Below are 237,818 nucleotides of genomic sequence, written 5' to 3'. Positions count from 1 at the left end.
CGTCTGATTGTTCCCTCAATGCCTCAAGGGCTTTGGTGAGATGGCTTTGACTTTGAGTAAGAAGCCAAACAGAGACGAATTGACCAACCATCTCAACACCAAGAACTTCATCAGCATATCAGTGAGCTATTTCCAGAGACGTGTTCAGCAGAAATCAAAAGTGACAGTAGATAGGTGACAAATTGAGGAAGGGCTAAAATTCGACTGCTGGTTATGTCATGCAATGAAATCCACTATACCTGGTTAGCTGACGAATAGGTCGCCCTAGAACTACATGGCCCAGAACAGTAGAAGAAGAGCGCCGGTCTCTGCGAAAGTCCTTGGGGTCAGAAACTGTCAATGTGATGCGTAGGTTTCGTACACACACGGCGTCCCAAATAAGGGTCTATTGCAACCAAATATGCAGTAAAAGGGACGAATAGGAAGAATACTTGATAGTGACACTCCCCTTAGTGGCCTGTTGATCATGGTAGTTATGGTGAGTTTTAACAAGCATGGGTTATGCACCCTAAAAAGACCCTAAAGACACTCTTACTTACTCACATCATCAATAATTGATTAACAGAGGTGGACGTATACCAAAATCTCGTTCTAAGCCTAATTTAGGACGTACCTACACAGTAGACTCCACAAAAAGGAAAGTCAGCATAATCGATCGGTGGCGCGCCTAACTTTTTGCCAGAGGTCGGATTTGACACGAAATTGGACCACTGTTGGACCATCATTTGACTACTCCTTCTTTCTTTATTAATTCTTAAGGATATCAATAGTGTCTGCTGTTGAAGATGCTTTAAGGGCTGCTCGTAGAAACGGAAGGTGTTTTGCTACAAATGACATGCACCCACGTCCCAGGAACTTGGAGGGAAGAAATTCTTTATCCGGTCGAGGGAAAACTTCTCCCCCCTCCCTCCACCGTTTCAATCTTAACCTCGCCTGATCGAATGCTGAGGCCGTCTGATCCTACCACCACATGACACTTCGCTTGTACCAGTTGCCCTTTGGGTTCACAAACATCAACCCGAAATGATCGTTGATCATCCCCAGCATTATTCTTCATTATATCTCACTTCACTCTAAGGAGAGGGCCTCCAATGCGGATTTTAGGATCCATTGTAATTTAGATAAATTAAGTGATTAAGGATATGGACCAATTTACTTTAACTTAAACTCATTTATAATCCACTTGTATATTTTCATCTGCTACGTCCTTCAAGGGACCACGCATCTCTGCACATTTTTCGCTCCCTCTTGTCTTTCCCGAAATTATGTGTGTTATTAAGTAGAAAGTTAAGCGATATCAATTCAGGAAGCATTTGCTCCTATCTGCAACCTAGTGGAGTGGAATCATTCAGCAATTGTTCCGCTTATCGTCAGGATAATGTTGTATAATATGGTCGTTCCCCTTCTTGCGTTCAACGAACGTTAAAAATAATGGCCACCCACATCTCCGGCATATAACCAGCTAGTAGTTAGCCGCATTTGTTTTTTTAAGAGAAAACGAGGAAGGCAAATATGAAAATCATTGAATTTGGCAGAAGATTAATGACTTGACATTGTGTTAGACATTTCTTCAAAAAAAAGAGAAAGAAAACGGATAGCTGACGGGATTTCGGATTGATAGGATACGGATAAATTGTTTATGACGACAGCATTTGTAGTAAAAAGATACTTTGAGGGTAGATATTTCCGCTTTTAAATAGCGAAATCAGATTTTCCTTTTATAGATTCGACTGATAGTTACAGGAAGAGGATATTTGAGAATTATTGTGGGCGCTAAAATGCCTTACGCTCCACTTGGAGGTCCACAGAAACTTTCCGTTAACATTCATTATGAATCTGAGCTTCATTTGCATTTCAACTAAGGCTGTGGGCGACACAAATCCAGCATTTATTTTATTTTGAGAATCAGTTCCAGCAAAGTTTAACCTTCAATTCACAACGCCATCATTAAGATTTCTTTCCCCCGATTTCGTCCCTCACAGAAGACATTTATTTTCTGTTTTACCCCCCGAAGGATTTTCCACCAGGTCACTGCACCTGATGCTATATCATTTAACTTTTATAATAAAGATACAATGAAAAGTCATAAAATTTAAATAATTGCAAATTGAAAGTCCAATTAATGGATTTTTCTGAAATAGTCTCTTCATTTGAGCACCTGTTCCAAGGTAATAATTTGTCCCCAATGAAGAATTGCAATTGAATCGTTCCAGTAAAATTAAGATGGCTTAAATTTCTCGGGGTATATTTAATGAAGTCGTGTCTTAAAGGGAGGTTGTAGCACGAACAAAAGTAGGTCAAGTCAAGTGCCTATGGGTTCAGGAAGGGGTTAATGAGGGAAAGAATGCGGCATACGCTTTCCCTTTGCGTTTTGAATTAACAAAAATTCCTTTTCGCCCTTAATACGTATATGAACATATGTTCCTCATATATCTTTCATGGCTAGGGGTAGTGCAGTGATATGGCGAACGTGTATCGACATCGAAGCCAACTAAGTTACCTTTGAGTCTGGCTGCAGTTAGTCTCGTGTCATATCGAGTTTCAAGTATCCGTTACTGGCCATGTCTGGAAAAGAATTCGTAGTTTTATTACCACGAAGCCCTTGTGTCACTCATCCGTTTATAAAGTCAATCCACATCGATCCACCTGTGAGACTCAACAACGCAACCCTTCAAACAACAAGCAACACTTTCTGCCAAGTTGTAACTCCCAACTACCCTTCATATTTTTCAGAGCCACGTCCTCAACACAATACCATGCACGATTTCTCACCCCCACCTTAACGAATTCTAATTACACGTGTGATGTGTGGGCTGGCAGTTGCAATTCAAATGAAATTATTTTGTAAACTTTTCGGAATTTTTAATCATGCCGTATGCAAACAAGGCCGTAAACATTGGTGACACTCAATTTTTTTTCCCAACTACACTAACTGATGAACAGGAAGGAAGTTTGGGGGTGGTTTCCTGTAGGCACATAGTACACTTATATTGCGCGAAATACACAAATAATTCGAAACTTAATGAAGGCCCATAAACATTTTCAATTTATTGTTCAACGAAACGAGGCACTCCACGCTGCTCTGATGTAATTATTGAGGACTTATGTCAAGTACAAAATAGGACTGGAAATAGTTGCTGTTTACATAAATAAGAGCCAGCACACTAGCAGTGGGTTTTTGTAAAGTTACCGAAGAGGTTTGTAAGCTGCTTATTAACGCGTCGAGAGCATTTGTCGGTGGTATTTTCCTTATGACGGAACATAGTGTTAATAAGGAAATGATTATACTTTTGTGAAGGACGTTGAAGCATAGTAGAGCGGAGACTGAGTATGTCTGAAATATACTTAAGATGCAGGTGAATAGTTGGAAACGGTTCTGGAGTGACTAAGTATGCCTTGAACTAGGGAACAATTGGATTTTCATGCTGTTTGTTTCACTGCAATTTAAGGGAAGCGTTTATGGTATCTATGACAGGAAGGATGATTGTATTGGATCTCAGAAGGATACGACGAGCAGCAAAATTAATAGATCTGAAATTTATTCGTTTTCTTTAGAAATTGAATAAGGTCCTAGTTTCCCAGGAATCCTGGCAATCATCCCATCCCTGTTGGTTCGTTGATCGGGGTCTAGACTATACTGTATTTACCACGAACTAAACTCCCAGATCGCCCAATAGCTGGTCCTTTATTGTTCATTAGAGAGAAGGCATTAGGAACTGACCCCACTACGTCAGTTATGTTTGAACGCAGTGTATCCCATCGTTGCCAAGGGGTAAAGTTGGTCCTCAGGGGTTGTTTGCGATTTTTAATGGGTTGCTCACAATATGAGGAGTGACATCTCTGGGATGCCCAAGTAAGTAGTTCTCAACCCCTAGTTAGTAGCTGCCTGCGTCCTAAGTAGGAGCTTAGGGAATGGCTCTCGATGAAAAGTGAACCAAGAATGAGCGGTATACGTCGGCACCCTCTGGAAGTCATCAGAGCCGTCAGCAGCTCTCTGTTGACACCGATGGGGTGTTATGAGCCTAGCTTTGTTAAGGTGGTAGTTTTGACGTGTATCAGGAGCCAACCCTTTCGTGGTCCTACCTGGGTAGTGTGTATTAAACCGCGTTGCCCCGAGTGAGTTCCAGGATCAGCTAAACGTAAGCTAGCCCTCAGCGAACTGGGGTAGGGGCTTTGGCCCCGAGCATACATCCTTTCCTGACTATTGAGGGCCACTCTCTTACACACGGTGTCCTGGCAAAACTTCTATAGAGAACTTAAATAAAAAGAACTCAGAAAATCGACAGAAGGAGGAAGAGTTGACTGCGTTTGGGTGCAGCATGAAAATGCATCGCTCACCGCAGCGCCCAGCGAAGGAAACAGCAAAGACTGAAAAACGAGACGAACCATCGGGACACCTAAATAAAGGGGAAGCCGGTCCGGAGACGGTAGCTCCAGTACTGTGCAGTGTTCCTGTTGAAGAAAAAACACTAGACAAAATCGCTAGACCGCAGCTGGTGGATTCGGACACAAGTCGAGTGGGAAAAGAGTTGACTATTTTTGTTAGAATCGAAGTGGAAAGGCCCATCATTTCCGGAGTCCTCGTTCAATTAGGCCCGAAAACTATTAGCGAGAATATATTCGGCGGTCAACAGGCTACTGAGAGAGAAAAGGCTCTCGGTTCTAGTCTAGAGCCTATGTGCTCTCTAGGAATCGGAGATCTTGTCTGCTTCACAGAAAAGGTCCATTGGAGAAGGCCATCAAGCGTTAATGTCTCGAGGTTAAAAACTCGCTGTGGAGGAAGTCGTCGAGAGATACAATGCTAGGAAACTTATTAATAGCGGGGAAATTAAAAGTAGAATTTTTTAACAGTTTGACGGAACTCCTTACTGTCAGGCTCCCTTTCTTCCTCTGCGGAGATTGTAATCTCCCCTGCCCCCAACTGGTCTAATCATCCTTACTTCCAACCCCTTCCAACAACCTTAAACATTCTCCCCTTCTATTCTTCTTTTTGATGAATACTTGTTCTGCCCTGCAATTCACCATCAAAAACTCCTTACAGCGCACTTTCGATCTCTTCCTTTCCAACCTGCCCGTACATCATCTCACCATACTTCCTTCCATATCCTTGTATGTCAAAATCGACGCTCACCACACCTCACTTGAATTTGAAGCGGAGCTCTTTCGTTTAAATTCCTCCAGTTTCCGCCAAACCAACTTTGGCGGTCTCAAAATAGCCTTAGCCCGTCCCCGCCTGTCCGCGATGGGTTTTCTAATCTCTTTCCTTGTTAACTGTAAACAATACATCTCCCTCCCTCGGTGTATAATCTTCAATGAAAATCTCAAGGACTGCTACTTTCATAATCTTTGGAAAAAGGCTCTTATTATCTCTATCTTCAAAACCGCAGTCTGCTATGAACTATTGTCCCATCTCCCTTCTCTTCTCTTGCTTTAAAGTCAAGGGGAGAAACGTTAACGACTGGCTGACGCGCACTTCGGTCAATTTGTAGTGAAGAAGCAGCATTGTCTCGTAAAATATTGATCTACTGCTTCAAACCTTCTGGTCTTTACTAACTTTCTTGCTAAATTCCTTAATTTACGACAGGAGGTACACACTATTTACACTGATTTTTCCAAAGCCATTGACACCATCGACCACAATATTCTTCTCTCCAAACGCTCTTTACTGTACTTCTTTTCCTCAACCATCTCATGCTCCCTTCTGTTCCTGTCGTGTTTCTTTTAATGTTTACTCATCCCGTTCCTTCCCTCCTTCCTTTGGTGTTCACCAAGGCTCTATACCTAGACCTTAACTGCCCGTGTTTGCTTTACGCAGGCGACCTTAAATTATTTGCCTCTGTTTCGCCTCCGCTGGAATGTGCTCTCTTGCAATCTAAGTCCCCTTCCGCAACCGTGACTGTCGCGTTCGAGCGCTACTGTACTACGGAATTTAACCCGGACCAAATTTTTTAAAAAAACCTTTTCCATGTGGACTATCCTTTCCAGCTTCGCACCCTCAATCTCCCACATCTCCCCAAATGCCGTATCTGTCTTGATATGTGTATCCCTTTTTTGAACTCTGTAATTGCCTGATGGATTGCTCTGTCAATTCCGATTTTATATTCTGCCTCTCGCAATACACGTCTTGCTGACATTTTCGAAGTCGTCTTCGCGGAGCTCGAAATCTATTCCGGTCCTACAAGGCCCTAAAGCTTAGGACCTTTGACTCTGTCACACTCACTTGCTCCTCTTTGTTAGGACAATATGTAATTAAAAATTTACCTTTTCGTATATTGCTCATTAAATAAATAAAATTGTTTGGGCTTAACCTCTGCCCTAATTATTTTCTCAAGGTCTCGAATTTCTTCTTTCGTAATTCCGGATCTGATGTAGCCTCGCCCTTCAGTGAGAACCTTAAATGCTCTTTTTGTCAGTTGCGTCCTATTTCTTTCACATGCTAGTATTCTATCGTCATCATCGACTGCTTCTTCTCATCATTAATCTGTAACTTTACCAACGTTATCAACACTGACAGATTAAAGATGGTCTGTGCAATCGGTGCGATAATTCACTCGGATACACACAGTGCAGCCAAGTTGTACCGCTTCCCAGGGTTCGCCAATGAATTCCAAGGGAAAATACTGGCAATCCCGGAAGCTTATCGATGGCTGAAGCATAATGCATAATCCCCAGGCGTAACATAGCCATTCAGCCGAGCGTCCATTGAAGCCTTGTCCTCGATGGTGACATCCTCTAGACTAGTGGGGCTGTACAGAAAGGCGCTGAACAGTTTGAGAGGCGCGCTCGAAGCCACCCTCCTCTGGGTTTCTGGTCAAAGGAGAATAGAGGTGAATGAGCGGGCTGACGGACTGGCCAGGTAGGCCTCTGCTCTTGGCAGTCCCCTGGAAAGCACAGCCTGTGTCCCTATGACGAGTGTTAAGGGTGGAATGTACTCACACTACTTAGCAGTTGCGGACCCCCAAAGGCAAAGGTTTACCATCTACGCCAAGTCAAGAAGGATTTGCCCGTCTGTAACAAGATCGGATCAGCAGAGTTCTTGTGCCAAACGCGTGCAAATGCATACAAGATGACAGCGGTCTGTACGAGTCAATGACTAATAGGGGATCCTGCCGCAGACTCGACCTGCCCTTCAATTCACATTGCCAAAACTACGGCGAAGAGAGGGAAACCCTCAGGAACTTCGTTTGTGATTGCCCAGCTCCAGCTAGAGCCAGGCTATGGACACTAGTTAAACCATTCTTCGAGGACCTCATAGAGATCTCTAGATACAACGTGGAAGAGCTGCTTTACTTCGTGAATGCTACGAGCTGGCTCTAAAGATCTGATCTGAGCCGACTGGACTCTCCCTCTTGTCTTGCAGTCATGGTCTTAGGAATTTGTGTCATCAAAACATCGCACCACAGCGGTAATACCTACTCGATACCTATAGGCTACTTCTTCTGATTTTCTCTATCTCTTGATTTTTCAGAGGCATTGGGGCTTCACTTCCACTTAGTGGTCGTTTATGCTTCTGAGATAGTAGTTGTTGGCTGTCTCTTATAAGAGATTTCAAGGTCTTTTTTGCTTCTACGATATCAACTTTTCATACTTCTTTGGTATTCTCTGAAGGTCGATGGTCCTCCGAAAGGGAGGGGAATCATATTGTACATCGGTTTTTTTGTGTTATTTTCTCTTGTCCTTGCATCGTACATCCTCCATTTGGAACTTCGCCTAGAAATAGCACTGACAATTTTTTGCATTTCCAAAGTTCCAAAGTTGATCAAGTTGCCCATCATGAACCCATTCTAAAAAAATCCATCTGAATTTCAAATTTTTGACACTTTTATCAGTATCAGTTCATTTAAAAACTGCCTTCCGTCCGCCGTTTATTAGATTTCTTTCTTCTTAAAAAATTATATTTCAAATTAAAACTTTGAAGTTTTTTCTCTTTCTTAATCCTTTTTTGCTATCTAAAATAATTTCATACATGTGAGGGTAAATTAGTAATGGCGGACGATTTAATGAAATTCTGGAAACATTCCCAAATAAGATGTAACATATTCGAGCCGGAAGGAAGCGCTATACAAAATTTTCTCTTTTCTGCCGTAGCAGGACTTATGATGCTGTCAGTCTATCAGTATCTGAAAGTAATTTAAGATTTTCAGTATTTGGATGAGTTAGTTTTTGACGTTGAATTTTTGCTTTTAACTATTGAAAGGGTCGCACGAAGCCTAACAAAGCCGCTGAATGTGAAAATGAAGATTGCAGGCGCGAAGGGGTTGGAGTTTTCCTTACATTGGAGGACCTAAAAGATCGATTGGCGAATAATGGTAATCCTAATTCGCTCGAAATTAATATAAATGGGATGTAACTGTATTTAGTGTTGTGTTGGATTTATTAAAAATTGTATTGTTTAATGTTAAGCTAAGCATGTCTTTCTTTTCTGCCGGAAGGGTTAAGGACATACCCAGGAAGGAGATGTCGTTGTCGTCAATTGTTCAACAGTTTTCCGTTGACCTAGACTTCCTACATGAAGGGGATTAAATATAGGCTTCTCTTCTTCCTCAATAACGCTGAAGTTTGATGTCAGTCTTTAGCCTCTTGAGGTCTGCACCGTCGCTCTTCCCCACAAGTGACACGTCCTCCAATTTCGTAGATTGAGCAACGTTTAACGTGAGATGCTAATTGAACCCTATCACCTGTTTCAAATCTTGCCAGGCGGTAATCTGGTTTGTGCATGTGCCGCCGGGGTGGCTTCTGACTCGGTATGAAAAGGCTACAACTCTCTCTTTTATCTGGCCAGCCATCGGTCATCTCCGGTCATTTAGCCTCTTTGACCTGAATCATGGTTCCGATCTAGCTCTCTGTGGGGTGGTCACGTGCATTGATGTATGATTGGTATGCACGTGTATATACAGAAGCAGCCGAAAAAAACAAAAAGGGACAATGTAGGCCGATATCTTGGCCGGCCAGAATGCTAAAAATTGAAAAGTAAAAAACTGAAGCAAAGGAAAGTGGAGGCCGACACTGTGTTTGATTCCACCTTCTCTTGTAAAGCTGGTCAGGTTTATCCTTAAAGACCAGTGAACCGCCGCGAGGAGTCTTATAAAAATTTGTTAGTTTTAGTCCAGTTTAGAGGAGCCCTGTGCTTTCAAAACTTATCACACTGAAAGATGATGTGATCCTTTAATCACAGTTCGACGAAGGATCCGCCTAAATTTTGGAGGAGCTTCCTAGGAATGTTATGAAAAATTCCACCAAAAATTTTGCCTTCGGCCAAGGAAGTTAATTTGTGTTCTTCGTTCTATTTAGGGCAGGTGGTGTCGCACACCGTATGCCATGTATCTGACAACGTGGAGGGAGGGGGCGGGAGAGATGCAAATGAGGCCCCTTCGCTCGTTTAGGAATCTGATTTACCTTTTCATTATAATAATTGCTGCTATGAACAGAACGCTAGAGGATGAGGACATTTTTAAGCCGAGTTTCCCTCATTTCATGATGCGCCCATGCGACTAGGTAGGGTCCGGATTTTGCTAGTGATCGCTTTGGTGATTTGGAGGGAATCCGTGGTGGTAATTTTCGACTTTTGCATTACCTGGTAAGTTTATTGGCTGGTCAGAGAGTGAGAAGCTCAGCCCTCGCTGAGGAGGCATCGTACAGGGTGGGCCTTGCCACCCCTCTACGTAGTTTGAAGACCTCTTTCGGGTGGCTGGCCCCCATCGCGAAGTTGAGGACCTTTGTAGCTTTTTTAACTAGACATGTAATGGATATTTTGTGTGCATGTCCAAATACATTTGTGTGCGCCCTTTAGATGGGGATGGTGCAGGATTTTTCGAGATTAACTAGCACTTTGAGTCTACTATAGGAGCACTTGGAGCACTTCTCATGAAGGGCGGATGTACAGATGTTGAAGAGCACTGGACTGAGAATACACCTTGGGGCAGGCCATTGTGTACCGAAGTTTGAACAATATCAAGTAATATCTCGTCGATTTTATCGTTGTCGTTTGTAATTGTCACAGCTAAACTTACTTGCTCCAAATTCAAGTTGCTCAATGGGATGTTTTATCTAATCGGCGTTTGTATCATGATCCTAGTCTTATCCTTATCTGTCACTGTATCATCAAGTTTTACCAGAAATTCTTGGGGGTTCACTGAAAGCCTTGTCAGAATATTTATATGATTTAAATGGGCCACTACCTGTGATGATTTGCTAAGCAGTTTACCTAGCGATAAGTCGACTGGCGATGTTTGGTGAATACGAAAGTTGCATTCCCGGGATTTTTCAAATATTTGGCGTCCCCTTTTTGCAGCGCTGCCCAGATGTTTGTAGTTGATGCAGGCTTTCTCCTTTGCTACCTCGAATGGACAGCACAAAGTCCTTCCTTCTCCACGTTAGGGTCAGATTGAATTTAGCAAATAGAACCCCATTTATTAGGCCAATCTGAGACGCCTGTTCCGATGAAGGGGGGAGGGGGCTCTCTGAGATAGAGAGCGGAAAGATTCTTCGTTAAGGAAGGTCTTTCCAGGATTTATTCGTCGAAAAAATGATGTGCAAGGCCATATCCAGCTCCGCGAAAAGAACCTGAAAAATGTTGACGCTATCTGTGTTATGAGATGCATTATTCACATAGTCCATATTTCGTCTACGAGTGGTTGCCGTTGAATTACTTGCGACTTCTATCCAAGGTCCTGATACGCTTCGTTGAATAGTGAAGTTTTCCCAAGAGTGTAGTTTTGACGCAATGTCTAACCTGAGACTGAAGGATGGCGGCTTCCTCCAAGCACCGAATTCCACATAACTATGTCAGGTACTCTGTCGTTTGTATGAAATTCACCGATCCTTGAGGACAATGCCTCAATAAATGCAGAGCAATTAGCTGCTCATAGTCGTATTCCTATATGACACTGAACTGAATCATAATATGTCCCTCCGAGCCTTCACTTGCGTATGTAACTGCCAGGTGGTCAGGGACGTTTGTTCTATGACGGTATTGTATTTTTTTTCCAATAATCGCTTAGAAGGAGTAGTAAGCTTGAACGATACGGATTGAAACCAGCCACTTATTTTGCCTCCTTAACTAGATTTGCCATGGATTTTTGTGGGAAAGAAACTTAGTAGTTTTCGTCTTTGAATTCCGGTTTGACACGATTTTTAATGAGCTGAAATTTACTCAGTTTGATGTGACTTTACATTAGATGCTTAAGCCTTACCTTGAATTTTTCTGATAAAGATAGAATTTAATTGAATCTTTTTACAAGTAACAAATGATGATTATTCTCTTTATTTCCACGAGAGGTTGAAATGATAGCAACAGAAACAATTCGTCATACTTACTCTGGCTATTATATTTAAAAGTCCTTGTTCCTGGCACTTCGGTGGTATAGATCGATAGACGTGGACATTAACTTAATGATGTGGAAACGTTGAGATAAGGATAATGGTGATAGAGTGGATTAAATGTTGCCGGAAAAATTTTCCCTTGAACGAAAGTGTAAAGTCAGCAGTTGGGGTAGATACTGGTGATAAACATCTTTCTGTCTGAGTGAAATTTAGGATAATGAGCAGGACAATGCTCTATACTTTGGTAGTTTGTATGATGTCGTTTTTAAAGAGTTTCTCATTAAGTGGAAATGAGCTTTCTTGAAAGAACCCAGATTTTTGAATTTAAGAATATTTTTGTATTTCTTAATTCCCTGTGTTCGTAGGTTGAACTCACGCTCTCTCTCTTTGGGTTACTCCAGGAAATTTCGATTTGATTCTACAATAGATTCTAGTCCGTTGTTAAAATAGAAGGAAGCACGTCAAACAAGTATGATTACGAAAAAGCTGGATCCAAGCCATACTTCTCCTTAAAAAAAAAAAACGAAAAAAAAACGTGGACAAGTTTATTAGGAATTCATTTCCGACCACGAAATTATCCCCAAGCCCTATTAATCTAGATGATTGGTAGCGGCTTGCACACCAGTCCGCCTGGAGCTCCCTGGCTAGCCAGCAACCATAATAACAGATAATCATAATAGAGGAGAAAACATCCACTTTATGAACGATCAACCTTTGCTTAGACCCGATTCCGGGGAAAACTGGCCTTCGTGGAATAGAAATGACCGTCCTCGCCCTAGCTTTTCGGTATATGTTATCCGAGCCTGTATGGATTGCCTCATGTTGGGTATACGTCAAGTCAGCGATTTACTCCAGCTTAGGGGTCATTAGAAGAACAGGAGCTCTCCTTCAATGCATTCTAAGATTTTCTTCTGAGTAAGGATTCAGAAGACCATTATCGGATAAAGGAGGCAAGATACGTGGTGCCCATCCCTTGGAAACAGGGAAGTCTGAGGCTGGGTAACCCTTACCACGAAGTTGTCTGGTCCTATTAGACCAAGAGAAGTGGTGGAGCAAAAATAAAGAGCCAAAAATGAAGTCGGACAAATTCAGCCTAAAGGAAGCGCAAAGTTCCATCCAAGTAGAGTTTTCCTTTTGCTAACTTCCCTTGTCAAAATGGGCTTCAAATCGGAAGGGGACATTGTTACACGTAGAACAATCACAAAAAATTTACTCACTCATCAAAGTGTAAAGAGCAGAAACTGATATTGACATATTGGGAATACATTTCAACCCCAAGAAGACTGTTTCCTATACCAAGTTAAACGTGCCTCCCTTTACCCAGTACATCAAAAGGAAAGTGCTTAGCATTACTGCATCGTTATACGACCCTATAGGGGGATTGCTACGGGTCATAATGAAGCTTAGGATTAAAATTGCCTATGCCAGGAAGGGTATAATGGGGGAAAAGGTTTTGTTGTCACGCCAACGAATATGCTGCGGTAGTGTACAGCCGGGTAAAAAGCAAGGCGACCTGTATCATCATTCAACGACCAAATCCTAACTCAAAACTGTAGGTCAATTTCCTCGTTTGCATTAGTTCCGTGCACCACCGACGTTACAGCCCCTGCTTTGCCTACTGTCAAATGGTCCGTGGGTTCCATGGTATAGCCAATTCCTCTGTGAATTTCTCGATACGTGCGTCGCTAAGATCAGCGACGTCTGGGAGGGCGGAGAGCTTTAGCTGATCCTATACGACGAGATTCTCGGCAGACCGGTTGGTCATATTTGCTGGCGAAGATCCGCATAGATAAGGGCAAACTCATCTAATCCTTACGTCTTCAAAATCACAGGTTTCCTATTGACAACTGGGTGGTTATCAAGACGAAAGAACCCCAGATGAGTAGATATTCTTTTTTGCTCGACATAAATAAAGGGTGTCTGGAAACGCTAGAAAAGATGGAGTTTCCATTTGAGTAGCTCTTGTGCTATTTCAACTCCCCTTTGCAGCTTGGTCCTTTGGCTGGAAATCAAATAAGTAAACAAATAAGGAACTCGTCTTTCTGATAGGGTCATTTAACGCTGCAAAATGACCATATTCCAGTATCAACACGTTTTTACTGGCGAATTAATTTACTGTGTATTTTCTACTCGTAAAATCAAGAACACACAATTTCGTGCGACCCTTCTGTAAATTACCCTCAATTTGTTACCTACGATATCAAAGCGTCGTAATATTGCTGGAAATTGTAATTTTTTCTGTAAAAATGGTGATCAATTGAACTGAATTAATACGAATAGGAGACCATATGTTGGAGGGGTGACTTTTCATCAATGATGAAATGTTTGGTTGAAGCCAATACCTGCTGATTTGAGAATTTTTACACATTAATGGGTTCTCCTCTTGCACTCTGCTTGTGGTGTCGGCATAGTGGAGGACCTTTTGATTTGTCAAAGGATGTATTGTGTGCATATTTGCTGAATGCATCATTTCCTTCAATATTTGTTTTACGAAAAGAGATCTGAATATCATGGAATTCAACTAAATTTCGACCCCATGAGATTGTAAGACTTGTCCTTCTTTTAGTTGGCGAAAAAATCGGTGCCGGGGTGAAAATGCTTTCCTATCTCCCCCAGATTACACAATCTAACTTTTTTGGAGTCTCTCCATTCCGGCCCTGGGAAAACTCCGAGTCCGGGAAAAGTTATCCTTCTTTTCTTTCACCCTCTCGGTGGGCCTGATTAAGGGAAATGAATTGTATATATCCTGTTAAATAATCAAAAAAGAAGCCATGTCAACATCCTATTATCTACGAAAAGAGAAAAGGAGTGAAAGAAGTCATATATGAAATCGTTCAATTCCTAGTTAAGGATCGGCATTAAATCCTTTATTGAAAAGATTAACAAAAATACACCAACCTGAGAAAATCTAGCTCCTTTCCCCTAAAAAAATATCAAAAACATTTAGCTTTCACGCCAACAACCATTTCGTAAATCTGTCAGAAAAACTTGGGAGCTCCAGAAGCTGGTGGACGCCAGCTCACGATTGACTCATTAAGTTCGCCACCATATGTGCTGACATGAATATGTCAGACAGCGTTCGGTGGACCTCCAAAATGCATACATACATCGTCGTGGTGGGACTGAGGTTTTAAATTTAGAGGCCTATATGACGTTAAGCACCACGGATGATACTGTGCACTGTCCACTGTCCCATAACAGGTGTAAGTGATTAATGTTCTGGGTTATATGTCTGAACGGCAAATTCACCGGTATCCTTACATGAGATAATGTGTCCCTATTGCTTGCGATGATACTGCACTGCTGTGGAGTGCTTGTTTGAGTTGTTTTTAATTTAAGGACAAGCTCTACCGTTTTATGACTTGATTAATGGCTGTAACTGAATCTGAATTTGAAAAATCTTATAGGAGACGACGTGAATAATTATAAGAATACATGGAAATTCGAAGAAATGTAGTTAATTTTGAAAGGAGACAGTAATTGAGATTCGAGGAAAACCACCACCAGCGTCAACCACCGGCAGTCCAATACTCTTGAGGGTGGAAACTATATCCACTGAGATGAGAGCTGGAGTGAAGAGAGAGAAGATACCTACGCAGACACCATACTGAGGACTGCACGAGAAACGATTTGTCAGAATTGCTCTGACTGGGGAATTGAAGTGCTAATTTATCAGCATAAAAAAGAAAAGGGAATGGACGAGAATGCCAATGCTAAAGTAACCTTTATAGTGTCATACATGGGGTGCATATGAAATTCAACCCATTGCCATTTCTTTGAAAAGGTAAGCGCAATACGCCCAACAGGGATTCCATCACCGCTAGAATGTGGAGGTATATAGTGGGGTTGGTTGTTGCGCTGTTCTGAAACAATTAAAGCGAAATTGACGCTTGTCTGTCAGTTAGTATTAGATTCAGTTGATGCGTGGCTAGAAAAGAAGGACTACATTACTATTTCAACCTGCGTTTTTCTCATATTTGTGCTAGAATCCAAAGAAAATCACTTATAGACAGAAGAAAAAGGAGATAAATTGGGGATATGCAATTTGGGGATAATTAGGGGTGGCATATAGGGTGTGGGGTGAAAAAGACCGAAAAAAAAAATGCTAAAAAATCGGATAACATAGGAAAAACTCTGGGGCAGACAGGCTGGGGAAAGGTCGAAATTCATAATCCCTGATTTTCGCTGGACTTTTCTCTGAAAATTGGCGGAGTTCGGATAAAAAATGCAGACTTCACCATGAGGAACCGTCGGAGTACTAGTCAAACCAAGCATTAAATAACTTTCGCCGAAGATGTAAATAAAATGATTTGAAATATTTCGGAGCTGAAGAAGTCTTTTTGCATCTAGTGTCACAGCCAAAAAACCTCAATGGAGGCTATCATATTTCGAATATCGTCCCACCTTCGCGGAACCTGGACCGGACAAAATAATACTGCACCCTTTCTCTCTTAATCAAGTCCAAGAAAACGCATTTCCTCGTATGAGTGTAAACACCTAATCGGGTCTAGCAGTTTTATGGCAATTACTAAGCTCCTTTTCGTGAAATTCTCAATATTAACGGAGATATGAGCATTTAAAATTTTTCAAAAAGTCCGCACCAGTTTACATCGAGTGCATGGCTTAGCATTCATACTGGTGGATCCAAGACCTACCTAAATCTCTATCGAACTAGGGAGTACGCCTCTTTGACAACCGCCGAAAGTTCCGTAGGCTTTCAGAAGTAGTTCCCCTTGTTCATCTCCTTAGCTAGTTGGACTAGCACGAAGGGACGCATCTGATGGGAGAGCTGGCAACCCCTCACAGGTGCTATATGAGGGTAGCATATGGAAAGTGACCCCCACTGTCAGTCGGAGGCTTCAAGCCTTCGTCAACACCCACCATACTGGTCTGATACTATTGCGAACGAAGAATTTCTTTGGCTCACAGGCCTGGCACCCGTATGTGATGTGATCGGAAAGCGTTGCTGGCTACGCTATACAGTTGAATCCACTCTCCCACTTGACACAGAACAGTAGAGGAGGAGTTCAGGCATCTTGGAAAGTCCTGGGAATTTCAGGTGGCCGCGAACAATGGCGTATAGATGAAATTGGCGCGCTATTGCCCACTAAGGGGTAAATGGCAACCACAAGGACTCTGTTCTGTTATCTTTTAGAGTTTCGAAGTATTTGAAAATATTTGCGCCCACTCTAGATGGCATTAACTAGCTACTTCGTATGAGTTTCAGATTGATAGCAAAAATCAGTTAGTTCATACCATCACGACATACGTTTTCAATATGAAGGAGTGTTGTACTCCAAGTTGGTCTTCAAAGTGTTCTCCGATTGGCCTAATCAAGTGGGAATCCTGAACGAAAATTACATTTTCACAAGGAACGAAACATTTAATTTTGAATATGATCCGGGTAAAAAGGGCGGCAGTAACGAATGACATCCTCCAGTAGCTAAGGGAGATACTGAGGTAATGAGAAACGAGAATATTGAAAGTTGTATGCCAGCCTCTTGCTGTCCCCACTTGCTTCCGGGATACCTACTTTTGTGGTCGAGCATGATGATCTCAAAGAATAACCCGCCATGTAGACCCCTCTGAGCAAGGTTCACTTTGGGCCCTTCTAAGACGCACATCATATCTGCAAATCGCTGGAAAAAATATGTAGATTCACGACCACACATTTGATGATAAAAACCCCATAGGAGTTGGCCAGTTCTTTGGACGTTTAACTCCTATTCAACTCCTCAACGTAACACTTACTAAAGGACCATCAATTGATATAAAATATCAATGATATTTTCTATATGCTTTGTTAAGGAGAGTCTAGATTCTAGCAGAATTGAAAAAACAATTGAGTTTCTCCCTTTCAAATCAGGTAGACCATAAAGTTTATGTCTCTATAACCGATTCCATATCCTCTTCCTTTCTATCCGATGTACATTGTCTAAGGATAATGTCTACATATAGGTTTCCTATTACTACAGTTACATACTTGGTAGCTAAACCCTTTTCCTCCGTTGTCTTCTCTATTATCCAATAAATACATCTCATTGCTACAATATTCGGCTGACAATAATAAAGTATCAAGCTTATTACGGACGAGGTAAACCACAGGAGCTTGTCACAGGATAAATATGTGCAATTACCGCAATACGAAAGGAAGAGTTAACCCATTTTAAGACCATTTCCACATAGACAACAGACAATCTGTTGCTGTTCCCTTGTCAGTATTACAGAAAGGTAGCATTATCAGTTGCAATTGACTCCATTTTTACATGTGATTCCTCCCCAGGAATAACATGAAGCTATAGCATATAAATTGGGGGTTGCATTATTGCAAGGTGTGAAATTGAGAACTTCTCAAGGAAATTTAGAAAATTTTAAAGTTCTATTTATTTCCGTTCCATGCCGACAACTCCTTCGAAGGGATTTCGCTAGGAGCTTCGATTAATAACAACTTTATCCTCATAATGAAGTAGAAAGTTTAAGGCGAAAGGACTCTCACTCTTTTTTATTTCGGTTCAATTATTGTAGAAAAAAATGACACTGAACCCGCGGGGCTAAAGGAAGCACTAATTTTTTCCCATTACTGAAACTTTCTATCTTCGTAGCTTTTTCGAATACGAACGTTGTCCTAGTCTCCGATAAATTTCTGTTTAATTTGCAAGGACCAAAAGGATCCACAGTTCAATATCTCTCTCTCTCTCTGTGTTAAAATACTCGTATAACTTTATTATGCTGCATAAAATTTATGATGGGCCTCATTGTCACAAGCATTCAGCAAAAAGGAGGCCTTTTTACCCGAAAAGGATACTTTTCTCTAGAATAATTACAAAGTCTGCCAAATTATTTCAGACAATTTCAATGCTTTCTTTATAACTCCCTTGGTATCTACTAATTTATCTCAGAAGAGCAAGTACAAGTTTGCCACAAAAGATTGTAGCAAAACCAAGTTTTATATATGCTCTCCCTCTTCCCAAAACCTAAAGGATGTGCATTTCCTTCCCTGATTTCTAAACGCTAAATTTTCCTGTTGTTCATTTATACTTCTGAAAGAAACTGTAAAATGAGAACAATAATAATAGGCGAACGAATAAGCTCCATTTCCAGATGGCCTATTTTCAGCGGATGCCAATTTTTAAGGACATGCATAGGTATGGGGATGTTTATGTTTAAGCATGGGAGCCTACAAAATTCTAAGAATTATTTTCTTGTATTGTTGGAAAGTTCAAGGAAATCATTACGGTGAAATCGGAAGTTATGTCAGATCATATAGAATGGAAGAGGAATTCCTAGGATAAGAGAGGATTCATAGGAATATGGTCTTTCTTCGTGGAATCATTTTGTGTTCGGGTAAGGTATGAAGCAAGTCAAGAATTATGATGGCATTTTCTTGATGCTGGTATGCACATGTTTTGTGAAATATGAGATTCTAGGGTTATCTGTCTACACCGATGGGTGCGTCGATTATGTGGTCCGGGTAGCAAGCCCTCTTACTTGATGGGATAACTTAGTCCTGAAATAGACAATCTTCCCTGTTGTTACCCCGAAAAGTGGGAAATGTTTAAACTTGCTAGAAGGTAAATTTTTGGTCATTGCATTAGCTATGCTCAAGACCTCATTTTATACATATGTAAGCCATATGAGAAAGAGGTTATTTCGTCCCTGCATTGCGAAAATTACAAACCATTTATGAAGCCTACAAGTGAAAATAGATTCCTAAATCGATAATTTTTCTAGAATAAGAAAAAGAAAAAAGAATAACCAAAAAAAGAACAACATGGCGATTCTTTGAAGGAGAGAAGCCACCGATGTAACCCCGTATACCCCCTACTTCACTGAAATGCAATAGCAAAGCGGCTCATATTCTTACTCTGATTACCAAGAATGAGACGGCTTGTAACATCAATACGTCTGTGATTAAAACGGCAATATTCTCATGATGGCGTTTGCTTAGTACGAACTTCATAAATCGAAATGGCCTCACTCATTGATTCGGTGGATTCACTAGAATCCTTGGAGAAACTGACATTGAGATAATGCCTAGCCTCTTGCGGATGTAAGTCTGAGGAAGAGGAAGTGCGCGTGCAGATAGCTGAGAACTGATCACCGCGATTCTCCCCAAATGACATTTTGGAGAGAAGTATCCACGGAGAAGTTCTACTAGTGCTTTCATCAATCAAATTCAGTCTGGTTTTCTGATATTTGTCCTTCAGAGCAGATTTAACAGTGTTTGATTTGACCCCAAAGTTATTCGAGTACCCTGCAATCCACTCCCGAGCGTTTTATTCAGGTAATTGAATTAATCACTCAACACTCATAGCATAGCTCCATACGAACGGGCGTGATATGGATTGCCAGATTTCCAACAGTGTGATCCTGTGTTGCTCCTGACATTAATCTGCTAGTATATATCTCCACGTGGAATATGGTTATTAGTGTGTATGTATCCCACCGTTTGGTGAGTTTCTTAGCTAGCGGCTTCTTCTTTAAGCCCCCTTGTACCGCTTCCAGTCATCAAGTAACTAGCTTCTTAGAGACTGGTTGCGGAATAGAAAAACAAGAGCGCTCAAGCAGGACTAGTGCTTTGAAGTAGTAAGGTAAAGAGAGTGCTGGATTCCCGCAAGGGTACACCACGGACTACCAACTAAACACTTCCTCATCTTCAGAGATCTAGCTTGAAACCGTATGTCACATTGTTTCGGGCTAGCCTTCCTGCTCTGCCACCTTGAGAATCCTTCAAGTTAGGGAATTTCTTTTACCGACGGGAAAGGAGATGAAGAAGGGAACTGTTAATTCAAGGTTCCCCCTGTCATTTTTTGCAACAAGGAAAAAACCCAAACGTAATACCCAACTCAGTGCCACCTGTCAGCACTCCTTAGCATTTCCCCAACAATGTTGTCTAGGGAGAGCTTTTCTGGGTTTAAATGAAGTTGCTGCCCACCACTCCACACCACTTTCCACAAGAGAAAAAGGTTGCCAATAACCTCATTTCAAAATACCCAATCAGGTGATCGTGGGTTCCCAATCTTGTTCGGGTAACATTAAAACCTTAGGAGCTGCGTAAGATAATAGTCAGTCCCATCACTTTTTTCACGAGAAACCACCTTCTCCTTTGCCTTTGAATATGGTTTTTCGCTCCTTAGCAAGAAGGGCAATGGGGTCTATTCCTGCGATCACCATCACAGCTGGTTTGGGAACAGTGCGATATGTAGGCGTCACAAAAGCATCAGCGCATACCTTGACGCTGTAAACCTGAAAAGACCGCGCTACACAGCTGCTGGATGATGTAGGGCTCCCAATGTTTGTCATTAGTCAACTTAAGGTGAAAACTTCAGCTCCAGCCTCCAGATAACCCCGAAACAGAGAAGGAGAGAAAAAGATGGCTCTTAATTTGGTAAAGTTTAGTATTTCGGTGCCAGGAGTTCTTTAAAATTCTGTTGAATAGTTTGCGATAGGATTCAAGTACAATGGACCACTAGGGTCTGAGTGCTTGTAGACCTTGCCTCTCCTTTACTTAAAACACAGTCTGCGACAGAGTATACACCTTAAAAATTCCGATATGGCGCTAGATTGGGTGCTAAATCCCGGGGAGTCCTTTCATAACTAAAGGGGTCATAAAGAGAAAAACGGACCCAAAGTGAAAACTATGCTGGTTTTCCAATATTTTGGGTTCCTCAACTCCAAACCGTATAAACCCCTTTCAGTCCTTTTTCGCCAAAAAGCCAGCGCTCAAGGTCTTAATTCCTCTTCTTTGAACTAAAGTAGTATATCCAGCAGAAGTGGGCGTATATATTCCAGAAAAAGGATTAGGAATAATCTAGTATAAGAAAGAATGCTTTAAGGGATGGCAAATCCATCCGTCCGTATGTTATGATGTAGTCGTAGATAAGTGCGGTGGGGGACAAACTATAATGAGAGACCAGAGTTGTTATTTGTTAAGAACCCACTCCCTGAACGTCCCCCACAGCTTTCAAACAGGACTAAAGATTGGTTTGATCATAGACCTCTTAAAATCCTGCCGACGCCGAAAATCCCTTCAGTGCTTCACTTATTACTTGTACTCGATTCATACAAGTTCATATCCAAGTAGATATGAGGAGGTAGATATAAGTATCAACATATTAGCAATCATGAGAAAAAATCCTTAAAACCCGGAAATTCTTTTTCATGCAATCCGCACAACCCAGACAAAACAAAAAGATACAGATTCGTCTTCAGGAAAATCTTTCCGTTCACTCACACACGATTCCCTCTTCCCACATAAAACGTGCCATATCGTGAAAGTAACGACGAATTTGAGTCCTTTTTTGCTTTTGTTGTCTTCTCAGAACATTCAAGCGAATTTAGTGCTCCACACAGGATAAGCAAAAACACAAACACATGCAAAAATTGGAAAAACTGAGGAATCACTTTTGTCTCAAGGCGCTTGGGAAATCTTTTCCCATTGAGCAAAAATGTTGCTCCCATGATGTGGGGGATGTAGCGGACTTACTGAGAGGGAAGAAAAAAACCCAGAATCAATTTCATTCCGGGAGTTTTGTAAATAAAATGTTTATCAGAGCTCCTTTCGTCCTTATAGTATTGGCGGAGTGGAATTTTCAAGGTGTTGAACGTTTGCTTGCGCTGCCTGTTGAACGGCGGAAAGTTCATTAGGAGTTTATCGGGATATATGCATGCAAGCATTTCCTTACACGTCTTTATAGTGCACTAAATCTGCAATGATTGTTGTGATGATAGTAGGGAAGTCGTGGCTGAAGCTGAGGAAGTCTGAGAAAGGAAGATCCGGAAAAAAATGCTGAAATATTCCAGGAGATGATTTCGTAATTTCCTTAGTGGTTATGCGAGGTAAAATTTCAGAAGGAGAGGAGGATCTGGGGTGCTTGTTTCTAAATGGTTTAAGGTGAAAAGTTCGGAAGTTTTTTTCAGAAGGATTTAAAGAAGAAAGATTGAGTTTAGATCGACTACAAAGCACCCAGAAAAGAGTAGTAAAGACCATTTCTAAATTGTACATTCTTTCGAGTAACTTGGGTCCATGATAATACTCGGAGAACGCTATATGGCCGCATTATTTTTCGTACAATTTCACTATATACTTAACCCCCAAAATCATATAATTTCGCTACACATATTTAAGATCAACGAGAGACCCCAATTTGGAACAAAATCCTTCCCGCGTACATACCACTCGGTGCCAGCTCCACATTATTAACTTCTGAATTTACCAGGCCGCATAATAGTTCCCTTTTCAAGCTACCACATTTCATGGTAAACTTTAAATAGTCTCTCTCCTTTCAGAAACTTGATCCCCTTTTTCCTTTTCCATTGTTTGGAGTGCTGGTGACATTTTGCGTTCAAATTACAATAGACTCCATTTCACCTCCTTTCGCAAATCGTTCGGAATTAATCAATTGCTACGTAATGCCTGAATATCGGATGGGTCTTGCACCCAACGGGCATGAAAGATGGTAAACCCGAATGGCATTCAGTGAGTCCTTGATTCGACAAAACCCCAATCTGATTAATTCAATTACTACATTGTCGCAGAAAGGTAATTCGGGGGATTTGCAGCTATTGACATGCTGAAAAATGACTCGATGTGCCCTCTTGCAATGAACCCCAAGGTGACTTGAATGGTTTGTATGCTCGGGGGATGGGTGACGGGTTTTTTTCTTGGCAGGACATTAGGAAACTTGCCTGACAATGATAGTGTGTGCTTTTCAGGTTGTTTTTTTGTCCTGTGAGAGATGGAAAGATTTAAGTAGGTACATGAAAGTGGCTGGTTTGATTTAACGAGCCTTTGTCTGGAGGAGGCTACGGTAGTCATTAGTTTCTGAAGTCCTGTTGATGGGGGAGTGATGAAGCATCACTGGTGAGAAGGCATTTTGATGGGACATTCGATTAGGCGATAGCGGGAGTTAATTGCTTCGGCAGAGCCATTTTAGGAGGATGTGTTATATAAGGGTAAGCGTGTGCTACTTTGTTCAATGAATATACGAATGATTTGAGGTGGGATCCTTTTACTTGCCCCTAGGTCTCTACATTCATTTAGCTTTTGCGATTAAACTCAGTTATCGTTCTCAAAGCTAGTAGCGCAGTTGTCGAATATGGACATTCTAGGATCATAATGGCTTGATTTGCATTGATATATTTGAATCAGAGCAAGATCTTACTTAGCACTCTTGGGCATCTTTTCTACTAACATCACAAGAGTATAGTTAATCTCTTAAAAGTTCTCTCAGATTGTTGGCGTTATCTACTGGAATACATTAATTCGTAGAGCATAATGCCGACCAGAATTACTAAAGGAAAGTCTGGCGTAAATTATCTGTATAGCTTCCATGATATTAAGTCCATTCATAAATTGACTTTGTTCATATGTGGAGGTCGAAAATCCTTGAGCAATACGTTGGCTCTAGCTCCGCCTCCCGAAGGATAGAGATAGAGTTTTCATTGGAATTTGGAACCACTAAAACCATCCCCGGTGCCTACGGCCCTAGCTTCGCGCATTTAGGTATTCCTTCGCGAAGCGGATTTATATTTAGGCATTCATGATCCTTGTCCTCTGAGATTCACTCTTCCTTCCTTTTGGAGGAAACCGTAAGCCACTTCTCCTTCGACATCAGCCTCTTCATAACTATACTCTCCGGGCTCACTTCCTTTCCCAGCGTTTGGCTCAGGCTCCTCTCTATCGCGAACCTTGAGCAGAGAAACATCATATGCCCTGCATCATCCTGTAAGCCATTGCATACAGGACAAGTTGGCGAATCATGCAGCATGAGGATCTTTATTAAGACCGTTTTCATTCTAATCACCTCTGTTGCGTAAACTTTGACACCCTATAGACACTTTGCCCTATTAACTATACCCAGGTCATCGGCAAAGCCTGCAATCGTAGTTTCCTCTAGGGCAGGAAGCACAAGCATTCAATTATACATTCCACAGCAAAGAACCCAGTGTCGAATCCTGTACTACCCGCACTCTGATGATGTATTTTTTGGGGCCCTCATCCATCCCGTACCATAAAGTAATTCTCGACAAAACTCACCAAATATCCAGAAACAGCCATGCCAATGCGCTTTTAATTCCGCTCCAGATAGCGGAACTGAATGCGTGTGTCTTCCGCTGTTTTATTGGTGTGGAAACAGAGTGGTAACAATTTCTTTCAAGACGCGTGGACAGGTCACCTGAGGTGTTCTTCGTAGTCTGTTCATTACCATTGTTTACGTTTTGCCCTAAGAGTTTTTGATCAACATCTTCACAATACTGTTTCGAGCAGTTCCTCTTACTACTCTCGTCGTCGCTATCGGGTCTTCTACCGAGCCTTTGGTAAAACCTCCGGCCCGCAAACTTTCTATTTCATTATTTCGTCATTAGTTGGGTTGCCTGCTGGGTAACAGTCGCTTTCTGAGCATAGTGGTATCGCATGCTTTCGTCATCTGGCTGGGTGGCTTTCTCTATGGTCATACCATTCAGGGATATATGAGGCTTAACTGGCGCAAAGAAAGTGTCCCACTGAGAGTTTTCGCCGTCCAATCGGGCAACTCATCTGACACTCCGTAGAAGCTCCTTTTCAAGCTAGAATCGCCCTTGATCTCCATAAAGATCGCTGATAGTGCTGCTTGATGCGTTTGATCCTTGACAGAAATGTCACATCCATCTAGCACCACAGTGATATTTTTCTCGCGGATGATTGGTTGATCTCGGGTGAGAGAAGATCCTGTGCCATTGGCAGTAGTTGAGGTTAACTTATATCAACCTTATCTCCGACTTGCGTTGGGGGCTCTCCTGTATTCCAGGCACCTGCTGCTCCCTGCACTGTGCCGATGGTCCACACCTTCCTTCCCTTTGAATAGTGGGCAATTTAGGTCTGTTCCATACTCTTGGAAGATGTGATGGCCCTTCACTACGCATCTCCAGCATTGCTTCGATCTGTCATGGGCGCTGGAACATGCCTTTGCGATGTGACTAAAGCCAAGCTATATAAAGCAACGTTTCAGCGACACCTTCTCTCTAAGACGACACATAAGCTAGCCTATTCTTACTGGCTCCACTGGTAGACGAATGATGGCGAGGTGTGTCCACACTGTAAGCCGTAGTATTCGGTTTGTATTTGACGGCAAGATTGCGGGCCTTATTCGCTATATGGTCCAGACCCAGAACTCAGGGTTCGCTGGGAGGTATCAATACCTCCCTTCTGCTGGGGAAATAGACCCTGGATGATTTTTAAAAAGAGGCTAGGACATGTGATGTTTGAACATTAATGGCCACTGAATCCCGTCACGATTTTATAGGCGCTACCCCACGGGTTTATGTCCGCCTGCGAACTGAACTGCTTAAAACATTTCCTCTTGTTCCGCTGGATGGCGAGCCTGAGCTCCTTGCGGACTTCCTAATAGGCATACTGCTTTTGCCCATGCTAGTTTGCCCCAAGGCATTTCAAAAATACACAAGCGGGACCTTTGATGGAGCTAGAGAAGTGGGGACCCATGCGGAGCTTTTCTTTCAGGTTAGTGGTTATCTCTCATATGAGTGGACCACCTTTGTTGAAAGGAAGCTTGAAAAACTCTATCCTCCGCCTGAATAGAATTTTCCCATATTTCCATATTTCTGCCAATGAATTAAGAGTCATTTGCAACTCGACAACAATTAATATCCTCCAAACGGACATTTGAATAGCATCATCGCATTCTCAACTATTCCCATCTCCTGTGCACATCGCCAATAAATCATGCCAACGGTATTGTTCAGGATGTGTACCTTGGATGCAGGAATGGAATTTCTAATTTCCACACAATTTATGCCACTGTACGAATTCCCAATTTATTATCCTAATTGTTAACCATTTCATCCACTTAGGCGCTCATCTGCAGCCACTATCCCGTCGCTTCGATCTCCAACGTACCAAAGACGAAATTCCTGTGTAACCTTTGAAGAAAGGAAGCTCGGCGTATAGCATTTGCTACAGATTTCCTCAGAACAAATAAGTGGCGAAGCGAGCTAGGCGGGGAGAGAGATGGGAGTGAGAATCCTTTAGGTGTCGGATGGCTGCATGTAGTGAGGAGGATAGTGCGAAAAAAGGTAATAAGCCGCCGTATCGTATTTCGGTGGAAACTACATATAATGGTTGTAAATGTGCTTGGAATATGGGCTTTATCCTTTTTATCATGGAATGTTAAAGCCAGACGACATATTCGACGACAACAATGATGACAATGGAGAGAAAAAATTTCCGAAGTTGACAAAGGAAAAAGTTCACAGGGAAATTTGATTTTAGCCGAGGTAAGAGGTATCAGGATACGCTTGGGGTTACCTACTTCGCAGCTATGCGAGGCACATAAGAAGTTGAAAGAGGTATATATGTAATCGTTTTAGTTGGTAATTGCTGGAGCGAATCCTTGTGGTATCTATCTAAAAAAGCCTCCTCATCACCTTCTTCATTTCATCAATTTCGACTCCTCTATATCACCCAGGCTAAAGGATTAAAAAGTCCTATTGCCAATGGTCCCAAGGTGCGAAAACACTCACGAAACTGAATAAATTCTTCCAAGTAATCTTTAAGCTTCACCCCCTAGAGACAAACCAATAAAACCCATCACAGTATCCCGGAGCTGAAAACCTGCGAATCGTTCACAACTTCCTGTTTTTCAATGGAATTTTCGACAACCCTGTCTCACCTCAACGAGGATATGTTATCTTTCTGTCGCGGCAAGTAATCCGGTTCGTAAAAATTCCTAGGTCATACGATAGAACCCTTTTTTACCTCCACCATTCGTTTCCTGAAACCATCGAGAGTCCTGAGAGTAACCCCCCTTCGTCGGCCCTGAATATGTGTTGAGATATGTGAAATGCAAAGACTTTGCCTATTTACTAGAGGATTTCATTCGTTTCAATTTGTAGTAAAAGAGGTATCGGACAAGCGTATGGAAAGGATTCAATACAAAGTTTACGTTGTATGGGAAAAGGACATAGCAATGTGAATAAGCTAATTTATAGGTAGAACTAGCAGAGGTGGAATAGTTTGGGATGTTTTTTGGGAGGAAAATTGCTGAAAGTTATTCGGAATTCTGCAATGAAACGAGATGTTGATGAAAGCTTTGTTTGTTGGGATGGGGAAAATTGATAAGCTGGGTTATGTCACGGGCATAGAGAAATAATTTCGAGCCCTTTGTAGGATGTATCAGAGGCGACCCTGAGTCGACTTTGAGAGTCTACTGTTGAATGTTTTGTTTTGTGGAGGTTGGGATCTTGCGGAAGGTATTCAGCCCGCTAGGCTTCTTAGTAACGAGAAGAGCCTTTTTCGGGTGAAGTGTAAAATATTATTCAATGAAATCCCTCAAATTGGAGAGAAGCTTTTTAAGTTTGAGGAAGAATTGCGGTTTCTTCCAACCGGTTGCCGGTACCCAAATACAAAAGATATTTCAGTAAAATCTTGCAGCAGCTAGTAGGATCTTCAAGGGCCCCAGACGGTATGGCGGTCGAAGTGGTTGGGGTGCTGGTTTCATCATCTCGAACTCTGTTCTAGATTTGAATCCTTGCGACGGTCGTGGATATCTGTGGTGACTAAAAGGGCATGGTACACTGGGTCTACTAAAAGTTTGAGGTGGGGGGACACGCAAGTTCTGGCCCTTTTTCTTTCTTGAAGGGTTTTATATCAATGCATACAATTATATCCTCTACAGAAAATGGCAATTCTCACATCATGGCTCAAGATTTTACCACATTATCTTTATTTCCGGAGGTAGAAATCGCCAAAACAAAACTAGGATTTCATCTGGTTCCTTCAAGCAATGGCGCAACCCTGCAACTTCATCTCCTCTCCCTCATTTATCAGTTTATTTAGGATGGTTCTGATCATAAAATTGATCACATGCCGGTCCTTTTGGTAAGTAAGCAAATTCTAGATCTTGCGTTCATAAACTTCGAACCGTGAAGAAGTACATTCTCTGATACCTTCGGGGCACTATAAACATTGGGAAAATCAGTTGAGTTGCACAACCTAAACCTCTGTCCGCTACCGCGGTATCCTTAAAGTACCAAGTGAGTGAGATGTACATAATCTCCTCATATTTGCACTTCACTTTTTGATGGTGAGACTTTCGAGCTCCAAGTATTCAGACCAATGCCGTATGCTTCTTTGAGCCAGAGAGCGTATAGATTTTTCACTGAAGGCAACCTTTCAAAATGTACCTTCAAATATGAAATATAGAACTGTCTTCCCTTCTACCTCATTCTAGCTACAAAGGGCTAAATCCGGTTGTTCGGCTGCTGTTGTCACCAACTGAAAGATTTTCCCAGTTCAATACATCCATTTGCGATTCTAAGAAGCTATGCCTTTCATCATATTCACACATAATTTCGTCTGTGAAAATGTCTATTGGTACGAATCAAATGCCATACTATCTTGGAGGCATCATAAAGGGCAGATTGATATATGATAAACCTCAAGAAGAAGGGGAGGGTGAAGGGGCGCGAAACTAGAAAGCAGTCTGCGTGAACGATTGAACGAATCAGCAGATAGCAGCCTCGAGAACGTCAAAAAGCTGGAACAGGTAAGAAGACTGGTTGATATTGGGACTTGAAGTGCACATAGCGGCAGTGGTTGAGAAAAGGAGATAACCCCACATGAAACCGGAAGAAAAGTGGATGCTAAGAAAAGGAGAGATAGAGATGCGGACAATCTCAGAAGGGTCAAGACAGATCGTTGGTAATTTGGGGCGAAAAGCTGGCGATGTTAGGAAATCCTGGAAAACTCAAAAAATCTTTAGATGTAACCGTGGACAAACTATTCAACCACCTTGAAAAGTCCTTCGGACAGGAGTCACATATAACAGCTACCAGGCAAGGCATCACTATAGTGCAAATTACGATGATGATAGATGAGATTACCACGAAAAAGGAACTACTCGAAGTCTTCGAGAAGATTTCGACCTTATTGGTCTTCAGGAATCATGAGAAAAAAAAGATACGAAAAGCCTACACACACAGACTGCTTGATCAGCCTATCAGTGGAGACACCATTTAAAATAAATAGGACCATTTTCTAAAAATACTAATTGAGCCTTCTCATTTGATATCCCACATGACACTCAGGGTTCTCGAGCCAACACTATTTCAATGTTATTCTTGGAACTTGCCATTGCAGAGAGAAAGAGGTCGACCTGCGCTTTTTTACTCTGGCCCCGTTAGTGCTTGGAGAATTATCCTTTTCATTAGACATGGCACTTTCTTACCTTTCGCTGTTCGACTTGAGCCCTAGAAGGTCTAGGACAAGGGAAGGGATCCACTTTCCTGCTCGATCTCGGTCTATAAGTGACAAGGCAGTTACGTTTAATTGCCTGAAAGGATCGATCCGATCGGTCTTTTATCCCGATCGTGAGGAGTTTGCCTTTGCCCTTCTTCTTGCTTCTAAAAACTCCTCACAACCGTGAGTGGAAATCCATGTTTTGAGTGATGAGGATGCCTAAAAGGTTCCCCATTTCAGTCGCTGTGGCTTTGGGAATTTAGACCGTCGCCATGTGTGCCCTTGGTTTTTCATCTCCAGCGCATGTCAACAACTCCGTTCTCTTCCATCCTAACCGTTTAGGAACTTAAGTCTTAAGCCAGTCCGCCACGTTGTCCGTAGCGCATTTTACCAGCATAAGCTCTGGTCGAAAGTGAGGTCCTTATCCCATCCCTTACACATCTCCATTACCATGAGGTCTTCGATTATTTCCCTCTCCTCTCTAGTGAGTGTTTGCTCCGGAAATAATTTGGCAGCATGGCTTCTAATGCTCTTTACCGCATTAGCATAACTAATAGCGGGTCTCCTGGTTTCTCACTCTCCATCCCTGACCTGTTTGCTGTTTATGGCTCGTCGAATCTCCCCTTCGTTAGCATCCGCAAAATTAATGCCCGGCGTAGTTTTATGACGGGTACCCTTGCGATGATCCGCTGTGCATGCTGGGCGGGTAAACCCTAAATTCTACCCCAACACTTTTTTGCTTCTATTACCGAAAACTGCACGCTCTGGACGCTCAGTTAGGATTCATTGAGTGATGTGAAAAAACTCCGCTGTTTCATCGCGTACGTTGCATTCTAAACACGTCTGGGCTGACTTTCGCCATACCGTCGCAACCGATCGCATATGACAGAAAGTTTTTGCTTTCATGTGTCCAGAACTGTTTGTTGGATAGTCATTTCGCTTTTCCAATAGGTCGAAAATTGACCCAGTGTTGTCCGCTTGCTAGGATTCTGAGTATTGGCCTACTATAAAATGCAATTGCGGTAATCGGGACGAAGATGTTGGTGTTGGACCTGTGGTTCCTCACTTTCAAGCTTGTCTGAGGGCCTTTGTTGGGTTTGGCGGTCGTCTTAGCAGGGCAGTGTTGACTTTGGGTCTACTGCTTGACTCCTTCTCCCTTCTTGGATGTAGTCACCTGGCTCCCAATGTTACGAAGATATGACTCCGCTTGCAGGGCCAGTTTCTGTGCAGTACGGGATGCCACTTTGTTTTTTTGCTTACTCACTGAAGTGATCAGTGAGGCTCCGTTCGTACTGCAAAGTATCCAATGGGCTTCAACTCCTCAGAGTAGATCCGCAGCGTTTTGTTAACATGTCACGCCACCTCGCACGGCTATAGCTATCCTCTAATGGTCTTGATAGAGGGCTCCTCCTCCTCCTGGAAAGCCATACATCAACCCCAGAGAGAGATAGGCTGACTTCTATATTCCGGACTCCTAGAAACAAACAAATCATCGAATATAAGTAGTTTTCTGTACATTGAAGAGGAATTCTGACTGGTACACCTAGAGATATATATGTATTTTCGTAGCCAGAGAATTCAGAGACTACCCTGGATTGGCGTTTCAAGGGGTAACGAGTTAGATAAGGAAACCAGGAGGAACCATTTCCTAATACATCTATTTAGAGAGCTGCACGGAATAGGTCGAAATGCTGGTCCTTTCTTCTATTGGCAAAGAGTTAAAATATCGGTTTAGTAGTCTCTGCTTCCTTTGCATTAATCTTCGTTTATGAGCAGGAGCTCAAAACACCCTATCCTGTTGAACCTTGTCCTTGATAAGAGTCCTCAGAGCGAAAGATATAACGCCAAAGGTTAGTGTTCTAATGGTTCTGTCGGACCTTTAACTAGCTAATCTATTTAGATACTTTGTAATTCCAATTATCAGTTCAGTAACAACATTTGATAACCAGAACGACGTCGGCATTCAGACATTAAGCCTCACATGCCCTTACTAACTCGGAAGTTTATCTTATTTCTATGTCCATTTTTGAATTCTGCAGCACTCAGACCTGCAATAGGTCCATTGTACTGTCCTATTTCGTTTAGACAATCATAAGCATCTATGACCCGGCGTGGATTTGAACTCAGGCACTAGCCTGAGATCTTGAAACTGACGCCTCAGCTACGGCATCGTCTTTTTTCTGTATTGAATTTATTTCCTTTCTATTATTATGAATTTATTTTTAATGTAAATTAGACTCAATTTTCATGCCTCAAAGAGGTTTTCTTTTTTAAATTTTCAACGATTTTGATTTTGATTCAAAGCGGTTATAATTCTTTCCAGTAAATATCCGAGTACGGCACCCCTAGTTCCAATTTGACAGCAACCACAAACGAACGGAAACGAAATGCGTGTGCGCAAATACTCCAATTAGCCGCGAAACATGGAACGTGCAACGAACAAAAAATGAAATACAAGAGCGTCGTGTGCGCGTCGCATGGAAACGCTTCACGAACGGTCCGTAAACAAAATCTGTCGGCAACATTCGTGGGGCATGCGCCGCTCCACCCACCAGGAGCGCACTGGAATCGCCAAAGCGCCCCAACCCGTGCATTCCGTTATGCGTGGGCACCCCGATGCGGCCCTGTCCGTTACACTCGACCCGAAAGGGCAATCAGTCGCTGGCCTCCATCGTACATCGTCGGTCGACGACAAGCTGCCGACCGCAACCGACGTCTAGTTTACGAGTGACGTTTTGCTTTGTTTTGTTGTCGTTCCAAGTTTCCATTCCGTTTCGGCCGCTTGCGCCAGTTCCGTTCCGCGTCGCCAGCCAGAAGAAAACGTTCGTCGACAGTGACGACGGCGACCACGAAATTCCGATATTTCAGATTTGAGTTTCTTAAAGGTGCGAGCACGTCAGTCCGGTCGCAACCGTTGTGTGAAGGTGTTGCAAGTTTGGAGTCGAATTGATTTTTGTGTGATTTCATGATAAAATCGGGAATTAAATTGTTGTTGAGTGCACGCCTGGTGGCTTTGGAACTTTTCGCTCGCAACGAGTCGCCTTCCTGTCAGCCAGGAAAACTCGTGGATTTGGATTAATCGAGAGTCGCGTGCTACGCACTGGAGTGTGGAAAAGCGAAAGTGAAGGAGGACGCGAGCGACTGATGCTAAGCAGAGTTTTCCCCGTCTCTGCCGTGACTCGGACTGGCTTTGTGCAGCCTCCAAGAAGGTTTTCCGGAACGCATTAGGGCTGCCCTGCCGCCAGACACAATTGTGTCTGCCAAGCGTTGTTTCTGAGTGAATTGTCGGCCGTGGCTGCCGCAGCAGTTGGTATTGGTACTTACTACGGTATTTGAACCGTTCGATCCAACGATTTTCCACTTGGTCAGCGTTCAAACGGGAAGCAGCCAAGTGTGTCCGCAGCCTCGAACAAAAGCTCCGTGCGAAGGGAGGAAGAACGCGCCGCGACCCGGTGAATGTTTACGTTAAACTTGGTGGCCGAATCCGATCCGCAGTGCACATTCCAGCGAATCAGAGCCTGAGTGGGCCCGCGAACAGGCCGAAATCGGTCGGAAGTTGCCCGCGTCCGGTCCCAGCAGGACCGCCAGCCTCGCTGCCAAATGCCCTGTCGTGTTCCGGTGTCAGTTCTTTAACCCTGCCAAAGTGCCGAAACGAGGAAGAATTGCATTGCCTGGAAAGTGTGCCGAGAGTGATTGCAACGTCGCTGCCCAAAGCGATTGTGTGTCGGGAAGTGCAAGTGGCCGCAGGCCTAGCGTTCCGCGGAGAGTCTCTCGGTCGCGTTTCCCGCGGACCCTGTTCGTCTGCTGACTGTGAAGCCCTCAGTGGCGAATTCCTCCGCAACCAGACTGCAGCAAAATTGTCGCCACCGTCATGTTGTTCGAGAATCCAGCTGTCGCGGGCAAGTTGCCGTTCCCGTACAGCGTCCCGCCACCGATACAAGCAGCTGCCGCCGCAGTCCCCAATATAAGGTGAGTGTCGCTTCCCTACCGCCACGAACCCTTTTGTGAGCATTTTCATTGTGTCTTGCATGCTCCCCCGGCGCTGGTGGGCCCTTTCCGCTTCGAAACTCCAGACTCGTTTTCTTTCCTCGCCGAGGCTCATGCGACTTGCATCGACTGGCGAACTTGTAAGTCTTCGATTTATCGTCTTTGTTGCCCTCCGTGCCAGTCTTCCTGCCCCTTGTCACCGTGCACGTCCAACCGTTCAGTGTCTTTGGAAGCAGAGCTCCCCTCGTCGTTGTTCTTGTTCTTGCCTTGGCCCCGTCGTTCACAATAGTTTTCCGTGACTCGTTCCGTCGCAGAAATTCGATTATCCTTTTTGTGCTGTGCATGCCTTCGCGGCACTAAGAAAGAGGGACGAGCTACGCGCCCAGGGGGACCGTACATGCGAGAGTCGAAGCTGAAACATGTTTTGTTCCTTGCCTGGTACTGGTTACTCGCCGCGCTGTGTCGATTTGCAAGCGGTGGATGAATGGAGTCTTTGTGAGCGGCTGAGACCCGAACTGGCGATGGCAATCAGGTGATTGCAGAGACCGGAGTCCGAGCAAAACATCTGCACAACATCTGCCTATTCCGGTGCCTTTGTTAGCGGTCCATCGCTCCGGCCCTCAGAGAAGGTAGCCGTTGGACGCGGTCACATTGTCCACACGTCTCGGAAGTTGTAACGAACATGGAAATCGACTTCCAGAGTTTGGCTACATGTTTGCAAAAGTTTAGGGACCAAACAAGTTTTCCGGGGAGGCTGGCGAGTTTTGAGCGGAACCGAAATGGAGTTGGAAATGACTCGGATGGCGGTTTATCGTGGAAGCGTGTAAGGAAGCGAAGGAAAGTGTGTAATAGTACGACATCGGTTGGGGCTCTTATGTAGATCCACAATCTACAATGACTTTCTGCACGTAGGCGACCGAAAAAAGTACACCCAAAATTCGCTATGAAAAACTGTAAGCGTTGCGATGACGCTCGAGATCTTGGGGAGAATCGACGGGGGGAGGTTACGCTTTCCAGTCATTTTCAGGTGGAGTTGGCGGTTACCTTAGTGCGAGAAGATGGGAAGGTTGCAATTGGGAAAGGTAAATGAAATAATGAGTCTAGTGCGGCGTCAAAGGCGGCAAGTGAACTCATTGGAAAATTCAATAAATTTGAATCATAGCATTATGTTGAGATGGGGCCCACCTCGTTGGGAGTAGGAAGCAGAAGATATTTGCATTGTGAAGAGTTTTTGGAGCTAGGTTGAGATGGGTTTGATTACACACAAATCAGGCATGACTGAAGGAGAGCAATTCGTCTTCAAATAGCCTGAATGATGGAGGGCCGCAAGGTGGAGTAAGTTCGTCCGATTTATCATAATTCACACCCCAAGGTAGACTTCCAATAATCTAATTTTCGCGTTGGTTGCGGCTGAAAATCCAAACTATCAAATACTTCCTCAGGACTTACCAGATTCCCTATATGTGCTGCTTTCTGGCTGAATATTCTACACTCGTATTTTGCCGTTTGTTTTCCTAGAGAAATTTGGGGATCTCTTAGGCTAACTGACTAGAATGGCTCGAATTCTTCGATCTGGCTTCCTGCGACAAACCTCCAGCTTATTTCAGGGACATCATTTGTCTGTCGGGTGAAGCCTTTCTCAGATGCTCTGGTTGGATAAGTCTCACGTTAACAGCAGATTGAGTGGTTGAGTATTATGTGACATTATTGGGTTGGAATTTGTTTTTGGGAATCTAATTCCTGCATTCAGTCATCCTGCAACTCCGCGCGAAATTAAGCACGTTTGCAGAAGGATGTATTTCTGCATGGTCTTAACCACACTATGTTGGAGTCTCAGGATATCTAGGGGAGTTTCGGGAGACCTACGTACAATACACGTAGCTGACAATATTATGGGAACTATAACACTGTCTCTAGAACCACATCTTCTACACTGGTCGTTCTCCATCCCCTCTTTTATTATGAGCTATTTATAAGTTTGGGTGGCGTCCACGCTGTCCTGAATGGCATAGATAAATCCCACCATCTCAGCAAAGAGCACCTAGAAATGTGTTTGATGGAGGTCGACAAACGGCTAGCTACTGCAACTCATTTCGGCTTCATCGATCCCCTCTTGGTCTGACTTCACCTCCGTCAGAGGAGTGAAATATCGATTCTTCGAGCTAGTCAGTCCGCAGTCTGCAAACTGCTTTATAAGGATCTCGCCTGGTCCTTGCTGTAAAAATAAGCGCGTAACGATTCGATTTGGCGATGTTGTGCCGCAATATCAACCACGTCATTGCCTACGATGTCACGAGACTGGTTCATTCGCTACACGGCAGAGGTAGGACGATGCATTCGGAATTTGGATATAGTAGTCCAGTATCCGCCGTTGAACGTTTTTCAGATCGGTCTTCGCCCATGGAATGCAGCATGCAGTGAAGGAATAGCGAACAAATTCATTGCGCTTATTTTATTCTTCTCCGAGAGATGCGATTTCAGCACCAGCATCACACGTCGCAGCAATTCAGACAGCAGAGCATCCTTCAGAACACCAACTAGAGCATGGGTTCCTTGCAGAATTCCTAGCTCCTTGTAAAACTCTGTCTCGGTCATAGCTTCGATGTGGAGGTCACCAATGTTATGTGCGGTATGCGGCTCGTGATGATTTTTGCGGATAACTTAAATTCGACACTTGTCTAATCCAAATCTGGATATCACCACTAAACCTATCGATTATTGGCAACAGGTTCCTTGATGTCATCTAAGTACATCAAGTGTGTCATCTCGCACTTGGCACATAGTTGGCTGCAAAACCATGCCCTCTAGCATCATTCTACAACGAATTCTCCTGGAAGATGTCTCTCCGTATAAGGATAGGCTCTGAAGTATTGGCACCCTTAGATGAAGGTAGTACGCCACCTTCCATGACTGTCTCCAAAACTATTAGTTTGGGGTCAATGCGACACAGACATAGGACATTAATTAACCAGGTATGCGAGAGAGATCTCTTTGGCCTAAGGTAGGCAATCTTCACAGTAAGGAAGTGCGGAAATTCCGACTAATGACCTAGCTAATGCTATGTGCCAACCGACTATGTATACTGGTAAATTTCTTATACCAGAAATACTTCACTCGATCCAGACCAGGGACCCTCCAGTTTTGCGAGCTGATTATGGCTCGTCGAACCTCCTTTTCAGTAATATCCGCAAAATTCATGCCAGTTGTAGTGGCATCACGGGTGCCTTCGGCGCTGATCCACTCATCATCGGTAACCCCCAAAGTCCACCCCAATATTCTTTACTTTCCGTCACCGAAAACTGTACTGTCTGAACGTTGTTGGGATTCGTTGAGTGATCTGAAAAAGCCCCGCTGGTTTCTCGCGTACGTTGCATTCTGAACAAGTCTGGGCTGACTTTCTGCTTTAGTGTGTCCAGAATTTCAAATATGGGTGTCACACAAAGATGGCTATGGTAAACACTCTGAACTATTTTCTCTCTTCTGCTGGCGCTCCCAATGATTTGAGTCAGCCTAGCAATGTCCTGTCATAATGGGTTACGTCGTTGATCTAGACGAATTTCCAATGGTCGATCTGTCCGGTCAAGTGATCATAGTTGCAAGAGCGACACATCAGCATACAGTAGATTGCATCTCGATTCGTCATTGATTTGAGATAAAATTGCCGGAATTGCTGAAGACATGCCTGCGAATATTTGGTCTATGCAAAGGATCCATTCCCGAGAATTGTGTGCACGCTCTTTGGAATTCGTCCTGAATCTCAGCGGAGAGCACAGCTTCGCCAAGGGCTGAAACTGTCATCTGCAGTACGGGGTGCTGCTGATTCCCCCGCCTCTGCCCCATCGACTCTTAGTCATCAGTTTCCTTGATGTCCTCAAGCCCAATACGCTCCCTAATGACGGCCGGAATTGTAGCACTGCGAGTACTAAAGCGATACTGGTCTGCAACTCGTGCGAGTATTATGGTAAACGCTCGACAAATTTCTTGTCTAACAACGAATGGTGAAGTATTGTACCTGCCCCTGATATTGCTATTTCGTAGAACCGATGGTAGAGTTTTATTTTCTCAGTCTACTCCATCCGATGCCTATGCGAACCTGCTGAAATGCACGCTACAGATTGTGGCGAAACAGCTCCAGCAGACAGAGCCATGGTTCTGGTCATCATGGCGCCTAGACGTCGAATCATCTTACGATATTTCGATGCTGTACTCTCCATTACGGGAACCCGACCCAGTTACCAAATCAGACGACTCCTACCGGTTATCCGTACCAGACGTTAAGTTCCTCCCCCTCCTCATCTATTGGGTTTGTATTTTATACTTAACTGCCAGATGTGGTCATAGCTTTTCCAATGAGTAATCTGGAAGATTACAAAGCTCCTGCATTTGCCTGAAGATATCCACTCTTCCTCCTTTCACAATCGGGCTTGGGACCGGCTATAGTAAAGTTATTATTATTATCATTTTCGTCACCACTTGAAAGTATCCAGCCAGTTTCTTATATCTTTGAACCTTGCCAACCGGATGCCAACAGTCGCAGTTGCACTCTTGCTTCTTCCATTTTTTCTGAGTCAAATTAATCTAGTTCGTCTTTTAATCTTGCACATAACATGACTCTGCTGCTGCATAATTTCAGGCCTGATTCTTGAAGTTTCTTTATAACCCTTCTCTGGATAAAAACTCAACGTCTTTTTTCTGGGTCCGTCCTGTTTTTACCCATTAACCATTCACCCATTTAATCGAGGAAATTCTTTTAGCATTGGAAAAATTACCCCAATTCCTCTCCTTCTATAACTTTGTAGGTATCCGTTCGAAGAACTTCTACCTTGTAACCATCCGTTTCAAGGAACTTCTGCCCTGCAAGCATCCTGTTGACGGAACTTCCGCAGACTTGGCAAGTATCCTGTTAAAAGTGCTTCCGTCCTGGCATCCTGTCAAACGTCCGTCCGTAACTCTGTTTGCATTCTATCGAAGGAATTGTCCATCTTCTTTTGCCTCTGCATTATGTTCGACAAGAGCCTTATAGAAAACCATTTTCCTATCCTGTGGAAAGGGGCTCTCATCATCCCCGTTCACAAAAGTGGCGGTCGCACTTTTGTTGAGAATTACCGTCCCATTTCGCTCCTCTCTTTCTGTTCCAAAATCTTGGAAAGTTATGTCAGTGACTGGTTGTCCTTCCATTTTTGCCACCTCATAGTGAAAAAGCAATACGGGTTTGTTGCGTGAAAGTCCACTGCCTCCAACCTGCTCTACTTCACTAGCTTTGTGGCTAAATGTCTAAATTCACGCCAGGAAGTGTGTCTCTTTTGATGGCTTCACATTCCATTCCTTTTCCACTTATGGTCCTTTGGCGGCACACAGGGCTCAATTCTAGGCCGTCTATTATTTTCATTTTTCATCAACGACCTTTTTTCCTCCTTTCTCTTGTCCCTGTTTGCTCTATGTCGACGGCCTTAAGCTGTTTTCAGCTATAACGTCCCTTATGGACTGTATCGCCCTTCAATGGAGCCTAGACACTCTGGTTCGCTGGTGTTCAGTTTATAGTTTAGCGTGTGCTATTCGCTCAAATCCTCACTCCTTTTCCCCCTCTCCTGATGGATATCCCGTGTCATTCCTATCGAATCCTTAATAAATATATGGGACCTGATGGTTTGTTTAATGAATTCGCTAGTAGGACCATAAATTGGTGGAGACCTTATATTAGGAGTGTGTTTCGAGGACATGTTAGCCAGTTCAGCATCCTCTTTGATCTCATACTATCTATTTGCTGCGGTCCCACCATCGTTAATGTTTGTCGACGGTCAGCTGAGTTCAAACCAAAAATCCACCTCAATAATTGTGAGTGATACCTCAACTTATACGCAATTAATAAAACACTCATTTCTGCAATCAAACAATTTCTGATCCAGTAACTAATTAAATTCCTCCATCGATACTACCACGATATTCTATCGTAAAATGTTTACCTTACTAATTTGTTGATATTTGATGGGGCCGCTTCCTATTTGCCACTCATTTGTACTTCAAATTGCATCTACACACAGATATCACGCGTCACACCACCCGCACCCCCTTCCAATGGCTCTCCAAAACAAACAAACATTCCAAAATTTCAAATCCAACCCCGCAGCCATGAAAACTAGTTTCAATTTTTTTGAGGGAAATATGTTCCTAAGCTATCCAGTCGCGCTAAATGAATCGATTTATGATCGTTAAATCTATTTGCACATAAACTTATGCATGCAAATATCAATTCACTACCGCCTGCAGCCAGAAAAAATTACTAAAATGTTAAAATAGAAATTCCATATTCGGTGAAATACCAAATACTCGTTTGTAGTGAGTCTGGAAAGAAATGCAGGCGCCACCGAACTCGGAACTGTTCTCACACCCACACTTTCATTGGTTTTCTATATAAAAATCTTTTGGTCATGAAAAGATACATTTTCATCTTTCTTTTGTAATACTCGTAAACAGATAAATTTGATGATGCTAATCAATCAGATGATCGGCTTGGTGACATATAAATATCGACATAATATTTAGCAACGTTTCTTTTTACTTTTTATCTGATCATTTGAATGGTATAAAACTGTAATAATGAAAGGTTTATTTATTGTTTTTCTGTGAGCATTTTCTTTGTTTCCCCGAAATGATATTCGATTAATGTTGATGATATTTGTCTTAACAGCATCGGATTATCAGTGAGCGTTGGTTTTGCAAACTGGTCTTAGCATTTCAGGTTTGCTAATAATATTTTTAGGACGGATTGCATGTTTTGTTTGCTGAAAATATGCTGAATAAATTATTATCAAAGTGAAATATCAACCAAAGTAATGCAAAGCGATGCGTGAGACTAGTGTTGACAAAGGAGGAGACTAGTTACGCGTAGAGTTCGATAATTTTTGTTGCAATCCTCTAAAAGATGAAGATTATGAAAAATAGTAGGACACCAGAGAAAGATTGCAGGTGCAGCTCTGTGAGGAAACGTTCTTCAGTATAAAGCTAGGTTGATTAAGCAAAGAAGTAGAGGAGTCAACTTGAAGCATTGTTAGAATAGTCAATCAAATAGATTCTTCCCTACGCAAACACATTACGAACATCTACGCTGACCAATGAAGACCTAGCGCTTTGGGATACCCCGATAACTCCCAGTGCTAGTCCTATCAATGTTGACTTAGGCTAATTCTTCGATGGTCGTTAGCTGGCGTTCTTAATATTTCCTATAGAATATAAAGACCATGAAAATAATCTTATAGGCTTTTCCACTTGCGCGCACAGTCAATAGTAAGCTGGAGTGCCTGAATGATGTCAAAAGGTTAGCTCCGTTAGCTAAATTGAGCGCGCATCCCTAATCTCTCCCACTTGCGAAAAGCCTGAAGAAAAGAGAGTCATTCGATTAATCTGACACATCGGTCTTAATTCCTGTACAACTCCTTCGATCGATGTCTAAAAAGGGTCTGTCAATTGGTTTTCAGCAGCAAAGCCGCTTGTGGAGTTGAATTCATGAGACTTCACACGCAGGAGAGTAACTGACATCAACTAGGAACCATCTAGGCGGGGATACGATTCAACTCCGAACTAATTGATGCTCAGAGATGTCGGAGTATGCTAAAATCGCCGCAGAAGATGAAGGAAGACAGGGGAAGAAAACGGTTAGGACTTGTGATAATTTGTCGAAAAATTCTTTGCAAGGAAAAAAGTGGCCGAAGCAGAGAAAATATACACAAGATATGATAAAAGGACGCCCGTTTGGTGGAATGACTCATGCGATGATAGGATCGTAGGTGGAAGAGGAGGAGAAAAAAAATGGTTTCGGCACGAAAAGGGGACCTAATAACTGTCGGAGCAGCTGGGAGCTCGTGTTGTCACTTTAATGTTCGATAAAAATCGTATTTTCTCTTGACTCCAACTGAGTTTTCAATTCACTACGAAAATCCTACTTCAGAGTTTGACCCTTTCCAATAATTTTTTTTATATCAAGGCATGCATGTCTGCCGCATTGATGCAAAACCACTTCCGTCAACAGACGAATTCAACACATTTCGACAATTCCTTCAGAAATTAAATGTCCCTGCACTTCATACTTTTCCATCTCTGACAAACCTTACATAAACCAACAACTGGCACACATTTTTAGGCATCTCTCCAAGAAATCTTAAATGTTAATTTTCATAACACAGAGAGACAATTTCTCTCAAGCCAGCCTCATCATATTTCAGCTGAAATGAAGAACACATTCCTCTTTTTCCTTCGTTTATAATATTTTTTTAACATTGAATTTATGAAAAGCGCCAAGTCGAAAAGAACCCATTTCAGATCCTATTTTTTTGCAGTCGAATATGCATCAAGACGAGTACCTACTACTCACTTACGGATAAACCTTTAGTGTGCCTTGTAGCAGCAAGGATTCACTTTCAAGGATCGTGGATAATAGGTCGCGTGAGTTGCCACTGATTCTACGTCGGAAATATGGGGTAACTAATCCATTCGAATCCTGACGAGCAACATGCTTTAAATAAGATAAAATATTAAAGAGGGCTTTTTTTCGGTGATAGGGTATAGTGGTAATTATGATTATTATTAATTCAATGGTTGCTTCCTGGAGACTTTTGGGGGTCGTAAGGTTCCAGAGAGAAATGTTTAAATCTTCGCAAACTTTCGTTTAAGAATTTTTTGGATGTTCTTAGAGAGTGGAGCGTTGTGGTTGCACGAAGCGTATTCGTCGAACTAAGGCGAAGGCAGGAAGTTTGGATTGAAGGAAGATAATTAACAGATTTTGCTTTCCAGCCGCTTATTGGCATGGAAATTAATTAATTATTTTCATTTCTAATATTGGGTATAATTTTACGACGCTTTTGTGTGCGCTTAGTCCTCCAATAACATGAAGATTAACGCAGAAGCTGATTGCAATTGGTGGTTTGTATCTCGCATTCTTTTTCAGATATTGGTCTGTTATTAACCTTCTATTTTTGTCAAATCACTAGTTTTTATTACAGAGAGCGCTTAGTGAGGGCGGAATAAAATTTCCCTGAAATGTTGGGCTAGAGTCATACAACCTTCAGTTTTTAATACTTGTTCAGATACGATCTAAACATTGCATGCCAAGTTGACAGCGTTTTTACATATTAAATTTGACAGGTGACTTTAAAAACCAAGTGCTCTACTTGACAGCTACCTTTTTTAGCACCACATATCTGCGTGTCCCACGTGTAATTTTCATGGTCACATGTATCATTTTCCGGAAAATACCCTCAAAACTCAATTCTACACTCAATATTTTCCCTGTAATTCTCTCCATTGGTGAAACGTTCATGCAATCAAGCATCGAAAGTATCGAACGTTGCAACTAATTGTTTGGTTCTGTAAACAAATTAGTTTGCTTTCGTGTAGTACATTGCCATTGTTATTGCTTTCAATTTAACTTCATTTGCCTTCTAAGCAACATAATACGACACCATAATTTGAGTGGCTCATCTATCTCCGAAGTCTATATCCTTCACAAGTATGTAGCCTGTGTGTAGCGTAATTCAATTATATTCAGGTAGGATTGCAACAAAACCACTCACAGAGAGATAGAAACAGAATAAAAAAAAAAAAAACCGTTCACAGAAATCTATATCCACATATGTAAGTATGGATACATGTTTGAAATTAGGTCATATCACGAATACAGAATTTTACCCTTGGCAATTTTAGAGGATAAAAGCTGAGATGAGAACATGTAATGAGATAAATCCGAATGCCTGGGTGTATCGTTATCCTTGCAAAGGATGTAAAAGGAAAAAAATTGAAAGTTCAGTTGAATTGAAGTGGATACAAAATTTTTTTCTGATAAATTTAAGTAATTGGAAATGTGTTACACGTGGTTGATTCTTATTTTAATTTATTGAATAATAACTCAATGAAGGTAAGAGGTTCCTCTGGTATTTTGCACTTTGGAATGTTTGCGAAATTTAATCTGTCGATTTTATATTAGCTATCCTCGGTAGTTGGCGGGATGGCTTGTTGCTTGTGGTTGTAGCTGTGTATCTTTCGTCGGTCTTGGTTGTTACCCATGGAGATGACTTTTGGTGCCCTTAACACATTCAGTCAACCCGTTGGGAGTGCCGTCCCACGTACTCAAGAAGGGCGATCAGACTCGAGTGCGGAAGCTGGCTCAATCGCTCCAGAAGCAAGATAACCCTCTTGTCGAGAGCACAATAAGTAGAGATAGTCGGGACACGAGCGACAGCTGCCGATGCCACGTTGACTGGAGGCCTTTCCTCCAGTTCAGCCTGATACAAGTCCGCTGAAGAAGGCGGTGCCATAGTTATATTCGGAACTTGCCACGCGAAGACATATCGGGCCTTGCTACGAAAAAATATGATCGAGAAGCTTTGCAGCTGAGAGGCCTCCGCTTGCACAATTAGAAGAGTTTTCGGCCGAAGTGAGGGCCTAGATTTTTCTTACTCGATTTTTCACATATGATTTAAGTTCGATTGGGCTTTTCGAAACCAACATGACTTGAGAGTTCGTCCAATATGTGCAGGGAAAGTCCGCTAATAATAACGCTGGTCGTATACCTACCATGACTGCCAGATGAAGAGCTGCCTTGAGCTCTAACCTAGGAATCGTAGCATCGCCTTGAGGAGAAATTATTTGCTTTACGCGCCGCAATGAAGGTGACATCAGCACGATCTTCCTTATCTTGAATATGCGCGTAGACGACCGCTGCCCAGACCTGAATGCTGGCATCTGAGAGACCGTGAAGTGTCAATATGTATGGGGAAGCCACGCTTGACCTGGACGTGAAGCGGTTGAGGTTAACCAAGCCATTGTGAAAGATTAATCAAGTCTGCACCGTAGTATCGGGGAGAAGCATATCCCAATCCAAAATAGATGCCCAAATAGATTGAATGATATTCTTGCCCACACAATTACGGGGCCACAAAGCCAACAGGATCAAAAAGCATAGCCATCTCGCTCGGCATTTGGCGCTAAGTGGGAGGTGATATCGAAATAGAGATCACCACTCGGAACAGGGGCTCATCAGAAGCTCGATGTCAAAGATTGGTCAATCTCGGTAAACGAAGCGGGCACGTCTGTAAGTGCCTCCACCACGGCGAGCTTGTTCGATTTCCACTGACGCATTGGAAAATGACCTGCTGAGAAGATGCAATCGATGGACTTTGGTGCCGAGGCATTGAAAATAGTTGACAGGAGCCTGATCTGAAAGTGAATCAACGCGCAGCATATGCCCTAAGTTCTCATATTCCCTCATGAAGGCTACACACTTCTCTCATAGTTCGGGGCCACAAGCCAAACGCCAGGCAGTGCAGGATATGCACGACGTAGCTTCCATTCTTAGTACCAAAATGGGTGTCCGTAAAGATGCGGGGGCAGTGATGTTCCTCCTCCTGATGGCCAACATCAAGAAGCTCCTTAAACAATCTCATCTAAGCGTAGCTCCTCCTCACCAAAATGCACAGTAACTGACGGAACAGGCGCGTGTTGGTGACATTGCCTGAGCTGGGCCCAATACCACGCAGCCAAATCGAGTTGCCTGTGCGTAGGGTTCGCTAGGTTGACCACTGCGAAGACCAGATTCCACGACAAGACTCCAAGCATCTGCTTCAAGAAAGACGTCAACTCCTACCGATGTTCCAAATGTTGGATCCGCCAATGAAGGTCTTTGAAGATGAGGCCATCGCCAGAACACATCCCCCAAGAATTTTCCTGGAAGATATGCTCTCAGAGAGAAATAATAAAACCAGAACTCCTCTGAAATCCCTTAGATAATTAAGGTCGCTGACACATAATGGTTATATAAAAGGAGATCTTCAGACTGAATTATAATCAGAAATCGAGATGGATGCACAACTGTGTACATACTCGTGTAGATTGAGCATTCTTAAGATTTATGAGAATAAAAGAGTGTTTTATTGGTTAATCTCGTCATCAGAAAAAAAAAACCTCAAAGCTTGTTTTTTCGAGCTTCCATCTTTATCCATAATTTCCAAATTTATTATGCCCGAACCAAACGATCTTTTTCTATATGGCAGAATCGAGTCTCTTTCCTAATAACCAACTTAACAAAGTCAAACTTTTAATCAGATAATAACGTAGATATGTCAAATTACCGAGAAGTGGAAAGCACTTGAAACCAAAGAAGGTCTCCACAGAAGAGCAGAATTGTCTCTGCTTTTGTTACAATAAAGAAACTTTAGCTCTATTATAAACACTCCTACAAAAACAAGCAAACAAATTATAATTAGTTAATCTCCAGTCAGCCTTTTTAAAATGACCCTGCTGCCAAGAACTTAAACGATAACTTGCAACTTCCAAACACTTTCCTGCCTCCTGCCCCAGTAAATCCCTCAAAGTAAGAAGTATCGCCTTCTGGGCCTCAGAATCTCTCCAGCAACAGCTCTTCTAATAAATTAAAAGAATGACATGGAATTTCTGTTTAGTTCATAATGGAGAAATAATGTGTTGTGGACGGGGTATACGCGAGAAGATACAAATGATAAGATTTAGTGAAATGAGCTCCATGAAATACCACGTACACAGGCACTTTCTTGATATCTTTCGAAGGGACAAAAAACCCATAGAGAATGTGAGACCGGCTGCGTTTTAGTAGACACAACAAGATAGAGATACTATATGAAACATCTTGGAGAGAGAAACATAAGAAGCGGAAAAAAAGATACGCAAAATCATGGAAAATTTCAACTTTACAGTTTGTGGTGTTTATCTGAGTCGAGTGTGGAACAATTTGTGTAAAAAAGTATCAATTTCTCATCGAACTTTGTGATATTGAGGGTAAGAATCGCTTCGCATTCAATCGTTTCCACTGCCTGCGGACGCACTTGAACAAACAATGGGTGCTGACCGAGATTCGCGAGTATAGTTTCATCAGTAAGATCTCTGGCGGCTAGAACACGCTGTGAACCGTCTCGTAATCATCTGAAATCTTACCAAACTTCTCAAGACATTCCTATTGTTGCACGCCATGTAGAATGTTTGAAGTCATTGTTTGAGTTCCTCCATAAGAACACACACACTCCCGAGCGACCACATCCTATTAAATTGAAACTTGGTGGGTGCCCTTTTGGCTTATAATTTAATTCAATTCAAGCAGCAAGCCACTGTCTCACATTCCGATCCAGCCTGGGAGCGAAGCAGACAGGCTGCGTCGGCTCGAGGAGCATCTCGCATTTCTTTTATCATCCCAGAGTTCACGTACAATAAATATTTACAGTGTGTACTCTGCGCGATATAGAATTACTTTGAATTATGCTTAACAACGTGAAATTAACATATATAATCGTGCTCTCGTCGTCGTTACCAAGTATGTGTATGATAGTCATGAGTACGAGATAGGTACCCACTAGAGGCACTTGCACCGGGCCCTCCCTTCCGCAGCACATGTTCCTGTGATGAACATGCTACTATGAGAATTTCACCCCCGAGGTGGAGAGCACTCTGTAGAGTGGGGGCTGGCAGGGCTCAGAACGATGCAGGTATAATTTATGCCGTGTTACCCGGTGTACCTGGAATGGAATTTGTCAGATTCCGTGTTTTTTCTCGCGAACAGGGCGAAATATAATATAACTTTTATTTTGTAAACATTGAAAGGTGGCCTGTGTTCATGGAATGGTCTGTGAGTCGTCACCAGATTTTAACTGTGGAGTGATAAACACAAATAATTGGCACAGGATTACGTTTTGAGGTTGATAAGTGGTTAAGAGAGATTTAAAATGAATGACAACTGCTCTTTATGTACTTTGTAGAAATGACGATCATTCGAAAGGCATAAATATCTTGATGGAATGAGGGCTTTGCTCCAATAATTCTCCAAGTAGGAGAATAGGTAAAAAAGATCAAAGGACAGTTTAGTACAGAAGTAAGCAAATGGCCATCAATAAGTGAGGGAAATTTGGCGTTACATCAATACTACTCGAGATTCTTGCAACGTTTTACTTGTTATGAGTATGGGTGGCACCATATCTACCGCTTTATAAAAATAAGGTTCACTATCCAATCCCGTAATCCTCTGGAATGTGTTCTCGATTTCCAGTCTTGCATTCAGAACTTTACCCACGAATTCCTTGAAATTGATTGGGTATTGCTATGTTGCTGAAACTGAAAGGTAAAAAAACCTTTCGTCCTAGAGACACCGTTTCTACCTTTCCACGAAACAATCCATGACGCTCGGTATCAGAGCTGGAGCGTGTCATGCCCGCCAACACTAGCAGTGGTCGATTGAGCTCACTCAGTGTCTTAGCGTGCGATCGACAAGATAGCTCTCCCACTATCGCTATAAGTCGCTGATGTTGAACTTGGGGGTCCCAGCTCTCCAACCGTGCTAGAAATGGCGGACGCAACACACAAGCCAAAGTAAGCTATCATCAGGTGGTTCCTTTTTGAGGCCGATGTCAGCGCTTCTTTTGTTACCCACATCCCGAAGACAATTCCTAATTCTACTATTGATCGCAAAGTCGTCAAACTGATTGCTCGTATGTTAAAACCCAACTGACCTGACCGGTAGGAGTTGTAGATATCCGCAAACTTCCCACCATTATCGTTACAGTCGCCAAGACCGTATTTTTCCATCACATGTCCAAGGAAAGGGCTGTCAGAGGTCACCTTGGTATTCATATTACCCATCACAATCACAGAAGTTGCCCCATTTTTTTTAGTACAAAAATTGTATCAAGTGGTTCATTTACGCACAAAATGTCGGACTCCTGTTTCAGACAGATTAGCGCCTAAAACACTCTCCGTTTAGAGCTCTAACCGGGAACCGCCACATTACCTCAGGTCAGGCCTACTTCGTATAAGAGTAAAATTCCTCAGCTTTGGGAGTCTTAGCTACCCTGACATCTCTCCTATCCATTTCCCCCTTTTTTCGCCTTTGCGTGTCCTCGCTCTGCAGTATGGCCTCAATCATGATTTCCGGGGAAAGGTGATAGTGATGACGCTCCCACTTTCTGTAGGAGAAAAAAGTGTGGCTTGCATCATCCACTACATCCTTGCAATAATTATCGTCGGGCGATCGTGATTTCTCGATTGTGTGCAGGTAAGACTAACAATACCCAGATCCACTGAGCAACTGGGTTAGGCAATAGTCAACCTCACGGTACTTTCGATTGAAACACGGGCTCTCTCTTCACAAGCGACAACTTCTTTATTTCTCTCGCCGTCTCTGAGGTATATAAGCCTGCTCAGCTGCATGGAGAGCGATCAGATTAGTTGTTCCTATTACCATTACTACTGACTCTGAGACGGGGTACGATAGGCGGACACAACTCGCAGAGATCCTCCTAGAATCACCTAGCGCAATTACAAAGACGATATGCCCGTCCCCCTTATCGGAGGAGTCAGCCCATATTTCGGAAGCATAAATAAGGACGGACTGAATTGTAATCAGCATATTTCCGGGGATCCATGATCGCCTGTTAATATTGTGGATTAGCTCCTGCCAGCCGCGTTGTTTCTGCCTGTTGATTTTGTAGTGGGGTACTTTTTTCCCTCTCTTATATTCCGCGTCCTAAGGGTCATCTCGTCTTAGCCTATTGCGCGCTATGCCATTCGCCGAAGTCTGAAACAGTTTCTTCATAGGCTAGCAATTTAAGCCATGCATAAGTACACAGGTAATTTCCTGGGATGTAGTTTTCTTTTGGGAGTCGGGGCATCACTAGCTGCGATGATTACTGTTGAATGGACTAGTGATTCAGTTGCAGTTCTCTTATCTGCATCTGGGCCTTGTCGCTGATTTACCCCTCTTGAGAGAATTTCGACAAATTTTCCAGCGTCGATTTACCCGATTTCCTACACGGTAGGTATTTGTTGAACGCCAGAACATTGGGAGGAGCCGTTTGTCCCTTCGAAGGCAATGTACTGATGATCACTGGCCGTGAAATCTACCAGCACTTTCCACCGTTGGATTTCTGATGCTAAGAACTCCATAACAAAAGTTGCGACAGGGATAGTGTCCTTATAACCAGGGGGCGCCGGAGTGCCGAGAGTGCTACCGATATTTAGAATAATATGTTCTGTCGTGGCAGCCAACTCTAAAACCTGTGTACCTCGAGAATCTGGTTGAGGCATGCTCCAATCGAGGCCTCTGACGTTAACGTTTCCTCCGACTAGAACTCTCATTTCAGTGTTTCTAATCTCGTTCTCAAAGGTGGCAAGCCTATTCCGCATAATGAACCCAAACGAAGCCATATCCTCGACCGTGGGGCCCGCACTCGCAAGTTAAACGTATCTCTCACGTAGCAGCAGCAGCAATTCTGGATATATGAGCACACCACTTTGGGGAGGTGACGGTCGTTACTTCTTGCGAAACGATTTATAGTGGAAATTCCTATTTTAGCTGTCAGAAGCGATGAGCGTGATGTGCTGTTGCTCCGTCTAAAAATTTTGGTTATTACCGGTTGTGTGGTCGTGTTTGTTGTCGGTGTTGTAATTTAGGTTCCAGCTGCAAGCGGCTATCTGCGCTAGAAAGTGCAGTCGACTTAAATGATTCCCGTAATTGTCCATGCGAGTAGCGAAACCACGTGTGGGTTGATGCAAATTCTTATGGGAGTTTGTGTTCAGAGCCGGGATGAGCCGCTAGTCAGGAGTCCATTTCAACTGAGCCTGCACTGCCAGCTTAATGGTAGCATAGCTTTTAACGGACTTCCAGCCCTGCCAAAATTATTATTGGGATGGAGGCAGCTGTAACATTAACCTGAAAGTTATTCATTAAAGGTAACAGAATGCCACAGCTGTCAGCTTATGTGCAACCTATTCCGAACAATTTGCCAAAACACGGGTCATCATTGTTATCGCCCCCCACGTTATTTCATCACCAGGGTTACTGGGTGGTGTAATTTGAGTGGGTTCGGATATAAAAAAAATCGTTGTCTTCCAGTAACTTTGCCCTGTCTGTCCGAGCCCGTTTGGCCCAGTTTGCAGGAAACTTCCCTAACACTGCATGTAATTGATCATAGAAAACATCCCTCTCCAAACTATTGGAATTCCACGATTGAAGCATTGCACTGTATATTTGTAATGCTCCTTATCCTGCACTGGAGAGTACGCCTTGCGCTAGCCATTAGATTCGCGTCTGCTACCACTTGGCTTTCCAGACCAGAATATTGAGCTTATATTTTTAAAATTCTCGCCCGCGTTGGAGAAAGCGAGCATTCTGGGTACCCTGGATACCGCTGTCAAGGAGCGTACGTTTTCATTAGCGAAAGGTCTTCGGCGTGAAGTCAGTGAGGTGAGGTTTTCGCACACCATTTTTTCTGGTAGACTTGCAAAATATTCCCCTGAGGCAATTTTCAATCTGCGAGCCCGTCCTTCAGTTTGCTAGACAAAGTGTCTCTCTCTCTCTAATTTGCAAGGAATTATTTACTGTCTCTTCAGTTGATGCCTTCCGAACAAATTAGTGGAGCGCTAAAGCCAAGTATTTACAAGATTAATTCTAAGTTTGTCTGTATTTTTTTAGAAGTTGTCGCCCCCCGGAACATGCTTCATTTCCAACGACTTCACATTCTGTTTGTCCGAAACAAGAAAGTTTAATCGCTTGGAAATACCCCAAATCGGACCAAACTCTTGCCTAAATTGTTTCCTCCCTGACACACATTCACTCATCATCCTTTATGCGCATTTCTATCCATAATTCGATATCTTTTCCTTCTATACATAGTCATCTCCCTAGTCAGCTACAAACCTACCTCCATTATTTCGATCATAATTCTGAAATTTATTTTTAGTTTTTCATCAAAATCAATATTTGATGTCTTGACCCAACAATTTGTTGGTGCGTCTGTCGGCTTGTCTATCTGTGATGTTTGCGCTAAGTGAATGGATATTAGATGAATTTCTTTACATGAATTTCATTCTAATTTTATGCTGATGTACGGATGGCTAATGCACATTTAGAAGAATTGATATGAATCTCGCTTGGAGGCTAATATGTCTGTATTCGAGTGTTGAAGATTATAGTGCTGCTGCCGATTCGGAGTGGATTTGAATTGTAAATTATGTAAATTGGATTTAGGGTGAGACTAGGTTCGCGTTAGATAGTATTGTCCGGATAAATATTTGGGTCTATGCAAAGATATTGCGATGATTTGTTATTGCGGATTTAGATGTCTAGAAGTGTGGGATTTTTAAGTGGAGTGCGGGGGATTTGGGGAGTACATACATCATAAAACAGCCACAAATCATGGAAGTAATTTAGTTCAATTTTGAATGAAAAGACGCTAAATTATTGGAGGAATAAAAACAGCCCGCCTGTTACGAGATTCACCATTTCGGGGATTTTTATCAGCATTTTCTTTGAAAAGGTTGTTTAAAATAAATTTCAAAAATTGCAAGATAGAAAAAGATTAGGTTGGAAAGCACTCTTTACATCTTTATTGACCAATACCATAATTTTGGCGGTCGTGGAGCATCCGGACGATGAAGATTTCCCTGAAGCATTTTCCCTTCCATTTTTTGTTTTGGGTGCTCTTTTATTGTCAACCCTCTTTGGTATGCATTTTGCGCATTCAGTGAAAAATCTCAGCGCCAATACTGACAATCAACAAGATAAAATCGGCAGAATATTTTTGCTACCGATTTTACTCTGCTCTTCTGAATAGGCACTTACTTGAGCGGTTGTCTGAAGAGTATTGTATGACTGAAGGGAAACGACTCCGGAGCAGACCCTCGAATGAGAGAGGGGAAATAATTAATCGGCTGCACCATTCAAATCTACACTTCCACCAGAAGGCACGGGGCTTATTTCTTCTCAATTCCCATCAACACTGCTCTCTTCACATCGTTTAGATTCCAGATAAGAGCGAAAATAATTGTTGATATCTTTAAAATTGGTGCCCCTTAGGAATGCTTGCTCCAGTGAACAACAGGCAGCGAACCAGAATGAAATGAAGAAGAATCCAAATTGTCAGCACATCTTGAGTTATTTTCCGTGGCTACGTCCTTTTAATGGTAAGAAAGGTACTAGGGTGTGTCACAACGCATTTGGTTAGGTTTTTGGCACACAGCATTCTCATTTACAAGTAACTTCAAGGCTTATTTAAAGGATCGAGTTCGTCATATTCCATTTTGTTATCCTCTACAATTCAGTCTTTTTAGCCCTTGTTCGCAGGCACTTTTGGAACTTATTGTTAGGACCGAAGTTAACCACAGCGCGCTGGTTAATTTTCTTTTCTTTTTGATCTTGCGAATTTGATGGATTTCAGCTCTCTACTTGTAAAAAGATTTAATACTGAGAGCTGAGGATATTCTTGGAAGAATCAGGATTTTCGCCTGTTAATTATTGCTGTACGAACTTTGGTATTTTATTGGGGGTACGATGTCGAAGTTGGTTGAGCGTCAACTTCTCAATTTTGCATCCTGAATTCAAATACCGTTTGTACCGTAGATATTTTCGTGTCGCTTTGTTCCCGATCCTGCTTTATGTTTATTATTTATATATGGTTGTCATTTGACCCTTGGCGAGTATATCTCATCAACCATTAATACGCGTCATAGTTCGCGGTTCATTGAAATGCACTTCAGTTCCCACCAGTAGTTCCGGAGATTCCTTCCTCTCTTTTTCTGTGCCAAGTTGTCTCGGGGCGATCCACTCGAGTTGGAGAGTGGGTTCCACTGCAAGGTATGCCAGCAATGGAATTGTCGCGCCTCTTGTTTGACCTATCTACTGCCACTTGTGCCTTTAGATCACATCATGTTCGGATTACAAGGCTTGTGCGCCAAAGTTATTGGTTTGAAGTAGTATTAGGCCAGCGTGCTCCGATGATGCGTCGCAGACAAGGGCTCACGAAGGCTTGGAGCTCATATACTACTCCCATATTAGTAACACATTTGTGTGTTGCTATCATTAGCCTAGAACAGTCTCATTTTGATCTTGCTATTGAGATAACTTCATTTCCAGATTTTAGACACGGCAGCGAAAAAGGATATAGAAGCCACCGGAATATACGGACACGAATTGCTTCTCCAAACAGAAACGAAATTAAGCGGAGTAGAGCTTTTGACCTTAGCGGTCTTTATGTAGAACTCTCCGTGCAGCTTCTACAGTCTCTGCAGAGTACGTGTCGAAGAATTTGTGTCTTTGCTGTTGGTCATTGATTTCGAGAGATCTTTCGACAGCAGCTGGAGAGTGTATCTGGAATGTTTTTCCCAGGACAGGCATTCTGGAGAAATTTATTGGGTTGTGATATGTCAGGGCAGCATCAAACTTTTTGGTTGATGCATTAAAAGCGTTATATCCGCCTTCATTACTTTGTTTAAAATCTAGAAATGCACCTATCTCAGCACCATCAACAAGTAGAGGTAGTTTCGAACCCGTGCTGTTATATTGGAGTAATAGATGGAAAATGACCAGCACTGTTATTGGGAGCCTCTAGACTGTCATCAATTGATATTTGCTATGTATGTGAACGGGTGACATTGGTCTGAAAAAGTTACAAATGAGGAACTTCGCCTTCAAACGGACATGCTGATTAGGAGACGGAAGTGACAGTCAGGCCACCCATTGAAATGGAACGGACCTAATGTCTCAGAACCCTAGAATCACTTGGTGCAGAGCAGTGGAGAAGAAGTAGAAGCTTTTCGGAAAAATTTTTAAGGACATTCTCTTTCAGGACAAAATTTGCTTAGGTTTTCCGAACTTCCCTTGAGAAATATGTGGCAGGGCTCAATGCACAAAGATGTTCGTTCGGGCAGCAATTAGATGATGTCAGAAATTTCAAAACAATTCTCCTGGAATGCATGCCCTTAATCTGGTTCAGGGATCTGATTTCTGTAGTGAAAACATTCGGACATGTTGGTGTCGAAATCATTCTGCAAGGGGTCGAAGGGCTTTTGCCGTAATCACTTGTGAGGAGTGTCGTTATCTGAGTTGCGGCTCAGTTGTGTTCGGGAACAGGATTTTTAGCACACCAAGCTTTTTGAACTTCCTGCACACGTTGTCTGTTAAGAATTAACGCTCCACGGAGAACTGGAGACAAAAAAAGTATTTTAGGAAAATTTACAATTTTTGAATAAACTTCAGAGACAAAAAGGCTTCGCAGTTCTATGGAAATTGGTGCCAATTAAGAAGCAAATTAGCTTTTATAATTTTCCCAGAATCTCAGTCATAACCTTCAAACGCAATACAAACCCAGTCAATCAAACTAGTCTCCAGGAAACTGGGTAAAGGTCACTCTCTTATCAAAGAATCATTCCATCTCTAAATTAAGAATTTGTCCATGGCTCTCAGCATTTTACATAGTTCGTAACCGACTCTAGGTCATTGCATCCATTACGAAATACTTTCTAGCATGTCGGCCCGGTTTTCCACGAGTATTTTTTGATATTTTCCAGTCATACTTGACGACTTTGTCTCTATTTATCTGCAATCACAACAATTTTTTAACATTTACAGAGCGACTGTGCCAATTTGACGATTTTCTGCTTACGACGCACCGATTGTATAGCATGTGGTGGAGGTGGCCCGAGGCTGGTTTGGTTCGGTCTCTAGCGGCAACCTGTTGCCTGAAGTACTACAAGTTACAATTAGCAAGCCGGAAAATCCAATTAGCCACCTTAAGGGCTTCTCGAGCAGAGGCGTCGAGCATTTTCTTTTCCTACTACGTCGGTCACATTTTGTTTCGTACATTTTCGCTTGGTCAGCGGGGAGCTCGTCGAACTTTTAATTAAATTAAGAGTGTGCCTACTCGCCTGCTATTCAAGCAATTCCTCAATTTTCCCGTAATTAAGGACAAGAATAAAATTTTTCCACGGCAGCTCTGAAGCAGTGGGAACAGCTGAATTTCAATTTGAGGCCGTTTTGAGTGTATTCGGTTCTCGAAATAATGAAAGAGAAAAAAATGTAATTTGAACCGTTTGAGGGTATAATTTAATAAGTGTCGTGACATCGAATTCACCCCCAGTAATTATACAACGTAGCAAAAGATTAGTTTTGTTAGTCATTGTCCGGATGTGTGGCCTTGGAAGCTGACTTGGTTCATGGTTTTTGTGGGTGTCATTTCGCTCCTTTCACTGCTCTTCATTTCGTCATTATAAGGGAACATTACGACAACATAATTCTTAAGAGGGATACACCGTGTCAGCTTTTTCTCTGAAATTTTAATGTTAATGATTTTGGTTTTTCTGTGTAGGTGAAAGATGTCCTGGAAGTCGTTAAAGTGATGGTGGCGAATTGCTAGGAGAGTGGAAGGTGAATAAATTTTTTAATGAATGGTCGAGAAAGTTTAAGGAAATGCAAACAATGTAAAGGTTCAGTGTTGAGGTTTGGTTTAATCGAGGGCTAGTTGAAGTTTTTAAACGGGTCAATTGTATTATGGACGAATAATTTCAATTCGCGAGTCGAAGATGATCCTGAAAATTTAAGCTGTTTATGAGTTGGTAGCAAGGGCTCCGTATCGAACTCTCCCCGGGAAATTGTTTTATTTCAAACTGCTTTTATCATACGATCTCCACAGGTGTAATCTCAACATTCCCTCCGTTACCCTGGTGAACTTTCTTCTTGCTTTCTCTCTTTCGGGGTTCGTAGTGCGGTACACTGATGACCTCTACCTCTTTCTCAATTTCTGTACATGTGGATACCATATCATCAAAGAAAAGCCCTAATAATCAAGCCCAAATGAAGGTTCCCACCATCTCTATTAGATTAGAAGTCTTATCAAATATAATATTTCGTCCTTTCAGGTGGGTGAACACCAAGAAAACGTCTGGCATAAAGACGAAATCACCCACGTCATTTTCTTGCCTTATTGGAGAAAACCTTCAAAAATCGATGGACATTTCTCAAAAAACAAGACAGGACGGGAGGGTCAGGTCCGGATGGCTCAAGTGGTTAGAGCGCTGGGCTGTCGTAGCGGAAGGTCGCGGTTCAAATCTCGCTGGAGGCAGAGGAATTTGTTATCGTGATTGGATGTCGGACACCAGTCGACTCAGCTGTGAATGAGTACCTGAGTCAAATCAGGGTAATAATCTCGGGCGAGCGCAATGCTGACCACATTGCCTCCCACAGTGTACTGTGGTGTACCGTTACGGTCTTGAATGAAGTGCTCTAACACACTTCAAGGCCTTGATCCAATATGGATTGTTGCGCCAACGATTATTATTATTATTATTATTATTAAACCCCTCTTTTGGTGGGATCCTGTCATTTTAGAAAATGATGCTCAATGATGCAATAGATGTTAGATATGTGAGTGTTTAATCGTGTTCTACGTAGTCAAAACGCGCCAACGATTCGCTGATATGTGGTTCGGCCCCCTCCTGAGTTTCCCAAGAAGTTTACATTCCTCCTCAACTGTTCTGCGACACGTATTTCTCGAGCCAGTCTAGGATAGTAGATTTCATTACATATTCTTTCCTCCTCTCTCAACCAGGTTTGAGGCTATCTATGGCAGAATTAGGCAGGCAGTCCGACCTAATTTTTCGCCGCGATGAGTGGAGGTAGATCTTTAGACACTAGTGTCTCAATCGGTAGGCGCAGGCTTGTAATATCCTCAACCATTTTTGGTGCTATTTTAATTTTTTACTCGTCAGAGTATTGATGGTTACTAGTTTCCGCTTGTTGGAGTATCGGTGGGGTTGTCCAAATATCAATCTATGCCTTATAGAGGTATATACGGTGAGCTCGTGGAGAACTTGCAAAAAAGTCGTATTTTCAAGGTCAGCAGGGCTTGATCAACTTATTGTAATGCTCCGTGGTCAAAGTAGGAATGACACGCAGTGTTGTTCCTACCGCAGTTTTGTTTGATCTTTGATTAGGTAGTCCAACCAGAGATTTTCAGTTCTGCGGGGCCGTCCTCGTTCGCTGTTCCTTCAAGAAGAATCACGGAAATGTGGGCCATTTCACTCGAAGGACGTGTCGAGGATTGCCCGATGACAATGAAAGGACTGCGCCACAGTACTCCCCTGTCAGTGATAAAGTCACTATAAAAATTTAGGGTGAAAAGAATATAAATCACTCAATAGCAATCGACAAAATGCACACATCTCGCAGATATTCTCGCATGTGTCGTCGGCTGTTGGATGTCCTTCAAGGCTGGTTTCTACCGTTATTGAGGTCGTGCGTCACCGGAGGGAATGGCTCATCGTTGATCATTTGTCTTCTCCCTAAGTATGTAGGCAGGCTCCAAACGGTCTATAGAGATATTTGTCTGCCTGCCGTGAATGTTGACGAGGAAAGTTTTCTCTGAGCAGCTGATGATTGGAAAAAGACCATCGTATCTTTGAGGGCTTTTTGTCTTACGGAAGACATGTTTCGTAGAGGCAAAATCCTTAAAGATGGACGACATCGCTCGCTCGTCGACTTAAAGTTTTGGAAATGTTGAGGCAGCTCGGTGATAAACGAATTCGGAACCTAGTTGTTGAGATTTGACGGACGCCTTTCTCGCAAGCTTGCACGCATCACACATTTCGTCGTCTTGGTGCCACAAACGTGATGATACTAACACGTATCTGTTGGTGGCCCATTGCAAGATTGCGAACTAGATCGAGGTCTGGAATGGCTTCGTCGCGCAGAGAGTTAATTCCTTGACGGACCGAAACTCGACCTGCAAGCTAAGAGGGAAATATGCCTCAAGCAAAAGGCACATCTTTCGGTGGTCACAGAAAGGCAAAACTAACAGTTCTTGCTTTTTTTCTTTGTTTTATGAGAAGCGAAATTCGACTCCTGTATGACGTGCATCACACCTTTCTTCTTATGGGTTATTGTCATCATCCTGTTAACATTTATATCGACTTCAACATACGTTAGGGATCCCTCGTGCTTGTTTTGAAGCACTAATCTCCGGTATCCACTCGACAATTAAATCAGATCTTAGCCTACTTCATGTGTAGCTGGAATATCTGTATGTCCAGCGGTTTTATTCTGGGTCTTCCATCCATACTACTATTTGGCGATAGCTTTATTCCTGTGTAACCAGCCACGGGGGAGCAGAAGATTGCCCAATAGATTAAAATAGGCACAGGAGGTTTAGCATCAGCCCTTCGATCTCGTTACCTCCCGCTCCCTTTAATGGTTTATGTTCGTCTCTTGGCTGCCTCGATTTTGTAGGCTTATCACTTTGTGTGTGATGATAATGAACTAAAACTGGACCGAAAAAGAGACTGCATAGATGGCCTAGAAGTGAAGAGCATACATACTATGACACTAACAAACAATTTTTGGAACATGTGTAACACAGCAAGATTTTCTCATTAAATGAAACCACCAGGAAAACGAGAAAATTGATTTTTGATTTCCACGCACTAAAAAAAACATTCCAAATGAGGTACTTTTTCATTTTCATAATTGATAAGATTCATGGGATCATAATTTTCCATTTATTCCTGCACATAAAAACGAAATATCGCAATAAAAAAACCTCCATTCTGCCTTAAAATATATTTAAATTGGATAAATTTCAAATGATTGTCATGCGTTATGAATACAAATTGCATTAACATGCACGCAAACCCGATTTTTTCGCCCTTTAACCAGAGCTTCCATTCGCATTTACTAGTTTTTTCCGCTCGGGATAGCACATTGATCCACTCTCAATGTAGCCATTTGACACAATAAAAACTGAAAAAGGACTCAGTGGAAAATAGTGGAGGATTTTCGTTTCCAAAAATACGTACACAGGATTTCGTAAGGACAGAGGACACAAGGTGGTCATGTATCATCAACGTCGCTTCGAAGAAGGAGAGAAAATGAGAGATTCAACAAAGTCCTTTTACTCTTACTTGTTATATATTATTATTTTCGTAAAGCCTCCCTACACAATCGATTTTCCATTAAAGTCTTCTACCTCAATAACACTAAACTCGGGAACAAAACCCTTGGCCCTACTCTGGGTACTATCAATTCCGCCTCCATCCTTCTCTGCGTCGCTTAAATATAAAGTTATGATGTTTGGGTGACTGGAGGGTGGTAAGTGGAAAGTTCTTAGTGTGGACCAAAGAAAACTTTTGTGTCCTTATAAGAACCTTTTTGTTATTCAGAGTTATCAGCCTGGCGGGTTGGCACTCCAGGACGGGTTAGAGGAAAATTCAGGATATTTAGAAATGATGAATTGTGCCCGGACTTGACTTAAAGTTGGGTGTGAATGGGGTTCTAAAAAAATATAGAAGTTTATAAAAGTTTTTGACCAAATTTCGAAGAGAGTAATTCATGGAATTTTTGTTCTGCTTGAATTTCTACTGAATTTAATTTCACGTTGGAGGTGGGGTGACCGTGAGAACAGCTACAGTCAATTTGAGATTTGACATTGTTGAAAAGTCCAATGTGAATTGCTTGATTTGCGGAGCACGTTATTGCAACCCTTGTGTGAAATTGATTGAAGGACTTTTGATGTCAACTGCCAATGCCATGTTAAGTGGGAAGACATTTGGAGAATGTGAATTTTTACAGGGAGAACGGTTCGGACTGTGGGTTTGGTATTCGTAGTACCAGCGGAGGGAATTTCTATTCTCTTGCCATTTTTTGCAGCCTTGAGGGAGCATACCACTTTGTTGCAATACATAATTGTCCTCTTCGTTTTCCGGATAATATGCGTAACTTGCAAACTGTATTGTGTGCGGAGTGGAGAATAACTTGCTGGATTTTGTTGAACAATTTGCAAAGTACATCTGAACAACCTGCTGAGTGCTACCACTGAAAACTCTGCTGCCTACTAGCCTCATTTCGGTAGAGGTATATTCTAGCTTATCCCCTTAAAGAAATACCACTATCGGAAAATTGAAAATAGACTCTTATCTGTCAGAAGGGGTATCATTCCTCGATAGTTATGGAGAGATTACAGTGGTAAATAAAGCCACAGACACTAATTTGAAAAAGGAATTACTCAAACGGAGCCTGCTTCCAAGAATATAGAACGATACAGTAAGTGAAAAGTGTTAACAAATGCAACCAAACCTTACCCAACCAGGTCCTCTAAGAAATGTCAGACATACCATTCGGGGGACACTATTCCATTTTCTCCGATGACAAATGCAGCCCAAGGTCGTTATCTTTAATCGAACCAAAGATGGCTTTTGATATTTTTTTATCCACTGTGACAATTCCTTAGGACTAAGTATGTTGGTTCCTACAAAACCCAGAAAATACTTCCCTCCTTGACGGCTCTGATTCATTCCATAAGGCGTTAATAGCAGAATCATGTCTCAACACATCGGTTCGTTCGCGCTCTGTGGTGCTAGACCCTCCTATAGATAGGACAGATGAGCAATTTTGGGTCAAGTTTATGCGCGAATATTTTGTCACCAACTGAGCCTGTAGTGACGGTGAACGCCTATTCCTTAGAATTGATGCGAAAGAAATTTAAGTTTGACCATGTGAGGGTTACAAATCCACTGGCAACATAACACATGAGACTAACCAATAAAAGCGCATTTTTTTTGTGACTTTTCTTTTTGGACTTTATTCATCGAGATAATTACCTTCCATAGTGATACAATCATTCCAGCGTTTTTCTAAGCTTTCCATGCCTCTCTTATAAAACATTCCGGCCTTTAGCTTGAAAATGGGCCTCAGTTGCGGCTTTACCTTCACTATCGGAGCCTCGTTTGAGATCTTGAGCTTCCTTTTGAGATCTGCAAACAAGTAGAAGTAAAAAAAAAAGAAGAAAAGTTGACTGACGATTTCGTCCAGGGCAGAGCCAACTCATCAGACGCTGCCCCACCTCCACCCAAAGAGGAGTCCGTGGTGCCCGTCACCAAGTGGGTGCGGACTCAGGACTCCCAGCATCCTCAACAAAAAAGTAGAAGTCAGATAGGGACAGATCTGGCGAATATTGAGGGTTTGAACAAACGCTACACCTACTTGGAACAATTTTTTTTCATATGCAAATTGTCGTGGACACAGTGCCCTTTGTTATCTTCAGGGTCTTGCTTATGTCCTAGAACCTTTCTAGAACTGTTTGGGTGTCTTCGGATGCAGTTACTTCGAACGCAGCTTCAGTGGATGTTCGCCCACTTTGCTTGGTATCACTTTTTCAACCATTTTTCGACATGAACGATATTTTTTCCTATTAGAAGACAGTGTTTGATTAACATGCGAAATTCGGCTTTTTTCGTCGTCTAAATAAACCCAAATCTATCGTCACTTGCCTTCAATATCTCAAGAACTAATGAACCGAATGCCATGCAATTTTTACATGTATTCTCTAAAAGTTTACCATCGCGGCGCGATGTGTTTGTTAGTCTCGGGACTTAATGACCCATGCGTTATAAGGCACCAGAATTGCAGCATGATTTACCCGTTTCCAACGATGCTTTGTGTTTTTTTCCATTCCTGCTCTTTTGTTCATATAGCCGCGGGAACATCGTGGAATATTACTTGACGATGGGGACCCTTTCTTCTCTCTACATCAGTACGTTCGAACCAATGGACTTTGGCATTTCTTTCACGTGGTTAACGGGGTTAGAAAGCAATGCGGCAGCACATGGGCTGACCAGAAAAGGACCAAGAACGCCGCTTTGCTGACCAGAACCCTTTTGTTGAATCGAATAAGAATTTAAGGTTACGACGCTAAAGAATTGAGAGGAACAGCTAAGGAAACTATACTACTATTGTTTCGTGGCTGTAGCACTTCATGATTGCCGCCTTTCACGAAGCGCTATTTCGCTGTTATGCAGTTCCTCTGCGCCCTTTGGCATCTCCCTTATTCTAGTCACACTTCCCCGTATAACTTCCCTTTTAAAGCGGTCTTCCTGCAAGTATCTTGTTCGTTCTAACTTTATAGACAGTGTCCCACATCCCTAGAGCAGCCAGGAATGTTTCCTCCTCAAAAGTCGCGATGGACTAGCCAACCATGCTAGCTTTTTTATTTCCAGATTGCCTTCAAGCGTCAGTTCCTTTATTTCGGATGTTGAGAAAGATGACCTGGTGGTCGCTGCGGATGTAGTAGTCATTGATTTCCTAAACCACTTCTCTCACTAATGACTATTTAGCCAAACCTTTTGCCCAGTAATGTGGGCAACGGTGATCAGTACGATGACCAGTGGTTGGATAAGAGAATGCATTTACGTGCAGGGTGTTGGACTCCCGTAAGGACATGTTGTCTGGCCACCAACTAAACAATTCCACATCGTCAGAATGTTAGCCTGGAATCGTTTGTCACATTACTTCGGGGTAGTCTCCGAACTCTCCTGGATTGCTGAGCTTTCAAATCAGAGAATTCTTTTCACCAAAAGGAGGGGAGAGGATGAAACGAACTGTCAGTTCAAGGAATCCCCTGCCATCTGGCTCCTCCACCGGTCGAGTTCTATCTAATTTGCAACGAGAAGGACCCGAACGTAATGAACCACACGGCTCCACCTGTGAGGGCTCCTCAGCATCTCTTCGACAATGTTGTGTCTACCAAACTGTCTGAAATCTCATAATGTGCTATTGCATTGCATTAGGGGGATCACCTTGTGAAGGCGGTCGATTTTTGCTGTAGTTTGCTGTATGGTTTGATTACCCAAATGATCACGCGGTACTGTCAAGTGTAGCATTTGCCAAACAGCTATTTCCATAATTTCGGTAAGGTATGCAAATTAACGCCAGATCTAAATTCGACTCTCAAATGTCTTGCCAGAGCAGTGATTAAGATTGGTTCCTATTAACCTTAAGTACTTGTGTGATTTCTCCTATGTACTGGATACCTGTCTTCATTTGAGAAGAAGGTACGGATCATTCATAGCTTGTTTCCCTTTGCAAAACCCCCTCGGGATCTGATGCAATCTTTGAAGACCACACTAGTGTGCCTTTTGAGTCTACTATTTTGGCTAGCTTTTGCCGCAAAGTGGTTGAATTCAAGGCACCTAAAAATGGCTTTAGCGATACTTTCTGAATCTACACATTACCGAAACTCGTTTTACCTTACGATCAGTTACAGTACTGCTTTCATTGGTAAACATAGAAAAACTGTACTGCATTCATTTTTCTTTCGACAATAATTTTTACTGTTTTATTGTATGTATTCCTCCGAAACCTCCCACTATTATTTCTGATTCGCCGACATGCTCATGAAAGTTCCTCTGCATTTATCCGGGGAACCACTCCCGTTAAGGACACATCTTGTCTCAGAGAAACAATCTTTGTACTAGCTATTTTCCCCAGCTGTCCCGCGCAACTAATTTCCGGTAACCTTTTTCTTTTGAGTTTAGTTACCTACGCTGTAGGCTGCAACACAGGGCTTGGTGTCCTTTAAAACCACTCTTATTTTGATACGTGGTTTGTACCAGGACAGGGGCAACACATCAGACGCTCCCTTACCTCTGCGCCGGGAGCAGCTTGACCGACATGGGTGCCGATTATCTAACGTAAATCCGTCCACACTTGAGACCAAAGCTTGGCTGGAACCAGATAATTTGTGTTTAGGGATCGATGAATCCTAAGTCCGTATCCACGTTGCTCCCAGGGTATAGGTATAAGTCAGGCAGTGCCTGATGAATTGCTTCTTCCTGGGCACGAAACCATAAACCCTCTTTGTCCATCTTTAAACTTGAGATTTATGTTGCTTTTCCTCTTGTCCTTATATTTGCAATTTTCAATGATTTAGTAATTATTTTGATGGACTTCTTTTATGTTTCAATGTTTTAGTAGATTCTTTGTCAAAAATAATAAAGTCTACGTTTACTTTCGCTTTTGCACCATCCTCATTCCCTAAAAACTGCTATGACCCATTTTTATGTCACATTTCAAAACCATCTGATCTCCAACATCCCCATATTCCGCCTTTTATCTCCAGGAAAATTGGCCATTCAATTTTAAAACGATTAACACCATATTCGGTGAGAAAAAGGTCTTGGCAACCCTTTAACTAAAAAATACTCGAACATCCCTCCTGAACCCATCCTCATTCGGCCATCAATTCGTTCTTGTTCCAACTTCCTGAGCCTATTTACGAAAGCCATAAATCTCACACAACCCTAAAGATAATTTCCTGATTTGGTCAGTACAAAAATAATAATCCTTTTCGCCTATGGCCGCCGGGCATTGTGCATTTGTGTTGTGCTGTGTTCCAAGTCCTGCCGCAGCTATCTGGCCACATGGGTATTCCATCCTTTCGCTCCCTTTCCCTTTTTCTCTTAATCGTCACAGAACGAACTCTGCCCGGTTCTCTTCGCACCATCGACCGAGTCATGGGAATAAGTTCATTTTAGTTCGACCCCAACAACCTCCAACCCTCTCTCCTTTCGAAAAAGGAGTCTACTAAAATCTGTGTTGAATTGACTGACCGCCAATTTCGATTCGGAATGGATGACATGCTGATACACTTTCGAATCGATGAAATTGACTGATTGCCGTCAGAGGCGATGGGGTTTGGGGAGGGTTGAAAACCCACGCGATACGGGTGGTCTTAGGTGTTGATGCAATTAAAAACGAAAAGGGATGAGTATTGCGTGTTATCATGAAAATGTTTTGCCATTCATCTGGTTTATTTGGACATCGGAGGCTGGCCCCGGGGGTCTTTGATAGCGAAAGTCAATGGAGCGATGGAGTCTGCACACAATATTTCAGAGTCGAGATCTAATCGATAATTGATGGCTAGTGTTTGTGACTTTCTGCTCAAGGTGCGTGTGTTTGCATCTCTGGCAATCATTCATTAATCGTTAGATTGACGATGGCTTGTGTTTCACACGAGATTAAAGGTGATGACTTGCTTCCATTGGAATAGTGCGCATTCAAGATGATTCAGCTCATTAGGCGTATAAACACTTCTTTGATTTGATCCAAACTTCTCTTGGGGCTCCAGACTCTCGGTACTTTCAAAATAATCAGGAAAAGGTTTTCGAAAGTTAATTTGCAACAAAAGCCCCAAATCATTTGTTGCGAGCTACACTCTAAGGCTATCTGAAGACTATGAGATATCTATCTATCCGAGAATATGTATCTAACAGCGCATTTATTAAAACATGATGCATCTCGCGCCCGAGATAAAACAATAAAATTAATAAAAAGCGGAAAGACAAATAGAAAAGCTTCAAATATATGCAAGCATACATTTCCACCTCAACATGTTATTAAACTTTCCTGTTGAGATTTTCATTAACGTAGAACTTGGCGAGAAGTACACACTACTCCATATTGTCTCGTTCTTTCCACCTCCCTCGCTACGCCCATTCCCCGAGGGTAATATTTCGCTTAGACTTCATTATGGAAACTACAACCAAGTCCGGGTGCTCCTGATGATGGTGTTGCCCGGAATGAAAGGCAAGGATAGGCCTAACAATACTTTCTTCTTCATTGTATTTTCATTTTCGTGCTCCCATTTTTTTTCTTCATGACTTTTTTTTGCTCCTTAATTTTATTTCAGGATTCGGACCAGTTTCTTGTAGACCTTAATAAGTATGTTTATATATGGAGCCGGGATGTGTTGCATTTGGGACAAACATGGTTGCGAAATTATACTTGGAGGGTAGTTGGGGAAGATAATGGCATGGTGGGGTGGTGGCTTTAATTATGCATGTGTGTTTGCAATGCACTAAATAAGCGAAATATTCGGTTCATTTCAGTTAATTAAAGTGGAAATGGTAATCGTGTGAATGAAATTAGTCGCCTGTGGGGTAGGATTTGTGGGGGATGTGTCCTGAATTCTCATGCAAGATAATGCGAGACAAGTCAGAGAGGGCTATTCCTTAATGATCCAAACTATTGATCCTTGAAAAGTTACGAACGTTTCTCATGCGTTGTCAATCCAGTTCCCGTGAGGTTGTAGGGTCCAAAGCCTAAAAACTTATTCTTATTCAAGATCTTCTTTCGATTTTGAAATTTTTCTCGTTTGATTAGTTGTTAAGGTCACCCACGGTCCGAGTTCACCTCTAATTGTGATGCCTGCACAAATGGCACTTCGGATTTTTTATAGTTTGCTAGTTTGAAAGAGTTACTTTCTACAGTTCATTCGAGACTTTAAAAATATATATGCGATCATAGAGTTGATCACATCCCAATCCACTTGACTCGCTAGCATTTTTCGCATCAGGTTTTTTGGTATTAGAGTCTCTTCTAGATTTAACCTTTCTTCTGCAAATTTTGGACAATGGAAAAATACGTGCTCTGGGTCCTCTCCAACTCCATCGCAATTTCGACACTCAGGTGAGGTTACGAATTTAAACCTCCACAAACATGAGTGATATCCTCCATGCCCCGTGAGAAGCTGTACAATATAATTAATCTTACCGTGCAGTCGCTCCAAGCGACCCTTGACGGCAGGGAGAAGCCTGTCTGTCCACCGACTCTTTTCCGAGCGTCTCAATGCTCTTGTCATCTATTTACAGATTTTTCCTTTACAGCTTTCTTTGGCTTCGTTAAAGGAAAGATGGATTTGACGTTGTATATGTTCGTTATCTCATCTGCCAGGACATCAATCGGCATTATTCCCGATATGACAAACACAGCATGATCTGAGACAGACCTGAAAGCAGAGCACCTCCTTAGGGCTGTGCTTCTGTGAACTACACTCAGTTTGTTATCGTTAAATTTTACCTGCAATGCCTTTCTCCAAACTGGAACTGCATAGAACAGGAATGAGCTGACTACCCTATCTCTAAGGAGCCTGACAGCATATCGTGGTCCTCCCACTTTTGACATCATCCTAGCCATACTTACATGCTTTGTTGTAAACATTCTGTAGGTGTTGCTTATAACTGAACTTCGCCTCTATCATCATTCCCAAGTATTTGATGGCAGGCTTGGAAGTGATGATATGATTTCCAATTTGAATACGGTCATGATTTCTCTTACGGCGCTTGGTGATGAGGAATGCTTCTGTTTTTTCCCTCCGCAAACGTTATACCAGAAGTCTCTAGCCAACCCTTAGCAGCTCTGGTCGCTTCGCATGAGTATAACTTAACGTCCTCGAAATGATTTGCGAGATGCAACCGGCGCTATATTGTCGGCGTAATTCACCACTGTGGGTTCCTCGCGAACTGGAAGGTTAGGAACACCTTTGTTATGATGTTCTACTGCAGTCGGTTCAGTACAGAGCCCCATGGAGTATCCGTGGAGACAACTTACTCCTTCGGTCCGTCATCGGTATCTTATCGGAGCCTCCTTGTTGTACATAGCTGTTGACAATAACATCGAGGTTGACGGGAATACCAATCACCAGAGATTCCCATATTAGGTTCCAGTTTGTGGAATTAAATGCATTTCTCAAGTCCACGCAATATTTGCTGGTCCTACCCTTTCCGTGAATTGCATCTTCGGCCAAGCCAGTAACCAATTTGATGGAATCAATGGTTTATCTGGCTTTACGGAAACCATCCTCTCGATCTGAGAGGCCTTGGTCCTCAGCAACCGGAAGTAATATATTGTAGATTACTCGCTCTAGCATTTTCCCTACAGTGTCCAAAGGACATATAGAACTGTAAGAGGTTGTTTACATCCGAAGCTGATCAGATTTCTTAAAATATTCTCCCTTTCACTGGGTAGCTTGAGGTTTCTGCAGACTTCCTTACAAAGTTACCTACCTGTCGCCCGCTCCGTGGAAGTCCAGTTTCTCTGGCAACATTTTCGTATAGAAATGCAGAAATTGCTGATTTTCTTCTGTCTAGTTCTGTCGTCTGTTCTCCCAACCCTGTTAAGGGGTCTACATGGTTTTGAAGGGCCCTTTGCATCTTCCAGTTGGTCACACTAGATTTTTTAGAATCATGTTTCGAAATTTTGTGAAGCCTCGTATATTCACCTTACGAGTTCCTCTTATCTAATCAAGCTCTCCTTTTTTTTCGTTGAAGCCATTGGAGGAGGTTCTTGCTTGTAACTTTTCCGCCAAGATAATGCTTGGCTTTTTTGTCCCCGCACATGACGATGGACGCTTCCGTAGCCTACATAACGACGAAATCTATGAGCGATACCATGACCGCCCGGTTGTGGATAAAATCCGGCTCAATAGGTTACGGTGGGCGGGTCACTTAATCCATATGGATGAGGATGATCCAGCCCGGAAAGTCTATAAGGGCAATATCTATGGTAGAAAAAGAAGACGAGGCAGACCCTGCCTAAGATGGAGCGATGGCTTAGCCCAGGACGCCAGACAGCTTTTAGGTATATCGAATTGGTGGACCTCGGCGCAAAACCGGGATGTCTGGAGTTCCTTATTAAGGCAAGCCTAGACCGGATACCGGTTGTTGCGCCGTTGATGATGATGATGATAATGCTTCGCTTAAATTTCATTTAACATCTGAATAGGAAGAAATAGGGATGGAAAATATGCAAAAAAAAGTGACTTGCAGTGAGCTGCGTTAGAGATTGTGCCTAATGCTCTAATGTTAAGTGCTGAAGCGTAGAAAGGACACGTTCTTTTCTATCAGTGTAATTTTTCAGAACATTAAGAAATACAAGACTGTGTGATGTTCTTTCTTGAACAGCAGAGTAGGGCAGAAGAGATTGATATCCATCAGAAATGGCATCTCCTAGCTCGGCATCCAATATTTATTTTGAAGGTCAATTTGGTTCTATTTCTCCGTGGAGGTTTCCGCAAGTTTACAAACCATGGTCTTGGTGAACTCATAGTGTGGGGTTTTCCTCAATGTTCTGGCAGGTGGATTGACTTCAAACCACTTCAGAACTAAAGATAAATGTCAATCTGTCTTATGTATCGTTCACTGTACTCTGTCATTTTCAAAAAGATGGATTTCACCCAGATAAATTTAGTGCTGCGTCTACTAGTTGATTCAAAGGCAGTTATGCACTCTACTGCGTGACAAAAACAACCCCACATGCATAAAAGCCCCAGAATCGATAGACTTGTTAAAAGATAGATACGCCAAACGTTAAAAGCATAATCGAGAACAGAATGGATTTCTAGTATCAAAATGCATAACATACTGGCATCAAACTTTCTTCCGCCATTTCCATTTCACTCTCATCGTCAAGTGAAACTCTTTGAAATCGTTTAGACAAAGCGCACTCACTGTACGCCACATATATTTTCCTTTTGCCCCGAAGAGAGTTGGGTGAGGAGGGGGGAAATCCATTTCATGCTTTCCTTCCTCCAAAACAGCAACAGTAGCAGCTGTGCGAATGCTTCAGCATAACCCGCCCATATAACTCCAATATGGCATTTTAGAAGAAGAAAAAATCGTATCGGAAGAGAATACTCTGGGGAGAAACTAGGCCATTGGGACGAATGGGCCCGGGACCGAAACGGGTTGGGCTCTTGCAAGTTGGACCGCTATCCAACGCCCCGGCCGTCTTGCCGGCATATGCACTCAATTGCAATTAGTAAAGAAACATGGGAGTGAAGTGCAGAAATGCATGAAAGAGTGGTTTGAAAACTTACTTAAAACTATTAGAGCTTGTGGTTTACTTTCTCTTGTAGACGCGCTTTTTTTTCTTGGTTATTGTTTAAACGCTTCCGTAACTGCAGCTGGGCGATAAATGGTCTTTGCTGTTAATGAATGCATTTTTTCTCGGATGAGGTATTGGACAAATGAAATTGGTTGCTGCTGCTGCTCAATGTCGGGCTGGGGATTGGTATTGGATGGTATGCCAAGCCTCGCCTGCGCTCATTCATGCATGCATCCTGAAAGCGATTTGAAAATATTCAACTAAGCATTCCGTCCAGGAAACTTAGGGAATATCCTTCGACTAAGGATGCACTTTAGTCGAGTCTTCCATGATTCTAATTAGGACCACTCCCACGCTAAAATTCTGTATACGTGTGTATCTCAGATTGACAGTTGAAATCCATGTAGACTTCACTTATAAGCGCAAGAAACTTCGCTAATTCTAGTTCGTCTAACTCTCTAGATTTTCCACTATACATCTATCTTTACTAAATCTATAATCTACGATAAAGTAGGTCAATACGAAGCACTAAAACTATCTAGTTTCCTCCTATTTCCCGTTGCCCAAAATCGATTAGATACAATTTGTATCTATTTTTAGACATTATCATAATTTCGCCTTCCCATTCTAACTGTACCCAAGAAACTAGGCGAAATTCCTAAAGACAATATTTTACAAATCTTACATAATCGATCACATCCCTCCCACAATACCCATCGATTGTTTGATGAAACTAATGATGTTCATGGTCCTCGAGTCAGATAAGATTTTATCCCAATCATTATCATCATCGTCCGGCATTAATCTACATAAATTTGCCAAGTTTGCGATTTCATGAAAGATGCTAATGCAGGCTATCTTTGATAGATTCATTGACTCAGATATGGCCAAGAGGTTTCTTTTGGTTTGAGCAGGTTCGATAGTAGGAATCGGATGGGCTGAGGCTATAAAATTCGAATCGTGTCTTGGAATATGTTCTTCAAACGGGGACCAATTAAAAACCGGTAATATGTGATTAGTACCCGAAAAAAAACTTATGAAACTATGAAGACAATTGATGAAGTAATGCGAATGACTGGCAACATAAAATCAGTACAGTCTGATTCCAGCTTGAGGGTTTAATATGCGACTTTAGACATAAATACCTTGCATTATTGAAATCAACCAACATTTACCAATATAGATAAATTGCCAGGTTATTTTCTGTTGAGTAATCGCAATCGCATGATACAACCAAATAAATGTTTCTCTCAGCAATTATTTGGTAGCGTTTCTACGGTTTTTTCTACGTTTTCAATCTTGTTTATGTGGAGGCAACGGGCGGGTCGGGAACGTGTATCTTTGTTTGGAAATATGATATTCAGATACATTGTCTCGTTTGAAACAAATTGAATTTCTTCATTCGATAATTTGAATTTTTCCTTGTATTGCCTAGAGAGTTTTTTTGGGGAATAAATTGAAGGTAAGGTGGGAAGTGTTGTAGGGTCGTAACCGATGACTGATTCGTTGAGTGTTCGATTGCATAAGTTCATGAAAGTATCTAGAATTATCCGAATTTTCAATGGAATATCAAGAAGTTAGGGAGGCTTTCGGACTTGTGGATTGAGTTGGATCCCATTTGCAAAATATTATCTCATTTCCTTGTTGGATATGAGAATTAAAAGGAGTTCTCCATTTCATCTCTTTGTTGATCAAAGAATGGTGTTGAATTAATTCTTCGAAATTCATCATCATTATCAATGAAGCGACATTCCTGAAATTGGCCTCCAGGAAGAGTAACCTCTAATTGCATTGATTCATTGATCAGACAATTCTGGTGTCCTGACAGTGATTTTACTATCTGCATCGTTTGAATCATTTCATCGTTTGTTACGGACGTCCTTCGTGGCGATTGCCTTCAGTTTCATCTTTCAAAATGTACCGGAAATCTGCAAAGTATATAGCTCCTTATTCACTCAATCAGGCTCGATGTTTCATGGAAGGAAACTTTTGGTTTCGCTTGAATATGTAGGATGTTTCCCCTTTTTTTCGGCTTGGTCGTGTTTGCACAATTCGTCCAAAGAACGGCTGAAATTTTTAGAAGTTTCTATTCGAAAGTCTTGCCTTAATCTGTTGCTGCTACTGAATATGTTAAAGGACACAGTGCCAATAGCCGCCCTCTCGATATCCGATTGTCGCGTGCGAAGATGGGTTGCCAATTACCGATCACCATTCCATTTTAGCGCCATGAGTACCCTAAAGGCCACGGTGATCGTAAACAAGATGAGGCGTCCATCGTGTACATCGACCTCTCGGATCACAGAATTTAGGTAACGAAAGTATGACTTCGTTTTAAATGTTAGAAACTCGTCCAAACTTCTCACCGTTTCCAATCCCATAGCATCAGTTGCACCAGCAGATTAGAGGGGCTGAATTATCAAAAAATATTGGTATTCTCAAATCTGGCTAACCTAGGGTTTCGTAAGTGTGTGTTGCCGAAATATTTGAAAGATTGTCATATGTTTGTATATCCCTATCCTCGCGCATGATTCTGATTAACCCGGCTGGTCATTTTGATCGTCTTAAATTTTATTCATACGATCTAGCTATCGTATCCAGCACAGTACAGACGAAAGCGTTCATACAATCCATCAGCTGGCGGGTCCAGCATCTAACGTGCCAGACACAAAAAAATTGTTCCACGCAATAGCCCTAAATTTGTTTCCAGGTTAAACGTACACTTCGCTTTCTCCTCTTCTTACGCTTTCTCCTCTTCGTACGCTTTCTTTCTAAGAAGTAAATATTTTTTGCCTCTTTCATATCCCACTTTATAACGTGGTATCTCATTTCCTTTTCTTAGCTTAGTAACTTGACATTTTTATGTTGTAATTCTGTAGTGATTTCCTCTCCAGAAATTTCATGGATTATGAGGTTTCGCAGCTTTATGCTGTGTGTTTCTACCTGTATTTGAATGACAATCTTCTTCATTAATTGATTGGTAAGTTCCCATTCGTTGTTCTTCGAGGAGAAGAGGAGAGGAATAAGTTTTGACTATTGTTGGATAATGGAGACATTACTCCCGCTGTCCTTTTGTTCTTTTTCGACCCCTTTCGTTCAAGTTAGTTTTATCCTTGGACTATGGGTGAAAACGATCGGATTCCACCGTTCATTCCCTGATCTTAGTTGCTTTTACCCAGTGACCGGAAATAAAGATTTTACAAAAACTACATTATTTTTTTTTTAACTTCGTGTGGGTGGGTGCATAATTTTCGCCTCAGGTTCGGATTTTTCCCCTACCATCCCGCGAATACCTTACATTGCACTTCCTCCATTATAGGGTTTATGAACCACTCGGACCTGGCCTTAGCAGTCAGAATTTGATCACCCCGGAGTGTTGTTATCCCTTATATGTCCCCAGATTCTATAGTTCTCCAATCACCTCAGGAATCGAGAAGTGTCCTTGAAAATCATGAGTTGAAGTCTACACACCTCCTGACACAAAATTGGAGCTATAAATATCACTCTCATGCACTTCTTTCTGCGGCCTATACAATACAATACACTCTCTCTTTTCTCCACTGCGTGTCGTAAGAGGTGACTAAAATGGATAAGAATTTGTGAGCTTGCATCCTGAAAATTTTCAGACTTTATTGCTACCGAAACGTCAACACCGCCCCCGATAGGAACTGACCTCACGACTACCACCTTTGGCTATCGAAAACGGATTATGTTTGGTTTCTGGAATGTGCGCACGCTCCTCGACAACGGTAGCGAAGGTCCTGAGGATGCTCGCTTTCTCCAACGATATAAGCTGGACGTTCTGACCCTAAGCAAAGTAAGATGGTGGGATTCTGAAGAGTAACCCCTGTCCGTTTTGTAGTAATGTGCTTTTGTGCTCTGGGAAGCCAAGTGACAGCAGACGTGAATTCGGTGTCGGGTTGTTTCTGACGCCCCTCGCAAGGCACATTCTCTTGACCGGGGATCCCATTTTTGACAGACTCCTAACTACTAGATTGTAGTCCAAGTTAAGGAGCATCAAAATTGTACAGTGCTATGCACTAACGGAAACTTCCGATGTAGTGAAGAAGGATGCTTTCTGGAAGCAATTACACGCAGTTCAGGGGAGGCTTCCTAAAGCTGTGAGCATGATGGGTGATGCCATGAATGTCAAGATGGCCTCTGACAACACCTTGCTCGGACGTGGGATGAGGAAACATCGTCTTGGCGGTTGTAAAGATAATGATGGGAGGTTCGTAAATTTCTGAAACTTCCACCGCCTCGTCAGGATTTACTAACAACGATTGTGTCTCCCTTAGCGGATCCACCACTATTGATCGTAGAACGAACTCACCAGAACCCACGGTGAAACTAAGATGAACCGACAGTTCGATGAGCGATCCCCTCCAACATCTTCCCAACGATGTTCAAAAATTCAAAATGGATGATTTGTGGAAGGCCCTTTGGGTATTTTTCGGAGCTCTGGAAGCACTCCTTCTATGTTACACGATTCAAATGTACTTATCCACCATTCGGACCTAGTCTTAGCGGCCAACTTGGGTACTTTGTTCGGAGTCTCAATAATCTCATTGTTTTCCCTACTCGCTCCGCAGATCTCCCGTTGTCCTTCCTAGGTAATCCCAGGGACCGAAAGGATATCCTGTTGAACCGTTTGCTCCTGCTGTGTAAATGGGGTTTTCATTATTTGCAACAAGTTTTGCGGGCACGTCACCTGAGATACTTTTTACCCATGCATCTTGTTCTGAATAGCTTCGCAGTGTCACAGTATTGTGAAGAGGCAAACACCGGACCATAGGCAACCAGGTCCGAGTAACAGATCCTCAGGATGTCCCCGTCCGGTTTTACTGGTCCAATCTATATTTTAATTAACACTGGGGTTGCGCAACAACATTTAGTTTCGGTGTCAAATATTTGTGTTATGATGAGGAGGATGATTTAAATCGAAAGCAGTGTTTTGTCTTGATTTAAAATGAGTTCAGCGCAGCACCCCTTTTTGTGTTTTCATCGCCATTGCTTGTTATATTTGTCTATTTTTGGCGTCCTTTCCTTTTGTGTGTGTGCAAATCTTTGAAATTCGGTTTTGATCAATGCTTGCTGGCCTATTGTCAATTTTTTTGGGGCCCGTTTCTAGTATCCATTAAGGAGTTGCATGATGGGCCAAAATGACATGAGCGCTTGTCTTCCAGTGCCCACTCCTTTCAAAAGAGCTCTCTTCCTTGACAACGGATGAAGGCAGAATAAAACGATTTCCGAAGCCCTTAAAATACTTCAAACAATTTTCCTTCTTTCGGACTAAATTCCTTGTTGCCGGGCCATTTCTTTAAGTGCTTGATAAAACCAGGTATATTCTATGGATCTCCTCTTTGATGAAATTGATGAAAACTTAACAGTGACGCAACGTTGATTTTCAAATTCCATAAGGAAAGCTAAAACATGATATTCAAAATTTCATAAATCATCACTATTTCGATTTAGCGCTGAAAGCCATTGGGTTTCGAACGATTTCAACAGGTTCCATTCTCAATCCGATGCAAAGTAAAACTCGTAATGCAGCCAAGTAAGATGTGAAAGTCGGATTTTCCACAATATCCACAACTTGCGTGAAGTGATTAAAAATTCAATGAAAAAATATAATAAGCAATTCGATTTCAAACCTAATATGCACCCAATATCTAACCACCGCCACCACTACCACCTCTGGGCCCATCATTCATTTCATGCAAGAGACACAGAAGAAACGAGGCAAGAAACTGAATCTGGGCCCACAGGTAAATAAGACGGCGAGAAACATCTCACCTGAAACATTGCAATATCGCCGCACACATACAAGAGAGCAAATCGTTGTGTTTTCCAGAAGAAGTTGGTTGCGATGGTAACTTATCTTATTTCCGAACGTTAGCCCTTATTGTTTGCCTGGTTGCGGTGTGCAAGAGTAGATTCACATAATACCAAACCGTGGAATTTTACTTCCCGCTCATAAGCTCCAATTGCATTGAATAAGATACTATACGTAGGTGAGGTCCGGGTTTAGTTTGGACCTTTCAGATAGGGTTGGGCATCCATAAGTACGAGGAAGGTACGCAAATAGCTTTGAGGGGGAAGGTCCACAAAAAGGGATTTGTATTATAATAGCCACAGATCCCAACTTAGGGTGGAGAGAGGACATTCTTAGTGGAGGATAGTTCCGACGAATTCCGGGAGATTCTTAAGGAAGTTGGAATCCTTATCCTACAAAGTTATTCTGATGCCAAAAAAGGACTTTGATTCCACTCGTTAGCTGGGTTGGAGTTAAGATACTAAAACTTGGAATCCTAGTAGTACACTGCCACTAGCTCCCCTAAAAGTCATGGGACTTCAATCTGCAAGCTGAAAAGCCAAGCCTAGACAGTGGTTTCGATTTCTATTCTAAAAGTGGAAAAACCGGTTCCCATAAGAGTATCAACGTACTATTTCTCATGTTGTTTTCTTCCACGACCATCGCTGGAATCTGAATCTCTGAAGAAATCGACCATGAGATTAATCCATGTATTATAGGCAACAGCCAGCAGCCGCTGTACTAACAGCCACAGTACAAGAATGCGAGCGTCGAAGAATCGCTCGATTGTGGGGCTCACTTGAGAGGGTACTCGAGAAAAAATTGAATGTCGAGAAGTTGAAGTTGGGAGAGTTGCGTACTCTCGGATATTGAAAACATCTTGGCAAATCGTCTTAAGAAGTCAAGCGACTTCATATATATATTTTTCATCTCTGAACGCAAATACACTCCCTGCATGATAGGCGACACGGGTAAGGGTAAGCGAACCGAGCATAGAGGTCATGCATGCATCATTACAGACAGACATCTCGCAACCAATCCCAATCGGGCGACTCTTTTTATCCGCAGAAAAATATGTTTTGGCAATGAATCGGTTGCACGAGCAATCAGTCCCTCGACGCATTTGATAAATTTAATGGAAAGTTGTTTTGTAACCATCAATAATAATGCGGAGTATGTACCCTTTTCTCTCTATGGGAAAATTGTCCTACTTATTGATGGATAACAATGGGACGCCGTGCAGTTTCTCACTAAACAATGATGGTTAGGACTTATAAATCATCTTTATGGTTGCGTTAGGAATTGATTGGATGAAAATACCTTCGGAATGTGGATACATTAGTTTTGGATGAGGCATTTTTGGGGAGGGATTGGGTTGAGAGCCTATATTTTCGATTACCAAAAATGACATGGGACATTTTTTGATAAAGATGGAAAGGATTGGGGCCACTGGCGGAATGCTTAGTAATGTTTTACGCCCAAGATTTCATGTGGAAGATATTTACTTCCGGAGGTTGATTTTGAAATCGTAGACATGTCTATGGAAATTACGAGTACAGTAAATAAGCCCAACTAATAGATTCAGGTTCTTGAATCTCCTAGCCCGTGAATTCCTGGATTGTTAGATAACTCGCGATCATTGTAAATCATGGGCTCCTCGGTTGGTTGGTGTTACTTTACCCCGTTGTCACTGAACCATCGAATCCTTGGAAGGCCTGCGGTTTCGCTCCCTTCCTTTTTGGTTGAAACCATCTCCGATTTCCAACATTTAGTGCATCAAATCAACGTTATTTCGGCTGGCCTTTTGGTCATTTCCCATCGATTTCGATGCTAAGACCTTGGCACGTGAGTTTTCATCAGCGTAAATTATAAGTTCATACCATCGAAGACGTCTCTCGCGCCATTTCTTTAAGGCCGGTGCAAACCCATATCCGTCGCAGATTCCCTAATTCCTGAGGTGATCATGACGTTTTCCGCTACTCGTCCAACGTAGCATCTTTGTCGCTATTTCCGCGAGACGTCGTTTATTGTTATTTATACCAGAACCATAGAGGGCGACAGGACTTTCGAAATTCCTTATGCGAAGAGACTTTATGTGCCCAGATTCACTAAAACTATTAAAACTTGAAAGGATTCTAGAATGGTCCTATTTTTATTTGATCTTGAAAGGGCCATAGCGCGACAACCACGCCTACGGATCATCGTTGACAGTTTGCCGATATGTATTTCAGTCCGCGATTCCCAGGACTTCCCGAGAAGCTTGTCTTCCTCCACAGTTCTACACCATTTGTTTCTAGAGCAACTCATTTGCCATCCATATTTGAATAGTGCATGGTATATCCAGCAATGCAATTGGGGCCCATCTTCTTTATAGGGTATCCCGATGACACGTCGTAAGCCCCCGAAGGCTTAGAGCTTTCAAGTAACAGTGTCGGTCAGTTTCCATATTCTACTCACATATAGCAACGTAGAAAGAATATTAGCACGAAGCAGTCTCAACTTGATGTTGATGCTGAAAAAGTTGCATTTCTAGATTCTAGACAAAGCCGCGAAAATGGCGATATTAACGCGATGAACGCTTGGCCGAAGAGAAAAAATCTGGATCCGGAATGAAAATCATGCAGAAAAACAGGGTCAACGGAAAAAATTATACGAGTTTGAGTTGGGAATTATCCAGGCCCCTATTGTCCCGTTGTTCATTGAAGTTCCTTTCCTCGGTCCAGGGCTTCCCTTCTTCCCTTCCACTTCCTCTTGTCATGTCTGGTCGAGCGATATCAAGTTCGATGTTGGCAAAAAAACGATTCCTAAATGTACAAATGGTGTCTAACTTACGCCGAATGAGACGACGTGGCGTTTTCGGCGCAGGCTTGATGCTTTGGAGGACGCTATCTTGGGCACAGATGGGCGGATCCTGATCGAGGGTGACTTCAATGCCAGCGCACTTGAATGGGGCATGCCTCACACAGACTGCAGAGGGAAACGAATTGTGGAAATGGCGGCGAGAACAGGACTGGCAGTTCACACCGGAAACACCGGATCCACCCCAACGTTCCGGCGCCCCGGCTGCGAGGGAAGCATTCCAGACGTAACCTTCGCGTCGAAATCACTGGTGTCGCTGGTGAACGGGTGGCGAGTTCTGGAAGACTTCTCGGCAAGTGACCATCAATAGATTGCCTTCGAAGTGGTGGACACAAACTGTGGGTGTGCGCCACCCCAGTGCTCTTTCTGTGCATGGAACCGTGCGGAAGTGAACACCGGGAAGTTTGTCGAAACTCTTGGAACAGGTGGGGTCTGGCTGGAGGGTACTCCTGGGGCGGTGGCGCTGCAGGCGACACTGTCGTAAATTCAGTTATGAACCTGATAACGATGGCCTGCGGAGCCTCCATGCCCAAGAGGGCATCGAGACGTGGCAAACCTTCTATGAATTGGTGGACAGTGGAAATCGCAAAGCTCCGCTGCTTAATACAACGTTTAAACGACCGGGAGGAGGCATGTACCATAGTGACGGAGTACAAATCAGCCAAAAGGAGACTCCGCAGCGCAATAAACAAGAGCAAAACTTGCTGCCCGTGGGGAGTCGGTTACAAACTAGTAATCCGAAAAATCGGGGCTCTGCGAAAACCCTGTTCACTTAAGGCGAGCAGATGGACCGTATTTTAAGGGCACTATTCCCTGCGTTCTCCGTATGGGATGATGACGTCGCCGCCGAGAGCACAGAGGACTGTCCACTTTTCTCTATAAATGAGTTGGAACAGGTAGTCCTCTCTATGAAAGGCAAGAAGGCGCCAGGACCCGATAGTATTTCAGCAGAGATATACAAACTGGTATATTAACACCGGCCAGACCTACTATTCGGCGCATTCAACGCTGAAAGAGGGCACTTTCCCTACTCTTTGGAAGGTGGCGAGGCTTGCGCTGATCCACAAAGGGAAAGGCGACCCTGAGTTGCCGTCTTCATACCGCCCACTATGTATGTTTGACTCTGTTGGAAAAATGCACGAAAAGCTCATCAGAAGTAGACTCGCTGAAGCGATACCCACTGCCGGAGATTGGTTTTAGCGCAGGGAGAGCTGTCATGCAAGTCGTGGATGCCGTTCGACGAGCGAAGGCACATAGCCGCCGAGCTCGACGGGTGGTGCTTCTCGGGACGCTTGACGTCAGAAACGCGTTTAATTAGGCATACTAGACAATACTTTCCACGTGCCGAACTATCTCTTACGGATATTGAGGGACTACCTGAGGAACCGCTCCCTGCTCTATGAAACACTAGAGGGTCAGAGAAGGATGGAGGTCACGTCGGGGGTAGCACAGGGATCGATTCTAGAACCGGACCTCTGGAACGCTACCTATGATAGTCTACTTAAACACGACATGCTAGAACAGTCGCGCCTGGTCGGCTATGCAGATGATGTCGCGGCGCTTGTTGCTGGACGCACTGTCGAACAAGCGCACAGTAGACTTGACATATTGATGCGACGGGTAAGTGGATGAATTACTAGTCAAGGTTTCAATCTTGCACTGGAAAAAACCGCAGTAGTCATCCTGACTAAAAAGAGAATTCCGACCCTGCGTCCCATATCGTTCGGCAAGCCGATAATCGAGTCAAAATCAGCGGGACTCTTGGCTCAGAGATGAGCTTTTCTGAGCAAATCGAAGCAGCAGCGAACAAGGCTGCAGCTGGAGTTTCGGCGTTAAGTAGGCTGATGGCAAACATTGGGGGTTCTACGTCTAGCAGGCGAAGTCTCCTGATGAGTTCAACGCAGCCTGTCCTGCTCTATGGCGCAGAGGTATGGGCTGACGCTCTTGGCAAGGAGGTATATTGTAAACGTCTCGCGCAAGCATAGAGACGGGGAGTTTTGCGTGGTGGCGTCTGTATACCGCACGGTCTCTGAACCGGCCGTGATAGTGATCGCGGGAGTGATCCGCTTACCCTTCTTGCTAAGGAGCGTCAAGGCAGATACAAGCGCAAGGGAGATTGTTGCTCGTGAAGAACGGCAACGCACTCTAGACGAGTGGCAGCTCTCTTGGCAAAATGAGACTAGATGCAGATGGACTGTGTGTCTCATCGGCAAACTTAGGTGCGTGGCTGAATAGGAAGCATGGTAAGACTGACTATTTCCTTACCCAATTTTTAAGTGAGCATGGAGGTTTTCAGTCTTACCTGCGCAAGATTGGAAAGATGCGATCTCTGGATTGTGTGTTTTGCAGTGGAGTTGTGGACGACGCCCATCACACTTTTGTTCTCGTGGGTTCGCCAGCAGCTCTATTTAAACACCTGCCTGCCTGCATCGTGGGCAGAGCTCTTTGTGGAATCAAGCGTGGAATTGCGCTGTACGACTCGGGCGCCGTATTCCTTGGTTATAGTAGAGGTAGATAGGCTTCCTATCCACTGGTATAAATGCTGTTTCTGGACTCAGTATAAACCAGTACCGCTATATCAGTCACGGCGTCGTTTTCTTTGTTATCTCCAAATCCTGATTTGGAGAGGACCGTGTGATTATGTCAGAAAGAAAGTCAGGATCTTCACTTTTACAATTGAAATGGGCATAGTATGACAGCATATCTTCGAGATCTCTCCTTCATCACGAAGTCTTTTTTTCGATTCGACACTCTAGGATTAGCTCACCCCGCATTAACCGGGCATGCATATCGTGTCCTGAAAAGCAAGATAGACAAAGTTTCCTGTAATTTTCTGTTGTTTTACTTTTCGTCCTTCAGCATGTGTGCAACTATAAAACTGAAAAATGCTCTACATGAGCAACAAAGTACAATGTTCCGAGACCTGGAGTTGCTTAAGGCCATTGATTGTCGATTATTCACTAGGAGTTACTACCCCGAACAAAGCCATAAAGTACGACCTTTGTTAAGCTCCGAGCTCTCTTCCTTCGCGTAAAGGGATCCTTGCAGTTTCATTAGCCCAATTTTCTACTGAAAATGGGTTCTCGCCCCCGAAATTCTCGAAACGTAACTTCCGACAGTAGCGAGCGCCTTTTGGCTCCAACACCAACTGCACTCCTGTGCAAGTACATAAGTGCATTCAGTTGAAACGTTTGTTTTCCGTCCAAGTGTTTTCTTTGCTTTACATGATGTCGATGTGCTTTTTCCAAGGAAAATCTATGTTTGACACAACAACGAGCGAGGAGTGAGCATGGAACCTTTCTTTTTTTTTAACCGGTAACCCTATTCCCTGCTTACGCCCCAAATGGCTGGTACTTTGCACACTCTTGGTACACTCGGGGCTGCAACAACTGCTACTTGAATGCATGTGCAGCAGAAAAACAAAGCACAGACAAGCCAAGCCATTTTGTTTAGATGTGCATCGCCAGACCTCTGTGCCAGAACCATGCCGAGCAGTGGCATTATTTATGCATCCAGGCGCAAATAATTCATTGTTCGTCGAAGCAAAATAAAAAAAAACACAAAACTAAGAAGAAAATAATAATACAAAAACAAAATGGGTAACTAACGGCTATATGGCATTATGTGAACATTGATCTAAATATGAAGTGGATTGTGCATTTTTGTAATTACGAGTGAGCCGGCCCCCAGCAGCCCCAGCCCCCGGATCCATTGTGGGCGATTCCTCCTTGAAGACAAATTTGTCATTGTTCGACAGGGTGCCTTGGAGAGACAAAGAGCTCGGCTTTTATGGACATAATGGCTTGGAATGCAATCCGCATTAGATATGCTCGGAGACAACAAAGAGATTGAGATGTAAAATGCATGAGGACGGATAATTATAGTGGCACAGATTTTTTCCCACAGTACGGCCGACAAGCACAGGTTAAACAGCTTCAAATATTGGACATTGTCTGTTTACTTGTTTGCTTTGATGCTTTCGGTGGGACTGCTGCCGGGGACTTCCAGGGATGAGAGCATTTCATGGGCACAATGCAAACTATCCGACATAATGAAATCACACCCGCAAATGTCTTTACCAGCGGTTTAATCGCCATCAGATAACTCCATCGCCTGCCTACTGACATTACCGGCTCCATTAGCTTCCCTGAACACGCGAGCGGGGGACAGCACATATGCCGGGGACATGAGTCGTCCAGTCGGCGTATTGGTCATATGGTCACCACACTGGAAGGATTAGATTAGGATGCCTACGTTCGACACGCTTGTATAGGCAGTGCATGGCATGGCACAGACACCGCGTAGGTGGGACAAAGGCTAATTCCATCTCAACCTTTTCGCTTCGCCACCCCAGCAAAGCCCACGTGTTAGTTTGCCGGTGCAATCTAATAAACATATGTTAGATCGACTCTGGACAGAAAAAAAAGATACTCAGCGTACGAGATACAAGCACACATGGCGCCATATACGAGTGGCGATGGGAGCGTATTCCGATACAAAACCGTAATTCCCAGCCATTTCCTGGCAATCGATTGCAAAAATATCGTTTGAATGGCAGCGTTATAGGAACGTTTATAAAAAGGAAGAGCTCAGTACATAAATTGATAAGAAGTCTTTCTATTTATACGCTTCCTCCTAAATTTTTGCGTGGCGTTTTCGTGTTATATTTTCTTCGCATCTCAAGTATTCCAGATACATTTCTTTATATCTGGAAAATGCCATGTTTTTCGATTTCCATATAGAATCTCCAGATACGGGGGGAAAATAAAAAGATGGAAAACATTTGATTTTTCGACATAATGAAAAATTCATGAAAATATTTCAACTGAAACGTTTCGTCCTGGAGAAAGTTTCAAGTGCATATGAGTGTGCTGGTGTACTCGGCAAGGACAAGTGAATTTATGTTGATTTCTAAATGTTAAATATTATGAATGATGTAGACGAAATTTCAGGCCGTAAATTGTAGAAAATTTTACGACAGTTATTTACGTTTCCTTTCATAGTATTCCGGATATGCCTATACATGAATAAGATGGCTCTGGATGGAGGAGGAGGTTGTACGCATGGGATAGTATGAGGAAATTGAAATTCACAATTTTATAGACATGTGGAAGTAATAACAGGAGCATCAAAACCCACTTATTGTTCTAAGAGCACAAGGAACCTTCTTTGTTTTACTCCTGTGACCGAAAAAAATGGCGAATTCGATCTACATTTTCCGACCCCGCTACAATTTACAAAAAAAAACTAGAAGTTTCTGGCTGTTATTCTCAATGAAGTGCTCTCATCATACTCGCTTTGAGTTTCTGGGCAGGCTTTGTTTTTTGTGAATAGGTTGACAACTTACTGCACGATGGATTTCATGCTCAGTTAATGCGCTCAATATTTGGTCGCCCTAAGGGCAGTGTCCTATTCCCAAACCTTTGTGAATACTCAGTGATCTTTGCTTTCGTTTTAGTAGAATAACTTCATCGACACATCTTTCACTACCAGCTTCATAGGTATCTCTGAAGTTTACCACTTTCCTATGCTCAAAAATAAGGACGTAGATTGAATTCAATCACTCGAGACATGGGAGCACAACATTGATTTTGCTTCAATGCTACAAATAAGGACGGCATTTTATGCACGAAAAATGTCAGCTGCCTCATTACCAGCGATATTCGAGCGCCCTGGTACCCACATCAGGAATGTTTCGTTTAACTGGCCAAGTTTCGGGAGCATCTGGTGGCAACTCCACAGAAACTGGCTTGATATATCTCTACTGTCTTTACGCAAACATTCTTCTGCTACCACTGAAATTGCACATAACTATATATCTTCATTTTACGGTCATCGGAAATTATTTTATGAACTTGTTTGATGTTTTCGTCGACAAAAGTCTCTCTGGGACGTGCATCTTTCTCGGTGCTCATTTCACCTCGTTTAAACTTAGAAAACCACTTCTCAATGGTGGATTTTCCTGGTGCAACGTCCGATTAATGTTTACCAAGGTAACCATTGGCTTCAACGGTATTTTTTCGCCAAAAAGCAATGCTTTATTCACAGCCGAAATTTCTTTTTGTTCAATTTCTTCACTTACAAAAGTTGTTTCACCCAAAATGCCCCATAGTCCGGCAACTGTCCACTTTTTACACATGTCTTTTGAAGGTTAGGTTTAACTAGCACCCATATGGATTTAATGCTAGTAGCGCCATCTATGTGTTAGCCTACTAACTTTTCAGTCCAACTGTTACATCTACCGACCCAAAGCGATGCTTAGTGCTTTGCGAGGAAACCCCCCAAACTGTTCGCACTGCTGGGTATCGCAATTAGATGGATTGGTGTCGACTTGCAAGACCCGTTCATCGACTTCACTAGCCTCGTTTGCAAATCAAGACTTAGCCGTTGCTCCCCAAGCCCTCTTTGTTGCCTTTTCGGTCGAAGAGTTGGGATCGTTTGAGGACCGTTACCACATCGGTTTGCCCTTAACCGCAGGTTCCCCGGATGCTCCTTATGCATCAACATTGGTATAATCCGTAGGTTCAGTTTGCCCTGAGCCTCTGTTTTGTCAAAAGACAGTTTGCTCGACAGGTATTTGCTGTCCGAAGATAGATGCTTACCCGCGTGCAAGACTACCGTGAGAAAATAGCGCCGATTGGAGCCCGGTGTCAGGAGTGCTGACAGCAGGGGTTTGTTCGGCGTGTCCGTCAAGGATTGATTCTCACTGGAATAAGTGGGGAGTCTTGAGTCTAGATTCAGGTTCTCCATTGATAAACTCAGGGTTGCCCCTTCACTCAGGGTTGGATAGTCACGATCGAAATTTAGTTCTGGTTTTTGTTTTCTTTTACGTTTTTAGTTTTGCCATTTTTCATAATTGGCTGGCATGATTAGTTTTATCGGGTAAAGTAAGTCGATCTTGGTAGATCCCTTTTTTATTGAGACAAAGCTAGTTTAAACTATCAATCGGCTGGTATTCAGAGTTCACCGTTCAGATCTCGACGAATCATACCTTGGTTTGGAGTCCTGATTACCGCTTAGCTTCAGGTGTCACCTCTGGTTGCCTAGAGGATGTTTTCTACTGAAATTCCTCACCATGACAAGGTAGGTAATCGTCGATGCAGATGATGACATAGGGTTTAATTCAGTGCAGGGGCAATTTATCAGCCGTTGTTTTACCTCTGCCCCGGTCAGCACATCTGACTACTATCGGTTGCATTGCTCCCAGGCCAAAACGAGGCAGCGTGTGATGAGTTGTGTTTGCGTCACTTCATTTTTTTTTGTTAAAAAGTTGGGGTATTACCTGGAAGACAGTTAACTTGCAATTGGTGTGGTCCGTTGAAGAGAACCCAGGATTCTCGAAATTATTTCAAGGGAACTAGTTTGATCATTGTTATCACCAAAGCAGATGGACACATCCGAAATGACTCTTGCCACGAAGCCTCATCGGAAGTTATCTGGAACCATAGGAATGGGGATGGCACTTTGAGAGCCGGTTATTTGCCGTTAGCCTCTTTGACAGAGTTTCATGGTGGTTATGCCCATATCGCGAATAGAGATTCTCGTGGGGGCTTAAGTGTGGTGCCATCCTCCTTAATTGCAGCAAGGTGTTTGATATGGACCGTAGGATTATGCCGTATCTGAAAAGTACTATGGGATTATGCCTACATGGCAGGTACTGACGTTAAATCCCCAGGACCTTCATGTGCGAATGCAAACTACATGTGGAATCCCTTTGCTTTCACTGAATGCGGAGCCGCAGCCTGATCGGAAGATTCCTTTGTTTGCCTGGTGTTTTACCGGAGATCTTGTAGTTTCTATTCCGCTGCCAACTTTAATGGCTTAGCTATGATTCAATTTCTGTTATCTTTTTTCTGAGTTCATTAGTCGTCTGTGCTCATTTGGAATCATGGACATACTCCCATCGTTCCAAACCACCTACACCTGATCCCTGAGTGTCATTAGACTTTTTCAAGTTTTTGCGAATACAGGGATCGCCCAGGTGGTTCAAAGTAACATGCTAAAGGGTCCCTGAGTGTGCTTTAGTTTCTTCTGAGAGTGCCCTTGCAGATTTCGAAAATTGACACATTCACCGTGGTAGCGGTAGTATTAATTTTCTCACCAATCGATGAACACAGGGGCTTTATAAAGAAAATATGGAACTCATCTAGGCACGGTAATAAATCAAGGATGTTTTTTACGAAATTCAAGATGTATTTGGGTTCCGTTCGATCCAAAGTTGCGAAAACGGGGATTATGTGAATCTGCATACTTACCAGTCGTTTTTGAGCAGTTACGGTCATCGTTTAATTAAGCAGATCGTTCATCATGTGTAGTTAGTAGAGTCAGTCTTTATTATGATCGTGTGCGTGTGTCCCCGATGTTTATAGCCTTCGGCAGATTGATCCTTTCAAGTTCCACGTCCAGAGTTGATCTATTGATGCTCTTGCTTGCCGGTACGTGGACGGTAGCGGCCGGTTGGATTGCGGGCTTTTCCGGCCAGTCCGAACTAAACGTGGATGGCGAGCTTAATTTGTGGAAACCTGTCATAGCCAAACTTTTTTTTTGCTACCAGATGTAACACAGTGTGACCCTCAAAGATTTGGGATTGCTTTTGATTTGTGGAAGGGGGACACAGTCCAGGTTATACGATCTGAAATATACCAGATTGTTTGTGCCCGTTTTTCCGCAGCTCCCACAAGTAGTTTAGGTTGGTGGTAGAAATAGCTATGTAGGCACTAACTTCCACATCTATTGTAGACACTTAGTTCTCACAGTGCAACCAGTTTGATTGGATTTCTTGCTTGTGGGGCTTATGGGTCCCTTATATATGATTGTCATAAACCTCTATGTTTGGCATAGCGTGTCAGCGCAGTTTTGGTGTCTGCAAATTTGTATTTTATATGATCCAATCAACTTATGATTTTCTGTTAATCTAGCGAACTTTGGGTTGCCGACCAATTGCCAACTGTTGTTTCGAGCCACCGACATTGGGTTGCAATTGTTGAAACGATTTTGTACCTGGCAACAAGTTGACAACACGGCTCTTTAGACTTCTTAATATGATTTGTTTCCTGAGAAGGGAGAGCTTACCAAACCTTAAGTATCTTTCTCAGAAAGAGGGGAATCTAATGAAAGGTTATCAGTAGATTTAAATTGATGTTCTTTTTCGCCAATTTTTTTTTGCAGGTATAGGATTTTATGAGGGGCTGCAGAGATGAATTTATTTCTTTCTTTTTTCAACATTTCATATTTTATTTGTCGTTAAACTAATTTTTGTTCAATTCTTTTTTTCAGGTAAGCTTATTCGGCCGAAAATACAGTGAGTTAATTTACATAGCAAAAAATTATATTAAAAGAAAATATAACGCGAACGTTGAATAGCTGAAAATCGATGAGCCTGTCGAATTTCATACCATGCACTTCGGCTAGATTCCAAAATCACAACCATTTAAAGTCTATCGATACATACAATCAGGCCAACCCTCCCACCGCATACCTATAACTGGCGTATATAATTTCCAACCCCACATTGCGACCGGGTGTCAACTCACATGCACAGATATATGTAGGCACTCATAATCGCGCAATCTCTTACATCAGAATAAATTTAAACTGACACAAAAATAATTGATTTACTCGACACACGCCGTCAGTCGTCTGCAAATAGCAGGGACATTACAATACAGAATTTATGTGGCGCAAACAATCAAATTCTGATGCTGACAACGAGCCTAGGTGACACCTCTACCTTATTACAATGCCGGGAAAACTAGTTTTGCGAACTAACTAATTCACTGGTAAAGATACAAATCAGGGCAATAGGCGACACAAGGTAAAATCTGCGCGGATACTATAGATGGTTTGGGGCGGGTGGAAAAAAGCCACAGGCACGGATATGAATATTGAAAACGAAATTGATGGCGTAGGCGGGGTGTCTTTGGATATGGCAAATCTTTTATTTTTTAATAGCCCAATAAAGTTGTATTTTTTTCAATTAGATCGCTTCCGTTGATAATGTTTCCAAGTTAATGTATGCAAATTTAGATTGGCTCCGGGGATATGCTGGTTTGAATGATGAAATCAAATTTTGAATTTATTTGGATAAATTGGTGATCATTATGAGACTTATAATGGCGTGACTGGTGACCTAAAAAATTCGAGATAGATCCGATAGGAAATTATCTCATAATGCATTCAGCTGCCAGCGAATATCAATCGGTTTCAGATATAATAAAGTTGTCAGAATTGAAATTAAAGTGGCGCGTTGTATTCTCAATTGTCTGCGGCAAAGGTTAACTGAAGTACTCGCCTAAACAGACATTCAGCGTCTTGATTGAGTTAGAACCCTCTTGATTTGATGATCTTTTCTAAGAATCTTCAACAGATACAATGTTCTGTCTGTCTCCATCTACTATACAAGGCCAAACATATTTCCCCCAAAAAATCTTCTCCAATCGCTCGTTTTGGGAGTGCATGCCTACAGCTGTACCTACACATGAGCATATTCCTACAAAGAAATCATTTTCTATTCATTACAGAGCACAATGATCCGTGAAATTGTCAGATACAGATGAAAGATATAATAATCTTTGAAAATAACGTGGTCCAATGTAAAGCCATAAAATAAAGAGAAATATATGAATTTATGACGCAAAATACGTGGTCATTTAAATAAGAAATTAGCTAAATTTTTCCTTTTTTCATGTTCTTATATTCTTGCTATAGATTTTGTTGTATAAGATAATTTTGCAAATCATTTTCCGCTTCGTGGCACCACGTCGCAGCCCGTTGTCGTTGAATTGTTGAGAATGAGCAGAAATGAAAAATGCCCAGTAAACTTGGGGCCCAAGACGCGGTGAGGCATGTTGAAAATATGAGCAACATCATCAACATCCACGTTGTCCTATCTTTTTCGGAAAGGTAATTGACAGCACAAAAAGATACCTCTCATCGCAAACACTTAATCATGGGCAAAAAATGGGGTTTCCTAAATTTAGCTATACATTAGAATTGAAGTGTTGTATTCTCGCATGCATTATTTGATGATAGTTTGTTTGAAAATGTACGTTTTGATGATGGGATGAATTTTCGTTGGAAGGGGGTTAACATACAGAATATTAGTAGAAAGGGAGAGCTAGAGCTAAGAGTGATATGTTTTTATAGAAGACCCAAGGTTATGCGCAAAAATTTCAGCAGTTCAGCATTTATTCTTAAGAATTTGAATAGTCGAATCTCAATTTGTGTTTAATTTTGGACCCAATTTCGACATGATCAAAACTCTATAGTCTCTGATAGTGAATGATAAAAACTCGTAAGAACTAGTTAAAACCATCACCTTCTCGCAGCAGCTCCATTCTAATTCCACAAGTACACTTCCATGTATCTACAGGTGTGCTTTCGAAGCTTGTAAACTAATTTCACCTTCACCTCCCTCTGCCAAATTTCGCTCCAGCACAAAGTGTGCCTACCATACAAAAATATGGTACATAGACATCGTACTCAAAACAATATCTTCTGTCTGTTCCCCAAGCAAATTAGTATCTTGTCTGAATACCGTAAATGTATTGTATCTAAAACCCATCCGGTTTGTTTCATCTAGGTAACCTTTGGAGCCAAAAAAAAAAGTTGGAATCGTTCGAAAATCGAACGCATGAATAGAAGACAATTGATTCAGATATTTGTCTATGTTCATGCTGAGATAAAATTGTTCACTTGCCAACAAGAAAAAAGAAAGAGTACAGAAAAATGATTATAAAAGATGGCCAAAGTGTGTCAAATGTGTACACATGCTGAAATTTTCTGGTTTCGAGGGAAGATGAAAGGTGAAATTTTGATAAGAAACATTTGGAGAATGGTTAGCAAATGGAAGAGCATAAGTGCTCCTAATGCATGCTTCAATATTTCGCGCAGATTTTTTTTTTATCGGAGAATTTAATTTATCTTAGAAAAAAAATGTTTATTCTTATTTTTGTTTATTTTATTATTTTAATACCACAAAATATTTCATAAAAAACTGCAGGATTCTAATAAAATCAAATTTTTTCCACTTCGTTCCTAAATAGCCCACTGTCCCTTTAGTATTCTCTATTTTTTTTTATAAAATGTCTGAATTTGCCTTCAAAATAGGCCTACGATACGGCGAAATTTTTTTCGTAAGATACAAATTCTTCAGTCGAGCAGACGAATGGTCTTTGTGAACACTTTCCATTTCTTGAGTCATTACAATGGCTCCAAAGTAGAGTCCGATATTCGTTAAATTCGCCGTCACGAACTACAGAAAACAGCTTATTCCAGCCCCAAAGTTCGTTTTCGTTGGCTGGATAGTGAGGGCATGAGTCGCTAACTTTGTTCCCCGAATAAGCGCCACGTGAACTGGACTTCGTTTTCAAGTCTTGGGTTACACATCCTTTCCAATGAACTGATATTTTGACAGTGCTGAAGTCATTAATTGGGATTGCAGTGAAGGAGGACATTGCTGGAAAAATTGCTTGGGACTTGGTGAGCTTCTCAGCTATTGGAGAGTGCCAGATTGCAGAGCTGGAGAGAGAGCGTAGAGTGCTACTAAACATTATACAGTGTTGCTCTATAGTTACGTTACGCTAGGTTGAGTTGTTTCGAAAAGAAGTTCAACGGTTGCCAGGTTTGGTTCACCCGTTGACGCCTACCGCTGTGTCTGAGGCATCCATAAACACGGCTAGCGGTACATCTGGCCGAGGAAATGCCAGTAGTGTAGCATCAATATTTTGTTTGACAGTTTCAAATGTCTGGACGACCTCAGTAGACCACGCTTGGTTTTGGGTCCATACAAGTAAGCGTTGAGGATCACTTGTTAAACGAGCTTGACGCTGGGCGACCACCGCCACACTGGTTAACTATTCTTCAAATCTGCCTGGTACCATTGTTTCAATGAAGATCAGGAGGGTCGCGCCTTCAATTTTACACGTTGGGGTCCTCCCAGAATGTATCCTGGACGTTCTCAAAACTGTCATCCAATCAAATGAGTTTATGATCAAAAATTGAAACGGATTCTAATATAATAGAAAATGCATGAGTACTTGAGGGCCCCACTCCCTCAAATCATGAACTTCAAAAAGGCGCCTCAACAATATTTGAGGCAGAGGAATTAAAGGATGACGAGGCAATTCGCTGTGGACCTTGAGTCCCTCGATCGCGGTTGGAAATGACAAAATCAAGTATGCGATTCCTGTTACTCCTATTAGGACCGAACTGAAAAGAAAACGAAGAAGTGTTCATCCTTAGAAGGGTAGACGGGGGGGGGGGGTTATTTGTTTGAGCGTAGGGTAGATGAACGCCTTTATGCACAGTTTTGGACATCTGCAACAGTACACCGCGGGACTACCAAATAAACACCTCCTCATTGTCAGAGAATTAACCAGGAACCGTTTGACACATTACGTCGGGCTAGTCACTGAGATGGTGTAGTGTTTGTGGAGCCATCAAATCAGGGAATTCCTTTCGCCGAAATGAGAAGAGAACAGGAAGGGAACTGTTAGTTCAAGGACCGTCGGTCTAGCTCTATCTTCGTCGCACCTGTCCTCACTTCTCAACATCTCCCAGACAATGTTGTCTGGAGAGTGTGTTTAAATAATGCTGTTAACGTATCGCATCTCACTTTCCACGACAAAAAAGGTATGATCGGTGTCGCTCGGTTTCCTATTGCAAAGCACACAGTCAGGAGATCTTACCTTCGCAAATTGTGCGGGTGACATCATTTGAAAACTGGGTAAGGAAATTATTTCTCCATGCTTCCAACTTAGCCACGCACCTGAGTTGCCAATGAGTTGCGCAATCCATCTGCCTCTTGTTTCGTTTTGCCAAGAGAGTTGCCAACTATTTATTGTACGTTGCGGTTCTTCACGGGCAACCGTGTACATGGCTTTTTCCTCCTTAGAAGGACTACAGGAATCACCTCCGTGATAACCGATCGGGCTGGACTCTTCTGGAATACCTAATCTAAGCAGACTATCGTAAGAAGCGTTTCTGAGGTGCGGCCTCTGGATCCCTGGGTTACTCCCGACGTAACCTCCATCCTCCTCTGACCCTCTAGTGTCTCATAGAGTGGTTTCTCAGATAATTTCTCAATATCCTTATGAGATAGCTCGTCGCGTGGAAAGTATTGTCTAATGTACCTGGAATGTCTTTCGTTTTTACGGAAACAAAACAAAAAACAAATCAAGCTTTACGAGAAGCACCATTCGTCGAGCCACGACTTGCATGACAGCATCCATTGTAGATCGCCTTGCTCTAAAACTGAACTCTGTGGGGATAAGTCTCCGCAGAACGTACCACTTCAGTTAATTTACTTTTGATGAGCTCTTCGAGCACTTTCCCGCTCGTGTCAAGCATAAAAAGGGGTCAGTGTGCAGGCGACAGCTCAGCGTCGCTTTTCCCTTTGCTGATTAGCGGAAGCATTGCTGCCGTCCAGTGGTAAGGAAAACTGGTCTCTTTTAGGCAGGCGTTCAATGCGCCGTGAAATATGCCTGGTCGACGTTGGAGTGCCAGTTGGTATTCCTCTGCCCGAAACCCATCGGGTTCTGGCGTCTTCTTCTTTTTCTTAGAGAGGCAGTCCAACTCTTTTATAGAGAAAAGTGGACTGCCCTTCCGGACTGCTGTCATCAACCTGGAAGGGATGCCCAGGCAATAGTGCCCATACAATACGGTTCATGCGCTCGACGTTAAGTGAACTGGGTTTCCGTAAATCCCCGATTTTTCGAGTTACCAGTTTATAACAGCCCCCACGGACCCCCTTTCACCTCGCCAAGAGGATCCTGTCAGCAGCGAGCTTTGCTTCTATTTATCGCGCTACCGAGTTTCCTTTTGGCCGTCTTATACGCTGTTATTGTGCTACATGTCTCCTCCCGGTCGTTTACGCATTGTGTCAAGCGGTGTAGTTTGCGACATTCCTTCCGGAGCTCTATACTTCCCGTCGTCTACCAATACATAGAAGGGATGTGAGATATTAGCAAGGAATGGAAAATCCAGCACATTATCGGGCAAAAGATGAATCTTTTATCTTTTTTGGATAAACTTCATGTAGAGTCTTACTTCAGAAGCTGGTCGTGAAGCCAATAGAACAAAAAGGAAGACGTTGACAATATCAATGTGAGAAAAGGACAATCAAGGACCACCGCATCGGTCAAAATAAGTGGAGCCCAAAATACTCTTTCTTCTGCTAATCAAGAGAAAGTTTAAATTAATACCAATCAGGATAATTCGCATAACTCTCAAAAAATTGGATTTCTCTTCCTGTACCAGTGGGATTGGAAAGATTTAATTTTTCAAATCACCTCCCATCAGCTTCCTGCCGGATCCTTTTCAAAGTTCCTATTCTCATTACATCTGCACACATCACAAAAGAAATTCCTGTAGCTGAATCTTAATTTCAAACGAAATTTTCCACATTTTATTCCAAAGGCTTTTTACATAAATTTTCTCATCAGCAATTTGGCTACATTCCCAAAATAACATTCAACTTGCTTTGGACATTTCGGTAAAATGTAGGTTAGTGGTTCGATGATGATTACACCCTGAAGGATACGTTTCTTGACTGCGGGGATAAGGAAATAATCGATGAGTAATTGTAGTAAATTACATTAGATACAAGATATTTGTTATGATGTTATCAATGGTGATGGTTCTACTGGGACTATGTTGTCCTGCAATAAAGTTGTATGGTTCCAGGTAGAAGTAGTCCAACAAGCACTTCTAGAGGAAGCTATCACACGGGTGAGGGCTTCTTTAAAAATGAGTCCGTTTTAAAAATGATAGACAGTCCCGGGAGTCTGTTATTAGCGCCCACTGTCACAATGAAGGGGAAGCATACTTGAAGTTTGTGACCGCATTCAAGAAGCCACGAGGCTTCCTAAGCTACCAAAGCAACAGCAAATAACTCAATAATTTTCTCCAAACAACTTCCTAACTTCTATGCAGATTAGTTTAATTTCTGTGTTCCATTTAATGCGGTGCTTGAAAATGACCTCATTGCGAGTATCTATCTTGAAGAATTTCTCCGTTGTTGGTTCTCCTCTACGCCTGAAAGATACGTTCAAAGTAAGTAAGTAGATCTTTTTCCTCCAGTACAGTTTCACTTTTTCCTGCTCAACAAGTTCTCGTGCGTCCCAATACAGCTCTGAGCACCTACTTTACTTTATTTGCACTGCACACTTGTATTGTCGCAGTGAACCAAAAGATACTTTAGTCGTCCATAATGAAATATGACGGAGCATTTAAAGTGGATTAAAAATGGAATGTTCAAGTAGAATTTTTATGGCCTCAACTTGAGATATGAAAATCTTCTGAGATAGTTTCAACAGAGCGAGGCCAGGGTATGTTCAGTAGTAAACCTAGAACTCTAGATACTTAGCTGTTGGGCCAGTGACGTTAGCTTCAATTCCGTTCTGAACCGAAGGGGGCTTCGCTGGTCTGTTTTTCAGCCCAAGTGAATTTCTGTTTTGTTCTTTAGTAGCATACAAAAGCCAACATCGCATAGTATTATTATTCATGTCAGTCTGACAACTGTCGCGGCCTTGAATGTCACATTTCCCGACTTTTTATATATGTATCTTGCATATTTACAGCTGCCGGCTGTCGTGCAACGCAACCATAATAATAACACCCTCCCTGATGTTTTTTCTTTTTAACTTTTCGTTGGATTTTACGGAGTGGCAACAGTAATGGGAATTGGGGATTTCGTATCAGCAGTGAAAAATTACATGCAAGTGTGATGGTATTAGTGGCTGGAAGTTTAGTCGAAAATTGTTGTTGGAGAGCAGGAACTTTTGTGGATAGGAAGCATGGAAGGTTTTCTCTTATGGGTACTGTCTCCCATGTTTTGAGATCTATTGAGTTTATAACTTTGTTGAATATCGTTGGAGAAGAAAGTTGTTGGGCGCTTGTCGCAAAAGATATTTTTCAGTAAGACTCGTTTTTCTTCATTTCTTTCGTTCATCTCTGAAATAAAGAATTTATTGGTCTCATCGTTCTCCAGAGAGGAGGAACTAAAGAAAGCGATCAAACTGGATTATTCAAACGTGATCAGTCTCAAGGTAAGGGTCTGGAATCACAACTCGAAAGGGCAAAAAACTGGTTATGGATAACATTCTCGAGAAAAGAATGAAGTACTTTTTTAATATTGGAAAAATAAAGACCATCTGTACGTTGCAGTGTAAAAACTGACCTTTTAAATGCTTGGCCACAAATAGGACCATTGCCGAGAAAATGGCTTCGTTTGGCTTTATTGTATGCATCGTATGTATTTTTGTATCTTTACCTCATACAAAATAAGCCTTGACGACGCAATGGTTGAAGGGGTAGAACGTCAGCCCCTCAATTTCGACGCTATGCGTTCGAATATCAGTCGTCATCGATGTCTGTGTTTTGTATTGCTCTAGAATAGGGTGCTACACAATTGGTACGATTGAATGGACAATGATCGGTGATTTGAAGTGAAGCATGTATATGTCACTATCGACGAGTGGTCCTGGTCCTAAATGCATTGCACGATTTCGATTCCGGTGTGAACGAAAGTGACTGAGCAGTTGGAAAATCGTTTATATCTTTCAGGCTACCCTTGGCCGATAATGAGGGATTATCACGAGATCACGTTTTACTGTGCGAGACCTGGGAAACGCAACGTATTCTCGTTCCAGATCTCGATTCAAGTTGACCGATAAATCGCACTTGGGAAGTCAAGGAGGCGGGGAATGCCTCTTCCTTTCCCGTTGGGTTCTGAGGTAGGAAGTTTTTCCAGTCAGGGCGCCTAGTAGCCAAAGATCTTCTAAACAATCTTGATATCCATATCTCATTTGTTTATCGCTCCAGCATTCGATACGTTGACAATACGGAAACTGCAATCGTGTTCCAATCAATAACTCAATTTCGATCGGGTAGACCGGCGATGTTGCGGTACCGTTCACCGCTCGTTCGGTCGAACAAGCCTTCTGCACCCTATGAGTGGTTATAGTAGAGCAAGTCAACGTTCACTCAACACGAATTCTCTCTACCTTTGGAAAAAATACCGCAAAAGTCGAGATAACAAAAGAAATGATTCCCAAGATTTATTGGTGTCATCAAACGAGGTTACTAAGTAAATGATCACAGGGGCTCCGTGCTACTGGTTACTGGTTTAGCAAAATCACTTTTGCCTCCAAAAATGTTGCTCTATGGAAAATATTAATTTGTTGATTACTTCGTGGTCGCCAATTTAGTCAATTCGATCATAATTGCGTGTGCTCGATACGCATTTTGCTCCCTCCGCCACAACACCTGGCTCGTATTTTCTCTCAACGACCCTTAATAACAAAGCAATCCAAGAAAATCACGTTGCTTCACGTCTTCTGCAAATGCTAACACAAGTAATTTAGTTTCTGATAAAAAGACCACTCGAACAATGAATATTTGAGGGGCTGTCGAGGGACTAGCCCAATCGGTATACCTCATCTGTTGGTCGTGACGATTGTTGGTCCCTTTGGTAGATAGATCGCATTTGATGATTCAGAAAACGATTGAGCCATTTCAAGTCATCCTTCAGAATGACTTGGTGGTGCTAAACAGGGAAGACTCAGTGCGCGCAACCCATCGTAGCGCTGTATCAAATAGAAATGATTTGTGCAAGCTTCATCTCGAGTAGCCTTATCTTTCATTAAGAAGAGGTCGGTCAGCGGTGTTTACTGCGACATTAGAAGCATAAATGCCGACTTTTCAACAAGGAAACGAAGGTTTTTCAGTATTAGACCAAAACACGCCATCGAGAAATCCAGCTTCTACATCTTTCTGATGGTTCGATGCGATGAAGGGCCCTTACTCTGAGATTCGATGCAGATATTTCAGGATTAAGACAAGAAACAGCAGATTGACGTGGTTGACACTCCACTAAAATGGGTACAAGTTTCTTCCCTCTTCATATTCCCACTAGGTCCACCAACCAACCAAACCTAAACAAATACAAACACCAACTTCATATCCCCTTCCCGAAAACTTGATACAATTCCAGTTGTACTACGATCAACTTGGCCATTTATTTGCATATATTGTTGTTGATTTAACGCGCGGTCACGCAATGTGTCCAGCCATTAACCGTCAGTCGCGGCCACTATCATCGCTTGCTGCCGCTACTTCTGGTGCTGCACAATCCGTACGCGACATTCATGCAAGCAACAGGTGTTGTCCGAGATAAATTTGTCGAGGCCACGCAGAAATTCCACGACAAACTGCTCATTCTAATGCTAGGCCAGACCCCAAGCCCCTATCTCGGCCTAGTGTCCGCACTACGGCGCTCCAATTCTAATTAACGACCGTCACCGAATTAATTAGATGAAAACTTAGCCATTGACCTTTTTATTGCACTTTCCAGAGATAGGTTCGTGTTGTAGTGCTCGTGGCCAGAAATAGTTTCTTTATTGTTATTTCCGAGTTTTTCGTAGTTATTTGTCGTGGTCACGACCATAAAAAAGTTATTGACAACACAGTGAACATACAAATGAGATACATCTTCTTATCTATGGATTATTGTTAGTAGACAAAATTATGATGATGTGATTACGCATGAGATTTGTGTACTCGAATGGGGCTAGACAGCAGAAATTGAAAGTTATTTCTTGTTACGTCAGATACTATTAATAGAGACGGCATAAAGTGCATTGGCGGACACGAAATTTGAGGATTGTAGCCGCAAATTGAAAACGATTTACTCGTCTTTCCGCAATACGGAAAGAATCACGGAAGATAGCACAGCATGAGCTTACTTGCTCCCCAACACGTAATCCAGGTACCCGTTTGGACTAAACCTCTTACGCACATATCATATTTTCTTGATAACTTTTGTTCAGCAAAAAAAAATTCCCATTATTATTACTAAGAAAGTAGACCATGCCTCATTTCTGCACCAATTCGAGAGAAAGTACCCGAAAAAAGGAGCCTATTTCATACAGTATACCCGAAAAAAATAATATAATACCACCCACAAGAAGACATTAGGATAAATATTGAAAGCATAAATCCCGTGGCAGATTCAGACAAGATAAATGAAAATAAAGAAAAAATCGGGTCCTGGGAAAATTCAACCTTCGACCTTTTTTCTCTTGGTCTACTCTCTGGAGTCATTACCGCAGTATAAATTGTTTTTTTCGTAGGCAGTCAAGTAAGAATAGATGACAGTTCTACCGGGAGAAGAAGATGGTACACATAGTTTGTGAGTTGTTTTCTTTTACTGTGGCTTAAAAATAAGGAAAATTCAAGAGAACGGAGATGTCAGCTGGAAGATATGAAAAAAGCTTGTTTGCTTTTATTTTCGCGGAATTTCAGAATGGTCTCTATAAAAAATATCTGAACTTAAAAGGTTTTCAATCCCACAGGTTTCATGGTCAAATTATCGTGTTATATGCTTCCCTGTGTGGGCTTGACTTTCTAGTTTACGAAGAAAGAGTTGAGACATTACTGACTGATCATACTAAAACTCATGAATACTAAGGACATGTCTTGGGAAGACCTTCAAGGACAAATTGAACAACAGCTGTAACATATTCTATTTGTCACTTCTTCATCGTACTCCCATCGGCCTCAGCTTACGATGAAAAATGAATGGGAGATATAAGTTTATAACTTTATGTCATAGGCTGAATTGAAGAAGAAACTCCCAAGAATGATATTTTTCATCGCTTCATGACACCCTCAGTGCCATCACTTAACCCAGAACTTCGTGGTCGGCAAGTACTCTGAGACATAAAGAAATTTGGAATGTTGGGCTAGATATTCTGATTAGTGGTTAGCTTAAGAAAGCAAAAGCCGAAAATAGTGAATTTTCGTCTGTCCTAGAAGGAGAGAAAAAGATGTAAGGGGAGAGGAACAGGAGAAAGAAGGTGAAAAAATAGTAACATCGGCATACCTTCCACTGTGGCAATTTATAATTTATAATGAAATAGTAAAGAGAGTAAAGAAGTTAGTCTACCCTTTTCAGAAAACCATTTTACCAAGTTTAGTTGATCGTTTGGAGTGAAGTTCATTACTGAACTCCGTTTGGATGACAGGATTATAAACTCCGAGCTCCACGAAGGCTACTCGCTGTGGCAGAGATTGCGTTGCGTTTGGCAAGACAACCGGCAGAGGTCTCCTCTTCATGTCAAAACCATCCTTCTCCTTCTCCACTTACGATTCTGTCACCGTCCGAGTAATTCCGTCAAACGCATCATATCCTGTGTATATTATGCCTGCCTCAGCCCCCTCTCTTCCTTTCGTCCTCTGTGGTGATTTTAATTTTCCTATGCTCTCTTGGCCTAATATTACCGGCTTCCTTCCTTCCCCAATAGTCCGTCCCACACTTCTCCTCCTTTATTCACTTTCATGAACACCTGTGCCGCCCTCTACCCTTTTCAGAAATCACTTAAATCTCTCGAATATTCCTGTACGTCGCCTTTTCTAATCTCCTTATGTCACTGCTTCTCAAGCTCTTGACTGCCTGCCAAGTTTAATTTTCATAAGGCAAACTTCGAAGGTCTAAATTCAAACCTGGGGAGAATCAACTGGGCTCCCCTCCTATCTCCTTTTACGTGACCAAGCACTCAGCACCTTCTATACCATTCAATTTGATCTTCCCTTTTACGTACCCCCCTCTCCTAAGAGCCTGGGTACACTGCGAGTAAGAAATTCCTGTCTTCTGGCTCCTCTGATAACTCCGCCCAACTAATTTGTGATTTACTCTGCCGCTACTTTTGCGCAGTGTATGTTCCTTTTCCTCCCTTCCCCTTTTCATTATTTTCAACAATCGCCTCGAAAAGAATCATTTTCCTGGCCTGCAGAAAGAGGCTCTCATCATCCCGATTCATAAAAGTAGTCTCGCATCGCCTCCTGTTCCCAAATCTTGGCGACTGGTTGCCTGCCCACTTTAGCCATTTCATATTGAAAAAAAAAACGGTTTTGTTAAGCGTAAGTCCATTATCTCCAATCTGATCGAGTTCGCTAACTTTGTTCTCATATGTCTACATTCATTATTTTTCTAAAGCGTTCAACACTAAATCACAAGATACTGATGAAGATTGTCATAACTTCCGTCTCTAAGCCTCCCAATACCACTTGTTACATGACTTGCCTTTCATTTTTGCAACCGATCCTGATGACTGCACATCTTGTTCTTTCTCCTGCTCCTCTGGCGTCCCATGAGGATCTATTTAGGGCCATTTATTATTTTCATTTTTTCATCAACGACCTTCCCCTTTCCTTACTCGTCCCTGTTTGCTCTACGTCTACGACCCTAAGCTGTTTCCGTTAGTTCGTCGCTGGACTGTGTCTCCCTTCCATCAAATCGAAATACTCTGATTTGCTGGTGCTCTGCCAATAGTTTAGCGTTAAATGTCAGAAAGTGTCACTCTATGTACTTTTTGCTTAAAGCCTCATCCACTTTCCTTTTCCTACTCTTTCAACGGACATTCCTTATCATATCAAAACTCCACTCAAGACCTCGGGATCACTCTTTGCAATAACGTTCGCATCGATACCCACTACCTCGAAGAAACCAATCGAACAGCAAAACTGTCGAGATCTATACTTCACTCCTTCTCTGGTTTTAACTCTCTTCAACTTCTTCGTGGGAAGTATCCTCGAGTAATGTTCCGTGAGTTGATCACCCTCCCGTCTGTTACCTTTCGGCCATGATCTGCTTTATTTCCTGTGTTTCGAAGTGCCAATTATATATAGCTCAAAAAAGAGAACAAGCAGTATTTTGGCAATAGGCTTTAAGAGTGAGGCGCAGGGACCATTGGGAAATAAAAAAAAATAAGAAAGTGATTGTGGCATCCGCAAGAAGGAACCTTGGTAGAAACGCTGAGAGGATTACCGCGGTCGGGTTTGATGCATGCATTGTTTGCAGTACATACCGATAGTATGGAAGCTTCAGAACTGGATAGTTTAGTTTGAGAACCAACAATATCCTTTGTCGACTCGGAAGATAGTATCTATGTAGTCTGGCCACTCGGCACTATTTTTCGCAGTAGTACCTACCAAAACGTCAACAGGGCTAAGTGAGGATTCGAGATCCTTGAAAATTTTGGAAGCTCTCTTGCGTCTAAAGCGCTGAACCTATCACCTATATTTCGAAGAGCTGAGCATTTTCTGCAACGGATGTGGTACAGTGAAAACTTTTTAATATGGACTTGGAGATCGACAGAAATGATCACATCCTAGCTTTCTCAACCATCTCAAAATAGTCTTTACATAGCGCCTCAAAGCACCATTGTTTCCTCATTTAAAGCTTCTCCTCTCTCAGAGGAACGAAGTATGTATCAGATTAGCTACACCCAATCCATCTTTTTGTTGTTGTTCACCAATTCTGTGAGCATCCCTAATTACTTTTTCCAATCTATATCTTATAAATCTTCCTAAGGATAACAGACAATTGAGCTTGTTAAATTTATCTATTCTGAAACTTTCTTCAAATTTTCTCAACTTCCATTTAAAACTTTTCAATGTTTCTTAGCCACAAAACTAATTAGTCGCGAACAATTGCCATTTTCATGTTTTGCGATATAGCTCTCGAATGTATTGCTCGTCCCTCCCATTCTCCGTTGTATTCTGGTTTTAATTTAATTGCAACGACTTGGGGATCGAACAGATTTGTCTTTAAGGCTACTTGGGGGGAGGAACAACAATTGCGCTAATTGAGTGCTCACAAGCAGAATAAGTTCCAATCTGAGTAATTGATGGGAACGTTACAATTCAAACATCAGCCCATGGAGCCTAATATGTATTCTGAATGGAGGCCCCTTAATGACGTTCATGCCGGATACAGTATCGACATAATGGCCGAGATATATTGCAGTGTCCAACCTTGGGGATGAATTTTGATTATCGAAAGAAGCAAACCAAAAAACGTCCCTCGCCTGGGTCTTCGTGGACGTAATGTAATCGCATCTAACCATGAAAATATAAAATCTTGCAGTAGAAAGAATCAAATTCGGATGACCTTAATGAAGATAATTCGATAGCAGGTCTCTTGTACGAATATCTTATTATATTGTATCTTTTCGGCATTTCATACACGCTAGGTGCATGGATTGATTCATTGCCTACTTAGGCACGCACCCGACAAAAACCTCGAAACTTGTCAGGTGAGTTGTTAATGTTGTTGTTACGTTAACTATCGCGGTGGTGGCGCGGTTTTTGTTTCTCGTGGATTACGGCTTGCCGGCTCAAACATATGGTCACTGTCGTAAGGTTAGACTACCGAAACAAAACCAGAAAAAATAGGTGAAATAAGTTGTTGTATACGAGCAAGCTGAGGAAACTGCGTTCAAGGCTATCCGCTTGTGGTTTTATTATGGTCTTAGCTGGAAGTGCCTGAATCCATTGTGGTATAGCAACTACCACTGACCCACGGTGTTTCACCTTGCCAAGAACTTATCTGCATGCATGCGACAGCGGGATTAACGACAGAGATTAGAATGTGTGGGATGAAATTAGATTAATTGTCTCTTTGTTGATCTGGGCATGGAATGGAAGGAAGTTGTTTCAATCATAATTGGAGGTTTGAGATTCAGAGTAACTACGATGTAATTGTTAGGTTTGATGGAGATCCAAGCACATGGTGGAAATACGATGGATATCCTTTTAAATTTCCGAATAAATTGAGGGAAAATTATCAGCCCATTCATTTTAGATGGAAATCATAATTTGGAAATGTTACTTCCTAGAAGAGAGTTTAACTTAACGCAGATCCTTTCATCTGTATTCACATCCCTTTTTGATTTTAGTCCCAAGTCAATTGAATATTTTTAGAAATCCCTTTCCTACTCCGAAAACGGCTTCCACCTCATTAGTTTCTTAACTTTTCGGGGGGGAACTAATTCAGGACATTTGCTACATCTTTGGGAGATCCTTTGTAGTTATATCAAAGGAAATTATTGTAGGAATGTGTTTGAGAAGAATGTAGCTGTGAACAGGTTTTGCACACTAATTTCAAATGTTCCCAAAATCTTATCTTTTTTAGTTGAATCTTGTTCATTTTCCTTTGTGGGGGTTAGATTATTTTAAATTTGTGAACCTGGAGTCTATATGAAATACATATTTAGATTTAAGGAAGGTTGAAATGCGAACTTTTGGGTGATTGTGACAGATTCTAATAGAAACCTAAATTTTCTTTCATTCCAGGTAAGGAATTCGTACTAATTTGAATACCGGAAAGACTAATTAAAACCCGGCGGATGGTAAGCAAATGTTTGAATTCTATCTATAAACAAACAGAATCATTTGCAAACAGCTCGGTTCGCTTCGAATTTTCAAAATTTTTTCCGAAATCACACAATTTTTAGGCCAGGCAATTTTGGCATGAACAGGCAACAAACAATAATTAGAACATTGGAACGAGACAGAAATACAAACCAATCAAAACAATCTTACAATTTTTTACCATCCCTGACATCTATATCTTAAGAAAACGAATACGAATAAGAGTATGGTAGACTTTGTATTCCTAGATAGCAAATTTTCAGCAAAAAATTCTTTTAGTGACTAGATTTGTTGTCTATCCGTAACACTGTTATGTTGTAAAGATAAAAGTATAATAACTTGATGTGAACTAGTCACTTGGGCGTTTGATTTAATTATTTAAAGCTTATTTTTGTAATAATAATTATTTAATTGCATCTTCAATAACTCGTAAGTCTAGTTGCAGAGATTTTCGCATTAAAATCTTGATGAATGACTAAATATTTAAAGTAACAGATTGTATCTTATCAAAAAGAAATAATATAAACAAAAATTTTGGAGTTCATGGTCCTATATTCTGTCAAACTACTAATTATACTGACAGAAAATAACATGTTTGAAACCTTTCAATAGATTGTTCCATGATCTTAGCATGACTACTGTAAAAAACATCATTATCATCTTCTTTACATCCATTTCAAATATATTTACTTATTAAAGGGTGACAGAATTTCTAAAATATCTCCATTTAAGTTTAAGTTGTATTCATTTCAAGTTTAACTACCTTCCCCAACGGAATTTTAACAAACTGTAATCATCTCTCTTGCTACAGTTTTCTTTAAAAAAGATGCACTGATCTTACTACTGTCAATCTACTTTTTTTGGGTCGGTAGAAAATCCTCACTCAGAATTTATTTAAAGCGCAAAAACTTAATAACAAACCGCAAGAAAACGTCAATTATCTAAACAGGCTTAACATTTATAAGACCCAGACGCCTGCATTCCCGAAGATTGTGTAAAGCCGGACAGAACAAATTATGGTTCTATTCAAGCCGATCTGTAGAGCAGACTTTTCTGGAGGAACTCGAAATGTAGACTGTACTAAAATTGGGTTGACCTCAGATTTTCAAGAGGGGGTCTCATTTTTCCAGTGGGGTCTAATTTCTCTCTGGAAGCCTATTTGCAAATTGTCCCAGTCTATAATTTCTTAATATTAGGAGGATATTGGCGTACATGGAGTTCCGGGGGTTTAACATAAGTACTTGCAGTGTAGGCACAATCCTACGGTCCTTTTCGGATGCGAATTGATTTGGAGACCATAATCAAATCACCACCGTTACTGGCACAGGGACACTGGTTTATGCTGAGTGCAAGTTGCATTCATATCAGTGGATGCGAGACCTATCTAATATGTTACCTCTGCGGTAATAAATATTTACGGCGGCCAAGTTGCATAGCGCCACTCCACGCTTGAGCCCAAAGGGAGCTCTGTCTAGAATATGGGCATGATCACCATAAAACTCCCACAAGGGGGCCAATCGTAAATAACCGTGTCGAGAACATATCCCCCAGAAATTCTCCCGATAGATATGCTCTCAGAGGAAGAACATGGGTGGGTCTTCGTGTTTGTAGCCAATTCAGACGAATTCCTTGCAAACTTGGGTCTGATTTCTGCTTTAAGGTTCTCTTGCAGTATAAAAGTCTAATTTCCACTCTTGCTATTGCTGCACAGCTTGGCATAGATCAATTTTTATGTTGTTAAGATTGCAAACCGTGCCTTATCGGATGTTCTTCAACGGCTAGGACTAGAGAAAAATTCTTAACTTCTTAAATCAGAGTTCTATGTTCAATTTCCAATTTAGTTTTGGATGGAGTATATTGGCTCGGGTATATTGCTTGTTCTGCAGTGACCGCCCAACCGTGCCAATTGCCTCGTGGAGAGCGGTTTCTGTAGATTTTCCTTTGAGGTCGGCATGCTGGTACTTAGAGAAAGGCGTTCTCTTCATAATCGTCCTTAAGTGGATGTCCAGGAGGCGCTCTAGGGTCTTCAGTACGACAGAGGTCAGGCTGATTGGTCCTGCCCGCTTTTGGTATGAAAAGCACTTGTGCGCGTCTCCAGGACTAAAATGGGCTTGTGTGCATCCACTGAATCCGTAGTGTTCTTCAGAAGCACGCCAGGCCATGAAGAGGGAACCCCTACCTTTGGATGGCCCCTGAAACATCTTGTCTTAATAGACTTCCTTTCCATTACAATATAAGTCTTCCTGCGTTATGAACCAGGCATAGTTGAAGGCACCTTTGACGTCCATGGATGTGCCCAAGACGTAATTCGTTTCAAATATCGACTTTTCAATTTCGTCGTATTCTCGTGGAGTTCTGTGTCCGTGGAACTACCTTTCAGGTAGGTATACTGCCCGCTGTAAACGGTCGATTCATCAGTTTTCTCCTCCTCCACTATATTGCATGACAATTTTATGCCATTTTTCAGAGCTCTTTAAGCCTCTTTATATCAGTTTTTATTAAGTCGGTCTCCATAGTTAGATTGAGAAGTGTCCTTGTTGTCCTGCTCTGTTTTGTCAAACCACCAGTTCCACCATGGTGTTTTTTTTCTTTGGCGTGTTGAGAACACAGCTCTCTTCGAAAGTGGATTATTTTTTCAATTCCGAGAATATATTTGATGCAACGTGTCAAGAGCGCTCTCCACTACTTTATATGTCGCCCAATCGCAATTTATGTCTTCCATCGACTTCGAAGCAGAGCCGGAAGATAAGGTTTCATGTCCGTTACTAAATGTGTTTATGGGCCGAAAGAGATTTAATTCGATATTGGCCACTTTTCGACAATAATCACTACGCCGGGGGATGTAACTGTAACGCCGCTGATTTCTTGTCTAGCCATATGACGAAAGTGTTGATATTGAATTTTCCCCAATCAATTTTGCGGGTGTCACCATTACACCCTGTTATTATCGCCATGCCTTTACCCTTGGCATATTACTAAGTTTTCGTTGCAAATGAGATAAACAGATTTAAGTGAAATTTCGCGGTGTTTCTAGCGCGGACTTGTTAGCACTGATGGAGGGAACAAGTGGTCCCCGAAATATCAAAAACCGCCATCTTTTTGGGCCCCGTCGAATTGCTTCTTCGACTTTTATAATAATAATCGATATCGCAAAGATCTAATTTGAATCCTAACTATTGAAGCATGTTGGAGCACTTCATTTCAAGATCATGGTGGTACACCAGGGAACAATGTGGTTATAATTGCACTCGCTCAGGATAACTATTTTCATTAGATTGCGATACTTTTTCATGGGTGTAGATGGAAATCTTAAAAAGACGCTGCTGCACCAGATAGCAGTAGTGTGTCGGATTCTCACCTACTAAGACCATCCAAACTTCTCCAGCCATATCCTCACGGGATCACCGTGAAGTATTACTTCGCGAGGGGGGCTCTGGTTTAAACCAGCGCAACTAAATCAGCGACCAGTCTGGTAAAGCACAGACTCCTCTTTCCTAACTGCATTAGCGTGTAGAGTATCGAAAGCCTCAATCATTTTGTTTATCTAGGAGAGCGTGGTTTCTGTTGACGGTAGCGCTTAACTTGATGTTGCTCGGAGTATTAACAGTGTGTGATCCACTTTCGCTATTTGTTTAAAAATGGAAATGGAGTTATCTTAATACCAAGTTCAAGTTGAGACTGTTCTGTGTTGTTAAATGTTAGTAGCACATGGAAAGTGACCCCCATTGCTACTCAAAAGCTCCAAGACTCCGTCAATGTTTGCGAGTGTGCTGGCCTGATACTATTGCTAACGAAGAACTTAGTCTGACACCCGTACGCAATGTGATCAGAAGGTTCACTTCCAACTTCCTAGTGGATAGGTCACGGAGAAAAAGGGAGACGGCAGTTGCATTGTTGGCGAAGCCATTCAGTGGAATCGACTCTGCCAAGATGGCTGACGAGTGGGTCGCCCCAACAGCACTTGGCGCAGAACAGTAGAGAAAGAGTGCAGACGTTTAAGGGAGCTATACTCCACCAAGTGATAAATGGGAACAATATATATGATAAGGGATCAAAGTTGGTTCTTGTGTCATCTATTTCGATTCATATATCAGTACAAAAAAATAAGCGCCCCTTTAAATATAGACATGACAGAAGCAAGGAAGGTTCCTGATGGACTGATCTTCGCATATGCTGATCCATGGGGAAAGAGGGGAGGTTTCTTATGAGAAATAAAAATAATAGAAGACAATAATGGAGCTCTAGTTTTTCAAGTGGAGAGGTTAACGAATGAGGTTGAAGTCCTCAAAAATGCCAATTCAGAATGTTAGGAAAGTGATAATTGACTTCAAGAAAGAGAGACGAGGCATCACAAGTAGTGAAAATATTGGATTCCTAGCTCTTTTAAACGGTCCCAAAACGGCGGTTAGAGTAAGTCCATATTTTCCGGGCTCACATCGTTCGATACGTGTAAGGAATTGTGAGTTTTGAGAACCTTGTCCGCTTGGGTGCTGTTTCTATAATACTTTGAGTGGCACTAACCTAGTCACTTTCCGAGCTTCTTTACAAACAACAAGTATATTAGCGCGTTTTAATCCCCACTTCTACCCTCTGTTCACAATAGCATTAACCTTCAAATTATTTTTGACGGATTCCTATGGATTCAAAGCTCATTACGTAAGGTGTCTCTATGTACTTACAACAAATCTGGGCAATTTTTACGCATTAAATAAACAACATTCAGCGCATATAATAGAGGCATATAATTTTCATGTTTTTTTATAAAAAAGTAATAAGTTTCCACGCTGAAAATTAGGGGCTTTAATACTTACTTAGAGGCTGGAATATTTTGAAAACAATTGAACGCTAAAATATCTGCATTAATTATCTAAATTAATCAAAAGTGATTACTTCAAATTTTCATAAGATACAAATTCCATCCAAGCTATCGTAGATACTTAATTTAATTGAAAACAGTTATGTTGCACGCAATTCAATCCGACAATAGTGTATTGTTGACAAAAACAAAGATAGAAGACTAGAAATATTTTGCATTGAATGTGGCGGTTCTGAGTTATTGCACAGTTTCATTTGCTTTCAAATAGCGACTTAGACTATTCAGTGTTGTACCGCGAGAGTAATTGCATTTTTTTAAAAAAAATCTTAGATACGAGTATGCATCTTTCGCAACAATCTGATCCCTCTGTAATCAATTCCCTTACTAGTAACAAGTATAACACTGTTTCGTAATGAATTTGCTTATTTGCTGTATCTGAACATGTTCAGTAATGGTAATTGTGTGTGTCTAGATTTCCACACTGTCCCTCGTTTCACTCACGGTGGAAACCAGCAATTTTATTTAATTTTGCAATACATTTAAGCCCCAGGTATTTTTGGATTATCTAAATTAGAGTGTAGTGTTGTTTTTACCAAAGAAATATTTTAATTTTCTCGCAAGATTTTTTTTTATGTCGTTTTTTCCACATTTGTTGATTTTTCCCTATCCAAGGTGAAAACGAGTAGAAGTCGATGCGTTTTCCCAGTCGGTGTTTTTCCTAAATTTGGCATGAGGCACCTGGAACGAATCCCTACGTACATAGATAGTTTGCTCAACCCTTTAGATAGTGCAGGTGCGCTTTATTTCATATGTTATTATACTCACCTCTCCCCTAATCAGTCTTAAGACATGCAAGAGTGTGTTCTTCTGCTGTTTTTGTACGTAACATGTAACGTAACCTCTCTTTAAGATGCTTGTTTGAATTTTTTCTCTACCATAGAGTAAGACAAGATAATACAGAAAACGCTTGAAATGAAATTTTTGTGCTGAACTTAGCCAGTGATTTTGCTATTTCAGGTTTCAAACACCTATAAAAGCGTATGCCTGCCTTACAACAACCAGGTAAGCATCGGTTTTGCCAATAGGGCCTCAGAAAAAAGACACTACTCACACACTGTTGTTACTGCTGATTTATTTCTTTTTGAACTAGTAGTAGTAACATTAACCCTCAGTTGATTTGTTGATAGAGTTGTGCATTACTAAACCTAGAGGCAGAATTCCTAGACAAAGTTGGAGACTTTCGATCTGAAAAGCCCCAGTTCGTTCTAGACTTACTTGGCACCACGGTCTAAAATTTTAAGGAAGGATTACTATGTAAGATATGTAATGCAAACTAACACAAAACTACCCCCTTATAATCAGTATAAAATATTTTAAGGTAATTATGAAACAAATATATTAAAACCACCCCCGGGACGACTATACTCCAAACTCTGCGCCCTTTAAAATTCACAACTTAAATCCCAAGGCATCAGTAGGAGAGTGAACCTCAAAAATGAACTTAATAGAAAATAAACTGCTTCCCTCTTCCTTCCAAAGTGACACGCATTCAACAATAATATCCAACAATTAAAAGCAGAGCCCCCGGCGAAAATTTAATGTATCCTTTGTTCCGTACTGAGAAAAAACGGAAGTAGCACTAAAGAAAACAAAATCATCTTTGCTGCCAAGAAAACACGAAAAAGGAAGCTTTAGTCTTAGTTTCTTTTGTGGTCGCGCGGTGAAGTTATTCTTATGAAAGTCTTTCTCCTCATCCCATGGAAAAAAAATAGCGAGGCGAACTCCCTTTTTTTTCTACTTCTGTGTTAGCGACCAGTCAAACGAATCACGTCGTCGCCACTGGTATTCTCGTCTAGAATTTGCCTATAGAGGGTGCTCCTTTGAGAAAGACAATTCCACTAGTATCCCGTCGCTATTCTTTACGCCCTCGTACAGATGATTTAGCAAAACAAAGGATTCTTAAAACATCGCCGCAAGATTCAAGTATGCTTTTGGGGGTTGTTTTTTGCTTGGTGGTCGACCGAGTTTCATTCACGTTTTGAGTAAATGTAGGAAAGTTTCACCGCTTTGCGGCGACGTTCTGGGAGAATAAATGATGGCGAGGTAATGGATTTCACTTTCGTTCTTAATGCGACACATATGCTTATGGGATTAGGTTAATTAACGTAGATTATAGTCGTACGCCTCCGACGAAGGAGGTTCGAAGTCCTAATAAAGACTGGGACTGTCATGGCAACAATTGCCGGAATTCTGTAAGCCTCTCCATCCTACAAAGCTATCACAAAATCCTCTCATACCAGCCCAAATCGATGCACTATCACTGTCAGACAGCTTGATGCGGACTCGAGCTCATAAACAATTTGATGCCATTACAAACCATAAGAGCCCCCCAATAACGTTTAACTCCTGTCGCAGAATCTATATTTAAATTTCTTCCCAAACTTTACCAACAATTTCTGCATTCACCGCGCTGCTTTGAAACTTTTATCCATTTGAGCGTATAAATTCCTCTGCAATGGCTTTTCCAATCTCTTAAAGAAAACAGAGGAGACAAGGGGGGTAGAGAGGAGAAAATATTTTACGACATCTACTGAATCGTTAACATCTCTCTCAAGTGATAGATACCCTGCGCTCTGGATGCGGTTGCACATCCAACAAATATTTCTGAATGGGCTCCAACACAGGATGGTTGTTGGTAGTAGCGCATCATATGCTTTGCATGCTTCTTTCCCCCCTCCCCACCCTTCCTTGTATTACGCTCAATTGCAATTTGTTGTCATAGCAAATGCACTCTTACGTGTTGTTACTACAAAGAAGGGAATTTTGAGGTTGGAGAAAAACTACAATGAGCGTCATTGTCGTCAGCAAATTAACCTCTGCAATGTTTGCAATGAATCCTAGAAGACAGATATCGCCAAATGCTATTAGTCAAAAATGGCAGAAAATAATTGCCAAATGTGTTTTGATGGTATTGGACTCTTTGCTTTCTTTTTTCAAATGGTTCTGAGGGGTATGATATAATGTGACTGTCTTAATGTGGCAGTGATTGATTATGCGGATTCAAAGTGAGAGGATATTGTTCTATGAAAGAATGCAAATTTAGATCTGAAATTGGCTCCTTTTGGATTTTTTTTTCTTGGCGGCAGTATCATCTGTAAATAGCAGGGATATTGTGTTTGTACCCAATGAGGAATGAATATTACATCACAAGATGTCGCTTATTGTATAGCCTGGGAAATATCGAGAATCATCAGAAAATAAACGACTTTGTCAGAATCTGTACAATGAATCCTGAGCGGTACAGAAAAGCCTCCAGATGATTGACTGAAATGAAGGAAAGATTGTGAGCTATTAAATGCGATGCGAGAAGGTCCAACATCCTTGTGGATTTTCACAACAGTAGCGGATACCACCCTTTAATATTTTTCTTCACCCTTCAGCCCGATAAATGGGCGAAGGTTCCGTCAGCCATGGACCTTTATTCTTTGTTGTCTAAAAGTTGTGCCGAATGTAAAGGAAGGCGGACTTCTTAAGGGACGAGATTGTGAGATAACTGTGGCAAAAAGAAGGTACAAAGTTTTGACTGCTGCTGATATTTATTTCCAATCCAAACCCTTGTTGCTTTCTTCTCTGAATCTAGATTCAAGGTCCATGACACAGTGAGAAAGCAGGCAAGTTTCATCAATGTATTCGAGGGATTTGATCGTTCATTGAACTCCTGCGCCTCCTTCATTCAAGGCTTCATGAAGGGTGTTACCTGTACTAAGAGGAATTAGCTTTGTAACAGAATATGTTCCTGTCAACTTTTCCTTTGGACTTCACATTCTTGGTAGAGTTTACCTCGATGCAACACACGACATTTTCTGGCGTCCTACGTCGTTTTATCTGACCTAGCTATCCATTTCTTCGTAATACTCTTCCCCTGTGAGTTGGGGCTTAAGAATAACACTCCTGTTCTTCCCTGCTTGTCGTAGGAGGCGACTAAAAGGGATAGAAATTTGTGGACTAGCAACCTGCAAATTTCGAAGCTTTATTGCTACCGAACAACGCTTGACCCGCGCATGACCTCCGACAACGGTATCGAGGATCCTCAGAGTGCTTGCTTTCTCCAACTCAGGTGAGAATTCCAACGATAAAAGCTGGACATTGTGGGCTTAAGCGAGGTAAGATCCTGCCTCTTGGCACACCACTGGCAAGTGATTTTGTACTCTCGAAAGCCGAGTGGCAGCAGACTCAAATCCGGTGTCGGAATGACTCTGACGGCGCACTTGTTTGACCTGGGAGCCAGTTTCTGATAGATTTCTGACTGCAGGTTAAGGAACGAACGGAGAATTTCAATATAGTGGAGAAGGATGCATTCTACGAGCAATTACACGCAGTTCAGGAGAGGCATTGTGTGCGTGCTGGGTAATCCGAACGCTAAGGTGCCGTCTAACAACACCTTGCTCGAACATGTGATGGCAAAATACGGTCTTCGCGACAGGACGATGGAGGTTTGTGGATTTCTGTAACTTCCACCGCCAAGTCATCGGTAGCCATGCTGTTCGAGTACAGAACCTGCCATGATATCAGCTGTGTTGGCGAACGTAACAAAAATGGTGGGAGATTTGTGGATTTTTGTAGCTTTCACCTTCTCATCATCGGTGGCACACAGTTCGAGCACAGAACCTGTCATGAGGCAACTGACCAACATCGTATGAGCTGATCATATTAATCAGCTCCGAGCGATCAGTAGATTTAAGAGCTGGCCCCTGAATGCGCAAAAAAAGAGAGGCGCTGATATCAGGCAACCCCCATACAGCTGTCGCTCGTCAGTGGGAGAGCTATCTTACTGATCGGACGGCTGATACACTGCGCAGCCCCTCTAAGAATGTGTGTGTTTATTTATTTTGCGCATCCGTGCTTCGATTAGAAGAACACATGAATTTTGTATAATGACATTTTTGTACATGATGAATCGAAGTGCTGAAAGGACCCCCCCCCCCACTCCAACATTCCCGAGTCTGACTAGCATAGAGGCATGCAAGCATGCACAATCAATTTCGCCATCTTTTTAAGCTGCTGAGATAGTTTTCCCTCTGGGTCGTCTGCGACCACTCAGGATGATTGTTGATTATCACCAATTTTATTACGTCATTACAAATGTTTAAGTGGATATGATCTTTGGAAGGGATATCGCGCAATGAAATCAAGGAGTGCTTGGATGCTGTATACAGTAAGTCTGCTCACGTCGCACGTTGCCACGCTCAGGTGCCCCGGAAACGGCTACTATGGAGGATAACGTGACAAACACCCACCATTTCGTATTGACAGACCGCCGATTGAACGTGCGCGAGATAGCTGAGGCAGTAGGCATCTCACCGCGTGGGTCTTATCCTGCATGACATTTTACGCATGAGAAAGCTTTCGATGCCGTAGGTGCCGCGTTTGCTCACTCCGGACAACAAACACAACCGTGAGACCACTTCAGATCAGTTTTTGACGCTGTTTAACCGCAGTCCGAAGGAGTTTCTTCGACGTTTCGTGACCGTCGACGAAACATGACTTCACTGGCACATATCGGAGATCAAGGAACAGTGGAAACACTGGACTTAATCCGGCGAACGTGCTCCGAAGAATTCAAAGACTGTCCTATCGGCCGGAAGTGATGGCCACCGTTTTTTTCGGATTCACAAGGTGTAATCTGCATCGCACCGACTCATACCACCGCCGTCACTACGACCAAATTTTTTTTTTGTTAAGGACGCTGGTAGTCTTGAGTCCGCACCCACTTGATGACGGACCGGACCACTGGGGAAGCAACTTTTTGGGTTAAACACCTAAGCTTTTCAAAAAGTTGACTGACGGTTTCTTCCAGGGCAGTGGCAACTCATCAGACGCTGTCTCACCTCTGTCCTAGGAGCAGCACGACCGTGTGTAGCAGTTTTTAGATAAAATTTCTCACTGTTAGCATGCTAGATCATCAGAAAGGTCCAAGTATAACATTGTAGGTAATAAATTAAAATGTATTTGGTCTTAAGATACAAATTTATTTTATAGAAAAAACAACAAACAAAATAGTTACCACGACAACATGCATTTCCTATCGTTCGTCCAAAGGCCTTTTATACAAATATTTTATCTGTGCTCGCTTTACAACACAAATTTGTAGTGTTTCTAAGATAGCGGCGGCAAAGTTACATATTATTCTTCACTTTGCGACTATCTAAGTAAACATGACTATAACCTGAAATGAATGAATCGGAAAACATAAGAAAAAGATTGAACGAAGAACGCAGTTCTAAACATACTTCACATGAAAATGTCATTATAGAAAAGATAAAAATTCGAAAACCATTAGATTGGGAACTCAGTGAAAGCAGCCAGTCCGTATCAGCGCCATACCGACAAATGCTTTCAGGAATTCTTGGACGTTGGCTCTAGATAGAATCTTGGTAAATTTAATAGAACACGGAGCAGATAGATGCACTTGAAAGGACTCGATAGCTTAATTGGGGGGAGTAGAAATTATGTTGAGAATGTGCAAATGCTGAAATGATGTAGGAGGTACTTCAGGGGTTGTTTCTGTGGCAGATTGAGCGCCAACTAGTTTGTGCTTAATATTATACAAATGCGAGGAATGTCTGATTCAATCAAGAAGAAAGTAGAGAAAGAGTTGCGTCGAGAATGGCAAAAGTACACACAGTTCACGTTGTATAGTCTACTTACTCTTATTCGGAGTAAAAGGCACCCAAAGTACAGATGTTCACGCTGATTTTAACGCCGATTCGAAATCCTTTCAAATGCCATCAAAGCAAAAAAGGGAATCTATTTTCACTATTGAATACCTGCTCTTGATTCAATTCTAATTACAGAAATTATAACAAAAAGATACAAATCTGTTCCCCACTTGATCGCCCATTCATCGGAGCCAGACTCAGTCATTCATACTCTTTAAAGTGTTAGCATTTGCTGAGAATAATCACTTGAATCGTCTTTTATGGAGAACATACTCGTATTCGTACGCGTTTGCAAACATTTAACTATTTACACAATTAGACATATATGGAAACATGTTGACAAGGTGAAATTGTTGTTTGGAGTAAGAAAACAAAAAAAAAAATATTTATAAACTATACAGTGCATACAAGTATACGTAAAGAGATTTATTTTAATTGCATTTGTCCAGTGGAACAAATTGTCGTAATCTATGGCCGTAGAAAGTGGATTTTGGCTTTCCATTTTCTTTTTTTTTTTACAAAAAGTTGTAATTGTTTTTACTACGAGCCAATAAAGTAGGTTTTCTTGTACAATAATTGGGATTTTTGGTCGACTGTAATTTTTCAGTAGCTATCTTATTCATTTTTTTGTTTCTAATTTTTGAGACTGGTGTCTTAACTTTTTATAACTATCTACAAGGTAGATCCAAAATTAGAAGTGGTAGACCATCACAAAATCTAACTGAAGTCTTGCTCTCCTGTAAATCTTAAATTACTCAAAGTCAGATGTTACGGTAAAGCAAACCTTTTAATGGTTTGGTCAACTTTACATCTAGTATTAAGTGTCCTCTCAGATACCTCGACCTACTTTGCGAAAGTGCCGGACACTGCCCCAGGACATGTATAGAGGTTTCATCACATTCTGCACAAAACCTGCAGGCAGTGTCCGTAGATATCCCTAGCTTCCCTAGGTGACAATTTAGCCGACAGTGACCAGTGAGAATTCCCACTATGATTTGGAGGTTCTTTTTGGTTTAAGCAATCCCTACTCCCTTCTTGGCTAGTTCGTCCGCTGCCTCATTGCTTTCCAAGCCAGCATGGCCTGGAATCCAAAGTATCCAGACCTTGTTGGCCGAGCCGAGCGTATTCAGTCTCTCAAGGCATTCCTATACCAGCTTAGGATTCACCTGGATGGACCTAAGCGCCTTGATCGCTAATCAGTTGCTGGTTTAAGCCGTATGTCCCAGCCACGCTCTCCCAGTCTGCTTTGTTACTCCAACATGTTTCAAACTTCTTATCGAAGTGAAACCTCGTTGTCATGTTATCCTTTGGAATCAGTAATTGGAGATATCGCCTAGAAAGAATATCAATCTTCCTTCGGTTTAGGCAGCTTCCCGCCTCACTGATACTGCCGGCCATCCTGAATATTGCCCACCTTGCTTCTTTCATCCCTTAAGGCTCGAAATCCCTCGGCGCTGTTTTGCGGAGCCAGAAATCTCCTCTTCCTTTGATAACTCCTCTAGGGACTTCATTTTCATTCTCTTTGCGGACATCCCGTCTCGAAGTTCGCATCATGTGTCCTTTTTCTGATCCACAGTCTGTTCGCTTCGAATGATCGGAGCAAATTCTACATGGTCTGTAGAATGGATAAGATTGATTTTTATCTATCTCATTTGCCTATAAGGTTCAGCACTTTTATATGTGCGGGAGATTTACCACTAGCTGTAAGATATCGGTCATACACACCTTCTTACCTTTGGAAAATATACACCGTAGCGCTTCCTATCGTTCTTCGATCACCTTATCGACCCATCTTGATTTTTGGCGCGTGCTGCTGCAAAATGGCTGAATTCCAATTCTTCTTTCCCGATATAGTCAGCTTAAGCGGAGTTCGGAGTCAAGTCTATTTGTATAGAAAATTGACCTGCAGTATGCGTTTTTTCTCCAAAACCAGTGATATTCAAAAAAGGTCCAAATATATACCCAAATCCCGCTAAATAATTTGCATAACTTAGAGGTTTCCAGAGGGGTCAAACGTCTAAACTGAAGTGTTTCAATGTAATTGCTATTTTTTCCAGTACGTTGGTTCTAAATGTATTGTATGTGTGATCTAGAAACCGAAGCTTTTCGCACCTGGGTTTTCACAAAAAAGGCAGATATTATTTACGATTTCCTTTTCGACCACCACATGGTTCTTTTGGTTCTATCGAAAGCCTAATCAGGATGCAATCGCGAGGCTTTCAAATCTCCATCCACCGTATCAAGCTATCGTTGTTTCGGCCTCCTTTTGGTCCCGTACCATCGACTTCGACTGTTCGAATCAATTTTCGTAAGTGAATTCTCAGTTAGCACGAATTACGTAACCATACCATCGAAAACGCTTCTCTCGCAGTTTTTCAACGATCAGTGCAACTCCATATCGATCGCGGATATTCGCATTTCGGATTTGACCAAAACGTATACCGCCGCTAGTTCAACACAACGTTTTCGTCTGCACTACTGCAAGACGCCGTTCATTGTTTTTTTGTAGTCGACACTCAGAACCTTTTAAAATTAAAAACGAACAATTTAATTTTATCAAATTTTTCCCCTATAGTATCTTTTTAAGTGCTGATACTAGCATTCTAATTCCTAACCGATTTTCCTCATGCTCTTTGTCCCAGATCACTAAAGTCGAACTGCCCTTAGTATGCAGGGAAGGTATTTTCCCACGGGGTGACTTCATATAGCTGCCGAAAAGTAAAGTTCGAAATCTACTCGTTGTCTGTGTCAGTGTTTATCAAGGAAGTTAATGTTGGTCTGATGGAAGTTGATGGGAAACGAGCAAGAGACCGGCCGAAATAGTTATGGCTTGATTCACTAGTTGGTAATTTTAGAGCCTCTCGACTCCACCTGGACCAACTCTTTGACCGAGATAAATCTATCTAGACGAAACATTATAGAACGGGGAAAGACTAAAGAATAGGGTCAATTCAGTTTATGTGCTCGCTTGATAGAGCTCTGGATAGGTCTTTGCCTTTTGAAGTATATCGATCCGAGGGCTGCCCAAGTTCTCTTACATATTTTTCGACGAGCCACGTCTGGTGTCAAAGGTGTTGCTTTTATCGACGGCCATCTTATGAGCAGGGGCCTGCCCTTGAGTGGCTCTATAGCGATTTGAAGTTCTACTTTTGTAGGCGCGACAGGATAAATCGGCTCATAGCCTTCAGGATGGACTTCCTTCAGGTTTCGATCAGTTGGTCTCGTCTACTGAGTTCTCCCACCGTTTGCGTGATTTTCCCACTACGCGGTGTCGTTTGAGTGTGCCTTTGAATACCTTGTTGGGTATTTGCTTGTCATCCATCCATTCTACGTGACCGGCCCACTGCAATTTTCGTAATTTTATCACCATCGATTCTACTGGGTCGTCATAAAGCTATTACAACTCATAGTTGTATCTAATTCGCCAGTCAGCTCCATCTTTCCAAATATTCGACGTGTAACTTTACGTTCGAATGTATCGATGTACTTCTTTAATGTCTTCAAGCAATTCAACTCAACATAATTGGGCAAAGGTAGATTTTCCTGAAAATAAGCTTAGATCCTCCAAAGATTTTTTTCGGTTTCAATGGTACTAGAAAATCGGCAGCCTAAATTACTTTGAAGTGAGCGATTGCTGTCTAATTACTCTCTTTGTATAAATTGAGGCAAGCACATCTCCTTCCTCATTGAATTCTAATGATGTTTTTTGAAGGTTAGAAGCCATCATCAAAAAGAATGCTGGGAGTTCTCAAAAAAGTAAAGGATAAACAAAGCTTAAATGTCGCCCACAATGGCTTTCTGACATTATCCAATTAAGTAATAAAAGAATAAAGACATGAATCCCTAGCAGCCATTTATACGAGTAATATGCATAATAGCTTTTTCAATTTTTTAAATGTCAACTCAAGCTTACATCGTTGATCATTGATTTTAATCACTTTTGTTAAATCTTCCACCACAACAGGAATAAGCTCATTCTTTCAAACCTCTGAATGGGATATTATTGATTTCCAGAACGCATAGAAATACCAAATAAATCCACTCAACCCTTCGCGATATCATTCTATCCCAATTAGGATTTCATGGCTACATCATTTCTAGAGCTTCCTAGAAAAGCTCCCTTAACCAAACAACTAGGTATAGCAAAAAAGATTTAATTTTTCGAATGAAGCAGGAAAAACCTTTGATTCGCTTTTCATCTATTTGAGTTCTACTCATACAATGTAATCTTCTGAAGCAGAAGCATCATATTATGGAGAAATATATTTCTCTCAAAATTTCAAAATGCCTATAATAAAACAGCATATCCTGGTCTTATCCCTTCCTAACGGATTATCTTACGTTTAATGCAGATTTAAGATCTATTTTGAATTCCATTGTTTATTCAGAATTCTTATGGTTTTGTGCTTTCCGTGAATTGAATAAATGTTGATAAAGTTGTGAAAGGGGAAGAATTTCGAGAAGACAATGAATTTCGAGGAAAGTGGCTTTTAACGGTATTTGAATGCATGTTAATCAGTTAAATCGTTTAGTGTTTGAATAGTATTTATAGATTTAGGGAAGAGTTTTTGTGAAGTTTCAAACTTATCCTTTGTCAGGTATAGTATTACTTTCAATGGGAGCTTTGACGGAATTTGCATTTGAAATGCAACACTAGCTTACGATAAGATTACTCTAAAACAAAAGATATTTGTTGGAAATTTTCGTAGATACTACAGATCTCCTGATCCTATAATATGCCCTTCGTACTGGCTAAAACCTATTTCTTACTTTTGCGTATCACTACGATACTGTCATTCCATGGGACGCTCATCTTTTGAACTGGGCACTTTTCTTGCTTGTCTAGTTACTCTTCTCCTAGCGTCTTCTTTTCGAAGCACTACATGTATCTCCGTTTAACATTTTTTAGTCACCATCCAAGCGCCTCCAGATGATAACATCACATCTACCACGTTTTTCAATTCGCATTGCTATCAGATAAATCGCTTTCAGTAGAGTCAAATATGTTTGGTGTTCTCTTATATTTCGTAGCTTGGTCAGTTTAGGGAATCGTCGAAACGTAAGTCAACATAAACACTTTCGGTATCATCATGTCGAGCCAAAAATTCCGTCGATGAAAAGATCTCAGTGCTTCCGAATTCTCCACTGTGCGATCCATCTTCTTTGTCATCATGCTTCTTTGGGTATTCGATGCTCTGTCTTGATTTGCGGTCTATGCTGTCACTTTCGTAGAGTCCTTGCATTTCACCTGAAGTATCAATGAGATCATATTTATTGTGACGTACAAGTGCTGTGATAACGTTCCAAGGCTTCTTGTGCACGTGCTCAAAATGGGCCTTAAAATTATGTTTTAGATCGTTTCAAATCGATTGAGTGAATTGGATTCTTTGATCAGCAATACCTGAGCCTCATTTTATAAAGTTTTGAAGTTCCTATGTCTCTTTTAGAATTTTAGTTACTATGTATGACTTTAGTACGTCGTCTCCAGCACAGGCAATATTTAGATTCCTTCCGAGCCTGGCTATTATGGAACTATCATCCTAAACCATTCCACCATATCCTCCGTCTATCAGTATTAATCCTGGTGGAAAACGTTTATCGTCAAACATAAATTTGGCACCTTATACATTTACTTTGTGCTTAAGGTTCTCAATTGGTTATTACTGGTGGCTGCATTTTCATCCTGGACAGGATTGCCAACCTAATGGCTGTGGTCACTCAATCATAGCTAATGCTAGATCCTCTTGCGCCTACCTTTGCCGTTTATCCGAGCGAAGCATTTTAAAGAACGCTCCTTCGTCAAGTTTCTGGTCTGCCAATCTTCCTTATTAGTCTTTTCGATTTACCGTTTAACTTGGGGCCAACTCTACAAATAACATATATTTTTGGTTGAGGGTCGAGTAGTCTTGAGTCCGCAATCTACTTGATTTTAGAAATCACTTACTCCTACCTTATAGTCCTTGCACCACTCTTTAGGCGTTTATCCAATTTTTTCTTACAAAAAAAAAAGCCTGACGAAATCACATGTGATTACAATATTCCGTTTTCCATAAAGATTTTATTTGAACTTGAAATTGTTGTCGTTGACGACAGGGTAAATTGAAAAACGTAGCCCGTATGTCAACTTTAAAGAAAGTTTTGAACTAATATCGCAATCTCGGAGAATGCCTTTGACCTAAGCTAAACTTTTTAAGAGGATTTGCGGATTGCGGGGAATCCAAATGCAGAGGCAAGAATTTAATTCTAATTTTTAGAACAGGGAATAGTCATCAATCATCTTTCCATTTAACGACCTGATAGCTGAATGGGTAATTAAAATATTCGGTGAAGACAACAAAGGGGTTTCCGTGTGAATTACGAAACAGGCGAGCACGATGGGGCAGCACTGGGAAAGGGGTTAAAGATTGAATACTGAACCGCAAATGTTTTACAGGAAAAAACAGGGCCAGAGGGAAATATTATAGGAAAAAAAAAGATAAGAAAATGGAACGGGAAAGGGGAGGCACGAAGACTTGGATAGCCCGCTGACTAGGTCAGCGACGCGAAACGAGAATTACCAAAGGCTCGCCTGCTGACATTACCGTAAAGTTGACGGCAATGAGCCCATGTGGAGCTCGGGAAGGCGTTTCCTCAATCTACGAGATAAGCTGCGTTTCCTCAATCTATAAGATAAGCTTCAAAGGTTGTGGAACGGAAGATCGCACCAGTCTTTGAGTAAGCGCAGCATTGTGCGATCTGTTTGGACCAGAAAACAAGCCATTCCATTTGAGAGGCATTACGGCCTCTATGGAGTGCTTGACACCGACATCCAAACTGAACGCGTGCTCCCCACGCTCGAGGATCTAATAGGGGCACTAGTATGGTGGCTGCAGCGGCTTCCGAATGGCGTCAGTCCTCACCAGAACATGCCGTGACGAGATGGCGAAGGTGGCCTGTCTCTCTTGTTGAAGACCAGGTCGTACACTCTCTCCGTATGCCAGATCAGCAGCATCAACCTCTTCGTGTACGGCTGTATGGAGGCCAAACAGAACGGATTGTCGCATGTGCTAATGGCCATCTTCAGCGTCTGATACCAACGTTCTGCCATCCCATTGGACTGCACATGGTATGTGGTTGTCTGCTGGCGTTTAAATCCTAGGAACTTTCCGAGTTCCGAGAAGAGAGTAGTTTCGTAATGCATTCCCTAGTCTATGATAATTATGGCGGGAGCACCAAAGCGCGGAATCCACTCTAGACAGAGGGCCTCAGCACATGACTATGTTATAACGTTCATCAGGCCATCGCTTTAATCTATCAATAATTTTGAGGTAACTCGTCGTCTCGCAAAGGGCCTACAATGTCGAGGTGTAAAAGCGCTTTGTCGCTTGTCGCTCTGTGCTGGAGACTTCGTTTTAGTTTGTTGTTCGGAAACTAGGGTGCGCAAGATCGCACCCTGAGCAAAACACTTCCTAACAACAAGTGGCCGGAATATATGGTCAAGGTCCCTTTTTCAAAGATCTCGAAGCAGATAGAGGAATGTGAGCCAAAGCTAGATAGGAAAGTCCTTGAGCTTGTATTTGAAGTCCGACTGTAGTCTCTGAGGAACTCCGCCATCATTCTGAGTCGAATCAACTGTCGAAAAATCGACTGTAGCTGTTATGCCAATCTCAGAGACCTGGGATAGAGCGTCTGCGATTAAATTGCACTTGCCGAAGACTCTCACTAAAATGCTTTACGATTCCCTATGTTTTGTTGATTGGAGAAGGGTTCAACACTTTTTCCAGTTCCCTGAAGCAGTGCTGTATCCATGTTTACACCAGTAGGTTGGTTGCAGCCCATTTCAAATGCTGCAGTTAAATTTAGTCTTCAGTAACTCTGATTTCCGAATGAGAAGGAGGAGAGGGTTAGAATCCTTGCTGGAACGTTTTCTTAGAGCGATATCTCTTCCAGTAGAAGCCATTTGCCTCATTGAACGAGTAATATCTTAACTTTGACATTTTTAGCGTCGTATTTTAGTTCAGCTTTTAGTTGGCGAATTTCTGATCCACTAAAGCTATCTGCAATTAGCTCATGGCAAGCTTACTAAAAGGCTCCATGAGTCTGTTGTGTCAGTTACTATTGGTGCGGATTAATTTTTCTTCTAGGCCTTATATACTTGACTACAAAAATTGCTTCATTCGTTACTGATTTCCGCCGTCATGCTCTTTACAATTTTACTAGGAATATGAGCGACTCTAGGGACTGATTCTACTTCGGGGATCCTGAGGTATATAACTTGCACCTTTTTCATCCGTATTTTTAGACCTCGTGGGAAATCCGAAGGCTCCAGTACACATCTTTATCATGGTTAATATTCATTGCGCTTGTCAGTTTTGTTCTTGGAGACTGCTAACTACCCCGGGAATTCTTCTGGGGCTGAGTTTTGTTTGCATTATGCAGTCCCTACCCTGGATGCTCCAGAAGCTTGGTTTGTGGCCAGTTCTTCTGATGGTTCTTGTGGTATCATCTCTTCTGCTACCCTTAATTATTTTATTTATTTTATTCGACAGATGAAGTCCAATTTGTGACGTATTAAAGAGTAATTTCTATTAAGGATATGAGCGTAGATTTTCGTTAAAGAACATGCATAACTCAAAAGATAACTCCCTGGGGGTGAAATAATTGCTTACATTTAAGTATGAACTTTCTATTCTGCAATATTTCAAACAATTTCTAATTGCAACCAGCTCAAGTGAAATAAAATAATCTTGCCCTGGACTTATCAGAACTATACCACGCTTTCAATTAGCAAACGAGATGCCTATCACGCACATTCTACTTGACCACGTACTAGATATGATTATGCATCTGATGTTCTGATCACACATATGGTGTGAGAGAGCGTTTTCTTTCGCATCGAAATCTATTTGATAAGGAAAGATACTGGGTTATTTTTTGGTGCTCCTTGAAAGCACGTAGTCTTTGATAATTTTTTTTATGAATTATTGCTATCTTTTTCATTCGTTTAAGTGTCTTTTCAATAATATCTGTCACCGAAGTCAACCCGTAACCCAGATTCATCCAGGCAAAGAGACTTTTCGCTAGTTTTGTGCAATCTCTATGCTCAAGGGTCGTATCTAGTGCAGCAGTGTCACGTTTGGAATTATCATACTGCTATTGGTGGATATTACCCTTCAGCTGGCTTTCCAGCGTTATCTGATCACGGGAAATGAATTTTTAAACCCTGTGCTATGAATTCGATCCTTCCACCCTTCTTTATTAGATTTGGAGCTCTGAATGCCCCTCCAGTTGTCATTTTGGTCGATTGATAGATTTGGTTCACCCACCACTTGAGTATCTTTCTGTATATTCGAGCGATGTTACAAATAGATACTCTAGCTCCTTCTGTAAAATATCTGCGCAATTCCATTCGCTTGGTTATATCTGCATTCTGAATACAAAGTTTTGGATATATTATTTTTGGTTTGGCCTTTAGGCCAAGACTGAGTAAGATGCATCTAAAACTAAACTTGCTCTTGCTCTAAATAACAGACCTTGCAAATTATACCGATTACTTTTGCAAATCCTAGCCTTCATTCGCAGCCATCAATATTCGTAGTAAGGGAAAGAAATAATTAAATAAAAATGGAAAAATTATATTCAACCACCCGACGGATTGCCAAAGGCATTCGTTAATTGAATTTCATCTGCGCTTACTGACTCAGATTTAATTTGCAAAACTAAAATTAAACATTTTTTCCCGGTGGTGGTCAATGAAACGTATGTGTGACATCTGCACGTTCATGTTTTGATTGCTACAAGCCATAAACTTATTAATTTGATTCGAATTATTACTTGAAAATGTTTTCATTGATATTTCGTTGAAATATAAAATGTAAACAGAGAATGGAAAAAGATATGTAATTTTTCATGGGAAATTTTCAGGTGTGAGTTAATGAGATTTTGGTTTGTTTTTCTACCACTCAATTCGATCTGCACTAATTTCATAGAGGGATGTTTATAAGTGATGGTTTCAATTTGTTGAAATTGTCAGGAATAGATGATGTTTGAGGATATCCTTCAAAATGTTATGATGTTTGCTTGACTTCACTTTCAGATATCATAATAAAAATATCTTTTTGCCCTGCTTTACGAAAAAAAAAGGAAATCCTGGAATATAGGCTGGCAGAATACTTCATACGAGTATGCTGTATGCCTGCAAGGATCAAATAACATTTTCTGCTTGGTTATAAGAAATCAATGCATGCATTGTTGCGTAGCACACGTCGTTCTTAGGGTCCTTGCGATGTCAAAAATAAAGTAACTTTTCATGTTAAACGCTTCTCAAAACGTCCTGCTGTCTGAAAATTTCTCTTTTAAATTTCCACATTGTACATAATATACACGACGTCAATACATATTCACATTTTCATGACTCGAATAATAAAATCCAATAGTCGAATGTTACAAAATATCTCAAATATGAAATTCAAATAAGAGATCCTTTCGAAACTAAACAGAAGAAATACTTTCGGAGAGTGTAAATTCTAAAGTAAATTTACATTTGAAAAAGATACTGCCTGAAAGTTGAATAATAATCCTTAGTTATTCTGGCACAGGATAGCCCGTGAATTTCAAGGGATCTAGGGGAATATATAATACAATTTGAACATGAAATAATTTAAAGCTTTTTTTAGGAAGAAATCTTAGTGAAAAGTGTTTAGGGAGTCCAGGACAATATTTATTGTGTTAGTCCATGAAACGAATAGCAAAGTGAAATCAGATAATAGCCCACTATTTTATTCGTAGCGTCAAGCGTTTACATGGAGGGGGTTTGTATGGGATTTTCGCCCATGTGGATGTGCAAACCAAAACACTAAATTGCACACGGGAGAATTAGGAATGAGTCCAATTGTATGGCTTGCGAACTGTGCCCCACTTATTGCAAGTTTCAAATGACCATACTATCAGTACTCCCAATTCCCCGAGCATTGTTAGGGATTTGACTAAGTGGATTATGCATGGTGGGTTGTAATTCGTTTGCTATTTATATATACTGTTCAGGGTATTTAGAAAAGTGGAGGATAATCATAGTGAAACGGGAGAATCGTGAAGAATGTTGATTGTTTAATTTGGTTTAGTTTTTTATTTATCGCATTGTCAATTAGATTTGGGGTAGTAATTGCAGTAAAGCGGGATCGGCGCATCAACGAAAGGCTTGAATCCAAAATTTACCGCAGTTTCGGTCGCTCTGCCGCTCTCTTGGTTCTGAGTGTTGGTCGTCTATAAAAAAAATAAGGGCGTCTCGCGGTATGGGAAGCGAAAATGTTGCATTGGAGCAGTGTTTTAATGCGCTATAATCAGATGATCCGTAATCGATATAACAATGTTCTCATCCTCGAAAAATTACGAGGGAGGCGTTCTTCGTTGGTATGGACATGTAATTCGCGCTAGTGCAAACTTGCCAAGATTCGTCTAAACATCGGAAGGTCAATGGGAAAAGACCAAAAGGTCGAAACAACGTGGGCTTCGTACGCTTGATGGTGATTTCAGAACTTCTCGATTCGATGCACAGTAGGCCCATGATCGAGCAAAATGCCACAACCGACCCCGCTTCTGAACAGAACAAACGCTGAAGAAGAAGAAAAGTAAGATTGCAGTACAGCGGTGAAAGAGCCAGTAAATCACTCAATCATCAATCCAACTATCAGACCATAACTAGGCTCGGAGTGCTACCAAAAGTGGTTGTTCTTTTGCTCAACATCTACGAGACAGATTTGGGTCCACTGCCTAGCTTCAATTTTCTCCTACTCAAGGAATGTTGAAAACCAGACAGAATGCCTTAAACGCAATTCGTTTATGAGAAAACTGATAGCGTTTTTCTATTTGCTATGGTTTATTCAACACACATTGTGCTACCAGGTGAACACTACTGTAGAAACTAGAAACTAGATGTCTTAGACAACAATCATCGCCAGCAAGGGAAATATTCAAGATTTACAACTTCTTGGAGAATCTCTAAGTCTATTGCTATTGTCTATTGCACTTTGTTTACAAAATTTTGAAATGTTTTTATCAACCAGGCTCCTGCGATACTTGCTTACCCAGATTATGATGTCATCTTAGCACTTTGGCTATTACACCACTATAGACTGTTAAGTTTGGCACGTCGATCTTCTATGCAAACACAAATATGTCTACCTTTACGCTAGCGAGGGAGCGGGAGAAAGCATACAAGCGGCATTGGCTTTGTACTGGCATATTATATTTCGGCCGTGTCCTGTAGAATGAAGTCTTGACAAATTCAAAGAATTTTTGTATATGAGCACTGCAATTATATGATTCGGGTGGGAGTTACATTTCAAAACGCCGTTCTAAAGAAGACCAGAGACTAGAGATTGTAGTGTCCATGGCTCTGCGATATGTGCAACGTTTCATTCTCCTTGTCCAGTGGCAGTCAGACGAGAGAGCGCATTTATAAATATGCAGCATTTCTTCTTTTTCTCACGTTTTAACATTCCTTAGGTCTTCCAATATATTCCTTTCAATTTCCTAATTTCCAACTCGACATTCATTTATATTTAATATTTAGAAGAATTTAGAATTTTTTACATAATGATTCCTTGATATTTGGCTTACACATACGCTTCCCCAGGCTACATATTATTGCATGTAAATCTAACGTTTTATTTCTGGCTGGGGCAAATTCAAGGTCGGGGTCAGCGAAAGCAAAAACCAGCAGGGCTTGGATGAGCTGATGAGATTTGACGTGTGATCAGCTGGACAAGGAAAATTCATGCAAGGTCACTGTGGGAGCAAAATCAGTTTTCTTTTGAAGTGTGATATTGGTGATGATCAATTTAGATGGTCGCGAACTGCAGTCCCAAGAACTTCCTTCTAAATTTTGCAATTAATCCCAGTTTCAAAGTTAATTATGATATTTAGATGATAATTCCACGGATTACATGTGCATCTGCCCATTTTGACCCCGTTTGACCCCATTATTAGAAGACTTTGATAACTTTTAAAATTCGGAGATAACACGTGAAATTCATAGTTGGAAATTGTGCTTGAAAGACGAAAGACGAGCAGGAGAAGCATCGATTGGGAACTTTTTTGTTTTAATTCTAGATTGATAGTTGTGCACGAAATCTCTGATTTGAGTAAACTTGTTTCAATAACATGTTTACATTAAGTATATTTTTAAGAATATCCTGTAAAATTTTTATGAAAAAATATTGACAAAGAGGCCGTTGACAGAGCTTTTTCCATAGCAATTGGATACAATCACCGTCTATTTTTTTAATTTCTCTACCCTAAATTCCCTTAGTTGTGCCAGATTTGTCCCTTAGATACTGGCGGACCTCTGAGGTAGATTTGCACCACCTTTTCAGGTTTCTGGGATAGCTCTAGTGTCGAGGGTGACAATAGTTAAATCAGATTTCCATTTTTATGGGCGAGGGACCTAATATCCAAAGAATCTGGCCCATATTTTCCTTAGTCTGGCTAATGAAAAGGCAAGCAAATTAGGTGCGGACGGATCTGCATGATCAGTTTTTACCATTTTTTTCTCAAATTTTTAGAACAGCTTTACAATTGTGGTTGATCATAATCGACGCGGAGGTGTTTGTTGGTCAACCCCAATTACAGAAGTCATTATAAACGCTTGTAGGCTTGGACTATTGAATGGCAAGTTTGAAATTCTGTTTTCCCATCGACACTCGTTAAACACGGGAACCTAACCTATTTAAACTGTATCTTTCTGAGAGAAAAAATTACGAAAATAAGGAGAAAGTCAGAGAACAGCCATTGTGATCACTTCATCTTCAACTTTCCTAAGCTCCTTTTTACATTGTTCTTGGGAATGCTTAAAATTAATCAATACCGGCAAAATAGTAATCAAAAACCTCAACCCCCACCTTTTCTTCTACTTGTACTCATACGAGAACAAAGTAAGGATTCATCATTAATCCATTAGTTCAAAGCTTTAAGTTTTTTTTTCACCATCTTTCCCATAGTTCCATGCATATGCACTTCTACAGTATTGTGGCCTAAATGTGCAAAAGTGATGAGTGAAACTGTTGTACATTATCCTTGCATCACACTACGTAAACCTACACTTACCCCGTACAGAAGGAGATTGTTGTAAAGTCAATACCAAGCAAAGGTGCTCGAAAGATATATGCCCATAAAAAAAGGAATGCAAATACTCTTGACATTTTTCACTCGACACTGATTTAAGGACTTGTAAAATAAGGTGATTTTCAAGGCTTTTTTGTCTCTTTCTCTCTTTTCTTTTTTTTCGGAACGCTACATGGGAGTAATAAAACGTTCAGGAGCTTTGCTTGGATGTGTATGTGTAAATTAAAAAAAAAGAGGTGATTCAGGTCGTGGTTCTTTTATTCTTTTTGTGGCAGAAAAAATGCATTGTGTCACCTGTACTTATTCGTATCTCAAAAATGAGATTTGGGCTGTAAAGTTAAGCACAACTTGGATTAGGGTCTGGTGTTAATGATTGCTCGACAACGAAGCCGAGATAAAATATTGAGTATTTATAGGCATTTTTCTCTTGTTTGGAGGGATCTCGCCTGAGTATCAAGTGAGTTGACGTTTAGGAGTCGAGTTGAGAGTGTGGAAATATTCTGGCACAATACAACTGCGGAATGAGCAGTTAAAGAAATTTATTTTGAATACCATTTTTGTCGTCGGTAGTACATTTTGTTAGCTAATTCTCAAAACTAAAGTCCCCACTGCCCTAGCTTCCGAGCATACCTCTTTTACTAAGAATAAATTCAAGAAGGTACTCATCTCTTTGATTGGTGTTGCTGTTTCCTCAAAATTCGTAATGGACGTTGACTTCGCAGCCGAAGAGAAGTGGTAACACCCTATTCTCACAGTACTTCACCAGTTTAGCGACTAGCTCCGGTGGGACCTGGATGTAGTATCCTGGGAAGTAGCGCGATGTTACGACTGCCTCTCGAGTGCTACTCCCGGCTTCCAGTCAGACTTGGATAGCCACAAAGCACCCGGTCAGGAACTCTGAAAGGTATATATTTTAAATTACGTTTAAGAACTATGCAACCTCTTGGTTTTTCACAAGAGGAGTCACAAATTACCTCCATGCTTCCTCCTTGCAGATCGTGAATCTGTTCCCTGAGCCAGCACTATTCCAATGTTCTCTTTGGAACTTGCCCTTGCAATTACCGCAGATCCAACTTTCCCATGGGAGAGGGAGGTTTTTCTCGGCTATCTTAGTGCTGGCCATTGGCTTGGTCTTTGTTGGTTGTTGTCCTCGTAGTATACCAATGTTGGCCTTGGATCTTCTGCTTGGCGTCCCAACTTCTTCTTTTTTGAGTGTAATCACCTGGCAGAGTTTGTGTGCGGTACGGGGTTCCACTTATTTGGTTGCAGTTTACTTTATTTTCTTTATTTTTGTAACATTACCCATTTGATTCCCACTAGCATGGGGGTTAGGAGATCCGCCGTGTCACTGAGGCGACTAGATATCAGCGAGTCCCCGTTCGAATACAGTCAGTTACCCCCGACTGCGAACTATCCAATGGGCACGGTTTGCATGACACCCTGGATTGGGGAGGTGTTTTTCGACTCCCCAGTCTAGATCCATAGTGCTTTGTTAATAGTAAGGTCACCTCATACAGGATGTGCCTATCATCACTCACTAACCATCTTGGTAGATGATAGGCTTGGCTCTTAGAAAGCCACACATCAACTCACTCTCAAAGAGAGATAGGTTGGCGTGTCAGTGTATCCTGCAGTACATTGCTTGATCGCCGAAAAGCACTAACTGACCCTTTTTATTTGATACCCCACATGACCATATTTTGTGAAGAGAATCTCTTGCAAAGTTTCCTGACAATAACTCCAGCTGTTTCGAAATAAATCTCGTATCACTGACGGACAGACAGATTGAATCATTGAATCGATTTTGTTTGGCACCTAAATTTAAAGAACAGGGAAGTCTTCTTTTTGGCTTAATGTTTTTTGTTCGTTGTTGTTTTATTTTGAGAGTCAATCGTTCCTAAGAATTCGTACCGAGGGAGGGAACAGTTGGTTCCCAAAGTATGTTATTTGCAGAAAGGAAAAAAGGTTTTAAGGAGAAAAGTGAAAGCATTCTGTTGCCTTTTTGAACAAATCTTAGAAGATTGGCCATTAAAATTTACTCTGTATACCAATTACGAGGAACAGATTGAGCGCAAACTGTCAACTCAACCTACTTCGCTCCAGAGCTATATTGGATTTGAATTTTATCTGATCTTTTTCACATTTCCACACGAAATTCTTTCCTATACTCCTCAGGAATTTATTCACTTGCGATCCCAATGTTAACAACCAAATCGAGCTCAGCAAGCGTCCAAGAAATTTATAAGATCATGTAAAGTATCTTCGTCATGATTCGGACGCATACACGCCTCCATGCAAAAAAGATCTTTCTAAAAGCACAAAAAAAAGAAATCTACTCGCAATAAAGATTAAAGTCGCATAAAATTAGGATATATTTGCACGCTTTACTTAAAGACATCGAATATGATTGCATTCGAAATTGGCAACGAAAACTTCTTCCTTGACGACTTTGGAAGTGATTTGAAACGATCATTCCGGGAATTGCGATGAAAATTCGGAACGTGAAGCTGATTTATAATTGGATTACATCCGCTATCTAAATCAGATGTTGATTAAATGCTGCGTTGCACTGAGTTATGCATTTTTAGGCTTGGGTGATTTTAGGATATGTAAAATGGTTGCACGATCGATTTAAAAATGTCTTCTATAAGTAATAATTCATTGGAGATGTAATTTTAGGCCGGAGAGGGGATAGTTTTAGCGGGAGTTGAGTGAAATTAGTATATATTACTTTGTATCCCATCAAAGGGGTATTTTTCTGTGCTTTAAATACTCTCATAGACTAAATTTTTTTCTTTTTGTGAATTTCTGAAGGTCGAAGGTTCCCCTGGTCGAATACTATTGGTCATGAGAGTTGTTGTTTTGACACCTTCCTAATTCCTTCCTTGTAAATTTTTGTTAGGAATCGAGGAAGACTCGAATTCACCGTTATCGGACCGGACCAACTGAAGAGAAACTACCTCTAACTTTTCTGGTCTATGGCCTCTTCTTTTTGGGCTTATACTCAAAGTTCTACATTTTTTTTATACAGAAAACTATGGTTTCGTCCTGGGAGCAGCGTGAAGTACATCTGCTAACCATTTCGGTCAAACCGGTATCCAGGTCAGAAGCAGTGTCTGATGAATCGCCTCTGCCCTGAAGGAAACCGTAGTTCTCTGTATCCCAGTGTTACAATTTTTGCAACCGAACCTGTTCTCCAGTTGGATCACCATGTAAGGTGTCAAATTTGGTCATCATTTGAAAATACCCATAAAATCAGTAAACAAGGCTGTATATGCCTTCTGTTCATTCAACGTGGAGTCGTCTTTTTTATTACATTTTCCTATTCCTGCCGCTTTTGTTATTATTAAGTAGCTATCTACACTCCTTTCAACGCACCACAAAATCTGCGTTCGTAGAGCGTTGATTTACTCATTAAAGTATCATTAACGCCATGTTTTCTTGTCGCATCATAAATTTTTGGTAAAACCATATATTCAAAAGCTACTTCATTGTCTACGAATAACCCCATCGCATATTCGCTTTTCAGAGTAGCGTCCTCTATTTTGGGAACCAAGGAATGGAGAGATTCATAGGGCTTTTCGTACTAATAATAATATTGGTTTTCATTTAGAAAATGGGTAGGTAGGCGTCAGTGGCCGATTTGAGGAGCCCATTTAGCGCATGGTGGTGCCCCGTTTTGATGCAACAAACTCCGAGTGCAATGCTGACCACATTGCCTCCTATAGTGTACCGTTGCGGTCTTGAATGAAGTGCTCTCACACACTACAAGGCCTTGATCCATTTGGATTTTTGCACCAATGATTATTATTATTATATACTCCTAAGACTTTCACTGCTAAATGCAAGGAGGCAAAGTCCAGCCGGGTCCGATATTCAGAGTCAGCCACTAGCAGTCACGAAGGAAAGCAGCTCTCCCGCCGTGCAGCTAGAGATCTCTCTGAGGTTCTCAAAGAATGGTTTACTTGGCCTCCGTAGTCTGGTTCTAGCTAGAATTGGACAATCGCAAAGAAAATACCTCTTCCTCTTCTTGGCAACTTCGACAATAGGACTTGTAGGGCGGTGTCTGGTGGCGTGGTCCCGTATTTGCCAGTGCCATGTGCAGACCGCCGTAATCTTGGCATTATACCATCTGGGTCGGGAATGAATAAATGCGGAGAAGCTGTTTATAACCCAAACGAATTTATCCTCGGCAATTATCGATTTGGTAGTCTCGCACGACTGTGGCTGCACAGCCTCTAAGCAGTTGTTCTCTGACTCACAGGAAGTGCGTTTCAACCAGCAGCTCCAGGGTTACCCAAAAGATTCTGTTTGGGAGCCTTCTGACTTTTTAAGAAAGAATGGGCTTCTGTGTTCCTTGAACAGAGTTGTATTGAGCCTCCCAAATTCGCTGGAGCTGGCAGTGTTCTGACAATAGACCTTTTCCAGAGCTCCGACCTTTGACTCCAGTTTATCTGTCATTTCAATCTTATCAACTGGCGCACCGGAAAGTTTGTACTTGATAACGTCTCCAAATTTTCTTCAGTCGATCCCTCCTTTAATATCGCTGGATCTCAGATGATGCACTCCCAAGAGAAGTTACCCTGGCTCAACTCTGGAGTTTGTGAAAGTACAAGAGACAAGTCTCTTCAAAGCACTCTAAAAAAGTTTCCAGAGTTCTTAGGGACCTGCACTTTAGTGTCAAGAAGTTTTTTAAATTTCGCCCGATTCGTTTTCCAAGGTTTCCGTTTTTTATCACAGTCTCTTCATCCGTAATAGTTAAATCAAATTCTAGGGAACGATACCCTGCCAGTGGGACTTCGTTTAGATCCTGCTTCGCTTAGAGATTGCATTAGTCACCTCTAACATTTTTGAAGTTCAAATTGTTAGGTCAATTACTTCGCTTGTCCTTGGTTTGACAAATGCTGGACACCCTCCAAGTTTGCAATAATGCGACCAGCTGAAGTGACGACAATCAGATCTCTTAGTGTAATCTCTTATGTGGTGAAAATCGCCGCTTACTGAAAAGCGGTACGTCTAACGTGAGATTCACTAGGGCTACCAGTTTGCCTGGTGCCGGAGTAATATTTGACACCCATTTCACAGCCGCATTCCCAAGGAGCTCCGTCTTCTTGCATAGTGCCTTTCACTATTGTCGAGTGGGAACCTCTTTAGGTTCACGGTGCACGGTCCGCATAGATCCATTTCTACTTACTGGTAATAAGTGGTCTATTTGTGTTCACTTCACCAGTTGCCTGTTTGTTACCCAACTGATTGCCTTCCAGTTCCTTGCGAGACACTCCCTCTTTCACAATCAGTGAGTCGTTCAATGTACCTGAGAGTTTGCGAAATTTAGATTGGATTTGACAATGTCAGACACAGACAGTCTAATACTAGATTAGTCAGAGGCAGTCGAAACTGAAATCAAAAGCTTGGCGACTTTGATGTTTTTAAAGTAGCCTGGATTCGATAGTAATAGCTTGATCTTATTGGGGAAGCGAGAAGTGACCATTATCGTAAAGCTTCTAGTCCTTGTACCCCTTGAGGGCTTCTCATCTGTAGTTTCTCGACCTTCCTCGGTTAAGAAGCGTATTGACGCCTATTCTCTGATCCTTGTCCGCACACAGCTTCCAAAATATAACAATGCTGGACCACCCTTCACAATTGTTTTTGATATACAGTTTGTCTTGTGCAGAAATCGTCGAAAAAGTCCTTGGAAGACCCTTGAGATGTCGCGAAGGAATACTAATTTCGATCGTATATTTGTGAATATGATGCAGGTATTTGGTTATCCAGGAGATACCTTCATATTTAATGGTGATTCACTGTGTCGGAAAAAGGACATTTTCGAGCTCTCATTTACATATTTTCAGGTAGAATATTGCCTCTAGTCTGTCCCTTTAGTACAGACTTTCCACCTCCAAATCTTGCGTGAAGTAAATTTATTTTATCAGAAACCTTAAAGACATCCCTTAATTTATTCACTTCTATACATGCGATATTCTCCATCTCGAAAGAAAATTCATATAGTATGCATACGGCGCAACCTACAAAGAGATTGCCTGAAGCATCTTTCCAGGATTTGAATCATCTCTTTGTCTACCATAAAAGCACTAAGTAGAAGATGATATTTTAAATAAATAATGGAGGAAGGAATTTGATACATCTAAGTACACACATTCAATCGATATTTTGAGTGTCCGTATCCGGCCTATAAGATCTCTTGGGGATGATGATGATGACGTGATATATCTGAGAGGACGAAAAATCTTTTCTGTCCCTGTTATTTTTTTTAAGTCTTGCGCTTTTCCTAAATTTATTGGATCTCCTTATGTCCTGGACGTCTATTGTTGTTACGCATGGACCTCACAAACGTCCCGTATAAAGATTTGTATAGGAAATTTGAGTGATTCATGGCGACAATGAAGATGTTGGAGGGGATGGAATTTCTGATTGTCCTGTTTTGTTATATCAAATGATAAAAGGATTGTCTGAAAGATTTGAGTGGGTAGACGTATGGCGGTTCATTGATTTACTTGTGGAGCATGTGGTTGGTTTTGCTCCATTGATTTCCATGACTCAAGCGGAATTAGAATTTATTTCGAGCCCCAGTCCCGAGAGCCCAGTCAATATTAATTGTAAATCTGCTCGCAAAAACCGTTGACAAGCCCCAAATTTTTTACTGCCATGTTTAGTAGCATCAATATTTCAGTGGATTTTCAATTCTAGCCAATAAACATGTCAGCCACTCTTTCGAAATCCCATCACGATACCATAAACTTGTACATCAATTATCCTCCCGTACCTCCAATGTCCTCCGGTCGGATCAAAAGCAACACAACTCGCATTGATACCGTCATTCATTGAATCGAGAATATCGACTAAGTTACGAAAGAAGTTGTGCTGAAAATCATCGAAATGTTTGTAAATGTCGCACAGGAGAGGGTTGAAATAATCATAATAATAGTTTCATGGGAAAATATGCCAATGGGAAGAAGAAAGCTAGAAAAGTTTTCTGAGTTCTCGTGATAGAAGTTCGTGTGCACTAAAGAGTTTTAGATCGTAAAGTATCACGGTGCCAGGACGATTCAGGCACTGCATAATATTTATAGGCATTTAGTTGGCCTCCTTGCTTTCCTTCCCTTCTTCCCATGTTCTTGTGACTGGTTTCCTTGAGTACCTGCAGGAGGCGAATGTACTGTTTACTAGAATGTATGGTTGTTAGTATGGAAGTTTATGCAAAAGGTGAAATAAAATTGTTTCTGGCACTATTTCAAGATCAAAAGTTTTTGGGTAGAAAGGAAGGATTTTTTTTCTTTATATTTATGAATGTTTGCTGAGAAGGGAACAGTAATTTACGACGCAGAAGAAGGGTTCGATGAAGAAAGTATTTCTACGGCTGGCCAAAAAAGTGTGAGGGTTTGGAGCCATGAGATATTTTTCGAGAATGTGGTATATATCCTGTCGAAAATGTGATATATGATACATCCTGCTTCTCGTAAGTATAATTTTCGTTGGCTTTAGAGTGGAAAACTTAGCTGTGTCCTCTTTGCCTTCAGATATTCTCGAATATCCCCCAATTTGTAGAATCGAACATAAAGAGGGAAGAGTCCAGTTACTTCCAAACTTGCCTTTGAAAGCTGGGAAATATTTTGTCATTCAACCACTGCAAGACTAGTATACAATCTTACGCAGGTCTCCGTGTCGCCTCAGTCAAAGGAAAGGCGGATGCCCCATTTTCTTGTGCAGCCAAAAAGACTGCTTATGATACAGATTGTTAACGTACCAACTGTCGTCAGTAACTGATGTAAGGGTATATGCCTGGGACGCACTCATTGGCAACCAGGGTCCATAGACCGACGGCTTGTTCGAAAACCTGAAGATTGCTTCTCTCGTGCGGCCTAGCCCAAAATCTAGGCAACCCATAAGGACCCTTTTAGAGATATAGCACCAGATGTGCAGTTGATGATAGTCCCAGGTAACTCTGCCCTCGTGTTGGATATTATTTTCAGGCAAAATATTTTCTTATTATGTTCCAGCACATTCAAGATATTTACTGGAGAAGGAATATTTTTTTATGCCAAAAGTTGGTTGGAACTTTTGATTAATCTTGGGAAGGAGATTACATTTCTCACAGACGTTGATAATTTAGTCTTGGAAATTTGAGGATGGTTAGCAAAGCTCGAGCTTTTTGCTCAGTATGGATATCTTCGATGTAGACCTGCATAGGTTTTTGATAGACTTTTTTGAAGCCGGTACGAGGCACACCTAATACTTCTACCACATTTGTGTAAATGCTGGCTCTAACCTCTCCTCTCCTCTCCTCTCCATCGAATGCATTCGTAACCGTGCCTCTCTTGCCTTCTCGGCCTCTTTCAACTTGCACTGTTTCGCCCCACCATGTCGTTAACTGCATTCCAGTTCTCCTGGCACGCAAGCATTTTCCAAATCAAACTTCCTGATGCTACTGTCACTCCCAATGTCTCTTTTAGGCTCTTCCTTTCCTATATGAGTCAAGGGCAATGCAAGAAGACATACTCCAGGTCCCTCGAAATACTGTCCTGGTTGGGACGGTTTGGTGAGCTATACAAATTGCCTGAGGTCTTAGTTTATCTCACTATGCCTTCTCTATGTCCACATCTTGATGCTCGGAACCAATCCAAAGGTCCGTCGACTTCGTTCCGTCCGTTCCGTTGTCCTTGCTTAACGTTTCCTGCCTTTCGGCGTGCTGATCAGATGAAGAATCGTCGACCAAAATATAGAATGGTATCATTCTGGCTACCACATAGGCCACTTCGTCCAAGATGATTCTAAAACCACATCGCACTCTTAAGGCAGTCTTTCTATAAATGCGCAATTTGGCGCTGTGTAGAGCATTAGCTATAAGCAGCCTACCAGTGCATCGCAGGCCCTTAACATTTGGCACCATCCTTCGTCAAGAGTGCAAACATGTAGTAAATGCTGCTTGAAATTCCACCTTACTCCAGGTGTTTGATTACTGGTTTTAAAGTGATGATATACTACTCCATTCTGATACGAGCACTGGTTTCCTTACGTTACTTCGTGATAAGTATCGTCTCTATTTTGCCAGACCTGATGAATACAATTCCGCATCTGCGAAATGGTTCCATTGTCTATCTTGTACCACAGTTTTCCATTTGGTAAATGGCTGTCGACATACGCAGTAACTGAGTACACCAATCGCCGCCAAAAACCTCAACATAAGCGAATTGAATGCATTTCGCACATCAAGGATAATCACTGCGCAATACTTGCTAGTGCCACCCTTTCCGTGCATTGCAGTGTCAACTGGCTTATTGTGATGTGGTCGGTTTAATAAGCTTTGCAGATTGTCTACAGTCGGAAGCAATCTATTATAAATTATTCGTTCCAACATTTTTCCCATAGTGTCCAATAGACATATAGGTCTATAGGAAGATGGCTCACCAAGGGGCTCAACAACTTTAGACAGCAACACTAGTCTTTGGCGTTTCCATTTCTCAGGAATGAACGCATAATAACTTTGCTTGGTACGCTGTCGAGGTCCTGTATTTCTTTGTCTCTCAACCAACCGCAAATCTCCAGTACTTCTTTCGTCGTTACGAGAGTATTGCACACCTCAAAGTCTCTGGAGACTGTTACCCCTCGTGTTCTCCTGAGGAAACAAACCCTGGACAATTTTCGGTAGGAGATAGGGACATGTAATTTGTGGAACTACCTGACATTTGAATCTCCCCACTACAGCTGTGTAGTCACTTCCCCATGTGTTTATATCGGCCTTTTCGCAGAGTTGCTTGAAGCAGTCCCTTTTGCTTCGCTTGTTTCATCGAGTTTCCTTGTAGACATGCTGCTCCATTTTACGGTCACCCCATTGCTGCTTGTCCTGCCCGATGACACGCCAACCGAATATCAAACAGCTCACTGGTCCACTAAGAGTTAGACCTGGGGAAAGTAAAACGTTTTGGCAACGATGAGTTGCATTCCGTCGCGATGCACTCCATAATATAGAGAGTTCTTCCTCAGGGTGTGCTTGGTATGGTGTCCTGGTCCAACCACACATCTATAAATGTTCGCTCGTCAATTGATTTCGCAGACCAATCTGACGGGTCTCCAGCCGCTTGGCTTATTCTTTAGTCAAAGATGATTGCCTGGGAGTCAGTGTGGGCGTAGCGTTCACCTAACGTCCCAGAAAAAATCGCTGCCCATGAAGGATTAACAAAAGTCAGATTCACAATCGAATCGGACCGGCATAGAGAGTATGCTGTCTAACTGTGCGAAAGCCTTCAAGAGACAATGACCTGTTGCATAGAATTCGGTGGTCTATGCATTGAATTTACCGGCGATGCCTTTTGGTCAGCTTCATTTTGCACCCAAAAGCAATATGTCCAACATGATCTCGAATTCAGCCAACGTCAGGCTTGAAGAAGCATAGCAACTAAAGGTATGTATGCCGCCTATTTTTACCCATACGAACCCAGTGATAGGCTGCTTCATACATTTCTGTATGACTTGGTCCTCACATGTCCACAAACCCGCCCCACCTGATCGGATGCGCATACATTGTTGTTAGGGTTTTCTATAGGATTCGCTTTTTATAACCACTTGTGCCTTTGATTTGTAGGAGATTTGCGACAGCAGGTGTTAGGCGACCCTACAGTGATTGAAGTTGATTTCGATCAATCTCATTTTCTCACTGTATTTAGCGCCTCTTTGAACTCAGGGCACTTGCGGCTTCTGCTATACAAGCCAATATGTACCTTCTCGACATCGAGCAGCTTGCACGCTGTTGGCAGCTGGATGGTCACCGTCTCTATACTTCCATATGTTTTTTCTGAAGCTTACGATTAATGCCTCCTGTATGTCGTGAAGCTTGAACTGATCTGATAAAGCGGTGCATATCCGTCTAGGTTCTTGCACAGTATAGTGACCTTATGCTTTTAAGCATGCACGACAAAATGCAAGTAAATTTTTAACTTGGCTGCAAAGTCTTCCTGCTCTATTTTCTTGTCATCTTTTCCAGCATGAGGTCCCCCTTTTGAGTTCTCCGGATCCTGTTTACATTTCCCCCAAAATCTTCGAGATTAGGGTCAGCTTTCATCCTTCTTAGTATGTCTGCGTAAGACATCTATCCGTGCTTGAAATGATGAACGTCTCGGAACGGATCCTTGTTCTCTCCTGCATGTTTTTAAGGCTTCCTTGTCGGCGTTTGTGTTTCAGGCACTATTTTCCCGCGTCACATCCAAGCTGTCCCCACACGAAACAGTGCAGTTGAGGGATATCAACAACCAAGAGCCTGTTTGCCCACTCCCGAGGACCGCCGGTACTGGGGTTCTAAGTACCTCCACCGTAATTTTACACCTCCTTTCTTCGTCCGTATTGGTTTATTATTCTGGGTGACTTTCCCATAGTTATTTTTGTCCACAGTTTTGCGTTTTCCTTTCACTTACCTGGTCTGCCCATAAACATGCCCAAGCACTCATAGCTCCAAATGCATACATGTGCATATTCATAGGTATCCATTTACCTGACGGAAATCTGGCAACTTCGCACAAAGTCTCCATACAATCTCCATTGGTCCCCGTGAGTAGTAGGTTGAACATGAGCAATGATTTTTTCCACTATACAAATTCAAGCAATATGCCGGGAGACGAATCTCCTGTGTGAAGTTTTCTCGTCTTATAGCAAGCCGGATCTCCATTATCATTTTTATATTCACATTTGGGACCATCAGCGGAAACTAATGATGATTGTTAGAGCACTCTCTCCGGTTACGTTGTAAGCATGGTGTTGGGCGGTACCTAGCCTTCCTTATCGAGTGAATTGATTTTCTTGCGCTCAGTGCAAACATGGTGTCGGGCGGTATCTAGGCTTTCCTTACCGAGTGAATTGAGGACTAGGAATCAAGGAAGACCTAGTTTAGTAATAAGAGAGCATATCAGTAGTGTTATAGCGAGTTTGTTGAGTAGCTTATTTCTATGGTTAAAAAATAATTAATGAAGTCTAAAATTGAAAAAAATGCTGGATGACTCTGCGAATCACGAACACAATTGATCACGGAGGTAATTAATGACTAGGATACAAATGAAAAGACAGGGCCTAAAATTATGACCATCCACTAAATTTTGTTGCCCCCACGAAGTAAATCCTACTGAGCAAAGCTCCTTAATTTATGCTTTCTTCCAGACTGAAGGCTACTCAAAGTTTAAGGATTAATTTCAGTGCCTCCTGTGTGGAAGGGAAAGAAAATCCTGAAACTGCATATTTCCCGACTTGTTCAAACAAAATTTAACTATGCAATGATTTTATCTACATTTTATATCCTTTCTCGAAATTCCATTTGCCACAAAGTCACTGTCTGTTACTACGACTGGAAGAATCCTCCTCAAGTAACCGAACAAGTTTCAAGCAAATCACTCCGTATCTGGCTGAATCCTAAGAGCATTTCGGCATTAAATACAACACCGGCCATAACTTTTTAATGTCGCCGTTTACCCAACATTGTGCCTCATTGTCTAAGTCCTAATCTGCTCCAAGTCAAAAGCAAAGTGTTGTTTCGAAAATGTACACAAAATTGAAATCCCACCAACACCTTAAAACCTGATCAGTGCGAATCATTAATTTTTTTTCGCTGACGTTGTCTTCATGGCTAGAAATTTACTTGGAGGTTTCGATGTCATCAAATTGGATTACCTACATTTCTCCTTGGCGGGTTGTTGTCTTGCTCGTCCCGCGACTTCATAGATCCCATTTGCGTGTTAGCTATCCAGCTAAATAACAACGTTCCCATTAGGGGGTTTTTTCAGCGGTAGGAACTGAAATCCAACCTCATATACATGCACATGTCGAGGCCTGGGTTCTCTGCGTGTTCGGTGCACAGATACGAGTGGATACAAAAATGCAACCGAGTAATGAAGCCTTAGGAAGCCTTCTCTTTGCACGGGGTATATCGATTTATCCGCTTGGCATTAATTTTTTTTTGCTATGCCCGTCCGTGTTCATATCCGCTTCCCACATGACACCTGCCCCCCATTGAAGCGCTTCTTCCTTTTTTGCCTACCCGTTTTGCGGCGACCGCTCGCGGGGTGCTTCGATGTTGATGGTTATGTTGTACAGGAGACAGCAGGAAGGTACTTTCTCATGTGTAATCATTTGAGTATGTTACATATGACGGTTAATGAATGACTTGGAACTAACAAACGAGAGGCTTCTGAGAGCATGCTGCACGCCGCCCGGTCTGGCTTCCATGTATGAACGGCTATGAGCCGGCTCAATAGTCTTTTTGTAACTGAAAAACCACTCCACTTTACGCACTGAACTTGTTATACACACAATCTTTTAATTACATATCCTTTTCGCCCCGTTACTAGTTGATTAGTATGTAATCTTGTAATACAAGTAGTGTGTGCAGTAGATGCAATCATAATTTGCGGAAGTTGTAAGTGTTGCATAATATTCGGTAGATTTGTCAAAGTGGAAAGGTATCATTGTAGTTCGTAGTGTTTGTTATTGCTGAAGTATTTCCTGTTAACCTTTCTTAATATCAATCGTAATATCGTCGAAGGGTGTGCGAAATTTGTGCCTCTTTTGTTGTGAGTGTCTTCAGTCTAACCCCGAGTGCTAATTCCAAAGTGTCTATGCATTGCACATGCATAATTTCAAATGTATTTTAGTTCCAATTAGTATCGACACCATTTCTAGGTCGTCGAGTGGGCAGTGTACATTCCTATGCACAACAATGTATAATTTCAATAATGAAAAAGGGTGAGAAAACAGAGCACATAATGGTAATTGGATTTCACAAAATTGCCTCGGGAGTGATCGAAGTGAAACTAGTTGGTTTCTCCAGAAATAGATTTGACATGAGCACACTTGTAAAGCTCTTTTCAAAATTCTATTGAAATAATGGCACTTAGGGAAGTTTGCAACGGCTCAAACGGCTTGTACATTGGCTCAACAACGATGTCCCAAAAGAATCTAAAAGAAGGACGAGATGACACGTTTTGAATCTCTCCTGTACAGAAAGTTCACAACCTAGTTGAAGTTTGGATTTCAGTGGCCTCTACTGTCCTTTCTACCTGCCATTGTTAGTCGCTTTTTAGACTATTTAGAAACGTCTCTCTGCACGAAAAGCGACGTTTAACAAATATTGGCAAGAATCCCACGATACGAGGACACTTTATAGAGGAAAGAGTTTCATGCCAAATGTGGGTCTTGGTTCTTTCCATGGTGATGATCCGGTACAACCTCAAACTGCGAATAGTCCGGCTGGTTATACGTCTTTACTCCTTTCATAAGAATGGAGGAAATGCAGTGTGCATTCTCAAGTCATTAAACAATGAAGCTTTAAGGAACGAGTAAGCGCTAATGATCAAAATAAAAATCTAAATCGATCGTTTGTTCCTCGCAGCCAAAGTCAAGTTTGCTATTGTCAACTTAGTTAGGCTAGGCTTCGTCCAGGGATACGCTTCAATTCATCAGTGCCAACAGTACCCCCGTACTGTAGCTAACATGATTGAAGTCAGTCACAGATGACCCTCAGTTAACATATATAATTTTCTCTCTCTTGTCGACCTGTAGTAGCTGACGTCCGGCTTAGGATACCAATTAAATTCTTAAAATCTTATATGTTGAGACCCTGAATTTCTTGTCACTAATTTTTGGAGACAGCGTTTTTTCCTGCTTCAGGATAAATTCCGTTATTCAGAAGCCGAGAAAAAGTATGCGGAATGTAATATCTGCCATTTCCCTCTCATTTTAAGACGGATGTGTTAATTTATATATACATTTGAGATTGACACCAACATAACCATGGCCCAAATGACAATCAAAACGTCTCCACCGCGGAATCTAGGGTTTTTTTAAATATAATATTAGCAACCATCCCCCAGAGGAAGCTTACCCTAAGTGACCGCATCGGAAAGAACCTTACCGAGGTGCCGTCGTCTAAGATCTGAGAAGACCGAGCGGCTGCAAATGAAGTGGCAAGCCGTCTTTTCCTCCTCCTTCTATTATCCGCATATAACGGGAACCACCACCCCATTTTTTCCATATGGCAATTTAAGGACAATGTTTCATTAATAGCTCACTCCCATCCTGGTTGTCCCACTTCTTAAGGGACAACAAGAATGCCCTTCTAGCGGTGTCGCAGCTCCGAGCATTCAGGGCATTCTTAGGCCCGTTGTACTATCCCCGTAAATCGCCTGTTCAATATCTTCCCGCTTACGGCCTTCGCAGGCTTTGGCGAATGTCAGAACATTCTCCAGAGGCAAAGAGTGTACAGATTTTTCATTGAAGAAAACCTTATCAATGTGTCTTCCTCTGAGATCTGAGGAGGCTGGATAGACCGTTTTTTTTAATCGGAAAATCGTTAAACCGAACAATGTGATTACCGCGATTTTTGGAATGTCTGTGGGGTAGACTGGTATATGGCGAGACACGGTCGGATGTTTGTCCGGTATCATGGCAGCGCTGGGTTTCCTATAGTCCTCACAAAGGCGTCATTCTCTGTTTGCTTTGGGAACCTGTCCATTGTTCAACATTTTGTTCTTTCAATTTCTCTAGGGAAAGTTTGCGTGAGCGCTATGTTTCAGGTTAGGCTTCCACCTTGTGTTTCTTTGAGAGATGGGAACTTGCTTTTTTGAACACGTGTTTGATTTCCGAGGCTAATTTTATTGTTTGAGTTGGGAGGAAAAGCGCGGTTGTATGGTTTTTCTGATCTACGACTAATTTGAAATGACCTAAAAATTGGCAATGATAATGGGTCTTAGGACACCTGCAACTATGTTGAGCTAAGAGAAGATACCGTCGGAGTTTGAATTCATTTTTTTCCTAAATATTGATTGAAATATTGGTGTGCAGCGAGGTATAGGCGCCGACGAAAAAGGAAAAGGCATCTCGGATATGGTTAGCCGCAGAGTTACTAGGATAGCAGACGAGAGCATGGTTCGTTGCGTACCTCCTTTTGGCATCACTTGTTTTTTTCATTGTCCATCGTCATTCTTTTTGGGCCAGGACCTCTCAAGAGGAATCTACTTTTCAGATTTCCATTGAATCAGCTAAGCATTTTGACATTTTTTTCTAGAACGCCTTTCGTCATCCTTGCATTCTTGTTAAATAATTATGAGATATCCACACGCGAATGTAATGCTCATCGACCTGCTGAACATCTTCCGCAGGATAGAAATACTGAGATATGTTACTACGATGGCTACTGAATCTGACATTTTTCTGAAGGAGCTGAAAATGTTTCCAAACGCTGACCAGTACTCCGTCCTACTCCGCAGAGACGCTATTGGCATCTATCCTCTGATGAACGTCATCCGATTACCCCACTATACGGCCTACGCATAGAAATCGCCCAGAATTATTTAAGGACTGTAATCCCTAGCTTCCAATAAATTTTCTAAATTCTTTGGGAAACCCTGAAACATTACCTAGTTAGTTTAATATGTTTAACGAGAGAAACCTTATAATATGCCTGCAACGTTCTTTTCCATGGAAGAGTTTAAAGGGTTGAAAAATAAACGCTTATCATGAGGGCCAATATGCTATGCTTCCCACCGGTGTTATTCAAGTGATCTAATAAAACAGTGGACAGTAATTTCCTAGAAGTGCTTATGAATCCTTTTCGGTCTTATGTCCGTGGTTTTATTTCCTTCTCGTATTTTTTAGGGTTCCGATGAGAGGATAAAATTGCTATTAATAATTCACCCATTACCGAAATTCTTGGAAATTTCCGCATTTCAGCACAATTCTTAGAAACTTCCACAGGTTCATTTTTCACATTTTCATGACTTGCCACATAGATTTCCGAATTCCTTAATACCTCGATGAGTTCGAGAAGAAACCGGCACTTAATCCCTCCGTTTCCTATCGATTTTACGCCTTGTCCCCTTCATCCCCTAAAACGTTAAAATCAATACAGGAAAAAGTTAATTCTGAAAATCTGTGTAGCTGCCAATTAAGCGAAAAGTGTTCAAATACCATTTGCCCTATTTTATGTGTACTTTCTCTCTCCCCTTCCGAATCCATTCCGTTTTGTATTGGGATCAATAAAGGACTCTGGGGAGGAATGTCTGCATGTTCGCCTCCTGTACGGTAAGGAAATTTAGCGAAATCCTTCATGTTGCTGCTTCTGTTTCATTTCGTTTTCTTTCTGTTGTTTTCTAGGTCTTGCCTTTTTTGCTAGACGCGCACCAATCAAAGGGCATAGCAATTGTTTACACGGCAAATTTGCTTTTCACGAATGGAAACACAATTCACTTCCGTTTTCTTTTTTGATGGTAGTTTTAACATTTAATGTCTATTAGTGGAAACAACACTTACTGCTTGTAAGGTTGTTGATAGTTTAGGGACTTTTACCTATGTAAATTGTTTAATGTATTCCTTTGATTTCTTTCAGGTATGTGTCCTGCACTATATCAATGCCAAGAGATGGAATCCTTTTTGTTTAAGGTTAATCGGTGAGTTGGATAATTTTACACTGAAGAAGTTGCTGGCTCTATTTTGCGTGCGTAATATAACTCAATTAGTTATCCACAAGCGAACTTGAGATTTTTCTGCAGCATGGAGAAAACTGGCTATGAAAAGGATACTGATGCGATCACTAATTAACTGATAATTGAGAGAAGGGGCTGGTAGACTTTTCCAGGTGGAAAGTCCTATCGTGTTGTTTGACTGTACTCCTGAGTTCTATCGACGACGAAGAGCGTCATACTTGAAACTCAGTTTCATTACGTTGCACGTTTATTCTGCAGTCTTATTCCGATTCCTTCATAGCCAAATCAGTTGTATGACAGCAAGATAAGTTCAAAGGTAGACGAATTATCCATGAGTGCAACTCGAATTCAAACCTACAACAAAGCAATTAAAAGGCTGAAAATCAAACATCAAGCAAACTGTCCTGTTCGAAAGCCAGCCAGAACGACCTGGCACTCTTGTTACGGAAAAACATCCAGTCGTCATTATATTCGCTTCCAATGTTAAGGAAGACGACCTGATGATAGTTATGATTGTAATGCTCACTAACCTTCTGTAACAAGATACTGGCATATGCTAGAGAGATAATCCAATCTAGCTTTCTTGGGAAGCAAATACTCTCTCAATGTTGACTAGTATTGTAGCCAATTCCGCAAAAGCTTTGTAAATATTATCGACTGATCATCTACCTCACTCCATGGCCTTCGCGATCAAACTACTATCAATTATTCCAGACCTGTGACATCTTGTGCAAAAAAGGACTGTTTAATATTTCCTTCTACTTCGTTAAAAAGGAAGCCAATTCGTAGAACATGTAGGGAGGTAGACGGGAATTTCTCGGAATCGGAGCTTTCTTGGAGGTCCGGATTATGCTATTTCAGGTAGTCCCGTATCATTCTCAAGCCCTATGACTCTGCCGACAAATACTGTTAAAATGATATTAACACATGGGTCATTAGGTCCCGAGACTAACCTATAAAACACATTTTTTTTTGGCAAAATTCGACTTTATTCATCAAGATAGTTGCCTTCCATGCAATTCAATCATTCCAGCGTTTCTCTAAACTTTCAGTGCCTTTCTTATAAAACACTGTGCCTTTAGCCTGAAAATAGGTTGCGGCTATGCACAATTTTGGACAAAGGGTTCTTCGATATTTTCTGGATCTTGCTATGTCCTCCAAACTTGCTCCAACCTCTCTCCAAAAACCCCGAAAAATCGTTATCTTGGGATTTTTAGGACTTTTTGGATAATCTCGGGGCAACGACCTCGGCGCCCTACGTCTTCGGTTGATGTTTGGCCACGTTTAAAGTTCGCATACCATCTAGAAAGGGTTGCTTCCGACAGACACTTTTCTGGGTAACGCTTTTTCAACCCTTTTTCACCTTGAACGGTATTTTTTCCCATTAAAAAACAATGTTTCATTAACATGCGAAATTCGGGTTTTTTTCCATCGTTTAAACAAACACAAATCTATCGTCACTTAGCCTTCAATATCTCAAGAATTACTGAACCGAATGCCATGAAATTTTCGCATGTATCCTCTAAGAGTTGGTTATACCGGAAAACATGGTAGTATGGTAATCGCGGCGCGATGCGTCTGTTACTTTCGGGACTTAATTACCGGTGTGTTATCTTTCAGTTGTGCTAGTATGCAATGGTAAGCGGATTCGGCCTTTTTTTTTAATGCGCTTTTTATAATATTGTATATACAAAGGCAATTTTCTCACAGTAAGGTCTAGATAATTCTCTAAGATGCGGTTACAAATCTGCGGAATAGAGGAGGTTGAGTTTGGTCAACCGGACTCATGGTTTTGTCTAGAAACTTTCATTTCACAATTAGTGGCACAACTTTCATGAACTCATGATCTCTGGCGATTCTGAGCCTTTGACATAAAAACTGTGATACATAATCAGCACACCATTAGTTCAAAACGCTCCTTGAGACAGAATTTATTCATGATTGTGGCTGTCTTTTTTTGCTATATTTCCATAATTTTCTTGGACCACCAGCAGGATAGCAACGCTCCCTATCAAGCGAAATTGTTTCTAGTCAAAATTATTACTCCAGTCAGGGTCACTGGTTCCCGCAGGTTTCGAAAAACCGATGCTAACAATTATTTGCTGCCAGGATTATCTAAATAACAAACGCTTAGAGTACCACTTAAGATGATTCGAATTCAGCCAACCAGTGTCTGTTTCAAGCACGTACCGGAGATCATATTTGTGTAGTTGCGATAGATGTTTGCAAAGTCTCGCCAATTTTTCGATAGCTTGTATCCTAGTAGTTGATAATTAATCTCAAGGCTTTTTATCTCTCCTGAGCAAGTAAGTTCACGGTCAAATTCTTCATAATTGAATTGATATCAGAAATAAGCATGCCCTACTGAAGAATATTTTGAAATAGCCTTGGTTTCATCTGCAAAGTATCAGTTGGTTTTCTGTTTGAGATTGTGGCTCTGTCATCCAAGGATTACTTGTGTGTCCTTGAAGTTTTGCTCGCTCCTAATCTGTGAAAAGGGTAATTAGGGAAGCGATCAACCACTAGGACTATAACTGATTAGTAGCAATCGATATCAGCTAATCATTATGATTTCTTGCTTTCACACTCTCGAATATTATTCTCTGTCGCTCTTTTGATTGATCTGATTAGTTTGCCTCGGTTTTCATTGGTTTCGCTTAGCTATTTATCTATCTAGCTTCACCAATTGGAACTGCACGAATTTTCCATATAAACCTATCCCTCTGGCCACCATTATTTGGGACCGATGTTCTCATTCGCATATTTTGCCGTTTTGCCGTACCTCTTACAAAACCTTTCGTTATCTTCAATATCTATAACTTTTCCCTGGCTTCAATATCCTTTTCGGTTTGAACCGGCTTCGTGGCCCTCACATACGCATGTTGTCCCACGGGCGGCTCTCTATGTAGTCTTTGACGGTAGTGCTGGAGGCTTTTTCCTTTGGCATTGGAATCCAGGTGGCTGGTTGAGGATTTTTGTCACAGTCCTTGTTCCGACTCCAAATTTATCTTTAATGAGCACTCTTATTTCTGCCTTGTGGTCTCCCATTGTTTTCGTTCTGAATAATCTGTCCTGGAGCTTGCTGACTTCACAAAAGAACAGTCTGCCTTGAAACACTAAGCTGTCGACTAATGGGAACGATGCTGTTGCCCTGTTGACACGGATCCTGAATTTGCTGTCGTGTCTCTTTTGACAATATCATGGTCCTAGAAAAAAAGATATTTATTCAATAAAAATTCTTGCAATCTATGAATCAAAATCAAATTTTAGTGAGTGGCTCTTGCCATGAATTTGTTATCTTTCGGGAAATATGCTTTTCATAAAACCATCAGCACCAAATCAATTCAGGAGTTGCAGCTTTCATTTTTCCGGATCGTTGTGGACACAGTCGAACTGAGAAATAAGTACCTCGTTAAGGGGGTACTCACCCTTTTATGGTTCAGTTTTCAAAGAACTTCCCAGACAAATGTAACTAATGACCTGCCAGAAACTAAATGCATGAACATTAAAAAAAATAGTATCCCTTCGGTCGATGAAAGAGGTTTCCCAAATCCAATTAGTTGGAGTAAAAAAGGATACCCTACTTTCCGTCTAGCCTATACTTGGTGAGGAAGCGGCCCCCAAAAAAAACGACTAGCAAACCCAATGTTTTATTTTATATGCAGTTCAGGTAAGTTTCTTCATCAGTAACATCATCTTGCTCTCCGCATCTCCAGACTGTTGTTCAACCAAGACCCAAATCGACCTGGCCTCGTTTTCTGTTGCTAAATTCTCTTATTCAAATAACCATTATAAATAATACTGTCCGGAGAATGCGTCAACTGATAAGCGCTAACAATGAAACTGTTACCTAAGTCTAACCACCTTCTCTCTTCTGTAATGTTAGGCTTGTTTCTAAGTCTATTTCGTATGATAAGTTGTAACTCCTTAAGTGCAAACGTGGTCAACGCAAGAGGATTCAAATCAAAACCAGCTAGCAGGTGATAACGTGTCAGTGTAAAGGCTTCAGAAGGTTAATCCTGAAGTGTTTTTGGTCGAGATTGAACTTCTGAAGCTTCTATGCTGACATACATTTATTGCGAAAGACGAGACGGTGAAAATCGTATTTTCTTATTGTTGTTCCAACTCATTTTGCATATAGTTGCTATCCACTTAGTGCCATCGTATCGGACGCACTGAAATACGTTTCAACTACATTCTCCCACCTCCCTCCGAGTATTGTCGTTGAAGTCGTTATGAAGTCAATGGAGGAATATCGATTGGTCAGTCAACCAGTTTTACGGGAGATATTCCTTCACCGTTTCGGGAAGTATAACAAGCTACTGAAAACGAAACTGACGGCTTTTGTCATCCCCTTTTCTCCTCTTGGTTCCATAACTTCAGGTCACCCATCAAATAACTTTTCCAGTTTTTCGATTTCTTTTTTTTTCTTTGGCGGAAAAATTCAGGTTCCAACGATAGTTTCTGGCAGATTGTTATGTCTTATTCATTAAACCCACTGACTAACTTTTTCGACCACCTTCTATGTTAATTCTATATCCAGGATATGCTCCAAAAGATCTATCTTTAGCAATTACGTCTCTATCACAATTTTCTAATCCGCTTTATGTCAGACAAGTCTTATGCATACACAATTTTATATGTCGGGCTATATGCCAAGTTATCATGCGCACGGCGATAAGGATAGACATGATATCTTCCTTCTCCGATTAGGAGTTGTATTACAAAGAGAGACGTAAAGAAGGTACGTCTATGGGGAGCGAATTCTGCTATCACGCCTGCTCGATTTTATTTGGCTCCGATTTTATTTTTTTAGCACTCGCCTCTAAAGCAATTGTTTAAACAGAGACTTATATGTACTATAAATTAGGAAGCCGCTGGCCCTCCTTGTATCGCAAGTGTTGACAAAACTTTCAAACGCATTGTAGTAGTGGCAGACCTCTTTTCCGTGTACTTCGCAAATGTGATTTGAAGTTTATTTTTAATAGATAGTGGCTCTCCAGTTCTCGTGCCACGATCATGATATATAGTTTGGTCGGTTCATCTAGATTGGATTCCCTAGTGTTCTTATTCGTAAGTTTGACCAGAGTGAGGTAGAGCGATTTTCGAACCATCGTCTAAAGTGTCTATCCATCACTTTTCTATCGGGCTTTGGGTCATTTTCCATCAGCTTGAATGTTTCGGATAATCTTATCTGAGGAGTTATCAATGTGGATCAAGACTGCTTCTCTCACAACTTCTCGATGATGGGCCACACCCCAGTGCAGGACTCTTCTGCTTCAATTGTTTGTTGTATAAACTGTGCCGACTGTAGATTATCTCGCCCTCTCCTACGATATGACCCGAAGACTATTGCACATCATCCATTCGAATGAAAGTGCGATATGGCCGAAACAATCGATACATCAGCTTTGCGTCTCGATTTGATTTCCTGTTTTGAAATCCGTAGACAGACCTTTGCAATGGTCCTACTGAATGCCTGGAACTTCGCTTTCCTTAACAGGAAAAACCCCGTTCTATGGCCTATGATATCTTTTTACTAACTTTCTAATAACACTGGTTCGAGATCCATCTAAAGGGCCGGGTTTCATCTTGAAACCAATCGTGATCTTTTGTAAAGATTAGAAATTTATTAAGATGTATCCTATCCTGTGAATCTACTACGGATAAATTTCCTTCGGTCTTCAAATCGATGGAAAAAGTGTTCTCCTTTTATCTTTCTCCCCAGGTTCAAAACCAAGGACACTAAAATAAAAGCAAATAGATCCACAAAACACTTTATATTTTAAATATCCTCTTTGGAGTTCTACAGGATACAATAACATTAAGAAGATATTACCACTCTTCAAGGGTAAAGGGCAAGCATTTAAATAAGAAATGCTAATAATTTCATAATACTTGAATAACAGCAAACAGGTATTAAGTGCTATTACATTCATTACTAATTAAGGAACTCTACAACTCTCTAACGGAATACATGGCATTAACCATTATACGAATAACACATCTTTTCTTGTCTAATTTTCCTCTTTCTTCTCTGTTGATTCCATACCCTTGTAAGCTTCAGCAACTGCATTCAAAGGACGATATTCCTGATCGAAGACGACCAACTGAAAATGGAGAAAAAGATAGATCAATAATAGTTAAATAACGGATAGATAATTATCTATGTAAAATAAAAATGATTGTTAGTTCTATTGCACATGTGGATTCATATAAGACTCCAGAGATTTATATCAGAAATATCGAAGGATTGAATTGAGGCTTTTGAATTAAATAAGAAAAGGCTTGAGAACTAGCAGGACTTGAACGATTGTGTGAGTGATGGTACATGAGATATCTGAATGCAAATCATGGTTCTGATCGATCAACATATCTTCTCGAACCAGGATTAGTAACTATGTTTGACGCAGCTAATATATCTTTTAGCGTTTTTCCGTGGAATAGCTTTGTGGCTAGTTTACTACGTGCACCATACACTTAAGTCAAAAGCAAGATAGTATCTAAATCGAAAAAAAGCAACGTTTGATGCAGTCAGATCATTGCGTCCTCCAATGCATGGCTGTAATCAACTTAAGGCAATTACTACTTTGCTGGAGGCAACAGCTGAAACAATTTTCTCTTATCTTGTACTAGGTTGATTGCACACCTAAACAGAGAATCCTCAAAGTCTATTCACACGGGCCCAATTGATGCTCGACTCCTCCCAAGGTTTTCCTTGAAAGAAACTCAGATACACGTTTGAAAACGCAATCCTTTGAAGACTCGTCTTCCAGTTCGATTGTTGGCATCCTAAATATATGGGAAAATTCTTCATTTTTTCCCATCCAAATGTCAGTTATCGAAAAGGGATCATTACACACCAGTTCTGGTCACACCAAGTTATCTTCATTATCAGTAAGAGTTGATTAGATTCTCTGAAGCACTCTAGGGAGGTCGAATTTATATGATCCATAGATTATGGCAGATCAAGGGGGAGCGGAATTATTTCCATATTGCGCTGGTCTTTCTGGATGGTTACAAAGGATATAAAATATGCAGACAAACTCATTGAAAAAAACTTTTATTGGATTTTAACAGATAAAAATTCAAATTTGGTCCTAATAATATCCTGCTTCGACACAACATTGCCAACGCCTTATCCAGACCTAATTGTCTCCCACGGAAACCTCGTCAAGACAGATCACCAAAGCTTTTATGACCGCCTTCAACACCAATAATAGCGATCTTTCAAGCTCCCTTTTGTTTTTGGAAACAAACGAAAAACGTCCGAAAAGGAACCATTTCCAGATTGAACGGTGGCTGGGTTAACATTGTTATACAATTCCTGACGAGAAACTCATGCTTAAAAGGATGGTTTGGGTTGCATTTCCATTTCTCAATAGTTGCAGGTTATTCAAATTGATAGTTGAAGATCTACTTCCAATAAAAGGATAGATGCATGCCCTTAGATAGAAAGAAAACCTTACTGCATCGATATCGATTATACGCTATCGTGACCAGTTTTTTTGGCATTCGAAAAGCTCTATTTGCAATTAAGCCGTACCAAGTTACCTTTTTAGGATGATAAGCCCCAATATATACATACGTATGAATGAGAACGAAATTTTCCCCTTTGTTACCGCTTGTTTTATTTCTCAATTTTCTGCATCAAGTTAAAGGTCTAGGCAATCCCACCCGTTGGTCTTACTGGAAAATCGGTCCCAAGCATTGAACAGTCTGTAGTAGAGTCCTCGCCCTTTTCCTAATTTGGGTCCCACTATTCAAAACTTAAAAAGAACAAAATACTGAGTTTATCTTTAGCAACCATCAATTTTTATGATTTATTTCGCCTGAAGCAATATTATAGTCACATCCCACTTAAGCTTGAACGTTTAAGATTCATTTTTTTATTCCTTTCCCCCTTCTTTGTTATCCAAATTGAGATCACTATTTTTTCCTTCATCCACTGTGTAGTCACTTGCTGCGCTTGATAAGGCAGCTTTTGTTCCAGCTTCAATCTCTCCAGTTTTTTCCTGGGTTTGTGCTTCTTCAGCTTCTTTTCTAGCTTGTTCTTCTTCAGCCTCCCGTTGGATTTTAGCCTCTTCTTCGGCTTTTCTCATTTCTTCATAAATTTCATGTAATTCAGTCATAGGTAAATATTTTTGATTAACTATGATCAACTGAAATGCGAGATTGCAAAGATTATTTTCAAATGTTTTCCTGAAGATATTTTATTTTGAAAATTAGAGGGGAATCCCTTGAAACCACCCTCCTGAGCCATTTGGAACTTATCTATTGAAGATGAAATTAATTTATATTTTCCCTGCATTAAATCCTTGTTATTTATTAAGATCGTTGCTTGGTTCCATCCGTTTCAAAATTAATACTTGGTCAAAGGATTCTAGACAAGTTCGGGCTCTATTTAAACAAATTGTCCCTACTGTTGAACTGGACAAAAACTCAAGAAAAGAAAGAAATCCTCTTTAGACTGTAGATTCGAAGTAACGTGGCCCAATTCGTTAGTTTTGTAAGTCCTGCAGGATCCATAAATTGTTTTTGTCTGAATAAATAGTTGTGAATACAAATGACGACCTTGTTGCAGATCTTCAGTTAAGAGATGTAACGACGAAATGTGGAGGACGATGGCCTGAAGATGCTCAGGCGGGAACCGTACTTCACGATACATTTGAAGCAGGAGAAGCATCAGTTGAGCATGCGATCCATCGTGAATCTTCCGTTTCGATCGTCCACTCGGGTCCTGAGTTTTACGGCTCCACGCGCGCGATCGAGCCGTTATTTTTTTTAATTTCATTTTTCAGGTTTAGCTTGCGTGTTGATCTTTCGAGAGGCTCGCGCAAATCCCCCTATTTGTTGTAAATCCAAATAGACTTCTGGAAGGTAATCACCTATGGGACGCGACGAGCTCTTGAAGTATATTACCAAGGTTAAGATAGGAAACTCTACTCTACCAGGTGGGATAGGTAAATGAGGCATAGAAAACTTTGCTTCTGGGGAAAAGGCGTGAATCCTAGCCAGGAACAATGTTGAGAAACTATTGTTTTTCTATCTGACACATCAAAATGACGTTGTGAGTCGGAATAGGCTAACTTCCACTGATTCAAGTAACGTGAACTTAGGAAATGTCGGGGCCACGTTAGGCGCGTCATATCAATATAGAATTGGCGATGGTTCAACGATTATCCTGAGTGACCGGAAGAGACCAAGTGACGAGAGCTATCCCAAAAACTTAAAAAGATATTGAAATAATAAAACTTGTTGTTTCTTTTTCGTTGGTGTGGATATTTATTCTTGCAAATACCGATATTTCGGGAACCACTTGTTCCCTTCATCATTCTTGCAGCTTGTTGGAAACATCACATAATTTCACTCAGATTAAAAAGATAGCGAAGTTGATCGTGAAGTGTTCTGTTCCTATGCTGACCAACCTCGGAAATAAGGGGGAATTCACGTGTCATTTTAAACGAAGCGTGGGTTCGGCCCAATTCAACAAACGGGAGGATTCGCGCTTTCTTATCGGAATATAACACGAGTTAAAACTAAAACATGAAAAGAAAAAGAAGAACGGCTCGACCGCACGCGTGGAGTCGTAAAACTCCCTGTTCCCTGTCTTCCTCTTGAACTTCGCAAAACTCTCTTTATAAGGAAGCATTGTCCAATACGATGGCCGGAAGATGTCAAGGCAAGGTGGGAACCTCGAAGGCCGCGCCTCACAATGCATCTGATGCAAGAAAAGCATCGATTTGAAATGTGATCCGTAGTGGATATTCCGTTTCGATCGCGCGTGTCAATATAGAATTGGTGATGGTCCAACGATCTTTTTAAATAGCCGGAAACGACCAAAAGACCAAGATGACGAAATTGGCCGTGAAGATCATTAAATTGTTCTGCAAACACGTGCTTGTATGCCTGTATGCTTGCCAGGCTCGGAAATGTAGGGGTAGTCCTTTGAGTATACAAAAATTCGCGTGTCCTTCTAATCGATGCGTGGGTTCGCATCGGATCCTGAAAATCCAACAAACACGGAGATTCGTGCGAGCCTATCGGACATCAATATATAAGCTAAAACTGATAAATGAAAAGAAGGGTCGACTGCGCGCGTAAAGTCGTAAAACTCCCTTTTCTCCTCCTCCATTTCAACCCTGCGAAACTCTTCTTAGAAAGGGGCATCCTCCAATATGATGGCTTGAGGATGCCTAAGCAAGGCAGGAACCTCGGCATCTTCTCTTTCGATCGCGGCACTCGGGCCCGGAGTTTTAGGGATCCACGGTCGAGGCGTTATTTTTTTTTTTTTTCATTTTTCTGTTTTAGCTGGCATATTGGTCTTTCAGTAGGCTCGCACGAATCCCCCTGTTTGTTGGATTTTCAGGATCTGGTGCGGACCCATTTCTCCATAGGTCACTGGTACTGATTTCAAGAACCATTGAATTGAAATAATAAAACTTGTTGTTTCTTTTTCGTTGGTGTGGGTATTTATTCTTGCAAATACCGATATTTCGGGAACCACTTGTTCCCTTCATCAGTGCAAACAAGTTTGCTCATCTATAGACATTATGTTCTATTTATACTACTCTATACTATGATATTATAATTACGACTAAAAACTTATATCTAGGTCCTGAAAAAGAAAATAAATATTTAATTTAACTACCTAATAGCTAATGTATCTTAAAACTTATATCTAGGTCCTGAAAAAGAATAGGTCTAGGTCCTGAATAAGAATAATTTCACTCTGTTCAAGAACCAATTTCCCCCTTCATCAGTATGCTCGGTTGGTTCTGTAGATACTGTATTTGTGACTTTCGAGTTTGTTTCTTTTGTTGAACGATTAGCTAACATGTAACCTCCAAAATTCAACTCCGAAATCAAGGATTGTCAGAAAACCTTCCACACACACTGAATCCTAACGAGTCGTGATACCTATAAGTATAATGTATTGAATAATTTCATGCTGTTGCGGTTAGTTCATTTGATTGCAATATCGTCATCTTAGCTTTTCCTTATCTCTACAGCATTGTCTAGGTTCCCGTATTGTTCAGCTCTACGCGCGTGATTAAACCCTTTTTTCTCTGCAGCGCTTTCTTTTTTCATTGATTTCCATGGTGCTGCAGATCGATTTTGGTCCTTGGCTTCCTGGGTCTTGACTGACCTTGTCATCCTGTGGCAGAATTCAGGGACCATTCATTTAAAATATGTGAAATTTTGCAACATGACAATAAGAGGGGGGACAGAATGGAGAATTCCAAGCATCTTGCTGAAAGGACTAGCAAATTGGCATGTAGGGGAATCTGCTACTATTCTATAATGGCTTCATCCCTACCCCTTTCGTGATTGACAAAAATCGACTTCGGGATGGTTTCCTACCCACACCTATGTACGCTACTCTTTACAAAATCTGTAATTGATTGAGACTATAAAACTCGCTCTCTGCACCTTTGAAATCACTGGTAATGCGAATAACTAAAAGAAACATCTTCAGCAACACCAAATTAGTAAAACATCTTCTCGTGGACTACTTGCCACTCGACATACCAACATGACGAGATAAATTCCTTGCAATATGCTCCCGTCGTGCACCTGGTTGACATTCTAAATTGAAAGTTTTAATTACAGCATATGAAAAAGGAGGAGAGAAAAAAGGAGTAAAGGAATAGTCACTTGCTTGTTACTCAACCTTTCTCATTACACGTAGTATATTCCCTTCTCCCCCCTCCATCACATACATATCAACGTGCAAATATTTCCATGAAAATCTCATGATGTCCTTATAACAATCTATTTCCAGAGGAATTATTGATTTTTTTTGCTTCTTTAGTTGAAAAGCAGCGAGATTCTGTACTCAACGGGAAAAGGATATTTTTAAGTGCAACTATGAACTTTCCCGGCGGGGGTGAACTGAGCGATAGAAAGTGATTTTTGCTTTAATTTTAATTGGTGTATATGTATTGCACTGTGCACCCTCCTGGGCGAGGGATATAGTTTCATAATGAATTTCAGTGAAAAACTTAGTTTACTACTTTTATGGAAACTACTCGTATATGCCCTCGGACTCTTTGCATCAGGATACTGCCAACCAGGATGCTGTGATGAGGGATAGCTCAACTTTTTAAGGTTTGAAAAAAAAAACTCTTTTGGAAACAAAGTTTCGCGGACCTTGGATACCTTATTAATAGTAGTTGCCACATTTTTATTTCACTGGGGCTCCAATGGTAACATTGTTACCATTTCAAGAAGAGAAAATCCTTTTCTGTCGCTACAAGCATCATCTTTATGACGAATTTGCAGTTGGATGAGAAATTCTAAGACTTTAATCCGGAGTAGAACTAAATTCAGGTGGACAGACCATAATATGAAGGAATTGTGGACCTCTTCAAAGTTTCAAGCTGTTCAGCGGGGTATGAACCCCACTAGAAGGAAACTTGGTAGGGGTTAACTCTCAGCAGAAGGAAAGTCTCGAGGACAATGGAAAAATTGGAGCATTTCTTGAAAACCGAGAAAGCATAATCTATGTCGATATTGTGCTAAAAAACGATGGACTCTCTCCCCCAGTAGTTTCTGCATTTGGGCTTTCCCCTAGGAGGGCTTTCTTTTTATTTTCCGGCTTTTTACCTCTTGGAAATACAAACGTTTCTCCGTTTTACTATTCCTGCCTGAAGAACATTTCTCTCTATAAACAGCCCCTAAAACATCCATCATATTTGCATACTTTTTTTTTAAGTGTTTTCGACAACTACAACTTTTACGCATACAAAAAGACCAATCGCAACGCTTTGACAATGAGTGTTTTTCAGAAAACACCCTTGAGAAATAGGGTCCCCCCCGTGAAAAAGCCCAGATTATTATGCGACCGTCCTGGTTGCGGCTTGATACTTTCCAGAATATCCACCGCGCACATTGCCTAGGTATTCTCGAAATTGATTACCATCGATGGCTTATTGTATTTCGATGTTCAATAAAGTACAGACACTGGCACTTCATAGAGAGACAAGTAGGACGTACACAGTCTTGAATTAATGACAAAGGTTAACTCATGTCGGAAAATATTGCAATCTTCCGTCTGTGTTGGATGCTCGTCGTATGGAGCGCGAGTAAAAAACCTCCACTTGAGGACACATCCTTCGATTAATGCTGACGCTTCTTATCTCTTCGAGGATCTGATGACTAAGATTCCTCAAAATCTATTGTTGTCTATTGCCGTGCGCACGTAGACAGAATTGTATTATTTAAAAAATTCACCCTCGTACACAATGTGGAGTGGAATGGAGTGGTTTTTGTCCTTAGCAATATTTCGGGATTATATTTGTTGGTTGGTAAAATCATGGCATACAGTTTTCATCATGAATACGTTTGCTGACTGATTTTTTTGTAGGGGGTGGAAGGGGGTTTCATTTAAGTTCATAAAGGAAGAGTTTTACATTGTGTTCGTATTTCTCGTGTTGGTATCCATAGGAATGGAATAATAAGTTTGGTGGAGATAACAGTTCTGAATGTTTGATCGATGCGAAGGGTTTAGCCTCATTTTATTTTATTGCGAGCAGAAACGAACCTAACTAACATTGAAATTGGAGGAGGATCCTCCTTTATGCTGATGCATGACTCTCCAGTGGATACTGGATTATGATGAAAGGATACAACATTCTCCATATAATCCTGCTTTTAATTGGCTATTTCGGTTTGATTTCCTTCAACATTTATTTTGTTCACTGGAATTAGCCTCTTTGGTTGGTTAGAGGATTAAAACCTAGGATAAATAGCACAAAGGAGTGAGTGAGCCTTAAAATTAACTACACTATAAGATGAAGCGATACCACGAGGAGGAGGAGGAGGTTCTTGCTTGTAAGTTTTCCACCTTTGAGGCCATTGGAGGAGGTTCTTGCTTGTAACTTTTCCGCCAAGATAATGCTTGGCTTTTTTGGCCCCGCACATGACGATGGACGCTTCCGTAGCCTACATAACGACGAAATCTATGAGCGATACCATGATCGTCCGGTTGTGGATAAAATCCGGTTCAATAGGTTACGGTGGGCGGGTCACTTAATCCGTATGGATGAGGATGATCCCACCCGGAAAGTCTACAAGGGCAATATCTACGGTAGAAAGAAAAGACGAGGCAGACCCTGCCTAAGATGGAGCGATGGCGTAGGACGCCAGACAGCTTTTAGGGATATCGAATTGGTGGACCTCGGCGTAAAACCGGGATGTCTGGAGTTCCTTGTTAAGGCAGGCATAGACTGGATACCGGTTGTTGCACCGTTGATGATGATAAGATGAAGGGCCTGGGAATCGATACGTAAAATATTATCAAGGAGTATTGTGTTGGGAATGAGGTGTGTTTGATGGATTGCTGTATCATTGCTTCATTTCTTTGATCGGAAAGGTCCTTCTCATGGTTGCTCTTCGAGGATATTATCTAGCTTCACATTTTCAGCCTGGCTTTAAGGCCCTTCAACAAAAGGATGGTGTATATATGTAGTTAATATGCTAGGCTTCGCTCAACAATTTAAGAATTCAGCCTTAATGGCAGACGCAAAAATCAAATTCGAACCTATGTAGACATCAAGAGTTTACTGAACTATCGGAGTCCAGTGCCTTTGGAGAGTCAATTTGAAGGTGAAATGATCTTTTCACGAACAGTTGCTCTTAGTATAGCACACTGAATTTGTTCATGTTTGGCAGGACATTACATTAAAATGCCACAAATGTCCACTTAGGCATCATTTCCAGCTATCACCGTGAAAGGCTACGGGTCATGCGGCACTATTTGCGCTGTGTTCCTCAGGGAAAGATAGAAGCTTCTCCGGGGAAATATATCTAATTGCTCTAATCCTCTTCACTCTTCCATCATAAGTTTGAGGTGCTCCCCAGAAGGATGCAATAATAAAACCACTCGGAATACCAGAAGCTGAATGTTTCCGATATAAACGTTTTGCGTTCATCTTGTGTAAGAAATGTCCTATGCACGTTTTTTTTTTCAACCATGCATAAAAAGTTCAAAATATTCCTTGACAAATCCAACCCCAGAAATACCTGGCGAAGATTGGTATTCCCGCTTATTTCTTTGCTATCGTCGATAGTTCTTTAGCTGAAAGGTGGCTTTGATATGATGTACTTAATCTTCCCCTTCCGGCGATGGTGGGTTACCCCGACGACATAGCACTGGTCGTGGTCGCAAAGCATTTCGAAGATGGTTACTAGTATTCATTGTTCTAGTTGACTAGAGAGTTCTATTGTAACACTTGCGAAAGGAAAAACGAACCAAGCACCCTAAAAAGAATTATGCATTAAAATTGAAAATCATATCATCACTTCCAAGCCAACCATTAAACACTTAGTAGCGATGACAGAAGAGAAACTCAGTTATAGTTCAGTTCTGAGTTTGCGGCAAAGCATGTAAGTATGGCCTTTCTCAAGGATGATACCGAACGGGGAAGGCCACGTTATATCTCTAGGCTGCTTACAGCCAGGGTGGTCAGCTCGATCATGCTCTATGCGACCCCAGTTTTGGGAGAGGCATTGCAGATGTCAGTTAACGCTAATAAACTGAGTGCAGTCTTTAGGAGGACGGTCCTAAGGGTGTGCTCTGTCTTTAGGGCTGTCTCAGATGATGCAGAATTCGCCGCCTCAGGAATGATGCCGATAGACATCTTGGCTGATTGTAATAACTTACGGATTACGATGTCAAAAGACCATCCTGAGTGGCCGGAAGTGCTATCCCAAAAACCGGCCGCAAATTTTGATGCTCTATTGAAGGGCTCCGTCGATTCCTGCTTACACGCCTCTGTGCTAGCCAGGTTCGGGAATGCGAGGGATTCCTTTGAGCGCTTCGATCCTTCACGTATCATTTTCATAAAAGTTCTCGTGTTCTTTCCAGTGCATGGGTCCTCACAAGGTACTCAAAAATACTAAACATGGGGATTCACATGCACCTATTCAAATACCAGCACGCGAGCTAATCCTGAAAATAAAAAAAACGGCTCGACCCTGCGCGTCGAGCTACGAGTCCCCGGAAGAAGGTTCCACGACGGATCACATCCTCGATTTTTCTTTCTCATGCCTCTGATGTATAGTGAGGTGCCTTGACATCCTCAGGCCGCCATGCCTTGAGAATGACAAGGAAGGGCAGGAATCTCAGAGGCCGCATCTCACTAAACATCTGAAACTGGAGGAACAATGATCGAGGATATGGTCCTTCGTGGATCCTTCTTTTCGATCACGGCACTCGGATTCAAAGTTTTATGGCTCCACGAACGCAGCCGAGCCATCTTTTTTATTTCTATTTCCAGGTTTAGCTCGCGTGTGTTTATTTCGTTAGGTGCACGCGAATCCCCGCGTTTAAGTATTTTCCAAGATCCGGTGCGGACTAACGCACTGGAAAGGAGATGTAAAATTTTGTAAAATGACACCTGAGGAGTCGAAGTGGTCGACTCCTTCACATTCCCGAGCCTGGTTATAGAGCTTCAAAATTTGCAGGCAGATCTTCACGGTTAATTTTGCCAATTTTTTTTAGGTTTTTTTTAGGATAGTTCTTCTCTCTAGGTCGTCTCTGGCCACTCAATCCATTATGTCATTACAAGATTAGATGACGAACATATACAATGCGAGAGGGATCTGTAAAGAATGCAAAGAGGCGGTAGACTCACTGAAGGCTGATCCCTGCCATCGAAGAGTGGTTGGAAGAATCGCCGGTACCTGCACAGGTTTAAATTGGACAATTCACCTGATTGTCCAAACTGCAATGGAATCTTAGAGTATGTATTCTTCTTCCACTGTCTAAGATTTGTGGAAGAAAGCATGAAACTAATGGAGACTATCAGTGCTGCAGGTACCAGAAAACCTGGTGCCGAACATGGTAACACGTCAACCCTATGATCGCATCTATCCAGAATAAACTGCGAAAAGCAGGGTCTACACTTTATTGCAGCCTCATTACGTGGAGTTTTAATCTTAGACTCTTTATAACTTAACTACAATAATAGGTTGAAGCCCTGCAGCCCTGCAGCCACCGATAACAAAGAAGGGTCTGTCTCCAGGAAAAGACTCAATTTTTGTGATTTTCAATAGCGAGATAAGATTGGTTTCTAATTCATTCGCCTTTGGCCTATTTATTCTATCGGAATCATTCTTTCTTTTTGAGTAATCGAGTAATCTTCGGACTTTCATTAATTACAAAGGATGTGCTGGTTTTCAATCTCCTGTTAGTGTCTCATAAACCTACACAGTGATTGTAAAAGATTTTGCTTCTTTGTTTTGACTTAGTCCTTGTAGACTTCATATTCTACCATTTTCACTTTGTATGTATCTAACCCTACCTAATTATTACAGAACGAGAATTCCCATTTTTAAATTCGTGAAATACCTCTTAAACTTCCAAAGGAGCATTCAGAGGTAGTCCGTTAAAAATAGGTTGGAAAACCTTCCAATCAACATCTTATTCCCGGATCATCTGTCCAAACAAACATTCTCAAATCATCAAAATAAATTGGCTGAAATTCAGAATCTCATATCCTGGAATAAATCGACTGATTAACCCACCATCATCTTCAGTAATAATAGAATGGTTGTCAGGCTTCTCTCTGAATTCCCAAAACCTGAAGCCGGAAACCAAACAAACTTTCTCCCAGCCAATCTATCGTCCTTGCTAATCGCAAACTTAATACCACACACAACAACATCCCTCTGCCGATGGCTTTCCACAACATGCCTCCCTGTCGATGGCTTTTCATAACATTCCCCGCCAGGATGTCTAAAAGTTTAGCAAATATCCAAACCAACCAACCAACCCCTCAACATCATCATCATCTCATGCACGAACACGAAGTTCCGGTGCAAAGGACCACTTTTCTGATGAACATTTATTGATTTTTTTCTGCAAAATTGAGCTCCCTCGGAAAGGAGTGTTCCCTGCGTATGATCCAAGCATGGGAGGAAGCGCAGAATCGTGAAAACACTAAATTATTCTTCCTTTGAATCTTCAAAAATCCATCCCTGTAACTTGATGGTCTTTGCAGTCTTAGTTTTTGTGTTAAGGTCCATCTTACCTTCAGTCATTTATCCCGAAATCGAGGGCTATTTCACGAAAGTAGTTTCTCGGAATATGAAACTTTCACTCTTGCTCTCAAGTCTAGGTGGCTGGAAAAAAGCGGCTGATGACTGGCTGACTGGTCTCTGAAGATTCAACAGAAACGAATAATCGAGGAAAAAGTCACTTCTATCGAGGATATTTGGAAGCAAGCACTTGATTTTGAAATAGATCCATTCTTGCATGCAATGTATCCATATCAGGCGACGAATTCCCTGAAAGTTCTCATAAAGAGAGAACGAAAAACAAGGGCGGTTTCGGGCACTCCCACAAATTTTTCACATTTCCTCCAGCCCCGTCCTAATTAGATTACGCTCCTCACCGAACAATTGTCTGATAGAATTTAGGAAATTCTTTTGTATTGGATTATAGGCCATCGATTGATCCACTGTTGACATTATTCCCTACAAAATGCTGAACTTGTTGATTTTTTTCATTGCACGATATCCTCTATTTTGCACGTTATCCTGGAGGCTGATAATACTGATAAGCCATTCTATGGATACTTCGTTTTGTCGCCCGCAAATCCAAACTATTCTTGGTACCGTTCTAATATCTGAAAGTGAAAGAATTTAGGTTTTCCTCTCTGGTTTCCAGAGTAGAAATTCCAAAAGCAAAATGGCGTCCGAGGGGTAGCTAAGCTTACACCCAAAATCAATAACAGTTATTCAAGATGGCACACATAAGTAGACCGAAAACGGTCAGTGTTCTCTGTGGCATGGAAAAAAATACACAAGTTATCCATAGAAAGAAATAAGGGTTGCACACTCTAGAAATGTAAAAGGACAAGTTTCACTCCGGTGGAGGTGATAATTGTTGATAAGGAACCGGCCTCGAGGTCTCAGATGAATGCTTGAGGACAATGCAAATGTCCCGAAACAGCAGTAAACTGAGAAAGTACTGCTGTGACAGGACAATATCACTGGCACTCAGCGGATTGAAGAGTTGAAAAATGTTGCGAATATCCTTTTTATTTCAGTGTCTGCTTCAAGCTCTGATTTTCACTGATTTTAATGAAACTTTCTAGTCCGCCCAGAACTCTTTTTCAATATTAAAACTTTGTCAAATTCTCTATAATTTTTCCTGCGTTTTGCACTTGGGGGCTTACAGAAATTACACGTACTAATACTGAAACTGAACTGAGTCCTGACTGAGAGGCGAATCCCTCCTAAGCGGGTCGTACGGGAGCCATGACAACGAAAATGAGAAATACAATGACCGTCGTGGAGTTGAACTAGTTCAAGTAATTTTCATGCGCGCTTCTCGCCGTGCATATGTCGGAGCTGTGAATCCCATGCTCAAAATGTAGTGACAGATTTTCATCCCCTAAGGCTTTTTTCGTTTCGTTTATTCATTCGTTCACTTGACGAGCAGCAGCAGGTCATGCGCGATATGGCGCGCTCGCGAGGGTAAGAAAAAAGGGCGAAACCGGGTGGCGGTGGGTGATGACGGGCGAGACGGGGTAGTTACGAGCGCTATAAAGTGTACATTTTTCCACTATAAAATTAATGGAGTTGCCAGAATATTGAATTCAGGAAGTTTTGTGTGGAAATGTATGGCTGTGGGCTTGGCAAGAAGTTTGCTAGGACGAGGTAGTCTGTGGAATTCCGAATTCAGAGAGCTTCAGACAATATTAACTGGAATTTTGGATTTAGGAAAATTCGCATTCGTCCTTGCTGGTGATTGACTGAGACGGTGAGAGCTCCCCGTATATGGAGGACCAGTTATATTTCAAGAGGAACATTGGGTGGTCTTTAAATTCGCTTTCAATTCGTTTCCTCCTGTATCCTTTCATTCCCCAAAGTCCTTACAAAGTACGCTTCCAGATAGCATCCCAGACTAAACAACTCAACTAACTATTGATGGCCTCGTCGGTTCACACAATTCCATATCAAAACACATCCTATCGGGCGACATCCTTAATAAACTTGCAGCCTTATATCATCCCCCAAATGGTATGTACATGCGGTAACACAATTGCTAACGTACGCTCCCTAATATATTCACCCCCGAAAATGATATTATAAATTTCAGTTGCCTTGCACGTGCCGCCGTAGAACAACATATCCATCCACTCCCCATTCGAAATTTACGTGATAGTGTGATGTTCTCTCTCGGCGGACATGAACAAGTCTACACGATGTCCTGTGCACTCATATTTTAGGTATGCCTCCCGCATTTATTATCGCATGCACAGGACACTAAGGTAGCGCGTACTCTAAAAAAACGAGGACAATATCCTTCTCACTTACACCATCCCTCTTCTTTGCATCGTCCCCAAAAAAATCCCTCATCGAAATCAACTTAATACAAACAAGGGTCCGCGGCATTTAACTTTCGTTAAAGGACACACCGCTCACAAGCGAATTTCGTTAGGTATTTTCCTTGGAAGCAATCGGTCGAGACCAGGAAAAATAGGGGAAAGAAAGAGCGCATTCATTTGCTAGTAGAGCGTGTGGATGATATCACAACGCGACTCCATACAATACATCGATGAATTTTTCATGGAAAATCGATAGATCAACGACTTTCGTCAAATTCGGTGCTCTACCGATTTTAGTTTTAGGATGTAACGTGCACCGAAAAGGACCTTCGGACACACTCACCGAATCCACATGGAGTACATGATGTTTCAGAGGCGAGTAGCACAAAGCGAACCATAGAGCAGTGCACCCTCGAGTCCGGGATAATAGCTGCGCAAGTATGCAGCAAGGATTTTCGGTAATGTTTTTTGTTTTTGCCAAGGAACCCTCCTAATTTGTGCAAGACGTTCTGACCTCAGGCCATAGCTTTTGTCTCAGAGACTGAGTCGGAATGGGAAGCATTGAAATATTTGATTTTCCAGGGCTCATTTTCGATCGATTCGAGAGTTCGAAAAACATTTTACGAACCCTCCCCAGTCCTGTGCCGTAAGATACAACATAACGTCACATGTCTCGACACTTATCCTTTCTACATAATTCCGCAAAGCATTACCCATAGTACTTGTTCATAGCTGAAAGACTTTTCAAGTTTCTAAATCATATTTGAACGACCCTTTTTCTCTGGCGGATTCAGATCTCGCATAGGAAACTCATTCATTCATTCTCAACGGATTTATCTTTGCAAATATTCCAAATCCATGTACTTACCTTCCTCTTCTTTGGATTAAGTAAATCTGTAGTCTCAGAGTTAGTTTTGGAGAAGAATCTGAAAGCGAAATAAAAAAGAAACCCTTATGAATACGTGAACACTTTTAATCCTTTGCACTTAGCTTAATACCTGACATCATCTCGAGTCTGAGAGGCGTAAACGATGTAGCCACAAAGTCCCACAACAGCACCGCTCATGATTATGACAAGTGGAGCCAACTGAAAGTTTACAGAGAAATAAGGATAATTAGAAAATGGATGATGCAAAATGTCTTTGAAGATGCTAAGGTAATGAAGTGGTTGCGTCATTGATACGTCGAACGAATGAAGGTCGAAATAATTTATGATGTCCCGTGAGGAGATAGAAAGGTCAGGTGATAGGAGACGTTTTATTCAAGATGGATATGTTCACAGATAGTGGAATCATTAAAAAACCATAGTGGTCTGCATGTGCATGCAAACTTTTACCATGGATAAATCCCGTTGACTCTGATTAGTAACTTGCCGCTAACAAAAAAATACCAGCTTCGAACAGATAGAGATCTGAGAAGCAATTTCTCCGGAAATTCTGTGGAGAGCATTGAGTGATGCGAGTAGGATTAATGTGGCAAATACAGTGAAGGCTACTTTCCAAATTTCACCTAAACTCATGGTCAAGTTTTCAAAAAAATGACCTGGCATATAGTCCCTCAAGGTTAGCCATAATCACGGGCTAATGACCTGCATATCTCGTAAAAAATTATGAGCCCTCAAGTGTAAAAAGGATACTTGAGGGCTAATTTCTGTGAATTTAACGATCCATTTAATGACAGCATCTACCTCTTTTACGGATGGAGGCATAATTGTAGTGCCAGAATTTCTAGACGGTTGGTGCTAAGAACGTGGTTTATATTAGAAGCTGGGTGCAGTGGAGGCCCATTTTTCGTCAATTTATTATCACCAATGCATTCTTAGCATTCCTTCGTCGGATTCTAGACTTTATTCTATTCCTATTTCCACAAGTTTCCTATTGAACTTTGGGTTAGCATCCTTTGGCCTAGGAGACAATAATTGCTCAAGGCATTTTGTAAATCATTGATAGAAATTGATCCCACAAAAAAACATACAATAATATTCGCATGGCCCCTGCTGCTTTCTTATTATTTGTCGTTCAGATCTTAAATGTGTTTTTCTATTGTTCTTCAGATATTTCGCTGCCAGGGTGACTGGCACTACAAATGGAAGGTATTATCTAGTTAGATCCAAAAGACAAACTCCAGCAAACCTCTGGATGGCTTAGTGGTTAGGGCGTTAGGTTGTCGCACGGAAGGTGGGAATCTCAGATACCAGTCGATTCGATTTTGAATGAGTATCTGAGTAGAGGTTATAATCACCGGCGACCGCAACACTGTCCGCATTATCGTAGCCCCTATAGTCTACCGTTTAAGGCCTTGAATAAAGTGCTCATATCTGCATTGTCGCGCCTGCGATTATTAAAATTATCATAAACCTCGAAAAGGATCGATAATTCTATTATTAACTATACCATCCAGGAACCTCCAGCAATGTCGACCAGTAATTTGATTTTTTCGATGGTCAAAAAACCATCTCTAGTAGCCGGAGACGACCTAGAGGGAAGAGCTAGAACCTAAAAAATTGGCTAAATTGATCGTAAAGGTCTTTGGGAGCTAATATAACTCTTTATTAATTACATTTATTAATTGCAGGTAAAATTACATTTTATTAATTGCAGATAATATTACATTTATTACTTGATTATTTATTCATTTAATTAAATTCAATTAATATTCTTTTAAAATCAATAATTAGTTAGGAGTCGTAGTCGTGTCCTGGGGCAGTTTCGTCGTAGATCAGTCGAAGATCAGTTATTATTTTTTTCCAAAAATGAATTTTTAGTTAAAATAACTTTATTTCACATTATAGCTAACACTTTTTAAAATTGTGACCGCAATCGTTGGTGTTGAAGGGAGAAGACCTTCCTTATCAAAATGTATGTCCTCTGGAGCTAGGATTAAAAATTTAACCTTTACCGATCAATAGTTAACTGTGTAGTTCCTCCTTTATGTGAACGAATCGTGGTCTATCGAATGTTTCAATGACTTCAAGGCAAGGCAGAATCAATGGCGAAATAATATGCGGGGAAGAACCTAACAAAGTATTGTCTGTATATGGTGTTTCGAATTGAAGTCTCATCTACTACCCTCATCTGGAATTGACAGCCTGATTTCAAATCGTATTTAAATTTCACAGTCGAGGTTATTCCCGCCAAAGACACCCCCCTTTTTAATATACTAACATTAATTTTATATTTTTTACAGATAATTCCCTTATTTTTGAATTTTAATCCAAACCCAACATCTTTTTGTGTACAAACTGTCGTGCAAATGTCAAATAATTGCAACGTAGTAGTCCTGCGAGCGGCCATTATAGCGATCTTGACAGCATCTAGTACGTTTTCAAAACATTTCAAACATTTGAAAGGTCCGTTTGATCCTGGTGGCAGCTGCAGTTTGTCATTCGACTTGTTGATTCGCTTGTTTCTGCACGTACTCCGCGACTTCAGTGTATCCTCCGCGTCTCATAGAAACCTCCCACTGTTACCGTATTTATTTTCCATTCTTGTGACGGTTTAACGATTTCCCAGAACAATTCATAACGTCTCCTAGCACAGTGAAATCATGTTAAGTCACAGAAATATAAACGACGAATTGTGTTTCTTTCCGCACAGCAATCCGATCGATAATTCCGGTCTTTTGGATCAGCATCGGGATCTACACAATGCCTTGGTGGCGAGTATAAACAATAATGTGGCTGCCGTGAATGGTGCTCAAGCAGCGGCCGCAGCAATCACAAATGTTACAACAAATGGAACAACGAACTCCCTTTCGAGCTCATCAGGACGATCGACACCCAATAATACAACAGATCCTGCGCCCGGCAAGCTATTCGTTGGCGGACTGAGTTGGCAAACGTCTTCCGAGAAATTAAAGGAATATTTCAATATGTTCGGCACAGTAACAGATGTTCTTATTATGAAGGATCCCGTTACGCAGGTAAGTCTTAAAATTCTTTACTCGATTTCAGTGGAAATTATTCATAAGGAAAAATGCTAGAAATGTCCTTTCACGAGTGTTTATGTTGTTGCTTCATGGGAGAGGTAGAAAAGGGTCTTGGCCTTGTTCGGTGCAGACGCACTACTACGAAATACCTGCGACATGGGCTTAATCCTTAATATATTTTGCTCGCAGGACATGAAGTATTTGCCTGCAGGGATGGCGAAAAAGTTTCTGTTCTCAGTAAGTTCGTGTTAACCCTTGACTAATCCCAGTGTGCGCTCCATTTGTTGGTATGGCGAGCAATGCAACCATTTTGTGGATTCAATGGAATGTCCTGAGCTGCAAGTTTTATAAACAACTCGAATTGCATGTGTATCCTGAGCCACGGAATCTATTGTAATTTTCCTTACTTATTTCGCAAGAATTCCATTATCCTTTTTGTGTACGCACCTGTGTGGGTTAGGCCAATATTCGCCTTCGATTCTACGAAGGTCCCTTTTCACATTTTATGCGTTTACAAGGACGATGCTTTTGTGTTGCAGGTTTCAATCGGAGTTGCCGTGTTCCTTCATACTCGCTCCTGTCCAGTCCCACTTTCAGGGCTTGCTGCACTTATCATTACAGCCAGGAGCTATGCGTTACAACTTTTCTGAGCTGGGAGCAATTAATCAAAGAAATCCAAGTGAATTTCTTGGCGTTCTTGTAATTGTCAGCCTCGTTTTGCTCTCAATTCACAGAGCGCTGTCTTTTTCGCTAGCGGCAACTCATTATTTCCTTACCTAGTCCTGCTGGCCGGACCTTTTTTCTGTGATATCCTCACGGGAGTAAATGCATTAGGTATTTAGGTTTTGAACACAGCAAACCGGTTTTGACGGGACATTTCTTTTCTAAAGGACAAATCCGCATTACATTCAGAGACATATGCGCTTGTTAGGAGCAGTTTGGAATCGGAGTATGTGTCGTAATGTGTTTGGTGCAGGAACAATTTTGGGGAAATGTCTTTCAAACAGGAAAATGCAGCTTGTTAAATTTAATAAGGTGGAGTAGTTTTGCTTGCAGTGATGTTCAGGCGTCCTGTTTGTTGATGCTGCAGTTTGGAGCGCGAGCGGACGGGAAATAAGGGCAGATGGTAGTTTTGATGCAGGACTTGAGGGTAGGAGCGGAAAGACACGTGAAAAAATGAGCCAACTGTTGTGAAAGTGCTTGAATGGAATCTGAGAGAATAGTATTGCGTTTCCATATGCGTTGCAGGGAAGTTGATTTGAACAAAGCATAATAAGGGAGGCATTTATATCCGGGCTTTGGATGAGGAGGTTGACGTAAAGGTAGCTTTGTATCCTCCACATAAAATAGGGGAATAAATGGCACTTATCAGTTAAATTGTTTACAAACAAAACTTTTCGAAATCTGTACATAATAGCACTGCATCGTCAAATCTAGAAGTGTTGACCCAACTATTATTCTGGTTGCAAGGAAAACATTTCAAGATCTTCGACTTTAAAAAGTGTTCGCATTCCTACAGCAGCCAAATGATCCAAGGGCGTAGGTGTTTTATCAATACATTTCCCAACAACAGGGAAGCAATGGAGTTGAATGCGTTTAGAGAACGTAAAATTATGGTTCGCACTTCTTTGTCGTCCTCCCTACAAAAAGTCACCACAGCGTATCAACTACCTGGAATTGTTTTACTATCCTATATCCCGCCTAGATTCTGTTTTCCTTATTTACCTGCGCCCAATGCGAAGTCTATCTTCAATCTGAGAATATGATTCTGACTGTGAGGTCGCTGTCCATATTGTAATAAACAGACGACACGGCGATTTTGTATGTAATGTAGTGTTAAGCCAGGAGAGGTTCTCAACGATTCAAAATGCTACGACGGTTTTTATGAGTAAATCTCAGCCAAATGGAGAGACTATCTAGCATGAGGAGAAGCAAAAGACATTCTAGCAGCATGACAGTGCCATCCAGAACCGGCTATTTAGGTTACAAAGGAACAGCCCTCCTAGGGGTACGTAAATCAGTGTAGCCCAGGGAAATTCCAGATGGAATGCTTTCTATTCTACCCCACAAATGAGGCATAGCGTATCGTCCATGCCAGTGCACCGTCGTTGCTGGCTCATCGAAATGGTCTTTAGCTAACTTCAGACGTTCCTCAGAGTATACGACGTAAGGAAAATTTGTAGAAATAGTAAATAAAATACGCTGACATCTAATTACCTCTTTGATTGGTACAATAGAAACAAGCCTTGTCTATTATCTTTCAATCTTCGGATCAACCTGCTACAGAGCCATCACATAGAAGAGTTTTTTCGACTGCTTAACAAAATACCGCCGGAAAATGCACCCCTGAAAACCAAGAAAATAGAGATTTGTCTGTACCAGCGAACGCTTATATAAGATTTCTTCATGGCTCAAGCTGGAAACTAATCTCGTGATAAGCTGGATTATCTGTCCATTGCTCGATAATTCGTTTGTCTGTCCTATCACATCAGGCATTTCCCTTAAAGTCAACTGATTTAGGTCTCAACCTTCAAAAGATATCGACAACGACCTCCCAACATATTTCTTCTCAATAAGAAGAAGCTTAGAACACGGTATTCCTATTCGAAATTACTTAGTTCTTCTTGGCCAGTTTTCGCCAAACGATAAAAGCAAATGAATAAATGCTAGAGTATTTCCTGCTCATAACATGTATATATGGTAAGAGATTGTCGCACTCGTCTCCTAGGTCTTTTGTAACCCAATTCACGACAAATGTTGAGCCATGATCCAGCCGCTCCAATTCTTTTCTGAATATGCACTTAAGTATATATATGGGGACTGCGATTGATATCTTCTGATTTATAGGGTCTGATCTGAAAGTAGTAAGACTGATTCTTCCACGGCCGAACGAGAGGTGGGCTTCGTACTTATGATTAGTGGAGGAGGGAAAATCGGTAGTCGGCCCTCGAACATTGAAAAGAAAAAGTCGCTTGTACTGTGAACCACTGCTGAAACGCCTCGTTATGAAGAATCATGGAATTTTTAATGGAGTAGCGATCAAGTTTCGTGTAAAGCTTGGTAAAACTGGCAAAGAGAAGACTTACGATACGATTAAGGAGCCCAACGTTGATGCTGCCATGCGTAGATTGGGTGATATGAGGATATCCGCGATCGTTATGGAATTGCACTGATAGTGGAAAAATTGCGAGAGAATCGTGGTCACGCAATTCGTGCTAACGAGAATTCACTAGGCAAGAATGGTAAACGACCAAAAGGCAGACCGAAACAACGGTGGCTTGATACGTCGGATGGGGATTTAAAAGCCTCGAGATTGCATCCAGATCAGGCCAAATAGCGAAACCGGTCACGGCGAGCCGACCCCGCCGAAAGGGAAAAAAGGCTAAAGAAAAAGAAGAAGTTGGATTCATTCACAAAGACCTGGACAAACAATTAATGCAATAATGAAAAAAGGTAAAATTTAATTTTTTAAATGCCGAATAATGAGTTTTTATTGGTCATGTCAAAGACAAAATCTCACTGAGGAAGAGGACAACTGGTCCTTGAAATATTGGTATTTAAGCAATAAAAACTCATTATGCGGCATTTAAAAAATAAAATTTTACTTTTTTTTCCATAAAATAAGACAAAAAAGCGTCATATATAACTGAAGAAAAAAAAAGTTGATGCAGTTTTTGACATACAAGTCCCCCACGCTTAGTTGTCGCCAACAATTGAGGACTGCACGCGTAGAACCACACAGCGTTCCAGGTAGTGGAGTATCTTCCCCAGTACAAGGTCGCAACGCTATCTGAACCGCTTTACAGCCCCGGCTTAGCCTCATCGGACTTTTCTATTCCCTACAATAAAATCGATTTTTAACGGGTTCAACAGGCTGTTACGAGAGTTAAACAGCATTACTGGGTCTTCCACGATTGGGAGCAATCTATTGTAGATGATGCGCTCGAACATCTTCCCCATAGTATACTGAGTCCCCCGGTGGGTTGCCGGGTTTGGGCAACAGCACCAGTTTTTGCCTTTTCCATTGTGGAGAAAATACGCCTTCCGCCATGCACGTCTCGAAGGTATTTATGAACTAATCAGGTCTGGTCATCACCGTCAGCTTCAGCGCTTTATTAGAGATGCTATCCAAACCCGGACCCTGCAACTTCTTCATAACCAGCTTGTAGGCCATGTCCCAGGGGTCTATGTTGGTATCCACAAACAATCGCATAAAGCAATCTCTTTTACTCCCATAAATGGCCTCCTTTATTATGCCCCGCAATGACCTATAAACCCGTTCGTGATATTCGTGATCAAGTCTCCCCCGGGATCGCTGGGACTGCCTTCTTGTTCGATGGCATGCCGCAATTTCGCTATTCCAACAATAGTTTGGTTGTTTGCTTGCAAACTCTTGCCGGGGCATATCCGCGTCGCATACCTCGGCCACCCATCGCGTGATTCTCGATGCAATGGTTCGGTCGTCGTGCTATTCAGGTCATCATGACCCGCCGGAGCTTCAGAGAACGTATCCTGCTCGAATAAAGATCGCCTGGTGGTTGCTTTGGGTATAATGCTCATTGTCATACCAGGTGGTTTCTCTCGCCAATGCGGTGCTCACGTACGTAAGGTCGACCATAGAGTCCAAATCTCTCCCTTTGAACGTAAATGAATTCTCAACATTGGCAAGTACAACATCCAACTTGGGAAATGCCTCGAGCGGGATACGTCCTTTCTCGTTTGTCCTTCGGGTACCTCACTCACAGGTCCAGACATTGAAGTCACCCGCTATGATTTCCGGGTTATGACTCCTTGCGTCGAGTACCAAATGGGCTCTGTGCCCAAGATCGAGGCACCTGGAGCATCCCTTTATGTTCACTCACTCTCTGAGCCGACAATTGACCCAACTTATCTTCACTCTCCCCGCGGCAGGCTGGTGACTGCAGTTTGCGGCCCCCCTTAAGCCTTTCGCACCGATTTGACTGCCGACTCCTGTAGTCCCGGAAGCTCGAACGCTTTTTCCAGTGCTGCGCGGACATCCTCCTTCGTGGTAACCTCATCGATATCCTTGCGCTCGATAGTTACCTTCTGCCGTCTGGTCAAGGGATTTTCCCACCTGATGAGGAATTTCTTCGCTGTTAGTAGTATGTTAAGTGTAGTGTATATGTCCTCGTTTTGGGCAATGGCTAACTCGAATTGGGGTAGATTGAATATAAGATTACTTTCCCGAGGCATTTCATGGATCTATATTCTATATATTTCCACAATTCAAATAATTGAAGCTTCATTTTAGGCCACTTTCGCTTAAATTGGTTATAAGGGGGACAATGTTCGTTATATTTTCTATCTAGGGTCTGGTTGCTAAGAAACTTCTTATCCCTCTTGCAGAGAAGTCGCGGTTTCGGTTTTATCACATTTCAAGAACCCAGCAGTGTTGACAAAGTTCTCAAACTACCCATACACACACTTGATGGTAAAAAGATCGATCCAAAACATGCCACACCGAAAAACAGACCCAAACAATCGAATAAAACAAAGAAAATCTTTGTGGGTGGTGTGAGTCAAGATACATCAGCGGAAGAAGTCAAAGCATATTTCGGTCAATTCGGTAAAGTCGAGGAAACTGTGATGTTAATGGATCAGCAAACAAAAAGACATAGAGGCTTTGGATTTGTTACATTCGAGAATGAAGACGTTGTGGATCGTGTCTGCGAAATACATTTTCATACAATTAAAAATAAGAAGGTGGAATGTAAGAAAGCTCAACCAAAAGAGGCTGTCACGCCGGCTGCACAGCTCCTACAGAAACGATTGATGCTCGGTAGCTTAGGTGTAAGGATGGCGGCGCCCGCTCAACTAGTCGGAGCGCCAGGAACTGTTGCCACCGGTAATCCCCTAGCAATGGTACAAGCTCAAGCGGCACAGGCGCACGTCGCCCAAGCGGCCGTACTACACAATCCCTTTCAAGTACAAAATGCAGCGGCCGCAGCAGCTGCGGGTTATGGTAAACTATTAGCTACATATCCTCCGCCTTTACACAGTTTCAGGTAATTCTGTCAGGTATATTTTGAATTTCTCGAATTTTTTTTAATATGTTTGGTTTTCATTGCAGATATGCACCGTATCCAGTGCCAGCAAGTGCTGCAGCCGCGGCAGCAGCCGCCGCTGCATCACAACAACAGAATGCAGCAGCAACGCAAGCGGCAGCTGCGCCTGCTGCTGCTGCAGCCGCGGCTCAACAAGCTGCCATGGCCGCTGCCCCTGTTAGTGCAGCGGCAGCCGCAAATCCCTATCAAGGTTACACTCTTGCCAATATCGATATGTCAAGTTTTCAGGGGGTCGATTGGAGCTCAATGTACGGTGTGGGAATGTACGTTTAAAGTTCTGCTTATAAACTTTCTTCACAGGAGGATCTCAATTATCCACTCTAAGTATTTGTTAATTATGTCTCGTTCGAGTTTCACTGGGAATTCTGATAAACGGATAAATATGGAAACGGGGGGCTTTCCAAATGGGAGGAGAATAGTAAAGGCAACAAACAATGACGAGTGTGCATGCGAGTGTTTTTTTTAAGGGAAGACGAAAGACGGAGCTGGATTTGTATAAATATGAAACCACCGATTGTGATGAGATTTGTTGCTAGTGGAAAATATGGGAAAACGAGGCTTTACCTCCTTTTTCTTGTATTTATATGAAAAAAAAATAAAAACATCAGACTGACTAATGTAGATTGACATAGCAAACAGTGTAAAAAGTATAGCTGTTCACATATAATTATTATTTTATCAACAATGCAGATTACTTAGATTTTATTAGTAGTTACTACGTAGAAACGTGACAGAGGAAGATAAGTAATTCGCAAGACACACCTCCCGATAGGCTTCGTCTTGCCCCCGTTACACGCTTCAAATTCTATTCCGTTTGTCAGGATTCACAGTGAAATCTGTGGGGGGACGATCAAGAGATTCATAGAGTGGGTGATTGGGATTCTTCTGCGAAGGTGCGTGTTGAAGAGAAGCATTTGATATATGAGATAGAGTTGCCGCTAAAACATTTCAAATTCAACGCCTAAGAAACGTGTAATTGTCAAGTGAATGGGTTTATGGATGCTCAGGCGATCGTAATGCCCGCGAACAAAAGACGTCAATTTGAAGCTGTGAAAAAAAATGTAATGGTTTGAGTTTTGTATGTAGAATTTTAATTTATTCGGGTTAATCTGAATTGGCTGAGAGTAGAAGACGTTTTGGTGCGGAGGGTCTCGGCGTGAGATCGATCTTGAGGGCTAATGGTCCCTTTTATATCTGATTATAGATTTGAATTTCTCAATTGAAAAGATTTATGTAGAGACCACACACGTATGCATGTGAATTCGGGTGATATTTTGGGCGGTGTGTTGCCTCCTGAGACCACTCCGCAGAACGACTCATTCGGAACCCAATTGCCATTATCAGTATTGTTTCAAGGTGTATCTGCTGCCAAACTTGTCAAAAGCAATATAATAAAGACATATCGAGACTACTTACTCAATAAGTAAATAAGAGAAAATATTAAAATAGAAACAAATGAGCCGCTTTTCTATGATTTCCGCGGGCATTACATCGTCCTGCGTGTGCCGTCAATCCAAACAACAGCGATGACGAGATGAATTACGCCCTAATTTCTAGTTACATACAATTTAATTTGAGATAGTTCGTTGAAAATGGTGAACAAAACAGCACATTCGTATATTCGTTCGTTGCTCTTTTAGTACTTTCCTTGGTTTAGAGCATAGTTTTCCGTTTTTTCTGGTTTACTTAGAAGTTTCATTGCAAAGCAAGATATGTATCTACTACCTCTATCACGCATACATCATTTATATTTGTTTCTCGATACTCCCTTACTTTGACATTGTAACGATTCGTTCTCATCCCACTATTAATCATAATTATTCCATAACTTTTGTTTGTATGTATGAAGAGACCATTGCAAATATTTGTCAGTATTTTAATTTTTAATCTCTAGAAGTCTTTTTAGTTATTTTTTTATTATATATACACATTAATGTAATCAGCTGAGAGGAGGAAGCTTGTTTCTTGCAACAGACTAATCTCTAAAACAAAAAAAATAGGAAGATATCTAAGATACCGTTTGAAAACTCATTTTAACTTGCTACCTTTACTACTTACTCTACTACCTACACACCTACACCTTACTACTTACTAAATCATAATTAGATTTTAGTTGAAAAGGAAATCTCAATTGTATAATAACTTTTAAGCTTTTATCCATAACTACCACTACACCTTTGAGACAATTGTATTCGAGAGATGATTTTTTTTAAGTAATTACTTTTAATTTTTAATTTGGAATTAAGTAGTTGCGATTGAGATGTTTTTGGGCGCATTTATTATTATTTTATTTCGTAGAATTTGCAAGTATTTATATATACATATTATTATCATATATATACGATTAGTGTTTCTCTTTGTTAGTATTAAAATTCCAAAAATACATCCCTGAACGAGGTTAATTACATTACATTTTATCTGTATCTTCTCGTATTATTTTAGTATTAATTTCCTTTCGTTAATTTTCATCATAGTGTACTTTTATATTATATACTCGTATATAGCGGCAGCATGTAGGCTTGTAAATAAAATCGAAGCTACTTTTGCAAAACAGTATTTCTTGGCTATATCTGTACATATACGTACTTCATAGTTTAGAGACTAAATGTTTTTCTCGAGTCATATTTTTTTTATCCCTTTCTTTTGGTTTTTAGTATTCTTTGTTTTGTGTCTATATAAATTCCATATATACAAACAATACAAGGTAAGATGGTGAAAATATTTTCAAATTGTTTTATTTTTAAGTTTGGAGCTTCACAATGCAAAGTTCTTAGTGGAAGGGACGTGGGGAGAGGAAGAAAGTCTCAATGAATCTGAAGAACTAAAATGCGTTGCCAATTTTGTCCTATGTGGATGTTTAGAATGTTCAGGCGTAAATATGAGCGTTCTTCCTACCGTGTCAGGCCTTAACTTCCCTCTATTCTTCTCGGTCGACCCAGCCTCAATTTTGAAAACCAAACAGCGTACAGCTCGCGTTATCGAGTCTCCTCATCTGTTTAGAGGTTTTCCAGGCGATTGTCTTTTTTCAGCCTTGCTTTCGAGTAGGCGATTGGAAACTAATAGACTTTCGGGCTGGATCATCCTCATCCATGCGGATTAACTGATCGCCGGATTTTATCCACAACCTGACGGTTTCGTCGTTATGTAGGCTACGGAATCGTCCATCCTCATGTAGGGGGTAAAAAATTTTTCGGAGGATTCTCCTCTTGAACGAGTCCCCCATTTTTTCTGCTTAAGAACTCCGGTCTCCAAGGAATACATAAGGACTGGCAGGATCATAGTCTTGTACAATAAGAGCTTTGACTCTATTGTGAGACGTTTCGAGCGGAACAGTTTTTGTAAGCTGAAATAGGCTCTGTCCATTATTGTCCTTGATAATTGTCGCATCATATACTTGGGTCATGATATTGTTGTTCGTTTGCTTCAAGGAGTAATCGCTCAATGTGATGTTTTGTTTGTATCATGGGCTTAGTCTTGATTGTTTTCTTTTAGTTCGAATTCTTTGCATGTGTTAGGTGCCAAGTTATACTAGGGCTTTTACAGCGTTCCATGTCAGCACATTTTGACCGCCTGTATAAACCACTTATCTGAGGTTATTCGTGCAACAATTTTCTGTTTAAATCTATTGGCATTTTTGGATGACGTGCTAGTCCATTGCCTTGTTTCAGTTCAGAATCTCACAGATCTTGTTAGTTGATAGCGTACTACACCTATTTCTTTCTCTATTGTTGAGCTTAACTAGTTGACAGGAACCCACATTGTGACGTTGAATTCCCTAATTTCTTTCCTCTAAGGTTATTAATCCAATTTCGGTCCCTGTCCTCTTGAACTCTTGAAGTTCTCGTACCTATACTTTTTGGCCGAGTCACCTTGTCCTTCAGTTGGCAAACTGAAGCAACGTTGGGATCGTGTTGGTCACTGATTTTTCCCATATGTTCCGGAGTTCTCCAAGTGGTCGTTTGTATTCCACATTGGACTGCATGTTCTAACCACTTTCGAATCTTGATGTCGATAGCCATACCTGCGTCACCTTTCATATCTATATCGTCCTTTCATACTGATCCCAAGATTCTTCTGCGGAATCGGATGTTTAAATTGTCTGTGTCACCATCCATATCCCTCTGTCGTAGCATATGATTGAGTAAGTCAAGGTTTTGAATATTGTAAACCTGAAGAAATTAAGTTAGAGACGCAATACCCGTCGAGCATAAAACTTTTTTCAGACACATACCCATATTTCAGGAACAACTTATTCCCTATCTCAGTGGAGTGACACACCTTGTTCTAAGAAAGGAAACTAATTACTCCCGAAATTTTCGTGTTATGCGTTTCAATAAAATTTTGCTTTCGATGGAAACGGCGTGTCTAAAGCTTTCCCTACACGATCTGGTCGGCCTGCCAGTTGTGCCTGAATAATCCACAGCTGGCGGGGGTCGGGTCGCTACGTGTTGGGTTGATGCGCCCTATCGATGATCTCCAAAAATACCGTTTAGGCAGTAAACGAAAATTGAATGCACATCTTCATTGGTAAACATTTTTTATGAACGTTCAAACACAAAAATATCTGAAATTGCATCTTAACGACTTCCCGGTCAAATAGTACTGACCGGCTGGCCGTTATGTGCATGGTGTTTTCAATCCAACAAGCAGCCGGATGGTCTGTTCGGATCGTGGTTGGCAGGCCTGCCGCCGGGCTGTGTGGTGTTCGCCCTCAATTCGAATTTCACTTGAGGCCTCGTCTCAAAACTCAAAACATGGTTTCTTATCCTTCTGAATGCTCCTGCAGGGACCATATCCAGACAGTACTTTAGATCACCGCTTTACGTGCTTCTAGCTGATTTCCAGAAAGTTTTCAACGGCATCAAGAAAGAGCGTATCCGAAGTTTCTATGAAAGAGGGGTATTTCGGAGAAGCTAGAAACTATCGAAACGAGATATGATGCATTGAAGCAAAATCCCGGAATGATTCAAAGCCAAGGTGGAGTCCGACCGTGATTGCATTCTGTCATTGGCATAATTTCCAGGATATAGAGGGCTTCAAACGACTGGTTCTGGGGAAGGAGTAAAGAAAGTGGGATTGGAATCGGACCGATTCATTGCGCTTTTTTTACTTCCATAAATCGGTAGATCACTGAGAACGATGATCAATTTATTTACACCTCGGCAGTGTTGTTTCTACCAACAATAGCTCCGAGCTCGATATTACTCAGCAGATAAGCAACAGTAGATCTACTTTCGCCGTTTTATCCAAAGTCGGAAAATGCAGATACCCCAGTACCAATATCAAGTTCAAATTATTCTGCACCAATGTTTTATCTATACCAGTCATTGAAAACAGCGCTTAAAAAGTGACTATCAAAGCTCCAGCCTCCATCATCACCTAAGTCTGTCGCCATGTCATCCGAGCTCTACACTCCGGCACAGTCTTGAATGAAGGACTTTTCCCGCGTTCAGACCAGATACTCTTAGAACCGCTGCTCAGGGAGCCTGTTGAGCTGTCTCTAACGAGCTTGAGCGGCGATTTTATTATTGGCAAATAGAAAATGTCTGAAGGGGCCAAGTCTAGAAAATCGGAGTCCTCATTCACACGACGAAGAAGATCCTAGCAGTTCGCTTTTCAGTTGGCCTCACTCACTTTTCTCATGGTTAGGTTTTCTGCCACGATCTTGAAAATTTAGGTTTAACTCATCCTACGATCACTGTTTTCTGAATTTTTCACACTTTTCACTTGTGATACATTTTTGTCGATTTTATTGGTCGAAGAACGTCCGAAACGTTCGTCTTCGTCTACTCGAAAAAGCTTGTGTCACTTAAATACATCCGTTCTACCCAGGGCAGCATTACTGTAGGTCTCCTCAATCATGTGGTGAATCCTTTTCCCCGTTTTACCTACTTACACAAAACTTGATAGCGTATTTCTGCTCCTCTAAAGACTCCATGGCGAGGCGTTTCCTAATTTTTTGGCAATTAGGGTTCTTGGATCTGAGAATTGAAGTTTCAATTTGAATTAGCTAACAGCAATATGCTTGCTGGACAGTAAAATTCAGGCTACCATTTTATATATAAGATAGGACCTGACTAAGCGCAAAGTAAGCCCCGCAATCGCCTCGGTTTTCCTCTTTTCTTCAATTTTTGATCGTGACGTTGTATTTTGTAAGATAGTCAATTGAGTTGATCCAGTGAATGAAGAGAATGAAAATTCTCGACAAAGGACCTACCACCGGTCACCACCACCAGCGCCCCTCTATAATTTAAATAGAAAGGATCGACCGAGCGTAAATACTTGGCACTTCGGCATCTACCGAAATTGTGACAACATGAAAATTAGTGGAGTTCCAGCCTTTTTGCATTCCACTTCCTTGGAGGTCCGAATTGACAACGATATTTCAGTTTTTCAAAGAAAGCGTAGCACATTGTTGGGACCAAGTCCATTATAGTCCTAAAACTATCAGAAAGCATCGTAAACCCGAACACATCTCTCACTCCGCCTACTTTGCATTGTAAAGCTTCCTACAAACGAAGCGAACATCATCATTCCAAAGAGAAGTGACATTTTTCTTAAACATTATAATTTTATCTTATTTTCTTTCTGTATAGATAAACACGTAACTTAAGGTTTCATTAAAACAAAAGCAAAAGAAAAAAAAAGAAAAAATAAGCCAAACAATTTACATTTAAAAACCATCATCAGGGCGCATATGTTGGAGAGACTGTGTACATGTGTGTGTGTATGTGTTTCAATGCAAATCCAAAGTAAAATTCATATCGACACACCCCTAATGAGCGACGAAAACAAATTGCTGCACTGAATACTGTGGTTCAGTCGATGCAAAAGAACAAAAAGAAATGAAAGTGAAATACGAGAAAGAACGCGTTTAACCACCGCCGCCTTAATAATATCAATCACAACTACTTGAATCATACGTTCTGAATGTATTATTTAATTTTTCATTATTTTACAGATAAATTTAATCTTTTTTCAGATTTTTAGATATTATTTTTTCCATTGAAATATTCAATAAAAAAATTTCTTGCCTCACAACATGTGGATATTATTTTAATCGTTTTATCGATTTTATCATCCGAAACTTTTATTGGTTTTGATCATTCTTTTGCGGTTTATTTTCAATTATTGGTATGATTGATTTTAATAAACATTGACGTTCTGCCTATTGAAGATTGAAAAGTTCTCACCCCCTACGTATGATATTTGTGTAGATCTCTCTTGCCTATTTTATGCTTTACGTATTGTTTCTGTTTTTACGTTCTTCGACACCTAATAAGCAATATATGTGTAATAAATTATATAAGGACAATGTAGACAATATTCTAACTAAATATCGAGGGACACAATTTAAATTCAATGAAAAGAAAATGAATTAAGAGATAATACTTGCATTCATTCTTATATTGCAAATATCAAGCAATGTGTGTTAAGAATAAATATATAACGCTATTTTGAATAGGAATATATATACCTATGTAACCTAGTATGTGAAAATGTTCGGCTGCGAGACAAAGCAAATCGTATCTAAAGACGTAAAAGCCTTTTTGGAAGTGTAAGAAACCCAACACGACAAGGGTAGATATGCGTTTTGAAATTGATTGTGCAAAATCTTATCACGTTTATGTGTTCTATTCATATACCTTACTCATATGGTACTGAAAAGAGAAGATATATCGATTAATCTAAACATATTGGCAAAATTTCATATTCAATGTTCGAGTGGAAATAAATTTAATGAATCGCGAGGAAATGAATAAAAGGCTTTTCCAGGAGAAAGCCGTGACAAATGGATGTTGGAGTTAAGCTCTCCAAATCAAATTTAACCAATGCATAAATATATGTTCTCCTAACGCAATAAATAATAGCAATGAAACCAGTCCTGTTTCAGTTCCATATGTTTATCATTCAGGTTTCCTTCGAACAATCTGAATGGCTTTTGTTTTTGTTTTCGGTAATATTCTGTGTAAAACACATGGAAAATATGCAGTCATAGTGTCATTTCTGCTTGAAGCAACTAATTTCAATGCAAACATACAAGCGAATAGTCGACAGTAGTTTTTCAGTTTATATTTGCAACCATTGAAAGCAGATCGTTTCCACAGAGAGTTCAGGTTATTTTACATCCCTTTAGCAAGATTTCATATCAAACATTGATTATCGGCACGCATATATTCTGATATAAAGGGTCCTACCCTCAGTTGAGCAGTTCGAGTTTTCAACTCCAATTTTCCAATGGTATAATTCAAATTCTTCTGCAGTTATTCCTTCAAGCGCTTAACCCTAATTTTAATCTCGAACCCAACTGGATCCCCAAACACTATCAATAATTTCCTTTGGTTAGGCCAGGACACAGCTACCAGCATTCAACTTTAATTCGAATCTCGAACTCAGCTCAGATCTATCCTCACCTACTTTGCAACTTGTCCTGGCTAACCAAGGTCACGCTCTGATCCACGGAATTTTCGGAGTGAAAGGTCTTTGTCAGACCGTGCTGCATTGTTGAATATATTGATCTATTATCCAGTACCAGCAAGGCGGGGAGTTGCTTAAATCGAAGGAAAATTGCTATTCTTTCTAGGCTGCATCCCGAATTTCTGATACCAATGCATGACATGATAACAGGCTTTCACTTCAATAAGAAGTTTAAATCACGTTAGAGGAACAAGGTATTGACATACAGCTCATCATACAGGGTCCCTTACGACAGAGGGAGCAAGCGCCGGGGACAATGTTCCAAGGGAAACGTACTCTGAACACTAGCATATTCCAGACAGAAATATATCACCATAGACAGATGTGCCTCCTTCAGCCTCCAAAGGAACTGTAGGCGGCAGAGAATTGCTATTCTAACCCGTATGCGGCTATTAAGGCACTTCGGTCCTATGATGTGAATTCTAAATTGGTATGGGAATGTCTTAACAGACTGAACATGCCCGGCTCGCTTAATAAGGTCTAGATACTATCGGTTCCACGCTACATTCGGTTAGAAGGCAACGAAACCAGGAAAGTAGCAACGAAGCCCCTATAACCCTGCCAGCCTATTCTGTGGGGTCAAAAATGAGTTCATGGCTGCGAACAGGGAACAGTCCAGGGTGCCTATGGGGGGATACGAAACCAAGTACTTGAAAGATTGTCTAAACCTCATCAAGAAGAACTTCCGGATCATAGTGGGAATATTCACTGGTCACTGCAGACTAAACTATCACCTGGGGAAGCTAAGGATATCTACGGACAATGTCTGAAAAGAGTAATGAAACCTCCATACATGTTCTAAGAGAGTGTTCGGTACTTGTGCAAATTAGCTTGAAGCACCCGGAAGAAGACTTAAAACCAGATGTCACTTGGAAGTAGGAAATCTATAAAATTTCCTGTCGGTTATAGACTTAAACGGCATGCTATATTGATTTGATCTTCAATTTGTGCAATTAAGTCTTGTTTGGTTGAGAAGAGCTTGCAATGTTCTACTCCTCACTTTGTCTCTTGGTCTCAGGATCGTATTCAAAAATCCAACGAGAAAAATCTCACCCATTGGCGATTCTGTCTAGAAGACCAAGACACTGGTTTTTTTCGATTGTTCTTCTACTTAATCAAGAGGTTTTTCGGCACCATTTTGTCACAAATCTTTTGCATGTGCAAATGTTTAGTCAAAATTTGATGAACGGTAAATCTGTTCAAATTTAATTCACTCAACCTTTTTAATGTTAACAGCCGTCTGGTCTCGCAAGAGTTCAGACGTTCGACGTTTTTGTCGATTTTCGGAGTGAAGGGCCTCACCGAATGGTGATCATTTTCATCGTGCTCTCTTCCTTTTAAAAATTATTTGTAACAGCGAAAAGCTTGGTATAAGGAATGTTCCCCATAGGACTGCTTTAACTTTTCAAACGTCAGAGTTGCCAATTCTCCAAGCTTAACACAAAATTTAATGGGACAATTCCGCTCTTCCATTTTGCGTGACGCACAACCAAAGTATAACTTCGCTAATAGCAGTCACAAAAATCACGTAATTAACGGAAGAAGTCGAAACTGGTATTGAACTAACTGATACTCTTTAGAATCTCTCTACGTTTGTCTATGATCCGGATAGAAAGTTGAGAATCGTAAGGTCCGTGGTTGTCCCGAAATGGAGAATAAATACTGCTTGGTGGGAAGGCGATTCCACGAGTATTGAGCTAGGAGCCTAGACAAAAGCATCATCTCACCAAACGGGGGGAAAGACAAACGATTGTCTAAGAGGTGGTCTTACCATCGCTCTTTCCAAAAAAAAATTGTTTAGGCTGGGCCAAATCTGTTGAGAGGACCCGGTTTTTGATTTTCACTCCATCGTAGCAGATTTTTCCTCTATGGCCCTAGTCGGGAGATAATTTTGGCTTTCAAATTTGTCTGAATCTGAGTACTATCGCTGATTTTCCCTAACGTGGAAAACGTTTCCTTTTAAATTTAAAAATCTTTCTCTACAAACAATTCTATAGTTTGTAGTACGCAATTCAACAAAAATCTATGTTTTTTGAAACTGAATCTGCGCGCTGCTAACTAACTTGTGTATTTTGGAACTTCAAGTATGGCATGAATTAATCTTCCAACATTAACAGAGAGAGTGATTGAATAAAATTTCATCAAAACTGAAAACTTGATCGAGTAGAACGAAATTTGATTGTTGAATTGGCCGCTGAGAAACTTGTCAAAGATTTTCAGGGACAAATTCGGTTGATCGGTTTCATTCTGTTTGCATTATGGAGAGGGTGGTGTGAGCCAACATGTTATCATGATGGACGAACCAATCGCCTGTTCGCAAAAGATTTATCCATTTCTTACGAATACTTTCCTTCAACCTTTTCAAAAACTTCCAAGTATAAGTTCTTGTTGATAGTTTGAACGAGAAAAAGAAACCCCGCGAGTATAATACCTCTGCAGTCCAAAGAAACAAACCAGTATTTCTTTGACGTTTGATTTCAATTGGAATTCGGAATGAGGAAAGTCAGCTGTCTTCCACTGGCTTGATTGCTGCTCTCTCTCGATTCATTACCAGTAACAACCTTGGAAAAATAGTTTATTATCCACTTTGAGCTGATGTTGAAGCTCAGAATATGCTTGAATCTGACGCTCCTTTTGTTCATCTCTGAGAAGACGGGGGACAAATTTGACAGTGACCCCCCTCATGTGCATGCGCATGTCATATGCCGGATGAAATCCTCGGTATTGAACTCCATGATATTTCAGACATTTGATCAATGGCTCGGCAGCGATTTTCACGAACGAGGGCATTGATTTTGTCGCCGTTTTCGTCATTCCTTGATGTTGACAGGCGTCTTGAACGGGGTTGACCTTAAACTGATAATCTCCCATTTTTGAAAACCACTCTTAGACTCTGGGTTTTTAGGGCGCTGATCGACTGACAAGCAGTTTTAAGCATTACAGTAGTTTCCGCCGTTGATTTCCCCATAGAGGGAATAAAATGTCACAGCCACGCATTTTTCCTGACAGGTTACCATCAGGGTTTCGGCGGAATAGAAAAAATTGTTTTATTAAAAAATCTGTCACGGGCGAATTGATGCATTCACAGCGACACAATTCCGTACATTGACTCAGGTGGCGTGACTGCAACGGACACTTGGTCGCACAATGGGTTCCCCACTCTCTCTCTCAACGGCAGCCCAATTCTCGTTACTGTTGGGTTCCCTTTCGTATACATCGAATCATTTTTTCAATGCCCTGCTGGGGGATAATGTAATCGTCTATGAGGGGCATAGCCTGTAACCCATGCTTTTGAATCTTGGGTTCCCAGATAGTTTTCACTTTTTAGCTCTAGCGATTGATACAGTCTAAACAACTCCTTGTGAGTGTCCGTGTAATAGTTAGGAATTCTGTTTGGTGGTATTCATTCATATGCTCCATTCCAGCTGGGGGAGCTTAGAATGTTCATAATTCGAACAACTATTCTAAAAACTTTTGCCTGATTGTCAGGTTAGCGACTACCTTCTTGATTTTTTTTTTTGCTGGTCATCCCAAAGTGCACCCAATGCACTGCCGTTTTCGTATAGTAGTAGTAGAAATTTAGCTCCCATTTTAGTCCCACATAAATGTGCATCAAAGACAACTCAAAGAGAACAATGGCCTCGATGTCGATATCATTGTGCGTGTAGATAATTTTCATTTGCCACTTTTATTCATTCTCTCATTTGCATTTCATTATCATTAGAAGAAAATTCAATTTAAGTTATCATTACAACTTTCCAACTCATATCACGACGACTACCTCTTGAAAACTACAATGAATGCAAGGATTTACAAAAATATTAGGTTTCGTTTTTAATCTTTCTCATACTTTTCTCGAATGATTGGTAAATTAATCAAATCAAACTATTGAAAAAAGATACATTTATCTTCCAGACTCTTATGAATAAAAATAAAATAAAATGCTGGAAATATCAGAATAAAATTTTTGACTTCCAAAAGAGCCGAAAATGATGACTTGGACAAAGGCTTTTTGTGTGTAGGGTGAAGTCTGTGACGATGTAACTACTATCGTACCAGCGGGGAAAAAAGACAATTTCAAAAATATAAAATGACAACAAAATAATGTTGGATCTACCCAGTTTGTGTTCTTGTGTCTTATGTCGGCTATATAAGGTGCCTTAGTGTAAAATACTTGAGCATTTTTAAAGAACTGTATTTAGTTATGAGTATGTAGTGTAATTGAATATCTTTCATTTATATTTTTTGGCTGCAAACAGTTGACTAGAGTTGACTAAGTATGTTTCCTACTTTTTCGTTTTCATTTACCATAGTATTTAGAGATATGGGTTTGTATAAAATGTTTTTAATGGTCTGAGTAATGTTTATTCCTATATTCGAGTAGAGCTTTTTAAGTTAACATAGCGTGTAAAATGTATGTATCAGTTCTCCTACATAAGGACAGCAGTTTTACATGCTATTGAAGCTTATTGTGTATCTAGTATTTTTGAGGAGGCAATCCTAACATCAACCTGGATTGATTGTTACATATTTGTAATCTTTAATCGCTTTGAAACGAGCATTGTATTTGGCGCAGTAGGAAGACGCGAACGTTATATTGGAAAGAGTTTTGATATTTCATTCAATTAGACTTTCCTTTGGTTATTTATCTCATTTGATTTAACGTTGTAGAGATACATTTTTTACTGTAGGCAATTATGAGAAAAAAAGTAAAACAATAAAGATGTGTAGCATTTGAATTTTTAAAGATTTTTATAGGTAGTTTGTAGAATAACATATCCGTAGAATCCTCCTAATTGAAATTCATTTATTTTTACACTTAAACACTTGAACTGAAAAGACATTACTAGAGAGGTATTCAAACCACAGGGCAAACCAATCAGTACATGGATTTCTGTCTATGTATTGAGAGACCTCAACCTCAATCATATCATTCTAGTTTTATAAACACAAAAAAAAGCATTTCGACATGTACAAAGTTATTGATTTTCTAGGAGCTAATCCTGTGGGCAGTTAATTAACGTGAAAGAAACAAACAAAATTTCTAGTCACTCAACACATACAGTAAACATACAAATAAACAACAACAGTAAACGAACGACAATAATTTAAAACACTAGTTGTGTTATGAACAATTAAAATACAAGGAATTAAAATGAAAACTTGAGAGAAATTAAATAAATTCGAAAGCAATATTGAATAAGAACCATTTTAGCATCGTAAAGTATATTCAAGTTTTTTCATATATAGATTATATACTTAGAGGTTATATACATGATTTTAGAGAGAGAGAGAAACCAAAAAAATACCAATTTAAACCAGTTTCATATTAGAAGAAAAACGTATTGACCTCTGCTAGAAAGAGAGGAAAAATTGTGATTTTTTTATGACCTTAGAACTTTTTTTACCATTGATCGTTGCTCAGATATGCTTTTTTCATAGAACGAGAAAGATACTGACAATTAATCATATTACATATATAACCCCCCTCGTTTATAGTCGAAAACAAATCAGATTCTAGAAGAAAATCATAGAAATTTTCAAGAAACAGAATTGACAAGAAAATGTTTCAAGTACAAACTTATATCTCTAAATCAGTCTATTGTTAATTTATAATTACAATTATTTTTTAATTGCTAATAATTTATTGCTATAGTTGTCATTCTTTTGTATATTATCTTATTGTTTTGTGAAATTAGTGGTATCACTCCAAGAGAACCAAAATTGCACCAAAATAAGTAAGCGAATTAGCTGAAAAGTATCCATAAATATTGTATAGATGAAAGTTGATGTTCTGCTATTTAAAATTGTATGTGGAGATTAGATCACTTTATTGAAGGAGTCAGTAAATTGATAGAGTTTGTCTAGCGATCTGTAGACTTTATATTCTAGTGATGTTCGGTTGTTAGGTTTTAGGACCAGTTTCAACTTTAGTGCACTGAATAGCTTAATGCTGGAAGAACTCTAGATGTAGGATTTTTTTTCAATATGTTCGATTTCCCTATTAAAATCACTAGAATCGAAAGGCAAATATAAAATCCATTTCTTCACAAGAGAACAGCTTTGGTTTACGTTTATATTGTGGGTTAAGTGACAAGGAAATGTATGACCATCATGTTAATGGCGTAAAATAGGCATCAGTCTCAAACAGTGTTTTCCGTCAAATATGCAAACAATCCATTCAAGGTTTCTTAAGGCTTCTGTGACCTCCATGACTTCGCTGGTGTTATTAATTTGATCGTAAATTTGATATATGAGATAAGATGCCTTAACGTGCGTACCTGCCGTAAAAGCCTTATTCCCACGGTCCTCTTCGGACGTGGATTGATATAGATTGCCATCAGAGCAAAGCGGTATTGATTTATATTCACACCAATGGATGCGAGGCCTATCTAACATCTCTATCTCCCAACGATACCGAGCCCGAGTTGTACAGCGCAATTCCACGCTTGATCGATAAAATATCCTCCAGAAATTCTCCGGGAACATATGCGCTTATAGGGCATTCCAATATCCCATGGTACCAAATAATCTCCAGTGAGGCTTCGGGACAAGAGTCATTTCAGATGAGACCTTTGCAGATTTGGGTCTGATCGTCCTCTTCGAGTACGGGGAAAGACAAACATGAAAGTTGTAGAAATTTTCACAGAAATATTCCAGAACACGATCTAAAAGTGATAGCCCCTCAACTGAAAACGAATTCCCACCAGGAAGGTGTTTGACTTCAACTTGTAACTTCCAAGTTGAGAAATTCATCTGGTGTTTGAAAGTCGCCGATTAACCGTGAAAGTAGTTGTAGCAGGGGCTAACACTTCAGATGGGTTAGTCATGGAATTTCACCTGAAACTCCCCTCGTTTGATGACCGAAGAATAGGATGCAAAGCAAGTTTCGATGCTTTTCGTCTTTACTTCTTCTTTCTTAGCTAATTCCTTTTCCAACTTGCCTTCTTTTTGCATAACACTTCCCAAACCCTCATCTCTAATTTCTAATTCACTTACTATTTGATCTGCAAATAGTAACAGTCTCCTGTCACAAACCGGTCTATCTCTATTCCACTATATATATCGGCATAAATTTTAGTTGCTGATAGGAAAGCGGCAACCACAACCCGCGCGCATTCGTTCGCGGTTCGCTGAAATACGCTCCAACTCCCTCCAAAACTTCCCCAACCGCCCGAGACAGTGCATTCGCCTGAGTTAAATCCCCGTGTAATCAACCCAGACAGTGCTCGGCCTAGTCCAGTGAATAGAACCATATTCTATTTTCTACACTGAGTTGGGATCCTCCACTCCTTATCCACTCAGCTAGTGTAATCAACCAAGCTAGTGAAATGACGGAGGAGTGCGTCTATCATCCGCACTTTTTTCTGATCACCTTCCACTTTATCAATTCACTTCCTTTGTTCGCTTTGTTTTGTTTCTGGATATCAAAATGTCCAAGTGGTCAAGTAAAATAACTTTCAGTTCAGAAGTTCATTGAAGAATACAAAACACGCGTTTAAAAACTTTTTTTCATTTTACTTCGCGGTGCCATTACGACGTGAACACTCGACATGATTGAATCTATCGTCTCTACCCGGCAGAAATGGGCCGCATTGAAGTAACTCGGCCGAGCTACTCCGTAGATGTAATTAGAGCTTAATTAAGATGATAGCTTAGATAAAATATTGGCAACAAGGGGCATTTCCAGTACTTTCATATTTTATGTTCACATTCACAGCCCCTGCGTATATCAGGAGGGCTATTAGAACCGGCTCTGCAAAGTTAATCTGAAGTGGCTCCCATTTCGAGGAGTAATCGTTGTAGATAATTCCATTATCTGAGAGTAAAAATGCTGAGCCTGCACCTAGTCTAATCTATTGCTGCTTTAACAATCACAGCATAGCTCTGATTGTGATCACTGTGGAGTTACATCTACATAGTGGGTCATAAAATACCATTAGACTCATAGTAACGACAAATATTTCTGTTAAATGAAGGCTTCGATACGAAACATCCTCTACTTAATTTTGGGCACCGGAAAATTCGGAAAATTGGTCTCAACAGCGAAGTCGATGGGAAATGATTAAAAGGCCGGTCGAAACAATGGTAGTTTGATACACTGGATGGTGATTTGGAACGCCTCGCTACTGCATCCAAATCAAGCTTGTAACAGAGCAAAATGGTGCAACCGAGCAAGACGAGCTTCACAATCGGACAAAGACTGAAGAAGGCCTACATGTCCTTGCTGACCATTTCTCGTGAAGCCCTTCATTTACGAAGGGGCATTGAAACCTGACTGAATCTTCCAAGAGGATCACATTCTGTTAAAACGGAAACTAGTGGAAATGTCTCTTTCAACATCGATGCAAATCTCCGGCTAGGATGTCTGTAGTTTAGCATAAGTGGTCCTATGGTGTTTCGCTAATTTCGAAAGTAATTTGTCGAATTTCTCTCATGTTGATATTGGTATCTAAGTTTCCCATGCTCTAAATTGTCAATATTAGCTGTTGATACATACAGAGATGGATCAAAGTGATTAAATATGAAATTTATCAAGTATTTCTTCCTCATATTTCTCCTAAGCACTCCATTTATATTCTATTCATTTGTATGTACACATTCGCTAGTTGTAGGGTCACTTAGTTAAATCTGTCCTACACTATCCCTATAAATATCAAGGGTAGCAATGACTAACTGAATGTCCACCTACTATCTACTACCTTGCCCATCACATGCATATATTAACTGAAATCTATGCAATTTTCCTGATACCACAAAACTGCCATTCCACGGCTGTATAATGTGCTGTAACTATTTTTATATTAATTTAAATAGATTTTCTGTTTCTGTTCTGTAATATTTAGTAACAGATGTCTGACTAGATACTGTTCAAATTGTTATTTTAAACAATGTAACCATTGCTTTGTACTTTCTAACTACACACTAAATATGGAATCAATAGAAAGACTAGATGCGATGATAATTTTTATAACCACTTCCATATAGATCACTTATTATGTATTTATGTATTTCCTTGCTCTTGTAAAATTGTAAGAATCTACAATTATCATTGAAAATAACTATGGAATAGCAATAGACAAAGCAGATCATCATGAAATGATGATAAAATCCTAATTATTTTTAGTTGTAAAAATTTTAGTTCTGTCTAGACTAGAGCACTAACGTTTGCATTGAAACTTAACAGCAACAGTAAATAACCATCACAATAATCTACTTAAAACTTATATATTACGAATTATTTGACTGTATCTAAACACCTTTATAAATAATTTTGCGTACTAGGTGGTTCAAAGTATTGATTGCATATAAAACTTAATTATTATTATACTTTAGATAAACTATATATAAACGCATATTTATTGACATATTTATTATTAACATTTTCGAAACGTAATTTCAACAGAAAGAAAAAAAAATAATAAAAAGTAAACATGCTAAGAAACACACTACCTAATAAATAAAGCATTAAAAAATCTTGAAAAAAGAAGCAAAAAAAGATGAAACTCATTTCGTGAAATTCTAAAAGACAATGTAATATATATATGCATCAGTCAAAGGCATATATACATACATTAAATCTACTTAGTGAAGATAAACTTTCGAGTTGTTTCTTGAATGTTTGAGTTTTAAAGTGAGTTGTAATTACTTACTGTATTATTATCATTATTATTACTATTTATTAATTGACATTTGTAAGTAGTTGAACAGAAAAAAGAAACAATTCCATTATGTAATTGAGATTACTTGTATTTAAAATGAACAAAAAACATATATATATATATATATATATTCATAGTTATAGATCATATATACAATTAAAAAAAAAAATAAATTGAAAAATATATTAAAGAAAAATTAATTTATGTATTTGTAAGTTTACCACTAGATCTATATACACATAATTAGATAAAGAATTTTCGAATAAGAAACAGAAGAAAAGAGTATTTTACTGTAGTTGTCAGATTGTTCATCTAGATTTTAGTTTTCTTTCTGTTTTCTGTTCTCAGATACTTTTTTCATTCTATATTTTAGTTTCAAATGTGTTTTTAATATGCTCAATCTGTAATTCTCGTAAATAATTTAAGTTTGTAGATGCTATTTACATTTTGAAAGAAAAAAAAATATAATCGTATGGATATGACTTTCGTAACACGTAGAAATGTCAATAGTTTGTTAGAAGCTTGGTTTTATATATACGTTTATAGGTTGTGGTGCTTGGGATTGTTATAGACGCACTTTTGTATGCGTTTCGTATAAGAATATAGGCAGAAATGCTGTAGGACATATGTCCTGCTCGACACCGGAGTTGACTAATGCATATTTTATTACTGACACCAGCACCACAATCTGAAAACTATAGATATTCGTATATCTAATATGTAATTACAAAAAGCTGTATGTACAACCACAAGTTTTGAACTTTGATATTTTACTCTGGCACCTTTTTTTGCATTCTCAATTGTAAGCAAAGTATTACTTGAGATATGTGTATATTAGGCATCAATTACAGTATTCTATCGCATTTTCTACTAGACAGATTACAATCTGATATGGAACTATGTATTTCTATTTTTTCTAAAGAAGAGGACAATATCTAATCTTGTGATTCGCTTAATTGTGATCTTTTTTTCGATGACGACTTTGCTAAGCAATATTTATTGTATTTATACATAAGATTCAGATTGTATTCGCTTCATGAAAGTGCGATACGTTATATTGCATTGAGCGCTGGCGTATATTTTCTAGAATTTCATTTTTGCTGCTATTCTTTTCAAAATTGTTAATTTCATTGATCAATTTAGATATGACTCTGACCCTGATTAGCATATGTGTTTCTGGTCCTAATTATTGGATATGATCCTGATTATCATCACGGCCAAATAAGGCTTATATTCTTGTATTGTATTGTAGTCAAGAGAGTTCTTGTATGCATGCACTAGACTCGTTCTACTTTCTTTTATATTTCAATTAAATTAAAGCGTTTGCCACTATCCTGTCAAGGAGAAACTCAGGAGGTAACTTTTGGTCCTAAAAGTCAACTTGAAGCATTTGCCATTATCTATGTGTGAGCAGTGACCAATTTTTTTCTTCATTAAAAAAGAAAATGTCCGTAAACAAGTAAAATGCTGATGAACGATTCCCTCGGCTGAATTTTTATTGGATACGACTAAATTTTCGGTAGTTACGGCTTTCACATCTTCTCTTTCATCTTTTGGGATACACAGTCGTCTCAAGTAATTTCATTCGTACCCGCATGCGGAAGACACTGATCATGAAAAGCCTGCAACTGATACTGAGTATCATATTCATTTGCAAAGGGGCAGGAATCTCGAGGCAGGTCTGAACATATGCGATCTCACCATTCCAATTTTATTTTGAACACGCATTATTCGTCAAAAGTTAAGCATGATCGACATGGATACGCCATTTCCCGGATAAAAAACGTTCCGAACGGGCCACTGTACTTCTGGAAAGTTCTATGAGGTTCCATTTCTAGCTGTTTCTAGCTCCAGCTCAGAAGGTCACAATTGACTAAAATCGGTACAAACACTCAGTCAAAATCAGACGATCTATCGACCACCATGGAAGCAGCCAAAAGAGTCCAATTTTTGTTTCGGTGCGTTGACTGCATGTGACGGATTTTGTTTTTTTTTTTCGAGGGAATGCCAATTTTGCGGTATCAAGCATATCACAACAATACTGTGCATTAGTAGTGCGTCGATCATGAAGAAAATTGAGATGAATAACACCTTCTCGATAAAAAAAACAGGTGTTATTGCCTTACCGGGTGACAATCTCACCTTGATTTTCGCTGACGCCCTCTCGCCAGTCTTTTTCGACTCCATACTAGCCTGCTTCAACTCGGATGTTTAATGGTGCACTCAAGTTTCGTCAAATGGGACGACTCTTTTCAAAAACGCATCTCCCTCTTGCTGCAAACGCCCGAACAGCCACTGAGAAACTCTAAATCGAGGCCGCTTATGGTCTCTCTATAGGAGACGAAGTACTCATCCAGCGGAGATTTTTCGAAATTGAAACTGTCACGATTTTTTGGACACTTCCATAGTTTCCTCAATGGTTTCGAATAGGGATATGTGTCGATTTTGTTCTATGAGCCTGCGGACCGAATCGATGTTTTCCCCGATAACCCTCGTCCTTGAGACGCAATCGTAGGACAGATTCTCGATTTTTTCACGCCCTCGAGAGAATTCCGTATGTCACATAAATACTCCGGTCCTTGAAAGTGTATTTTCTCCGAACTGAGCGCGCAATCATTGCAAAATTTCGGTCGGATTCACTCCTTTCCTGGGCAAAAACTTAGTAATAATTCTTTGCTCCATGGACACGTGCATTTCTTTGTCGCTTGCTAATGGTTTTTTTTCGATACTAAGGAGTTCGAGACAATTATGGCCCGCATATCAATCCTTTCCAGATATAAGACCCCTTTTGAATCTTAAAAAATTAGTTCCGTTTATATTAGATAGACTCTCGTATCATAACAGAAGCAGCTATTGGGTGGATGAGGGTGCTTCGCGTAGGATTGAATTTTGCTGCCTCCACTGCAGTTTGCTAAATTATTGTAGATATTGTGGCTATGAGATATCATTTACAAAATTCAAAATTGCCTGAAGGAAATTCTTCCATTAATTCACGCGATTACAGCAAATCATTTCAGAAAAGACCATTTCAGATTAATGAATCTAAAGGATTTGCGGACAGATGTCCCATTCCCCATCCAGTAAAAAAGTGTACAAATCAGTGGTGCAGAGGTAACTATGATGATAAAGTGAGCATTTTTTTTGCCAGGACGTTGGTTATATGGATTGGAAAAATTACAAGGTTGGATGGGGAAAAAAATATGATTTTGGAATTTGAAAAATTAGACTTTGGTTGGGAAAACAAAGCATTTTTCAGAACAAAAGCTATACAATAATACCCTTTCGTTTCTCATTTTCCCCATTTGATTTTTAACGAGGCTTTAGCTGAGATATTTGAAAGTATCTTCGCTGCAGAGATCTGAGGGGCACGAGACATGGCTGGAAACAATTTGTCTTCTTAATTCGACACTTGCTTATAAGCCGATACTCCCTGAAGATGCTTGCCTGATTTAGGAGTCATCGTTTTTACAATTATCTCTCAATAGTTGGTCGAGCTATGTCCCAAAGGTCGGTCAGTTGGCCAGAATCTTTTTGTTTCTTCTACCTGACAAGGATGAAGAGATTTTAAAAAAAGTGAGAATGGATATATCTGGAAATTAGCAGATCTGATGACCCGTACTTTTAGAAATCTCTTTGGACCTGCTTTTCAGGCTTCTAAAACAAAAATGATCAATATTGGGACCCTACAAGTCAAAATTTCAATTTATTCAAGCAAAATACTGGGCCCCCAGAATTCCCAGCAAGCAAAACAGTTCGGCTCAAACAATTTTATATTTCTTATTCGGGGAACCTCAAACGGGTTATTTTCCAATTACAGTAAACTGGGGTGGATTACTTTTTCCCGACTGGCTGCACTAGTTTAGTAAATGTCAAACGAGGTATGCTTGAAGTAGTCATATTAAAGGAACAGGTTTAGACCACTTTAAACATGTCCTGTTTGACATTCAAAGAAACTCACTTGATTAGTTTGGCCGGTTTTCGGAAATATCAAACAGAATATGTTTCAAGCGCTCTAATGTGTTCTTTTAATGCGATACTCGAAATATGTCTCGTTTGGCATTTTGGGAGAACCAGCTTGACTGGCCCAACCGGCTGGAAAGATAGTAGCCCGTCTAGTCCACTTAAGTTTACCGCAATCGCAAATTAACCAGTTTGATATTTGGATTCATGTACCTTAAATGAGAAATGTCAAAGCATTGTGTCAAAACTCTCGGTTTGCTGGGAATTTTGGGGACCTAGAACTTTGATCGAATAAATTGGAATTTTGCTGCTGTGGAGTCCACAGATTTTTCGATAGTTTTTACCACTTTGTAATTCCGATATTATTCAGTTTGTATCCTTGAGAAGAAACTGTCATGAGTGGTAGTAAAAAGTCCCTTGCAATCTTTTTCTTATTGACAAAAATAAAATGAAAGTGGAGCAAAAAATTTGTTCAGCTTTTCAAGCTTTAATCATCATCACGATCAACGGCACAACAACCAATCAACCAAAGGTTTAGACGCGCCTTATTAGGGAATCCCTGCTTTGCGCTGAGGTCTATCAATTCAACATTCCTAAGAGCTATCTGGCGTCCTAGCCTACGCTATTCCTCCATCTGAGATAGGGTCTGCCACGTCTTCTTTTCCTACCTTAGATATGTCCACATAAACTTTCTGGGCTGGATCATCCTCATCCATACGTGACCTGCCCACCGCAACCTGTCGACCTGGATTTTATCCACAACCAGACGGTTGTGGTATCGCTCATAAATTTCGTTGTTATACAGGCTACGGAATTGTTCTTCCTTCTGGTGGGGATCAACAATTCTTCGGAGGATTCTTCTTTTGAACTTGGTTAATAGTTCATAGTTTTTCTTGCTAAGAACTCAAGTCTTCGAGGAATATATGAGGATTGACTCTATATGGGACGTTTTAAGTGGAGCAGTTTTTAATAATCTGAAATAGTCTCTGTTGGCTGCCAACAACCTTGCATAAATAAATTTTAATCATCTATCTTTACTTTGTCTTCAAATTCCACTCTCATATCCATCAATTTGAAAACGCTCACAGGAATCTTTATCTGAATTTAACAAAATGCCATATTTTAAATTAAATCGATGTAGTGATCTTTGTCATGTACGAAATGTAGATATTATCGACTAAGAAAATATACGCCAGTCAAACTTAAAAATTGTCGCTATGGCTTTGATATGTTTATTTGAAATCTTGAAAATGCTATTTTTGATAAAATGTAGTAAAGATCTTATTTTAACCCCTACACCACAAAATATCATTTTTATCCTAGATAGACGCTTCTCCTTCTCTCATACCCAATAGCAATATAAACAATAATATCACACACCATGAAATTTGAATGATTTTTCTTTCAAATTGCTGTTGTAGACACTAGGAAACCACTAAACCTATACCTAATATTACTTAAGACTTTTAAAAAAAGTATTTGAAAGTAAAACGACAAAAAAGCAATACGGTGTACATAGTGCACGTGTAATAAACTCCAAATTTTAGAGATTGAAAACGAAAAAAAATGAAAATATAAACAAAACTGAATTGAAACGAAGCAAACAAGGCGTCGTAACAATTAAAATGATTTTAATAATTTCAACTAAAACATACATAAAATAACACGATAGCTATTATTGATAGCAATAATTTCTACTTAGCGAAAGATACTCTAATACATGCATATATGAATAATATCAACTGAGTCAGAACCAAGTACTATTATCCTGATAATATCCTTAACTACTAGAGACTAGCGACTTTGGTTTGCCGTAGCAGGCAAATTATCATACTTAGAGAACATATAGTCGTAAACCTACTTATATTCTTTTGAAAAAAAAACTGAACCTACTCGTAAGCGCATCACAACATATTCGAAAACAAAATGACTTAATTATTGGATATAAATGTCGGTAATATTAGTGTTATTAGCAATAGAACTTAGATGTAGTGTTGTATTAGTAAATAAAGTGTTATTTTGTTCTTGTAGGATAGTGGATACAATATATCTTTTTAAGTGTGCTCTCACAATATCTGGATTATATGTAATATCACATTAGATATCTCAACTGTAATGTATTATTATTATTATTAACAAATGGATAATAATAAACGTGTAGTACAGATTATCACCACATTGGCGAGGGGAAAAGTGAATTAAATCGAGTAGTTGTGACAAACTAATCATTTTCTGCAGATTGTAGTAAACAAACAAATGAAACCACAAAGTAGATGCATTTGGTTTGTACTGATTTTTGTTGCACCTCTTTGATCAGTTTGCTTGGAGCTGAAACTGTAGAACCATTTTGTAGCATGCAAGATGACCCAGGCACCGTAGTTTTCAGTGTTTTACTAGCCTCACTCAGTTTTATAAGGCTCAGAGCACGATCATGCCACTTAGAAATCACATTAATTTCTTCCTTATGTTCCGAAGACAATTGATATGACTAGATACAATTATTTATATTAAATATAAATTAGATGGCAACAAATATACAATAGATCCTCAATTCTACGGTGTGTAATGCTACATTAGGTCTCACTAGGTTTCAGATTCAACAAGCAACCTTTTAATTCATTTTTTTAACTCACATTTGACTGTTGCAAATTCTAACACCCTCGAATATTAATAGGCTTTTCCAAGCAATTATTACTAAACTATAGAATATTCTGTATGTTCGGCAAACATTCCCGAAAATAGAGCTTTCAGTTTTATCGCCATCTCAATTAATCAACCTTTGCAACAGTTTCCACTCAAGTAACTAACTTACTCCTTACACTTTTTATTCTTCGATATAAACAGAATATCTTGCAAAAAACAAAACGTGTGTATCAATATTAGTTTTCGCTTGTGAAATAGAGCAATTTCCTACATTTGATTTGATTGTAGAGGATTGTTTTAGTATTATATATATACATACATAGGCTCGGCTCGATTTAGAAAGAGATTTGTCGATGGAGATATGTTTTGTAGTAGATTGTAAGCCAATGATTATTCAAAAAGTATTAATAACAATAAATAGTAGTTCTTAGTTATGAATGTTGCTTTGTATATTTTCTATATTTTTATTTTTTTTTTAATTTATCACTTGGTCTAGAATTCCTCTCGTAATGTAAAAAGATGTGGTATCAACTTTGGAGTATTCAGCTTACATTTTTATCTATTGTACTCATTTAGAAAGTATATCCGTAGAATTTGCTCAAATTTGTTTCCCACACATCCTCATGATATATCTGCTATTATTTTCATGATATATTCATTATCATTCTCAATTATATTTTTTTTTCTTTATGATTCTTCTATCTTTCTCCCCATACGAACGTTTCAGGCCAGCAAGGTAAGTATTCTTTTGAAATTAGCAGTATTTCGATGGATAATTGGCCCAGAGGAGTTTTTTTTCAACTAAATGATGCGGGAAGTTTGGTTTACGCTAGTGCATTCAAAGGTGCTAAATAGATTTTAATTGTTGGCTGTGAATAATTCAGGGTCATCACTTGCTTATGGGAATTTACGCGGAAGTCATTATAAGCAGAAATGCAAAGAGAGGAGAATCTTTAGCAAATATCGAAGGTGACAATGAAGATTCTAGTTTTCGCGCATCACACACAAAAGTATCACTTTTTAACATGCTATCTCAGGAATTAAGTAACAAGCAGTGTTTCATGACATCATTAATAAATAAATCTTATGAAAATTAACTTGGAATGCATTTTAATTTATACAGTTATGTCATCAATAAGCAAATCTCAGTAGGTCTCAGAAAGAATTGATCACTACAAAATTCATACCAGAACCGCGTCATCAAAGTAAAATTGAAATCCCATCCAACTTTCAAGTGAAATGAACTCAAAGTCCCGATCTACCCGCTCAGAAAAATGAACCCCTATTGTACAAAGGATAAAATTTTGCAAATCTTGTCGAAAGATTGATCAACATGCGGCACAAGCTTTATTTCTAAGTAAAAATGAAATCTTTCAAGTGAAATAAATGATCTAGAGCTGCTTCTATGAAAAATAAGTCATTCTCACTCAAAATACGTTAATTTTTCCACGAAAAATAAACCGCTTTCATTCAAAAGGTTATTTATTTAGTTACGGATAATAAACAGACTAAACTGTAGTTACTTATTGTCTTCATAAGGAGGAGAAAGCAAGAACTTTAACCTAAGCTTAAAACTACTGAAGAAGATAATATCGGTAAAGTCTTAGAATCAATTTCGAGCCCTGCGAAGGACACGCTGAAAATGTCTGCGCTGCGTGTATATAAGATTCAGGACGGCAGGTAATGTCGTTAGAGGCGGAACAGCCCCCCGACCTCGGATAAATTAAGATAGGTTCTACGGCGTTTTGCGGTAATGGAGACGAAGATTTTGCGTTGGACTAGCGCGTGACACATTTTGATCACATTCCAAATAAGGATATTCGCGATCGATATGGAGTTGCACCGATCGTGGAAAAACTGCGAGAGAGGCGAGAATTCACTTGCCAAAATTGGTCTAAACATCGAAGTCGATGGTAAGCGACCAAAAGGCAGGCCGAAACAACGGTGGCTTGATACGCTGGATGAAAGATGGGGGTTTAAAAGCCTCGCGATTACATCCAGATCAAGCATCTGATAAAATAAAATGGTGAAACCGATCAGGACGAGCCGACCCCGTTTGTGAACAGGACAATGGCTGAAGAAAAAGAAGAAGAGGTTCTACGCTGTTGCAGAAATGGGAAGTTCAGAAAGCGGAGGCGAGTAGTCCACACGAGGAAAGTTTTTTAAAGAAGAAGGAATGGGTGAATTCTCGTTGCACATCTTCAAGCACAAGACAATCACAGTTACGGGAGGGTGATCAGATCACGGAGCAGTACTCGAGGACACTTTTCACGAGGGGGTTGAAGAGAATTAAGGAGAGTTGGATGGAGTCGAAATCAGAGGAGGAGCTAAGTATAAAGCCCGACAATTTTACAGACCGATTGATAACTTCTAGGCAGCAGATGTCGAAGCAGAGCTTATTGTTGAAATTAATCCAAGGACTTAACTGTAGTTCTGATTTTATAAGAAATATCCATCAAGAAAGTACGAAAAGGAAATGGGTATGTGAGTATGTTCTAAGTTTTCAGGAATTAAGACTCAACACCTTTTCCGTAATTCAGCAAACGTCGATATTTCGGGTACAACTTGTTCCCTTCATCAGTGAGACGGTGTTGAGTTTTAATTCCTAAAAAATTTGCTAGAAATACCGCGAACACCCATTGTTTATAAGTTTTCGTCAATTTTCGCTTACGTTAATCTTATTAGGTTAAGATATTCTGGATTGAATTATGAAAGAAAAAATTACGTTAACGTGCATAATAGATATCAGTGAAAACATTGACGAGCTGAAAATGAATGGCATACTAGAACAAAATTGAACCTCTATTGGAAGCTACCGCCTTTTTTTCCTGAGTCAATTGCCATAAATCTTGCACAAAGCATATGAAAGGAGTCCGGAGACAATGTGGTTCTCCTTCCTCAAATGAATAAAATGACACCATTTGAGGTTCATAAAAATTATACCGCTTTGGTTGCTAGTTAGTCCTGTTATGCAGGAAAGATAGGAGCAAAAGAGGAGAAAAGGGATAGGCGCCGTTCTGACTGAAAGTCGTAGCAGGAAAAACCGGCCCCGGAGTGGAAATTGTGCCCCATCCCAAAATTACACAATCAATCCCATTTTGTCGAATCCTCTGTATTCCGGAAATCTCTTCCTGTTTTCCTTTTCCCTTTTGGAGGATCTGTTTTCTTTTATTATTAAAAGGCGGAGGAGGAGTTTCAGTTGGGTTTTTGGGTTTTATGTGTTCAACGGTTTACAGATTTTTGAGAAAGGGACATAACTGAAGATCAGGCCAAGTTGTATAATACAGAAAACGTAGATGGCTTTCTGCAGGATAATTTGAAACTAGGAATAGCATAAGGAGTAAAGATAGAAAAGAAGAAAGCTCAGGCAGGTCGAAGAGGAAAAGATCAAGATTGGAATTTGAGTCATTTTCGGTGAAATTAAACTGAAGAGCGGCACAAATATTCATTCGAATTGGGTAAAGAGAAAAGTGAAAGGAAATATGAGAGATTAGAGAGCGGTGAAAATTATATTAAGAATTTCCGATAATCTGCTGAAGAATTCGTAGTGTCGGTGAAGGGGAAACTTACACAGGATATAATAGAGGAACTTGCGTTGGGACGTAAGGTAATACAATCGTATGGGGCAGAAGAAGAGGAAAATTCGACATGGAAAGGAGCCTTGAAATCGATCAGGATGTCTACACCAATTGCCCCACCTAATGCGGTGTGGTCTCTATCACAGTGAAAGATAGAATATATTTCCAGAATTTCGAAATCTTATCATCTAGCTAGGATGTCAATGACATTGGAAAGCTAAAGCAGATAGACTAAAGCTCAGCAGTTTGGTTTTTAAAATCTCACGCATTCTGGTAAAAAAATTCTTAAGCTAATAAAACATTCATCTATGGAGGTAGGCGGGCGTTTATTCCTTTGGTAAAACTTGGGAAAACCTCCTACAACCAAAAAGAAAGTTTGGCCAACGGTGTAGGCGTTCTAGGGATATGTAATATTGAAAGAAGCTATCATACGGTCGGGCACGCGATTCTTCGTTAATTTCGCATACGGAAGAGGTAAGGAAGATGCAATGGTTTTGCTTTTGATATATCGATAACATTGTTAGAAGAAGTAAAATAAGCCAGTTCCGATATGAAGGGTAGTTTGGGTGATGAAGGGACTTGCGACGGGGGCTTGGAGTAAGTAGATGAGGAGCTCGAAAGGATGAGAGATATAAACTTCGGTACTGTAGCGGTAGGCATCGATGTTGTTGGAACCGGTTCAACACCAAAAGGATATTCGCGCTGTTGACCAATGAAAATCGTGCCCTTTAGGTACAGTACGGTTGTTTGACGAAGTTTTAGTTAGAATCAATTTACAAACCGGCTTTACTCTCACGAACTTTTTATTGCCCAGAACAAGCATTTTAGTGGTTCGCGACAAAATTTGAAGTGTCTTCTACAAAGCAATTTCAGTTGAATATCTCTCGGGATACTGAGGTTGCATGACATCGCAGTTTATAGAAAGTGTTAAGCAGCCAGATAGATACCCAAAACTTACTGTCATTCAAATTTAATAACGTTTCAAAAAGTTTCTTGAAAAACAGAAGATAAAATTAATGGAGAAGAATTACAGGTCTTTGAAAAAAGACTTGGGGACTTCTGCTTGATGTGAAGGGGAGTTTTGGCAGCATCACTAACATTGGGGAGTGATTCTCCACTTGGAAATTGGTTGAAGGAGTATTGTTGACATATTGCCTTCGACGTGGAGTGAGTGGACTCGAAAATACTATATAGGTGATCAGGCTCAGTCGATGACTTTGATTATTGCCAGTTTGCTGGATGCAGTATCATAATTTTTTGGAGGATCTTTTGAAGATGATTAATATCTTACCTTGGAAAGTTTAAGAAATCCGACATTTTCCAGTTGGCTGGAGGAACAGTCCAGTAGCCCGAGGATTTCATCAATTAACATGGTGTACTGGTTGGAGAAAATTCAAAAAATCATCGGAAAAGTTTGGATCGACAAGCAGCTTTCAGAGAATTTGTATTAACGCATTACATATTGACTTTGCTACTGGAACTAGAGATAAGCGTCTTTGTTGGGTTTTTATTACAAAATTCTGGCAAATACAATATAATTGCCAGATTACGGCAGCTACATATTTACAATATCAATGGAGATTTTAACGATAGATTACTCAACCACTCAACGTTAACTTCCCTTTAGCTAGCATGGCGTTTGGTATATTAAAAGATATTTGAGACTTCCCGCAGACAACAAAGAAAAAGGAAATTTCGATTATTCAACTTATGTGTTGCGGTAATCCTGCTATACGGTAGCGAAACATGGTTCTTTAAGAAAACCATAATAAAAAATATATACCAGGAGTAATCATCAACAGTTGCTTGAGAATTTTAGGTAGAATATACTGGGTAAGGGTCGTTATGATAGTCGCATAACATGCTATAATCACGCTCGAAATGAGGTTGACTAGATTTGATACGATAGATGTAGATTTAATTCTACTCGAACCAGGCCTGTGATAAAAAAAAATATAGTGGACCCAATCTAGACGTTAGAGGCTGACAAGGCTATGGCATCAGTATTTTGGAATGCGCATGTTGTAACATTCATCGACTATCTTGAGAAGGAAAAGACTATCAACAATAACGCTTGAAGGATGAAATCGCAGAAAAACGGCCCCATTTGAAGAAAAAGAAAATGCTGTTTCATCAAGACAATGCACCGTGTCACAAATCAATGAAAACGATGGCAAAATTGTATGAATTGGACTTCGAATTTATTAGTCATATTATTCCAGGTTCTAACTCAAACGATTGGAGAGATCCAACAATTTGATTTAGTTAAAAGTTAGGGATTCCTTTAGTCATGATCAACCTAATCCTTATCAAAATACGGTATGTACTCGTACCTGTGGTACTCTCATTCGTGTGCAAAATGAGTGCCTTACCATTTTTATATAATTTACTGCACGTTAAATTTGTACATGTGCACATAAATACATATCTAAGTATCTTTTTATCATTTCCTTATTTTCTTTATATGTATCTAAGCATCTTTTTATCATTTTTTATATTATCGCCTTTTTACTTCAATATCATGTACCACTTTCAATAATCCAATATTGAATTTATTGATTCCATCTCAACTTGATTAATCCCATCAGATTCTCAACGCTTCACATAAATCACTTTTCGACCATCATTCTCTTAAAATCATCTACATCCTTTTCCCTACACCAAATCTGACATCTGAACTAGATAAACTTATTATTAACTTACCTCCCAATTCTTCTTTATTTTTTTTGGAGAAAACAGGTCACGAAATTCAGCACCAGCAGTGGGTTTCGATGTGCTTTTCGCGGCCGTTGAATAAAGCTGCAAAATAGAGATTCATGTTTTACTTTTAGGACTTAATTCTTTTCAGAGAAAGTTTAAGGATTCAGGGATTTACTTACAGCCGCAGCTGGTCGCACCGCCGGTGTAAGCATGAATCGACGCAAAGCGTATGATATGTATGCCATTTTTATGGTGCAGATCTGGCGAAATAAATCAATTAATAAAACATAAATTTTGAAATAAAATGTGTTTGTTGTTCGATCTAATTGATGGGAATATTTTTGAGGGAAAGCGTAAGATACTTTGTTAAATAAATACTGTGCCTTAATGACTAAAATGGGGACCTAATAGAATTTCGCATTCTTTCGAGATTTACCATAATTCGAAAGCCAATGTCTGCCGACTGAACTGAAAGCTTTTTCCTAGTCCTAACCAGAATCTGATCAGAAATCCTAGAAAACTCTGTTATTAGTGCGGACCCGGTTGCCTCATCACTCCATATATCATAATTCTTCTCTGATTTTGAATAAGACGCACTAATAACAGAGTTTTTTAGGATTTTCGGTATCTACTGTTTTACCTTAAAAATAAAGGAGAGTATTTCTTTTTGTAAATAAAGTTATTCGGAAACAAAATCTTTCCACCTGGCTCCAAGTTGTAACCACGATGGTCCCAGAGTAGAAAGGAGGCAGCCCCTGAAAAACTCCCCAGTGAAGTCGCATAGTTCCTCTTCTCTAGACGTGCACAATATAGAAGGTAAAAACTGACTCCCGAAACATGATATTTATTTTTTTAATACATCCTTCTCCAGCTGCCGGAGAAAAATGGATTCTATGCTTTTTAGCAGAGAGAAAATCTTTGCTCGGGGAAAAATCATGTGAAAAGATCGGGCGTGGGCTGAAAATTATACGGGCCCCATATAACCCCTTTTTAATGAAATTTCTATTTCCAGCCTCCGCGTCCGGGGGGGATTTGAGGAATAGATGTAACATATCAATTAGATTGGATATAGAGAAAGGCTTTCATCATTTATCTAAATTTAACTCCCCATGGATGGTTCTCCATTTTATTCTAATGCCAACTGTTCCCCTCAGCCGAATGCCGTCATTATTCCATGATAAAACTACAAGACAAGATCCCTTTCTTATGAACTGCCTCCTGCTATCTAATAATGAGCAATCAGCATCCAACAGTGAAATAATGTCCTGCATTACTCATGGAGACGTCGAACTTAAATAAGTATTCGTCTCATGTATCTTAACCATCCATGATGGATACAAATAACATAAATCTAACTACGTAATCGAATAAATTCAGAAAATCGATAGATAGAATATGTACGAATAAGTTTGCTAGAAAATTCTTTTCAGTTGATTACGGCGGATGTCAAGCCATACAAGTCAAATAGATGCTTCACTATGTGCGTAACTTGGGATATGTTTGCTACGTTTTGCCCTTGGAAAAATCTACCACTTTCTTGATATTATGGAATATGGATGGGTTGTCACATTGTATTCTAAATATTCGGTTGAAGAGTGAATCGAGATGGCTGATTTACATAATGTAAACAAGTGGCTTGGGCTATTATTTGCATCTATTGCCAGGATTTGTCGGACAATTTGCACTATTCTTCAAGTATTCTGAGTCATAAAGCTCTGTGGCGACATGAATATCATGAATTTCGTCCTTTCTAAAAAAAAGTTCCACTTCATAGCAAAATCAATTTAGGAGCAGTGTCGACAGGCGTGTTTATTACTCCAGGAGCAAAGAATTAATTCGAACGGAATTGGGCCAGTTTCACGCTCCAAATGTGAATGCAAATATAATATTTCAGGCACCGCAACAAGGGATACGAATACTAATATGACAGCGAGTCTTTAATATCATACCAGAACCATGGATTGTTGGTGGGGAAACCAGGGGCTTAAACACCCGGGATGGGGATCTGTTGTATGCCAGTGAAAGTTGTAGACTCCGCTTCAGCCTGGTAGTTTCAAAAGACCTCAAGCTATCCTGCTTAACGACCTGTGTGATGGCGATACTTCAACGGTTAAATTAACTATAAATAATCAACAGGAGGATTAGGAGATTTTGAGTTGCTTTTCTTTTCCGTATGGCATGGATGAAATTCCTAGTGGAATATTCGCTAGAACTATTCAATCTGCCATGAGCAATGTTATGGGGGTAATAGCAGCATGCGAAGTTATTGCCCACTACATCTGTTCGGGGAGTTCTAACATTAATATGAGAGGATCCAGACTATTAGAATATCTGGCAGGAATCGAACTGCAAATCCTCAACTGAGGTAATGGTCAGGCGAAAGGTCGTCGCCATTACGGCAGGGCATCCTTGCTTGTTGGAGAGTGGAGGGTATCGAACCAAATGACGCTCTCAGATCGGAGGTGCATTGATTTTGATATGGAGATGGATTCACCTTTAAGAGCCTCATTTCGGAATTTGCGTAAGATAGGCTGAGCGACGTACTGATACGAGCTGACTGAGCTCTCGAGTTACGAACTTTGGGAGGCGCATCAAATCCATTTTTCACTCCATGCGCGAAAAAGACACCATGGTGGAATTCTGATTTGGCAAAACAGAGAAGGACAACTCCTCAACAGAACTCTGAATTCTGATTTCAGCTATTGGGTAGAATTAATACAAAAAGGTTCTCGAAGCTCTAAAGAAGACCATAAGGGCGTCTAAACGATCATCATGGAGACGCTCTTGCGAGAAGATTGGCTCGCGTGAGGTGACCCTGAAGTTGACTCCGTCCTAGGCAGGCCGTACCCAGCGACAGCCTCAAACATCCCTCATGCGAGAGACTGGACTTTGTCTAAGGGGCTGTCCACAGGGAAGTGTTCTTCCTCATCTGTTATGGTTCCTGGTAATGAGCACCTTGCTATCGCTCCTGGAGGTTAGAAAGGTCTTTGCACAAATATGTGCGGACGTTTTGGACCGTTTAAATACAACTCTGCAGATACACCATATCTCAAATTCACAATTGATGCCTTCGCAACGAACTCACGATGAACGCTAGAAATACTGGACTTGATACTTTACTAGGAACGTTCGATGGGGTAGCCACACGCTATTCACTTTACTGAATGTAGAAATCCACTCCAGACGTGGTAGCATCACCTCCATGAACAATATCGGAAATCCTCCAGATTGCTCTGGTGCTGTAAGTGCTGTGTGTGTTGGTGGTGGGGGAGAAACTACAGTCACTAAGCACTCAGACCGTGGTGGCCCATTGTACTCGACTCCCACGTGTAACGAAGTGTCCCGCATTCATTAATGTATCACAGGATTTCCGTTAGTGGATAAGATGCTATCCATTGCAACTGGAGCACATCGGCACCAAAGATCTGATGTCTGATTCGACAAGAGGCGAGGCATTCACATAGAAAATGCTCCGTGAATTCCGCTTCCCCATTACAGGCGGGACACACACTAAAATACTCTTGCAAGTCTTCCTGCTTTTCGACAGGATAAACTTTGGGGTATAAATGATTGGTATTGACAGGAAAAGTTTGGTGTGTCTAGAAGCATTTAGAATTTGCACCCTGTCATTATGGGAAGCTTGGTCCGAGTTTATCAAAACAGCCTTAGCCAATTCTATTGATACTCCAATTGTGAGTTTCGGTACCGGCTTGGGGGAGGTTGAACCCTCTTTGGCTAAAGCATCCGAGACATCATTTTCCTCTACACCACAGTGACTAGGTACCCAGAGTAGTTCCATCGTGTTGAATCTCGGGAATAGAGGCGCTGTAGATTTGCGATAGATAAGACCTGGGGATTTTCACCTTAGGTCAGGCATAATTGGCACCTGGAAAGGGGGCCAATCAGAAGGCCATGCGGTCACCTAGAAATCTCTTGGCAAATATTGGGTGGTCCTAATGCCCATTGATCATATGGTTTCCAGATTTGTCTTTGAGAAGACTTGTAATCACCAAGAGAGAAAAATGGTCGATAAAGGTCCACGAGTCTTTTAGAAGAATTAACGAACTTAATATTCTTCCCGCAGGGTTAGTCACTGAAGACAGATCAGGTTCAGGAGTGTTCTCGGAAAACCCGATTATGAAGCCGGCCCGACTTCTTGATAAAGTCACAACCATATTCCAGACGGACATATATTCCATTCAATTTTTTTGCAGAAGAATATTTGCGGCAAAAATGGCGGGGTCGCATTATTCGAACCTGTCCTGTACTTCATATATAGCTGCCCGGCCTCCTCAGATCTCAAACGAAGATACCTTGGTAAGGTTTTCTTAAACGAAAAATGTGGGCATTCTCTGCCTCTCGAAGCGGTGCCCAGATTCGTAAAGTCAGCGAATGCTGCTCGTGGGTCGCCATTTCTTAATGTATGATGCACCTCGACCGTATATAAACGTAATTGTTTTTAATCTGAGTGAGCTTGTGTGTGTGTTGTACCCCAAGGTATCAAAAAGACTATTGGCTGATTATAATAGGTTTCAAGGATATGTCTCCCATCTACTTGACAAAATATCGAAACCAGAGAAATCAGAATGTTAACAATTTAACCACGACAAGGGAGTATGTAAGAACTGGAAGCAGGAGTTCAAGGATACATGATGGCAAAAATGGCAAACAAGGTACGTTCCGTGTCATGCTAAGTAAAATGCAGGATATTATGCGTTCTTTGAAATATCATTGCTTGATTACTTGCCAATTGATAAATTGTTTTCGTTGTTTAAGAAAACATTTTTACTGGATCGCAATTTCATTATGGAAATCCTTGAATGACCCGAACCTTAAATTGATTTAGGTTGTGAGAGTGGGTGTTTTGGAAACAGAAGAATTAATTCAAATTTCCAGCTTATAAGCACAAATAAAAACCAAAACACACCCTGTTGATTCTATGCGTGGCTGGAAGATGTTCATCAAAATTCCTGAACCAAAAAATATTCATCCGACCATTTGTCCCTTTTCTTATCTCTCTGGATTATTAACATTTTTCTCCTTAAACGAAGGCAGCTTTATTGTTGTTTTACGAGCTTGCAAGATAATCACAAGAACGGATAACGCTTTTAAATTGAACGATTTCTGAGGTCCTTATGGGAGGATACTGCAAACACATTTATGTGCTGCACTGCATTCAGACAGACACGCATATTGAACAGACTCGTAAATCTCGAACGTGGTAGTGAATTAGAAATGAACGTGGATCGTAAAATATATGGGTCAAGGCTTTAAATATATGTACAAGCAAATATATACATAAATATATACATATGTATATATTCTTGGGATCATAAACATGCGTTCAAGGATGCGTGAGAAATCTGGAGAAATTCCAGCACCCATTATTTGCTCAATCAATATAGCCTCGATAAATTTTGGTCCTTATTAACAAAGTTGAAATTCACTTGAAAAAAATAAAGGAAACTTAAAAAATAAGCAAAGAATTTGTCCAACTTGATTATATTCAATTTGTTTGTTTGAAAATTGTATCTCCAATTCCGAGGAATGCACGAATGAAGTTAACAAGGGATCGCTCTTTATTGTTTGGAATCTTGGGGTGATATGAAAAAGGACACGAGTGGTAGACCAATTCAGAGAATTTAAATAGATATATTTTCTCAGTATTTTTTGGTGAATTAAACGTGCAGAGGAGTTCGTACATCTTTATCAGGGAGCGAGCTAGCTCCTATACATCGGTATAACTCCATTATAATATTGGGATAATGAATAATTGATACTTAGGCTGCAATAGCAGATAGCCTTTATGCGGAAACGAGAAATACACGAACCAGGAATACTTGAAGTAGAATGATCAGGCCGATCGAGGTGGGAGGACTTTCCTTGTTAGGTCCCAACTTTTGGAATGAACAGGGATGGCTTTTTTATAATTTTAATTACCGAAGAGGAACTACGAAAGAACTGCGGGGACTATAAGCCTCTGGAATTAAATCGAGTTCTGAATACAAAAGCGTGGAGCTGGAGCAAATAAAGTAAATCATATCATCAAATCAGGGCGACGCATCGTAAAATTGGTCCTGGTCGAGGGAAGAATGCAGGACGGGCTTTATCCCTGACTGCATGAAATCAATAAATAAGTACCTGGATGTGATAATCAATCTCAAGCTGAGTTTGAAGGTGAATGTGGAGAATATTAGCATCAAATTTCTTATATCTGGTGCGTTCATACGAAGGATACCTGCAACATATGTATTTCGTGGATTCCACACAAATTCCCTTGTAATATTTTAATTCTGAACATATATCCAGCTAATGAATTATGGCTAGTTACACCTGCATCTCCTTATTTTCGATAGGATAAACTTTGCAGTATGTTTGTTTGGTTTTGACAAGAAAACTTCTATGTATTTATTATTTTGAAGAGTGTTCTTACACAAAGTTGAAGGGAGCTCTCATCAAGCGACTGTCGGTATGCTAAATCACTGGCTGATGGAGCTCACCCTAGGCGACCGAACCAACTGTTGTACGATATAAAGCAGTTGCCCGGGGACAAGGTCGGAGTGGAGCTTCTGAAGTTGCTGTGGTAGCGACACCCGAAAAGCACTCAAGCCATCTTGGCCTGTGGGGACTCTGGGTCTTTAGAAGTATTAGCAAACAGCGCTAAGATCCACGAGGTGCGTGTACACCCTGTCGTTAGCGAAATGTTGCCGGAGGTTACGCGTGAAATTACCGAACTTCAACAGATGGTGGCCATCCTCGCGACTACCGTCTCTAAGCGGTGGGAGCTTCGCGTTCGGGAGGTATGTCTCGAATCCGTTCGGGGTCTGCCAACTGAAATCAGGTAGTCGCGCGTTGCGGACCTCAACGAGTCCTGCAATTTGCTGGTATCATCACATCTTGCCGACGAGAAAAAGAAGTGTATCAAGCCGTGTGCGTTCACGACATCAAAAAACTAAACTCCCTGGAAGCTCCGGCGGTTACCTAGAACGCAGCTCCACACTGCCGAACTGTCTATGATTCTTTGAGCAAACGCCTAGCGGCGGCAAACTCCTCAATCATACGCTCTTATGGCTACAAGCAAGTGGACGTAAGTCTGGGACTTCGATGAACGTTTTTATTGAGTTTTCTTATAGCGAGAATCAGCGGTCCCGTATTAGGCGCAGACTTTCAAGGCTACTATGGATTGCTGGAAGATCCCCACAACATGTCTCTTATAGACCCCGCAACCTCGCTCAGGTCTTTAGGAAAACTTGCCACCTGCTTTACCGACAGTCTTTTTATCATTTTTGAAGAAGAAAATACAGAAACATAACTACCGAAAATAGCCTCTCGCAGCCAGCTAAGCATGATGTACAGCACTACATCCGCAATACTGACTATTCTATCCTTTCGAAGGTGCGTCCGTTACCACGCTAGAAGCTCGCTGTTGTTAAGAAAGAATTTGAGATATTTTTAAAGCAGGGTGTTTGCAAACCATCAAATAGCTGCTGGTCTTCTTCACTACACATGGTCCCAAAGCCCAACGGCGAATGGAGACCATGTGGCGATTACAGACGTCTGAATCTCAGACCAGTGCAGACTGCTACTCCATCCACGACTTTGCGCATAACCTTGCTAAATTCCGTATTTTCACGACTTTGGACTTAGCCAAGGTATACCATCAAATTCTTTTAGTTAGTAACATTCACACCATTTGAACTCTTTGAATTGACACGGATGCCTTTTGGTCTACAGACGCCGTCCAGAAATTTGAGCTATCCAAACGACAGCTGGTGGACGGTACACTCCTGGTATTTCCTCAACCAGATGGACCACAAGCAGTATTCGTCGATGCCTCAGACATCGCAGTAGATGCTGTCCTTCACCAAAATGTGAACCAAATCTATCCAAGCTATTTCTTCCAAGAAATTGAATATAGCTCAATGGAACTACAGCACCTACAATCGTGAGCTATTAGCCGCGAATATGGCAATCAAATACTTCCGATATTCCCTAGAAGGTAGGCCGATGACAGTGTTTACGGACCACAAGCCACTTTCGCTTTTAAACAAGAGCCCGACAAAGCATCCCCTCGCCAACTTCGGCACCTGAACTTTATAATCCAGTTTACTTCAGATACCCAGCACGTGTCTGGCAAGATCAATGTAGTTCCAGATGTTTTGTCACGAATTTCAGAAGTCAAAATTCCTGCCACGGCCGATTTTTCGGCAATCGCTGAGGCACAGAAGGATGACGCAGTGCTTCAGAGCCTCAGGGACAAATTTCGGGAGTTTCCTAATTGCGGCTCAACCTCCGAAATACGCAGCGAAACCTCTGAAAAGAGACCTAGGCCATATTTTCCGGCCACTTTTTGCAAGAAAGTATTCCATGTAGTACACGATCTAGCGCGATCTAGGTTAACGCGGTGGTCTAACGCACAATCGTGCGTCGAGGTCCTCTGTCGGGAATGGATCCCATGCTTTGGAGTTCCAGCCGAAGTCATTACTGACCAGGAAATGGAATTCGAGTCTATCCTGCTCTCACAGTTACATCCTGCGCACCACCCACAATCCAATGGGTGGCTGGAACGCTGGCATAGGATACCGAAGGCCGCTATAATGTCCAGCCTTTCGTTCTACTTGGCCTCTGTACAGCCCATTGTGAAGAATTTGACGCTAGATTCGCTGAACTGGTATACGGGGAGAACATGAGACTCCCTAGTGACCCTGTGCTCAATACTAGGTCAGCCTTTTCCACCACTGGGCTTTTGCGTTTGCTCCGGAACACCGCGACCAAGCTAAAATCACATCAGGGAGCGCGTCATTTTCCAACGAAGGCTAACGCCTCCAAGGACCTGGAAGCCCATATGAAGCATTAAACAGAGGGGAGCACTTTTTTAGGCTTGACTTTGTAGCAATTCCAAGGACGTCTCCGTGTCCAGGCTGAAGCCTTTTTACCCTAGGACTGAGGTTCTAGTTTCAGCTGGGGATGGAGTAGTGTGGAAGCACTGCAGTATGTGAGCGGCTTAGCGGAGATTCACGCGAGCTTCACACGAAAATAAGCGCAGCGCAACTCACCATGACTGAGCAACTTGAAAGACACACGCTTGCGCATCTCGTTTACTTGTCCGGATAACAGCACGAGGACGGTGTAGGAACTGGGCTGGTGACAGTCTACAGCCAGCTGCCGGCGAAATTTTAATAGCAATTCGATATTTTTTTTATAATGACATACATACTACAGAACTATTAATCCAATTAAAGCGTTTTTGTAATCATTTTATGATTGACAATAAATGGAAAAATGACAAAGTGGGAATCAGAGCGCTGATACCCCCAAAGTCTTCTCTCCTGATTCAACAAAACATCAATCAGAACAGTCTCAGTTCTAGATCTATAACCTTAAATTAAGTTAGATTTTAGGGTTTCTATTAGATTAAGTATTCTTAAATATGAAGTCTTTATTAATAAAGATGATGCTGGAAACTAATGTCATTTGCCATAGCAATTTGTATTGATATTGATTGATATGATAGGGTGTCAAGATACTGGAAGCGTTAGAAATAATACCAGGAAGAGAAAACAGATCCAAATGGGATATGATAGGAAATTTGAGATAACTTCCATAAAGGGAGAAGAATGAGCCCACATCTGATTTTAAATATAACATCTACGAGGCGATAGGTTAGCACAGAAGTACTCAGATGATAGTGACCAGGAGTAGCGATGGGAGAAAAGGGAAGTGGACGATTTTTCATCAATTTGTTAGGAAGACGGTTCCCACCGTTTGGCACAGTTTCAAGCTAACAGTATTCACTTCATAATAGAGATGGTAATTTCAATTTTTTTTATAAATGTGCAATTCTAAGCAATCCAGAGATACCAAACTTGCTCCTTCCTCGCCAAATTCGTGACGAATAGAGAGAAATATGTATATAGTAAATCGATACTCAAGGGCAAGGAAGTTTATTTCCTAAACGCTTCAATTTTAAGAGATATGGAATGTGTTCAATACCATAGAACTCTCTTTCGGGAGTTTCGAAGGTTACATTGCTAAGGGAGAAGCAGCAGGAAAGGTTTTATTCGTTTGAAAATAGATGTATGACTTTAGATACCCTTTAACTTTACGAGGAAGAGACAGATAATGAATGTAATTTAGGGTCGATGCCCAAACTTCTAAGAAAATTGGTTTACTTGGGAAATTGGTAATACCTCTGAATCAAAACAATTTGGCATTCGATAAAGGTTAATTTACTTAATAAAGATAAGCTTTTCTTGGTTGCTCAGATTTATATTTTTTTCCTATTTTGGAAGAACAAGTTTAATGCATCAATGTGAACTATGGTTAGCTCATAAATTGAAGTCATCAATGAGGGAAGGGTTGGGGAGTAGGAAGGTAGGACGATAAATGAAGGATATATATCTTCAAAATATCAACAAATACAGCAATCACCGAGACTTATAATAAAACTCAAATGCAGGTAAACACTAAACTTCTAATATTGATTATTATCCATACACACCCCCACTGAGCATTCCAGTGGGCAGCTGTTATATTGACGAAACATTGACTGGTTGCTTTGTTGTATTCTCTTTCGATAAATTAATAAAGACATCGATGGTACTATGCGACTGAAAGCAACAAAAATTATTACGACTATAAAGTGACACGAATCTAATTTTGTGACTAAGCGAGATAGACGACGACTATAGGAATCTACTCAGACTTACTATGGTCATAGTGCTCTATTAAAGTCTCATAAAATAAATTAAGGGATGTATTAGAACAAAAAATAGTAACTAAATGTTTTGTTGTGGACATTCCCGAAAATAAGAATGTTTGTACCTTTAATTGAAATTAAAGCTTCTTGGAGCATAGGCGATGACATAATCAGATAGACAACAAGCCGAAATTATTGAAAAGATACTTTGGATTGGCAATGCGAAATTTACAGCAGAATTTAAAATTTGAAAGCTGAAGTAAGGTCATGTTATTATACAAATAATTCAGTGTGTATTTGGTCATTTGATTAGATATCAAATAACGCATTAGAAAGTCCAAAAATCACTGATAAAATGCATACTTATAATCGTGGACTTGGATGTGTATATCATTGGAGGATTACATAATCGACAGGGTGGTTTTCTCTTAAAATATCCTGCTATTAGTAAATAGAACATTAATTCGAATTTAATAATAGCTCCCCGTTAAATTGATCGATTTTTAAGAAATATCCTTCCTACTAATGTATATAAAGGTTCAAAATAACTTTTTCTCAACACAGTGCGTAGTGTTTCTCAATTTGTTTTATATCCATACTGCACAGAGGCAACAAAAACAAACGCTCGATGAAATCTTTACGCAATTAAATTTTAGATTCAAGATTTATGGTCGCCATCTATTTGCAATAAACCAATATGAAGAGAAGTTCTATTTTCGGTTTCATCTAATTTTCTTGAAAATTTCACTTAATTTTCCTGTAGAAGATAACCTTGAAACTTTCCTATATCTTTTCAATCGTGCTATCGAAGACAGAATAGTAACACCTTCACTCTATTAATTAAAAATGCGGAATTAGCAAGGTGAAACATCACCTATTTCTGAGAGAATTTCTACGTCTGGTTTTGAGTCCTTCTTTGGTCTTCGCCTCATAAATAATATGATATTTGAATAATTTCAGTTTGACCTTTCTTGCAAAAATGGATTCTACCTTCTCAAATGGTTATGAAAACGCACGAATTTTACCTCACTGCACAAAAATCAATACTAACCCCACCGAACGATTAATAAAGTTTATCTAATCTTCATAAAACTCATCTGTTTATTGCGATTCTGAAATTGTTATTCCAATTTAGCACAATGTTTAGATTGCAATATCTTAAGCGTCTATTGGAATGCGATATTGTGACGATAGAAAGCTGGAAAAAAGTGTTGATTGATACGTATAATCTCTTCTATAAATAAATGTTAAAAACACATACGCATTCTGAGTATCTAACACCTATTCACCTATTGCAAAGATGAATATGACATACACATATTTTGGATGGATATTTTGTTGTTTGCAAAATAATTCGTTACGAATATAAATTATCCACGTATAATGTGCTTTTGTAGATAATTCGTTCGAATATGGTCATAAGATTGGTGAATTTATTATAATCTGTTTGGATCTTGAAAGCAATATATAAATCTTTGTGGTTAATTCAGAATAATCGTGTCAACAATCTGGTCCTCCAAGCACAATGGACTACATTAAAAGATGACCAATCGGTGGTAAACATGTTCTTTGTTTTCAGTACCCCTCTCCCCATTTAAGATTACATTAAATACATTAATTGGGGTTTCAACGAATCGCTCGGGTAGGAAAAGTAGGAAAGAGATTCTCTTGGGTCCAGGAGAGACTAACAAAATTTAATCGACTCTGCAATTTTGGGCACAATTTCAAACCCGGGTTCATCAACGCCTCTGGCGTAACTAAAGGGTACGGTGCCCGAATTGCAAAGCGCAACTCCATGCTTGAGCCCACAAGAAGCTCTGCATGCGATATAGGCGTAACCACAACCACTAATAAATTTCCACCATGGGCCAATCGCAAATAATCTGTTGAGAGCACATCCTCCTGGAATTCTCCTGGAGCTTATGCTCTGATAGGACCACAACAAGACCATCACGAACAAGTTGGGGGAACCAGCACGAGCTCAAAAAAAATTCGGCGGAGTCGATGAAGGTTCGAATAAACTGCCCCAAAATCAGCGGCTAAACTCAACCGTCTAGGACAAGAGAGCAAGTACGCCTTAAAGAATATCGAATGATCTTCAGTAAGTAAAACGCCGAAATCACTTCTGTTTTTACGTACAGAGTGTTAGATGACAACTACGACGTCTCACTACCATCTAAACACCTCGTCGTCAGAGAACTAGCCTAGAACCGTTTGTCACATTACTCCACATTACATTCTCCCTCTTTCCCACCTTAGGGGCCCCCAAGTCAGGGAATTCCATTTATCAACGAGAGGGGAGAGGAGAAAGACAAATGTCGGTTCAAGGAACTCCCTGCCATCCAGTCCCTCTACCGTTGATCGCGAAGTTGGTTGGATAAAGTTGCATAAAAATCTAAAAGATCGGTTGCCTATGTGTTACAGGAGCGATGAGAAATACATTCGGTTTTTTTTACGAGGTAAAAAGGAAAGTAGGAAGTCTTCCCTGAAAGATGAAGTTAAACGGATTCAGCTGACAAGGATACTCTGGAGTGGTACTTCTCAAGGAGGGGCCTTACTTGGGCAGATGCAAGTTCACAACAGAATTGGGCTTATTCATTTAGCTTACAAACGAAAGAATTCGTTAATGGAATTTCATGTTTGGGTTCATTCTGAGAATATGTTATGGAGTCCCTTGACTTCTTCCTATATATCAGGTGCAACCTTGTGCGACTACAAATCTATTTGCCGACTAGTTAATCAAATATTTTCTCTGTGTCAATGAGAATCTCTTTGAGATTTGAAAATGGAATGCACTGCTATTTTCTCATCATGAAAGGTGAGATTCAAGCTTTATAATTCATTTCAAATAATAAGAAGTCATAAACACTTCGGATATGAAACCTTGTGTTTTTTATCTAAGAAACTTGGGGGGATGATGGTTGATTTTTTCTTCAAAGTCCATTTTATCCAGTTAGAGAGAGAAGTTCTAGAATATGTTAATTGTTTACAGCTATGTAGTAAGAATCCTCTCGGATCTTTAGTATCGACATATTATATTGCCTTTGGGTGATGTAAATTTACAGGAAAAACGCACTTTTGACTAACTATATCCTTGCTAATAATAATGGGATTTGCAATAAAGTTTCCTAGCATTATCACATGTATTGTATAATACTAATAGGAAGAAACTAAGAAAGGTCTTCCAGTGATTGCTGGGATGTGGTAATACATATATAATATTGTAGTTAGCTTTGTCGGGATGGATTTTGAGGTCTAAATTTCGTATTGCCTTGTTTTGAATTTTTCGGTTGATTAGTTTATGGGAATGCGTCCTGCCTTCCTTTAGGAATGAGTTGTTTCACCTTTCATGATTTCAGAGAGTACTAAACGAATCCTTTATTTAATACTGATATTCTCAGGCCTGATGAGAGGGGGGATTGCTCCCCGGATCAGAGTTCTCACGAAGTGGCCGGAATATAAATTTCAACGGAAAAAGGGTTAATAAACGAACCCAATTTTCACTCTGGACCGGGGTTTTCCGTATAATTTTACCTCGGGCCCGGATTATTTTTCTATGGCTCTCGATATCCTATCCAGGTATAAATAGCGAGATTCAAACATTTCTTTTTCACTTTTCTTTCAAATTTAATCTATCTATTCACTGCGAAGATACCTTCACACATAATTCTTTAATCACAAAACATGCTTAATGTGCAGTCACAATCGTAAACATTGCCATGTAATAGGCAATAAAAACTTTCCTACTCAGCGTCGTAAAGCGAATGAGTACTTACTTTATCTTACAGAATAAAAAAGGGGGAATTTTATTTCTGATTCATCTTTCTATTTTTCCACCATACATGTATATGTATATGCAGCTTGATAATTTTATAATGCAAGAATATGCATACATATATTCTGGGTTTTAACTTTGTAAATACATTCAGTTCTTAGTCAATATTGATGAGTAAGAGAACTTTACATTTGCGGAATCAAATACGAGAACATTTTTGAAATAATGCAATGCATAATGTAACATTGCATTGGCAGAAAGATACTGACTTTAGTGAGGCCTAAGTTGGATTGTCCTGAAGAACTTGGTCTACTAATCCTAATCAGAAGTAGTGTAGTAACAGCTGGATTTGTGATGTAGTTTTAGATTTTATATGGACTTTGTCAGATTATTTATTGTACAAAACCTGATATAAGTTACTTTACTATTACTAACGCGTCCAGTCTGTTGAAATTCTATACAACAGTTTGCTGAAAACACTCTTCTACAGCCAAAGGACCTCATTGCCACTAAACCTTCGTTGAAGTGAGAAGTGTGGGAAATAAGTCCCGCAAATTATCAATTGAAGATAGGTTTGTTGCAATAAGATATTGAAGTTATTAGGTCGCAGTTCCACTAAAGATACTCATTTTTTTCTGGCGCTTCAAATTAGCGAACATCCTCTTGATCGATGTTCGGTTGAAGAAGATCATTTTCTCAACCAAAAAGTGACGTGTGACAAGTTTTAGATTTATCGTCATCTGTCTCCTGAAAAAAAGGTTAGTTGGCAAAGGATAGCGAGAAAATGCTATCTATGCCGTTTTTTTTTTCCTCACAGTGAAAACAAAACCTCGTTCGCGGGCCTATCTCACAGGGGTGGTTTTTGGTTCAAAGAGAGAGCAATCAGCGCTGACTATTGATATCTGTTCTTTCATCAAGTAGGGAGTGCTTGCCAGTATGAAAGATGACAATAATTCATCATACCTGTTACATGGCTACGCTGGGTATCTATTTACTCTTCAAATGTTCTAGAAACTGGATAAAATACTCTGGGAAATACTTGATACACACTATGCAATCTCGGACCATTGAAAGGGACTAGATGCTCAGCGTTTGTTAATAATGCAGTATAGATAGAATAGAATAGATAGAATAGGGTGAAGTAGGTGAAGGGTGAGAGTAACTCCGCCATGCTATTAACATAGTATGCTGGTCCCAAGCCCAGGTAAAGGAGGAGGGTTTGAGGCAACGTACTCTGTACTATCCTCAGTAAAACAAAAATAAAATGCTGAGATCAGGGAAAGAGCTAAATAGAGTATAGTTAGAGTTATTCTATATAGTATAGTTGAGTCATAAGCCTCGGAGAAATGCTAGGGCGTCCACCTCAGTCGACGCGACAGGACGGTCCCCGGTCCTGTCGAGAAATGTGCAAGGGTTCTTGACGCAAAGACGGCGTCAAGACGTAAGCAAGTTAGTCCGAACACAACGAATACGCTGGATGGGGATTTGAAAGCCTCGAAATTGCACCCAGATCCGGCATTCGATAGAGCCAAATGGCGAAACCGATCACAACGAGCCGACCCCGCTTGTGAAAGGGACAAAGGCTGAAGAAAAAAAGGAAGAGGTGAATCGGAAGCGCAACCAGAAAGGGAAATTTGGAAAGTATTCACGTAAATAATATATTTCTGGTTCCCGAAATACTTTCACGTAAATATACAATAGGGTTCAAACTATTCGGGTTTTACCTCTTCCGAAACAATTAACATTCACTTTCGAAACTGTTATTCTGACTACAGATTTAAGATCATAACAGCGAAGATTATGCTGCCTCTTTTCATATAAGTTTAAACTTTGCCAAAGGGTTGACGTCGATTTCAAATACCCCGTTTTTTTTAAATTTTTAATGTTATTATTCTACTACGAGAATAGGCAAAATTATTGATTTAAACTTGCACTATTAACAGCACCATTTATAATGCAAATAGAAGTATGTCGTATATTTAGAAGGCGCCGGAGATTTTTGAAAATTGAATTAGCCCCGATTTCATAATTCAATTTCATCAGGAAGCGGATTCAAAATATTATGTTATATAATAGATATTTTTGTATTGAAGAGAATTCTGTCGCCAAAATAAAAAAAAATCGTCCACTTGAGCTTTCATAAACCAACACTGCACATTTAAAAATCGTGGAGATATCTCCTTATCTTATATTGCAATAACATATTCATATGTATCTATGCCTAACATATATATATTACCACGAATATGTTTGGCCCGATGATTACATAATAGTATTAAAAAGCATTTTATTTGTTGACAAAATTTCTATTATAATAAACTATTATATTTCTGGAAATTTCAGCCGAACCGCAAATTGTTGGGCGTGTTTACTCACTGACTAATTGCACGGTTTAATGCGTATAACACAAACTGCATTTGCTATTTTTTTATCTTTGTAGACAATCTTTAATCTTTGTTGTTGCCTCTAAATAACAAAAGTGATGATATCATTTTGGATGATCGGAAATTGAGCCGGTACGAAAAACAACAAGGAAACTCCATTAACACATGGCCAAGTTCCGAAGTTTGTTGATTCAACGTGTGATTAGTTCGTTATTTCTGATAGAATATTCGGGAAATCACAGGGAGTAAAGCATATTCTGTAAGTAAAATATGCAGTTCGGATTCCATCATTCCATAGCCGCAGAAAACTTGCACTACATCCTTCGAAAGGATTTTATAGAGATAGTCAGCAGGATATAGTGGTAAAGGTCACAAATAAAGACATACAAATTTCAGGTATTTCACCTCCCGACTCGACTCCCCACCTCCCGCTCCATAGCTCTAGGGGTTGAATGCTTCCATAACTTCCAAACTTGATTCAAATTAGCCACCAAGCTCTAATCGAACGTGATCTGCTTAAAAATTAATTTCAATGACCCGGTTATGTACTCTAGAGTTTTTGCAACCCACAATGCCACATGTGTACTCTTATTATCATTCACTCTGCCTTACATAACCGAACACCTTCCTATTCTTTTTCAACATATGCATGTACAAAATGTTCACACCAAACAATTCAGCATACCATCCATGCCCCCACATCCAAGTCAACTATTTCCACAAAGCCATGACTAAACACCACATTTAATTGAATCCAAGAACTACCTGATGCATTCAACCAGAAATGTTTGCCACGTGTGTGGTTTCTGTTTCAATGGGCGACCTCCTGGACATAAAACCGTCCAGTTCCCCAAGTACCATAAAATGGGTAACGAATTTTTCAAATTATCCTGACGACAAGCCTAAATGACCAAGCGGAGTCCAATTACGTCTCTCACACCCTCAATACGAGGCATGATATCATGATATCACGACAAAATGCGTAAAAATAAATTCTGGCAAGTTTTCAGGTATATCCTTCAACCCTTCCATTGTTCTGACCCTGATGGTTGATGTTTACTCAACTTCTTGAAGTGCATCCAAAATTTCAAATAACGTAAATTCAATGAATCGTGATTAGCGAACCTCGAAAGAATGTTATCATACAATAAGGATCCAGATATCGCCCCCTATTTACCGTAACAGTTATCACATTGCCAAGCTGACGATTGGCACGTAGGCCTCGAATTCGCGAACAAATGCGCTCTCTGATAACAACGATTAGTAATATCTTACGCAAACTCAATTTTCCCGATAGTGCATTGAAAATTCCATGAACACTTACAAAAACTCAGAAAGAGTCAAGAACTCGATGCAGTACCACGAAACGCTCGAATATAGCCCTGGAATCAAGATATCCTTTTCGTCCTTTACGCCAACAACTCAATGACACGACGCACAGAAAGCGCTCGAACTTGAACTTGAATAAGGACAACGCTCGGTAAGATACCGTGTGGAAAGTGAAAAGACTTTATCAATGCTGCTCGCTGGCTAGTGAAAATCAGACTGTTCTTTTGATGCTGGCTAGGCTCCTGAGAAACCGCGCTAGACCGGGAAAAACGCTGGATAAGCAGGCGCCCAAGTTACATGGATTTGGCGGCAACCATACATATATCGAATAGGCGCGTGTTGGGTGATTCAAGCAATCACGAAATGATTCCATTTCGTCACGAAAAACCACCAGCTGATGCCGGGGGGTGGAAATGCGTAGTATCGCAGATCAGCTGTTCTGAGTGTAGTACGGGGAGCTTTTGAAAGTTCCAACAGCTGGGAGCAACCTACGATACGTAGATGGTTGATAAGCGAATGAACTGAGAAGCGGCAATGCGTGCCGGCAAACAAGACTTGATGTCTACTGGCATACATACCTGCCTAATCACAGTGGGTAACTCTTGTAAGTGGATGCTTCTATGCATGCAAATTTTACCGGAACGGAGCTGCGATTTTGATCCACGATGGACATTTTTTCATTAGCATAGAGACAAAGGTGTGATGTTTCTAATCTTTCCATGCTTGAAATCAAGAAGTTCTACATTCCGTGAATGTGTGAACGAAGATTGATCAAATTAATTTCTACGATGAATTCAATAATGCACTAACTAGAGATTTAATGACATGCTTGTGCTCGTTGTCGCGGCTAAATCGCCCTTCCAAACATTCCATTTTACCTCATTTGTAATCCTTTTCTTGCCTCTCTAATTGGAGTTCTGGAGTGGACCTCATAGTTATAATTGTTGGCCATGGCCGAAATGAATATTAGTCGTTATAGACTCATTCCAGTGAAATGTGCATCTTGGGGGGTTGAGCGGAGACCAACAGACCCGCAGACCGAAAAACGAAGAAAGGGCTATTACAGAATCAGCGCAAGTGTCACTAATTATTTAATGAATCGCATATACCATTTCTAGTTTGCAAAGGGCGAATAAGAGTGAAAAGGTAGGACAATCACTTGGTAGATAGAATGATACATTGAGGATTCGTTTACTAAATTCAATAAGCATATATGTATATAACTTGTGCATCACTGTCGAATGGAGGGTCTATGCCAATTATCATCACTTCAACAAAAATGGACCAGAATACCTACTCTTAATCTTCTTCGGGGGTGGCTCGTCGTGATCGGTTTCGCCATTTGTCTCTATCGAATGGCTTATCTGGGTGCAATCTCGAGGTTTTTAAATCCCCATCCAGGGTATCAAGCCACCGTTGTTTGGGTCTGCCTGTTGGTCGTTTACCATCGACTTCGATGTTCAGACCAATCTTGGCTAGTGAATTCTCATTAGCACGAATTGCGTGACCATACCATCGAAGACGCCTCTCTCGCAACTTTTCCACTTTTGGTGCAACCCCATACCGATCGCGGATATCCTCATTTCGGATGTGATCAAAACGTGTCACGCCACTAGTCCAACGTAACATCCTCGTCCGTTTATTGTCTTTTATAGTTGGCCAACACTCAGAACCATAGAGAGCGACAGGCTGGACAACATTACGGTAAATTTTAGATTTGAGACGTTCGTTGATACGTCGATCACAAAGAACGCCAGTTGTGGAACGCCACTTTATCCAGGTTGCTTTAATGCGTGAAGTAATTTCATAACGCAGTTCTCCATTGGCTGATGGCTTGACCCGAGGTATTTCAGTTCTGGGCATACCACTGCCGCTGACAGTGATTGTGCCTGTTTCATGGGGATCGGTCGTCAAATATTCAGTTTTGTTTAGATTCAATCTGAGACCATGTTGCATGAGGCGATTATTCCATTTTTAGACAAGTTGTTCAAGATAATTTTTGCTATCAGATGCTATGAAAACATCATCTGCATAAAGAAGTGTGTAGGGCGCTGGACGTTGGATATCCCGTGTGACGGTGTCCATAACAAAAACAAAGAGGAGTGGTGAGAGGGCCTTTCCTTAGTGAACACCAACAGAACGAAGCGGTTTTGATACACCCGCCATACTTCGAACTTTGCATTTCGGATCGTGGTAGAGCAATTGAACCCATTACACGAGTTCTTCTGGCACGAAGTGTTGTCGTGAAGCATACCAGATGAGTTCGTGTGGTACACGGTCAAACGCTTTCTCTAGATCTAGAAAGGCAATGTAAAGACGGTGATACTTCTCACGGGCGCAGCGTGTATTGCGTCAGTAGTTTCGCAGTTTTTGACAAATCCGGATTGATGGTTATTTCAACGATTTCGCGAATACGGTTGTCAAGAATGCGTTCAAAAATCTTCATGGTATGGGAAAGTAATCGGATCGGACGGTAATTTGAACATTCTGCTGGACTACCTTTCCTTTTCCATGTTGGAACAGTGGTACTTTCTTGCAACTCAGATGGAGTTTTTTCTTCCTGAATAACCCGATTAAAGAATTCACTGAGTCTTGGGTCCCAGCTCTTCGCTTTCCAGAGCTCAGATGCGATATCGTCAGGTCCTCGACTTTAGTTGCGCTGGCAGGTGGAACTGCTCCAAATGTCGGTAATGATTGTCGAAGTGGAGAATGAGCAAATTCTTCAGTTGAAATCTGCTCGGAGTATTCTCGTCATCTATCCATTGCGGTTCGACTTACCACTTCAATTCCTTAGGATCCAAACCATGAGATGACCGTTGAAATTCAGCTCTTGAGCTTGATCAATGGGGAGCAGGTCGTCATTGCGGTAGAAAATACATATTTTCATTGTACGAAGACTCCAGTAGAACCTCCTGTTAATAAGGAAAATTAAGGTGAGCAATTTTGGAATCATTTTTCAGAACGAATGTGACATCATCATAAGATACAACCTGTAATGAGAATGAATAGTGAGTGATACGCATTGAGAATTAGGATCCTTCTCGGTATCAGGTCGATCTGTCTGTGGTGCAGACGCGGTGAAGAAGTGAACAGTGAAATCAGCTGATATAATGGTGAGCTCCATCAGGTGGTCATTAAATAGTTCAAATTCTTTAATTGCGTCGCGGAAACTCTCTGAGATGGGAATGACAACACGGTACTGAGTGTGTGGGTTACCAAAATAGGGAAGTTTATAGCTATTTTTACCACGTTCGCGTTCTTTGTCGTAGCTTTTGGCACCAGACCATCGGGTTTCTTGTAGAGCGCAGATATCAATGCACCCTTTCCGAAGGGCTCGACATCTCGATATACCGAAAGATAAAAAAACGTCTCAAATGTGTTCCCCACAAGAACTGATTCTTTGAAGAAAACTTCTTAGCTCCCAACCTAAATGGTCAAAATTTGTTTCAAAGCCAAGCCTCACTATAAACACAAGATACTAATTTCCCTCTCCCTATCGGTGAATAACAACATCTATTACTGTACTCACTCAGGTGGGCTCGTCACCGCCTCAGTACAATCCATGTATATACTTCGATCCAAAATAAATACAAATCTTCACAAAATAGCATGTGCTGATTAGAAAGCTCAAAGCTTATTTGTTTGCAAAAAATATTTATAGTAGATTCAGTTTCAGATACATGTTTTTGCGAAGGTGACGAGTGACGTCATAGAACCGACCGGGAAGTGTTGTGAGAAAAGCTGAGCGACATATATATGGGTGCTTATACGGCGTTTTTGATGCATATGGGGTGCCCTTTCGGCAAAGGATTTAAAAATTAATCTAACATTCGAAACTGGTTAGAGGTTTCTATTTGATATCTACAAAAAACTGCTCGGATTTCAATGCTTCAGATACTTCCTACTCATTTAGCACTTTTTTCTAGTTATCAAGATAGAAATCTGTATACAATAATGTACATCTAATGCATATGTATATATATTAGTTTGCGGAGGCTCGGCTCTATGACACAACATCCCTTGTGGATGGATGGCAAAGACAGTGGTGCGTCCATATCGGAGTGACTCCGGTCACGTATTCCACACTACACGCGCAAGGAATTCAGTGGAGTGTTCTCTGTTTTCATGAACAGCAACATTTGTTTGGTAAGGCCACGTGAGCGTTAACATTATTTTTACCAACGCTTTTATGATGTTTTTATTTTTATAGTGTAACGCCAATTTTGCCAAGCATTAGGGTCTGGATTTAGAAATAAATCTATAATTAGAAATCATCTGGCTGATGCGTGAATTTAAAAATGCATATTCAGTTTGCCTGTTAAATAGCCATGTCAAGGCGAAAAATTAGCGGATTTTTTTTCTTTATCAGCAGATACTGGTGGGTTGGTAAAAGTTTTGACCGACTTGTTTTTAACTGTATTGCTGGAAAATTTAAGCCTATACCCAAAGAGGAGGAAAGCAAAACCTCAATTCAAGGGAGAATAGATACTATTCCAGTTGTACACCCAATCGATGGTACACTTCGGCCATTCATAAGATGAGAGATTGTACATAGCTTCGTAACTGAAAAGCTGGCCCGAACTAGAGGTATTTCACTTTTGTGAGGAGTGACTTCGATTGAATTCTCACTTAGTTATCTCAAGATAATTCTATTCCGCAAAAATTTGATAAAATGCTATTTATATCAACCCACACAGGAGAGCTAAATGGAGTTTTCAGATTTCTTATGGAAAAAAGTTATGGAAATCGTAAAGCATAACTGCAAATCATTCAAAATGCCTGAATGGAAGACGCGCGGATCAATAGGAGCATGTTTCTATCGGAAGCACACAGCTACCCCGCTGTCGCTATATTTACATATATTACTCTCAATGATCACTACCAACTGTAAGGAGTATAGATGTTTATCTGACTACCGGAAAGCGGACCATTAATATCATGGTGATTCCACATTAACAATTGAATGGAAAAAGCAAACTGCTGTTTTATTAGCTTTAGCTTGCCAGTTGGAAGTCGATTCTAGGGACCTTAATAAGGTAGTCCTTCCCAGTGAGTGTCACAAATAATCTCGTCAGAGACGAAAACCTTGCGCAATATATACGTCCTCTCTAACAATTAATTGGAATTCATAATGTAAGCTACTCGCTCGTGGTACGAGTAGGTTTTTTCCATAAAAAATTAGATAGCATTGTACATAATTACTGTCCCAAACATGAGCGCAATTTGTCAATTAATTTGTTTACAGCAGCTGGTTTAGACGGCCCAGTTCAGTGATGCATCGCCAATGAAGAAAATTATTAGACAATTGAATAAAAGAAATTAGTCAACAGAGTTTACGTTAGGTTTTGTATTGCGAATATAAATTAGGTTACGAACTTTGTAGAAAAAGATGGAAAATTGTGAGATTTAAAAAAAAAATGCACTCAAGGAGTGACTAAAATTGTTCAAAAAGAACTGGGACATGACTCGCTTCGAACGACCTTCAATCTCTTCAAGCCATGAAAACATGGAAACAATGAGAAAAAATATGCTTATATGGTTGCCATGAATCCCTATGTGGGGCAAAGTAGGTTAGCTACACTCATGATCCTTAACGTCTCTGACGGTTTTTGGCAATGTATTTCAAAGAATATATGGAAAAGAGCTGTAGGTGACACAGGGAAGTTCTTGCAAAAATTGCTTCTAAGATTGGCAAAGAAAACTGGGAAATGAGTGTTGGATCAAATGGACCCTAAATTTTCAAAGCGATTCATCTCCTTTGAGGAAAAACCTAACCCCGTGGAATGCCTGTTTGTTGGTTGTGCTGTGGAATACTACATAGCGTTGGCATAATATCAAAGTTATGAACTTTGTTTTTTTCTCATCTTCCTATCGTCATCATTCATTCCTCTTAACCATTTAGGAACCTATTTTATGTATGTATTGCAGTAATTACCAAATCTTGTATACTAGAGTCCCGAAATGATGGCCAAAGCGTGATAATTCCTGTCGTATTTAACATGCCAAAAGCTGTGAACTACAGACTGAAATATCGTTTACAGCTCTGCCACCATGTCCTATTCTCTGCTCCACATGGTCAGTGCCGGGTGCAGCCAGTTTGCAGCAGATGACGAGGGTTGACGGCGGGTAGTTTGCAATAGAAAATAAATCCCTGTCCGGCCGTTTCTCGAAGTTGAAGGCTGGAAACCAATTTGAACCTGTTACGCCGTTCCACGAGAAGAAGAGCCCCGAAAAGGTGCTCTCACGGCACTTCCACGGAAAGTAACAGGCTTGCTTAATATAAAAAAAACTCGATTCAGAAATCTTTTGAGTTTGTAGCCTGTGTTGATTGCGAGATGACTTTCATCTAATTTCATAGCTCATGAACCTCAGTGTTTTTTAAGAAAATGCCAAAAGGCTTTTTACTTATGAGCAAATAGCCAATACCATTAGGAAACGAATGAATACGACCCCAACCCTTTTAGGCATCTTTAGTAGCAATTGAAACCCTAAAGAGCAAATGATGCATGCGTCTGAGCGGCAAAGAATCATTATAAAACTTTTAACCAAGGATGGTATGATTTGGGCCACAATTTTGTGGTGCTTGCAAGTTGAATACGGGGAAATATTCTGTCTTTCTTTCATAACTAATATCGAGTTCCTCATCGATTTCGAGTATAATTATTAGTCATTTTTTTCTCAGAAAGTATCGGACTGCTCCGGGCCTCGTCACACTCGTCCATGGTCAGCGATCATGGCGTTCCTTCTCTACTTTCTCTCCTCGTCCAGATTCCCTGTCTCATTAAGGCACTCAGATCCTTCGAGAATGCTTTCTTCGCATTGTGCTCGCTGCCGGAAAACTGCAAGGGCTCTAACAACTTACATGCCCATAGCGGGGAAAAAGTGGAAATGCACCCCGAAAATGCTGCACTGGATATACACTGGTATAGTAAGGCCATTGATTACCTATGGGGCGGTAATCTCGGTAGACAGAACGGCACTCAGCACAGCAGCCAGGGAGTTACACAAACTTTTAAGACTGGCTTACGTGAGTATCAGTGGCGCAATGAGAACAGGATCTGAATAGAAGTTCCAATGGATAAATTAGACATTAAAAAAGAAGACTTCATTCCTGCCTGTGCTATGCCGTGGAGATAGTGCGCTCCACGAAATCTGGTAAATGAATCGTCCTAGAACTATCTGACATCGAACAATCGAAGAGGTGCGCCACCTTTTTGAAAAATTCCGGTGAAAAATGGGACGCAACAGTAAAAACAGGTAAGGAGCTTCCCATGTGAGAACCTACCGCAATCGATGGAGCAATATTTGTGATAAATCCAGCGCAACGTCTTACCCAACTTCCGCGCTGGCAAAGAGGATAGGGGACAAGTTCCATCTCTCAGTTGGCAGTCTTGGGAAGGACAAACTGTCTCATGCATAATCGCATTATGCCTAGTAAAATAGACGAGTTCCTTAAAGGGACACTTTTGACATGAATCAAGAACGATTGAATAGATAGCTCATGTACTGCGGAATTGTGTTTAGCAGTTCTCTACTTGTCCTAATCGATTGAAACCATATTAAGAAGCTTTCGTATAAGGTCACTCAAGGCGGAGGGTTCGAAAATTAACGACAGTGCTTAAGTAACACATACATAAAGTTTGCTTTTGCACCGTAGAGAAAAAATAATGGGATAAACACAAATGTTCTCAGCGGTCTGACTATCTGTATTACGTTCTTTGATACTTTCCCTGACAATAAAAAAAATCTATACTTGTACCATAAAAATACTACATATTAGGGAAATGATAAAATTGATAAGGGAGAAAAAAATCTAAAATAAATATTAAGATTCCTCTTTACGTACATCCCAGGCCACCCAATCCAATGCTTTCACAAACCAACTATATTTTCCTTTTATCTAATATGCTTAGATAACTAGTTGGAAGATATGACTACCCGCAAAGTAACATTACAATGTACATACATCCTCGCTATATATTCTTTTAAAGACACAAAAATGTAGGATATATCGACCCTCAGAATTTCACCTGTGAAGTGAAGGGAGATACGCAGTTTATTCAGCTACACAGGTAAGTGGGCTGGAGGAAAAGCTTTTAAACGTCAAAAATAGCCGTGACATTCGCATATCCTTAGAAGGATGAAAAGTGTGCCCTCTACTCTTGGGGAGGAAGTGTATGGTCTACTCCAGGAGAGTGAAGACAAACGTAATTACTTCATTAAATTCTCAGTAAATTTATGGCTTGTCGGATGAAACAACTAAGTACATCTAATCATGTGTGTTCCTCAAATGGATTACATAATTGAGAAGGAAATTGATGTAATGGAGTTGATAATGACAGGATTCTACGGATTTCGATTTAAAATTCATTAGGAAAGCAATTGTTTTTCTTGGATTTGAAGGGCAACATCAAATGCAACTCGATTCGAAGGATTGAATAAAAATTTACTTGTCTAGTCTTCGTGGGGCCTGTTTTATGCTTTGTAGGATTTGTGGGAGAAGTGAGGGTGAGTGAGAAAAGGAAGAATTGAATGGAATGAGAATAGAGGGATGCAGAAACAAGGCAGGGTGGAAGGAAAACGGAAGAAGGTGGAAAAATTGACAATATCGAACAGGAGTCTCATAAAAATGTATTATTGAATTGAAAATTTCTGGTGACTTAGGAAAGGTGTTGGGAAGATGCGAATGTGGATTTGAGAGCGTATCTAGAAGGCATCAACTTTGAAAAAGTCTACACTTCTGACTAGGTTGTGTTCTTGTTGAAAAACGAGCTGTTACAAATATATTTCCTGTGCATCCATATTACGGGACATGTTACATTGGCTGGTTTCTTATCCGTGATATTGTTGACCGAAGGGGTCCTGAGTCTGCATTCATTTCATGTCGGACCACACCAATTGAAGAAAAAGTGTTGTCCTTCTTTTTTAGCCTCGGGATCAAGGTAATCTTGAAGGACGGAAAAAGATAGGTTTGTGATTGGACCAAGAGGCTGTCAATATGGATTGGCATGGTAGAATCTGGAAGGTTTCGCATGAGAGAATGAGGACAATTGTGTAAAGCATGCCACACCTCAACGCCGAACAGTAGATTTACTGATCGAATAGGGAAATCGCTCATTCCCGAGCTGTCTATTTCCGAGCGAGAAACCTTTGTGAGTGGGCAGAGAAAAACCGAATCGTGGGGATCAGAAACAAGAGCATAAGCAAGTTCAGGGTAAGTTGAAGTGCATTATAAAGCGAAAAAGGAGAGAATGCTGTGTCAGTGGACAACAATGTTCTGAAATATCTAGATCGAAGCATTTAGGAAAAGAATTTTTTAAGAATTTTTTTCCAATAAGAGTCTACAACGCCTTCAGAATCACATTAAAAAAGGCGCTTTTCAGTATAGATAGTATGATGCCAACCAGTCTTCCCATGAAGAACGAACCAGTTGAGAATTCCGGAACACTCGAGGCACATCAAAGGACAGCGGCGAAGGAGCTCTACTGAAGAGGGTAACAATTACGACGGGAGGAGTCGTAAAAGGGTCGGTAGATATACAAGCTCGTTGCCTATAGTAATTAGCGGACTGAAAATGTGGAAGTGAATTACCGTCCGAGAACTGACTAGCGATAAAGGAGCGACGCCAAGGAACATTTCCCAGGGGTTGTTGTCAAACGTTTAAAGAAATTTGATTATCTTTTAGCAGGTTTTCTACTAATCGAAGATAGCAGGCTAAACAGGGCTTCAAGACCGAAATTTTTTTAACCCTTTGATACTTTAGCACGACTATTGTGGCAATCCACATAACCTATTTCATTTTCATCTATTTCATTGTGGAACGAGATTCCGTTCAAGGGTCATAGGATAAACATGCAGATGCCATGATATAATTTGCTATCCGAATCCGAAAAGACGGGTGTGTTTTCTTTATAAGAGTCTGTACGGCATTGCAAATTTCTATGATGGCCTACTATTTACGGGGAAGAGGAAAAGGTGGATGCCTCACACTATATTCCAGAAACAAAAATAAATAGCTCCATGGGTCTTCGAATATCCATCTTTGCTGTCTTACAAATTTGTGAAAAACACAGGTATGCCAGCAATATCCTACTTAAGGTCATATAGTACAACGAACATCGTCCGCTAATCCAACTTGGGTCAAGGAGATGATCATGTAGTCATTGCGAATAATGTTTATAGCGACAATCAGGGTAAAACCATTAAATTTCACTAGATTATTTCAGAATATTTTTTGGAAATGTTTGCGTGTGTCTTGATAGATGTGTTATTGCATTGTTTACACTATGATGGCTGATAAGCATCGTTTAGCTTTTTATAAATGTATATCAATTTATATAAAGAAAAATAGCAACACAGGCTGTAATACCGTACATAGTATGATAGCCAGAAAACATCTGAAAATTAATTCAGAAATTATGACAAAAAATAGAAATGCAGACCTTGTTTGATCGGAGCTATTACTCTGCTATTGCTAATGAAAATGGTGAAATGTAAATCTTATTTTTGTCAGTAATTTAAAAAAAAAATAGTTACATCGCATACTAACTGCAATTGCAAGTGAAAGTTTGCGCGGAGATACTGGGATAAAAAAATGTGAAAGGGGCGGAAATAGATTAGATATTGGAGCGGGTGATATTTTCGTTGGTGGTCAAAGAAAGAGCAGCGATGTTTCGACTGAACCAAAACCCCTTGACAGATTTCGCGACATGGAGGCGCATCGCCTTGCATAAACATTGCAGAATATTCATTTCCTTCCATTCTTTGTTTAAATTTACAAAGTACAAGACCCCAAAGGTAGTATAGATCCCAGGGCGAAACGTGGATTGGTACCCACGATGGAGGATAAAACCTGGGAAATGCCTGCTGAACCAACATCAACAGCTCTACTAACAAACCCTATCTCCACTTCCACGTGGTGACCGCTGGGAGCTCTTTTTTAAAGAAAAGCTGCTGACGGAGAAAGCTGAAGGCGAGTCTCCCGCGCCTAAAAACGGGATAAATTATACCAACTAGTCCTCCAGGTTGGGGGTTGGGTAGGGCTGAGAACCCTACACGGAAAACAACTTGTTACGAAGCTACAACAGGAGCCTCGGACTGGACGGATTACACAACGACGAACCCGGGAACGACAACGGAATAACGATTTGCGCCTTTTCTCATGGAACGTGCGCTCCCTGTACAGAGATGAAACTACTGAACAGCTAGCTGATACCCTAAGCGAACGGCTATGCACTCTGCGCTTGCGAGGCAAATTTAGAAATATAAGCCTCATTAACGTTCACGCCCCTACAGAGGAGACTGCAGAGTCGGAGAAGGATACCTTCTACGATGCAGTAGAACGAACGCCAGAAGCCTGTTCCAGATATGATAACAAAATCATACTTGGGGATTTTAACAGCCAAGTGGGGAAGGAGCCCTTATTCAGGCGATACGCTGGCTCCC

General features: G+C 40.8%; 2 protein-coding genes across 8 annotated transcripts; one reads left to right on the top strand and one right to left on the bottom strand.

Moving 5' to 3' along the window:
• The first annotated feature begins 32,408 nt into the window (after positions 1–32,408).
• On the top strand, positions 32,409–179,886 carry LOC119658613 (RNA-binding protein Musashi homolog 2). 4 transcript variants are annotated; one of them, XM_038066101.1, is made up of 6 exons: positions 32,412–33,526; positions 109,532–109,576; positions 146,714–146,774; positions 170,749–171,073; positions 176,447–177,105; positions 177,171–179,886. In XM_038066101.1, the coding sequence occupies exons 2-6, from the start codon at positions 109,555–109,557 to the stop codon at positions 177,436–177,438; spliced, it is 1,335 nt and encodes a 444-aa protein (XP_037922029.1). In that variant the 5' UTR covers positions 32,412–33,526; positions 109,532–109,554; the 3' UTR covers positions 177,439–179,886. The 4 variants fall into 4 exon arrangements, with proteins under 4 accessions (XP_037922027.1, XP_037922029.1, XP_037922028.1 ...); XM_038066099.1 differs by lacking the exon at positions 146,714–146,774 and having other exon boundaries at positions 32,409–33,526; XM_038066102.1 differs by lacking the exons at positions 32,412–33,526; positions 109,532–109,576 and adding an exon at positions 46,282–46,345.
• LOC119658614 lies at positions 152,572–226,621 on the bottom strand. Of its 4 annotated transcripts, none has more exons than XM_038066107.1 (6): positions 226,369–226,608; positions 208,366–208,446; positions 208,190–208,285; positions 168,151–168,239; positions 168,021–168,078; positions 152,572–152,920 (listed from the first exon to the last, which is right to left on the bottom strand). In XM_038066107.1, the coding sequence occupies exons 2-6, from the start codon at positions 208,429–208,431 to the stop codon at positions 152,828–152,830; spliced, it is 402 nt and encodes a 133-aa protein (XP_037922035.1). In that variant the 5' UTR covers positions 208,432–208,446; positions 226,369–226,608; the 3' UTR covers positions 152,572–152,827. The 4 variants fall into 4 exon arrangements, with proteins under 4 accessions (XP_037922035.1, XP_037922033.1, XP_037922034.1 ...); XM_038066105.1 differs by lacking the exons at positions 152,572–152,920; positions 226,369–226,608 and adding exons at positions 154,649–154,972; positions 224,900–225,038; XM_038066106.1 differs by lacking the exons at positions 152,572–152,920; positions 226,369–226,608 and adding exons at positions 154,649–154,972; positions 219,876–219,983.
• Positions 226,622–237,818: the final 11,197 nt, after the last annotated feature.

This window comes from Hermetia illucens, chromosome 6, assembly GCF_905115235.1.
Source record: "Hermetia illucens chromosome 6, iHerIll2.2.curated.20191125, whole genome shotgun sequence".
NCBI classification, from domain to species: Eukaryota; Metazoa; Arthropoda; class Insecta; order Diptera; family Stratiomyidae; genus Hermetia; species Hermetia illucens.
The sequence above is the reverse complement of the archived record's forward strand: the minus strand, read 5'-3'. Positions and strand labels throughout refer to the sequence as shown.

Excerpts from the sequence above, each read along its gene's own strand:
- LOC119658613 (XM_038066099.1), top strand. The coding sequence starts at position 33,429 with ATGTTGTTCGAGAATCCAGCTGTCGCGGGCAAGTTGCCGTTCCCGTAC. Across the intron at positions 109,577-170,748 it reads GCCTGCCTTACAACAACCAG|CAATCCGATCGATAATTCCG; the intron begins GTAAGCATCGGT and ends CTTTCCGCACAG. Across the intron at positions 171,074-176,446 it reads TGAAGGATCCCGTTACGCAG|AGAAGTCGCGGTTTCGGTTT; the intron begins GTAAGTCTTAAA and ends TCCCTCTTGCAG.
- LOC119658614 (XM_038066104.1), bottom strand. The coding sequence starts at position 208,431 with ATGGCATACATATCATACGCTTTGCGTCGATTCATGCTTACACCGGCG. Across the intron at positions 208,286-208,365 it reads CGGTGCGACCAGCTGCGGCT|CTTTATTCAACGGCCGCGAA; the intron begins GTAAGTAAATCC and ends TCTATTTTGCAG. Across the intron at positions 154,973-168,020 it reads TTAATCCAAAGAAGAGGAAG|TTGATCATAGTTAATCAAAA; the intron begins GTAAGTACATGG and ends CTCGCATTTCAG.